We start from the raw sequence: 288358 nt of genomic DNA, 5'->3' as shown, positions 1-288358 counted from the left end.
TTTCATTTACCCTTGTTTGGTAATGATTGTTTCTCCTTTTGATTGGTCATCATTTTATACCCAGTAACCGGTATCCCGATGCCCTTTCTTTTCGGTCGATTTATCCTTTATTAACCCAGTAACCGGTTGTGGATAATCTTCCATGCGAGTATGTTATCTATGTTATGACGGTAATAGATAATATATCTCATGCGCTCTTCAGTTGAAGTCTTTTTTCCCCAGTTGAGTAAGATTCGTTTTTCTTTGTGGAATCGAATGCCCATCCCATAAGTCTAGTTTGCTTTTTCAGCCCTCCTTTTGGATGATGAGTGTCTTGGATATGTTCCCAATTCACGCCTGGTTGGTCACCTATTATATGCCCAGTAACCGGTATCCCCGGTGTTCCTTCCTTCTGCTCCCTATTATGACTTTTTATCCCCTGTGGATTCAGATTTTCCTGAGTTGAGGTGTGCCTTTTAGGTCCTCCTCAGATGTTTCGGATGATTGATATCTCTCACCCTTATACCGGTCTTAGATATTCTTTATCCCTGAGCATGTTGTTCTCTCACCCAATAACCGGTGTTTTGATAACATGTCTCCCTTTTGAGTTTATTACCTAGTAGCCAGTAATATCTCGTTTTGTTTCTTCCTCAACTGAGTCCTTTGTGGACACCCCCGTTTGAGTCTGAATTTTTATCCGAGGTATCCTTCGCGGATAGTTTCGCTGTATTGACATATTCCTCAATACATGCATCTTTGCGTCAGCTCGAGTCTTTCTATCGATTTATTTTCGTAGAATCCCTTCGTGTCTCCCAACAAGTTTTCAAGTCGTGACCTGCTCACACATTCTTATCCTATTTTCTCCAGAGTCTCTGTCTCCCTAGTGAGTGTGTTACTCCTACGGATTTTTTCAGTTTCTCCTGATTTCTCTTTCCTTTGTGGCCATATTTCCCGATAGAGTATTAACTTTTGCATGCATACATCTACATCATGAGGTCTCTTAGGGACCAAAATTCGTCTCTTTGTTATTATTTAAGCCCATTCTACCTCGTCGAGACGAAGATTTTAACCTTCATATCTCCGACTAGAATGACCTTAAATAGGGGCATCTGTAAGACCCTAATTTTGACCCTAAGATCCCTCATGGCATCATATCATTTGCTTAATGCATTGCCTCAAGGATCATATTGTGTGTGGCTCCTTGACCCTAGGGTTGGGATTTGTGTGAGTGGTTTGAGACCACCAAGCATGCTTGAATTGCATATTATTGCATTTTTTATTTTGATTACTAACCAAAAGCACAAAAATATGTCACTAACTCTTTTTGTTTTGAAGCTCAAGTGATTATGTGTGCCCTTGCTCCTAGGAGGCTCCTAAGCTCAATGAAATGGCTAGATGAAGATCAGAGCAAGCATGACAATGGTCCACAAAGTTCTTAATCATCATATATGTCTCCCAAGTATCTCAATTTTCCAATTTGATCAAGATAAACCAAAGGGTTTGAGGATTGTTTCCCAAGGAAACCCTAATTCAACTATGCATTGACTGTGCCTTGCTCATTGTAGCGGGGTATTCATTACCATTAGAGATATTGACTAAATCCAAGGTACACCATACAAGTCGAGTCGCCACCGCACTACTATTTATCCAAAGGAATGGTTAGAAAGCGAACAAAAACCTAAAAGTTTTATCGAATCAAAAACTAGTAAAAATGTCAGAGATCTGGGTAAGGGGGTTGGTTATGCAATGGGAAGGTTTTAAGCACCCAAAACATCCTAGGTACTCCCAGGGAGCCCTTTTCATAAGTGTTGTTCTAGTATAAAGGGTGTAGGTATATCTAAAGTACTATTTACTAAAAGGAAGGTTAAAAGAAAATGACTCGCAAGGATGTCGCATCCACTGCCTACGTATCTCATCTGAGTATGAGAATCAGGGTCTTCGTAGCTCGGCTACCTATGGGTTAAAGAGAAGTGTGCTCGGTAAGACGTCGCGTCTTATGCCTACGTATCTCATCTGGAATAAGAATCAGAGCAAAACGTAGTTCGGCTAACTAGGGGTTAAGGATTTCCATCTGAACATGGACTTACAAAAGAGGACACCAACTCTGTCAAAGGAGAGTGGGCAGTGTGTTCAACGTCCTAGCAGTAGGTGTCGCAGCTCGCTGAATCGAGTCTTAGGCAGTTACCTCTTTACAATAGAACGGACTGACATGCCACAAGATCGGAGACGCACGGAAGGTCTAAAAGTGGGGAAGCTCTGCTCTAGAGTTGTCATGCGATATGGACCTATGTGTTAGGATTTACAAAGGGGAACATCTACCTAATGTTAGCATGCAAAGAATAGGAGAATTCTACCTATGTTATCATACAAAGGGTTCTACCTAATGGGTGCTACCTAAACGGAACAAGAGTCGACGGATGGAGTGCGGAGAGGAGTTATGGATAAGGGTAGATGGCAATGCCGGAGGCAATCGACTTACAGGTAGATGGCGATGCCTGAGGCAATCAACTTACAAGAGGATGGATGAATGCGTGCTGGTTCTGTTAAGTTTTGAAAATGATTACTCAACGTTGGATCGAGCTTTTGATCTTATTTTGAAATGGTTATCGGATGTTCGTTTTAATTCTTGTATTAACAGGTGACTAAAGAAATAAAGAAATAAATATTATACACTTTATGGGAGAGGGGTACATTTGTTATGAATGAGGATTGTTCATGGCAAACAAACAATAAGAATATATGCCTCATACATCCTACAAGTAGGCAACAGTTATCAATCAGATCGAATAAATAAACAATATATAATCAAACCAAAGAATCAAATAATGGAGCATTTAAACAATGCATGGGAGTATGAACATGTTAAATAATCAAGCAATAGAAAGCATGAATGAGAGAAACAAGTATAAAAGATAACAGATGAATCAAACAGATGAAAATATACACACGAAGGGTCCATTGAATAATTTAATCAGGAAATGAGGTAAGGACCAAATAAAATCAAGGTAAAAGGCCTCTAATACATGGCACATGAGATTAACAAGGGAGGATCAAAAGATCTCTTCAATTGCCATAAGTAATCCCTAAGTCAAACATCGATCATAAAGAAGTCAACTGAAAATTCAAGTCAACTTAAAAAATAACAAATAAATAGCAAATTAATCAAGAAAATTATGAAAAATTAAACTAAATGAGATGGGATCAGGACATCATCATCCCCCAAAAATATTTTAAAAATAACGAAAATTGGTACATAAATTAATTAAAATAAAACATAGGTTAAACCAAAAGTCAATTAATGAGACTAGGTTAGAAATAAATCAAGAATAAATAGTAAATTAATCAAGAAAATTATGAAAAATTAAACTGAATAATGTGGGGTCAAGACATCAGCATCCCTCAAAAAGATTTTAAAAATAATGAAAATTGGTACGTAATTTAATTAAAATAAAACAAAAGTCAAATTAAAAGTCCACCAACCAAACTAGGTCAAAAATAAATCCAAAATAAATTGAAAATGTGAAATAAAATTCCAAGAAAAGGTCAGGTTGATCATGAGATAGTGGTCAACCTTCATCCTAAAAATCAAATGCTAAAAATAATTTTAAGTCATTAAAATAAAATCAATAAAACAAGTGTGTTAAAATGGACCATTTAGAATAAATAATTAAAATAAAATATTAATATTAAAAAAATACGAAAATAAAAATTATATAAAATTAAATAAACGTTACGAAAAGTGAAAAATATTTTTTAGGTAATTTTATGGATGAATTAAATACTTTAAATAAGAAAAAGAAATATGAAAATGGAAGGATTAATGGTGATGAACATGGTAAGCAAGCGCATATATATCAAAACATGGCCATGGGAGAGATGATTACCTAATGGAAAATATAAGTGGAATGGAATCTGATATGTGATGAAACTTTTCCTCCTTGCCACGAAATTCCAATGCTTCTTTAGGGTTAGGGTTTCAGCTTCTTAAATAGGGTGGATTAGATGTTCTCATGGCCTTTTTAATAAGTGATTTATCCATAAGAATAAAAGTGTGAAGTGAGGTGTAAAATGTTGTTATTTTGGGACAAACTTAAGTGAATGGATGTCCAATGCATGGCCAAAAGAGATAAAAAAATGTGACTGGTTTGTGCAGCATGCTTAGAAAATCTGATTGGGCCAGCCGGACCCAAAATCTGCCTAGAAAATCAAGTCATGGTGCCCACTTTAAATGAATGTATCTCTCAAACCATGGATCCAAATGAGATGATTCCAAAAGGATGTGAAAGAGGACATGGCAAGGTAAAAAGTTTGTGAAGAAAGTATTTTCAAATAATGCCTTGAAGTGCAAGAAAACTGGCCAAGAAGTCTTGACAAATTTTGAAGATTTTGGACTTAGAAATTTTTCTAAGTGTCCTAAAAAAATGTCTCACTTTGACTAAGCATAACTTTTTCAATTCTAATCCGAATGGAGCAAACTTTATATCTCTAGAAAGCTTAGAATAAGAGGAACAACTTTTGTGTTGGAGAAATTTTCAAATGGAGCTTTTATCGTGATACAAAATGGGCTTAAAGTGAGTGCAACGATCATGAAAACTTGCCCTAAATGGAAAGTCAACCATTTCCAAATTAAGTAACTTTTCCAATTCCTGATCAAATGATGAATCCATGATCCAACCTTGATCAAATTTCACATGTAGGATCCCCAAGGCATGGATTTTGAGATTCCACTCTCAAATGTCAGGAGTTGACTTTTTTGGCCCCACAATTGAGTTTTCCCAAACTATCTGATTCCCGATTCTATTGATCAATTGAAGCACTTCTAGCTCAAATAAAGAGCTGATTTTTTGTATGTAGACCCTTGTGGACATATGGAGGGCCATGGAAAAGAGTTTCACCCAAAGAATCATAAATAAACTAATTTTATACCAAACCCTAGTTTTAGGGCAAAATGATCAAGAACTGATTGCACTGATTGCCAATGGATCTTTCTGAGATAATTGTGAATCTTACTAGGCCAAGATGCCTCTCTAATCATGACATGGATGAGCTCCTCTACTTCCAACCAAACATTGCCTGTTGCAGGTAGCCATGAAACCCTAATTTCTGATTAAATCCATATGAACACTCTGATAGCTTTGAATCCTTCACTGATGAACTGAGGACCATAATAAGATACTTGGACCCCCCTGAGACCCTTGAGACTTGTATACTTAGAAAATGAAGTCCAATTCTCAATCTTGCTTTGTGTGGGCTCCTTCTGTTAAGGAGTGATCGAACAAAACCTGATCTTCATGTCACTAATGCAGTATGCGATGAGTATGACCTAATATGATGCTAATGACGTGTAAAACATAATCCCATGCTTCCAGGAAAAATGAAGGGTAAATTTTGGGGCATTACAACTGCCCCTATTCAATCAACTTGAAACCCGAAAGGAAGATAGCAACGACTTTCGCACTTTCGAGGTATCAAGTGATTGAATACGATAAAAGCCCGAAAATTTACACTGAAGTGAAAAAATGAAGTAACAATGCCTGTCAGAATCGGCCAAGAGGTGGTCTTGAAAAAGAATCTGTCTGGTACGATGAGAGTCGGTCTGAACACCGAAACAAGGAATGTTAGCCTGAATTCCAAAATAAATGGTAACATAGAAATAACCATGGCCTGAATGCCGCTCATCAATCTAAATACTGGAAATGACTTCGATCTGAGCATCAGACGATACTTGATTATCAAACATCGGTCTGAACACCGGGAAATTGGCCTGAATGCCACTTCGGTCTGAATGCCGGAAAACTGGCCTGAATGCCACAAGTTGCATCGACCTGAATGTCGGAAACTTCTTCGATTTGAACATCGGAAGATATTAGATTATCAAACATCGATCTAAACACCGGGAAACTGGCCTGAGTGCCACTTTGGTCTGAATACCGGAAAACTGGCCTGAATGCCACAAGTTGCATCGACCTGAATGTCGGAAACTTCTTCGATCTGAACATCGGAAAACTGGACTGAATGCCACTTCGGTCTGAATACCAGAAACTTGGCCTGAATGCCACAAGTTGCGTTGACCTGAACGTCGGAAACTTCTTCGATCTGATCATCGGAGAACTGGCCTGAATTCCACTTCGGTCTGAATACCGGAAACTTGGCCTGAATGCCACAAGTTGCGTCGACCTGAACGTCAGAAACTTCTTCGATCTGAACATCGGAAAACTGGCCTGAATGCCACTTCGGTCTGAAAACCGGAAACTTTCATGCCTGTCAGCATCGGCAGAAATAGGGAAAATGATAATTGAGGCGGCGCGTAGGCCAACGATCCCTGCTGGGAATAATAAAGATAAGTCATGAACAATCTTCAGTCTGAGTACTGGAAACAACTTCTGGCTTATCACTTGGGATACCGAGAATGCCTTATGCTTTACATGCGTATGTTTGAATTTTTCAATGGCGTAGTACTCCATGAAAATGGAAATGCTACGCAATTTGGGAGGATGCAATGCAATATGATTCTACATGCAGGGATGCGAAATGCTTGATTAGAGAGAACGCCAAGCTGAGGCAAGGAATTCTGCTGGGGAAATGATCACCATCTTCTAGACCCTGGCAAGGCTGTTGGAGATGCACAGCACAAAGAACTCTGTGGGGAAATGACCCGCCACACGGTGTTCTGGAAAATAACAAAATATCGAGGCTCTGACTGGGGAGAGAATGACACTGAAAACTTGCTGCTGAGGAAAGCGACAGTGGCTCTGGCAACCATAATCTGCGAGAGAGATGACTCAGCAGGGGAAGCAAACATCGATAGGGTACCGAGATTCTGCTTCAAGGAAAGAGATCATGGGTCTAACGTCGAGATCATCGATCTGGCATCGAACTCTGAGGAGCAACCGCTTCTGCTGGGAAGATACAGTCTGGCACTGTCAACTCCGCTGGGGATATACAGTCTGACACTGTCAACTCCGCTGGGGATATACAGTCTGACACTGTCGACTCTACTGGTGAATTTATAATCTGAAACAAATGCTTGGGGAAGTACAACAGTGAGAGCCTACTGGGGATTGAAGAATCCAACGCTCGGACCAGCTCTGCAGGGATAAGATACCAAATTCCAATTGTTGAGGAAAAACATCCGCGATCATTTGATGGGGATCTTAAGGAAATGCCCCGAGTGTACCTGTTCTGAATAGACGATCCAAAGCACTTAAAATTTACAACAATTTTCAATGTTTATTAATCACGTGCCTGTAAAGCTCTTATGTTTCATGATGCAATGTTTATAAAAAATTCGGACGTCATTTTTGCAAACAAAACAGTAAAATGAAAATGAACACAGAGATGTACTGAATAACATGATTTTATTGATTGAGTGGCCTCTGAATAGGTATTTACATCAGGAAGCAACCCTGGAAAGAGGTAATCACACAACAAATAAAAACAGAAATTAATCTAATGGCAATGTGAAATGGATTTCTATCGGGTTCCAATTCTGCTATGATTCGCTCGTCTTCAAGATCCTCCAGATGATCAGCTTTCCGAAAAAGGTGATTGGACTGTTTCCTATCCTTCGGAAGTTTCCGGTTATCTACACGAGATGATATTCAGAACTACTCAGAACGCAGTCATTCGCTTAATCCCTAACTTTTTCCTAGATCGCCCTTTTCGGGGTTTCAATCCACCGGGATACCCATTTTTGCCTAAGTTGCCTTTTCAGGTTTTCAACTTACCGGGTGTACAATCTTTTCATTTTTTAATCCCTAACTTTTGCCCGAACCTTTTTCATTTTCTTGGTTCGCCGGGATGCCCATTTTTTTGCCTGGACTATTCTTTTTATCGTCCAGTGGGTCTATTTTATGCGAAGTATTTTTTAACTGCGTCTGAGTTCACAGGGGAAGTGAAGTTTTCACCATCCATAGTTGCAAGCATTAAGGCTCCACCATCAAAAATATTGGTGACAATATACGGTCCATCATAGTTAGGAGTCCACTTGCCCATGTGATCTGACTGAGGAGGAAGGATCCTTTTCAACACCAAATCCCCGACTTGGAAGCATCGAGGATACACTTTCTGATCAAAGGCTCTCTTCATCCGACTTTGATACAACTGCCCATAACAAATGGCTGCCATTCGCTTCTCTTCGATAAGACTCAACTCATTGAACCTTGTCTGAATCCATTCAACTTCATCTAACTTGACATCCAACATGACTCTTAGAGAAGGAATCTCCACTTCAACAGTTAGGACTGCTTCCATACCATACACAAGGGAATAAGGGGTTGCCCCGGTCGATGTACGTACTGAAGTACGGTAACCATGTAAGGCGAAGGGTAGCATCTCATGCCAATCTTTGTATGTAACGACCATCTTCTGCACAATCTTCTTTATGTTCTTATTTGCTGCCTCAACAACACCGTTCATCTTAGGACAATAAGGGGAAGAGTTGTGATGTTGAATTTTGAAGTTCTTGCACAACTCTTTCATCATTTTGTTATTGAGATTAGAACCATTATCAGTAATGATTCTTTCGGGAATCCCATAATGACAAATGATTTCTTTCTTGATGAATAGGGCAACCACATGTCTGGTGACCTTCGCAAATGACGCTGCTTCGACCCACTTGGTGAAATAGTCGATGGCAACAAGGATGAAGCGATGCCCATTGGAAGCAGTCGGCTCAATCTTTCCAATCATATCAATGCCCCACATGACAAACGACCACGACGAAGACATCACATTCAGAGGATTTGGCGGCACATGCACCTTATCAGCATAAACCTGGCATTTATGACACTTCCGAGCATATTTGAAACAATCAGATTCCATGGTCATCCAGTAATAACCCGCTCTCAACAATTTCTTAGCCATTGCATGTCCACCGGCATGAGTACCGAAGGAGCCTTCATGAACTTCCTGCATTAACATGTCTGCTTCGTGTCTATCCACACATCTGAGCAAAACCATGTCGAAGTTCCTCTTATATAGCACATCGTCTTTGTTCAAGAAGAAACTGCCTGCCAATCTTCCCAAAGTCTTTCTATCATTGTTGGATGCCCCTGCAGGGTACTCTTGGTTCTTCAGAAAGCACTTGATGTCATGGTACCAGTGCTTGTCATCAACTACCAGTTCAGCAGCAAACACATACGCGGCCCTATCAAGGCGCATAACATCGATCCTGGGAGCATAGTTCCACCGAATCACCTTGGTCATGAAGGACAGAGTAGCAAGAGAATCTGCCATCTGGTTCTCATCACGAGGTATATGATACAGCCTTACTGTTGTGAAGAAAGTCAACAGTCTTCTCGTGTAGTCTCTGTAGGGGACCAGATTAGGCTGGAGAGTATTTCAATCACCATTCACTTGATTGATCACTAGAGCTGAATCTCCGAAGATGTCCAGAGTCTTGATTCTCAAATCAATGGCTTGCTCGATACCCAAGATACAGGCTTCTTACTCAGCTTCATTATTGGTGCACTCAAGAGTCAGACGAGCGGTGAAAGGCATGTGGGCACCTTTCGGAGTGGTAATGACAACACCAATTCCACTTCCTTTGGCATTGACGGCCCCATCAAACATTAAAGTCCACTTTTCATCTGGATCAGGTCCCTCCTCAACAACCGGCTCTCCACAGTCTTTCATCTTGAGGAACATGATGTCTTCATCCAGAAAATCAAACTTCATCGGCTCATAATCATCAATCGGCTGCTGAGCAAGATAGTCTGACAGAATACTCCCTTTGATGGATTTCTAGGATGTATACTGGATATCGTACTCTGTCAGTACCATTTGCCAACGAGTAACCCTTCCGGTGAGAGCTGGCTTCTCAAATATATACTTGACTGGATCCATTTTGGAGATCAGTAAGGTCGTGTGAGTCAGCGTGTATTGTCTCAATCATTTAGCAGCCCATGCAAGTGCACAATATGTCTTTTCAAGCATTGAGTATCTCGACTCGCAATCTGTGAATTTTTTACTCAGGTAGTAGATGGCATGCTCTTTCCTACCTGTCTCGTCGTGTTGACCGAGAACACAACCCATGGAATTATCAAGTACTGTCAAATACATAATCAGCGGTCTCCCTGGGACTGGAGGCATAAGGATTGGAGGATTCTGCAAATACTCTTTTATCTTCTCGAAAGCCCTTTGGCAATCATCATTCCACCTAATGGCCTGATCTTTTCTCATCAATTTGAATATTGGCTCACACGTGGCTGTTAGGTGAGAGATGAACCTTGCAATATAGTTCAACCTTCCTAAGAAACCACAGACTTGTTTTTTTGTTCTTGGCTCAGGCATTTCTTGTATCGCTTTCACTTTGGCCGGATCCACCTCAATCCCTTTTTCACTAACAATAAAACCCAGTAGTTTTCCAGATCTCACCCCGAAAGTACACTTGTTCGGATTAAGCCTCAACTTGAATTTCCTCAAACGCTCAAACAGTTTCTGCAAATTCACCAGATGTTTTTCTTCCGTCTGAGATTTGGCAATCATATCATCAGCATAAACCTCGATTTCATGATGAATCATATCATGGAAAAGAGTTACCATAACTCGTTGATATGTTGCCCCAACATTTTTCAGACCAAACGACATCACCTTATAGCAGAAGGTGCCCCATGGGGTTATGAAAGTTGTCTTCTCCATGTCTTCTAGTGCCATCTTAATTTGATTATAGCCAGAAAAGCCATCCATGAAGGAGAGTACTGAGAACTGAGCCGTGTTATCCACCAAAACATCGATGTGAGGTAATGGGAAATTATCTTTAGGACTAGCTCTGTTTAGATCCCGGTAGTCAACACACATCCGTACCTTTCCATCCTTTTTAGGTACTAGAACAGTATTTGCAACCCATGGCGGATAATTTGTAACCGCTAGAAACCCTGCATCCAACTGTTTTTACACTTCTTCCTTTATCTTGACAGCCATCTCTGGTCTTGTTCTTCTGAGCTTCTGCTTGACCGGAGGACAACCTTCTTTGAGAGGCAAGCGGTGTACCATGATGTCTGTGTCAAGTCCTGGCATGTCCTGATAAGACCAAGCAAAGATGTCAACATACTCTTGCAGCAATTCAATCAGCCCCTTCTTCACATTATCTTCCAAAGCAACCCCTATCTTGATTTCTCTCTTGGCGTCCTTGGTGCCGAGATTAATCACTTCAACAGACTCTTGATGCGGTTGAATGACCCTTTCTTCCTATTTTAACATCCTAGCAAGTTCTTCAGGGAGTTCACAGTCTTCATCACCCTCTTCTTCAGCTTGAAAGATTGGATTTTCAAAGTCGAAGCGAGCCATAGCAGAACTGTTATCAATAGGATCCGGTGACGTGCATCTGCATGAGTGATGGTATGTGCTTATGAGTGTGAACAAGAAGTGGAAACTAAACAAAACATTGCCAAATGTATATATATTTTTTATATTTTTGATTTTTGAAAACTGCAAAAATAGAAAGACAGTGAACAAAATATTTGAATGCAAAAAGACGTCCTTTATTTATGATAAAAAATGCAGGTATCCACATAGATGAGCCCTACAATGAGTCATCACGCCCTGGGCGGAACGTAAGACTTGGATATGCATGAATAAACAAAGAAAATTACTCTTTAAGAAGAGTGACTTGGATAATCTCTTCAGAAGACCAATTGCGGAGAACTTCACCTGAGACCCTTGGATGCACCCAATTGTCAATGTCGCAATCACTATCCCCATCTTCTTTGTTGATTGCAGAGACCTGGCCGTACTGAATGATGCCAGCACTGGAGAAAGTAATCGGCCCCTGACGAGTCTGAGGCGTTGAAGTTGTAGAAGTCAATGCCGGCTGATACCCAATCCCAAACTTGTCTTCCTTTACAGGTAAATCCACCAGACGTCCCCAACCGGGAGCAACACCTGAATTTACCAAGGCCTGTGCCTGCTTGAAGGACGACAAAGATGCACCTGCTTCAACCTCTTCCACTGGAGCTGCATCCTTGACTTGAACTGCCTCAAAGGCCTGACACAGGGTCTCATGAATCTCACCTTCTACCTCTACATACTTGAATGTAGATAGGTTACTGACCAAAATATCATCCTCACCACTGACAGTGATAATTCTTCCGTTGACTGGGAACTTGATCTTCTGATGCAAGGTCGAGGAGACTGCCCCAGCATTGTGGATCCAAGGACGACCCAGCAAGCAGTTATACGAAGGACTGATATCCATCACATAGAATACGGTGTTAAAGGTTTGTGATCCAATCTGAATTGGCAATTCTACCTCTCTGAACACCGACCTCTTAGAACCATCGAAGGCTCTTACCACAAGATCGGAAGGCTTCAAGATCAAACCTTCTACATCTAACCTTGACAGGGCTCTCTTGGGTAGCACATTGAGAGAGGAACCTGTATCCACCAGAACATGGGATAGCACAGTGTCTTTACACTCCATTGAGATGTGCAAAGCCTTGTTATGATCGCGTCCAGCTGGCGTCAAGTCAGAATCAGTAAAACCCAACCCGTTGCTTGTATGAATATTTGCAACGATCCCTTCTAGTTAGTTCACTGAGATATCCTGAGGCACATATGCAGCATTAAGGAACTTCAGGAGTGCCTCCCTGTGTGCCTCCGAACACAGTAGGAGTGAGAGAATAAATATCTTGGATGGCGTCTGAATCAACTGATCGACTACCTTGTAATTGCTTTTCTTTATAATTCTCAAAAGTTCACCCACATCCTTCGCAAAAGCAGGCTTAAAGCCAGCATGTGGTGCAGAGGTACCCTCATTCACAACTTGCTTGCCTTTAGCCTTCGTCGGGGCGTCAGCACTATCAGGTTGGGTAACCGGTGGTGAGAACAGTCTACCACTTCTGGTGAATCGCCCGATTCCACCAACATTGTCCACTGCGGGATCTTTTATCTCAATTCCAGGTTTCGACTTCTGATCCTGCACCTCTTCTACTTTCAGTGGCTGCTCCACTCCATGATCATGCGTGTACACATTCCCCCCGTAATGCCAAGGAATGACCCTTTCGTTGGTGAAAGGTAAAGGACCAGGGGTCGTGATGGTCATAGTGGATTGATGCGATCGCACTGGTGGTACCGGTTTCGCTACTGGCGCACTGATCTGAGCGGTCGGGTAGAAAATTGTGATAGTGGCAACATTACAGTCATACTCAGAAATCTTATTTATTGAAGTACAAACATCCGAAACATCGGAATCAAGTTCAGCAAGTACATCAGAATCAAACACCATGTTTGGAATATCAGCAACAACATCAAAAAAATTAATTACATCATTGGGAATTACAAAATCAACAGGAACAACATTTGTAAATTCTTCAGCATCTTCAGGAAAGAGAGGATCAACATCTGCATTCTCAACAACCCCTTCAACAACCCCTTCAATAGGCCTTTGGGCAGATAGGTCTTCAGCTTGGAGGATACCATCGTCAAGCAAGGCCTGGATACCCTGCTGCAGCTTCACATAACCCCCACTCTGTGCAACACAACCCAAACAACCGCTCCCACAGCCGGGGAAAACATCTGCCTTTAGCAAGTATTCTTTGATTTCTAACAGCGGAGTCTTCAGCTTCAACACCTCCTTGACTAATTTGACTTCTCCTTCAACCATGTTAACATTTGCTCTACCATGCTGCGGCATAGGATTGTTGACAACATTAGGAGCCGACGCAAAGTTAATGGCCTTTGAATCAATAAGGTCCTGAACTACGTGCTTAAAAGCTTTGCAGTTCTCAATAGTGAGGCCAGGTGCCCCAGAGTGGAAATTACACCTAGCATTGGCGTCATAACCCACTGGAAGCCTGCCATCGGGAGGAGCCAAAGTGCGTAACTGCACAAGTTGCAAATGTTGAAGGTTCGGAAGCAACTGGGCATACGACATCGGAAGAGTGTCGAAATGCCTATCCATCATCCTCTGTCTCTATTGATAAGCAGGTTTGTTACCCTGTTGTTGTTGGTATTGATTTTGTTGATGTTGAGGTTGTTGTTGTTGCACTGGTGCTGCAGCCGGAATGGTCACTGCTGCAACATAAGGTTGTTGATGGTAATTCTGAAAGTTATTCCTCCGGTTACCCCTGTTCTGATAAGAAGATATGGAATTTACATCCCCTTCTCTCCTCTTCTGCCCTCCTAAGAACGACTTCTTTGACCCCGAAGATGATCCAACCCCATTTTGGATCTTACGTGTCTTCAAGTAGTTCTCCACCCTCTCACCGGTAGAGACCACATCAGCAAAATTCGAGGCGTTGCAACCCACCAGACGCTCCAAATAAGATCCAGGCAGTGTGTTCATAAACATGTTGGCCATCTCTTTTTCCAACATCGGAGGCTGAACACGGGAAGCCAACTCTCTCCAGCGTTGAGCATACTCTTTGAAGCACTCGTTGCTCTTGAGAGACAGATTCTGGAGCTGAGGCCTGTCAGGTGCCATATCCGTATTATACTGATATTGCTTCACAAAGGCCTCAACCAAGTCTCTCTAGCAACGAATATGGGCTCTGTCCAGCCTCATATACCACTCCAAGGATGCCCCAGCTAGGCTGTCCTGGAAGAAGTACATGAGCAGCTTCTCATCATCAGAATACGCGATCATCTTGCGGAAGTAAGCTTGTACATGAGTCTTCGGGAAAGAGTTGCCATTGTACTTATCAAACACGGGGACTTTGAATTTTGGCGGAACTCTCACGCCTGGGACTAGCCCCAAGTCAGCAACATCTACACCAAGAGCATTCTTCCCTTCCACAGCTTTCAACCTCTCTTCTAGTCTCTGAAACATAGGGTCCATACCATGGCCCATGCCAAAGTCCCCCTGAAGTAGGGGGAATTGATCCTCATGATCATCATGGATGGGTTGTTGACCAAGGTTGCCATGTGGGATTGGGATAGGCCCCGGTCCATTGGGTCCATTAGCCTCTCCAGCGGGAGGATCAGCCACAACCTCCGGTTGAGTAGTAGGGGGATTCGCCTGTACCAACAATCTAAGCTCCTGCTGTCCCTGAGCCACTCCTTGGACCACTTCCATGAACTGATTCGTGCGAATCCTCATCTCAGCGAGCTCTACTTGTAAACCTTTCATTGCTCTTTGTTGATTCCTTCGGGTACCGTATCGGTGAATGCCTGAGTCAGCTATCCTAATAATGGAATACCAAACAAGATGAGAACACTGCGGCGGTACCTGTTATGCAAGACATGCTAATGAATATGCAAATGCAATGACATGTTTATCAATTTCAAAGGGTATTCTACCCCTTGATTCCAGTCTCACATTAGATAAACAGTGTAAGAAAACCCCGACTAGAATCAAGAAGAAGATATAAACCCCTAGGAATAGATAAACATGATGCATGCAATGCTTATGATTTAATTTTTATATCAGAGGAACTTTAGAGTCTTATTTGCAAATTTTGGAAATATTAAACGTTTATCACATACGGAAATATCACGTCAATTAATATTTGGAAATGTTTTTACGCCAAAGAAGTATAGTCTTGGTAACCAAATACAACACAAGAGAGAAGGAAAATGAACATCCTATGGATCCCTAGAAGCAATCGTCCAAAGCCCTCGAGACCGGAAGATAAGCTGCACGAAGCCTCTTCACCTCCCTCTCATAGGCTGCCTCCATATTTGCCTTCTCTTTGGCGAGTCGATCATACTTCCTCTTCCAAAACTTGGAAGACTGAGGAAGTAGAGAAGTCAATGCGTCATCAGGATCATCAATAACCTGGTGCTCAAGGAACTCTATCAAGGCATCCTTCTCTCTGATCTGCTGAAGCAACTCCTCTCGTTCACGGATCCAAGCACGCGAACGGTCTCCGTCTCTCAACTCCTCTACTCCTTGGCTAGGGAGGGTTGAAGGCCCAGCCACAACCAAAGGTGTGGGTCTTGGATACTCATAAGGCATGAGGTACTCAGAATCTCTCCTCCTAACCCAAGAGGTATAGGGTTCTAAAGCGATACAGTTCTTCGGACCTAGCTCCTTCCTTCCTTTCTTATGGATCTTGCGCCAAGCGCGGACCATCCTGCCCTTCAAGCCTTGGGGATCTTTACCCTCCTGAAAGAACACACCCTCTAACAGAATGTTATTGGGTTTATCCTTTAGGGGGAACCCAAGCTGACGACGTGCCAAAATAGGGTTGTAGTTAATTCCACCGCATGTACCAAGAAGAGGTACATTGGAGAATTCACCGCAAGAGTCGATAATCTGCACACCATCATATACACGGTTGTACCAAAAGATATCATCATTAGTGAGAGACATAAGTCTCGTGGACCACCGTAGACATCCTTTGTTCTCCTTGAAGGCGAGCGTCTGAGGCAAGTGCGATAAAACCACTTGTACAACAGAGGCAAACAACACACAATGGTACCACCGCCCTTTGCATTCCTCATATGCAAAGAGAAATAAGTGTCACCCAACAGAGTAGGAACAAGATTAAGAGTAGAGAAAATCCTAATGGCGTTCACATCCACAAACTTGTCGATGTTGGGGAATAACACTAGCCCATAGATGAGAAGTACAAATATGGCCTCAAAGGCGTCCTCACTCATGGCCTTCCCAAACATAGTAGCTTGATCAATGAGGAAATCAGACGAGAGACCTTGAATTCCACCTTTGGTAGTCATATGAGCACCAATAATAAATTCATCTATGTCAGTACCTTAAGATTGGCATTAATTTTGTAAAACAAATAATGTAATCACCTCTGTTGTTTTAATATGTTGGGTTGAAGAAGTTCAACATCTGGACAAAAATGTCATGAAAGATGTCACGACATCGGGACTGTGACATCTCACATGTGTATAAAACTGAATCAGTTAATTCTGGTTTGGTTTGTGATTAATTAGGAGATCTGGTGAATATCCTAACTCCTGTGTGGAGATCTTGAAGATTCAATCAGAAGATTTGGTGAATATACAGTTCCCAAATATGGAGATCTTTTAGGAAATAAAAGATTGAAGACCTTGATTGTAGCAGAAGAATTCTGCCAGCTCTGTAACAGCAAAGGAAAGATTTGCTGCGATTTCTAAAGGCCCAAATCCAGTTGGGTGGTTAGGTTATAAATAGCAGATTGTAACCTAGGTTTTGGAAGCCTCAAACAATGTAAAAATTAGGGGTATGTGTGAGGTAAACCTCCCAACCTGTGGGAAGGTTACCAAGTGTTTCTCAGTGCTTGAAAGCATGAGATTATTTGTAACTCAAAGCCTGTAGGAAAGAGTTGTTATGTTCTTGAACGAAGCTATGAAGCATGTTCAAGGTGTCTAAGCATTACATGGTATTTGTAATGATAGGAATGGAAACTAGAGGTTTCTATCTAGGAGTGCCTAGGTATAGATTGCATTGGGTAGGGATTAAGTGAAGAGTTGTAAACGGGGGAGTTTAACTCTGAATTAATACTGCTAATAGTGGATCTTCTTCCTGGCTTGGTATGCCCCCAGAGTAGGTAATGTTGTACCGAACTGGGTTAACAATTACTGGTGTTTTTACCTTCTGCACACTTTATTTTGTCTATTATAAATCAGTCTGTTTCTAGTCTGTTTATGAAGAGAATAACAGACTTGACACATAGCCTGCAGTCTGATTGCAAAACAGAATGTTATGACATTCATTATTGACTGCTGTTACTGATAGACTGGTTGGTCTGTTACAGTTCATCCTTCTGTAATGTTGGAACAGGTGATGTTCAAATCAATGTTGAGACATCATGCTGATAACTGGGCAGGATTAATAAACATAAGTGCCATGTTTGATCTCTACTGTGTCTTTGTTCTAGATGGACAAAACTGGATGTTCTTCTGTCTATGGTGGTAGAGTAGCAGATGTCGTGACACCTGGGACTGTGTGCATATGAGTACTGGGCTTTAATTTTTCTAACTGTCTTGCTGTATAAGTAACAATGTTGGATCAGATGTCATGACTTCGTGTAGAACATCTGAACTCTGACTATACCAGAATTTCAATTGGTATCAGAGTAGGCATCCTGTTCTGTTTCTGGATGAGATCCATGGGTGATACTTTCTGGTATCTTGCAAGGAGTTATGCCAGTACTGATGTTGGAACATGTGGAAGGTTCTGTGATTTCCCTGAATGGTCCCTTGAAGTAGGTCGATGGACTATTCATGACAGGAACTGTGTGTGCCTGTCTCTGGAGGTTGGCAATTGGCCTTTGTGTGGAACAACTGTGCTAGTATTGAAACATATTCAAACTTGGTATGTTCTTGGAGGCTGATCTAGTGAAGTGCGTGGTCATAGGTTGAGTTGTATTATGATTTCCGCTGCATAATACCTGGCTAAAGTCAAACTCTAATGAAGGTTCCCCTCATGTGGATGAACGACTGATGTATTCAAGATTTCATCATAATCTACTGAAGATGTCAAAGATACTTGAGTCTCCTCAAGTCCACTCATCATGACGTTCTCACTTCAGGATGGTAAGAATAACCTGATCACTGATTCTTTTACTCTCTTGGGTAGTGTATATGAAGACCTTGAAGAGTATCAAGGAGGGTTTGTTCCAAGGAGGTGGAACTAATGTTCTATGTAATGTTAGAACATGTTGTTCAACAAGTATGCAACTACTGGTTGAAGAGTAGATGTGTTTAGGTGTCAAACAAAGGGATACTTTTGGTTGGAACCTACTCCTGACCTGGAAGAGGAGACATCTGTGTGTGCTAAGTTGACAAGGGTAGGGTCAACTGTGTGTGTGCTCAAGAAGGTCACTTTTAGAAGTCTGATCTCTAGAAGTGGAGCTGGTTGAGATGTGACATTGTGAAATTTCCTGCTGGTTGCCTTATTCCTGTAGATTGATCAGGGTTGGATAGTTGTTCCCTGAAGTACTATATTGTGTGGGAAGATAAGTCCCATGGATGTTAGAAGTCAATAATGGGGTAACCTGATTGCTATTTCAATTAAGAGGATTGGGACCATGAATCTTGTTATTCAAACACCACGCTCAGAAGTGGCAGTTCTTTCAAGGAGTGAGAATATGAAGATTCAGAGGTTGGTTGAGGTAGTATGCTCTGGCAATGCATATCTACTATTTACTGGTGTTGTTTTCTTTCACTAGTACTGATGATCAACTGGAGTCTGATTGGTGTGATTGGAGTATGTATAGGTATAACTCATAGAGTTAGTTGCCACTGGTAGGGATGGTGTATGTCATGTTGAGACATGTCTGTACAATGCATGGGTATTGGTGTGAAGTTTCCATGATTGTTAATTTGAGGGGGAGTTTTGGTTAACCTCCTCACGTTCGGTCAGCCTAGGGTCTGGTTGGCTGTTGACCTGTGTCACATGGGTTCTGGTGGTTGTGTGACACATTTGCAAGGAAGAATTCATCTCTCTCATTCCTAAGGGTGAATTTAATCTGGGAAGATTTTCAAAACTGTTGAGGTGCTTGCAAGCAGAAGATGTTGACGCTAGAAGAGTATTTTCAAAGTAGTCTTATGGTGGAAGTATCTGAAAGGAATACAGGGAAAGGATTTAAGATCAATGTCTACTTGTGCCAAGTTCAAGTATTTAATTGATTATCCTTGGAGCTCAAGATAAATGATGTTTTTAAAAGATTTTGGAACATCTCATCTTCAAGATCCTGTGCAGAATCACAAGAAGGATAGTACATCGGTTTATGATCTATCACTTTGGTGGCAGCAAAAGCATATGATCTCTGAAAAGGTTTCCTAGCAAGAAATATGTTCAGCCTTGGTGTGTACAAGAAGAAGAAAACATCATAGTCCTGATGGTGGTTACTTGGATCAGTTTACTTCTGATCTAGGTAAGAAAGTGCATTAGCTAATGCACACTATGGAGTCAAGAACAAGTGGCAGCAGTCTTGACATCATGGAAACAACTTTGCTTTAGGAAGTGGAATCCTCGGTATAGTTGAAGGGATAGTGTAGGATCAAGCGCTTACCACTGAGCTAAAAGCAATTGCTGTTAGTGAGGGTGCAACTTTATTTCCTTATAGTATGAGCTTTTTCAGGGGCTGCACCTAAAGCGAAGTTTGTAAGCTCCCTCTAAGCGCCATGGGTTGGGATGTTAAGCCCATTCGAATCCCTAAGGGTGACGCTGGATTTATTTATCCAACAATCTCCCCCCCAGTGTCAGCCGGGGGGATTCGAACCCATGACCAAGCTCTGATACCACTTGTAGGATCAAGCGCTTACCACTGAGCTAAAAGCAATTGCTGTTAGTGAGGGTGCAACTTTATTTCCTTATAGTATGAGCTTTTTCAGGGGCTGCACCTAAAGCGAAGTTTGTAAGCTCCCTCTAAGCGCCATGGGTTGGGATGTTAAGCCCATTCGAATCCCTAAGGGTGACGCTGGATTTATTTATCCAACAGATAGTTTCTAACTACTCCTTCTGAAGACTCATGCATCAGAGTGTCTGATGTCTTTGGAGAAGAAGCAGGGATTCATCAAGGTGTGAGCTTGGATGACTTAACTGCAAACCTGCAGGATGGAGGATGTTTACTCAAACTTGGTTCCACAATCAAGTCTATGAGAACATTGAACTCTTGTTCTGTGAAGGGAGGAAGTTCTTTCAAGTGGCAGAAGAAGGAGCTGAATTCAACAGCTAGATGTCAAAACACAAGGTTATGACATTTGGTTCAACATCAGAATCTTAGTTGGTGAAGTGGCACATCAACTTGAGATAGAAGGGTCTACAGGGTTGTAGATTGGATACTTCAAAAAGGTCGTTCTCGTTGCATTTCTTTGGAGTTGCTGGATAGAAAGGATGTTACATGTTCATGTCTTAGAAAATCTAAGTTGTGTTCAACATGTAGCTTGAAGTTCAAGTCTCACTTGAAAGGTCAGAATATCTTTGGGAGACGTCTGATAAACGTGGAGAGGTAAAAAAAATAAAAAAAATAATAGCATTTGACTTTTTCATATGAGGATTCATGAAGGAGGTAATCAACCAATGGCATTTGGTTTATCTCAGAAGTGAGTTCGAAGAATCAAGATAATCTACATATGGCAACTGATTATTCTTGAGGATAGTCTGAGACAAGTTACTTTTGAGCGTAAAAGTAGTAAGTTGAAGACAAAAGGAGGTGTTTTCTAGTCAGCTCTTGGAGCTTGTGGCTGGAGTTAAAGAACATGTGCAAGCAGGATTGTTTCAGAATGCCACATACAATGACAAGGCTTCTGATAGTGATTGTACCTGTTGGAGCTTATATGGAAGACTATCTCTTGTAATGGGATGAGAGTGTATATGTCCCAATTTGTGTCTGGATCAAGCTTGTGATTCAGTGATATCTGAAGAATATCAGATGGTGGTATGTTGTTTTGTGTTCTGGTTAGAAGAGAGATTGTCACATGGTGTGGATGTGTTCAGCCAAGAAGGTTGAACAGGGAGTGTGCTCTTGAAGACATGAAGATGCGTCTTATATTTTCCATTCATCAAGCTGTCTGGGTTCTCTTTGAATCAGGAAGTATGTGAAGGTCCAACTTTGGGGTGTTGGATATGCTCATCTCCAAGTTTCAAAAGGAGAGTTGGTGGTTCATGACAGGGGAAGTTCTGTCTTTGCACTGCAAGTAATCATCAAGCTTGTGGTCTATGGGTTCTCAGGTAACAAGGTATGGCACCTTGTTTGTTAGTGAGATGATGGGGCGTGTGTCAAGGCCGAGTGAGTAGAAGAATGTCTGACCGAATGTCATGACATTGCCTTAGACAAGATTGTTATTTCCTTCTGAAACCTCAGTCATAAGGAAATATGGATGTGGTGCACAGGTGCTGATGTTATAGAAGATGTCAGTATGACATTCTGGCTGGTACAAGTGCTGAAGTTCAGTAGCTGTTATGGTTGTTGCATGCACAGGTTTAGGGGGAGGAGAAGTACCCTTGTGCATATGTGTATTACTAGTAGCCATAGCTAGTAATTGTTTTACTTCTGCTGCTGATTAAACTACAGTTATGTGGTTTAAACTGCTGATAGTTTGTCTTGTGAAAATAAAGGACAGAGTGTTCACAAGATGTCATATGTGATGTCTTAACATAAGATATCCTATGTACCTGCTGGATGTTATATAAGGAAATGTGGATGTGTGGTGCCAGATGTTAAGCTACCATTGGAGGTGAGAAATGGCATTAGAAAATGGTGATAGGGAGGATATATGAAGAACACAGACAAAAGCAGTATCAAATGTTAAGACATAGCTTGTAACGTGTCTGACAACATTTATGGAATAATCTTGGAACTGCTATTTCTGGAAACAATCAAGAGCTGTAAAAGGTATTCAAAGATTGTCTGGGATATTGGTGGTGATTCTCTGACTGATTCTCAGCAAATATTTATGGATCTTGACCAAGCATTTACTCCTACCGTTAATTCCTAAGCATGGTCTGGCCTATTTAAATGATGTTTCAGCACTCCTCTTCTCACAAGAGCGACATTTCATTCCCACTAAACAATGGGGTTTGTCAGGATCTAGGCATACTGTTCCTGGATCTGGTTTTGTGAGGGTGTCATTTATAAATGTTTAGCTAAAAAGGGGGAGAGAAACATTGTCCTTAGGATGCACCAGAAGCAAGCAATATCTGGGTGCAAGGAGAAGATGGGTTCAGGCACAAAAGTCACTAACTGGGTATATCAGTTGTGTCTTGTGATCTGAGTTAAGAAGACAGTTGTGTCTTGTGATCTGAGTTACATTATCTATGTACTCAGTATTACATATTCTTCAGGAAGCCCTCCTGTTGAGGGGAAGGGTTGTGATGCAGCTGTGTCTTGTACAGCTTCTTCCTCATGTACACCAACATTGGTGGTGGCATTGGGACTGTCAATGACAAAGAGGAAGTGCAGACCCATATTGGGTTATTTGTTTTAGCTAAAATTTGCCAAATGGGGAGATTGTTAGTACCTTAAGATTGACATTAATTTTGTAAAACAAATAATGTAATCACCTCTGTTGTTTTAATATGTTGGGTTGAAGAAGTTCAACATTTGGACCAACATGTCATGGAAGATGTCGCGACATCGGGACTGTGACATCTCACATGTGTATAAAACTGAATCAGTTAATTCTGGTTTGGTTTGTGATCAATTAGGAGATCTGGTGAATATCCTAACTCCTGTGTGGAGATCTTGAAGATTCAATCAGAAGATTTGGTGAATATATTTGGTGAATATACAGTTCCCAAATATGGAGATCTTTTAGGAAATAAAAGATTGAAGACCTTGATTGTAGCAGAAGAATTCTGCCAGCTCCGTAACAACAAAGGAAAGATTTGCTGCGATTTCTGAAGGCCCAAATCCAGTTGGGTGGTTAGGTTATAAATAGCAGATTGTAACCTAGGTTTTGGAAGCCTCAAACAATGTAAAAATTAGGGGTATGTGTGAGGTAAACCTCCCAACCTGTGGGAAGGTTACCAAGTGTTTCTCAGTGCTTGAAAGCATGAGATTATTTGTAACTCAAAGCCTATAGGCAAGAGTTGTTATGTTCTTGAACGAAGCTATGAAGCATGTTCAAGGTGTCTAAGCATTACATGGTATTTGTAATGATAGGAATGGAAACTAGAGGTTTCTATCTAGGAGTGCCTAGGTATAGATTGCATTGGGTAGGGATTAAGTGAAGAGTTGTAAACGGGGGAGTTTAACTCTGAATTAATACTGCTAATAGTGGATCTTCTTCCTGGCTTGGTATGCCCCCAGAGTAGGTAATGGTGTACCGAACTGGGTTAACAATTACTGGTGTTTTTACCTTCTGCACACTTTATTTTGTGTATTATAAATCAGTCTGTTTCTAGTCTGTTTGTGAAGAGAATAACAGACTTGACACATAGCCTGCAGTCTGATTGTAAAATAGAATGTTATGACATTCATTATTGACTGCTGTTACTGATAGACTGGTTGGTCTGTTACAGTTCATCCTTCTGTAATGTTGGAACAGGTGATGTTCAAATCAATGTTGAGACATCATGCTGATAACTGGGCAGGATTAATAAACATAAGTGCCATGTTTGATCTTTACTGTGTCTTTGTTCTAGATGGACAAAACTGGATGTTCTTCTGTCCATGGTGGTAGAGTAGCAGATGTCGTGACATCTGGGACTGTATGCATATGAGTATTGGGCTTTAATTTTTCTAACTGTCTTGCTGTATAAGTAACAATGTTGGATCAGATGTCATGACTTCGTGTAGAACATCTGAACTCTGACTATACCAGAATTTTAATTGGTATTAGAGCAGGCATCCTGTTCTGTTTCTGGATGAGATCCATGGGTGATACTTTCTGGTATCTTGCAAGGAGTTATGCCAGTACTGATGTTAGAACCTGTGGAAGGTTCTGTGATTTCCCTGAATGGTCCCTTGAAGTAGGTGGATGGACTATTCATGACAGGAACTGTATGTGCCTGTCTCTGGAGGTTGGCAATTGGCCTTTGTGTGGAACAGCTGTGCTAGTATTGAAACATATTCAAACTTGGTATGTTCTTGGAGGCTGATCAGGTGAAGTGCGTGGTCATAGGTTGAGTTGTATTATGATTTCCGCTACATAATACCTGGATAAACTCAAACTCTGATGAAGGTTCCCCTCATGTGGATGAACGACTGTTGTATTCAAAATTTCATCATAATCTACTGAAGATGTCAAAGATACTTGAGTCTCCTCAAGTCCACTCATCATGACGTTCTCACTTCAGGATGGTAAGAATCACCTGATCACTGATTCTTTTACTCTCTTGGGTAGTGTATATGAAGACCTTGAAGAGTGTCAAGGAGGGTTTGTTCCAAGGAGGTGGAACTAATGTTCTATGTAATGTTAGAACATGTTGTTCAACAAGTATGCAACTACTGGTTGAAGAGCAGATGTGTTTAGGTGTCAAACAAAGGGATACTTTTGGTTGGAACCTACTCCTGACCTGGAACAGGAGACATCTGTGTTTGCTAAGTTGACAAGGGTAGGGTCAACTGTGTGTGTGCTCAAGAAGGTCACTTTTAGAAGTCTGATCTCTAGAAGTGGAGCTGGTTGAGATGTGTCATTGTGAAATTTCCTGTTGGTTGCCTTATTCCTGTAGATTGATCAGGGTTGGATAGTTGTTCCCTGAAGTACTATGTTGTGTGGGAAGACAAGTCCCCTGGATCTTAGAAGTCAATAATGGGGTAACCTGATTGCTATTTCATTTAAGAGGATTGGGACCATGAATCTTGTTATTCAAACACCACGCTCAGAAGTGGCAGTTCTTTCAAGGAGTGAGAATATGAAGATTCAGAGGTTGGTTAAGATAGTATGCTCTGGCAATGCATATCTACTATTGACTGGTGTTGTTTTCTTTCACTAGTACTGATGATCAAATGGAGTCTGATTGGTGTGATTGGAGTATGTATAGGTATAACTCATAGAGTTAGTTGCCACTGGTAGGTATGGTGTATGTCATGTTGAGACATGTCTGTACAATGCATGGATATTGGTGTGAAGTTTCCATGATTGTTAATTTGAGGGGGAGTTTTGGTTAACCTCCTCACGTTCGGTCAACCTAGGGTCTGGTTGGCTGTTGACCTGTGTCACATGGGTTCTGGTGGTTGTGTGACACATTTGCAAGGAAGAATTCATCTCTCTCATTCCTAAGGGTGAATTTAATCTGGGAAGATTTTCAAAACTGTTGAGGTGCTTGCAAGCAGAAGATGTTGACACTAGAAGAGTATTTTCAAAGTAGTCTTATGGTGGAAGTATCTGAAAGGAATACAGGGAAAGGATTTAAGATCAATGTCTACTTGTGCCAAGTACAAGTATTTAATTGATTATCCTTGGAGCTCAAGATAAACGATGTTTTTAAAAGATGTTGGAATATCTCATCTTCAAGATCCTGTGCAGAATCACAGGAAGGATAGTACATTGGTTTATGATCTATCACTTTGGTGGCAGCAAAAGCATATGATATCTGAAAAGGTTTCCTAGTAAGAAACATGTTCAGCCTTGGTGTGTACAAGAAGAAGAAAACATCATAGTCCTGATGGTGGTTACTTGGATCAGTTTACTTCTGATCTAGGTAAGAAAGTGCATTAGCTAATGCACACTATGGAGTCAAGAACAAGTGGCAGCAGTCTTGACATCATGGAAACAACTTTGCTTTAGGAAGTGGAATCCTCGGTATAGCTGAAGGGATAGTTTCTAACTAGTCCTTCTGAAGACTCATGCATCAGAGTGTCTGATGTCTTTGGAGAAGAAGCAGGGATTCATCAAGGTGTGAGCTTGGATGACTTAACTGCAAACCTGCAGGATGGAGGATGTTTACTCAAACTTGGTTCCACAATCAAGTCTATGAGAACATTGAACTCTTGTTCTGTGAAGGGAGGAAGTTCTTTCAAGTGGCAGAAGAAGGAGCTGAATTCAACAGCTAGATGTCAAAACACAAGGTTATGACATTTGGTTCAACATCAGAATCTTAGTTGGTGAAGTGGCACATCAACTTGAGATAGAAGGGTCTACAGGATTGTAGATTGGATACTTCAAAAAGGTCGTTCTCGTTGCAGTTCTTTGGAGTTGCTGGATAGAAAGGATGTTACATGTTCATGTCTTAGAAAATCTAAGTTGTGTTCAACATGTAGCTTGAAGTTCAAGTCTCACTAGAAAGGTCAGAATATCTTTGGGAGACGTCTGATAAACGTGGAGAGGTAAAAAAAATAAAAAAAATAATAGCATTTGACTTTTTCATATGAGGATTCATGAAGGAGGTAATCAACCAATGGCATTTGGTTTATCTCAGAAGTGAGTTCGAAGAATCAAGATAATCTACATATGGCAACTGATTATTCTTGAGGATAGTCTGAGACAAGTTACTTTTGAGCGTAAAAGTAGTAAGTTGAAGACAAAAGGAGGTGTTTTCTAGTCAGCTCTTGGAGCTTGTGGCTGGAGTTAAAGAACATGTGCAAGCAGGATTGTTTCAGAATGCCACATACAATGACAAGGCTTCTGATAGTGATTGTACCTGTTGGAGCTTATATGGAAGACTATCTCTTGTAATGGGATGAGAGTGTATATGTCCCAATTTGTGTCTGGATCAAGCTTGTGATTCAGTGATATCTGAAGAATATCAGATGGTGGTATGTTGTTTTGTGTTCTGGTTAGAAGAGAGATTGTCACAGGGTGTGGATGTGTTCAGCCAAGAAGGTTGAACAGGGAGTGTGCTCTTGAAGACATGAAGATGCGTCTTATGTTTTCCATTCATCAAGCTGTCTGGGTTCTCTTTGAATCAGGAAGTATGTGAAGGTCCAACTTTGGGGTGTTGGATATGCTCATCTCCAAGTTTCAAAAGGAGAGTTGGTGGTTCATGACAGGGGAAGTTCTGTCTTTGCACTGCAAGTAATCATCAAGCTTGTGGTCTATGGGTTCTTAGGTAACAAGGTATGGCACCTTGTTAGTTAGTGAGATGATGGGGCGTGTGTCAAGGCTGAGTGAGCAGAAGAATGTCTGACCGGATGTCATGACATTGCCTTGGACAAGATTGTTATTTCCTTCTGAAACCTTCAATCTATATGCAACAGGTCAACAATCTCTTGAGAAGAAGGAACTCTCTCCAAGCCACTGAACGACAACTGGTCTAGGATAGGTATGCCCACAAGATAGGCATACTCCTCAAGCGTGGGCAAAAGCTGGAAATCCGAAAAAGTGAAGCAACGGTACAAGGGATCATAGAACTGCACCAACACACTCATTAGACCTTCATCCACTTGAGTAGCCAGAATAGACAAAAGCTTCCCATGACGAGTCTTGAATTCCAAGGGATTTAATACATAGGATGTCAAACTCCTTAACTCTTTCAAGTCGGGTTGTCTGAAACTGTACTTCTTCGTATTCCTTCTTTGCTTATCCATGTCTGAAAATTTGCAAATAGACCTCTTAAGTTCCTTGAAAGTTTTCTCATTGTTGATGATATGGATGTGTATGAATGCATGAATGCATGGATGCAACAATCACACTCAAGGATCAAGCAAATCACACCACACAAAGGTCATGGGATGGATCAAGTCATCCTTAATATCAATCATCCATTTTGGTGGATTATGGTTTACACCTTATCAACACCCAAGTTCCATTGATATTAAGGATACACAAGAACGGATCAACCACGAATCAAGGGTTTGTTGCGAGTCGCGAGCATGGAGTCTTGGTTAAGAACCACCCAAACGGAGTGTACTATGGTTAAACCTGACAATCATGTTCTACAAGAGGTTCCCATAGTCATCATCCCATCTTTCGGATATTATCGGATAAACGACTGCTCGTATTCCAAAAATATTCTCAAGAGAGACTCTTATGAGTGTAGTATCGCGTAACAATCGTATCAAATCTTACACTTGAACGATCTTCGCACTACGTCCTAAAAATAGGCCAAGATGGGCGTGGTAAACTAAGGTCCTTGGCTTCTAAGGCATATATTGGAAAGAGTAATGCCTAACCACGACTACTCGTGTGACATTATTGATCCCAACATAACCTCCACCAAGTGAATGGGCTTGCAAGTCAACTTGCTAAGGAATAACTCCACACAAGTCAACAAGACTATGCCATTCTCCTATCCTAAGTGCACTCGAGTTTGGGTATAGAACTCATCTCACGAAGATCACCAAGCATACAAGGAATTAATATTCAAACAATTCAATCATTACATACAATACAGTAATCCCAAATTGCACAAAAATATGTCACAAAGCAATATACCATACAATACAACAAATATGAAAAGTAGGCAAAACCCACTAGGCAAATGATAGTCCCCAGTAGAGTCACCACTTTTCTGTAGCGGGGTATTCGTTACCATTAGAGATATTGACTAAATCCAAGGTACACCATACAAGTCGAGTTGCCACCGCACTTCTATTTATCCAAAGGAGTGGTTAGAAAGCGAATAAAAACCTAAAAGTTTTATCGAATCAAAAACTAGTAAAAATGTCAGAGATCTGGGTAAGGGGGTTGGTTATGCAATGGGAAGGTTTTAAGCACCCAAAACATCCTAGGTACTCCCAGGGAGCCCTTTTCATAAGTGTTGTTCTAGTCTAAAGGGTGTAGGTATATCTAAAGTACTATTTACTAAAAGGAAGGTTAAAAGAAAATGACTCGCAAGGATGTCGCATCCACTGCCTATGTATCTCATCTGAGTATGAGAATCAGAGTCTTCGTAGCTCGGCTACCTATGGGTTAAAGAGAAGTGTGCTCAGTAAGACGTCGTGTCTTATGCCTACGTATCTCATCTGGAATGAGAATCAGAGCAAAACGTAGTTCGGCTAACTAGGGGTTAAGGATTGCCATCTGAACATGGACTTACAAAAGAGGACACCAGCTGTGTCAAAGGAGGGTGGGCAGTGTGTTCAACGTCCTAGTAGTAGGTGTCGTAGCTCGCTGAATCGAGTCTTAGGCAGTTACCTCTTTGCAATAGAACGGACTGACATGCCACAAGATCAGAGACGCACAGAAGGTCTAAAAATGGGGAAGCTCTGCTCTAGAGTTGTCACGCGATATGGACCTATGTGTTAGGATTTACAAAGGGGACCATCTACCTAATGTTAGCATGCAAAGAATAGGGGAATTCTACCTATGTTATCATACAAAGGGTTCTACCTAATGGGTGCTACCTAAACGGAACAAGAGTCGACGGATGGAGCGCGGAGAGGAGTTATAGATAAGGGTAGATGGCGATGCCGGAGGCAATCGACTTACAGGTAGATGGCGATGCCTGAGGCAATCGACTTACAAGAGGATGGATGAATGCGTGTTGGTTCTATTAAGTTTTGGAAATGATTACTCGATGTTGGATCGAGCTTTTGATCTTATTTTGAAATGGTTATCGGATGTTCATTTTAATTCTTGTATTAACAGGTGACTAAAGAAATAAAGAAATAAATATTACTCCCTCCGTTCCTTTATATGTGTCACTTTTGCAAAAAATATTTGTTCCTATTTAATTGTCACTTTAAGAGTATAAGGTTGTAATTTGTCAATTATACCCTTATTTTTTTAATTAATTTTACTTACACATTTACTCATAATTACTCCACCATTTTAAAATTGGTTTATCAATTCCAATGTCTGAGATTAATGTTGCGTGCATATTAGGAGTACATGTTACCACCAATGGAATTTCAAGAGGTTTTCAAGAGGTTCACTTCTCAAAAAAATTAAGGAAGAGTTTCAATATTTTCTTTCTTTAAATGGGAGCTTTTTAGCCACAGTTCCTAAGATATGTAATGGAAAAAACAAAACAATTCATGAAAGAAGAAATGATGGAAGATTCATTGGGAAACCATGAAGAAGAATCAGTAAAAGACTCATTGGACAACAAAGAAGAAATAATGGAAGATTCACTGGATAACAATGGAGAAGAAACAATGGAAGACTCATTGAACAACAATAGAGAGGAAATAGTGGAAGACTCTTCAGACAACAATGAAGAAGAAGGAGAAATATCAATATTGGATTTTGATTTAAACGAAGAGGCTGAATATGAATTTGATTTGAATAAATTTCCAGAAGAAGGAGAAGAGTTTTCACAAGCGGCTGAGGAGTTTCGTCCGGTGATTAGAAAGATGCTAAAAAAAATTCTTCCTAAATTTTATTAAAGTCTTTGTAATGTTTAAATCTATGATGTAGAAATAAGTTCTTCCTTCTTTATAAAAATCTTGTAGTACTGAAAATGAACGATGTTCTTGTTTTTGAAAATTAAATATTTTCTATAATATTTTTCTTATTTTAGAGTTATTTTCTGTAATATTTTTCTTACCATTTATTTGATTTTTTTCATTAAATATTTTTTATGAATTGATTCAATATGATTAAAGTATTTTTCATAGTAATTTAGGAATGCTTTTAAGATATTCCTAAAATATTTTTTTCCTTTTTTTTATTATTTTGTTTAGAAATGTTTTTTATTCTTTTGTTTTTTATAATTTGTTTTTAGGAATGTTTTTTATTATTTTGTTTTTTTTTATAATATACGATTTATTTTGAGTTTTTATGTGAAGTACATAATCTATTGTTGTGTCTAACCTTTTTAATAAACTTTTTTATTAATAATGATTTATCATATGAAAGAAAAAATATGCTTAACAAAATTAAAAGAATGAAACTTATAAGTTGTGTTCTTGGTTTTAAATTGTGCGCAAGTGACTACAACCCAGTCACAATGAGCATTACTCTGTATTTAGGTACTTAAAAACTTCTTGTACTAAAATTGGATCACACTTCATTTGAACGGGTAATTGTCCTTCTCTTTCTAGTCTTTCCTTATTCAAATGTGGAATTTTATATTTATTAGAACCATTGGCTTTCATGACCTCTATCATGCATAATTGCAATGTTACAAATATATGATTAGACTTCACAGATGAAAAGTTTTCAAATGACTTCACCACCGCACGAACAAGTTCATCAATAGTTTTAGGGGACTCCTTGTGTTGTAATGATTGTATTGCACTGAAAAATCCAAGGTCTAAGACATTCAAATCAGGAGAATTTGCAGGTTGACACATCAAACGAATATCAAATCCATCTCGTGTGGCTTCTTGAATGAACTCTTGATCATCATAATTAATATGAGTTCTTGCATTATCTTGTTGGATAAATATTGTACTAGTACCCAAATCATCTCTTGGCCATTTTTCCTTTATAGCTGGCAAGACTTTTTCAATAAGAAATGATCTTATGACATCTCTATTTACCGATGTTATTGCTTTTGTCTCCATTGTTCCTGCAACTCGGTTAACACTTGTCCTTTTAGCAGGTTCCTGGGTAACAAATGGAAAAATACCAATTTTACCTGAAAAAATCTCATTTCCTTGCGAGTCAAATCTTGGTCGAGTAAGAGCAACTAAAAACATAACTTTGGCAATAAAGTTTTTGCTTTTACATGTACGATGTGGTTCATCCTCCTCCGGTAGCAAATAATAGTTCTCAGATTTCTTAGTCATGTAAAACCACTTTTCATCAATATGAATAATATTGTGCATACTTTTAAACATTGGATCATGTGGTATACCTTCGAGCATTGACAAACAAAACTTCAACCTAACTCTTTTGTTTTCTTCTTTTAATAGTGGCTTTATGGCATTTGAGTGACGTTGTATAACTCCTGATTTTAAAAGCCTAAAAACAGATGTTGGATTTATTTTCATCGCAAAAGATAAAAATCGGATGTTTGTTCTTTGTCTCAAAGGAATTTGACTAATTTGATTAAGATCAATTTGAATTCTCTTACGTCCACAATTTTTTGTCTTCCTATGGGACACATCATGTATTTCACTTTTCTTTTGCTCTTTTCCAAATACGTTGAATAGTTCTCCTAGAAACACAAAATGATGAAGCCACCAAATTTGTAATTCCTCTATGTAATTTTCCATCAACACTTTTTTGTAGTAACTGGTGATAAATAGCTGTGCGTTCTTCATTGCTTAAAATTTTTAATTTTTTTCTTTCACTATTTAGTTCATCTTCAATATTTTCTTCTCCATTTGGTATACCTTCAAAATTTTCTTCAATATTTAAAGCATCTTCAATATTTTCTTCCATATTTAGTACGCCTTCAATATTTTCTTCACTGTATGATGCATCTTCAATATTTTCTTCCATATTTAGTATACCTTCAATATTTTCTTCACTATTTGATGTATCTTCAATATTCTCTTCATTATTTAATTCGTTATCTACAATATTTTCTATACCTGTAAATAAAACTAGGAAAAAATTATATAAGTCAAGTAATATATTCTTAAAAAAATACTTTCTAAAAAAATAAATTATTTATATAATTCTAAATCAACAAAAAATTAATGTTATTAATAATGATAATAGTTTTATTGATAAAAATTCATCCTAAATAACAAAATTATTTATTTTTTAGGCTTTATTCAAAAAATCTAATCAAATATGATTTTTTTAGAAAAATCAAATATTTAGTTATTTAAAATCACATGTTTTAGAGTATGCCAAATCAAAACGGTTATCTTTAAAAATAAAAATAATATTAATGATAATCATTTTATTCATAAAAAATACATTAAAAATCATCATATAGAATAAATTATTCAATCAAGTTCATATTTATATCCATAAATGTCTTTCAAAATTATTTATTTTTTACTATTCTTATCGGTTACCTATTTAATTATCTTTTTTAAAATTATTCCCCTACCAATATGCAAAATCAAAACTGAAACTTTAAAAACTAAAATAATAACTAAAACAAAAAAAATCATGTTGTTAATAATATTAATCATTTTCTTCATAAAAAATATATTAAAAAATTATCCTACTTAATAAGTTATTCAATCAAATACATAAAAAATACATTAAAAAAAGCATCCTACACAATAAATCATCTTGCACAATAAATTATTTCTTCAACTTAATTGAGCAATCCATAAAAAGTAAAAAATCTCAACAATTAAATTTGAGTTAATATGTTATTAATAATATTTCTTTATATTATTATTATTATTATTATGATATTCACCAATTTACTATCATAAATTATGTAAAGAGATAAAAATAAGAAAATTAAAAGAGACAAAAATAAATGCACATGAAAGAATAAATACATTACCAATATTATTTTGGTTTCTTCAACGTCTTCTTCTTCACCAATATTTAAATCTGGCAAAAGAATAAATTCTACATTTAAATCTATATCACACAATGAAAATCTAGTAGTACTTGAAGCCATATTTTATGAGTTTATTTTGTAAACCTACAATATTAAGGTATATATACACTTCAAGTATTAGTGATTTTAACTTTTTTTGGTGGGAATCATGAAATTTAGAGTAATAAAATTGGAGGGAAATGAAATTTTAAGTGTATCATGAAATTTGGAATAATAAAGTTGGGGAAAGTTGAATTTTAAGTGTACCATGAAATAAGAAAAAAAATGTAAGTATAGACTTTAACGTGAAAAAAAAGTTAAGGAAATTGAAGAAGCTATCTTGTCTACTGTAATCATTGGAATCTAGCCATTAAATATGGAGTATTATGAAAGAGAAATGGTATGCTGAATAAATGAATAAGTAAGGGTAAATTAGGAAACAATGGCCAAATATTTGTTCTTTATTGCTTGTCTTGGTTATAGAGATTTTTGCAAAAGCGACACATATAAAGGAACGGAGGGAGTATACACTTTATGGGAGAGGGGTACATTTGTTATGAATGGGGATTGTTCATGGCAAACAAACAATAAGAATATATGCCTCATACATCATACAAGTAGGCAACAGTTATCAATCAAATTGGATAAATAAACAATATATAATCAAACCAAAGAATCAAATAATGGAGCATTTAAACAATGCATGGGAGTATGAACATGTTAAATAATCAAGCAATAGAAAGCATGAATGAGAGAAACAAGTATAAAAGATAACAGATGAATCAAACAGATGAAAATATACACACGAAGGATCCACTGAATAATTTAATCAGGAAATGAGGTAAGGACCAAATAAAATCAAGGTAAAAGGCCTCTAATATATGGCATATGATATGAACAAGGGAGGATCAAAAGATCTCTTCAATTTCCACAAGCAATCCCTAAGTCAAACATCAATCATAAAGAAGTCAACTGAAAATTCAAGTCAACTTAAAAAATAAAAAATAAATAGCAAATTCATCAAGAAAATTATTAAAAATTAAACTAAATGAGGTGGGGTGAGTAAATCATCATCCCCCAAAAAGATTTTAAAAATAACGAAAATTGGTACATAAATTAATTAAAATAAAACAGAGGTCAAACCAAAAGTCAATTAATGAGACTAGGTTAGAAATAAATCAAGAATAAATAGTAAATTAATCAATAAAATTATGAAAAATTAAACTGAATAATGTGGGGTCAAGACATCAGCATCCCTCAAAAAGATTTTAAAAATAATAAAAATTGGTACGTGAATTAAATAAAATAAAACAGAAGTCAAATTAAAAGTCCACCAACCAAACTAGGTCAAAAATAAATCCAAAATAAATTGAAAATGTGAAATAAAATTACAAGAAAAGGTCAGGTTGACCATGAGACAGTGGTCAACCTTCATCCTAAAAATAAAATGCTAACAATAATTTTAAGTCATAAAAATAAAATCAATAAAAAAAAGTGTGTTAAAATGGACCATTTAGAATAAATAATTAAAATAAAATATTAATATTAAAAAAATATGAAAATAAAAATTATATAAAATTAAATAAAACGTTAAGAAAATTGAAAAATATTTTTGGGTAATTTTATGGACGAAGAAAATATTTTAAGTAAGAAAAAGAAATATGAAAATGGAAGGATTAATGGTGATGAACATGGTAAGCAAGCGCATATATATATCAAAACATGGCCATGGGAGAGATGATTACCTAATGGAAAATAGAAGTGGAATGGAATCTAATATATGATAAAACTTTGCCTCCTTGCCACGAAATTCCAATGCTCCATTAGGGTTAGGGTTTCAGCTTCTTAAATAGGGTGGATTAGGTGTTCTCATGGCCTTTTTAATAAGTGATTTATCCATAAGAATAAAAGTGTGAAGTGAGGTGTAAAATGTTGTTATTTTGGGCCAAACTTAAGTGAATGGATGTCCAATGCATGGCCAAGAGAGGTAAAAAAAAGTGACTGGTTTGTGCAGCATGCTTAGAAAATCTGATTGGGTCAACCAGGCCCAAAATCTGCCTAGAAAATCAAGTCATGGTGCCCACTTTAAATGAATGTATCTCTCAAACCATGGATCCAAATGAGATGATTCCAAAAGGATATGAAAGAGGACATGGCAAGGTACAATTTTTGTGAAGAAATTATTTTCAAATAATACCTTGAAGTGCAAGAAAACTGGCCAAGAAGTCTTGACAAATTTTGAAGATTTTGGACTTAGAAATTTTTCTAAGTGTCCTAAAAAAATGTCTCACTTTGACTAAGCATAACTTTCTCAATTCTAATCCAAATGGAGAAAACTTTATATATCTAGAAAGCTTGGAACAATAGGAACAACTTTCATGTTGGAGAAAATTTCAAATGGAGCTTTTATATTGATGCAAAATGGGCTTAAAGTGAGTGCAACGATCATGAAAACTTGCCATAAATGTGTCGCATCACGCGAAAAACCGGCGGGAAAACAAGAACAACAGAGCCGCCACCGTGCGTTATTTATCCCAAAAGAGGGAAAGGAAACGCTCGAAGTAAACCTAGGAAAGAACATGGTCTCGCGACCAAAGAGAATGGGTTCGGGAGTCGGTTATGCGAAGGGAAGGTATTAGCACCCCTACGCATCCGTAGTACTCTACGGGATCCACGCACAAAAGGAAGGAATATTGGTTGCTAAACACTGCTCAAACTCACACACCCTGGCTGAAAGAGACAAAAGAAACTGACTGAAACTGACTCGGCAGGATACCGCATCCTGGGCCTACTTAGTCTATCAGGCATAGACATCAGAGTCGAAGTAGTTCGGACTAGGGGAAACGACACATGCTTGCTAGGATATCGCATCCTATGCATACGTATCTTCTCGGACGAGAGAAGAATCAGAGCATTCGTAGCTCGGCTGACATACACACAAACAGACAAAGGCAAAGGCAAACGTGGAGCCCGACTGCCAATCACTGGACTTATGTCAGCATCCGAACCAAAACACACACAAACACTGGAACCCGAATGCCACTCGATGGACTTACATCAGCTTCCAAGCACACAACAACACAACAAGTTAATAGGGAGTCGGGGACTCGAGCCTATAACTGTCAAGCACACACTCAAACAAACAGACAACAAATTGCTAAGGAGTCAGGCACTCGAGCCTAGCAACTGTCAAACAACACACACAAAGAAAAAAGGGCGCCTGGAGAGATCAGCTCTATCTCCTGCCTACATACTTCATCTGGTGTGAAGATCAGGGCGATGTAGTTCCCCTACAGAGGGATAAAGGACTAGCCTAACCAGATAACAGAGGGAGACACAACTAGGGAGACTACGACTCGAGCCTAGATGTTGTCATGCAAGATTGTCCCTAAGTTAAGGTTTCTAGCTAACTGGCACAGGGAGCCAGCCTATCCTAAACATGACTTGCACAGGAAGCAAGCCACACACACACTTAACTTGCACAGGAAGCAAGCCAAGCAAAACCTAACTTGCACAGGAAGCAAGTCTAAACTAATCCTAACTTGCACAGGAAGCAAGTCAAACAATCCTACAAGCACAGATAGCACACACTATACACAAACAAGTGGCCCAAACAAGGGTTAGGTTTTAGTCAAGGGGTCATATCAACCTCAACAAACAAACCTCTGGAACTGGGTGGATGTTGCTCTTAACCTTGACATTGAGAGCCAAGGTGAAGCAGATGAAAGGTGAGTGAAGATAAGACTTCACAGCTCTTATCCCTGGCCTGGGAGAGCTCAAGACAAGAATGTGTGGGTTCAGAAAGTGGGAACCCTTCTACACATTTAAGACTGACTCAACTGTGCAATTGCACAAGATCTTGGGTTTTTATCTGTAATGCATCAACACAGTGGTGTGAGCAAAGCAGATGACACACTGAATAGTGGGGGATAGATTGCATATCCCTACCTTCCACCAATTGCCTCTTCACTTAGGAGGACTTTGACTCTATGCAAGGACAAAAGTAAACAGTCACAAACATTGCCTCTTAAGGAGGACTTCAGACAGTTGCCTGGCCAAGTAACAGGCCAGGTCTTCCAGACTACATGAAGTAAAAGAGACATACCTCAATGCAAATTGCTTATACAAGCAAAGCAAAGCAAAAGTTCACAAGGAACTAAAAGCAACTAAAGTACCTGAAATCAGTCAAGCACAGTTAGTATACAAGTCGGAGTTAAATCAAAATGAAACAGACATCAACCAGTCAACACAAGCAAGTGAATGTGCAAGGCACAAGGCTTAAGGCATGTGAGCCAAGCCACCTACAAAACAAACAAGTTAGACAATGATATTCAAGCAAGCTCAATCAAATTGTAATGATCTCTTTGAAGCATTTGTAGCTTAACCTGAAAACATAAGCTCAAAAGTGAGTACCAGGACCACTAGGGCAAGCCTAGGGTCAAAAGAGGATGAAAAAGTCAAAACAGCAAAGGATGAGTGTCCAAAATCATGTTCAAACCATTAAGAAACACAACCAATTGGATTCACATTCATATCAATCATCATCATCATTTTATGAGCAAAAGAAGTCAAAACATGGCATTTAGAAGCTCATAGGAGTCAACAGCAAGACTTTACTCAAAAGCAATCTTAAACATTCCCAAAAATCACCAAATAAATCATGATCAATTACAACCCACAGCATGGTAAGCATGTCAAATTTCATCTCATTTGGACAAGTGGAAGGAAGTCAATGAAAATCAGAAAGTCAAAGCAATTTTGAACATGCTCAAAGAAGTCAACCAAACATGCATCAACTTAGAAAAATCATAAGTCAGAGATGGTGTATGATAAATGAATGGGACTAAAACCATGGCAAATATGAGGATGTCTAGTTATCTCATGTAAAATTTCATGTCCATCTAATAAAGTATGAGAATTTCACAAATGAAATGGGAACATGTGTCACAAAAAGTCAACATTTGACTAGGCAGGGGAGAAAATCTCAAACAATTAGGAAAAGCCACAAATAATTCCAAGAAAATTCACATGTAAACTATACATACAAGAGTAGGTTTATGCAAAAAATCAAGTCAATTGGAGGTCAAGAAGCATGGTAATGAAAATCATGAAGTTGGACATCAATGGTGTGACACAAATTGTCACACCCTAATTCAAAAAATCATAACTCACAAACCACAAATGATAAATTCACAAACTCTACACCAAAATCACCATGAGTGTGTCTAGTTTAAGCACAAAAAATTTGGGAGCCATTGGATACATTCTCATCATTTCACAATTGATTTGGCAAAGTGTACAAAAATTGGTCACATGTCACAAACCCTAGCAACATTTAAAAACCACTCATCCAAAAATTCTGGAAAAATAATGATAAAATACTAGAGGTCATGATGAAGACAATGCAAAAAACCCCATGATTTTTGGATCAAAAATGGATGCACAATGATTTTTGGAAGATTGGTTATAAAATGTGAAATTAAAATGGAATAAATGAAGCAAGAATGGCATTTTTGTAATTCCCTGGGTCACTTATCTAAACACAGTCGTTTTGGCCATAACAATGAAATGTTTTCATTGGCTCGTGGGTGATAGCACAGTAACAGCATGCAACATGGGATTTTTCTGGGCACAGCATGAAGCTAGGGTTTGAAACAGTAATGTTCATCATCAATGATGAACAAAAATCCCAGAAATGGGAATCAAATATACCATCATGATCATCACACAACACACAGTCCAAATCCATTCATAGTTTTCACTAAATCGATCTAAACAACAAGAAATGATCAAGAACATATTCAAACATGAAGCTTAAGAATCAAAATTCTCACTCAATACAAGGCCATTTCACACGATTCAAATATCAACAGAATCAGCATACAAGGAACTACAATAAGCATAGCATGGATTTTAGAATGGTGAAAGTCGAATTTTTACCAATTTTTGAAGCAGAATGAGAAACAGTGTGGTTTTGGTCCTCTTAGCCTGAAACAGATGCTGTAGAAGCCTTCCAATGATGAATGAATGGAGGAGTTTGGCTCAGGAATGGCTTGGTGAGGTTTCAAACTTGGACTGTCATGGAATGGTGGCTGCAATAACAGTGCTGCAAGAAGCTTTTACAGGTGGAGAAACATGGTTGCAACAGGTCCACAATGTTGCTTGGACATTGTTTTAAGCCGGGCAAAGTTTGTTCTTTGGGAGTTTTGGACAGGAAGTTGAAAAATGCAAAAATGAACTTTGAGAGAAATGAGTGATTTCTGCTGTGTACGGCTGCTATTGAGGTTTCAATGTATGACAGAAAATGGTGTCTAAAACTGCTATGTTGGTGAAATAGTCCATGGCCAAGCTCAGGTCCTTTTGGAAGTTTGGACAGAAAATCATAAAATGCACCAAAGATGGAGTTTGAGAAAATGAGTGAAGTATGTTTCTGCTGTTGGATGGTTGCTAGCAGGTTTTGTTAATGACAGAAAATGATGGAATATTAGTGTATCAAGCAAAGCCAGGTTGAGTTCTCTTTGAGTTCTTGGACAGAAGAATTGGAATATGCAAGATGTGATTTTTTGAGCATGAGAGAGCCAAAGGTTTTCTGTATGGTGTGGCTCTAATTCTGGTTTACAAATGACAGAAAAAATCCCTAAAATCTGCTGTTGACTGTTTCTTTTGTGGTAAGGCAATGTCTTGTAACTGTGGAGTTTTTGACAGCTTTCTTGCCAAAGTGCCAAAGCAAGGTGAATCAAGTTTTTTTTAGGATGAGTGAACCCTTTCTTCTTGCTGTCAAATGTGGTTTTGGTCTGCTATTAGGGGCTGGTCATGACAGAAAATGATGATGATTCTGCTGTCATGGTACAAAGCATGGTTTGTGAGATGAATTTGGTGAGAACATGTACTTCCTTCCAAAATTCAAGCAAGTTGGCATGGCTTCTTCTTTCTGTTGGTTATGGGCTGCAAATTGTGTTCATAATGACAGCAAATGGTCGCTTAATTTTCTGTTTTTAGAGTACAAAGCATGGTATGGTCCATGGACATGGTGAAAGTGTACCTTTCTTCCAATTCAAGCAACTAAGTATGGACTCACATGTACTGCATAATTTGAGCTTGCAAACACATTTTAAATGACATTTCTGAGCTATTTCAATTGGCCAAGTGGTTTAAAGAATGATAAATCAAAAAGTCAAACATTGGTCAAACTTGCATTTAAATGAGATAGGTCAAAAAAACGCCATTTTGATTGGTGAAGTTTTGGCTCATGAAATTTATATTTTTGGAAAGAGGGGATCAAATGTGACTTGTAGGAAAAAACCCCACCAAAATTGGCCAAATGGTTTGAGAGATATGGCCTTTTGAAGTTCAAGATTTTCTGAAATCGATTCGATCATAACTTGCCAACCACACATGGGAATTGAGAGTTCTTGGACTTTTTGGAAATGGGAGAACAAGATCTTCAACTTTCATGTTGGGCAAAAATTCATTTGAAGCTTGTATCATGATGTAAGTTTGAGGATCAAGACTTTCCATTTTTGGTAAGTTTCAGTTACAGGTCCAGTTTCCATTTTTGGAAATTTTTGCTCTGGCTTCAAATTCTTCCATGATGGTGTTTGACATGATGTATGAGGACTATTTGGCCATGAATGAGCTCTCACAAACCAATTCCAATCATCAAATCACTGATTAAATGGACAGTTGACCAACAGTTGACTTTTAGGGTTTTTGACTGATTGTGCATTGACTGATGACTTCTGAACATCCAATCCTTGACTTAAACACTTCAAATGGATCCCCAAGTCATGTGAACATGTTGGACAAACCCTAGGGCCTTGGCTCAATGAGAATTGTGCTTGCTTGCTTGACTGACTGATCTCCTGATCAGTTTGACCTAATTTCTTGATTGGCTTGCACTTGGGGCAAAAGAGGCAATGCAATGCTATGCAATGGACCATGATATGCTATGACCTAATATGAAAATGTATATACAATGATGGGTGCAAATTTGAGGTGCTACAGCTGCCCCTGTTCAATCAGCTGGGAACCCGAATGGATGAGAGCAACGGCTGTCAGACTTTCAGGGTAAACAGGGATTGAATACCAAAGAACCGTAGAATTTGCACAATACAGGGATCCACCAATGGAAATGTCCACTGGGATTTGATATTTATTGCTGGGTATATATTTTTGGTTTTGTTTTTAAAGGGTACGGCCACATCCAGACATCGCAACGACGATGAATGGGGGAAAGAAATCACAACTAGATGCCAACGGACAACTAGGAAAAACTCAACGTTTACCAAGACCAACGGAGAGGTGACCAGACATTAATGAATGACTGGAAAAGATACAACCATACGTCAACAGACGAAATGGGAAAAACTCGACGTTTACAGACATCGGAAGATGATGTTTACAGACACCAAAAAGATCGACCAGACATTTACAGATGAATGGGAATACTCGACGTTTACAGACATCGAAAGATGATGTTTACAGACACCAAAAAGATCGACCAGACATTTACAGATGAATGGGAATACTCGACGTTTACAGACATCGAAAGATGATGTTTACAGACACCAAAAAGATCGACCAGACATTTACAGATGAATGGGAATACTCGACGTTTACAGACATCGAAAGATGATGTTTACAGACACCAAAAAGATCGACCAGACATTTACAGATGAATGGGAATACTCGACGTTTACAGACATCGAAAGATGATGTTTACAGACACCAAAAAGATCGACCAGACATTTACAGATGAATGGGAATACTCGACGTTTACAGACATCGAAAGATGATGTTTACAGACACCAAAAAGATCGACCAGACATTTACAGATGAATGGGAATACTCGACGTTTACAGACATCGAAAGATGATGTTTACAGACACCAAAAAGATCGACCAGACATTTACAGATGAATGGGAATAAGAGAAACACAACCAGACGTCAACGGACGAATGGGAAAAACTCGTCGTTTATCGAAACCAACGGAGAGGTAAGTCCACATGGGGAGGGTACAACTAGACATCACCGGATGACTAGGAAAAACTCGACGTTTATCGACACCAACGGAGAGGAGGAAGCTCTACTGGGGAGAGTGAACACAACCAAATCATCAACGGATGATCGGGAAAAACTCGACGTTTACCAAGACCAACGGAGAGGTAAATCCACGTGGGGACAGGTACAACTAGACGTCATAGGACGAATAGGAAAAACTCGACGTTTATCGACACCAACGGAGAGGAGGAATACTTCTTCGATTTGAAAATCGGAAATTGGCCTGAACGCCACTTCGGTCTGAATACCGGAAAATTGGCCTGAGTGCCATGAGTACATCGACCTGATCGTCGGAAACTCCTTCGGTCCGGATACCGAAAAAACATAAGTACATCGACCTGATTCCATTGATCAATTGAAGCACTTCTAGCTCAAATAAAGAGCTGATTTTTTGTATGTAGACCCTTGTGGACATATGGAGGGCCATGGAAAAGAGCTTCACCCAAAGAATCAGAAATAAACTGATTTTATACCAAACCCTAGGTTTAGGGCAAAATGATCAGGAACTGATTGCACTGATTGCCAATGGATCTTTCTGAGATAATTGTGAATCTTACTAGGCCAAGATGCCTCTCTAATCATGACATGGATGAGCTCCTATACTTCCAACAAAACATTTCCTGTTGCAGGTAGCCATGAAACCCTAATTTCTGATTAAATCCAGATGAACACTCTGATAGCTTTGAATCCTTCACTGATGAACTGAGGACCATAATAAGATACTTGGACCCCCCTGAGACCCTTAGGACTTGTATACTTAGAAAATGAATTCCAATTCTAAATCTTGCTTTGTGTGGGCTCCTTCTGTTAAGGAGTGATCGATCAAAACCTGATCTCCATGTCACTAATGCAGTATGCAATGAGTATGACCTAATATGATGCTAATGACGTGTAAAACATAATCCCATGCTTCCAGGAAAAATGAAGGGTGAATTTTGGGGCATTACACTCATGAAACAATCTCAACCTATGATCAAATTAAATCAAGGGAAGTTCTTTCATTAATTATTTTATGCATATGTGAGCCTATGTGAGTATCCTCAATCATTCATTCATCAAGATTTGAAGTTTGGCCTTGAGAAGTTGACCAGTCAAGTCATCTGACTAAACTGAGGATCATTGAGACACAACTTTTGATGTGTTTGTTAAATGAAAATTACCCTAAGAGAAAAAATGTTCTTAACAACTTTCATGTTCATAAAAAATCCATTTGAAACTTGGAAGGTCATCATTCATTTCAAAACATTATAGGTCACTTTGGACCAAAACCATTGAATTTGAAAAATGTCCAACTTCAAGTGCCCATAACTTTCTCATTAAAAATCCAAATGATGCAAAATTTATGTCCAAATTGATCAGCTTGAAAATATCTACAACTTTTATGTTTAAGGTTTTCTCATTTGAGGCTTGCATCATTGAAACATAAGGGCTTGAAGTTGCTTGTTTTTGGCAAATTTTTCCAAGACATGTTTTGTACCCCAAACTTCAAAGTCAGATTTCATAAATTTCCAAACTCCAAATAGATTTTTGCCCAACATAACTTTTATTACTTATGTCAAGAACTTTCCAACCATTACTCACACCACCATGTTTGGATTTTTCATGTGGGACTTTCGAAGAGCTCAATGCTTAGGTTCAAATATGCAATTCACATTATAACTTGATGTACAAGCTAATGCCAAGCCAGTTGCACGTCCAAATCATTTGCACATGAGTTCAGCTTGCATTTCCATTCACTTTTTGGCCTCACATGCGCCTGTACAGGCCCATGCATGGAGGACCCTATTCTCATGCACACGAGCATAACACCTCTTTGCACCAAGCTCAGCTATAAATAGAAGTGTTAGCTCATTCAAATTTCAGCCTCAAGGTGATCTGAAACTCTGCAGAATTCAAAACCTAACCTCACTCAAAGGAATTTCAATTTTCACTTCTCAATTTCAAGCTTGAATTTCAACATCCTTAGTTGATCTTCAAGTCTTAATTCCTTAGCCTTGCATCCTCATCATATCTCCAGATCAAATTGGGATCAAAAGCTCGAAGAGATCGCGCTGCTCGAAGCTACATTTCAGAGGTATATCACTCAACTGTTTTGATCTAGATCTTGTTATACCATGTGAATTTCTCTGGTTTGAACTGTTTTCTGAAGTCCTCGAGCAAGAGGCAGACCAGTGGTGGTCTTAATTTCATGAATTGAGACATTTCAGATAAAACACCATGATCTTCAAGCTCTTGTTTCTCTTTAAATAGAAACATTGAGGAAAATCCAAGGTTACAGGGGTGATGTACATCACCCCGGCTTCATTTTGGTACCATTGTTTTTCATTTTCATTAAGGTTGAAAACCCTGCGCGTGGTGGCCGGAGTTTGTTCTCTGACCGGAGAAGATGGTGGTTTCCACCACCATCCCCACGTGGATGCTTCATGTCCCTCAGATCTGGCTCAAATGTTATAATCATGGCCATTGATTCATTTGACTTATTTTAATTCATCATGTGATGCGCTTGACTAAAAACCATGGTATGACCGCGCCTCTGGACCGTGTGATGGTGCCACGCCAATTAATGAAACAAATCCAATGGGCACTGATTTTTGCTATTTTCTATTTTCTGTTTTAATTTCATTAATTCCTTTTATTTTCAAAAATTCATAAATATTTTATTTGAAGTCATAAAAATATGAGACCAATGGCAAAATTTTTTTTGAAAAATCTAGTTTCATATTTCGATTTTTAATTATTTTTGTGACTTCATTTAATATTTTTTGTGAATTATTTGGTTTTTAATAGTTTTTAATTCATGTTAGACCTATGAGAATTTAATTGGAGTTGTTGAAGTTTATTTGAATTGAATATGAGGTTTGACCATATTTTGTCCATTTTTATTTTGCATTTATTTTAATTCCAAAAAATACCAAAAAAAAAATGTTTGACTTGTTGACTTCTAATCTTTATTTCTTTTCTGTTTTACATTGGTTGATGATGATTTGATTCATATTTGATCATTGTGTTTTGACATTTGAATTCTCCTTTTATTCATTTCATCTTCATCTCATTTTTTTTGGCCAATGAGTTAATGTCTTATGATTGGTCTTGATATATGAGAGGTTTAACCTTCTTTGATCCAAATCAAACTCAACTTGATTCATGATCAAGTGAGTTGCTTTGTGTCCAAGATAGGTTGCTTCTTGGTCAAGCAAAAAACCTAAAGTCCATACAAGGCCTTTTATCTTTTCTTTTGGCATGACAAATTGTAGGAGCTTGGCTTACTAGTCATGATCTCTAACTTGTGTTTATTTGCCTATAGTTTTATTGGCCGGCCTCAGATAGGTGTGACTACTACATTAGTCCACTTACAATTACTTAACATAGCGCTAAATTGTCTTATGACACACTAACATTAACCATACTAATTACTAACTTTAAATTCAAGCATTTAAATTTCTTGCAATTTACTTTAACGTAATTTACTTTTTGCCCATTTATTCATATTGCTTTTCCCTTTGCTCACTTGAGCACATATTTTATGTTTATGTCATTTTCCTTTTGCTCATTTGAGCTCATTATTGTATATAAATATATTGTTGCCTTGTGTTTGTTTTGTCTTTGTTTGTGTGAACCCAATGCAAAAAGAAGAAAAGACTTAGAATTAGGACCTTACCCATGCTTAAAGGAGTTCAAGAGCAACTAGGCCTCACGCCTTTAGAATGCCAAACTTGTTAAAAGAGCAACTAGGCCTCATGACTTTAGAATGCTAAATTTTAAAGTTGACTTCAAAGGACTTCCTAATCTAAACTCATACTTTGTCCATTTCTCTTATTGTGTTGTGAACTTTTTGATGTTTGTTCTTGTGTGATAGGGATTCCATCTTGAGATAGTAAGAAGGACCATTGTCATGAGTAGCCAAGTTAAGAGAGACAAGCCAAATGGAGATCCTAGGAGCTGGAATATAATTTGTTTGATTGCTTGAGTGATTTACTAAGTCCAAAGGAAAGGAGCATCTTGAATCATCTTTATGATTTCAAGAAAAAGTAACTCCAAGGGTTTTATCTTCTCTCTTATCTTTGTATGCTTTAGGATTAACCCTTCTCTTCTTCTCCTCATTCTAACCCAAGCCAAACTCTTTATGTGCAAACTTTGACATTGTTCCAAATTAGAAACCTAGGCCTTATGCCTTTGATTTTTTTCAAAATCTTTTCATTAATACTCATTGTGAATAAACATTAATTCAACTTTATCTTAATTTTGTAAATAAATATAACTTGTAAATAAAACTCACTTCAAGTTGATTTTGTGGTTCCAACGGCCACCTTTGTTAAAACTTTTCATAAACATTAGCCATAGGTTTGAGTTATCATAGTGGTTGATGTAAACCTCACCTTATCCTTAGTGATTGGACTATAAGTCTTCCATACTTATTATAGGGTTAACCCCTCACTAGTATACTGAAGCTCTCCTCACATGGTGGATTGTTGATTTAGGTTGAGTTTTCTCCCTTTGATAACAAAAGACCTTAAGGCTTTTGATTAAATTAATTCACCAATCTTTGAGATTTTTACCCTGAACTACAAGGTTTTGATCCTACCTTTGTGATGGCACGTAGGCAATGGGTTCATCCATTCAAACAATAAATTTGTAAATATAATATATTTTCTTCTCATCCCTCCAATCTTGCTTGCACAAATATTTTCACAAATACCAAACTGCAACACACATTTGCAAAAAGGGCTCCCTTAGAGTACTAAGGATGTTTTGGGTGCTTAAAACCTTTTCATCTCATAACCAACCCCCTTACCCAGATCTCTGACCTTTTTATTAGTTTTTGATTTGATAAAACTTCTTAGTTGGCTTTTGTTCGCTTTTTAGCTTTTCCTTTGGACAAATAAAAGTGCGGCGGCGACTCGAATTGTATGTTTACTTTTTGGTTTAGTCAATAAACCATAAGGTAACGAATACCCCACTACACCCTCCATTTCATAGAATTCTTGAAGGTTTCATTTGAAATCGAGCTTGAACTTCATCTTCTGTTTGGAAGTTCAAACTCCAAGAATTCATTGCCTTCTTCATCTCAATTGGTTTCTGAAAGCAAGACGAAGAGAAAGCAAGCAAATCCAGATCAAGATCAAGTGAATTTGAAGCAACTCGAAGGTGATTTTTCAAAAACTTCATCTCTTCGATTCTCTCTCAATTCTTCACCATTCTTTGTGATTTTTGGTTAGCTGAAGTCCTATCAATGTAGGTAACAAGATTGAGTTGCTTTGAGGTCAAATCGAAGCAACTCAGTTCATGATCCTCAAAATTCAAATCCCTGTATCTTTTTATATACTTAGAATTGGAGAAAATTGAGGCCATATTCATGATCCTGAGAATTTTCTCTTTGAAATAGTGTCCTTGTTTGTCATTTTCCTTTGAAATGAAGTTGGACCAGTTCGGTGAAGGTCACCGGAAAAGATGACCGAAGATGACCGGAGCCCTAGCTCCGGTGGTGTGTTATCACGCTTCCTGGCTATCTGATCAAGTTGAAATATTATAATCTAGACCATTCCATTTGATTACCACACTTACATTTGTTTGACCAAGGTCCACCATGGAACACGCGCATGTGGCCATCAGATTTGCCACCTCAATTAATGAGGGAGATCTGATGACCCTTGTTTTTTCTATTTTTATTTTAATTTTTGAATTTATGTTTAATCCTTTTATTTTGTTTAATTCATAATAATTTCATTTTTAATCCAAAAATATGGGACTTTCACCAAAAATCTTTAAATATTTTCCTCTTTCATTTTTTGAATTAGAATTATTTTTTGGATTAATTTTGATATTTTTCATGAATTAACTATTTTTGTGCATATTTTTAATTGTTTAAAAATACTTCTGACTTTTCAAAAATTATGAAATTTTTTGACTAAGGTCCTTTGACCTTGTTTGACCTAGGATAAATCTCTTGGCCATTTATTTGGTGTTTTGAAGAGATTTTAGGTTTTGACTAAATTAATTTGAATTAAAATACATTTTTAATTGATTAATTGTGTAAAAATTATGTTGAGCCATATTTGTGGTCTTGTGATGTTTGACTATTTGTTTGGGTCTTGGTCAAGGTTGATTTGACTTTTGTTGGATTAAAATAATTGGATTTAGGGGATTGATGAAATGTATATTTCATCTCCCAAAATGATTGAATGATTTTAATTAGAAAAAATTCATCCCATGATTAATTTGTGTTTCTCTCATATCCCCTCCCTCTTCATCTTCATCCCATTCTCTCCCTCTCATTGGCCAATGAAATTCAAGATCCTAAGGCTAGTTGGTTCATCAATAACCTTGTGTTAGAAGAACCAATACAAGTATGGATGAGATAGTTTCATCCTTTGATCTTTTTTTTAGTGTGTGGTATGTTTTAGGAGTTTTGTTCATTATACCAAATCTCTAACATGCATTAGCCCCTAAATTTTTATTGCCCGGCCTCAGGTAGTTGTGACTTCTACATAAGTCCAATTACGATTGCTTAACATAGAGCTAAATTTTGACCCCAGAGGTATAACATTCTAGTAAGTGAAATTGTAAGTATCCCATCTTTCATGGTATTGTGTGGAAACTTGGCCTTTTTTCTTTCCTTTGGAAGATGTCTTGGTTCAAGGATCCATGCTTGTGAATAGATGGTTCAGTGTTCTCCAAAGAATGACTTAATCAATTGAGAAGCAAAACATCACTAACATCCAATTAACCTTGACTAACATTTGACCAACTCTTATTAACTTTGCTTTACTTTCAAGTCATTTACTTTATGCAATTTAATTTCAAGTCATTTACCATTCATTATCATTTGCATATCATTTAACTTGTTTATGTTTATGCCATTTTCACTTTGTTCATTTGAGCCATATATTGTGGTTGTATATATTTTGTTTGTGTATTTTGTTTGTGTTTGTGGTCTTAGGATCTTAAAATACCTAATAAACAATATAAACCCTAAAAAATGTTTGGTGGACTGTTGGGCTTGATCTGAACTTTTGGACTTAGGATTAGGCAACATTCCATATGCAAAAGAACTTGGCCAATGCCAACATTTTAAGATAAGTTATTGTGATTTGAGCCTTCATCTGATGCAAGTATTGAGATCTATTTGAACTTATATGCTACATAGTCTTGATGCAACTGTTATTTTAATCTTGTGTCTAATGCCTTATTTTGAGTTAATCAAGGAGCATTTCATCTGATACATGAGAAGACAAAGAATACTGCTAGCTGTGGGATTTGCTTGCTTGGATGTGGATATCTTTATTTGATGCCTTGATCTTTATGATGTCTCATATTGCTAATTTCCTGTTGATAATTGCTTGATTCAAAGTCCAAAGGGAAAATGGGTTTTCTATATGACATTCTTGTCTGTTGGATTGCATCCCATTGGCCAGAGCTTTTCAACTCTTAACTTTTAATTTTATGCTTAGGATTAGTCCCTTCATCTCCTCCCATTTCTTAAATTTCAAAATCTCTCCCTCTTTTCAAAAACTTTCTTTGCTTGTGATTTCAAACTTAGACATGTTTTAACGATTAGAAAATTTGGCCTTATGCCATTGAATTTTTTAACTTCTTTTCTTAAATCAAATTTGTAAATAAATCTAATCATATTGACTTAAAATTTCAAAAGACAAAAAGAACTAACACCCATTCAAACTTTTAGGCCTTTGTGCCTTTTTTTCATTTAAATTTTTGATTAAAAACAATCCACTCATTTCGAAGTTATTACCACGAACTACGAGGTTTTGATCCCTCATTTCTATGTTGGTACGTATGCACAAGTCCAAAGGTCTTGTCAAACACAAAAATATAATAAATGAATTCTTTTCTCATCCCCACACTCTATTTTCCTCAAACATCTTTTATACCAAAAACACATACACAAATAAAAAAGGGCTCCCTAGGAGTACCTAGGACACTTTGGGTGTTAACACCTTCCCTCTGTGTAACCAACCCCCTTACCTGTAATCTCTTGCATTTTATTAGTTTTGATTTGAAAACTTCTCATATTTGTGTTTTGTTCGTACTTTTCCCTTTTCCTTTGGAAACAATAAAAGCGCGATGGCGACTCTGGTTTTATTAACATTAAGTTTATCCATAACTTGATGGTCATGAATTTACCGCTACAAAAATTAAGTGGCGAATCTGCTGGGGAGCAGTCCCCAGTGGGTTTAGCCTACTTTTTATGTGTATATAATTGTATATTTAATGTTTGTATACTTGTTTTTGTGATATAATTTTCTTGTTGTGCTTGATGACCTCTGAGTGGTGAAATAAGTTCTAACCCGAACTTGAGTGCAATTAAGATAGGAGGATGGTATAGTCATGTTCAACTTGTGTGGAGTAGTCCTTAACAAGTCGGCTTGAGATCCATCTACTCAGTGAAGACCCTTTTGGAGCTATTAATGTCACAAAAGTTATTTATGGCTAAGCGTTACTTTCTCTAATTTGGGGTCCGAGAAGATGAGGACCGTAGAACATTTAACCCAACTTGGCCTATTTAGGACGTAGTGCGGAGACTGTTCAGGTGTAGACCTGATAACAGTTGTTATATGATACTACACTCAGACGAGTTTCTCTTGAGAATATTATGGGTTGATGAGTCAGTCATCCTAACCTATAATATCAGATAGATGGAATTAAGACTCTGGGAACTGTTTAGAACATGATCTACAGGTTTTTATCCTTAGTACACTCATTTGGGATGGTTCTTAACCTGACTCCATGCTCGTGACTCACAACAAACCCTTTGATTCTTGGTTGATCTGATCAAGTCTTGTCAATATAAATGGAACTTGGGTGTTGATAAGGTGAAAACCATAATCTACCAAATGGATGATTAATCTTGATAATGACTTGATCCATCCCTTGACCGTTGTTTGTGTTTTCCTTGTGTGTGATCCCCTATTTGTGATTGTTGCATCCATGCATTCATGCGCATCATAACATTCATCACACGAAAATAACTTCAAGGAACTGAGGTCTTATTTGCAAATATTTCCAGACCATGGATTTTGGACGAAGGAACACTAAGAAGTACAGTTTCAGATGTCCTGATTTGAAAGAGCTAAGGAAGTTGTCATCCTTTGTATTAGATCCCTTGGATTTCAAGCAACGTCATGGGAAACTTTTGTTTGTATTATCTGCTGATGTGGTTGAAGGACTCCTGAGTGTGATGGTGCAGTTTTATGATCCTCTCTACCGGTGCTTCATTTTTCCCGATTATCAGTTTGTACATACGTTGGAGGAGTATGCTCATCTCTTGGGTATGCCCGTATCTGACAAAATACCTTTTAGTGCATTGGAGAAGACTCCCAGATCTCATATCATAACTAAACCCCTTCATCTAAATAAATTTGAGATTGATGCTCATTTGGTGAAGAAAGAAGGTATTCTTGGGATGACTTCTGAGTTCCTCATTGGAAAAGCTACTGTCTTTTCTCAAGCCGGTATTATGGATGCTTTTGAAGCCATCTTTGTATTGCTCATCTATGGTCTAACTTTGTTCCCTAATATTAACGATTTTATTGATGTTAACATTATTAGAATCTTCTTGCTTGGGAATCCTGTACCTACTCTGTTGGGTGATATGTACTTCTCTTTGCATTTGAGGAATTCTAAAGGTGGTGGGACTATTGTTTGCTGTATTCCTCTTCTGTACAAGTGGTTTATTTCACACTTGCCTCAGACGCCCGCTTTCTTGGAGAACAAGCAATGTCTACAGTGGTCTCAGAGACTCATGTCTCTCACTAATGATGATATTGTTTGGTATAGTTCTGGATTAGGTAGCTTGGATATTGTTGATAGTTATGGTGAATTCTCTAATGTGCCTCTCATTAGTACACAAGGAGGAATCAACTACAACCCTGCTTTGGCTCGTCGTCAACTTGGGTTCCCCTTGAGAGACAAACCTAATAACACTCAGTTAGAAGGTCTTTTCTATCAAGAGGGTAAAGATCCCTAACATTTGAAGCAGAAGATGATACATGCTTGGCATAATATGCATAGGAAAGGAAGATTGGAGCTTGGTCCGTGCAACTGTGTAGCTTTGGAAGCTTACACTACTTGGGTGAAGAAGAGAGCTTTGGAGTTGAAGATGTCGTATGATTGTGAAAGACCTATGTCTTTGGTTGTGGCTAAGCCATCAACTCTCTATAACCAGAATATAGAGGAGTTGGAAGACGCGCTCACCAAGATGAAGCAAGAGAGAGATATGTGGGAAGAGAAGTTCCATGCTTTGAGCCAAAAGCATGAGGAGTTGCAGTTTGAGTTGAAAGACAAATACGCGCTTATTGAACTTCTTGAAGATCGAGCAATGAAGAGACATAGAGAGCCAGAGGGTCCATATTCCTCTAGTATGCCTCAACCTTCCAGTGCTTGGAAGAAGATTGTTGATCAACTTGTCCTTGGGAAACCTCAGATGAAGATATCTTTTGAGACTGAGATTCGACGTATCTGAAGGAAGTACGCGCCCTCAACCAAATCATCTGACACAGTTGCTAAGGGGTTCTTAGGATGATTAGTTTCCTTTTCTCTTATATTTGTTCTTTGGTTTCTGAAATTGTACTCAATGTAATCCTTCCAAATTTTATGAATAAAAGAGATTTTATTGTCAATCAAATCGTTATTGTTGTTATTATATATTTACAAATAAAACAGTATGTTCCTTGAAATTAAATAAACAAAAACGTTCCATTTCATGCATCATGTGCATAGCAGGTTTTCTTCTGCCAGATGTCTTATCGGTTATTCTTCTGTGCTTCAGCCAAGATGACTCACCGATACAACACTCGCGCCAATCAACCCAAGATCATGGAACATTTGGAACAAGAGAACATAGAGTTGAAGGACGAGATTACCCGGTTGACTGATATGATGGAGTCTGTTCTTGCTGTGCAAAATCAGTCTTCATTAACTCCTGTAACTCCTCCCTAGAGGACTGTCATTTCCGAGGTTGCTACCTCAATCGTTCCTATTGCTGCCAGCCAATCCGGTCCGTCTATGCCAGCTGGATTCCCGTGGGGAATGCCACCAAAATTTGTGCCTAAAGGGTTTCCACCTACCTTTGTTTCTATGCCGACATCTAGCCCAGTCATGTCTATGCCTCCTTCGGTTGTTCATACTTTGCCTCACGTTGAGGACACCATCTACCATTTTGAACCATCTGAGGGCCCAGACGTTTATGAGAAGATGGATGAAATGAAGGATCAGTTCCTTGAGATGCGAAAGGAGTTAAAAACATTAAGGGGAAAAGACCTTTTTGGTAAGAGTGCTGTTGAGCTATACCTAGTGCGAAATGTGAAGATCCCGATGAAGTTCAAAGTCCCTGACTTTGAAAAGTATAAGGGAAACACTTGTCCACTAAGCCACCTTGTTATGTACGCCAGAAAGATGACAACTCAAACTGATAATGATTAGTTGTTGATTCACTACTTTCAAGACAGTTTGACTGGTGCTGCTCTGAGATGGTATATGGGGATAGACAGTGGAAGTGTCCGTACTTTCAACGATTTGGGTGAAGCTTTTGTTAAGCAGTACAAGTATAATATGGATATGGCGCCTGATAGAGACCAGTTGAGGTCTATGTCTCAGAAGGATAAAGAGATGTTTAAAGAGTATGCTCAGAGGTGGAGGGAACTTGTTGCTCAAATTAATCCTCCATTGGAAGAAAAAGAGATGACGAAGATTTTCCTGAAGACTTTGAGTTTGTTTTATTACGGGCGTATGATTGCCATTGTCCCCAGTGACTTTACCAAAATGGTAAACATGGGGATGAGGTTAGAAGAGGGAGTTCGTGAAGGACGTCTGTCCAAGGAAGAAGTATCATCCAGTAAGACGTACGATGGTGGTTTCTCCAAAAGAAAGGAGGGGGAAACCAATTCAGTATCTGTATGGAGGCAGATGAGGCCTCATGTCAGAAGGAGTTCTCAATCGCGTCAGCATCAACATCAAGTTTCTTCAGTAATTCCCGTGTTCTCAAACAATTCCAACAACCAATCAGTTCTGATTCAACAACAACAACATCAACAACAACCGCAACAAAGAACCAACTATAACAACAACAATAATAACCAACAAAACTTTGAGAGGAAGAAGGTCCCTTTTGACCCTATTCCTATGTCATACACCGAATTATATCCATCCTTGGTTCTTAAGAACCTCATTCAACCAAGAAATCCTCCATAAATCCCTGAGCCACTTCCATGGTGGTTCAAACCTGAACTCTGTTGTGCCTTTCACCAGGGAGCCCTTGGCCATGACATCGAAAATTGCTATCCGTTAAAGTATGAAGTAAAAAAGCTTATGAAGATTGGGATGGTATCCTTTGAGGACCATGCGCCTAATGTAAAAGCCAATCCATTGCCTGCTCATGGTAATGCTACTGTCAACATGGTGGATGGTTGTCCTAGAAATTTCCGAGTCTTTGGTGTATGACGTATCCGTAAGTATCTGGTGGAGATACATAGAACTCTGTGTTTGATCAGTGATTGTGAGCATGACCATGATGGTTGTACAATTTTTAATGTGAACCCCCATGGATGTATGATCGACAAAAGAGATATCCAAAAGTTGATGGATGAGAATGTAATCCAGATTCAACAGTCGAGGGATATAGATGATGTGAATGTGATTGTTCTTGTATTCAAGACCCCGGAGCGAGTAGTGAATCAGTTTGATAGCAACAACATCAACATCATTAATAGATCGATATCGCCGTTGGTTATACAGTTAGCGGGTCCTGTCCTGTACGCATCCGATAAAGATGTGCCTTATCAGTATAATGCTACAATGGTGGAGAATGGTCAAGAGATTCCATTACCTGTGGCAGATTCTGTGGTGAATATAGCTGATATTGCAAAGGTGACCCGTAGTGATCGTGTCTTCGGTCCAGTTTTTTCGAGGGAGGTAGATGATGTTTCAATCAGTAAGAAGGTGGATGTACCTGTGGCGAATCCAGTTAGTACTCCAATGTGTCAGTCTAGTTAATCCAGCAAGCTGAAGCCTAATGATGATGATGATGTATTACGTTTGATTAAGAGGAGTGAGTTTAATATGGTGGAGCAGCTGCTCCAAACTTCGTCAAAGATTTCAGTGTTGTCTCTGCTAATGAATTCTGAGGCACATAGGGAGGCATTGCAGAAAGTGCTTGAGCAATCCTATGTTGACCACATTGTTGCTAACATCACTTCTTGCAATAATTTGAGTTTTTGTGATGAAGAGCTTCCTGAGGAAGGCAGAAATCACAATCTGGCACTACATATTTCGATGAAATGTAAGGAGGATGCATTGTCCAATGTGTTGGTCGATACCGGTTCTTCTTTGAACATGCTTCCTAAGTCAACCATGTCCAGACTTTCTTATCAAGGCACCCCTATGAGGTACAGTGGCGTGATTGTCAAAGCGTTCGATGGTTCCCGTAAAACCGTCATTGGTGAAGTGGACCTTCCAGTCAAGATAGGTCCGAGTGATTTTCATATCACTTTTCAAGTAATGGATATCCACCCGGCCTATAGTTGTTTATTAGGAAGGCCATGGATTCATGAGGCAGGAGCTGTAACATCTACTATACACCAGAAGCTTAAATTTGTGAAGAACGACAAGCTTGTTGTTGTTGGTGGAGAGAAGGCGCCTTTAGTGAGCCATCTGTCATCCTTTTCTTATGTTGGAGCCGAGGAGGAGGTTGGAACTTAGTTCCAAGCCTTGTCTATTGCTGAATAGAAGAAAACTGGGGCACCCATGTCTTCTTTCAAGGATGCTCAGAAAGCCATTGAGACTGGCAGCATTGATCAGTAGGGTCACATGGTAGAAGTTGCTGAAAATAAGAATAGGGCCGGATTGGGATTTCAACTAGGGTTGTTTAACGTCAAAGATGAAGATGTTCAACCGAGTTTCTGCAGTGGAGGGTTCATTCATGGTAATGATCAACACTCACCTGTTCTGATTAAGGATGGTGACGATGAAGACAAAGATTGCGCCAACTTTGTGACGCATGGCCAGACTTGCAACAATTAGGTTACTGTTGATATTCCTGTTATTGTTCACCTCTCTAAGTAATTTGTTTTTCATTTTTAAAATCATTCTCATATGCCCAAGGGAGAAGTGAACATTGTTAGGCATTTCAATTATCACCAATGAAATACAATTTTATTCATCCGCATCTATGATGTTTTATTTTTACTTTTTGCTTTTCTGAAAATGGTAATCACAAAAAACATAAATAAATAAATAATAATCTCCCATATGCATAATATTTGGTCACAATTCACTTCTCTAAAATCAAAATATCGAATCATTATGCAGGTTGGTTCCCAAACCCATTGAATACAATGATCCTACTCCCTCTCCAAACTTTGATTTCCCTGTGTTTGAGGCTGAGGAAGAAAATGATGAAGAAGTATCTAATGAATTATCTCGTCTACTTAAGCATGAGGAAAAATCCATTCACCCGTTTGAAGAGCAGATTGAATTAGTCAACTTGGGTTCCGAAGATGATGTGAAGGAAGTCAAGATTGGGTCTCAACTGTGTGCAAAGGATAAGAAGGGGTTGATTGATATTCTTCGAAAATATTCAGATGTTTTTGCCTGGTTCTATCAAGACATGCCTGGTTTGGATTCTGAGACTGTGGAGCATAAATTGTCATTGAAGCCAGAATTCCCGCTAGTCAAGTAGAAGTTGAGGAGAACTCATCCTGATATGGCAGTTAAGGTCAAAGAAGAAGTGCAGAAACAAATTGATATTGGTTTTTTTGTTACCACCGAGTATCCGTAGTGGATGGCCAATATTGTGCCTGTTCCTAAGAAGGATGAAAAAGTTTGTATGTGTGTCGATTATAGAGATTTGAACAAAGCTAGTCCAAAAGATGATTTTCCTCTACCACACATTGACATGTTGGTAGACAATACAACTAAATTCAAAGTCTTTTCGTTTATGGACGGATTTTTCGGTTATAATCAAATCAAGATGGCACCCGAAGATATGGAGAAGACCACATTCATTATGCCCTGGGGAGCATTCTGTTATAGAGTGATGACTTTCGGTTTATAGAATGCTGGTGCAACATACCAGAGAGCTATGACTACTCTTTTTCATGATATGATACATAATGAGATTGAAGTGTATGTCGATGATATGATTGCCAAATCAAGTGATGAAGAAGAACATGTTGAGCATTTGTTGAAGCTATTCCATCGTTTGAGGAAGTACAAACTCCGCTTGAATCCCAATAAGTGTACTTTTGGTGTTCGTTTTGGTAAGTTATTGGGGTTTATTGTTAGTGATAAGGGTATTGAAGTTGATCCTGCCAAGGTCAAAGTAATACAAGAGATGCTTGCACCCAAAACTAAGAAGCAAGTTAGAGGTTTTCTCGACCGCTTGAATTATATCTCAAGATTCATATCACATATGACTGCCACGTGTGCGCCTATATTCAAGCTTCTTCAGAAAAATCAATCTTGTGATTGGACTGAAGATTGCCAGAAAGCTTTTGATAGTATCGAAGAGTATCTGCTTGAGCCTCCGATTCTGTCTCCACCTGTTGAAGGAAGACCATTTATCATGTATTCGATTGTGCTTGATGAGAGTATGGATTGTGTTATGGGTCAGCAAGACGAAACTGGAAGGAAAGAATATGCAATTTACTACCTTAGTAAGAAATTCACCGACTATGAGACTTGATATCCTATGCTAGAAAAGACTTGTTATGCATTGGCTTGGGCTGCTAAGCGTCTGTGCCAGTATATGTTAAATTATACTACTTGGTTGATATCCAAAATGGATCCAATCAAGTATATTTTTGAAAAGCCTACTTTAACTGGGAGGATTGCCCGTCGGCAGATGTTGTTATCGGAGTATGATATTGAATATTGATCTTAAAAAGCAATTAAAGGTAGTGTCTTGGCTGTTAATCAATATGGTAATGGAATTGGGGAAATAATTATCACTCCTCAAGGCACTCATTTTCCGTTTACAACTAGATTGACTTTCAAATGTACAAACAATATGTCTGAGTATGAAGTTTCATTATGGGGCTTGAAGAAGCCATCGATCTCAGAATCAAGTATCTTGACGTCTATGGAGATTCAACTTTGGTTATGAATCAGATCAAATGTGAATGGGAGATGAATCAACCTGGTTTGATACCATATAGAGACTATGCGAGGAGGATTTCAACTTTCTTTACAAAGGTTGAGTTTAATCATATCCCTCGAGATGAAAACCGAATGGCATATGCTCTTGCAACGTTGGCTTCAATGATTATGGTGAAATTTTGGAATGAAGTTCCCAATTTGACTGTGATGCGTCTTGATAGGCCAGCCCATGTGTTCGCTATTGAAGATGCTAAAGATGAAAAGCCGTGGTATTTTAATATTAAGTGTTTCTTCCAAAGTAAGATTTACCCGCCTGGAGCGTCTTTGAAATATAAGAAGACTTTGAGAAGATTAGCTGGCAACTTCTACCTGAATGGTGATGTACTTTACAAAAGAAACTTCGATATGGGTTTTCTCAGATGCGTCGATAGACATGAAGCAGACATGTTGATGACTGAAGTCCATGAAGGTTCCTTTGGTCCTCATTCCAATGGACATGTTATGGCTAAGAAGATGTTGAGAGCAGGTTATTATTGGCTGACAATGGAATCTGATTGTTGCAAGTTTGTGAAGAAATGCCACAAGTGTCAAATTTATGCAGATAAGATTCATGTTCCTATGACACTTTTGAATATCATTTCCTCTCCATGGCCCTTCTCCATGTGGGGAATTAATATGATTGCCATGATTGAGCCCAAAGCTTCGAACGGACATCGTTTTATTTTGGTGGCTATTGATTACTTCACGAAGTGGGTCGAAGCGGCATCGTATGCGAATATGACCAAGCGAGTTATTATGAGGTTTATCAAGAATCATATTATATGTCGTTATGGTGTGCTGAGTAATATCATTACTGACAATGGATCGAACTTGAATAATAATTTGGTGGAAGCTCTTTGTATAGACTTAAAGATTGCACATCATAATTCTTCCCCATACAGACCTAAGATGAATGAGACTGTTGAAGCTGTGAATAAGAACATCAAGAAGATCTTTCAGAAGATGGTTGTAACGCACAAAGATTGGCATGAGATGCTCCCATTCTCTTTGCATGGGTACCGTACATCCCCACACTCTATTTTCCTTAAACATCTTTTATACCAAAAACACATACACACATAAAAAAAGGGTTCCCTAGGTGTACCTAGGACATTTTGGGTGCTAACACCTTCCCTCTATGTAACGAGCCCCCTTACCTGTAATCTCTGGCATTTTATTAGTTTTTATTTGAAAACTTCTCATCTTTGGGTTTTGTTCGTACTTTTCCATTTTCCTTTGGAAACAATAAAAGCGCGGTGGCGACTCTGGTTTTATTGATGTTAAGTTTATCCATAACTTGATGGTCATGAATTTACCGCTACAAGTTATATCTTATGGTACTCTAGAAAGTATGATGGCATGAAAATTATATTTAGCTATGAGGACTTCCCTAATATACCTCTTATTGGGACCCGAAGGTGCATTAATTCTAAATCAGTCCTATCTTTGAGAGAACTTGGGTACATAGTGGAGGTCCCTTCTGAAGATAAGTTATTGGAAGCTTTCTTGCTATGTGACTTTGGGGTTGGGATTCCATCTTTTTTCAAGAGAATCAAGAAGGCATGGGATAAAATCAACAACAAAAGGAAGAGATGATTTGGGAAAGAAGAATTGCATTGCAAAGGAACCTTATTGTCAGTGGATAAGGGAAAGAGTACAACTAATTAAATTACCCTTTAATGTTGAGACGCTTGTTCCTCCTCTAGTGCCTAAGCCTACTCATATCCCTATTGAGGAGGAAGAAAAACTCAGAGCTACTATAACTAGGTTGGTAAAGGAAAATGAAGAGCTACACTAAAGACTTTGCAAGATCACTTCAGAGAAGAATGTGCTCACATTAAGCCTTGGCAAGAGAGAAAAAGAGTTCTACGAGAGTCAGGGAACCGCCTCAAAAGAAAGGGGAAATATGCAAAAGGCTAAGGAATGCTTAGACACCGTTGGCCTTGAGGTTAGCGAAAGAAATTGTCGTAGTGCGAAAAATACATGAGTGCATCGCATGCTCGAAGATGCAATAGAGTTGCCACCAAAATTTATTTATTCCAAAAGGAAAGGGAAAGTATCGATAAAACCCAAGGAGAGAAGAAATAGGGTAAGGAAGTTAGTTATACAAGGGGAAGGTATTAGCACCCTCACATCCGTTGTACTCCATGGGAACCATTTTGACTATTCTTTGCGTATATGGATGTTACTATCTAAAGGTTACTTGTGATAAGGAAAAATAAGTTTAATAATCAGTATGCTCGCCAAGGATTTGAACCCTCATGCCTATGTATTCTCATAGTTCAATGAGAAAATTGTAGCGGTAAATTCATGATCATCAAGCTATGGATAAGCTAGACATCAAATAACAAGAGTCACCATCGCGCTTTTATTATTTCCAAGGGGAAAAGGAAAAAGTAAGAACAAAACACAAAAGTAATAAGTTTTCAAATCAAAACTAATAAAATGTCAGAGATTACAGGTAAGGGGGTTGGTTACATAGAGGAAAGGTGTTAGCACCCAAAGTGTCATATGTACTCCTAGGGAGCCCTTTTTGTGTGCATATGTATTTGGTACAAAAATGATATTTTCAAACAAATAGAATGGGGGGATGAGAAAAGAATTCATTAATTATATTTTTGTGTTTGACAAGCCCTTCGGACTTGTGCCTACGTACCAACATAAAGATGAGGGATCAAAACCTCGTAGTTCGTGATGCACATTTCAAAGTGGATGCATTGCTTTTAACAAAAATTAAGTTTGAAAGGCACAAAGGCCTAAAAATGGTTTAAATGAGTTAGTTCTTTTTGGCTTTTTGAAAGTTTAAGTCAAGTATGATTAAGTTTATTTACAAATTTGATTTAAGAAAAGAAGTTTGAAAATGCAATGGGATAAGGCCAAAGTTTCTATCTTTTTGCAAAATGGTCAAGGTTTAGAAAAAAATAAGTTCAATCAAAGAAGATTTTGAAAAGGGAGCGAGAGATTTTGAAATTAAAGAAATGGGGAGAAGATGAAGAGACTAATCCTATGCACAAAATTAAATGTTAAGGGTTGAAAAGATCTGACCAAATGGGTAGCAATCTAATAGACAAGAATGTCAATAGAAACCCAGAATTCCCTTGGACATTTTGAATCAAGCAATACACAAATGTACAATTATATCATCTTGAAGAGAAAAGGCATCAAATAAAGATAACCATATCCAAGCTTTAGCCACTCTATGATTTTCTTCAAATTAGTCCATGTAACAGATGAATTACACAAGTCACAGGTTCAAAATAACAGCTACACAATGATCATGTTGCAAATGAATTCAGAGGGATCTTGAATGATGTATCAGATGAAGTTTCAAATTGAAAGCACTTGGTTTCACAGAAAGTTAGCATTGGCCATGTCCTTTAGCATAGGAATGTTGCCTAAGTTCTAAGTCCATTTATCCAAGATCAAGCCAACAGTCCAAACAAAAGTTTTTTAGGGTTTTTGTTGTCATTATGTACATTAATGGTCAAAGACCACACAAACAAGCAAAGTATATACAAACAAGATATATCACACAATATGGTCCAAGTGGAAAAAGTGAAAATTTCATTAACATAAACAATTAGAATGATATGAACAATGGCAAATGAATAAAGGCAAGAATTAAATGACATTAAAGTAAATGGCTTGAAATTAAAAGTTAGTTGTTAATGAGTTAAAAGTTAGTATTATTTGGCTTTTGATTTTCATTTTAAGACATTCTTTGGAGAACACTCAACCCGCTTATCACAAGCATGGATCCTTGAGGCAAGACATCTTCCAAATGAAGGAAAAAAGGCCAAGTTTCCACACAATACCATGAAAGAGGGGAGATTTACAATCTCACTAACTAGAATGTTATGCCTTTTGTGTCACAAATTTAGTGCTATGTTAAGCAATCGTAATTGGACTTATGTAGAAGTCACAACTATTTGAGGTCGGGCAATAGAATTTTGGTGTTAATGCATGTTAAAGACATAATATTATGAATTATGCTCATGAAACATGCCACACACAAAAAAGAATATGCAAAAGCTGTGGCCTAATCTCATCCATACTCATGTTAATTTTTCAATCAACTAGCATTAGGACTTTGAGATGTCATAGGCCAAATGAAATGAATGAATTAAGAAGAGGAATGAGATGAAGTGGGAAGGGAATGGATCAAAACTCAAATTGGTCAAAAGAGGACTTTTACCAAATTAATATCATCCACTTATTTTGGGAGATGGAATGTACATTCCATCAATCCCTTAAATCCAATGATATTAACTTGACAAAGTCAAATCAACCTTGACCAAGGCCCAACAACAAGAGTCAAACACAAACAAGACATCACAATTGGTCAACAAAATTATTTGGCATTTATTCAAATTAAAAAAATGCTAAACTAAGGCATTTAAATTAAATATGGTTTATCAAATTCCTAAAACCTCATCAAAACACCAAATAAATTGCCATGAGATTTATCATAGGTCAAACAAGGTCAAAGGACCTTGGAGAAAAAGTTTCAAAATTTTTAAAGACTTAAAAGTATTTTTAAGCAATTAAAAATAAACACAAAATCAATTAAATCATGAAAAATATTAATAATGATCCAAAAGTTAATTTTAATTCAGAATATGAAAGAGGAAATTATTTGAGTTTTTTTGGTGAAACTCTTATTTTTTTGGATCAATATTAAAATTAATATGAATTAATAAAAATAAAAGGAATACAAGAAAATCAGAAAATAACAAAAAACGTGGACCACTTGATCTCCCTCATTAATTGAGGTGGCAAATCAAGTGGTCTTGAACGCGCTTTCTACCGTGGACTTAAGTCAATGTGCCATAGGGATGGTAATCAGAACCAACGCGTGAGATTAAAACAATTGGAACCAGATCAATGGCTCTGAACACTTCCAACGCATCGCCGGAATCCAAAGGCCGGTCATCTTCTCCGGTGACCCTGGCCGGACTGGTTCACTCATCACCATCAAGAAAATGAAAAAGGAGGAAATGATCTGAAAGAAAAAATGGCATAGAGCATGAATATGACCTCAATTTTAACTAACTCCACATATATAGAAAGATATGAGGAGTTGAATTATGAGGTGTGTCAACTGAGTTGCTTCGATTTGACCTTTAAGCAACACAATCTTCTTGCCTACATTGGTAGGACTTCAGACAACCAAATATCCAAGAGAATTGAGTGGAATTGAGAGAGAATAGAAGAGATAAAATTTTCTGGAAAATACCTTCAATGCAGGTCTGGATTCACTTGTTCTTGCTTTGGCCCGTGCTTGATCTTTCTCAGTATGCTTGCAGAAGTAGATTAGAATGCACAAAAGGTCTTGGATCCCTGGAGTATTGAATCTCAAAATAGTGAGGTTCAAACTCAATTTCCAAAGGAAATTCTTAAGATTATCCTCTCAAATGGAAGGGTTTGGTGTTTGGGATCAAAGCTGGCACGAAGGAGTCCTCAACTCTAAGCATATGGGGCTCTATTTATAGCTGAATCACATGATATTTGCACCTTACAATTGAGTTTCCAAAATTGGCAATGAGTGATTCATGTGTGCATGGGCATGTACAGGCCCATGAGATCATTCCATTTTATCCATAATTGAGTCTGAACAAGTCTGAAATCAAATTGGAGTGCTAGGCAATTGTACATGGAAGCTTGAAGTTTGATTTTTGCCAAATGATGATGCAATGTTCAAGCCATGTGCAGCCCATTTAAATCTTGTCCAAAATGGATGAAATTGGACTCTTTGGAAAGGTTAGATAAAGAGGAACAACATTTATGTTCAATACTTTTTCATTTGGAGCTTGGAACATGAATAATTTTGAGGTGGAAGTTTGGAAATTTCAACATGTTGAAATTTTTTCTAAGTGTCAAGCCATATATCTCAATATTCCACCTTGCTTAACCTTTTATGTGAGCTTTAAATGATAAAAATGTCTTCATAAAAGTTGTAGCTCTATCAAAGACCTTCAAAATGGTCATTAATTTCATGTCATTTGGATTTATAATGATAGAGGTATGCATTTTTGAAGTTTGGAAAAATCACTTGGTCAATGGTATTGGTCACAAAGGACCTATAATGTAACCTCATATCACATGATCATAAAAGTTGAATTTGCTCTCAATCTAAACATAAAAGTTGAATTAGACATCTTGAATTTGATTGTGCAACTTGGAAATCTTTCATCTCACAAAAATTGAGCAAGTTATGGCCTTGGGAAGTTGACTTTCAAATTTAGACAAAATGACCTATAATGTTTCAACATAGAAAATGATTTTCCAAGGAAAACTAGCTCTAGGTATCAACATGAAAGTTGTTTGGAATGTCATTTATAGTAAAGTTTCTCTTGGAATCATTTTCATATTGTGAAAATCGTAGGAGATAAGGTCTAGGGAGACCCAGTTTTGATTAGATGAATTCATCTGGCCAACCACCATCAACCAACTTGCTAACCTTCAATTCTTTTGACTTTCTTGGCTCATGGTAGATCATATATGCATAAGATGATGAATTTTTAAGTGTCCCTTGATAAATTTGATCAATTGGTGAGATTGCTTGTTGGAGAAGCTACTCAAGATACCTAGTTAAACTAGGGTTTCCAAGGCAAATCACCCTCAAACTCTTGAAGAAAACTTGATCAATATAACATATAGGAATCAATGGAGCTCATATATGATGCTCATAACCATTCTTGGATCAATTCATGGTTGTGCTCTTTGGCATGAGGGTCTCAAACCCTAGATATGAACTTGATAGATCAATGGAGATCATGCCCTACCTACAAAAGAGTTAGGCAAATACAAAGACATATTTTTGGTATTTTGGTTAGTAAAATGATGATATACAAGTATGATACAATCACATAATGCTTGGTGATCTCTCCCAAAACAAACCCAATGAAAGAGGGGTAAGGAGGATGCCAAGGTATAATCCCAATGCTAATGCTTATGATGAAATCGCATGAGGGATCTTTGGGTCGAAATTGGGGTCTTACAGTTGCCCCTATTTAAGGACATTCTATCTGAGGAGGCGAAGGTTAAAATCTTCATGTCGACTCAGTAGAATGGGCTTAAATAACAACATATAGAAACAAATTTTGATCCCTAAGAGACCTCATGATGCATATGATATGAATGTAAAAGTTAATGCTCTGTGGGGAAATACTGCCACAAAGGAACAAAAATCAGAGAGACCGAAAGTCCACAGGAGTATAATGTATTTCGTAAGGGAAACTCACTAGGGAGACATAGACTCTAAGGGAAAAAGGAATTATGCGTAGGCCAGGCTACGACTTAAAACTACTGGGGGACTCAAGGAATTCCATACAAACATGGAAATACTCAGCCGGGGAAACAACAACATCTGCAGGGGATACGAGTAAGTCAGGATAAAACTGAAGTACTTGAATCATGCAGGAAAAGCGATTTCACTAAGGAAATGCACACTCAACTCGACTAGGGAAGAAATAAACTTCAACATAGGAGGAGCAAAAATCTATTATCTACTGCCTGTTATTGGGTGAGGAGATAATAAAGATCTGACAAAGAGGACATCCGTCATCGGTTAGGATGAACATATCAAGGATGACTCGCTGAGAACCAACAGGAGGGAGTATTCATTACCGGTTACTGGGTAAGAATAACCTTGCTGGGAAAAACTGCAGAAAATAGGATTTACAACTACCAGTTACTGAGTAAAAGACCAAAGATGAGAATATTTGTCATCGGTTAGGATGAACATATCAAGGATAAACTCAACAGGGAAGAAGATCTGTCATCGGTTAAGATGAACATATCAAGGATAAACTTGCCTGGGAATGTCAAGGAGGATACCCGTCATCGGTTAAGATGAACATATCAAGGATAAACTAACTGAATAAAAAAGTAGGAATTACATCTATCGAATGCTGGATAGAAGACCATCAAAGAGAAAATCCGTCACCGGTTAGGATGAACATATTGATCGGAAAAATAGCAAGTGTACTATTTTTACCAATGTAGTAAAACGGAGTTTTATCTCCAAGTATCGATCTCAAGGATTGCGTAGGAAATACTTATTTTACTTTGATTCTATCAGAACAAAAAGATAATGGTTTGGTTGTTTTGGAATTCTAACAATAAACACAACAGACAGTAAAATATAACTTATTAATATAAAATATGCTAGGGGTAGTGGTTGATTTAACCAGTTATGAATTCAGTCAAGATTTCCTTAATACATATGAAACATTCAATTACCTAACCTCAAAATGTTCTTCCTTAAGTCCTTAAGGAAGAAACTATTAAACTACCAATTCTTACTCAAATGTCCATTCAATTAATCATTGGTTTTAATCATAAATAATATCAAGGTTTGCGGTGGTTTATAACAGTTACTAGTCCTAGATGATGCAATCATAAACCTAATTGTGTGAAAACCCTAACAATCACAATCCTGTTATTGATAGTCATAGATCAATTTGTATTTGTCCGATACAAAAGCATAATAACATCACACAATTGAATTGAAATAAGTAACATAGCAATAAGGAAATCATTTGTTCAAACTCATAACATACGATCAAATCAGGACCACCCCCCTAACATAGGGGGTTTAGCCTTTCATAGTATTCAAAGAAAGCATAGTATTGAGATTAAACATTACAAAGAACTAGGAGATTTTGATCTTCAATGGTCGAAGCCCTTGAATCTCGCCGTCTTCGAATCCGCCAGAATAGCTATCTCTCTTGTGCAGTGTTTTATTTCGTACGGCAAAAAGTGTTTTCTCCTTTCCCTTCCAAGCCTTCTAATAGCTTCAGATGAATCTCCTCCAAGCAAAAGGTCCAAACTACCCTTAATGAGCAGAATAGGTTCACAACGTAAAAGTTTAAGTTTCCAAGCCGCGCCCAACAACACGGGCCGTGTGTGTACACACGGGTGCCCGTGTGTGCTCTCTAAAATGATTATTTTCAGATTAAGTTACAGGGGAATCAACACGGGCCGTGTTCCTACAAACGGGTGCCCGTGTTAACTCTCTGTTTTTCTGCCTGTCCAACAACACGGGCAGTGTTGTGGCACACGGGTGCCCGTGTTGAACTACTGTGTCCAACAACACGGGCAGTGTTGTGGCACACGGGTGCCCGTGTTGAACTGCTGTATTTTCATATTTTTACCTTTCTGAGTATCCCCAACTCCACTATTAGGGCTTTTAACCCTGTGCAACGGCCTGTAACAATAACACTACCAAAACGAAGCGTAAAAGAGACCTTTTTGACATAAACATATAATAGAATGAAAGGCGATACCAAACTAATAAAACATGATAAATGACTCCGAAGCAACTAAAAAGAAACATAAATCTTACCAAAGTGATGAAAATATGTCGGATTAACGGTGGGAATTCAATGGAAATGGTGATCGATCACAACCCCAAACTTGTCTCATTGCTTGTCCTCAAGTGATGTATTGAGTCCAAACAAAGGTCACCCCCGAATTCCTTTTCCACAATGCAACCTAGTCTTTCACCATTTGTGTTCTTCCTTTCCAATCGAGTTTCAGGTCTCTCCGATTCAGACAGTTTACCACATTTCCACATCAGAAACCTCTTCTTCACCTGCAAGCTTTTCACACACTCACAATATCTCTCAGGGTTAGGTGTGTACACTCACAGCACAGTATGCAATACCAAACTCTTAACTTTGAATACATTCTAATGTCACTACCACAGTAGATTCCACACACTTTTCGAGGTATTTTTGGGTTGTAACGGGGCTTGGGTACGGTGGGATAAACAAAAAAATGGATAACAGAGGGTTTTGAACTCGGTAGTCATGTTGTGTGATTTTTCTTTCTCTTTTTCTCGTGCATCACGTATACTCTGGGGGGTTAATTTCACTCTTTTGACTCTTTTTCTACTCAAATTTTTCGAGCATTTTATGTGTTAGAGTCTTAAGTCTCGGCAAGTGCATTTTTCTCTTTTGTTTTTCTTTTCTCTTTTTTTCTTTTTTTTTCTTTTAAAGAACATACATACTATTTTTCTTTTTGTATGATCTCTTATTATGCACTTGCCTTCTCTTTCAAGATTTCCACCCCAAACTTAGTTTTATTGCACATCTTGCAATTCACACAATCATACCGAGTTATGGAAAAAAAATGAATGATTAAAAGTTAACAGGGGGTTTATGATGAATAATATTTAATAGTTAACAGGGGGTTTATGATGAATAAAATGGCTAAGGCTCAACGGGGTTCACGAAGGGAAACATACAGATAGGGATGGTTAGAAAGGCCCTGGCTAAACAAACAACTTGCCTCAGTGTGTGTTGTCATGCTGTGACGTGTTAACAGGACATACGCAAAATCAGAGTGATAAAGTCATACCTGGCTGAACTCTCATGCTGATATTTAGTGTTTGGCTTTTTGTGATCTCACCATGTTGGTTAGCTTGCAAGCTCTGAAGCCTCCTCGTGTTATGTGGTTCTTTTCTGACTTAGTTTTCCCTACCGCTCTCTTGGTCTGGTGTCCCCACATTATGTCCGACTTATTTTCTCAAGGTTGCATCAACTTCCGGGGTGCCTTATCAGCCTAAGTTTGAGGGGTGTCATTCATCCACTACCATTGATCCCGGATTCGTCCAACCATTTCTCATCACTCTGTACACACAAGTAAACAACGAAAACAAACAAAAACAATACGACGACAACAAAAACAAAAGCGATGGAAATAAAACATGAAAGGAAAAACCTCCCCACACCTGAACTAAACATTGACCTCAATGTTTAAATCCAGATACAAAGGGGACTCACAGCGACTACTGTTGGTTTACTGCACTTGTGTGGTTTCCTTCCATTTGGAGGTGTTTGTGACTTTACCCTTTTAATTCTCCTCCTCCCCTACACAAACTTTTAGCACACACAAAGAAAAATAAAAACGAAATAAATTAGAAATCAAACGCGTGGGTTGCCTCCCACGAAGCGCTTCGTTTAACGTCGCATGGCTCGACGATTCATTTCCCTTATTATGGGGGGTATTTCAGGTTCAAAACCTTGTTGCACCTCTTGTCTACAACATGGACATTGTCTCTTTTATCAGTGTGGACTCCTTTGTGCCACGATTCCTTTTTAACTATCCTTTCAGTGTTAGGAATCTTTCCATTTCGGGTGGCTACTGGCAGTGGTGAGCCTTTGATAGTATTCAATGTCCTGATTAAGCCCACTTGATACTGAGATTTTGTATCTTCCTCCATCTCCTGGTTTTCAATAGCATTCAATGTTATTTCCTTGTTGTGAACTTTCAAGGTTAACGTGCACTCATCCATGTCGAGCTTGCATCGACTCGTCTTCATGAAAGGTCGACCCAGAATGATGGGTGCCTCATTGTCTTCAGGTATGTCTAGGATTACAAAATCGACTGGGAAAGTCAAGTCCGCTATCGTTACCAGCACATCTTCAGCCATACCATAAGCATCTTTTCTTGAGTGATCCGCAAACTTCAGATTGGTCTTTATATCACTGATATTTTTAATACCCAGCCTGTGATAGATCGATAATGGCATCAGATTCACACTAGCTCCAGAATCTATTAGTACCTTTTTGAAGGTTCTTTCTTTGATTGTGCATGGTACTGTGACGATTCCTGGATCCTTTTGTTTGTTAGGAATGTTCTGCTCCAGGGAGTTTGCATTATATTGTTCCTTACCGGATACTTGTTCTTCAATAGTTGGTTTCTTTTCAGCCATTACCTCTTCCACGAATTTCTTGTACATGGGCATCCTTTCAAGTGCTTCAAACAAGGCCATATGACCCTCAATCCTTTTAAACATTGTCATGAATTTCTCCAAGTCTGACTCACTAGGTTCCTTCTTTGTCATTCTCTGAGGATAGGGCAACTTAATCACCGGTTTAGTTCCTTTTGTAGTTTCTTCTTTAGTCGGTTCTCTCGGTCATATAATTTTTTTCTTTTTAGCAACCTTTTTCTCTGTCGTCGTGACAGTATTAACATTCTCCTGACCTCTCGGATTTTGAACTGTTTCACTTGGTAGGGAACCTGGTGTTCGAGAACTTGCCAAATGCTATGCTATCTGCCCCAGTTGAACTTCGAGATTCTTTAGGGAGGCGGTGGTGTTTTTCTGATTGTTTCTAGTCTCTTCTTCAAATTGCATATTTTGAGCTGCCATCTTTTCAATTGCAATCTCCCAATCTGCCTTCCTTGGGACTTGTTGTTGCTGCTGCTGATATTGGTTTTGATATTGGCCTTGTACTTGCTGTTGCACATTCCCCTTCTGATCTTTCCACACAAAGTTGGGATGATTCTTCCACCCCGGATTGTATGTGTTGGAGTAGGGATTGTTTTGCTTTAAAAACTTGATATCTTCTATTTGCTATGGTGTTGCAAAGTAATGAACAATATTGTATAGTCCATTACAAATGCCACACACATCGTTTGGTGCCTGTTGTACTTGAGCCACTTTTTGAGCACCTATGTTTAGTGCTTTCAACCTTTTCTCTACCTCCGCAGCAACTGCTTCTTCAATTTTCACTTGTTTGTTTGTTTCAAGCTTCAAGTCGATAACTGCATATTTGCTTGACACCCTATCATATAACTCCAAATGTTCATTCGAGGCAATTGCTTCAATTATCTTCTTCATACCGGTGGCTGTTGCAAAGTTAGCTGAGCCACCAGCTGCTGAATCCAGGATTTCTCTCGTTTGAATTCAAAGACCATTAACAAACATTTGCATCTGCTCAGTTTCATCCATGTTGTGAGTAGGACAAGCCACTAGAATTCTCTTGAATCTTTTATAGGCATCTCCTAGTGACTCACCCTCCTTCTGCTTGAAATTTAGGATCTCGTATCTTTTTCTCAGTGACACTGATGCAGAAAAATATTCGTGCAAGAATGCTGCTTCCATCTCCTCCCATGTAGTGATACTGCCTGCAGGTAAGGAGTAGAACCACTCTTCGGCTTCATCTGCTAAAGTGAATGGGAACATGCGAAGCCTTATTGCTTCTTCGTTATGTCCAGGCATTTTAAGCGTTGTGCTCATAGTTAAAAACCTTTGGAGATGCTTGTTGGCATCTTCATTCACTCTTCCAGAAAATGATCGCCTTTCAAGTTGATTAATTGTGCTGGGATGCAGCTGAAATTGGTCTACATTTACCGGTTGGTTTACAATTGTCATACGACCACCCAGAGTGTTGGTTCCACCATAGTCACCGAGAAGTCTCTCTGGTGGTGGTGGTGGTGGTGGGTTTGCAGCCATAACTTCAGGAACTGTTTCCGCGTCTGAATCTGAATTCTCTGAGTGCACTGAAAAAACTTCCTCCTCTGCTTTGTCTGCTAATTCCAGTTTTTCTCGCTTAGCTTGTCTCAGTCTAGCGCGAAGAGTTCATTCTGGATCTGCGTCAAAAGAAAAATCCGCTGAGGCCTTACCTCGCATAAACTAGTTAGACAAATATTAGACTTGAATAACAAGATTGTCACAGGTAAAATTTTGGTTGAAGAGCAACAAAATTTCAATAGAATAAAAATTAAAATAGGTATTTTGGCAATCCCCGGCAACGACGCCAAAAACTTGATCGGAAAAATAGCAAGTGTACTATTTTTACCGATGTAGTAATAAATAGTTTTATCTCCAAGTATCGATCTCAAGGATTGCATAGGAAATACTTATTTTACTTTGATTCTATCAGAACAAAAAGATAATGGTTTGATTGTTTTGGAATTCTAACAATAAACACAACAGACAGTAAAGTATAACTGATTAATATAAAATATGCTAGGGGAAGTGGTTGATTTAACCAGTTATGAATTTAGTCAAGATTTCCTTAATACATATGAAACATTCAATTACCTAACCTCAAAATGTTCTTCCTTAAGTCCTTAAGGAAGAAACTATTAAACTACCAATTCTTACTCAAATGTCCATTCAATTAATCATTGGTTTTAATCATAAATAATATCAAGGTTTGCGGTGGTTTATAGCAGTTACTAGTCCTAGATGATGCAATCATAAACCTAATTGTGTGAAAACCCTAACAATCAAAATCCTGTTATTGATAGTCATAGATCAATTTGTATTTGTCCGATACAAAAGCATAATAACATCACACAATTGAATTGAAATAAGTAACATAGCAATAAGGAAATCATTTGTTCAAACTCATAACATACGATCAAATCAGGACCACCCCCTAACATAGGGGGTTTAGCCTTTCATAGTATTCAAAGAAAGCATAGTATTGAGATTAAACATTACAAAGAACTAGGGGATTTTGATCTTCAATGGTCGAAGCCCTTGAATCTCGCCGTCTTCGAATCCGCCGGAATAACTATCTCTCTTGTGCAGTGTTTTCTTTCGTACGACAATAAGTGTTTTCTCCTTTCCCTTCCGAGCCTTCTAATAGCTTCAGATGAATCTACTCCAAGCAAAAGGTCCAAACTACCCTTAATGAGCAGAATAGGTTCACAATGCAAAAGTTTAGGTTTCCAAGCCGCGCCCAACAACACGGGCCGTGTGTGTACACACGGGTGCCCGTGTGTGCTCTCCAAAATGATTATTTTCAGATTAAGTTACAGGGGCATCAACACGGGCCGTTTTCTTACACACGGGTGCCCGTGTTAACTCTCTGTTTTTCTGCCTGTCCAACAACACGGGCAGTGTTGTGGCACACGGGTGCTCGTGTTGAACTGCTGTATTTTCATATTTTTGCCTTTCTGAGTATCCCCAACTCCACTATTAGTGCTTTTAACCTTGTGCAACGACCTGTAACAATAACACTACCAAAACGAAGCGTAAAAGAGACCTTTTTGACATAAATATGTAATAGAATGAAAGGCGATACCAAACTAATAAAACATGATAAATGACTCTGAAGCAACTAAAAACAAACATAAATCTTACCAAAGTGATGAAAATATGTCGGATTAACGGTGGGAATTCAATGGAAATGGTGACCGATCACATATCAAGGATAGACTCTATGAGGAGAGAAAATAGGATTTACATCTATCAGTTACTAAATAGAATACCATCAAAGAGATAACCCGTCACCGGTTAGGGTGAACATATCAAGATTAACTCTGCAAAGGGGACAAAAAGCAGGATTTACAACTACCGGTTACTGGGTAGAAGACTGCAAAGAGAAGGAAACCCGTCATCGGTTAGGATGAACATATCCAGGATTAACTCTCTAGGAAACAAGAATAGGGATTACAACTACCTTTTTACTGGGTAGAATACCAAAGGTAAGAGTATCCGTCATCGGTTAGGATGAACATATCAAGGATAAACTCAAGCAGGGGAGAGAAAGATATCTGTCACCGGTTAGGGTGAACATATCAAGGATATACTTCCTGGGGAATTAGATCCACTGGGAATTCTATTGAGGAGAAAAACAGGGGTACTTTTGTCGGGTATTGGACAAGAAGTAACAAATTGCAAACTAAGAAGAATATTACCAGTTACTGGCCAATAAACTCTTAGGAGACTCGAAGCATCTATCTAGGTAAAAGCTAGACAGAAATAGTCAATCAAGACTCAACCCAATGAGGATATAACTCAAGGGGAGTGATTCCATCCAGATAAACAACTGGAAAGGAAACTGAAGTAATAATCACCCACGAGGAAACAAAACTTAGTGGGGAAGAGGAGAAAGGTTAAAGTCTTTCTGCCTAAGGGGCCGACGCTCTACAATTGAGGGAGGACAAACACCGAAGTTTGTATGGGGATAAAGTGTAACACCCTTCTAAAATACCCCCAAATATTTAATTAAAATAATAAATATCTCAATCAGAGTAAATATGCAATTAAGGGTGTCACACAATATTTCACACCATTCAACAATATAACTGTCATGCTCTTTTGTTAATTCAAAACATAAGCATTTTTGCATAAAACGCAGCGGATATAAATCTCATCAATCATGTAAACATGTAACATGTTGCATGTAAAATTATTCAATAAGGTAAAACATCCCATCCCGATGTTACATCTATCAGAGCACGACCCACTAAGGAGACTACACTAGACTCCAAGCACTAGCTTCTACTCAATCACTGCTCGTTACCTGAAAAATAGTTGTAAGGGTGAGTTTCTCAATCGATATAATAAGCATTATAAATTAACATGTAATGCCAAGTAATTTCACACATTCATCACCCTAATCAGATCATACATTCAGCAGCGGCAACATCAACTAAAATCATACTCAACTCAACCACAAAACACACGTATAATATTGGAATACATCCATTCATATTATACGCCATACAATACAAATGCAATGAGACTCCATGCATGCGGTACCGACTATTCGTGAACATATAGTTCAACTTCACCGACCAAATCCAGGTACGGCTACCAAGCTCACTAGTCCCACTCATTTGAGACCTAGTGACTCACATCACTAATTCCTCACCATGGGAATTAGCTACCACCCCAAGGGCCATGCTATGCACGCTAAATCACCTAGCATGCAAACATCAACAACAATTCACACTAACTCATCACTAATTCCTCACCATGGGAATTAGCTACCACCATAAAGGCCACAACATGCATGCTAATCACCTAGCAATGCTACATCATCAACAACAATTCAAGAATAGATATATGCTCACACTCTAAGCCATAAAACACTCTATTCACAAATGCACACATAACTGATACATTCACAGCATCATGCATACCATCACACATCATCAGTATTTTATCACATAAGCATATCATATCATGCCAAATAACAACCACAGTATTAGCACACTCTACTAATACCTATACTACTCACAACAACGGGGAATGTTCCCTAATATATCATACATCAGCTAAATCACATTACTCGGCTGAACAGCTAAAACTGCACAACAACAGCTCAGGAAAATCACAAGTCTGCCCATACGCGTACTGCCTAGTCCCATACGCGTATGGCCCATTCCTCAGCCAAATCCCATACGCGTAACACCATCTCATACGCGTATGCTACGCGTACCACTTCCCCATACGCGTACCAACAGAGACCAAACTACGTTCAAAACATCATCTTCCTCATCCATACGCGTATTGCCTAGTGCCATACGCGTACCATGCCATCTCATACGCGTATTGCCTAGTGCCATACGCGTATGACCAGAAACCAGACTTCCAGATCTGCTATGGCTTTCTCTGCTACGAGATCTATCCAATTCAACCTTCCACAGTCCAATTTTTCACAATAATCGTTCATATCATCTAACACGAATCATAACCTATTCGATCTCACAATTTCTAACACTATTGCATCTAATTCTTACGAATTTCCTTCAATTTTAATCCAGATTCGTTCATCCCAAAAGTTCACAATTTTCAGCATAATTGTTCCAATCAGAGGTAAATCAATGGTTTATCACTACCCATGACATATTATCCCATAATACCCATTAATCGACGATAAACCCCCCTTACCTGAGTTAATCCGGCAAATCTCTGAGCTTCAAGCTTTTCCTTCCTTCAACCCTTGTTCTCTGGCTTTCTTTGCCCTTTTCCACTTTTCTGCCTCTTTTCCCTTTTCACGTGAAAATAACTCTTTTTACCAAATGGAACCTTTTTACTGATTTCTACTTTTATTCCAATAATAACAATAAAAATAATCCAATAATAATAATCCCAATAATATTCCAATAATTATTATTCCAATAATAATAATAATTCCAATTATTTAATTAAATTAATAAATATATTATTAACTCAATTTAAATAATTATCTTATTTTATCGGGGTGTTACAACTCTCCCCCACTAAAAGAGTTTTCGTCCTCGAAAACATACCTCAAGTGAATAACTCAGGATAAGATTCCTTCATCTGACTCTCAAGTTCCCAAGTCACATTGCCACCTGCTGGTCCGCCCCAAGCTACCTTTACCAAAGCAATCTCTTTACCCCGCAACTGCTTCAACTCTCGATCCTCGATCCTCATAGGTGATGTTTCAACAGTCAGGTTATCTCTCACCTGGACATCATCTACTTGGACCACATGCGACGGATCATGAATGTACCTCCTCAACTGAGACACATGAAAAACCTCATGCAAATTCGCAAGTGACGGCGGTAAAGCGATACGATAGGCTACCTCTCCTATCCTCTCCAAAATCTGATAAGGACCAATAAATCGAGGTGTCAACTTCTTCGACTTCAAAGCTCGACCAACCCCAGTTATCGGAGTAACACGAAGAAACACATGATCTCCCTCTTGGAACTCAAGTGCCTTCCTTCTCTTGTCGTGATAACTCTTCTGACGACTCTGAGCAATTCTCATCTTCTCCTGAATCATCTTAATCTTTTCCGTAGTCTGTTGAACAATCTCCGGTCCAACCACAGCACTCTCACCGGACTCATACCAACATAAAGGTGTCCGACATCTCCTACCATACAAAGCTTCAAACGGTGCCATACCAATGCTCGAATGAAAACTATTGTTGTAGGTAAACTCAATCAAAGGTAACTAACAATCCCAAGCACCTCCTTTTTCCAAAACACAAGCTCTCAAAAGATCTTCTAGTGACTGAATCGTCCTCTCAGTCTGACCATCAGTCTGCGGATGATATGCAGAACTCAATCTCAAATTAGTTCCCAAAGCCCTCTGCAAACCTTCCCAGAACTTCGATGTAAATCTAGGATCTCTGTCCGAAACAATACTCGACAGAATACCATGCAAACTTACAATCTTCTCAATATACAACTCAGCTAATCTCTCTAACGGATAATCCATTCTGATCGGAATGAAATGAGCCGATTTCGTCAATCTATCAACAATCACCCAAATGGCTTCAAAATTCTTATTTGTCCTCGGTAACCCAGAAACAAAATCCATACTGATACTATCCCACTTCCACTCTGGAATAACCAACGGTTGTATTAGCCCAGACGACTTCTGATGCTCAATCTTTGACTTCTGACAAGTCAAACAAGAATAAACAAAACTCGCAATTTCTCTTTTCATTCCCGGCCACCAAAATAACTTTTTCAAATCATGATACATCTTCGTAGCTCCAGGATGAATACTTAAGCCACTACGATGTCCTTCCTCCAGGATACTCTTCTTAAGTTCGGTAACATCCGGAATACACACTCGATTACCAAATTTCAAAACACCATTCTCATCAACTCTGAATTCACCACCTTGACCTTGATTCACTAAAGTCAACTTATCAACCAAAAGCACATCGGATTTCTGACTCTCTCTAATCTCATTCAGAATACCACTCGTTAACTTCAACATTCCCAACTTAACACTATTGTGGGTACTCTCACACCCCAAACTCAAGTCTCTAAACTGCTCAATTAAATCCAATTCCTTAACCATTAACATAGACATATGCAATGATTTCCGACTCAATGCATCAACCACTATGTTTGCTTTACCCGGATGGTAATTCAAACCAAAGTCATAATCCTTCAAAAACTCTAACCATCTCCTCTGTCTCATATTCAGCTCTTTCTGATCAAACAAATACTTTAAACTCTTATGGTCGCTGAAAACCTCAAATCTTGACCCGTACAAGTAATGTCTCCATAACTTCAGAACAAATACCACGGCTGCCAACTCTAAATCGTGCGTCGGATAGTTCCTCTCATGAACCCTCAGTTGTCTCGAAGCATAAGCTATAACCTGCTTATTCTGCATCAACACACCACCCAAACCCAACAATGAAGCATCACAGAAAACCTCAAATGGTTCCGACGGACTCGGTAATATCAAAATAGGAGTAGTAGTTAACCTTCTCTTTAACTCTTGGAAACCTTCTTCACATTTCGAGTCCCAAACAAACGCTTGCCCCTTTCTAGTCAACATCGTCAACGGTAACGCCAACTTAGAAAATCCTTCAATGAACTTCCTATAATAACCTGCAAGTCCAAGAAAACTTCTTATCTCAGAAACCGACTTCGGAGCTTCCCACTTAGATACCGCTTCTATCTTAGAAGGATCAACAGCAACACCACCTCTGGAAATCACATGACCAAGAAAACTAACCTCTTTTAACCAAAATTCACACTTAGACAGTTTAGCAAATAACTTCTTTTCTCGTAGAACTCTTAAAACCATTCTCAAATGCTCAACATGCTCTTCTTCAGATTTCGAATACACCAAAATATCGTCAATAAACACCACAACAAACTGATCTAGATACGGATGGAAAATCCTATTCATATACTCCATAAATACTCTAGGCGCATTAGTCACACCAAAAGGCATTACAGAATATTCATAATGTCCATACCTTGTTCTGAAAGCAGTCTTCTGAATATCCTCAGCTTTCACACGTATCTGATGATACCCAGATCTCAAATCTATTTTGCTGAACACACTCGCACCAACCAACTGATCCATCAAATCATCAATCCTCGGCAAAGGATACCGATTCTTGATCGTCACTTTATTCAGTTGCCTGTAGTCCACACACAACCTCATAGTACCTTCTTTATTCTTAAATAATAACACTGGTGCACCCCACGGTGACACACTCGGACGAATAAATCTCTTATCCAACAGATCTTCCAACTGACTCTTCAATTCAGTTAACTCAACAGCAGACATACGGTACGGAGCCATCGATATCGGCCTAGTACCAGGTACCAAATCAATCGAGAACTCAACCTCACGCTCTGGCGGTAATTCATTCACTTCTTCAGGAAACACATCAGGAAAATCACACACCACAGCTAGATCGCAAATCGCCAGTTTATCTTTAGCCTCCAAAGTCGCTAACAGCATAAACAACTCTGCCCCATCTGCTACTGCCTCATTCACCTGCCTTGCAGATAGAAACAAACTCTTTTCTTCCTCAATCTCAGGAAAGATCACAGTCTTATCAAAACAGTTGATAGAAACTCGGTTAAACACCAACCAGTTCATGCCCAAGATAACATCGATCTGCACTAGTGGAAGACACACTAGGTCCATCCCAAAGTCTCTACCAAAAATACTCAAAGGACAATTTAAACAAACTGAAGTAGTAGTCACTGAACCCTTCGCAGGAGTATCAATCACCATACTTCCAAGCATCTCAGATATTTCTAACTTAAGTTTCACAGCACAATCCAAAGATATAAAGCAATGAGTCGCACCTGTGTCAATAATAGCTACAAGAGGAAAGCCATTAATATAACACGTACCTCGGATCAAACGATCGTCTGCAAAAGTCTCGGAACCCGATAAAGCAAAGACCTTGCCTCCCGACTGGTTCTCTTTCTTCGGCTTAGGACACTGTGGGCTAATATGACCCACCTCTCCACAGTTGAAACAAGTCACAGTCTTCAACCGGCACTCTGCAGCCAAGTGACCACCTTTGCCACACTTAAAACACTTCTTCTCATTACTGGTACACTCATGGAAACGATGTCCAGCCTGACCACATCTGTAACACTTAGCAGGTGCACTGGAGTCTCCCCCACTAGGCCTCTTCATCCCACTTTGTCTCTGGAAACCTTTGCCAGCTGCATACGGTTTCCCACGATCATTCTGATTCTTGCCTTTCCTATCAACCCTTTGCTGATAGCTCTCTGCTCTAGCCTTGGAATCCTGTTCAAAAATCCTGCAACAGTCAACCAAATCAGAAAACACTCTAATCCGCTGATACCCAATAGCCTGCTTAATCTCGGGACGCAACCCGTTCTCAAACTTCACACATTTTGAAAATTCCCCAGTAGCCTCGTTATAGGGAGTGTAATACTTTGACAGCTCTGTGAACTTAGCAGCATACTCAGTGACAGACCTGTTACCCTGTTTCAATTCCAAGAATTCTATCTCTTTCTTTCCTCTGACATCCTCTGGAAAGTACTTCCTCAGAAATCTCTCTCTGAATACAGCCCAAGTGATCTCAGCATTCCCAGCAGATTCCAACTCAGTACGGGTAGCAACCCACCAGTCATCTGCTTCTTCTGACAGCATATGCGTACCGAACCTGACCTTCTGGTTATCGGCACACTCAGTCACTCGGAAGATCCTCTCGATTTCCTTCAACCACTTCTGAGCGCCATCTGGATCGTATGCTCCCTTGAACATTGGAGGATTGTTCTTCTGGAACTCACTCAGTTGACGAGCAGCTCCCATTCCCACAACATTCGGATTTCCTCCAAGTACTCCAGCTAGCATACCCAGAGCCTCAGCAATTGCAGCATCATCTCTACCTCTTCCAGCCATCTCTATTCTGAAAACCCAACAATCTAAAACAATAAGTACTGATAGGGTTACACAACACCTATCCCGTACAGGGGAAACAGAATAATTACGACTCGACTCGACCGACTATGCTCTGATACCACTAATGTAACACCCTTCTAAAATACCCCCAAATATTTAATTAAAATAATAAATATCTCAATCAGAGTAAATATGCAATTAAGGGTGTCACACAATATTTCACACCATTCAACAATATAACTGTCATGCTCTTTTGTTAATTCAAAACATAAGCATTTTTGCATAAAACGCAGCGGATATAAATCTCATCAATCATGTAAACATGTAACATGTTGCATGTAAAATTATTCAATAAGGTAAAACATCCCATCCCGATGTTACATCTATCAGAGCACGACCCACTAAGGAGACTACACTAGACTCCAAGCACTAGCTTCTACTCAATCACTGCTCGTTACCTGAAAAATAGTTGTAAGGGTGAGTTTCTCAATCGATATAATAAGCATTATAAATTAACATGTAATGCCAAGTAATTTCACACATTCATCACCCTAATCAGATCATACATTCAGCAGCGGCAACATCAACTAAAATCATACTCAACTCAACCACAAAACACACGTATAATATTGGAATACATCCATTCATATTATACGCCATACAATACAAATGCAATGAGACTCCATGCATGCGGTACCGACTATTCGTGAACATATAGTTCAACTTCACCGACCAAATCCAGGTACGGCTACCAAGCTCACTAGTCCCACTCATTTGAGACCTAGTGACTCACATCACTAATTCCTCACCATGGGAATTAGCTACCACCCCAAGGGCCATGCTATGCACGCTAAATCACCTAGCATGCAAACATCAACAACAATTCACACTAACTCATCACTAATTCCTCACCATGGGAATTAGCTACCACCATAAAGGCCACAACATGCATGCTAATCACCTAGCAATGCTACATCATCAACAACAATTCAAGAATAGATATATGCTCACACTCTAAGCCATAAAACACTCTATTCACAAATGCACACATAACTGATACATTCACAGCATCATGCATACCATCACACATCATCAGTATTTTATCACATAAGCATATCATATCATGCCAAATAACAACCACAGTATTAGCACACTCTACTAATACCTATACTACTCACAACAACGGGAATGTTCCCTAATATATCATACATCAGCTAAATCACATTACTCGGCTGAACAGCTAAAACTGCACAACAACAGCTCAGGAAAATCACAAGTCTGCCCATACGCGTACTGCCTAGTCCCATACGCGTATGGCCCATTCCTCAGCCAAATCCCATACGCGTAACACCATCTCATACGCGTATGCTACGCGTACCACTTCCCCATACGCGTACCAACAGAGACCAAACTACGTTCAAAACATCATCTTCCTCATCCATACGCGTATTGCCTAGTGCCATACGCGTACCATGCCATCTCATACGCGTATTGCCTAGTGCCATACGCGTATGACCAGAAACCAGACTTCCAGATCTGCTATGGCTTTCTCTGCTACGAGATCTATCCAATTCAACCTTCCACAGTCCAATTTTTCACAATAATCGTTCATATCATCTAACACGAATCATAACCTATTCGATCTCACAATTTCTAACACTATTGCATCTAATTCTTACGAATTTCCTTCAATTTTAATCCAGATTCGTTCATCCCAAAAGTTCACAATTTTCAGCATAATTGTTCCAATCAGAGGTAAATCAATGGTTTATCACTACCCATGACATATTATCCCATAATACCCATTAATCGACGATAAACCCCCCTTACCTGAGTTAATCCGGCAAATCTCTGAGCTTCAAGCTTTTCCTTCCTTCAACCCTTGTTCTCTGGCTTTCTTTGCCCTTTTCCACTTTTCTGCCTCTTTTCCCTTTTCACGTGAAAATAACTCTTTTTACCAAATGGAACCTTTTTACTGATTTCTACTTTTATTCCAATAATAACAATAAAAATAATCCAATAATAATAATCCCAATAATATTCCAATAATTATTATTCCAATAATAATAATAATTCCAATTATTTAATTAAATTAATAAATATATTATTAACTCAATTTAAATAATTATCTTATTTTATCGGGGTGTTACATAAAGAACCACCATAACAGAGAATGAGAATCTCAAATCAACAAGATCAATCAAATATGACGATGCAAATATGCAAATTATGAAATTATATGAACGTATATGTATATGTATATGTATATATATGATGATTATGCTGACAAAACAATCACAAAGGATACAAAGGTGTCGCAAAGAAATTGAATCATCGGTACAATCCTCGGTCAATCCACAAAAAGAGGGAGACAATTGCTGGAGAATAGAGAAATCAATAAACCAAAGGCTCAAATCTAGCCGAGGGAGGAGTTCTGCTGAGGAGAGGCGAAATTATTGAGTTTGCAAGGAATTTTAGGTCTACGCCATATTAAATGGGAGACAGAAAACAGATGCTCAGAAACTAGGAGGAAACTCTATCTGGGAGCGAGTCAGATGGCGACTGGTGGGAAAACCAATGCGATTTACTGGGAAAACATCTTACTTTGCTGAAGCATCGACCCTGTTGGGGAATACAGAAATACTGCCAAGGAAATAACATGCCGCAAGGTACTGAATCAACCAACTTAGCCGGGAAAAAGAATCGGAATTTTTCCAGGGAACAAACACTTCACCAGGGGAACCAGATCAACACAAACGACTAGGGATACCCGAAGGGTCAACTACTTGGGGAATCTTTGATGCTTAGCACTTCAGGACTTGCTGCTCTTTGAAGTGCTGTTGATACTTCCTTTTAATTGCTTTGAAAGTTTCTTGTTTTTATATGTTTTAAGAAAAAGATTATTAAAAATTTTAAAATTTCAAAATGATCATAATAAAATTTAAACTATTGGCTGAAGTAGATAAGAGTAGAAACAATTTGACAAAAGCTCAACTTTATTTAATGGGATGGTAGTCTGTAAATGACAAGACTCCATAGATTTTTACAAAGCTGAAAATGGTAATTTACATGGAAAAGGGGTACATTGAATACAAATGATCCTTAATCCTTCTACCAACTCTTGATATCCACTGTGCTCTTGACCTCTATCGGGATGATGAATCGACGTCAACCCTTGTGCTCAACAAAGTCTTTCCAAAATTGGACGATCAGTAGATTGCAGTTACTTGCCATAATCCCTAATTTTTGCATAAGTTGCCCCAAGGTGGGGTACTCAACTTATCGGGAAATTTTCTGTTTTTTATGTCTCTAATTTTTGCCTGGATCGCCCTTTCAGGTTTTCAATCCACCGAGACGCTCTTTTTTGCCTAAGCCGCCCTTTCGGGTTTTCAACTTAGCGAGCTGTTCTTTTCTTTTTAGGCGAAGTATTTATTGACCGCATCTGCATTCACAGGACGACTGAACTCTTCACCATCCATAGTTGTAAGAATTAGAGCACCACCTGAAAAGGCTCCCTTAACAACATATGGGCCTTCATAATCCATTTTCCCCTAGAATCTAGTTTGAAAGACAAGATCTTCTTGAGTACAAGGTCACCTTCTGTAAACACACGAGGTCTAACCTTCTTATTAAAAGCTTTCTTCATTCTCTGCTGATATAATTGACCATGACACATGGCAGTCAATCTCTTCTCTTCAATCAAATTCAGCTGATCAAACCTGGTTTGACACCATTCGGCCTCAGTCAAACTGGCTTCCATGAGCACGCGCAATGATCTACGGGGAGCACTGCTTCCATAATATACACAAGTGAGAAAGGGGTTTCCCCTGTTGAAGTGAGGACGGATGTACGATACCCATGCAAAGCAAATGGGAGCATCTCATGCCAATCCTTGTATGTTACAACCATCTTCTAAATAATCTTCTTAATGTTTTTATTCGCAGCTTCAACAACCCCATTCGTCTTGGGTCTGTAGGGAGAAGAATTATGATGTGCAATCTTAAAATATTTGCAAAGAGATTCCACCATATTGTTATTCAAGTTCGATCCATTATCAGTAATGATCTTACTGGGAACACCATAACGACATATGATCTGATTCTTGATAAACCTCACAACAACTTGCTTGGTTACATTTGCGTATGATGCCGCTTCAACCCATTTTGAGAAGTAGTCAATTGCCACCAAAATGAAACGATGTCTATTCAAAGCTTTAGGCTCAATCATATCAATTCCTCACATGGAGAAGGGCCATGGGGAAGAAATAACATTCAAAAGTTTCGGAGGAACATGAATCTTCTCAGCATATATTTGACACTTGTGGAACTTCTTCACAAACTTGCAATAGTCAGATTCCATTGTCAGCCAATAAAAACCTGCTCACAACATCTTCTTCGTCATTGCATGTCCATTAGAATGAGTACCAAAGGAACTGTCATGCACTTCAGTCATCAATAAGTTTGCTTCGTTTCTATCCACGTATCTGAGAAAAACCATGTTGAAGTTTCTCTTGTACAGTATATCACCATTAAAGCAGAAATTACCGGCTAATCTTCTCAAAGTCTTCTTATCTTTCAAAGATGCCCCAGGTGGGTAAATCTGACTTTGGAGGAAACATTTGATATCGTAATACCATGACTTCTCGTCCTTGATCTCTTTAACAGCAAACGCATGAGTTGGCCTATTAAGACGCATCATAGACAAATTGGGAACTTCATTCCAATACTTTACCACAATCATTGATGCCAACGTTGCAAGAGCATCTACCATCCGGTTTTCACCTTTGATCTGATTCACAACCAAAGTTGAGTCTCCGAAGACATCCAAATACTTGATTCTGAGATTCATGGCCTCTTCAAGCCCCATAATGCAAGCTTCATATTCTTCCATGTTGTTCGTACACTTGAAAGTCAATCTAGATGTAAATGGTAGATGCGTGCCTTGAGGAGTAATGATCATTGCCCCAATGCCATTCCTATATTGATTAACAGCTCCATCAAATACCATGCCCCAAAAGGAACCCGGTTTTGGCCCTTCTTCAAGCAATGGGTCATCATAATCTTTCATTTTCCAGTACAAAATCTCTTCATCCGGAAAGTCATACTGCATTGACTGATAATCTTCAATTGGTTGGTGAGCCAAATGGTCAGCCAAGATACTACCTTTATCACTTTCTGAGATCGGTATTCGATATCATACTCTGATAATAACATCTGCCAACAGGCAATCCTCCCAGTTAAAGCAGGCTTCTCAAATATATACTTGATCAGATCCATTTTGGATATCAACCAAGTGGTATGATTCAACATTTACTGACGCAAACGCTTAGCAGCCCAAGCCAATGCACAACAAGTCTTCTCAAGCATAGAATACCGAGTCTCACAGTCGGTGAACTTCTTACTGAGGTAGTAGATCGCAAATTCTTTCTTTCCAGTCTCATCTTGCTGACCAAGCACACAACCCATACTATCTTCAAGCATAGTCAAATACATGATCAATGGTCTTCCTTCCACAGGTGGAGACAGAATCGGAGGCTCAAACAGATATTCCTTGATACTATCAAAAGCTTTCTGGAATTCTTCGGTCCAATCACAATATTGATCTTCCCGAAGAAGCTTGAATATAGGCGCACATGTGGCAGTCATGTGGGAAATGAATCTGGAGATATAATTCAAGCGGCCGAGAAAACCTCTGACTTGCTTCTCAGTTTTTGGCACAGGCATCTCTTGTATTGCTTTGACCTTGGCAGGATCAACTTCAATATCCTTCTCGCTGACAATAAAGCCCAATAACTTACTAGAACGAACACCAAAAGTACACTTATTGGGATTCCAGCGGAGTTTATACTTCGTCAAACGATGGAATAGCTTCAACAAATGCTAAACATGTTCCTCTTCATCAATCGATTTAGCAATCATGTCATCGACATATACTTCAATCTATTTATGCATCATATCATGAAAAAGAGTAGTAATTGCTCTTTGGTAAGTCGCACCAGCATTCTTTCCACCGAAAGGCATCACTCTATAACAGAATGTTCCCCAGGGTGTAATGAATGTTGTTTTCTCCATATCTTTGGGCGCCATCTTAATCTGATTATATCCGGAAAATCCATCCATAAACAAAAAGACTTTGAATTTAGTAGTATTGTCTACCAACATATCAATGTGTGGCAGAGGGAAATCATCTTTCAGACTGGCTTTATTCAAATCTCTATAATCGACACACATGTGGGCTTTTTCATCTTTCTTCGGCACATGCACAATATTGGCCACCCATTGCGGATACTCAGCGGTCACAAGGAAACCAACGTCAATCTGCTTTTGTATTTCCTCTTTGATCTTCACAGCCATATCAGGATGCTTTCTTCTCAACTTCTGCTTGACTGGCGGGCATTCAGGCTTCAATGGCAATCTATGCTCCACAATCTCAGAATTCAAACCAGGCATGTCTTGATAGGACCAAGCAAACACATCTTAATACTCTCAAAGAAGATCAATCAACCCCTTCTTGACATCTGAACATAGGCGAACCCAATCTTGACTTCCTTCACATTATCCTCGAAACCCAAGTTGACAAGCTCAATCTTCTCTTCGAACGGCTAAATGGTCTTTTCATCTTGCTCAAGAAGACGAGATAATTCATCACTCACTTCTACATCACTTTCCTCCTCGGCCTCAAACACAGGGAATTCAAAATTTGGAGAAGGAGAAGGATCATTGTATTCAATGGGGTTAGGAACCAACCTGCATAATGATTTGATATTTTGATTTTAGAGAAGTGGATTTGTGACCAAATATTATGCAGATGGACAATTATATTGTTTATTTATGTGTTTTGTGATTACCATTTTCAGAATAAAACAAAGAGTAAAAACAAGACATCATAGATGTGGATGAATAGAATTAATTTTATTAATGATCTATTTGAAAATGCCCAAACAATGTTCACTTCTCCCTTAGGCATAGGAGAAGGATTTTAAAACATATAAAAGCAATTACTTAGATCGATGCAATATAACAGGAACATCAACAGCAGTCCAATTGTTGCAAGCTTTTCCATGCATCATAAAATTGGTGCATTCTTCCTCTTCGTCATCCTCTAGCACATCAGCTAAGTGTTGTTCATTGCCATGAATGAACCCTCCGCTATGGAAGCTAAGTTGCATATCTTCAGTCCTTGTAGTTGATGAACCTTTCTGGAACCCCAAACCGGTTCTTCCTTTGTTGTCGGTGACCTCTACCATGCGCCCCCACTGATCCACATTGTCTTCTTCCACAATCTTCTTAGCATCTTTCAATGAGGATATAGGTGCCCCAACTCTCTTTTCAGCAGCAATAGATAAGGCCTGAAACGGAGTTCCAACCTCATCCTCAGCTTCCACGTAAGAGAAAGATGACAAATGGATAACCAACAACGCCTTCTCTCCACCAACAATCACAAGCTTTCCATTTTTCACAAATTTGAGTTTCTGGTGCAATGTGGAGGTAACAACTCCTGCCTCATGAATCCATGGCCTTCCTAACAAGAACCTGTAGGCCGGGTGGATATCCATTTCTTGGAAAGTAATTTGAAAATCACTTGTACCTATCTTTACTGGAAGGTCCACTGTCTTGCGCGAACCGTCAAAGGCCTTGACAATTACACCACTATACCTCATAGGCACTTCTTGGTATGACAACTTTAACAGAGTTGACTTTGGTAACACATTCAGTGATGATCCGGTGTCAACAAGCACATTTGACAAAGCATCCTCTTTGCAATTCATAGAAATGTGCAAAGCCAAGTTATGGTTCCTTCCCTCCTCAGGGAGTTCTTCATCACAAAAGCTAAGATTATTTCAAGAAGTGATGTTAGCCATAATATGATCGAATTGATCCACTGTAACATCATGTTCTACAAATGCTTGTTCTAGAACTCTCTACAGTGCTTCTCTGTGCGCTTCAGAATTCATGAGCAGAGACAACACTGAGATTTTTGAGGGGGTTTGGAGCAGCTGCTCCACCATATTGAACTCATTTCTCTTGATTAACCGAAGTACCTCATATTCATCGTTAGCTTTCAAATTGCTGGATTCACCAGACTTACCCTTTGAAACACCAACTGGATCTTCAACAGGCATTTCCACCTTCTTACTCACAACTAATTCTTCCTTATCCTTTGGGAACACCGACCCAAACACACGACCACTGCATGTCACCTTGGTAACATCAGCAATGCTCACCACAGAGCTAGTCATTGGCAACGGAACCTCTTGACCACCCTCTATCATTGTAGCATTATACAGATACGGAAGAGCTTTATCATATGAATACGGGGCTGGGTCCGCTAATCGTATTACCAACGGCGATACTGATCTATTGCTGACATTGTTACTGTTGCTGCTGTCTTACTGGATTACCAATCTCTCTGGCTTCTTGAAAATGGGCACTATGACATTTACATCGTCATTTACATGACGGGATTGAGCAATTTGAATCATGCCTTCATCCATCAGTCGTTGGATGTTCCTTTTCACAACTTCACAACCCCTCGGGTTAACACTACAAACAACACAACCATCATGGTCATGCTCGCAATCACTTACCAAAAAAATATCCTTATGCATCTGCACCAAGGACCTCCTGATAAAATGTACATCAAAAACTTTAAACTCGCCAGGACAACCATCCACCATATTCACAAAAGAGTTCCCATGGGCAGGCAACGAATTTGCTTTCACATTCGACGCACGGTCCTCGAAGGACACCATTCCACTCTTCATAAGCTTTTGAACCTCATACTTGAGCGGATAACAGTTCTCTATATCATCTCCGGGTGCTCCTTGATGAAAAGCACAACGGAGTTCAGGCTTGTACCACCATGGAAGTGGTTCTAGAATCTGCGATGGGTTTCTTGGTTGGATCAGGTTCTTGAGCACCAAAGACAGGTAGAGTTTTGCGTATGACATAGGAATCGGGTCGAAAGAGACCTTCTTCCTCTCAAAGTTTTGTTGGTGATGATTGTTGTTGGTATTGTTGTTGTTGTAGGTGTTTGCTCGTTGTTGTGGTTGTTGTTGTTGACGTTGTGGTTGTTGAACTGGTGTTGATTGTTGATTAGAAAATTCCGGGATAACGGAAGATACTTGGTGGTGATGTTGATGGGATGTTGGATTCCTTCTGATCTGAGGCCTCCTCTTCCTCCCACTACTTATTGTATTCGCTTCATCGTCCTTCTTCTTGCTGAAATTGCGACCATACCTCTTACTTGTCGATGCCTCATATTTTGACAAACGTCCCTCTCGGACTCCTTCCTCAAGCCTCATCCCCATTTTTACCATCTCGGTAAAGTCGCTAGGGGCACTAGCAATCATTCGTTCATAATAAAATGAACTCATAGTTTTCAGAAAGATCTTTGTCATCTCTTTATCCTCTAAAGGAGGAGTGATCTGGGCAGCCAATTCCCTCCATTTTTGCGCATACTCTTTGAATGTCTCCTTATCTCTCTGAGATATAGACCTCAACTGGTCTCTATCAGGCGCCATGTCCATGTTGTACTTGTACTACTTGACAAAAGCCTCTCCAAATCATTGAAAGTACGAATGCTAGCATGCTCCAACCCCATATACGAATGGAGCATAGCACCAGTCAAACTGTCCTGGAAATAATGAATCAACAGTTGATCATTATCGATCTGAGTAGACATATTGCGAGCATACATCACTAGATGACTGAGCGAACAAGTATTCCCTTTATACTTTTCAAAGTCAGGCACTTTGAACTTCACCGGGATCTTGGCGTTGGGCACTAAACACAACTCAGCAACACTTTTTCCAAACAAATCCTTACCCCTTAGCATCTTCAATTCCTTGCGCAACTCAAGAAACTGATATTTCATTTCATCCATATTCTCGTAGACATCCGGACCCTTAGACGACTCAGAGTGATAAATGGTGTCCTCTACACGAGGTAAGGTGTGCACAACGGGAGGTGGCACAGGCATTACTGGGCTAGATGTCGGCATGGAAGCAAAAGTAGGCGCAAAAACTTCAGGCATAAAGTTGGACGGCATTCCCCACGGGAATCCGGAAGGCATAGTGGGCACAAAATGAGCAGTAGCAGCAGGCATGGTAGAGGTAGCCACCTCTGAAATAACTGTCCTTGCAGGAGGAGTTACAGGCGTTGGAGAAGATTGACTATGAGCAGCAAGAATTGACTCCATCATGGCAGTCAGGCTAGTGATCTCGTCCTTTAGCTCTCTGTTCTCTTGCTCTATATGCTCCATAATTCTAAGATGATTGGCGCGGGTGTTGTACCGGTGAGTCAGCATGGCTAAAGCACAGAAGAAACACCAATGAGACATCTGGAAAAAGAGAAACCTGCTTATGCAAATGATGCATGAAATGCAATGCTTGATTATTTATTTTGTTTTCAAGGAACTTACTATATCATTTGCAAACATATATATCAATAATTTAAATAATTTTTATATGACCCAAAATCTCTTTTTCATTTATATAATTGGAAGGATTACACTGAGTACAATTTCAGAAACCAAGTGAAAAATACAAGAGAAAAGGAGACTAGTCATCCTAAGGATCCCTAACAACAATGTCAGAAGCCCTAGCTGAAGGCGCGTACTTCCTTTGAACGCGATGGATCTAGGTCTCGAAAGAAGCCTTCATCTGAGTCTTCTCGAGGACAAGATGATCAATAATCTTCTTCCAAGCAATGGAAGGCTGAGGTGTAAGACCCTAATTTTGACCCTAAGATCCCTCATGGCATCATATCATTGCTTAGTGCATTGCCTCAAGGATCATAGCATGTGTGGCTCCTTAACCCTAGGGATGGGACTTGTGTGAGTGGTTTGAGACCACCAAGCATGCTTGAATTGTATATTATTTCTTTTCTTATTATGTTTACTAACCAAAAGCACAAAAAACTAACTCTTTTGTTTTGAAGCTCAAGTGATCATGTGTGCCCTTGCCCCTAGGAGGCTCCTAAGCTCAATGAAGTGGCTAGGTGAAGATGAAAAAGCATGACAATGGTCCACAAAGCTCTTAATAATCATATATGTCTCCCAAGTATCTCAATTTTCCAATTTTATCAAGATAAACCAAGGGGCTTGAGGATTGTTTCCCAAGGAAACCCTAATTCAATTGTGCATTGACCGTGCCTTGCTCATGAAGCAACCTCAACCTATGATCAAATACAATCAAGGGAAGTTCTTTAATTTACTATTTTATTCATATATGAGCCTATGTGAGTATCCTCAATCGTTCATTCATCAAGATTTGAAGTTTGGCCTTGAGAAGTTGACCAGTCAAGTCATCTGACTAAACTGAGGATCCCTGAGACATAACTTTTGATATGTTTGTCAAATGAATATGACCCCAAGATAAAAAATGTTATTAAGAACCATATGAACAACTTTCATGTTCATAAAAAATCCATTTGAAACTTTGAAGGTCATCATTCATTTCAAAACATTATAGGTCATTTTGACTGAAACCCTAATTTTAGGTCAACTTCCCAAGGAACTAACTTCCTTAATTTTTAGGATTTTGAGATGATACAAATTGAATTAGAAAGCTTAAGATGTCTACCTAAAATTTTATGTTGGACAAAATTTCATAATCCTAAAAGGAACACATGTGATAATACAAAACATTATAGGTCACTTTGGACCAAAATCATTGAATTTGAAAAATGTCCAACTTCAAGTGCCCATAACTTTCTCATTAAAAATCCAAATGATGCAAAATTTAAGTCTACATTGATCATCTTGAAAATATATACAACTTTGATGTTAGAGGTTTTTCCATTTGAGGCTTGCATCATTGAAATAGAAGGGCTTGAAGTTGCTTGGTTTTGGTAAAAACATTTCAAAGGGAACCTAGACATGTTTTGTACCCCTAACTTCACAACCAGTTTTCATAAATTTCCAAACCCCAAATGGATTTTTACCCAACATAACTTTTGTTCCTTATTCAAAGAGATTTCCAACCATTACTGACATGACCATATTTGGATTTTCCATGTGGGAGTTTCGAAGAGATGAATGTTTATGTGCATTTTGGCATTTAACTTCATAACTTCATGTGCAAGCAAATACCAGGCTAATTGCACGTTCAAATCACTTGCATTTGATCTCAACTTGCATTTCCATTCACTTTTGGGCCTCACATGCGCCTGTACAGGCCCATGCATGGAGGATCCAAAATTCATGCACACGAGCAAATCACCACATTGCATCAAGTTCAACTATAAATAAAGGCTCTTGCTCATTCAAAATGGAACCTGAAGGAGATCTGAAATGCTGCAGAATTCAAAACCAAACCTCACTCAAAGGAATTTCAGTTTTCATTTTTCAATTTCAAGCTTGAATTTCAACATCATTAGTTAATCTTCAAGTCTTAATTCCTTAGCCTTGCATCATCATCACATCTCCAGATCAAAATTGGATCAAGAACTTGAGCAAATCGTGTTGTTCAAAGCTTCATTTCCGAGGTATATCACCAAACTTGTTTGATCTAGATCTTGAAGCACAATGTGAATTGCTTAAGTTTGGACTGTTTTCTGAAGTCCTCGAGCAAGAGGCAGGCCAGTGGTGGTCTTAATTTCATGAATCATGACATTTCAAATCAAACACCATGATCTTCAACCTCTGGTTTCTCTCTAAATAGAAACATTGAGGAAGATCCAAGGTTACAGGGGTGATGTACATCACCCCAACTTCATTTTGATACCATTGTTTTTCATTTTCATTAAGGTTGAAATCCCTGCGCGTGGTGGCCGAAATTAGTTGCCTGGCCGGAGAAGATGGTGGTTTCCACCACCATCCCCACGTGGGAGCACCAGAGCCCTCAGATCTCTCTCAAACATTTTAATCATGGTCGTGTGTTATGTTGACTTGTTTTAAATACATGTGTGATGCGCTTGACCAAGGAATATGGTATGGCCGCGCCTCTGAGCCGTGTGATGATGCCACGTCAATTAATGAGACAAATCCAATGTGTAACGGGGTATTCGTTACCTTTAGATTTATTGACTAAATCAAAAGTAAATCATACAATTCGAGTCGCCATCGCACTTCTATTTATCCAAAGGAAAGGTTAGAAAGCGAACAAAAACCGAGAAGTTTTATCAAATCAAAAACTAATTAAAATGTCAGAGATTTGGGTAAGGGGTTTGGTTATGCAATGTGAAGGTTTTAAGCATCCAAAACATCCTTAGTACTCTAAGGGAGCCTTTTTTGAAAATGTTGTATGGTAGGTTGGTATTTGTGAAAATATTTGTGCAAACATGATTGGGGAGATGAGAAAAGAATATACAAATTATTTACAATTTTGTTGTTTGAATGGATAAACCCATTGCCTACGTACCATCACAAAGGTAGGATCAAAACCTCGTAGTTTGGGGTAAAAATCTCAAAATAAGTTGGTGAATTGATTGGTCAAAAGCGTTAAGGTCTTTTGTTATCAAAGGGAGAAAACTCAACCTAAACCACAAATCCACCATGTGAGGAGAGCTTTAACATACTAGTGAGGGATCCACCCTATAATAAGTATGGAAGACTTATAGTCCAATCACTAAGGATAAGGTGAGGTTTACATCAACCACTATGATAACTCAAACCTAATAGCTAATGTTTATGAAAAGCTTTAGCAAAAGTGGCCATTGGAACCACAAAAACAATTTAGTGAGTTGTATTTACCAATTAGAAGTATTCACAAGAGGAAGTCAAAGTTAACTTAAGGTTCAATTCAAAATAAGTATTATGAAAAGAGTTTGAAAAATCAAAGGCATAACACCTAGGTTTCTAATTTTGAAAACAATGTCAATGTTTGCACACAATTTTTGGCTTGGGTTAGAGTGGAGAGAAGAAGAAAAGGGATAGGTCCTAAACATGCAAAGATGAGAGAAGAGAAATAAAACCACTTGGAGTTCCCTTCTTGAGATCATAAAGATGATCCAAGTTGCTCCTTTCCTTTGGACTTAGCAATCAATAAGCAATTAACTCAAGCAATCAAACAAATATTCAATCAAGCTCCTAGGATCCTCCAATTTGGACTTGTCTCTCTTATCTTGGATGCTCATGACAATGGTCCTTCTAATTGGCTCAAGTTTTGGGATCCCTACAACACAAGAACAAACACATCAAAAAGTTCCACAATGCAATAGAAAGAATGGACAAAGAGAGTTTAGATTATGGGTCCTTTCAATGTCATTTTCAAGATTAAGCATTCTAAAGACACGAGGCCTAGTTGCTCTTCAACATATTTAGAATTCTAAAGGCATGAGGCCTAGTTGCTCTTGAAACTCCATTAGGCATAGGTAAGGTCCTAATTCTAAGTTCTTTCTCCATTTGCATTGGGTTCACACAAACAAAACAAAACAAGCACAAGGTAATAGTATATACACAATAATATGCTCAAGTGAGCAAAAGGCAAATGGCATAAACATAAACATGAGCTCAAGTGAGCAAAGGGCAAAGACAATATGAATAAATGAGCAAGAAATTAAATTGCATTAAAGTAAATTGCAAGAATTAAATGCTTGAATTAAAAGTTAGTAATTAGTGGTTAGTGTTAGTGTGTCATAAGGCAATTTAGCGCTATGTTAAGCAATCATAAATGGGCTAATGTAGTAGTCACACCTATCTGAGGCCGGTCAATAAAACTGTAGGCAAATAAACACAAGTTAGAGATCATGATTAGTAAGTCAAGCTCCTACAACTTTCCATGCCAAAAGAAAAGAAGAATAACCTTGTATGGATTTAGGGCTTTTTGCTTGACCAAGAAGCAACCTATCTTGGACACAAAGCAATTCACTTGATCTTTGATCAAGATGATTTTGATTCAGATCAAAGAAGGTTAAGCCTCTCATATGTCAAGGCTAACCACAAATCATTAACTCATTGGTCAAAAAGAAAAAGAAGAAGATGAAGATGGAAATGGAATGTACAAAGTTGAAATTCAAATGACATAACCAAAACACATTAATCAAACATGAATGGAATCAACATCAATCAATGGTAAACAGAAGTGAGATGAAGATTGGAAGTCAAGAAAAGTCAAACATATTTTTTGGTATCTTTTGGAATTAAAATAATACATGAAATAAAATGAACAAATAAAGGTCAAACTTCAAATCCAATTCAAATCAACTTGGATAAGTCTAATTGGATCATCATAAGTCTAACATGGTCAAACAAGGTTTGACAATTTTTCTCAACATTTTTTGAAAATAGAAACTAATTTTAAACAATTAAAAATGAAGAAAAATAACATAATTGGACTAAAATCTAAAATAAATCTCAAATCAATTAAGAAATTGATGAGAATATTTTTCATAGATTCATCATCATCCAAAGCTATTAAGAAAATATTTATGGCATTTTTGAATATCAAAAAGTATTTTAAATGAATTAAAAACTAACAGAAAAGAAATAATTCACAAAAAATATTAAATTGAATCACAAAAATAATTAAAAACCATTTTTGGAAACTAGAATTTAAGAGAATTTTTTTGCAATTGGTCCCATATATTTGTGATTCCAAATAAAGAAGTTATGAATTTTTAAAATAAAATGGAATAAAAGAAAATAAAATGGAAATTCAGAAATTGGAAAAATCCACAGGCGTCAGATCTCACTTCATTAATTGACGTGGCTGATCATGTGGCTTGGAAACGCGCGCGCATGGTGCACTTTGGTCAACAGCGTTGCACAATGAATTAAAATAAGTCATAACAACAAAGGGTTGGGATTAGATCTGGAAACATTCATCCAATGGCCAAGGTTTGGACGCGTGGGGACGGTGGTGGACACCACCGTCTTCTCCGGTGAGAAGGCCTTCTCCGGCCACCAGTTGCAGGTTTTGAAACCTCAACTAAAACACGCGATCCATATACCATTCGAAAGCTGGGGTGATGTACATCACCCCCGTGACCTTAGTTTCTTCTCAAGATTCTTATGGAGGAAGAAATCTGAGATTGAAAAATGAGGTGTTCAATCTGAAGTTGTCCAATTCTCAAAATTAAAACCACAAATCAATTGTCTCTCACATGAGGACTTCATAGATGCCAACCAAACCAAGCAATGCACAATATTCCAAGAGATTCGAATCAAAACAGTTATGAAATAAACCTTTGAAGTGCAGCTTTTAAGAGCTTGATCCAATCCAATCCTTGAGTGTAGCTTGATCTTGAAGTAACAAGGAAGCAAGGATAAGGAATTTAGAAGCTGAAGATCAACCAGGGAAGTTGAAATTCAAGCTTGAAAAATGAAGTGAAATTTCAGAATTCCTTTGAGTGAGGGTTGGGGAGTCAGTTGAGCAGAGCTTCAGGCGCCTTTAAGTTGAGAAATGAAGTGAGCAAGCATGTCTATTTATAGCCACAACTGATGCAAGGCGTGGGAAACTCGTGTGTGCATGAACTTGGATCCTCCATGCATGGGCCTGTATAGGCGCATGTGAGGCCCAAAACCACTTGAAATTGAGTGTTGGACACTAATGAATGAAGTTTGGACGTGCAGATGGCAATGCATTAGCATGTGCAAGAAGATTTCACTTGGTTTCCATAAATAATCATAAAACTTCACCTCTTCGAATATGCCATTTGGAAAATTGAAACAAAAAGCATGTGGGTAATGGTTGTAAAGGTCTTGACATAAGGAACAAATGTTATTTTGAACAAAAATTCATTTGGAATTTGGAAAATATTGAAAACTGGCCATGAAGTTCAATGTACAAAACATGTATTTGAGAAATTTGCCAAAATGGACCAACTTCAAGCCCTTCTGTTTCAATGATGCAAGCCTCAAATGACAAAACCTTCAACATCAAATTTGTATATATTTTCAATAAAATTAATTTTGACTTAAATTTGGCATCATTTGGATTTTTTATGAGAAAGTTATGGGCACTTGAAGTTGGACTTTTTCACATTTCAATGGCTTTGGTCCAAAGTGACCTATAATGTTTTGTATTATCACATGTGTTTATTTTAGGATTATAAAAATTTGTCCAAAATAACAATTGAATTAGACATCTTAAAATTTCCAATTCACTTGGTCTCACCTCAAAATAATAAAAAATGAAGGAATTAGGTCTTTGGGAAGTTGACCTAAAATTAGGGTTTCAGTCAAAATGACTTATAATGTTTTGAAATGAATGATGACCTTCCAAGTTTCAAATGGATTTTTGATGAACAAGAAAGTTGTTCATATGGTTCTTAAGAATATGTTTTCTCTTAGGGTCATATTCATTTGACAAACACAACAAAAGTTAGGTCTCAGTGGATTTCAAAATAGTTAGATGAATTGACTGATCAACCTCTCAAGTCCAAACTTCAAATCTTGATGAATAAATGATTGAGGACAATCACATAGGCTCATATATGCATAAAATTATAAATTAAATAAATTCCCTTGATTGTATTTGATCATAGGTTGAGGTTGCTTCATGAGCAAGGCACGATCAATGCACAGTTGAATTAGGGTTTCCTTGGGACACAATCCTCAAGCCCTTTGGTTTATCTTGATAAAATTGACAAGTTGAGATACTTAGGAGGCATATATGATGATTGAGAGATTTGGGAACCATTTTCATGCTTGCTTTCATCTTCATCTGGCCATTTCAATGGGCATAGGAGCCTCCTAGGAGCCTTGGATCACATGACTGCTTAAGCTTCAAAACAAAAGATGTTAGTGACATACTTTTGTGCTTTTGGTTAGTAAAAAAAAATACGAAAAGCAATAATATACAATTCAAGCATGCTTGGTGGTCTCAAACCAACTCACACAAGTCCCACCCAAAGGTAAGGAGCCAAGATGCTATGATCCTTGAGGCAGATGCAATGAGCAATGATATGATGCCATGAGGGATCTTAGGGTCAAAATTAGGGTCGTACACAATGGCAACGCATTTTTTCTATTTTCTATTTTCTGTTTTAATTTCATTTATTTCCTTTTATTTTCAAAAAAATTCATAAATATTTTATTTGAAGTCACAAAAATATGAGACCAATGGCAAAAAATTTCTTGAAAAATCTAGTTTCATATTTTGATTTTTAATTATTTTTGTGACTTCATTTAATACTTTTTGTGAATTATTTAGTTTTTAATAGTTTTTAATTCATTTTAAATACTTTTTGATATCTGAAAAATCGAAAAAATATTTTCTTAACACATATGGATCATGATAAGTCTATGAAAAATAGTCTTATCAATTTCTTAATTGATTTGAGATTTATTTGAGATTTTAATTCATTTGTGTTATTTTTTCATTGTTCTTAATTGATTTTAAATAGTTTCTGATTTCAAAAATTGTTGGAAAAATTTGTCAAACCTTGTTTGACCATGTTAGACCTATGAGAATTTAATTGGACTTGTCTAAGTTGATTTGAATTGAATTTGAGGTTTGACCATATTTTGTCCATTTTAATTTTGTATTTATTTTAATTCCAAAAATACCAAAAAATATATTTGACTTGTTGACTGCTAATCTTCATTTCTCTTCTGTTTAACATTGGTTAATGCTGATTTAATTCACTTTTGACCAATTGTGTTTGACACTTTATTTCTCTTTCCATTTCATTTCATCTTCATCTCATTTTCTTTTTTCATTTTGGCCAATGAGTTAATGACTTATGGTTGGTCTTGACATATGAGAGGTTTAACCTTCTTTGATCCAAATCAAACTCAACTTGATCCATGATCAAGTGAGTTGCTTTGTGTCCATACAAAGCCTTCCTCTTTTCTTTTGGCATGGAAAGTTGTAGGAGCTTGGCTTACTAGTCATGATCTCTAGCTTGTTTTATTTGCCTATAGTTTTATTGACCGGCCTTAGATTGGTATGACTACTACATTAGTCCACTTACGATTGCTTAACATAACGCTAAATTGTCTTATGACACACTAACATAACCATACTAACTACTAACTTTAATTTGAGCATTTAATTTCTTGCAATTTACTTCTTGCTCATTTATTCATATTGCTTTTCCTTTTGCTCACTTGAGCACATATTTTATGTTTATGTCATTTTCCTTTTGCTCATTTGATCTCATTATTGTATATAAATATATTGTTGTCTTGTGTTGGTTTTGCTTTTGTTTGTGTGAACCCAATGCAAAAAGGAGAAAGGACTTAGAATTAGGACCTTACCTATGCTTAAAGGAGTTCAAGAGCAACTAGGCCTCATGCCTTTAGAATGCTAAACTTATTGAAGAGCAACTAGGCCTCATGCCTTTAGAATGCTAAATCTAAAAGTTGACTTCAAAGGGCTTCTTAATCTAAACTCATTCTTTGTCCATTTCTCTTATTGTGTTGTGAAATTTTTGATGTTTTCTCTTGTGTGATAGGGATTCCATATTGAGATGATAAGAAGGACCATTGTCATGAGTAGCCAAGTTAAGAGAGACAAGCCAAATGGAGATCCTAGGAGCTTGAATCTAAATTTGTGTGATTGTTTGTTATTTGCTAAGTCCAAAGGAAATGAGCATCTTGAATCATCTCTATGATCTCAAGAAAAGGAACTCCAAGGGTTTTATCTCTTCTCTTATCTTTGTATGCTTTAGGACTAGCCCTTCTCTTCTTCTCTCGACTCTAACCCAAGCCAAACTCTCTTTGTGCAAACTTTAACTTTATTTTCAAATTAGAAACCTAGGCCTTATGCCTTTGACTCTTCAAAATCTTTTCATTAATACTCATTGTGAATGAATCTTAATTCAACTTTGACTTCATTTTGTAAATAAATCTAACTTGTAAATACAACTCATTTCAAGTTGATTTTGTGGTTCCAATGGCCACCTTTGTTAAAAAAAATTCATAAACATTAGCCATAGGTTTGAGTTATCATAGTGGTTGATGTAAACCTCACCTTATCCTTAGTGATTGGACTATAAGTCTTCCATACTTATTATAGGGTTAACCCCTCACTAGTATGTTGAAGCTCTCCTCACATAGTGGATTGTTGGTTTAGGTTGAGTTTTCTCCCTTTGATAACAAAAGACCCTTAAGGCTTTTGATCAAATCAATTCACCAATCTTTGAGATTTTTATCCCGAACTACGAGGTTTTGATCCTACCTTTGTGATGGTATGTAGGCAATGGGTTCATCCATTCAAACAACAAATTTGTAAATATAATCTATTCTTTTCCCATCCCCCCAATCCTTTGGACATATTTTCACAAATACCAACCTACAACACATATTTGTAAAAAGAGGTTCCCTTAGAGTACTAAGGATGTTTTGGGTGCGTAAAACCTTCCCATTTCATAACCAACCCCCTTACCCAGATCTCTGACATTTTTATTAGTTTTTGATTTGATAAAACTTCTTACTTGTATTTTGTTCGCTTTTTAGCCTTTCCTTTGGACAAATAAAAGTGCGGTGGCGACTCAAATTGTATGCTTACTTTTGGTTTAGTCAATAAACCATAAGGTAACAAATACCCCGCTACATGAGGCATGCTAGAAGATGAAACCTCTGGCTCTCTCTGTCTCTTTATCACTCGGTCTTCAAGTAGCTCAATGAGTGTGTTTTTGTCCTTAGACTCCAACTGCAACTCTTTATGCTTTTTGCTCAAAGCACGAAAACACTCTTCCCATATGTCCTTCTCTTGCTTCATCTTGACTAGCGCGTCTTCCAACTCCTCTACATCTTGGTTAGGGAGAGTTAATGGTCAACCACAACCATAGACATAGGTCTTTGTAAGACCCCAATTTTGGCCCTAAGATCCCCCATGGCATCATAACATTGCATTTTCATAGCCTCAAGGATCATGAGCATCTTGGTTCCCTTTGCCTTTGGATGGGACTCCTTATGATTGGTTTGAGATCACCAAGCATGCTTGAATTATATATCGTTGTTTCTCTTATTTTTGTTTACTAACCAAAAGCACAAAAATGTGTCACTAACATCTTTTGTTTGAAGCTTGAGTATCATCCAAGACACTTTGTGGATTCTATTCGGGGTATCAGTCAATACATGGGAATGACGTGGGTTACTTCCAACATGTCCCAATGGGATCTATTCATCATTCAAAATGCTAATCTGGAAAGAGTAAAAGTCTGTTCCTGAGCTGTCAAGCTCTCTAAGCGAACCATTTCTTCGCTAGGCGAAGGTCTGAGCTGTCATGCTCGCTAGGCGAGCAAACCATTCGCTAGGCGAAGACCACGCGTTTTGAAAACATAACAGAATTTTGGGCCTGAATTGCATTCATTTTAAGCCCACCAAGCCACTAATATCAGGCTATAAATACTAGAGTTTCATTGAGACAAAGGACGGGGAGAAAAAGAGACAGAAAGACAGAGAGCAGAGAAGAGAGACCTGGGAACCAATCTGTAGCAACGTCCAGGCAGCTCTGAAAAGTTCACCCCGACTCACATACCTTTGCACCTCTGTCTCACGCAAACCCTAACATTGCTTTGCAAACCCAGCCGCGCCATTCGAGTTTAATCGATCTCTCCAATCAAGTTTGCCTTATTCCCATAATTTTATGCTCTTAATTTGAATCATCTGAATGTATGAGGTATCATTCAGTTTTGCCCACGGGTTTAGATATGCATGAATTTATAAACAGTACCTTGAATGTTTGATCACTTGATTTTTGAAAGGGAGACCATAGGGTTTGGAGTCCCTAAAATCGTACTGTTACCATGGAAAATCCAAAACCCACAGGCCTTCGCTAACACCTTCGCTAGGCGAGCCTGCAGTGAAGCTTCGCTAAGCTTTCGTTAGGCGATTCAGCGGCGATCGCGACAACATTTGATTTTTTCTGTTTGCTCTAACCTATTTTATGGCATTGTTTTCTCCTAATTTCATCCTTTTACTCTAACCTGTTTGTTGAGTTTTTGTGAGGGCTCGCATACTCTTGCAGGGATAGCTTGCTTGGTGTCCCACTTTATTTGTAGGATACCACCTGGAGGTTTATTCTGATTGCCCGTACTGACTCGCTTTCTTTGATGGTGTTAGCTTGGAAGGATCTCTGGGTTTCTTGTTTTCTTTATTTGCTGTTACTTCGGATCTTTATCCGTGTGGTAGATCTTAATCCCTTTTACATCTTTTAGCATTTTTACTGCTTTCTTAGCTGGAAGACCTCGATAGGAGGCAATGTTCTTGTGTGTTACTTTTGTGCTAAATACCTCCATGAAGAGGCAATTGACAGATAAAAGGGAATAGTAATCAATCCCCCGTTATTCAGTGTGTCGTTCTTTATGCTCACACTACGTGTCGATGCTTCAGAACAAAAGCCCAAGATCTTTTGTCCGGTCGGTCAGTGGAGAGGGTTCCACCTTTTTGAATCCCCACTTTTTGTCATGAGCTCACCCTGTCCAGGGTTAAGAGCTATGAGGTCTTATCCTCATTATCCTGTTAATCTGCTCACCCTGACGTTCAATGTCAGAGGTTAAGAGCCTGTTTGATTACCCTTCCATGGCTTGTTTGTCGAGGTTGATATGACCCCTCTTGACTAAAGCCCTACCCATGTATGTTCGAGCCCCTTGTTGGCATGTTTACTTTATGCATGTTTGTTCTGTATGGTGCGATCGTCCCCCTATAAGATTGCCAGGACTTCCTTTTTGCATGAGCATCTATAAAATACAAACAAACTCATTGATTTTTCTTCTCCTAAGAACACGTTCACTCCTTCTACTACAGGCGAGTAAGTCTCCAAAGGTCGAGCATCCGGTAGATTGCGTAGTAACGTCGTTCATCTAAAAAACACAAAGCAAACAAAAATAGGTAGTCGAACTACGTTTTGCTCTGATTCTCATTCCAGATGAGATACGTAGACATAAGACGCGATGTCTTAGCGAGCACACTCCTCTTTAACCCATAGGTAGCCGAGCTACGAAGACTCTGATTCTCAGATTCAGATGAGATACGTATGCAGTGGATGTGACATCCGTGTGAGTCATCTTCTTTTGACCCTTCTTTTAGTAAGCAGTACATTAGATAAACATACACACTTTTCTCACCCCTTCAATCATGTTTGCACAAATAAATTTTCACAAAAACAACAACCTTTGCAACAAATGTGAAAAGGGCTCCCTAGGAGTACCTAGGATGCTTTGGGTGCCTAACACCTTCCCATTGCATAACCAACCCCCTTACCCAGATCTCTGACATTTTTACTAGTTTTTTGATTCGATAAAACCTTTAGGTTTTTGTTCGCTTTCTAACCATTCCTTTGGATAAATAGAAGTGCGGTGGCGACTCGACTTGTATGATTTACCTTGGATTTAGTCAATATCTCTAATGGTAACGAATATCCCGCTACAGAAAAGTGGCGACTCTGCTGGGGAATAGAAAATCCTAGTGGGTTTTGCCTACTTTTCATATTTGTTGTATTGTATTGCATATTTTTTTTGTGTGACATATTTTTGTGCAATTTGGGATTACTGTATTATATGTAATGATTGGATTGCTTGAATATTAATTCCTTGTGTGCTTGGTGATCTTTGTGAGATGAGTTCTATACCCGAACTCGAGTGCACTTAGGATAGGAGAATGGTATAGTCTTGTCGACTTGTGTGGAGTTATTCCTTAGTAAGTTGACTTGCAAGCCCATTCACTTGGTGGAGGTCATGTTGGGATCAATAATGTCACACAAGTAGTTGTGGTTAGACATTACTTTTTCCAATATAGACCTTAGAAGCCAAGGACCTTAGTTTACCAAATCCATCTTGGCCTATTCGTAGGATGTAGTGTGAAAGTCGTTCAAGTGTAAGATTTGATACGATTGTTACGCGATACTACACTCATAAGAGTCTCTCTTAAGAATATTTTTGGAATACGAGTAGTCGTTCCTCCGATAATATCCAAAAGATGGGATGATGACTATGGGAACCTCTTGTAGAACACGTTTGGCAGGTTTAAACCTTAGTACACTCCCTTTGGGTGGTTCTTAACCTAAACTCCATGCTCGTGACTTACAACAAACCCTTGATTCATGGTTGATCCGTTCAGGTATCCTTAATATCAATGGATCTTGGGTGTTGATAAGGTGTAAACCATAATCCACCAAAATGGATGGTTGATATTAAGGATAACATGATTCATCCCATGACCTTTTATTTGGTGTGCTTTGCTTGATCCTTGAGTGTGATTGTTGCATTCATGCATCCATGCACCCATTTGCATTCATATCATCAAAATAATGAGAAAATTTTCAAGGAACTTAAGATGTCTATTTGCAAAATTTTCAGACATGGAAAGACAAAGAAGGAATACAAAGAAGTACAGTTTCAGACAACCAGACTTGAAAGAGTTAAGGAATTTGACATCTTATGTATTAGATCCCTTGGGTTTCAAGGCTCGTTTCGGGAAGCTTCTTCCTCTTCTGACCACTCAGGTGGATGAAGGATTGATGAGTGTATTGGTGCAGTTTTACGATCCTTTGTACCGTTGCTTCACGTTTCCGGATTTTCAGCTTTTGCCTACACTTGAGGAGTATGCTTATCTTGTGGGTATACCTGTTCTGGATCAGTTGTCGTTCAGTGGCTTGGAAAGGGTTCCTACTTCTCAAGAGATAGCAGACATGTTACACATAGATGAATCTCTGGTTGATGCTCATATGACTACCAAAGGGGGAATTCAAGGTCTCCCTTCTGAGTTCCTCATTGCTCAAGCTACTGTGTATGGGAAGGCCATGAGTGAGGACGCCTTTGAGGCCATATTTGTACTTCTCATCTATGGGCTAGTGTTATTCCCCAACATCGACAAGTTTGTGGATGTGAACGCTATTAGGATTTTCTCTACTCTTAATCCCATTCCGACTCTATTGGGCGATACCTACTTCTCTTTGCATATGAGGAATGCAAAGGGTGGTGGCGCCATTGTGTGTTGTTCGCCGCTGTTGTATAAATGGTTTATTTCTCACTTACCTCAAACGGTCGCTTTCAAGGAGAACAAGGAATATCTACGGTGGTCCACGAGACTTATGTCTCTCACTAATGATGATATCTCTTGGTATAACCGTGTGTATGATGGTGTGCAGATTATTGACTCTTGTGGCAAATTCTCCAATGTACCTCTTCTTGGTACATGTGGTGGGATTAACTACAATCCTATTTTGGCACGTCGGCAGCTTGGGTTCCCCCTAAAGGATAAACCCAATAACATTCTGTTAGAGGGTGTATTCTTTTAGGATGGTAAAGATCCCCAAGGCTTGAAAGCTAGGATGGTCCGCGCTTGGCGCAAGATTCATAGGAAAGGAAGGAAAGAGTTGGGTCCTAAGAATTGCATCGCTTTGGAGCCATACACTATTTGGGTTAGAAAAAGGGCGTCTGAGTATCTCATGCCTTACGAGTATCTGAGACCTACACCTATGATTATGGCTGGGCCTTCAACCCTCCCTAATCAAGGAGTAGAGGAGTTGAGAGACGAAGACCATTCACGTGCCTGGATCCGTGAACGTGAAGAGTTGCTTCAGCAGATTAAGGAGAAGGATGCGTTGATTGAGTTTCTTGAGCATCAGGTTATTGATGACCCTGATGATGTATGAACTTCTCTACTTCCTCAGTCTTCTAAGTTCTGGAAGAGGAAGTATGATCGACTCGCCAAAGAGAAGGCCGATATGGAGGCAGCCTACGAGAGGGAGGTGAAGAGGCTTCGCGCATCTTATCTTCCTGTGTCCCGAGCTTTAGATGATTATTTCTAGGGATCCATAGGATGATTATTTTCCTTTTCTCTTGTACATGATTGACGATGTTGCACTTCTTTTCCCTGATATTATTTGACGAGATATTTCCATATGTGATAAAATGCTTAATATTTCCAGAATTTGCAAATAAAACTCTAAAGTTCCTTTGAAATAAAAAACAAATCATATGCACAAGCATTGCATGCATCATATGCATAAGCAGGTTTTGTTTCCGGTCCCTTGCCCTGTGGTCTAACTCTGTGTCCTTCATTTATTTTGAAGATACGCTGACTCACCGATACTACACTAGAGCCAACATTTCAAGACTGATGGATCACTTAGAGCAAGAGAACCGCGAGCTGAAAGAGGAAGTGGCCAGATTGACCGCCCTAATGGAGTCATTCATGGCTGCCCAGAGCCAGTCTTCTCTGACACCTTCAACTCCTCCCCAGAGGACAGTTATCTTTGAGATTGTCTCCTCTACTGTGCCCGCTGCCAGTGCACACTTTGTTCCAACAGCCATGAAATTCGTGAAGAACAAGAAGCTGGTGGTGGTAGGGGGAGAAAGGGATCTCCTGGTTAGCCATTTGTCTTCCTTCTCTTATATAGATGCTGAGGTTGAAGTTGGAACTCCTTTCCAAGCGTTATTTATTGTTGAGCCTATTGAGAAAAGAGCTCCTTCATTTGCTTCCTACAAAGATGCAAAGCTGGCCATTGAGCGTGGTGCAACCACTGGTTTAGGAAAAATGATTGAGTTAGAAGACAACAAGTCCCGGGCTGGCATAGGTTTTTCTTCTGGTACTTTCAACAAGCAAGGGTTATTCAAGAGTGGAGGTTTTATCCACACTGGTCTAGATGAGGAGGCTGCTGCCGTCTTAGGAGAAGATACAAAGGATTCTGGCAACTTCGTCATCCCTGGTGGGGTCTGCAACAATTGGGTCGATGTGGATATTCCAACAGTTGTCCATAAGTCAACGTAATAATCACTTTGTTTGAAAACCCTTCTCCCATGCCAAAAGGAGGAGTGATGACATTGTTGGCGCATAAATACAATGATATCTTCATTCAATAAATTCATGTTAAATATTTGTTTTTCCATTTATTTTCCCTTTTCGCTTTTCGCATGAAATTGGTGATCACATAAAACCCTAAAAAAGAAAAAATAGAATAAAATCGATCTTTTCATATGCATAATGATTTGCCTTGTTTGAATTCTAAAAGCTTTTCATATCCAAAATCATTATGCAGGCTGATTTCTAGACCCATTAAACATAATGACCCAACACCATCTCCCAATTTTGAATTCCCTGTATTTGAGGCAGAGGAAGATGATGTTGAAGAGATTCCTGATGAGATCACCCGGATACTTGAGCATGAAGAGAAGATCATTCAGCCGCATCTTTAGAATCTGGAAACAATCAACTTGGGGTCTGAAGATTGTGTGCGAGAGGTAAAGATTGGGGCACTTCTGGAAGAATATGTTAAGAAGGGGTTGATTAAGTTGCTACGAGAATATGTTGACGCCTTTTCCTGGTCATATGAAGACATGCCTGGTCTAGATACTAATATTGTGCAACATTTCCTACCTTTAAAGCCTGAGTGCGTGCCTGTGAAGCAGAAACTCAGAAGAACTCATCCTGATATGGCAGTGAAGATCAAAGAGGAAGTTCAGAAGCAAATCGATGCAGGGTTTCTGGTGACTTCTACATATCCTCAATGGGTGACCAATATTGTGCCCGTGCCTAAGAAATATGGAAAAGTCTGGATGTGTGTGGACTATAGAGACTTGAATAAAGCTAGTCCGAAAGATGATTTCCCTCTACCACATATTGATATGTTGGTAAATAATACAGCTAAATTCAAAGTCTTCTCGTTTATGGATGGATTTTACGGATATAATCAGATTAAAATGGCACCCGAGGATATGGAGAAGACAACATTCATCACACCTTGGGGAACATTCTGTTATCGAGTGATGCCCTTCGGTTTGAAGAACGTCGGAGCCACGTATCAACGAGCTATGACTACCTTGTTCCATGACATGATGCATAAGGAGATTGAGGTGTACATTGACGATATGATCGCTAATTCAAGATCGGAGGTTGAACATGTAGAGCACCTATTGAAGCTTTTTCAGCGCTTGAGGAAGTACAAGCTTCGTCTGAATCCCAACAAGTGTACATTTGGAGTCCGTTCTGGCAAGTTATTGGGTTTTATCGTCAGTGAAAGAGGTATTGAGGTTGATCCTGCAAAGGTCAAAGCAATACAAGAGATGCCTGCGCCCAAAACTGAGAAGCAAGTCCGAGGTTTTCTTGGTCGCTTGAATTACATTTCCAGGTTCATATCCCACATGACTGCCATGTGCCACGGTCAGTTATATCAGTAAAGAATGAAGAAAGCTTTTGATAAGAAGGTCAAGCCTCGTGTGTTCCGAGAAGGTGACCTTTGTAACACCCCAATTTTGGCCCTAAGATCCCTCATGGCCCATAACATATCATATCATGGCCTCAAGGATCATTGCATACCCTAGCTTCCCTCCTAGTGGGTGGTTACCGTTGAAGTGTGGTTCTTGATCACCAGCTGAAGCAATCATCAGTCAAAACAGTCCAATCAGGCCTTGAGCAATAGATGGTGGCCATTCTTGAAGAATTTGGACACCATGATCATTCATCAAGAGTTCATATAACTTGTGATATCATTTGGAATCAAGATCTCAAGAGAAAAAGGCTTGGAATTCATCAGAACATGGCTCAGTCAACCAAAACCCTAGAAAAGTCAACAAAAGTCAACTGTGATCAACTGTGCATTTAATCAGGGATTTGAAGGTGTGAGATGGTTAGAAAGACCTCATGCATGTCTATATGAGCCTCATTTGGCATTTCAAAGATCAACATTGAAGGATTTGAAGTCAGACAAAAAGTTTCCCAAAATGGAAATGACCTGTAATTCTCACCTGCCCAAAATGGAAAGTTTTTCTCCCAAATATTACGTGTCCAAGAAAGCTTCAAATGGAATTTTGTCCAATATGAAAGTTGAAGATCTTGTTCTCACCTTTCCAAAAAGTCCAAGAACTCTCAATTCCATGTGTGGTTGTCAAGATATGGTCAGATCAATTTCAGAAAATGCCCGAATTCAAAGTGGCATAACTCGCACATGGAATGTCCAAATTGGATGGTTCTTCTTTGAGAAAACCACATTTGATATGTACTTTCATAATCCATCACCACATTTTGCCAAAAACCTTCACATAAAAAGGTCATTTTTCAAGTGCACTAATTAAAGACCAAGGGCAAAATGGTCCAACTTTCAAAATATTTGGAATTTTGGCATGGGACCAATTCCAATAGCTTCTAAATGCCAATTGTGACTTGTCCAAAGTGAAAAATTACTATTCCATTGCTTCTAACTCTCCAAGGGCAAAAATGCCAAATTGCACATATAAGCATATTTCACTAATTATCATTTTTTGGCTTAAGCATGATTATGAGTTGGATTAGGCATTAGTATATAAACTTAATTATAACAGAAACTCAGGACACTAATCACAATTTCAGATTCATCACAAAAATTCTAGAATTCTCTCAATTTTCTCCACTTTTCACACAAACTTTTTTTGCTCAATTCATCAAGAATCCATCAATCTTTGTGCAATTTTTTGCTGTATTCATCATTTGCAGGTACTTGTGGAGTTCTGTTTTTGGTAATTGGTGGAAGAACCGCGCACAATTGCAACTGTCCAAGCTTTGACCATCAATGGCAATCGGCAAATCTTCATGATCCAAGCATCGTTGAGCTGAAAATTCTTCGTCCTTCACCTTCCTAATCACAATACTCCATCTGTTTGCACGAATTGGATCCAAAAACGCACCGAATCTCCAACTGTCCATCAAGAAGGTTGGAATTCAACCTCTTTAATTCTTGTAATTACTATAGGGATTTGATAGTGCCTTGAATGTAGAGTAGAATGGAGTTTGAATCTTGCATTTTCATGGAGTATTCATGTAGATATTTGGATTTGAAATTTGTGTAGCAAAACTTTTCTTGAGAGGATCTTTATGTATGTTAAACTATAGACGAAACCATAGCCATATTTGTAATCCTGATCGAACAACGGTTCCAACGGTATGCGGTTTGTTTGATTTGGTGAAGAAAAGTTCTTGACCGAAGCTGCCGCTTGAAGAGCGAAGAACGCATGAAGAACGTGACAAATTCTGGAAATTTTCCACCTTCAATCCGTGCAAGTGCCTAGCCACTTTTGAAAACTTGTTTCCCACCATAACCGGCCAATCCACACGTGACACGGCATTAATGAGCACTTACCACGTTTTTTGGATATTTACGGAATCGCCATTGCTGTAAATTAATTCATTAAACCACTTAAATAAATATTATCATAATATTACAAAACTTAAAAAATTCACATAAAATTCAATACTAATCCGAATTAGGTGGGATTTTTTTTGATAGATTCCAATTTTTGTCTACTTTTTTTTAGGCATAGTAGTATAAGTTGTGCCTGGTAGAATTTTGGATTTGTATATTAATCTTGATCATGTGTGACATATTTGCATGTTTCACCATTTTAATCACCAAATGCTCATACATTATCCAAACTTAATGAAATTTAATATGATGATTCTTGATACATTTCTGGAGATTTTGGTATATCATTTGTGATTTTTGGACCTCTGGATTGTTAGATATGAATTATTCTTTTTGAGTGTGACAGTTTGTGTCACACTATGCTATGCTGAGTTCATGAATTAATTTTCCATGCTTCCCTTAGGCCAATGGTCCTGATTTTTTGCATGAGATGACTTGTATATGTTAACTTTCAACATGAATTTTTGTGGATTCAATTGATCCATTTTCTATTTGATTAGGATTTTTGATTGCTGCTTAGCATTTTTAGGGCTTTGCTTGTGTAACATTTTTACATATGTTGCCAAATCCTCATCCCTAATCATGTAAATATGAAATTTGGTGGAGTGCTTCCTAACATATTAAGCTTCCATTTGGCTTTGGTCCTACTCATTTCTAATTTGATTTCACTGTTTTACAATTGATTGAAGTTGATACTCATATTGTGACCTAGTTTTGATAGTGTTTTTTGCATGCTTTAACATGCTGATTTAATTGACATAGTTCCTTTTGTCCAAATGACATGAAAATTGACATGTAACTTGTTGAATGTCCTCTGTTTAGGATATAATTTTTGTGGAATTTACTGTGTTGTTTTGATATTTTTTTGGATGTAATCATTCTGGTTGTTCATATGTGATTCAACTTTGATCACTTTGCCTTAAATTGTGCATAAAATGAAATTAGTGCATAGTTTGGATATGAGACCAATTGGGATCTCTTCTTATTGGAATTATCTTGACTTTGATCATGATTCACTTGCTGTTTAAAGTTTTTTCCTTCCTTTGGACCCTAGGCTTGTCCTAGTGGTCTTGTTACTTATGTTTGAGCTTGACTTTGACTTTTCAGGTTAAAAAGCTAATGCCTTAAGGAGGTTGACTCATATTTGAGTTGAATTCATTTGACTAACTCTTTGTTTTGTAGGATGCTTATCTCATTTGAGCTTTGAGCCTTGTGCTTTGCACATGTTTGATTGCACATTATTGGTTGATCATTATGTTGTTGTTTTGTTTATGTTGGGATGCTGATTATATTTGATTGATTTCAGGTACCCTTAGTTGCTCAGTTCTCTTAAGAACTTGCATTGCTTTGCTTGTATAACATTTGCATTGAGGTATAACACCTTCTTCTTCATGTAGTCTGGAAGACCTGGCTTGTTATTTAGCCAGGCAACTGTCTGAAGTCCTCCTTAAGAGGCAATGTTTGTGATTGTTTATGTTTGTCCCAAGCAGGTAAAGTCCTTTAAATAAGGCAATTGGTGGATATAAGAGATATGTAGCCTATCTCCCACTATTTTGTGAGTCTTCTCCTTGCTCCCATTTCATGGTTGTAGCATTGAGATCCTAACCCAAGATCTATCGAGTCTAAAATGTGGAGAGAGTTCCATCTTTCTGAACTCCCACACCTTCTGATATTCAATACTCTCTCTGACCAGAGATAAGAGTGATGAGGCACACCCCTCATATCCTTTCATCTGCTTCACCTTAGCCCCTCAATGGCAAGGTTAAGAGCAACTTGAACCCTATTACAGTTGGCTTTAATGCCCCACCCTTTTGCTTGAGCCTCATTGAATGGTTATAGTATGTGCTACTTGAATTTATGTGATTGATTACTTGATTCATTTATACATGATTACTTGATTTGCCATTGTGCATTTACTATCATTGATCGCCATTGTGCATTTATCATCTTTGTTTGCCATTGTGCATTTATCATCTTTGTTTGCCATTAGTGCATGATCATTTCTTTTGTCCTTGTGACATTGATGTTTTCCCATTGAGGACAATTGTAAGTCCATATTGATTGGCTTTTGTTTCTATGACATGGAAGGGATAGAGTGTAAGACCACTTCATTGGTCACTCATATCCTCTTTGCTCTTTGATTGAGCTTGTTGTTGTATGTGAGGATTCATTGTAAGCCCATGTAACTTGGCATTTGTTCTCCTATGATCATATGTGGAGGTTAACCTAAGTCCAGATAGATTGGCAGTTGACTTCCATGTTTCGTTTTTGTTTTGCTTTGTGAGATTGGAGTAAGCCCATTTATTGGCATCCGGTATCATTGTTTTATTTTAGGAGATTGGTGTAAATCCATTTATTGGTATCCGGTATCCGCTTTTGTGTGAGATTGGAGTAAGACCATTGAGTGGCATCCGGTATCACCTTGTCTTTTATTTTACTAACTTGCCTTGTTGTCTTATTCCAAAGGACACACTTGAATCATCTTCTATATGATTTCAAGAGGTGAACCTCTAGGAAGTTTTACATTCCACCATCCATCCATTTTTGTTACAAATCCTTTTCACATTGTTGACTTTTCAAACTTGTATATACATGTTGTGCAAACATTCTCACCTTCTTTCCAAATTAGAAACTTGGACCTTAAGTCCATGATTTTCCAAACTTCATTTTTGTAAATACTTCATTTTGAATTGACTTTAATCATACTTTGACCACACTTTGTAAATAATCCAAACCAAATAACTTCACCCATTCAAATGATTTTGTGGCTTTGTCCATGTTTGTTAAGTTTTCATACATTAGCTATAGGTTTGATTTACCCTAGTTGGTTGATATTAATCTCACCTATTTGTCCTTAGTTGATTGAATTGTAAGTCTTCCTTGCTTATTATAGGGTTAACCCCTCTCTAGCAAGTTGAAGCTTTTCTCACATGGTGGACTTGTTGTTTCTTAAGGTTGAGTTTTCTCCCGTGGGTAACGTAAGACCTTTGAGCTTGTGTTTTAAAATTGAATCCACTAATTTTTGGAAGTTTTTATCCGAACTACGGCGTTTTGATCCTTACCTTTGATGGAAGGTACGTAGGCAACGGGTTCATCCGTTCGAACACAAAAATAATTAACATGTACATTCTTTTCTCATCATCCCACTCATGTTTGCACAATATGTCAAAAACAAATAAATATTTTTCTTACACAACAAATGTGAAAAAGGTTCCCTAGGAGTACCTAGGACGTAGTGGGTGCCTAACACCTTCCCATTGCGTAATTTACCCCTTACCCGATCTCTGATCTTTTCATTAGTTTTCTATGTGTAAAACTTCTTAGGCTTTTGTTCGCTTTTTAGCCAGTCCATTGGATAAATAAAAGTGCGGTGGCGACTCTATGTTCATTGTATACTTTGCTTATGATTTAATCAATAGATCATATAGCGACGAATACACCGCTACAGAAAAGTGGCGACTCTGCTGGGGAATAAGAAAATTCCTTGGTGGTATTGCCAACTTTTCACCATTATTGTGTGATATATTATTATTTGTTATTTGACATATTTTTGTACAATTTGGGATAACTGTATTGATTGTAATGTTTGAATTGCTTGATATACAATTGCTGTTTGCTTTGGTGATCTCTGTGAGATGAGTTCTATACCCGAACTCGAGTGCACTCTAGGATAGGAGAATGGCATAGTCTTGTCGATTGGTGTGGAGTATTCCTTAGCCAGTTGACTTGCGAGTCCATTCACTTGGTGGAGGTCATGTTGGATTAATAACGTCACACAAGTTATTTGTGGTTAGGCATTATTCTTTCAATCATGTGCCTTAGAAGCCAAGGACCTTAGTTTACCGAACCCATCTTGGCCTATTTTTAGGACGTAGTGCGGAGGTCGTTCAGATGTCAGTTCTGATGCGATTGTCACGCGATACTACACTCATAAGAGTCTCTCTTGAGAATATTTTTGGAATACGAGTATTCGTTCCTCCGATAATATCCGAGAGATGGGACGATGATTATGGGAACCTCTGGTAGAACATGTCTGGCAGGTTTAAACCCTAGTACACTCCCTTTGGGTGGTTCTTAACCAAAGCTCCATGCTCGTGACTCTCAGCAAACCCGTGATTCATGGTTGAGTCGTTCAGACACCGTTAATATCAATGGAACTTGGGTGTTGATAAGGTGAAAACCTAAATCCACCAAAATGGATGATTGATATTAGGGATACAATGAGCTTTCCCATGACCTTTGTCTGGTGTGCTTTGCTTGATCCTTGAGTGTGATTGTTGCATTCATGCACTCATGCATTCATCCGCATCCATATCATCATAAAAAGAAAATTTTCAAGGAACTCAAAGGAGTTTATTTGCAAAAATTTTCAAACGTGGAAAAACCGGGAAAATTTTTTCACCTGATATATCTGATGAGATGTTCTCATATACGATCAAAATGTTAATATTTCAAAGTTTGCAAATAAAACCCTCGAGTTCCTTTAAAATAAAAAACAAGCATATGCATAAACACTTCATGCATCATTTGCATAAGCGGGTGTTTTGTTCCGGTCTCCCGTCCTGTGGTCTGACCCTGCGATCTTCATTTATTTTGGAGACGCACCTTCTCGGTACTATACCAGAGCCAACTCTGCCAGATTTATGGACCGTTTTGAGCAAGAGAATTGTGGACTCAGAGAAGAAATTTGCCAGACTAAGTACTGTTGATGGATTTATTCCTTGTTAACCAATCCCGGGCTGGCATTGGCTACTGTTCTGGGGCATTTAATGAGCAAGGTCTGTTCACGAGTGGAGGATTCATCCATGATGATCAACCTGAAGAAGAAACTGCTGCTATCTTGGAAGAGGACGCAGAAGAATTGAACAATTTTGTCATACCTGGTGGTGTCTGCCACAATTGGGTCGCTGTGGAGGTTCCTACGGTCATCCATAAGTCAGCGTAAATTGTTCACTTTGTTTAAAACCCTTCTCCCATGCCAAAAGGAGAAGTGATGACATTGTTGGCAGCATATATACAATGATATTTTCATTCAATTAATGCATTGTTAAACATTTGTTTTTCCATTTGTTTTCACTTTTTGCTTTTTGCATGAAATCAGTGATCACAAAAAACCCTGAAAAACAAAGAAAACATTTTTCATCTGCATAAATGATTTGCTTGTTTAAATACAAAAGCTTCTCATTATCCATAATCATTATGCAGGGATTTCTAAACCCATTGAACATAATGATCCAATGCCGTCTCCCAATCTTGAATTCTTTGTATTTGAGGCAGAGGAAGATGATGTTAAAGGGGATTCCTGATGAGATTACCCGACTTCTTGAGCACCAAAGGAGCTCATTCAGCTGTATCATGAGAATCAGCGAAGCAGTCAAACTGGGGCATTACAAATGTAATGTAAAAAAAAAAGGGGGAAGAGGGTGAAAAAGATGAAAAAATCAAAAATCAAAAAAAAAATTTCAAGATTTCTTCAAAGGAAAAAAGAAAAATTATACCCTCAAGTCCCTAGTTGACTGATGCTGAATGGATTCAGAGTCGTTATGACCCGTTGAATTTGATCGAAGAGAAGCGATTAACTGCCATGTGTCATGGTCAGTTATATCAGCAGAGAATGAGGAAAGCATTCGATAAGAAGGTCAAGCCTCGTGTGTTCAGAGAAGGTGACCTCGTGCTCAAGAAAGTTTTGTCTTTCGTGCCCGATTCCAGGGGCAAGTGGACTCCAAACTACGAGGGTCCATATGTTGTTAAGAGAGCCTTTTCAGGCGGAGCTTTGATGCTTACAACAATGGATGGGGAGGATTTCACTCGTCCTGTGAATTCAGATGCAGTCAAGAAATACTTTGCCTAAAAAAAAAAGTAGTATATGCAAATGAAAAAACAGAATAGCTCGCTAAGTTGAAAACCCGAAAGGGCGGCTTAGGCAAAAAATGAGCGTCTCGGTGGAGAATCCGCAAGGGTGATCCGGGCAAAAGAGAGACTTGAAAAAAAAAAGCATATTTGCATCCCGATAGATTGAGTACCTCACTCTGGGGCAATCTAGGCAAAAATTAGGGATTTGGCAAGTAACTACATCCTGACAAGACTTTCTGGTCACCAGCTGTCTTTTCGTCAGAAGATTCTCGATTCGTCGTCAACTGAAGCTTCGAATACATCGAGATTCAAATTGGTGGAGAAAGGATCATTATGTTCAATGTAGCCCTCTTCCAATATATATCACTGATTTCAATTTTGTACAGATCTATGGAGTCTCGCCATTTGCAGGCTACCATTCCATCAAATAAATTTGAGCTTTTTATCCAATTATTTGCACTCTTATTTGTTTCAATTCAACAAATGTTTTGCATGTTTTAATTGATAAAATATCATTGTTTTAAACAAATCAAATTTTCCAAAATTGTTGTTTTAAACAAAGTGAATATTCAGAATGTTGAAAGGATACCTGAGGATGTCTCAGTGCTCTCCCAAGGGTGGTAGGATTCCCAACAGGTAAGACGTTTGTTCATATTCCTGGTTTGGTTATATCCCTTTCCCCAGGTCTTTGTTGGGGTTGTTCCTCAAGCAAAGTTGTTGGTGGGGTTGTTCCCCAGCATAATCGCAAGTAGAATGTTGTTGAAGACTCAGTTTTCTCCAGCAGCAGTTTCTCTCCAGCATGGATATTATTTTTTGGAAGATTCAGTCAGTGGGTTAACATCCCCGTATTTTACCTATCCTCCTCAGCGCAGTCGCGAGTAGAGTGGTTATTGATATCCCCATCATAGTCGCGAGCAGGTCGTTGTTACCCTCTCCAGTGCAGTTGCCAGTAGAGTTGTTGATTTCTCTCCATCAGAGTGTTGTTTCTCCTCAGCAGAGCAGGATTTATTTTCCTACTCAGTGGTGGATTGGGTTGATATCCCAGTATTTTCATCCATCTCTCCTCAGCATTGTCTGCAGAATGGTTGTTGTGGCATTATTGCCTGTTGAATTCTCCAATCCCTAGTATGGTCGGTTGACGGCTCTGTCATCCAGAGATTGGATTGATTTCCTGATTGTTCTTGATCCTCAGTAGAGTGGCTTATATTGCAGAATCTACTGATGTGATCCTTCAGATGCATATTCTCCCCGAGTAGAACGGTTTGTTGCAGAATCTACTTGCGTGATGTTTTCTCCTTCAGTGGGTTGTTCCCCAAGTGAGTAGCCGACGGTTTTCCCCAGTAGAGTTGCTTATGCAGTTATATTCTACTTGGATGGTGTTGTTCTCCTGCAGTGGGTTGTTCCCCAGATTAGTTTGGAGTTGCCGTGAATTTTTGTTTCTCAGTTGATGCTGAGATCCCCTGCAGGTGTTTTGAGAATTTCTCTTGTTCCCAACAGATTCGTCTTGGTGGCGGTTTTGCCCGTTGTGACTTTCTATGCCCTAAATGGGACTTTCGCTGATTCATTACTCAGAGATTTGGTGTACCCTGATATCTCCGATCCGCTGCTCCCCAGCAGTACCCGCAGATCTTTGCTTTATAGCATGTTAGATCTCCGCAGATTGGCTTTCCAGCTGGTTTTTCCCCTGGAAGTATAATACCGGACGTTTGACTCCTGGACTGTTGTGTTAGATATGTCTGTTTTGTCAGCATTCATCAAACATAAAACACGCATATTCATGCATATTCATGAAACATTCAGATATTCACGTTGCATTGTTTGCCATATATCTCTTATTTGTTTGTCTCCTGCTATGGGTTTCATAGATCTCTCTGAAAGATCTTCCCAAGCGGATGTCGGGTTTTAAATCTCTCAATATAGAGTCAGCCCCATAAGCAGAAAAAGTCTGTCTTTCATTCTGCAGTTCCCCACTGAGATATATCCTCGTGGATGACGGTTTCTTCCGTTTCCTCCCAACACATATATTGGGATGGAGTTTTCCTATTGAGTTATATCCTCATAGGACGTGTGTTGATTCAGTCTGTCTTTTCGGAATATTCCCGAATTGGCATTTTGTCGAATATCTTGTGCTTCCTAGTGGGTTGTTCCCCAGCGGAGTTTTCGGGCCTCTACCCTGATACCGGTAGTTGTAAGTCCTATTGTTCCTCCTTTCCTCTTGGCGGGATTTGTGGTTATATACCTTGTATTCCTCAGCAAGAGTCGATTGGCTTCTACCCTTATACCGGTAGTTGTAAGCCCTAGATTTTCCTTGCCCTTTTGATGAATTGGTGGTTATATACCTTTTATTCCTCGACAAGAGTTGTTGGTTTTCTGCCTAGTTGTGGGTAGTCGTGAATCCTATTTTCTTACTCTCCAACAGAGTTTGTGGTTTGTTATAAACCTCATTTTTGGTTTCTCGTGCGGATTCGTGATTTATTCTATCCCCACGCAGAGTTTTTGGTTTTCTACCCCGTATTCGGTAGATGTAAACCCTAATTTGTGGTTATTCCCACCAGAGTATGGCTTCTACCCCGTATCCGGTAGTTGTGAGTCCTATCTCTTTTCCCTTAGCAGTGGTAACCTTTGCGGTTCGATCTGACTATTGGTGAATTTTCTGTTGTTGTGGTTTCATCCCTAACGGAATTGGTATCTCCCTGTGGTGATTTTTATCCCCAGTTGAGTGTGTGGTCTTCTACCCCGTATTCGGTAGTTGTAAATCCCGTGTTATGGTTTTGTTCTCCCCATCGGAGTTTTGTACCTTGTGGTACAGGTGGATAATTGCCGGTTGCTTGCAATTTTATCCCAGCTGAGTCTTTGGTTCTACCCAGTAGTCGGTAGTGTTAACCTCTTGTTTCCTCAGCCAGATTTTTGGTCTTCTGCCCGGTATTCGGTAGATATAAATCCTAATCTCTTTGTGGTTATCTTCATTCAATATTCGATGTTGATATTCCTCCTTTCTTCTGGGTAGTTGCTCTTGAGTAAGCACTTGTATCTCCAGCAAATCTTCTGGATCATTGCCGTATGCTTGCAATGTTATCCTTTTTGAAGTCGCCAGTGGGTCCTTTCACCGTTTGCTAGTGATTTGTCCCCCGGATTATTGATTGATTCTCAATACATCCCCAGCCAGTCCCTGCGGATAATTGCCGGATGCTTGCAATTTACCCCCAGTGGATCGTCTTTCATTTACCCTTTTGCTTGGTAATGACTGTCGCTTGTTGATTGGTCATCTTTATATACCTAGTTTTGGTATCCCGATGCCTTTCTTTTCGGTCGATTTATCCTTTATTAACCCAGTAACCGGTTGTGGATAATCTTCCATGAGAGTGTATTATTCACGTTCTGATGGTAATGAATAATATATCTCATGCACTCTTCAATTGAAGCCTTTTGTGTTTCCCTGGTCGAGTAAGATTCGTTATTTCCCTTTGCGGAGTCTGTGACGGTGTATTCGTCGCTATATGATCTATCGATTAAATCATAAGCTAGGAGATACATTGAAATTTCGAGTCGCCACCGCACTTTTATTTATCCAAAGGACTGGCTAAAAAGCGAACAAAAGCCTAAGAAGTTTTACACGTAGAAAACTAATAAAAAGATCAGAGATTCTGGGTAAGGGGTAAATTACGCAATGGGAAGGTGTTAGGCACCCACTACGTCCTAGGTACTCCTAGGGAGCCCTTTTCACACTTGTTGTAAAAGATTATTATTTGTTATGACATATGTATTGTGCAAACATGATTGGGATGATGAGAAAAGAATATACATTTTATTATTATTGGGTTATTGGGTTCGAACGGATGAACCCGTTGCCTACGTACCTTCCATCAAAGGTAAGGATCAGAACGCCGTAGTTCGGCTAAAAGATTTCCAAAAGTGGGTTAGGTTCAATTTTAAACACAAACCCTAGGTCTTACGTTATCCACGGGAGAAAACTCAACCTTATACAAGCAACAACGTCCACCATGTGAGAACAGCTTCAACTGGCCAGAGAGGGGTTAACCCTATAATAGGCGAGGAAGACTTACAATTCAATCACTAAAGACAGAAGGCGAGATTAACATCGACCACTAAGATAAATCAAACCTATAGCTCATGTATGAAAAGATTAATGGACAAAGCCAAAACAAGTGAATGAGTGGAGTTACTGATTATGATTATGAAAATGGAGTCAAGGTATGATTAAAATCAATTCAAATAAGTATTATGAAATGAAGTTTGGAAAAAGGTCAAGGACTTGAGTCCAGGTTTTTAGTTAGAAAAACATGAAGATGTTTGCACAACACTTATGTCAAAATTTAAAAGGTATAGTGTGAAAAGGTTCTAAGACGTAATGAATGATGAATGGATGGATGGATAGTAAAACTTCTTAGAAGGTTCACTTCTTGAGATCATATAGCAGATGATTCAAGTGTGTCCTTTGGAATAGCAATTAATAATAACAAACAAGCAAAAGTAAAAGCGGATATCGGATGCCAATCAATGGTCTTATACCAATCTCCTAAAACAAAACGGGATATCAGAAGCCACTCAATGGTCTTACACTAATCTCCACAGGAAAAGAAATAAAAGCGGATACCGGATACCAATATATGGATTTACACCAGTCTCCTAAAACAGAACAGGATATCAGATGCCACTCAATGGACTTACACTAATCTCCTCAGAAGAAAACAAAAATGAAACACGGAAGTCAACTGCCAATCTATCTGGACTTAGGTTAACTCCACAGTATGCTCACAGGAAATCCAATGCCACATCACAGGGACTTACAATGGATCCTCACATACAAGAACAAAAGCAACAACATGATCACAGGTATGCAAATGCCAACTTACAGGGACTTATAATTGCAACCTCTCACACAAACTATGATCACAGGAAAGCAGATGCCAACTTACAGGGACTTATAACTGTAACCTCACATACAAATCAAACAGATCAAATTATGATCACAGGATAACAGATGCCAACTTACAGGGACTTACAACTGTATCCTCACATACACACAAATAAACAGAAGATATGAGTGACCAATGAGGTCTCACACTCTATCCTTCCATATCACAGGAACAAATGCCAAAGCAATGGACTTACAATTGTCCTCAATGGGCAAACAACAATGATAGCATCACAAAACAGATGAGATGATCATGCACTAATGACAATTGATGATGATGATAAATGCATAGCATACAGGCAAACAAGTGCACATGAAGCAATTAATCAATCAATGAATAGCAAACAGCACACTCTATAGCCAAACAATGGGGGCTCACACAAGAGGGTTTGACTTTAAAAGTCCACTGTGATGGATAAAGGTCGCTCTTAACCTGGCCATTGAGGGACTCAGGTGAAGCAGATGAATAGGAGATGAGGGGTGTGCCTCATTGCTTCAATCTCATATCAGAGAGAGCATCAAAGAAAGTGTGGGAGTTCAGAAAGTAGGAACTCTCTCCACATTATTGACTCGATTAGATCTTGGGTTTTTATCTCATTGCTTCAACCAGGTACTGGGAGCAAAGAGAGGACACACTGAATAGTGGGGGATAGATTGCTTATCCCTACCTTCCACCAATTGCCTTACTTGAAGGACTTTTCCTGCTTAGGACAAATATAAACAAACACAGGCATTGCCTCTTAAGGAGGACTTCAGACAGTTTGCCCGGTCAAATAACAGACCGGGTCTCCAGACTACATGAAGAAGAAGTAATTATACCTCAAAGCAAATGCTAAAAAGCAAAGCAAGCAAGTAAGTTCAAAGAACTTAGGCAACTAAAGCACCTGAAAAAAGTCAAACTCATTAGTAAACAAGTCAACAGTCAAAATCAAAGGAAATAAACCAAAAGTCACACAGTGGGACCAATTGTGCAAGGCACAAAGACTCAAGCATATGAGTCACCTACAAAACAAGGGTTAGCACAATATAAACAATTCAAATCAAGCACATTAGAATGATCCTCAAGGCATTGATGCTTAACCTGAAACAGATGAACTCAACATAAGCTCAGAAGACCACTAGGACTAGCCTAGGGTCAAAGATGAAAGAAAAAGTCAAGGCAGCAAGCAATGTTCAATCAAAGTCAAATTCAATCATGTAGGAAAGTAAACACAATTGGATTCAAACTCATATCATGCATCAAGGTCATTCCATATGCAAAACAATGCAAAGTATGGCAAGAGAAGCATACAAAAGTCAACAGCAAAGACTTCATTCAAAAGTCAACTCAAACATTTTCAAAAATCATGAAATAAATCACACTCAATCCTAACATCTAGCATGGTATACATGTAAAATTTCATGGCATTTGGATGAGAGGAAGGCAGTCAAATAAAATCATGAAGTCAAACCAAATTCAAATAAGCATGGTGAAAGTCAACAAGCATGGGTCAACTTCAAAAAATCATATCAATTTGAAAACAGAAGAGAAATGAATGAGATTAACACCAATGCAAAGCTTGAGATGTCTAGTTATCACATATGAAATTTCATGAACATACAATATGATTTGAGAATTTCACAAAAGATTTGGCAAAGCATAGCACAAAAAGTCAACCAATGACCACATATGGAAGAAAATTCTCAATCAAATGGAAAACAGCAAGATTAATTCCAAGAAAATTCATACACAAACTAGACATGTGAAGGATCATTCATGCAAAATTTCAAGTGATTAGGATAGGGGGAAGTATGTGAACAAAAATCATACATTTGCATATCATTGGTGTGACACAAATTGTCACACCCTAATTCAAAAATTCATATCTATCAAACCACAAATGGGAAATCCACAAACTTTATATGGAAATGAAGATCAATGTGTCTAGTTTCACCACAAAAAATTTCAAGCTCATTGGATGCAATATGACAATTTCACAAAGAGAATGGCACAATGTATCATTTTGGCATACATGTCAAGAAAATAATTATCAATTAAAAACCAGCCAATGGAAAATTCATTAAAAATCACAATTAAATGAAGGACACATTCATGATCATGAGGAAAAAATTTCATAATTTTTTGATGAAAATTGAATGAGAAATAAATTTGTGAAGTTGGATGAAATAATGATGCAAACATGAACAAGATGGTATGGCAATTGGTCAACATGAGAGTCAATGATGGCAGACTTGTAATATTTGCCTCATTTAGTAAAACGGCAGCGTTTTGAGCGCGCCCAGGAAATGTTTCCATTGGTCCCAATCCAATGGAACAGTAACAATTGCAACAACAACCAATGGCTTCAAGATTCTAGGTTCACATGCATTTCAGGGTTTTGGCAAACAGCAAACAGACTTTCAACAAGCCCAAACGAGCAGCATGGCAATAGGACGGTTCATACAGCATCTAAACGAACACAAACCAGCATGTTCATAAATTTTGGACAAGTTTTAACAGCATGAACAACAAACAACAACAGCCAATTGTAGTTCAAATTCAGGAAATCTCATGCAGCATTAGGGGATGGAAGCAACCATATGCATTCAATGTTCATGCATCAATCAATCAAAACAAGAACCAATCAACAACACCAAAACAGCATGGAAAGTAATAAGTTCATGCAACATTTGCAACATGGCAACAACCGATGCATCAAAATTCTGGGCAGTGGCAAGACAGAAACATCATGCAACATTCAACCATCACCTAACATATGCGACCCAACACAACAAACATGTAACAGCATGGTATTGACAGCATGGTATAAGGTGTTCATCAACATCCAAACGAAATGAACAACAGCAAAAAACATGTGGATTTAGCAAGCAGCAGGACATTGATGTTTGTCAATTATTATCACTTGAAATTCAGCATAGCAGTACATCATGTTTCAAAATTGCAGCAGAATTTTAGCAACAGCATGGATTTAGCAGCAATGGTATCATGTGACTTCATGCAATCAATTCAAACTGAAACCCAACAAGAGCTCACAAACAGCATGGCAAGAGCATTCTTCTCATGTCCATTAACAAATAAAACTCAAACAGCCACATGGACTCCACATGATAATACACACATGATGTTTATGCAACATATAACAGCAACTAACATCATTCAACAACAGTAGGACAATGCATAGCAGTACTGTTAACATCATGGTATTCATCATCATGTTCATCAAAAACAACACAAGCATGACAAAAAGATTTTGGGCATAGCAAGTAGTTTAACAGCAGCAAAGGTATTCATCAATAGCAGCAGTATTTCATCCTTCAGTTTCATCATCATGAAATTATCAAACTAGGTAATAATCAAGCATCCACAACAAACATTAAGCATGTGAATTTTTCTGGACATAGTAAGGTTTTATAACCAGCAGCATGGTTTCAGTACAGCAAAGAACCAGTTCATGTTTCATCCTCATCAAACCAAAATCGAGCAACAGCATGGCATTGAAAGGTATTATGCAACATGAGCACTAATAAACAGCCAATGTTTATACAACATGAAAGCATGACTTCTGGAAGGAAACAGCAGGTTTCTGACAACAGCAGCATTCATATTTATCCATCATCAAACAATCGATCATTCAATTTGAATCACACACACGGCGTGGCAATGATTACATAGCAAGCAGTCAAGAGCATTAACAATTAATCATGGCAAGGAGGTACTGTCATCATGCAGTAAATACAAACAACAATAGCATCAAAATGTTTCACATAGATCTTAGGGCAATGTTCAAAACAGCAGCAGGGTAACTCAAATGCTCAACTTCAATCAATCAGATCCCACGCAAAGTCATGCAAACCAACATGGTAACACCAATGTAATGCTCGTGCAGCAAGAACAACAGCATAGTTTTATCAGTCAAAATGAGCACTAACTCCAAAACAACAACATCAAAGCGTCATTAACCAACAGCAAGCATAATCAAAGGAAAAATCCTGGACACGGTAAGAGTTTAAACAACAGGAATATATAATCATCACTATGAGCTCGAAAGATTTCATATGTCCAGAAATTAAAATCAACCATGCTAATAGCATTAATGAAGCTAACCTAATCATAATCTAAGCATAGTTTATGGTAAAACAAAAATCAATCAAACAAATTGAGGGAAAGTATTTTGGATGCAGAAATGTAAACTTAGATTTCTCCTTCATGTCATGACCATTTTGAATGATTCAACTTGCATTCAATCCAGCATTCAAAGATCTTTCATATGCATAGCATGGCATGGAGAAAGAAGGTACTCGAAAACTTACTTGTTTTTGAAGCAAGTTGTGAAACAGTGATGTTTTTGATGATAGGAGTGCAAATGGCTGACCCTTGTGCTTGGCAATGAAGGCTACTTGGTGTAGACAAGCTCAGGAACACTTGGAAAACCTCACAGCTCGATTTACCATTGCTAAGCTTGATGCAAAACAGAGTGAAAAAAGGGGTTTACAGCAGGGGTTCGAAGCTGGAAATGAACTCAAGATGATGTCCAGATGGTGGAGCTATCAAGAAAACTCAAGGTCCTTTGAAGTTTTTGTGCAGAAAATGCTATGGTGCAAAAATGCAAGAAGAGAGAATCAGTGTGTTTTTGTCGTGAAGGCTGCAAAAACTAGGGTTGAAATGTCAGGAAAATGCCCTTATATGTGGCTGTTTAGAGTTGGTTTAAGAGATGCTAAATTGGTTTAGTTTAATGAGAACCATTTGCATTTTGCTAATCATGTGCACAAGTGAAATGGAGGTATGTTACTTGCACGTTTTTGGGCCTGCTACAGGCTGCATACAGACCATCATGCTTTGCTGTTTGTAGTGGTACATGTACTGCTGTACTGATTTTGTTCAAATGAAGCCAATTGCCAATTTTGTCCATTTTGCATTTTGATTCAAGATGATGGGAAAATGGTGGTATGATGATGGTTTTAAGCTTTGAGCAAGTTTCAAATATGGTTTAAAGCATTTCCCAATTGACCAAATCAAGAAAAAATCAAAAACTCAAAAAGTCAAAGTTTGGTCAAACTTTGAATTTAAATGCAAAAGGTCCAAAAATGCCATTTTGATTGGTAAGGTTTTAGGTCATGAAATTTATATTTTTGGAAAGAGGATGAAAAATGTGGTTTGTAGGAAAAAACCCCACCAAATTTGGCCTTATGGTTTGAGAGTTATGGCTTGTTGAAGTTCAAAAATTGGTGAAAATGATTTGATCATATCTTGACAACCACACATGGGATTTTGATGTTCTTGGACTTTTTGAAAATGGGAAGACAAGATCTTCAACTTTCATGTTGGGCAAAAATTCATTTGAAGCTTGTATCATGATGTTAGTTTAAGATCAAGAAGTTTCCATTTTTGGCAGTTGAAATTACAGGTCCACTTTCTATTTCTGGAAAATTTTCTGATTGACTTGATTTTCTTCCATGATGAGGTTGAACATGATATATGAGACCTATACAAGCATGAATGAACTCCTTCAAATCAAATCCATCCATCAAATCTTGATTAAATCCACAGTTGACCAAGTTTGACTTTTCTAGGGTTTGGACTGATTGAACTTCTTCTGATGAATTCCAAACCCTAATTCCTTGAGAACTTGACTTCAAATGATGTCCCAAGATGTATGAACTTTTGATTATTGACCATGGTGCCCAAATTCTGCAAGAATGGCCACCATCCATTGCTTTGACTGATCAATGACTGTCTTTGACCTAATTGCTGATGATTGCTTCCACTGCAAGCAACAAGGTTAGACTGACAATATTTTTGTACTTTGAATGATAAACATATGAAAGCAAAGATATACAAATGCACAGTATGCTTGGTGATCAAGAAACAATCCACAAGGCAACCAACCCACTAAGAGGAAAGCAAAGGCATGCAATGATCCTTGAGGTTATGATATGAATGATATGGGCCATGAGGGATCTTAGGGCCCAAAATTGGGGTCTTACAGATGCCCCTATTTAAGGTCATTCTAGCCGGAGAAGTGAAGTTTAGAAATCTTCAACTCGACGCGGTAGAATGGGCTTAAATAACAGTAATGAGACAAATTTTGGTCCCTAAGAGACCTCATGATGCAAATGTATGCATGCAAAAGACACAAATTCTGTGGGGAATATGATTCACACAGAAGAAAAGACGATCCATCGGAGCAATACACTCACCAGGAACGGAGACTCTAATAAGACTCTATGGGGATAATAAAAGAAAAGGAAATGCGTGAACAAGACACGACTCTAAACTGGGGAAGATAAAACTGACATAACGTGAATAAGACACGACTCTGATTAAGGAACAGAAAAACAGACTGGAGAAACTCACTGGGGGAGAGAAGGACTCACACCGGGAAAAGAATTCCAAATGGAAAATAAATCCATTGGAGAGACACAAGCTGACTCCTGAAGGAGAAGCAATAAAAAACTCCACTGGAGAAGCAACAAAGAAGATGAGATGTTACCAGGCATACGGGTAACAAAACTCAGGAAAAATCTGACTCCACAGGGGGACCGAAGTCATAACAGGGAGCAGAAAGGGGGGATCACCAAGGATACCGGTTACTGGGTATATAATAGGTGACCGACCAAAGCGTGAATTGGATTTCACTTCCAAAACACTCATCATCCTGAAGAGAGCAAAAAGCAAACTTGTTTAAAGGATGGACATTCAATTCCACAAGGAAAATGAATCTTACTCTGAGGGGAAAACAATCAAAAGATCGACTCAAGAGTGAACGAGATATAATATCCATTACCGTCAGAACGTGGATAGAATACTCAGATGAGACATATTATTCATTACCGGCAGACCGTGAATAACATACTCGAAAGGAAAATTATCCTGAACCGGTTACTGGGTTGTTTATAGGATAAAATCCGAAGACGTGAATTGGTTTTCACTTCCAAAACACTCATCATCCGAAAGGAGGGCTTGAAAAAGCAAATCGACTTACAGGATGGACATTCGAATCCACAACGGGAAAACGAATCTTACTCAAATGGGGACACAAACCCAAAGAGTGCATGAGATATAATATCCATTACCGGCAGACCGTGGATAAGATACTCGCATGAGATATATTATCTATTACCGTCAGAACGTAGATAATAAACTCGCATGGTAAGAAACACCAGAGATACCGGTTACTGGGTATATAATAGGTGGCTTACCGAAAACGTGAATTGGTTTTCACTTCCAAAACACTCATCATCCAAAACACAAACTGGTTAAAGGATGGATATTCGATTCTACAAAGAATACGAATCTTGCTCAGTTGGGGAAAATCAACAAAGGATTCCAACTAAAGAGCGCATGAGATATATTATTCATTACCGGCAGACCGTGAATAATACACTCGAAAGGAAAAGACACCAGAGATACCGGTTACTGGGTATATAATAGGTGACTAACCAAAAAGAGAGACAATCGATACCAAGCATACGGGTAAACGAAAGACAACTCAAAGGATAAATTGCAAGCATCCGGCAATTATCCGACAACAAAGAAATATTCGACTCCACAAAGGGAAATAACGAATATTACTCGACTGGGGAAACACAAAGGGTTTCGACTGAAGAGTGCATGAGATATATTATTCATTACCGGCAGACCGTGAATAATATACTCGCATGGAAGATTATCCAAAACCGGTTACTGGGTTAACAAAGGATGAATCAACCGAACAGAAAGGCATCGGGATACCAAATTAGGTATATAATGATGACCAACTAAAAAAGGAGCAACAGACATTACCAACAAAAGGGTAAATGAAAGGCAAACTGCTGAGGATAAATTGCAAGCATCCGACAATTATCGACAGAAGACTAGCTGGGGATGCACTGGTAAACAACCAATGATCCGGGGAACAAATCACTAGCATACGGTGAAAAGACCCACTGGGGATAAAATTGCTAGCATACGGCAATTATCCACAAAAAACTTGCTGAGGATATAAGTGCTGATCTGAGCAACTTATACAAGCAAAGGAAAATCAACATCAAAAATTGAATGAAGATAACCATAAAATTAGGGTTTACATCTACCGAATACGGGGTAGAAAACCAAAAACTCTACGTGGGGATAGGACAAATCACAAATCCGCACGGGAAACCAAAATAGGGTTTATAACAAACCACCAACTGCTGAAGAGCAGGAAAATAGGATTTACAACTACCGGGTAGTAGGTAGAAAACCAAAACTCTGGCTGGAGAATAAAAGGTGTATAACCACCAATTCTGTTAAGAAAGCCAGGAAAAGTAGGACTTACAACTACCGGTTACTGGGTTAGAGGCCCAAAAACATTCCGCTGGGGAACAACCCACTGGGAAGCACAAGATATCTGACAAATAGCCAATTCGGGAATAATCCGAAAAGACAGACTTAATCAAGACACGTCCTAATGAGGATATAACTCAAATAGGAAAATCCATCCCAATATATGTGTTGGGAGGATACGGAAGAAACCGTCATCCACGAGGATAATCTCAGTGGGGAACTGCAGAAGGAAAGACAACATTTTCTGCTTATGGGGTTGACTCTATATGGAGAGATTTATAACACCCGACATCTGCTTGGGGAGATCTGTAAAGAGATCTATATCACTATACCAGGGGACACGACAAACAAAAGATATATGGCAAGAAATGCAACATGAATATCTGAATGTTTATGAATATGCATGAATATGCGTGATTTATGTTTGATGAATGCTGACAAAACAGACAATTCTAACACAAAGAGGTTCAGGAACAAACATCCGGTATTATACTTCCAGGGGAAAAACCAGCTGGAGAGCCAATCTGCGGAGATCTACATGCTGTAAAGCAAAGATCTGCGGGTACTGCTGAAGAAGCAGAGAACCAAAGATATCAGGAAATAACCCAATCAGGGTACAGAAAGTCGCAACGGGCGAAACAGCCACCAAGACAAATCTGTAGGGGAACAAGAGAAAGTCCCAAAGTATATCTGCAGGAGATCCCAGTGTTAACTGAGAAACAAAAGTGCATAAGCACGAACTGCTGTAGAAGCAAATCCACACAACTCCACTGGGGAACAACCCACTGAGGGAGAATGATATCATCCAAATAGAATCTAACTGCATAAGCAAATCTACTGGGGAAAACTGTCGGCTACTCTCTTGGGGATAAACCACTGAGGGAGGACAGATCACACAAGTATATTCTGCAACGAACCACTCCGCTTGGGGAGAATACACAGCAAACTGATCACAACAAGTAGGTTCTGCAATATAAGCCACTCTACTGGGGATCACAAACAGTCAGGAAATCAAATCCGTTCACTGGAGGCTAGAGCCATCATCCGACCATATCGGGGGTTGAAAGAGTATTCAACGGGCGAAACTGCCACAACAAACTCTGCAGACTAAGCTGAGGAAAGGATGGTTGCAAATACTGGGATGCCAACCCAATCAACCACTGAGTAGGAAAATAAATCCTGCTCTGCTGAAGAGAATAACTCTGATGGAGAGATAGCAACAAATCCGCAGACGACTTCGCCGGGGAAAAGGTAAGGTACCGGGTATCAAACCACTGACTTACCGAGTCTTCAAAAAGAAAGAGATCATGCTGAGGAAACAGACAGATCCTGCTGGCACACTGCATGGGGGGAAAAGCGGTAACAACTCCACTTGCAACCCTGGTGGGGATATTAATAACAGCTCTACTCGCAACTCCGAGGGGAGTACCAATCAATCAGTTACACTCATGACTGTGCTGAGGAGGCAAATAAAGTCTGGGGCACGACCCACTGGCGAAAAGTGACGGGGCACCAAGATGACAAACCATCAACCGCCGAAACTTCTATAAGGAAACACCCATGCTAGGGGGAAAACTGCTGCTGGAGAAACGAAGTCTTCCACAACAAATCACTTGCGACTGTACTGGGGAACAGCCCCAACAACAACTCTGCTTTGAGGAACAACCTCAACAAAGATTTGGAGAAGGAAGATACCACCAAACCAGGGATATGAACAAGTGTCTTACCTGTTGAGAATCATGCCACCCTCGGGAGAGCACTGAGATATTCTTGAGTATCCTTTCAATATTGTGAATGTTCACTTTGTTTAAAACAAAAATTTGAAAAAAATTGATTGTTTAAAACAATGACATTTTATCAATTTAAAACATGCAAAACATTTGTTGAATTAAAACAAATAAGAATGCAAATAATTGGATAAAAAGCTCAAATTGATTTGATAGAATGGTAGTCTGCAAATGGCAAGACTCCATAGATCTGTACAATTTTTGAAATCAGTGATATATATTGGAAGAGGGCTACATTGAACATAATGATCCTTTCTCTACCAATTTGAATCTCGATGTATCCGAAGCTTCAGTTGACGACGAATCGAGAGTCTTCTGACGAAATGACGACTGTGAAACAGAAAGTCTTGTCAGGATGCAGTTACTTGCCAAATCCCTAATTTTTTGCCTAGATTGCCCCAGAGTGAGGTACTCAATCTAGCGGGATGCAAATATATCATCCCTTTTTTCAAGTCTCTAATTTTTGCTTGAATTACCCTTGCGGGTTATCCACCGAGACGCTCATTTTTGCCTAAGCCGCCCTTTCGGGTTTTCAACTTAGCGAGCTATTCTGTTTTTTTCATTCTTTTTTTTTTATTATTTGCATATACTTTTTTTTTTTTTTTTTTTTTAGGCAAAGTATCTTTTAACTGCATCTGAATTCACAGGACGAGTGAAATCCTCCCCATCCATTGTTGTAAGCATCAAAGCTCCGCCTGAAAAGGCTCTCTTAACAACATATGGACCCTCGTAGTTTGGAGTCCACTTGCCCCTGGAATCGGGCGCGAAAGACAAAACTTTCTTGAGCACGAGGTCACCTTCTCGGAACACGCGAGGCTTGACCTTCTTGTCGAATGCTTTCTTCATTCTCTGCTGATATAACTGACCATGGCACATGGCAGTTAAACGCTTCTCTTCAATCAAATTCAACTGGTCATAACGACTCTGAATCCATTCAGCATCAGTCAACTTGGCTTCCATCAAGACTCGCATTGATGGGATCTCCACCTCTACTGGGAGAACGGCTTCCATGCCATAAACAAGAGAGAAAGGGGTTGCCCCTGTTGAAGTGCGTACAGACGTACGATATCCATGCAAAGCGAATGGCAGCATCTCATGCCAATCTTTGTACGTGACAGTCATCTTCTGGATAATCCTCTTGATATTCTTGTTAGCAGCTTCAACAGCCCCATTCATCTTAGGTCTGTAAGGAGAGGAGTTATGGTGTGCAATCTTGAATTCAGCGCACAACTCATCCACCATCTTGTTATTCAGATTGGATCCATTATCAGTAATGATCCTCTCTGGCACACCATAACGGCAAATCAACTGATTCTTGATAAACTTCACAACCACCTGCCTGGTTACATTCGCGTACGAAGCGGCTTCAACCCATTTGGTGAAGTAATCAATTGCTACGAGAATAAAACGATGTCCGTTGGACGCTTTCGGCTCAATCATACCGATCATGTCGATTCCCCACATAGAGAAAGGCCATGGTGATGAAATCACATTCAGAAGTGTCGGAGGAATATGAATCTTATCCGCATAAATTTGACACTTGTGACATTTCTTCACATATTTGCAACAGTCAGACTCCATTGTCAGCCAATAGTAGCCTGCTCTCAGCATCTTCTTAGCCATGGCATGTCCATTGGAATGAGTACCAAATGAACCCTCATGGACCTCAGTCATCATTAGGTTTGCTTCGTGTCTATCCACGCATCTGAGCAAAACCATATCAAAATTTCTCTTGTACAGCACTTCACCACTGAGGTAGAAACTGCCTGACAACCTTCTCAAAGTTTTCCTATCTTTCACAGATGCCCCAGGCGGGTAGACCTGGTTCTGGAGGAAATTCTTGATATCAAAATACCAAGGCTTGTCATCTTTTACGTCTTCAATCGCAAATATGTGAGCGGGTCTGTCCAAGCGCATCACAGTAATATTGGGGACATCATTCCACCATCTGACAACTATCATGGAAGCAAGCGTAGCAAGGGCATCCGCCATTCGATTATCCTCTCGAGGAATATGATAAAATTCAACTTCTGTGAAGAAAGTTGAAATTCTCCTTGCATAATCTCTGTATGGAATGAGACTTGGTTGATTTGTCTCCCATTCACCTTTGATCTGATTGACAACCAAAGCTGAATCACCATAGACATCAAGATACTTGATCCTTAAGTCAATGCATTCTTCAAGTCCCATAATACAGGCTTCATACTCCGCCATATTATTCGTGCATTTGAAGGTTAGCCTTGCTGTAAACGGAATGTGCGATCCCTGGGGATTAACAATTACTGCCCCAATTCCATTTCCATACTGATTAACAGCGCCATCAAACACCATCGTCCATCTGGAACCAGGTTCTGGACCTTCATCAAGTGTAGGCTCATCGCAATCTTTCATCTTCAAATACAGAATTTCCTCGTCAGGGAAGTCATACTGAACAGACTGATGATCTTCAATCGGCTGGTGCGCTAAGTGGTCAGCCAAGATACTACCTTTGATAGCTTTCTGAGCTCGATACTCAATATCATACTCAGACAACAGCATCTGCCAACGGGCAATCCTCCCAGTTAAAGCAGGCTTCTCGAAGATATACTTAATTGGATCCATTCTGGATATCAACCAAGTTGTATGATTTATCATGTACTGGCGCAAACGCTTAGCTGCCCAAGCCAAAGCACAGCACGTCTTCTCAAGCATAGAGTACCGAGACTCACAATCAGTAAACTTCTTACTGAGGTAGTAGATAGCAAACTCCTTCTTCCCTGATTCATCTTGTTGACCGAGTACACAACCCATCGAGTCTTCAAGAACTGTCAAGTACATAATCAGAGGTCTTCCTTCCACTGGCGGAGACAAAATCGGAGGTTCGGACAGATAATCCTTGATACTGTCGAAAGCTTTCTGGCAATCCTCGGTCCAATCATGAGACTGATCTTTCCGGAGGAGCTTGAATATCGGCGCACATGTGGCAGTCATGTGGGATATAAATCTGGAAATGTAGTTCAAGCGGCCAAGAAAACCTCGGACTTGCTTCTCAGTTTTGGGTGCGGGCATCTCTTGTATTGCTTTGACCTTTGCAGGATCAACCTCAATACCTCTTTCGCTTACCACAAAACCCAACAACTTGCCGGAACGGACTCCAAAAGTACATTTGTTCGGGTTCAGACGAAGTTTGAACTTCCTCAAACGCTGAAAAAGCTTCAACAAATGCTCAATATGCTCGACTTCCGTTCGGGACTTAGCAATCATATCATCAACATAGACTTCTATCTCCTTGTGCATCATATCATGAAACAAGGTAGTCATAGCTCGTTGATACGTGGCTCCGGCGTTCTTCAAACCGAAGGGCATCACTCGATAACAGAATGTTCCCCAAGGTGTGATGAATGTTGTCTTCTCCATATCCTCTGGTGCCATCTTGATTTGATTATATCCGGAAAATCCGTCCATAAAGGAAAAGACTTTGAATTTAGCTGTATTGTCTACCAACATGTCAATGTGTGGTAGAGGAAAATCATCCTTTGGGCTAGCTTTATTCAAATCTCTGTAATCAACGCACATACGGACTTTTCCGTCCTTCTTAGGAACAGGCACAATGTTGGCCACCCATTGAGGATATGTCGAAGTCACCAGAAACCCCGCATCAATTTGCTTCTGAACTTCCTCTTTGATCTTCACTGCCATATCTGGATGAGTTCTTCTGAGCTTCTGCTTCACAGGCACGCACTCAGGCTTCAAAGGCAGGAAATGTTGCACAATATCTGTATCTAAACCCGGCATGTCTTCATAGGACCAAGCAAAGATATCTGAATATTCTCGTAGCAAGCTGATCAAATCTTCCTTAACAGACCCTTCAAGAAGTGCCCCAATCTTCACCAGGCGCTCACAATCTTCAGACCCCAAGTTGACTGTTTCCAAGTCTTCAAGATGCGGCTGAATGATCTTCTCTTCGTGCTCAAGGAGACGGGTGATCTCATCAGGAATCTCTTCAACGTCCTCTTCCTCTGCCTCAAATACAGGGAATTCAAAATTGGGAGATGGCGTTGGATCATTATGTTCAATGGGTTTTAGGATCAACCTGCATAATGATTTTGGTTAAGAAAAACTTCAGAATTTAAACAAGCAAATCATTATGCAGATGAAAAATGTTGCTTTTACAGCTTTTATTTTGTTTTTATGGTTTTTTGTGATCACTGATTTCATAAAGAAAAGCAAAAAGTGAAAACAAAGGAAAAACAAATGTTTTGACAATGCAAAATTGAATGAAAATATCATTGTATATATGCTTTGCCAACAATGTCATCACTTCTCCTTTTGGCATGGGAGAAGGGTTTTAAACAAAATGAACAATTACTCTGATCTATGGATAACTGTAGGAACATCCACAGCGACCCAATTGTGGCAGACACCACCAGGAATAACAAAATTGTTCAAGTCTTCTGCATCTTCTTCTTCAATGATAGCAGCAGCTTCCTCTTCTGCAGGTTGATCAGCATGGATGAATCCTCCACTGGTGAACAGACCTTGCTCGTTGCATGCCCCAGAACCATAGCCAATGCCAGCCCGGGAACGGTTATCTTCAAGTTCAAGCACTTTCCCTAATCCAGCAACTGCACCACATTCAATGGCCAGCTTAGCATCACGGTAGGAAGTGAATGAAGGAGACTTCTTCTCGATTGGTTTATCAATAGATAAAGCTTGGAACTGAGTCCCAACTTCATCCTCTGCGTCAATGTACGAGAAAGAAGATAGATTACTGACCAGGAGAGCCTTTTCTCCCCCTACTACAACCAATTTCTTGTTTTTGACAAACTTCAGCTTCTGGTGTAGGGTGGATGTCACGGCGCCAGCCTCGTGAATCCATGGTCTGCCCAAGAGACAGCTGTATGATGGGTGGATATCCATTACTTGAAAAGTGATCTGGAAATCACTTGGTCCAATCTTGATTGGGAGGTCAACTTCCCCAATCACGGTCTTGCGCGACCCATCAAAAGCTTTAACAACAACCCCACTCTGTCTCATAGGAGGTCCTTGATATGACAGACGAGAGAGTGTGGATTTTGGCAATACGTTCAGAGATGATCCAGTGTCCACCAGTACATTGGACATTGCATCAGATTTGCAATTCATTGAAATGTGTAAAGCCATGTTGTGGTCTCTTCCCTCCTCAGGGAGATCAGCGTCACAAAAGCTCAGAGTGTTGCAAGCGGTAATGTTTGCAACGATGCTATCAAATTGTTCCAGGGTGACGTCGTGATCAACGTACGCCAGGTCCAAGACTTTCTGCAGAGATTCCCTATGAGGCTCTGAATTCAGCAATAGAGAAAGAATAGAAATCTTGGAAGGCGTGTGTAGAAGCTGGTCTACAATATTATACTCGCTCTTTCTGATGAGCCTCAGCATCTCATCAGATTCTTCATCAACAATGCCGCTTGGGCCAACTGAAGAAATAGGAGTCTTTTGTACAGACGAGGAGGGTTTGGCGACATCAAGTGCCGGATTCTGAACATTCACAGCAGTCCCCACAGGACGCTCAACAGATTCAGAAGCAACAGCCTTAGCAGGCGCAGAAAAGACACGACCACTGCGGGTCAATCCACTAACATCAGCGATAGTGGTCACGGAAGTGGAAGGCAAAGGTACTTCAACCCCATCCTGGACAGCAACAGGATTGTACCGGAAAGGTACGGCTTTGTCAGACGAATACGGCACAGGGCCGGCTGGTTTGATAATCAAGGAAGGTGAAGCCTTAGGCTTGTTGCTATTATAGCGAATAACAACTGGCTCAGGTAGCTTGAACACTGGTGAGATGACACTCACTTCGGGCTCAACAACATCTACATTGCGATTCTGGAGAATCTCAATGGTACCTTCATTCAACAACATTTGCAATTCGCGGCGGACTTGGTCACAACCCAAGCGATTAACAGAACAGACACGGCACTTATCGTGGTTATGCTCCAAATAGCTGTGCTGGCACAGCATTTTATGTAAATAAACCAACGACTGCCGGATATGACTGACATACTTCACCTTGTACTTCCCAAGGTCTTCCTGGATCATATTGACAGACTTCCCATGCGAAGGCAATGGGTTCCTGGTAACATTAGGGTTTGAGTCTTCAAAACTCAGAATTCCGCTTCTCATGAGGTCTTTAACCTTATTCTTCAGCGGGAAACAGTTCTCTACATTGTGGCCCGGAGCACCGGAATGGTAGGCACAATGCTGGTCTGGTTTGTACCACCATTGCGGATTGGCAGGAATTGCAGGAGGATCCCTGGGTGAAACCAACTTTCTCTCCAACAAGGAGGGATAAAGCTCTGTATATGTCATCGGAATAGGGTCGAAGCTGACCTTCTTCCTATCATAGTTCATGTTTGCTTGGTTGGTTGTACTTCCACGAGGCTGGTAAGCCTGTTGCTGTGGACGCTGCTGTTGCTGGTATTGCGGTTGTGGGTATTGCTGCTGATGCTGATACTGTTGAGCATTATCCTTGAATACAGGTGCCACACTGGCCACCTGATGCTGATGTCTGGAATGACGTGCAGGCTTCCTCTGAACAGAGGGTCTTCGATGTTTCGGCTGAGACTGCACAGCATGAGCTTCACCTTCTTTCCTCTTAAACGCTCCATACCGTTTAGAGGAAGAACCATCATCTTTAGACAACCGTCCCTCACGGACGCCTTCTTCAAGACGCATCCCCATGTTCACCATCTCGGTGAAATCAGAGGGAGCGCTGGCCACCATTCTCTCATAATAGAATGACCCAAGAGTCTTCAGAAAGATCTTGGTCATCTCTTTCTCTTCTAATGGCGGAGTGATTTGAGCTGCCAGCTCACGCCATCTCTGGGCGTACTCCTTGAACGACTCTTTGTCCTTTTGTGACATAGACCTGAGTTGATCTCTGTCAGGCGCCATGTCAACGTTATATTTATATTGCTTGACGAAAGCTTCGCCAAGATCATTGAAAGAGCGGATGTTGGCACTGTCCAGGCTCATGTACCAACGGAGAGCAGCACCAGACAAACTGTCTTGAAAGTAGTGGATCAAGAGTTGATCGTTGTCTGTCTGCGTGGACATCTTTCTGGCATACATGACCAAGTGTGCCAAAGGACAAGTGTTCCCCTTATACTTCTCAAAGTCTGGGACTTTGAATTTGACTGGTATTTTAACACCGGGAACTAGACAAAGTTCGGCTGCTGACTTGCCGAAGAGATCTTTGCCTCTAAGAGTTCTCAATTCCTTTCTCAGCTCAAGGAATTGATCGTTCATCGCATCCATTTTCTCATGAACATCTGAGCCTTCAGAAGCTTCAGAGTGATAAATGGTGTCGTCTACCCTCGGCATGGTATGCACGACAGGAGGAACAGGTATAGGGACCGGGCTAGATGCCGGCATTTGAGCAAATGTTGGAGCTGGCAGATCAGGCATAAAGCCAGGAGGCATCCCCCAAGGAAAACCGGGAGGCATGGCATTAGGCTGCTGGGCACTGACAGGCACCGATGAAGTTGTTATCTCTGATATAACCGTCCGCTGAACCGGAGTTGCTGGTTGTTGAGGAGCAGGCTGATTCTGGGCAGCAAGAAGTTGCTCCATCAGAGCGCCAAGTCTGGCGACTTCATCCCTTAAACTCTGGTTCTCTTGTTCCAATTGCTCCATAATCCTTGCAGAGTTGACCCTTGTATAATACCGGTGAGTCAGCTTGTCTTCAAAATAAATGAAGATCAAAGGGTTAGAACCGGAAGACCAGAAAAAATGGGTACCTGTTTATGCAGGAATGATGCATGAAATGCTTGTGCAAATGCTTTGATTTTCAAGGAAACCTTAGGGTTTTGTTTGCAATATTTTGAATATCTAAACATTTTGATTGCTCATGGAAAATATTTCATTCAAAGTATTAGGACAAAGAAGTACAGCATTCTTTTGAAATATTACAAAGAGAAAAGGTAAATAACATCCTATGGATCCCCATTAGCTCGGGATGCTGGAAGACGAGAAGTGTACAACTTCTTGATCTCTCTCTCATAGGCAGCCTCCATATCAGCTTTCTCCTTTGCAAGTTGATCATACTTCCTTTTCCAGAATTTGGATGACTGAGGAAGCAGAGAAGTCCAAGTGTCGTTCGGATCATCGATCACTCGGTGCTCGAGAAATTCAATCATATCATCCTTCTCCTTAAGCTGCTGCAGCAATTCCTCTCTCTCGCGGATCCAGGCACGCGAAAGGTCTTCTTCTCTCAACTCCTCTACACGTTGGGTAGGGAGGGTTGAAGGCCCAGCCACATCCAACAGTGTAGGTCTCGGATGATCATATGGCATCAGGTAGGTAGCAGCCCTCTGTCTGACCCAAGAGGTGTATGGCTCCAAAGCAATGCAGTTCTTTGGACCCAATTCATTCCTACTCTTTATGCGAATATTGCGCCAAGCGCGGACGAATCTGGCTTTCAGGCCTTGGGGATCTTTACCCTCCTGAAAGAATACACCTTCTAACAGAATGTTATGGGGTTTATCCTTTAGGGGGAACCCAAGCTGACGACGTGCAAGCGTAGGGTTGTAAGTAATCCCACCACATGTACCAAGAAGAGGCACATTGGGGAATTCACCACAAGAATTAATGATCTGGACGGTATCATACACGCGATCATACCAGGTGATATCATCATTGGTGAGAGACATGAGTCTCTGGGACCACCGTAGACATCCCTTGTTCTCCTTGAAAGCAACTGTCTGCGGCAAGTGCGAAATAAACCACTTGTACAGCAGGGGTAAACAGCAGACAATGACTCCTCCATTCTTCATATTCCTCAGATGCAAGGAGACATATGCATCACCCAACAAGGTCGGAACTGGATTAAGAACTGAAAAGATCCTAATGGCATTCATGTCGACGAACTTGTCAAAGTTGGGAAACAGCACCAATCCATAGATAAGCAGTACGAATAGAGCCTCAAAGGCATCCTCACTCATGGCCTTCCCATAAAAGGTAGCTTGAGCAATAAGGAACTCGGAGGGAAAACCCTGAATTCCGCCTTTGGTAGTCAGATTAGCTCTAATCAGATCTTCATCTATGTGCAACAGACTGGAAATTTCTCGAGCAGATAGAATACTCTCTAAGCCACTGAACGGCACTTGATCCAGAATAGGAATCCCAATAAGGTGAGAGTATTCTTCCAAAGTTGGCAACAACTGGAAGTCCGGAAATAAGAAGCAATGATAGAGCGGATCATAGAACTGAGCAAGAGTGCTCATCAATCCCTCATCCACCTGAGTAGTCAGCAACGGCAGAAGCTTCCCATATCGAGCTTTGAAACCCAAGGGATCTAATACATATGATGTCAGATTCCTTAACTCTTTTACATCGGGCTGCTTAAAGCTGTACTTCTTTGTATGCCTTTTTGGTCTTTCCATGTCTGAAAATTTTGCAAATAACCCTTTAAGTTCCTTGAAAATTTTCTCTTTCGATGACATGAATGCGGATGAATGCGTGAATGCATGTATGCAACAAACACACTCAAGGATCAAACAAAGCACACCAAACAAAGGTCGTGGGAAAGCTCTATGTACCCCTAATATCAATCATCCATTTTGGTGGATTTGGGTTTTTCACCTTATCGACACCCAAGTTCCATTGATATTAACGGTACATGAACCGGTTCAGACATTCTTAATATCAACCAGCCGCTTTGGTGGATTTAGGTTTTACCCCTGATCCGGGATCCATTGATATTAACAATGTTTGAACGACTCAACCACGAATCACGGGTTTGTTGAGAGTCACGAGCATGGAGTCTCGGTTAAGAACCACCCAAAGGGAGTGTACTAGGGTTTAAACCTGCCAGACATGTTCTATCAGAGGTTCCCATAATCATCGTTCCATCTTTCGAATATTATCGGAGGAACGAATACTCGTATTCCAAGAATATTCTCAAGAGAAACTCTTATGAGTGTAGTATCGCGTAACAATCGTATCAGAACTGACATCTGAACGACCTCCGCACTACGGTCCTAAAAATAGGCCAAGATGGGTTTGGTAAACTAAGGTCCTTGGCTTCTGCGGAACATGATTGAAAGAATAATGTCTAACCACAAATAACTTGTGTGACATTATTAGCTCAACATGACCTCCACCAAGTGAATGGGCTCGCAAGTCAACTGGCTAAGGACTACTCCACACCAGTCGACAAGACTATGCCATTCTCCTATCCTAGAGTGCACTCGAGTTCGGGTATAGAACTCATCTCACAGATCACCAAAGCAAACAGCAATGTATATCAAGCAAATCACACATTACAATCAATACATTCATCCCAAATTGTACAAAAATATGTCAGATAAAGAATAACAATATAGCACAATAAGGGTGAAAAGTAGGCAATACCACCAGGGATTCTGGTGAGGTATCCCCAGCAGAGTCGCCACTTTTCTGTGACGGTGTATTCGTCGCTATATGATCTATCGATTAAATCATAAGCTAGGAGATACATTGAAATTTCGAGTCGCCACCGCACTTTTATTTATCCAAAGGACTGGCTAAAAAGCGAACAAAAGCCTAAGAAGTTTTACACGTAGAAAACTAATAAAAAGATCAGAGATTCTGGGTAAGGGGTAAATTACGCAATGGGAAGGTGTTAGGCACCCACTACGTCCTAGGTACTCCTAGGGAGCCCTTTTCACACTTGTTGTAAAAGATTATTATTTGTTATGACATATGTATTGTGCAAACATGATTGGGATGATGAGAAAAGAATATACATTTTATTATTATTGGGTTATTGGGTTCGAACGGATGAACCCGTTGCCTACGTACCTTCCATCAAAGGTAAGGATCAGAACGCCGTAGTTCGGCTAAAAGATTTCCAAAAGTGGGTTAGGTTCAATTTTAAACACAAACCCTAGGTCTTACGTTATCCACGGGAGAAAACTCAACCTTATACAAGCAACAACGTCCACCATGTGAGAACAGCTTCAACTGGCCAGAGAGGGGTTAACCCTATAATAGGCGAGGAAGACTTACAATTCAATCACTAAAGACAGAAGGCGAGATTAACATCGACCACTAAGATAAATCAAACCTATAGCTCATGTATGAAAAGATTAATGGACAAAGCCAAAACAAGTGAATGAGTGGAGTTACTGATTATGATTATGAAAATGGAGTCAAGGTATGATTAAAATCAATTCAAATAAGTATTATGAAATGAAGTTTGGAAAAAGGTCAAGGACTTGAGTCCAAGTTTTTAGTTAGAAAAACATGAAGATGTTTGCACAACACTTATGTCAAAATTTAAAAGGTATAGTGTGAAAAGGTTCTAAGACGTAATGAATGATGAATGGATGGATGGATAGTAAAACTTCTTAGAAGGTTCACTTCTTGAGATCATATAGCAGATGATTCAAGTGTGTCCTTTGGAATAGCAATTAATAATAACAAACAAGCAAAAGTAAAAGCGGATATCGGATGCCAATCAATGGTCTTATACCAATCTCCTAAAACAAAACGGGATATCAGAAGCCACTCAATGGTCTTACACTAATCTCCACAGGAAAAGAAATAAAAGCGGATACCGGATACCAATATATGGATTTACACCAGTCTCCTAAAACAGAACAGGATATCAGATGCCACTCAATGGACTTACACTAATCTCCTCAGAAGAAAACAAAAATGAAACACGGAAGTCAACTGCCAATCTATCTGGACTTAGGTTAACTCCACAGTATGCTCACAGGAAATCCAATGCCACATCACAGGGACTTACAATGGATCCTCACATACAAGAACAAAAGCAACAACATGATCACAGGTATGCAAATGCCAACTTACAGGGACTTATAATTGCAACCTCTCACACAAACTATGATCACAGGAAAGCAGATGCCAACTTACAGGGACTTATAACTATAACCTCACATACAAATCAAACAGATCAAATTATGATCACAGGATAACAGATGCCAACTTACAGGGACTTACAACTGTATCCTCACATACACACAAATAAACAGAAGATATGAGTGACCAATGAGGTCTCACACTCTATCCTTCCATATCACAGGAACAAATGCCAAAGCAATGGACTTACAATTGTCCTCAATGGGCAAACAACAATGATAGCATCACAAAACAGATGAGATGATCATGCACTAATGACAATTGATGATGATGATAAATGCATAGCATACAGGCAAACAAGTGCACATGAAGCAATTAATCAATCAATGAATAGCAAACAGCACACTCTATAGCCAAACAATGGGGGCTCACACAAGAGGGTTTGACTTTAAAAGTCCACTGTGATGGATAAAGGTCGCTCTTAACCTGGCCATTGAGGGACTCAGGTGAAGCAGATGAATAGGAGATGAGGGGTGTGCCTCATTGCTTCAATCTCATATCAGAGAGAGCATCAAAGAAAGTGTGGGAGTTCAGAAAGTAGGAACTCTCTCCACATTATTGACTCGATTAGATCTTGGGTTTTTATCTCATTGCTTCAACCAGGTACTGGGAGCAAAGAGAGGACACACTGAATAGTGGGGGATAGATTGCTTATCCCTACCTTCCACCAATTGCCTTACTTGAAGGACTTTTCCTGCTTAGGACAAATATAAACAAACACAGGCATTGCCTCTTAAGGAGGACTTCAGACAGTTTGCCCGGTCAAATAACAGACCGGGTCTCCAGACTACATGAAGAAGAAGTAATTATACCTCAAAGCAAATGCTAAAAAGCAAAGCAAGCAAGTAAGTTCAAAGAACTTAGGCAACTAAAGCACCTGAAAAAAGTCAAACTCATTAGTAAACAAGTCAACAGTCAAAATCAAAGGAAATAAACCAAAAGTCACACAGTGGGACCAATTGTGCAAGGCACAAAGACTCAAGCATATGAGTCACCTACAAAACAAGGGTTAGCACAATATAAACAATTCAAATCAAGCACATTAGAATGATCCTCAAGGCATTGATGCTTAACCTGAAACAGATGAACTCAACATAAGCTCAGAAGACCACTAGGACTAGCCTAGGGTCAAAGATGAAAGAAAAAGTCAAGGCAGCAAGCAATGTTCAATCAAAGTCAAATTCAATCATGTAGGAAAGTAAACACAATTGGATTCAAACTCATATCATGCATCAAGGTCATTCCATATGCAAAACAATGCAAAGTATGGCAAGAGAAGCATACAAAAGTCAACAGCAAAGACTTCATTCAAAAGTCAACTCAAACATTTTCAAAAATCATGAAATAAATCACACTCAATCCTAACATCTAGCATGGTATACATGTAAAATTTCATGGCATTTGGATGAGAGGAAGGCAGTCAAATAAAATCATGAAGTCAAACCAAATTCAAATAAGCATGGTGAAAGTCAACAAGCATGGGTCAACTTCAAAAAATCATATCAATTTGAAAACAGAAGAGAAATGAATGAGATTAACACCAATGCAAAGCTTGAGATGTCTAGTTATCACATATGAAATTTCATGAACATACAATATGATTTGAGAATTTCACAAAAGATTTGGCAAAGCATAGCACAAAAAGTCAACCAATGACCACATATGGAAGAAAATTCTCAATCAAATGGAAAACAGCAAGATTAATTCCAAGAAAATTCATACACAAACTAGACATGTGAAGGATCATTCATGCAAAATTTCAAGTGATTAGGATAGGGGGAAGTATGTGAACAAAAATCATACATTTGCATATCATTGGTGTGACACAAATTGTCACACCCTAATTCAAAAATTCATATCTATCAAACCACAAATGGGAAATCCACAAACTTTATATGGAAATGAAGATCAATGTGTCTAGTTTCACCACAAAAAATTTCAAGCTCATTGGATGCAATATGACAATTTCACAAAGAGAATGGCACAATGTATCATTTTGGCATACATGTCAAGAAAATAATTATCAATTAAAAACCAGCCAATGGAAAATTCATTAAAAATCACAATTAAATGAAGGACACATTCATGATCATGAGGAAAAAATTTCATAATTTTTTGATGAAAATTGAATGAGAAATAAATTTGTGAAGTTGGATGAAATAATGATGCAAACATGAACAAGATGGTATGGCAATTGGTCAACATGAGAGTCAATGATGGCAGACTTGTAATATTTGCCTCATTTAGTAAAACGGCAGCGTTTTGAGCGCGCCCAGGAAATGTTTCCATTGGTCCCAATCCAATGGAACAGTAACAATTGCAACAACAACCAATGGCTTCAAGATTCTAGGTTCACATGCATTTCAGGGTTTTGGCAAACAGCAAACAGACTTTCAACAAGCCCAAACGAGCAGCATGGCAATAGGACGGTTCATACAGCATCTAAACGAACACAAACCAGCATGTTCATAAATTTTGGACAAGTTTTAACAGCATGAACAACAAACAACAACAGCCAATTGTAGTTCAAATTCAGGAAATCTCATGCAGCATTAGGGGATGGAAGCAACCATATGCATTCAATGTTCATGCATCAATCAATCAAAACAAGAACCAATCAACAACACCAAAACAGCATGGAAAGTAATAAGTTCATGCAACATTTGCAACATGGCAACAACCGATGCATCAAAATTCTGGGCAGTGGCAAGACAGAAACATCATGCAACATTCAACCATCACCTAACATATGCGACCCAACACAACAAACATGTAACAGCATGGTATTGACAGCATGGTATAAGGTGTTCATCAACATCCAAACGAAATGAACAACAGCAAAAAACATGTGGATTTAGCAAGCAGCAGGACATTGATGTTTGTCAATTATTATCACTTGAAATTCAGCATAGCAGTACATCATGTTTCAAAATTGCAGCAGAATTTTAGCAACAGCATGGATTTAGCAGCAATGGTATCATGTGACTTCATGCAATCAATTCAAACTGAAACCCAACAAGAGCTCACAAACAGCATGGCAAGAGCATTCTTCTCATGTCCATTAACAAATAAAACTCAAACAGCCACATGGACTCCACATGATAATACACACATGATGTTTATGCAACATATAACAGCAACTAACATCATTCAACAACAGTAGGACAATGCATAGCAGTACTGTTAACATCATGGTATTCATCATCATGTTCATCAAAAACAACACAAGCATGACAAAAAGATTTTGGGCATAGCAAGTAGTTTAACAGCAGCAAAGGTATTCATCAATAGCAGCAGTATTTCATCCTTCAGTTTCATCATCATGAAATTATCAAACTAGGTAATAATCAAGCATCCACAACAAACATTAAGCATGTGAATTTTTCTGGACATAGTAAGGTTTTATAACCAGCAGCATGGTTTCAGTACAGCAAAGAACCAGTTCATGTTTCATCCTCATCAAACCAAAATCGAGCAACAGCATGGCATTGAAAGGTATTATGCAACATGAGCACTAATAAACAGCCAATGTTTATACAACATGAAAGCATGACTTCTGGAAGGAAACAGCAGGTTTCTGACAACAGCAGCATTCATATTTATCCATCATCAAACAATCGATCATTCAATTTGAATCACACACACGGCGTGGCAATGATTACATAGCAAGCAGTCAAGAGCATTAACAATTAATCATGGCAAGGAGGTACTGTCATCATGCAGTAAATACAAACAACAATAGCATCAAAATGTTTCACATAGATCTTAGGGCAATGTTCAAAATAGCAGCAGGGTAACTCAAATGCTCAACTTCAATCAATCAGATCCCACGCAAAGTCATGCAAACCAACATGGTAACACCAATGTAATGCTCGTGCAGCAAGAACAACAGCATAGTTTTATCAGTCAAAATGAGCACTAACTCCAAAACAACAACATCAAAGCGTCATTAACCAACAGCAAGCATAATCAAAGGAAAAATCCTGGACACGGTAAGAGTTTAAACAACAGGAATATATAATCATCACTATGAGCTCGAAAGATTTCATATGTCCAGAAATTAAAATCAACCATGCTAATAGCATTAATGAAGCTAACCTAATCATAATCTAAGCATAGTTTATGGTAAAACAAAAATCAATCAAACAAATTGAGGGAAAGTATTTTGGATGCAGAAATGTAAACTTAGATTTCTCCTTCATGTCATGACCATTTTGAATGATTCAACTTGCATTCAATCCAGCATTCAAAGATCTTTCATATGCATAGCATGGCATGGAGAAAGAAGGTACTCGAAAACTTACTTGTTTTTGAAGCAAGTTGTGAAACAGTGATGTTTTTGATGATAGGAGTGCAAATGGCTGACCCTTGTGCTTGGCAATGAAGGCTACTTGGTGTAGACAAGCTCAGGAACACTTGGAAAACCTCACAGCTCGATTTACCATTGCTAAGCTTGATGCAAAACAGAGTGAAAAAAGGGGTTTACAGCAGGGGTTCGAAGCTGGAAATGAACTCAAGATGATGTCCAGATGGTGGAGCTATCAAGAAAACTCAAGGTCCTTTGAAGTTTTTGTGCAGAAAATGCTATGGTGCAAAAATGCAAGAAGAGAGAATCAGTGTGTTTTTGTCGTGAAGGCTGCAAAAACTAGGGTTGAAATGTCAGGAAAATGCCCTTATATGTGGCTGTTTAGAGTTGGTTTAAGAGATGCTAAATTGGTTTAGTTTAATGAGAACCATTTGCATTTTGCTAATCATGTGCACAAGTGAAATGGAGGTATGTTACTTGCACGTTTTTGGGCCTGCTACAGGCTGCATACAGACCATCATGCTTTGCTGTTTGTAGTGGTACATGTACTGCTGTACTGATTTTGTTCAAATGAAGCCAATTGCCAATTTTGTCCATTTTGCATTTTGATTCAAGATGATGGGAAAATGGTGGTATGATGATGGTTTTAAGCTTTGAGCAAGTTTCAAATATGGTTTAAAGCATTTCCCAATTGACCAAATCAAGAAAAAATCAAAAACTCAAAAAGTCAAAGTTTGGTCAAACTTTGAATTTAAATGCAAAAGGTCCAAAAATGCCATTTTGATTGGTAAGGTTTTAGGTCATGAAATTTATATTTTTGGAAAGAGGATGAAAAATGTGGTTTGTAGGAAAAAACCCCACCAAATTTGGCCTTATGGTTTGAGAGTTATGGCTTGTTGAAGTTCAAAAATTGGTGAAAATGATTTGATCATATCTTGACAACCACACATGGGATTTTGATGTTCTTGGACTTTTTGAAAATGGGAAGACAAGATCTTCAACTTTCATGTTGGGCAAAAATTCATTTGAAGCTTGTATCATGATGTTAGTTTAAGATCAAGAAGTTTCCATTTTTGGCAGTTGAAATTACAGGTCCACTTTCTATTTCTGGAAAATTTTCTGATTGACTTGATTTTCTTCCATGATGAGGTTGAACATGATATATGAGACCTATACAAGCATGAATGAACTCCTTCAAATCAAATCCATCCATCAAATCTTGATTAAATCCACAGTTGACCAAGTTTGACTTTTCTAGGGTTTTGGACTGATTGAACTTCTTCTGATGAATTCCAAACCCTAATTCCTTGAGAACTTGACTTCAAATGATGTCCCAAGATGTATGAACTTTTGATTATTGACCATGGTGCCCAAATTCTGCAAGAATGGCCACCATCCATTGCTTTGACTGATCAATGACTGTCTTTGACCTAATTGCTGATGATTGCTTCCACTGCAAGCAACAAGGTTAGACTGACAATATTTTTGTACTTTGAATGATAAACATATGAAAGCAAAGATATACAAATGCACAGTATGCTTGGTGATCAAGAAACAATCCACAAGGCAACCAACCCACTAAGAGGAAAGCAAAGGCATGCAATGATCCTTGAAGTTATGATATGAATGATATGGGCCATGAGGGATCTTAGGGCCCAAAATTGGGGTCTTACAGAGTCGAATATTTGTTTGTTTTGGATAATTGCCGGATGCTTGCAATTTATCCTTTGAGTTGTCTTTCGTTTACCCGGATGCTTGGTATCGATTGTCTTTCTTTTTTGGTTAGTCACCTATTATATACTTCGGTATCTCTGGTGTCTTTTCCTTTCGAGTATACTATTCACGGTCTGCCGGTAATGAATAATATTTCTCATGCGCTCTTTAGTTGGAATCCTTTGTTGATGTTCCCTAACTGAGCAAGATTCGTATTCTTTGTAGAATCGAATATCCATCCTTTAACCAGTTTGTGTTTCGGATGAGTGTTTTGGCATATATACCAATTCACGTTTCGGTCGGTCACCTATTATATACCTCGGTATCCCTGGTGTTCCTTCCTGTCTACTCCCTATTATGACCTTGGTCCCCTGCGGAGTCAGATTTCCTGAGTTTATGTACCTTTTTCAGGTCTTTCTCAGATGTTTAGTCGATTGATATCTCTCACCCTTATACCGGTCTTAGATATTCATTCCTCCCGATTTGTTGCCCTTATACCGGTAACATCTCATCCTTTGGCTTCCCCTGGAAAGTCTTTTCTAGATTTCCCCAGCGGAGGTGTGTTTCTATTTTTGTGTTGCTGTATTGGTGTTCTTCCCAGTACATGCATTTCGAGAGTCAGCTTGAGTCTTTCCAACGAGGGTGTTTTCCTTTGGAATTGCTTCTATCCCCGGTTTGAGTCCTTTACTTCCCCGGTGAGGTCTCCAGTCTGACTTCTGTTATCCCAATCAGAGTCGTGTCTAGTTCACGCTGTGTCAGTTTTGTATCCCTAATCAGAGTCGTGTCCTGCTCACGCATTCTTTTTCTTATTATCCCCTAATAGAGTCCCAATAAGAGTCTTATTAGAGTCTCTGTTCCTGGTGAGTGTATTACTCCGATGGATCGTCTTTTCTTCTGTGTGAATCTTATTCCCCACAGAATTTGCTTTTGCATGCATACATATGCATCATGAGGTCTCTTAGGGACCAAAATTTGTCTCATTACTATTATTTAAGCCCATTCTACCGCGTCGAGATGAAGATTTCTAAACTTCACTCCTCCGGCTAGAATGACCTTAAATAGGGGCATCTGTAAGACCCCAATTTTGGCCCTAAGATCCCTCATGGCCCATAACATATCATATCATGGCCTCAAGGATCATTGCATACCCTAGCTTCCCTCCTAGTGGGTGGTTACCGTTGAAGTGTGGTTCTTGATCACCAGCTGAAGCAATCATCAGTCAAAACAGTCCAATCAGGCCTTGAGCAATAGATGGTGGCCATTCTTGAAGAATTTGGACACCATGATCATTCATCAAGAGTTCATATAACTTGTGATATCATTTGGAATCAAGATCTCAAGAGAAAAAGGCTTGGAATTCATCAGAACATGGCTCAGTCAACCAAAACCCTAGAAAAGTCAACAAAAGTCAACTGTGGTCAACTGTGCATTTAATCAGGGATTTGAAGGTGTGAGATGGTTAGAAAGACCTCATGCATGTCTATATGAGCCTCATTTGGCATTTCAAAGATCAACATTGAAGGATTTGAAGTCAGACAAAAAGTTTCCCAAAATGGAAATGACCTGTAATTCTCACCTGCCCAAAATGGAAAGTTTTTCTCCCAAATATTACGTGTCCAAGAAAGCTTCAAATGGAATTTTGTCCAACATGAAAGTTGAAGATCGTGTTCTCACCTTTCCAAAAAGTCCAAGAACTCTCAATTCCCATGTGTGGTTGTCAAGATATGGTAAGATCAATTTCAGAAAATGCCCGAATTCAAAGTGGCATAACTCGCACATGGAATGTCCAAATTGGATGGTTCTTCTTTGAGCAAACCACATTTGATATGTACTTTCATAATCCATCACCACATTTTGCCAAAAACCTTCACATAAAAAGGTCATTTTTCAAGTGCACTAATTAAAGACCAAGGGCAAAATGGTCCAACTTTCAAAATATTTGGAATTTTGGCATGGGACCAATTCCAATAGCTTCTAAATGCCAATTGTGACTTGTCCAAAGTGAAAAATTACTATTCCATTGCTTCTAACTCTCCAAGGGCAAAAATGCCAAATTGCACATATAAGCATATTTCACTAATTATCATTTTTTGGCTTAAGCATGATTATGAGTTGGATTAGGCATTAGTATATAAACTTAATTATAACAGAAACTCAGGACACTAATCACAATTTCAGATTCATCACAAAAATTCTAGAATTCTCTCAATTTTCTCCACTTTTCACACAAACTTTTTTTGCTCAATTCATCAAGAATCCATCAATCTTTGTGCAATTTTTTGCTGTATTCATCATTTGCAGGTACTTGTGGAGTTCTGTTTTTGGTAATTGGTGGAAGAACCGCGCACAATTGCAACTGTCCAAGCTTTGAGCATCAATGGCAATCGGCAAATCTTTATGATCCAAGCATCGTTGAGCTGAAAATTCTTCATCCTTCACCTTCCTAATCACAATACTCCATCTGTTTGCACGAATTGGATCCAAAAACGCACCGAATCTCCAACTGTCCATCAAGAAGGTTGGAATTCAACCTCTTTAATTCTTGTAATTGCTATAGGGATTTGATAGTGCCTTGAATGTAGAGTAGAATGGAGTTTGAATCTTGCATTTTCATGGAGTATTCATGTAGATATTTGGATTTGAAATTTGTGTAGCAAAACTTTTCTTGAGAGGATCTTTATGTATGTTAAACTATAGACGAAACCATAGCCATATTTGTAATCCTGATCGAACAACGGTTCCAACGGTATGCGGTTTGTTTGATTTGGTGAAGAAAAGTTCTTGACCGAAGCTGCCGCTTGAAGAGCGAAGAACGCATGAAGAACGTGACAAATTCTGGAAATTTTCCACCTTCAATCCGTGCAAGTGCCTAGCCACTTTTGAAAACTTGTTTCCCACCATAACCGGTCAATCCACACGTGACACGGCATTAATGAGCACTTACCACGTTTTTCGGATATTTACGGAATCGCCATTGCTGTAAATTAATTCATTAAACCACTTAAATAAATATTATCATAATATTACAAAACTTAAAAAATTCACATAAAATTCAATATTAATCCGAATTAGGTGGGATTTTTTTTGATAGATTCCAAATTTTGTCTACTTTTTTTTAGGCATAGTAGTATAAGTTGTGCCTGGTAGAATTTTGGATTTGTATATTAATCTTGATCATGTGTGACATATTTGCATGTTTCACCATTTTAATCACCAAATGCTCATACATTATCCAAAATTAATGAAATTTAATATGATGATTCTTGATACATTTATGGAGATTTTGGTATATCATTTGTGATTTTTGGACCTCTGGATTGGTAGATATGAATTATTCTTTTTGAGTGTGACAGTTTGTGTCACACTATGCTATGCTGAGTTCATGAATTAATTTTCCATGCTTCCCTTAGGCCAATGGTCCTGATTTTTTGCATGAGATGACTTGTATATGTTAACTTTCAACATGAATTTTTGTGGATTCAATTGATCCATTTTCTATTTGATTAGGATTTTTGATTGCTGCTTAGCATTTTTAGGGCTTTGCTTGTGTAACATTTTTACATATGTTGCCAAATCCTCATCCCTAATCCTGTAAATATGAAATTTGGTGGAGTGCTTCCTAACATATTAAGCTTCCATTTGGCTTTGGTCCTACTCATTTCTAATTTGATTTCACTGTTTTACAATTGATTGAAGTTGATACTCATATTGTGACCTAGTTTTGATTGTGTTTTTGCATGCTTTAACATGCTGATTTAATTGACATAGTTCCTTTTGTCCAAGTGACATGAAAATTGACGTGTAACTTGTTGAATGTCCTCTGTTTAGGATATAATTTTTGTGGAATTTACTGTGTTGTTTTGATATTTTTTTGGATGTAATCATTCTGGTTGTTCATATGTGATTCATCTTTGATCACTTTGCCTTAAATTGTGCATAAAATGAAATTAGTGCATAGTTTGGATATGAGACCAATTGGGATCTCTTCTTATTGGAATTATCTTGACTTTGATCATGATTCACTTGCTGTTTTAAGTTTTTTCCTTCCTTTGGACCCTAGGCTTGTCCTAGTGGTCTTGTTACTTATGTTTGAGCTTGACTTTGACTTTTCAGGTTAAAAAGCTAATGCCTTAAGGAGGTTGATTCATATTTGAGTTGAATTCATTTGACTAACTCTTTGTTTTGTAGGATGCTTATCTCATTTGAGCTTTGAGCCTTGTGCTTTGCACATGTTTGATTGCACATTATTGGTTGATCATTATGTTGTTGTTTTGTTTATGTTGGGATGCTGATTATATTTGATTGATTTCAGGTACCCGTAGTTGCTCAGTTCTCTTAAGAACTTGCATTGCTTTGCTTGTATAGCATTTGCATTGAGGTATAGCACCTTCTTCTTCATGTAGTCTGGAAGACCTGGCTTGTTATTTAGCCAGGCAACTGTCTGAAGTCCTCCTTAAGAGGCAATGTTTGTGATTGTTTATGTTTGTCCCAAGCAGGTAAAGTCCTTTAAATAAGGCAATTGGTGGATATAAGAGATATGTAGCCTATCTCCCACTATTCTGTGAGTCTTCTCCTTGCTCCCATTTCATGGTTGTAGCATTGAGATCCTAACCCAAGATCTATCGAGTCTAAAATGTGGAGAGAGTTCCATCTTTCTGAACTCCCACACCTTCTGATATTCAATACTCTCTCTGACCAGAGATAAGAGTGATGAGGCACACCCCTCATATCCTTTCATCTGCTTCACCTTAGCCCCTCAATGGCAAGGTTAAGAGCAACTTGAACCCTATTACAGTTGGCTTTAATGCCCCACCCTTTTGCTTGAGCCTCATTGAATGGTTATAGTGTGTGCTACTTGAATTTATGTGATTGATTACTTGATTCATTTATACATGATTACTTGATTTGCCATTGTGCATTTACTATCATTGATCGCCATTGTGCATTTATCATCTTTGTTTGCCATTGTGCATTTATCATCTTTGTTTGCCATTAGTGCATGATCATTTCTTTTGTCCTTGTGACATTGATGTTTTCCCATTGAGGACAATTGTAAGTCCATATTGATTGGCTTTTGTTTCTATGACATGGAAGGGATAGAGTGTAAGACCACTTCATTGGTCACTCATATCCTCTTTGCTCTTTGATTGAGCTTGTTGTTGTATGTGAGGATTCATTGTAAGCCCATGTAACTTGGCATTTGTTCTCCTATGATCATATGTGGAGGTTAACCTAAGTCCAGATAGATTGGCAGTTGACTTCCATGTTTCATTTTTGTTTTGCTTTGTGAGATTGGAGTAAGCCCATTTATTGGCATCCGGTATCATTGTTTTATTTTAGGAGATTGGTGTAAATCCATTTATTGGTATCCGGTATCCGCTTTTGTGTGAGATTGGAGTAAGACCATTGAGTGGCATCCGGTATCACCTTGTCTTTTATTTTACTAACTTGCCTTGTTGTCTTATTCCAAAGGACACACTTGAATCATCTTCTATATGATTTCAAGAGGTGAACCTCTAGGAAGTTTTACATTCCACCATCCATCCATTTTTGTTACAAATCCTTTTCACATTGTTGACTTTTCAAACTTGTATATACATGTTGTGCAAACATTCTCACCTTCTTTCCAAATTAGAAACTTGGACCTTAAGTCCATGATTTTCCAAACTTCATTTTTGTAAATACTTCATTTTGAATTGACTTTAATCATACTTTGACCACACTTTGTAAATAATCCAAACCAAATAACTTCACCCATTCAAATGATTTTGTGGCTTTGTCCATGTTTGTTAAGTTTTCATACATTAGCTATAGGTTTGATTTACCCTAGTTGGTTGATATTAATCTCACCTATTTGTCCTTAGTTGATTGAATTGTAAGTCTTCCTTGCTTATTATAGGGTTAACCCCTCTCTAGCAAGTTGAAGCTTTTCTCACATGGTGGACTTGTTGTTTCTTAAGGTTGAGTTTTCTCCCGTGGGTAACGTAAGACCTTTGAGCTTGTGTTTTAAAATTGAATCCACTAATTTTTGGAAGTTTTTAGCCGAACTACGGCGTTTTGATCCTTACCTTTGATGGAAGGTACGTAGGCAACGGGTTCATCCGTTCGAACACAAAAATAATTAACATGTACATTCTTTTCTCATCATCCCACTCATGTTTGCACAATATGTCAAAAACAAATAAATATTTTTCTTACACAACAAATGTGAAAAAGGTTCCCTAGGAGTACCTAGGACGTAGTGGGTGCCTAACACCTTCCCATTGCGTAATTTACCCCTTACCCGATCTCTGATCTTTTCATTAGTTTTCTATGTGTAAAACTTCTTAGGCTTTTGTTCGCTTTTTAGCCAGTCCATTGGATAAATAAAAGTGCGGTGGCGACTCTATGTTCATTGTATACTTTGCTTATGATTTAATCAATAGATCACATAGCGACGAATACACCGCTACCTTGTGCTCAAGAAAGTCTTGTCTTTCGCGCCCGATTCCAGGGGCAAGTGGACTCCAAACTATGAGGGTCCATATGTTGTTAAGAGAGCCTTTTCAGGCGGTGCTTTGATACTTACAACTATGGATGGGGAGGATTTCACTCGTCCTGTGAATTCAAATGCAGTCAAGAAATACTTCGCCTAAAAAATAAAAAAGAACATCTCGCTAAGTTGAAAACCCGAAAGGGCGGCTTAGGAAAAAATGAGCGTCTCGGTGGATTGAAAACCCGAAAGGGCGATCCAGGCAAAAGTTAGAGACAAAAAAAAATATAATAATGATATATGTATCCCGCTAGATTGAGTACCTCATCCTGGGGCAATCTAGGCAAAAATTAGGGATTTGGCAAGTAACTGCATCCTGACAAGACCTTGTTCTACAACTGTCGTCCGTCAGAGATTCTTGCTCATTATCAACCAAAGCTTCAAATACATCGGATTCAGAATTGGTGGAGAAATGGTCATTATGTTCAATGTAGCCCTTTTCCAATATATATCACCAATTTCAAATTTGTAAAGATCTATGGAGTCTTGCCATTTGCAGACTACCATTCTATCAAATAAATTTGAGCCTTTTATCCAATTATTGGCACTCTTACCTGTTTCTATCCAACAAATGTTTTGCATGTTTTGATTAAGAAAATATCATTGTTTTAAACAATCAAATTTTTCATAATTTGTTTTTAAACAAAGTGAACATTCACAATGACGAAAGGATACTTAGGAGATCCTCAGTGCTCTCCCAAGGATGGTACAATCCCCAACAGGGTAAGATTTTTGTCCTTATTCCTGGCATGACTGTATCTCCTCCCTCCGGAACCTTTTGTGGTTCATCCTACCAAGTGGATTGCTTGTTGAGAGTCACCTTTCTTCCCTTCAGCAGATTAGCAATTTTTCTTCCTCAGCAGCTTGGATCTCTTTGGGCAGGAGCGGTATTTGGTGGTTGATCCCGATAAATCCTTTATCTCCTCGGATAAATTCCCCAGTAGAGTTGTTGGTGTGGTGGACCTTGTCTGTGATAACTCTCGTCCCCAGCTAGAATGACTGATGTTCATCCCCTACAAGGACAGTCGCCCTTAGGGGACTTGGCTTTCTCTCTTGAGATGTAGTACCAGGTGGTTGATTCCTGGACCTGGTTGTGTTAGATATGTCTGTTTGTCAGCACACATCATACATAAACCATACATATACATGCATAATTATAACATTCAGATATTCATGTTGCATTCTTTGCCATATATCGTTGTTTGTTGTCTCCTGCTATTTGGTGATACATTTCCCCAAGCAGATGGGTGTGTCTGATCTCTCCACATAGAGTCAGCTCCATAGGCAAAAAGCGTCTATCCTTCTTTCCATATTCCCCACCGGGTTATATCCTCGTGGATGTTGATTGTTTTTGTTCCTTCCCAACACATATATTGGGATGGTTTTCCCCATTGAGTTATATCCTCACCTGGACAAGTCTTGATTTGGGGTGCCTATTTAGTTTGATCCTAGATCGGTCTCTTGAGACTCTTTTCCTGTTTCCCCGTGGTAAATGAATAATTGCTCAATAATTAGTAATTATTACCCCCGACGGAGTCTGTGGTTCTCTACCCTCATACCGGTAGTTGTAAACCCTATTTCTTCCCTTTTTGCAGAGTAACTATTTTTGCTCATCTTTAATTGGTGACAGTTATCTTCATCCAATATTCGGTGATGATATCCCCTCATCTGCTGGGATAATTGCCCTGATTACGCAATTTATCCCCAGCGGGTCATCTCTCGTCTACCCTGCTGTTGTTGGTGACAATTGTTTCTCTCCTGAATTGGTTATCATTATATACCTAGTTTCGGTATCCCGATGCCTTTTCTTTTCGGTCGATTTATCCTTTATTAACCCAGTAACCGGTTGTGGATAATCGTCCATGCGAGTATATTATCTATGTTCTGACGGTAATAGATAGTATATCTCATGCACTCTCGGGTCTGAAGCCTTTTGTTCTTCCCCGGTTGAGTTAGATTCGTATCCCCTTTGTGGAGTCGAATATCCATCCTGTAATCGAGTTTGCTTTTTAGCCCTCTTATGGATGATGAGTGTCTTGGGAATATTCCCCAATTCACGTCTTGGTTGGTCACCTATTATATGCCCAGTAACCGGTATCCCTGGTGTTCCTTCCTCTCTGCTCCCTATTATGACTTTTTGTCCCATGTGGAGTCAGAATCCCTGAGTTGAAGTATACCTTTTTGGTTTTCCTCAGATGTTTTGAAGTCTTGATATCTCTCACCCTTATACCGGTCTTGGATATTCATCTCTTCCTGAGCATGTTGTATCTCTCGCCCTCATACCTGGCGTTCAGATCACATGTCTCTTTGAGCTTATTACCCAGTAACCGGTAATACCTCATCTCGCTGCTTCCCCAGGAGAGTCTTTTTAGACATCCCCAGCGAAGTCCCTTAGTGGATTGTTTTCATCCGGATTTTATCCGAAGTATCCGTTGTGGATAGTTTTTGCTGTATTGGCATATTCCCCAATACATGCATCTTCGAGTCAGCTCGAGTCTGTCCATTGGATCTTTTCCCTTTGGAATTCTGTTCCCCAAGCTTTGAGTCGTGACCTGCTCGCGCATTTTTACCCCTTTTCTATCCCCAGGAGAGTCCCCAGGGTCTTGGTCCCATGGAGTGAATTGCTCATACGGATTATCAGTGGCTTCTGATTTCTTTGCTTTTGTGGACACATATCTCCACAGAGTGTTACCATTTTTCATACCTACATTTGCATTGTGAGGTCTCTTAGGGACCAAAATTCGTCTCTTTGTTATTATTTAAGCCCATTCTACCCCGTCGAGATGAGGGTTTCAGCCTTCACTTCTCCGGCTAGAATGACCTTAAATAGGGGCATCTGTAAGACCCCAATTTTGGCCCTAAGATCCCCCATGGCATCATAACATTGCATTTTCATAGCCTCAAGGATCATGAGCATCTTGGTTCCCTTTGCCTTTGGATGGGACTCCTTATGATTGGTTTGAGATCACCAAGCATGCTTGAATTATATATCGTTGTTTCTCTTATTTTTGTTTACTAACAAAAAGCACAAAAATGTGTCACTAACATCTTTTGTTTGAAGCTTGAGTATCATCCAAGACACTTTGTGGATTCTATTCGGGGTATCAGTCAATACATGGAAATGACGTGGGTTACTTCCAACATGTCCCAATGGGATCTATTCATCATTCAAAATGCTAATCTGGAAAGAGTAAAAGTCTGTTCCTGAGCTGTCAAGCTCGCTAAGCGAACCATTTCTTCGCTAGGCGAAGGTCTGAGCTGTCATGCTCGCTAGGCGAAGACCACGCGTTTTGAAAACATAACAGAATTTTGGGCCTAAATTGCATTCATTTTAAGCCCACCAAGCCATCAATATCAGGCTATAAATACTAGAGTTTCATTGAGACAAAGGACGGGGAGAAAAAGAGACAGAAAGACAGAGAGCAGAGAAGAGAGACCTGGGAACCAATCTGCAGCAACCTCCAGGCAGCTCTGAAAAGTTCACCCCGACTCACATACCTTTGCACCTCCGTCTCACGCAAACCCTAACATTGCTTTGCAAACCCATCCGCGCCATTCGAGTTTAATTGATCTCTCCAATCAGGTTTGCCTTATTCCCATAATTTTATGCTCTTAATTTGAATCATCCGAATGTATGAGGTATCGTTCAATTTTGCCCACGGGTTTAGATATGCATGAATGTATAAATAGTACCTTGAATGTTTGATCACTTGATTTCTGAAAGGGAGACCATAGGGTTTGGAGTCCCTAAAATCGTACTGTTACCATGGAAAATCCAAAACCCGCAGGCCTTCGCTAGGCGAGCCTGTAGCGAAGCTTCGCTAAGCTTTCGCTAGGCGATGCAGCGGCGATCGTGACAACATTTGATTTTTTCTGTTTTCTCTAACCTGTTTTATGGCATTGTTTTCTCCTGATTTCATCCTTTTACTCTAACCTGTTTGTTGAGTTTTTGTGAGGGCTCACATACTCTTGCAGGGATAGCTTGCTTGGTGTCCCACTTTATTTATGGGATACCACCTGGAGGTTTATTCCGATTGTCTGTACTGACTCGCTTTCTTTAATGGTGTTAGCTTGGAAGGATCTCTGGGTTTCTTGTTTTCTTTATTTGTTGTTACTTCGGATCTTTATCCGTGTGGTAGATCTTAATCCCTTTTACATCTTTTAGCATTTTTACTGCTTTCTTAGCTGGAAGACCTCGATAGGAGGCAATGTTCTTGTGTGTTACTTTTGTGCTAAAGACCTCCATGAAGAGGCAATTGACAGATAAAAGGGATTAGTAATCAATCCCCCGTTATTCAGTGTGTCGTTCTTTATGCTCACACTACGTGTCGATGCTTCAGAACAAAAGCCCAAGATCTTTTGTCCGGTCGGTCAGTGGAGAGGGTTCCATCTTTCTGAATCCCCACTTTTTGTCATGAGCTCACCTTGTCCAGGGTTAAGAGCTATGAGGTCTTATCCTCATTACCCTGTTAATGTGCTCACCCTGACGTTCAATGTCAGAGGTTAAGAGCCCGTTTGATTACCCTTCCATGGCTTGTTTGTCGAGGTTGATATGACCCCTCTTGACTAAAGCCCTACCCATGTATGTTCGAGCCCCTTGTTGGCATGTTTACTTTATGCATGTTTGTTCTGTATGGTGCGATCGTCCCCCCATAAGATTGCCAGGACTTCCTTTTTGCATGAGCATCCATAAAATACAAACAAACTCATTGATTTTTCTTCTCCTAAGAACACGTTAACTCCTTCTACTACAGGCGAGTAAGTCTCCAAAGGTCGAGCATCCGGTAGATTGCGTAGTAACGTCGTTCATCTAAAAAACACAAAACAAACAAAAATAGGTATTCGAACTATGTTTTGCTCTAATTCTCATTCCAGATGAGATACGTAGGCATAAGACGCGATGTCTTAGCGAGCACACTCCTCTTTAACCCATAGGTAGCCGAGCTACGAAGACTCTGATTCTCAGATTCAGATGAGATACGTATGCAGTGGATGCGACATCCGTGCGAGTCATCTTCTGTTGACCCTTCTTTTAGTAAGTAGTACATTAGATAAACATACACGCTTTTCTCATCCCTTCAATCATGTTTGCACAAATAAATTTTCACAAAAACAACAACCTTTGCAACAAATGTGAAAAGGGCTCCCTAGGAGTACCTAGGATGCTTTGGGTGCCTAACACCTTCCCATTGCATAACCAATCCCCTTACCCAGATCTCTGACATTTTTACTAGTTTTTTTATTCGATAAAACTTTTAGGTTTTTGTTCGCTTTCTAACCATTCCTTTGGATAAATAGAAGTGCGGTGGCGACTCGACTTGTATGATTTACCTTGGATTTAGTCAATATCTCTAATGGTAATGAATACCCCGCTACAGTCTTTCACAAGGATAAGGCATCTTCAACTCCAACGCTCTCTTCTTCACCCAAAGAGTGTAAGCTTCTAGAGCTACACAATTGTGTGGACCAAGCTCGGATCTTCCTTTCCTATGCACATTATGCCAAGCATGCACAATATTCTGCTTCAAATGTTGGGGATCTTTACCCTCTTGATAGAAAAGACCTTCTAACAAAGTGTTATTAGTTTTGTCTCTCAAGGGGAACCCAAGTTGACGACAAGCCAAAGCAGGGTTATAGTTAATTCCTCCTTGTGTACCAACGAGAGGCACATTAGAGAATTCACCACAACTATCAATAATCTCCAAACTGCTTAAAGACGGAGCATACCAAACTATATCATCATTAGTGAGAGACATAAGTCTCTGAGACCACCTTAGACATTGTTTGTTCTCCACAAAAGCAGTTGTCTGAGGCAAGTGCGAAATAAACCACTTGTATAGAAGAGGAATGCAACAGACGATAGTTCCACCACCCTTAGAATTCCTTAGATGCAAAGAGAAATACATATCACCCAATAAAGTAGGCACAAGATTCCCAATCAAGAAAAGTCTAATGGCGTTAACATCAACAAAACTGTCAATGTTAGGGAACAAAGCTAATCCATAAATGAGCAACACAAAGATAACTTCAAAAGAATCCACACTACCGGCTTGAGCAAAGGCAGTAGCTTCCTTGATGAGGAAATCAAATGGCAACCCAAACAACCCTCCTTTCTTCACCCAATGAGCCTCTATCTCAGACTTCTTCAAGTGAAGAGCTTCAGCAATAAGATGAGATCTGGGAATCTCTTCCAATCCACTAAAAGGTACTCTACTAGAAATAGGTATCCCTAAAAGATGAGAATACTCCTCCAATGTAGGCACAAGCTGGAAATCTGGGAAAGTGAAACAACGGTAGAGAGGATCATAGAACTGCACCAATACACTCAAAAGCCCTTCAACCATATCAGCAGATAAGATAGATAGAAGCTTCCCATGACGTTGTTTGAAGTCCAAGGGATCTAATACAAAAGATGCTAGCTTCCTTAACTCTTTCAAGTCTGGACATCTGAAACTGTACTTCTTAGTGTTCCTCCGTCTATAATTCATGGTCTAAAAATATTTGCAAATAATACCTCAGTTCCTTGAAATTTTTATGTGATGAATGTTATGATGAGCATGAATGCATGAATCACAAATAAGGGATCACACATAAGGCAAACAAAGGTCAAGGGATGAATCAAGTCATTGTCAAGATCAATCATCCATTTTGGTGGATTATGGTTTACACCTTATCAACACCCAAGTTCCATTGATATTGACAAGACTTGATTGGATCAACCAAGAATCAAGGGTTTGTTGTAAGTCACGAGCATGGAGTCTGGGTAAGACCCATCCCAAAGGAGTGAACTAAGGATAAAAACCTGTAGATCATGTTCTAAAAAGTTCCCAGAGTCTTAATTCCATCTATCAGATATTACAGGTTAAGATGACTGACTCATCGACCCATAATATTCTCAAGAGAAACTCGTCTGAGTGTAGTATCACGTAACAACTGTTATCAAGTCTACACTTGAACAGTTTTTGCACTACGTCCTAAATAGGCCAAGAGGGGGTAAATGTTCTATGGTCCTTAGCTTCTCGTACCCAAATTAGAGATAGTAATGCCTAACCATAAATACTTGTGTGACATTTCCAAATCCAAAAGAGTCTCGACTGAGCAGATGGATCTCAAGCCAACTTGTTAAGGACTACTCCACACAAGTCGAACATGGCTATACCATCCTCCTATCTTAATTGCACTCAAGTTCGGGTTAGAACTTATCTCACCACTTAGAGATCACCAAGCACAACAAGCAGATTATATCACACATACATATATACAAACATCACATATATACAAATATTTACACACAAAAAGTAGGCTAAACCCACTGGAGACTACTCCTCAGCAGAGTCGCCACTTAATTTCTGTAGCAGTAAATTCATGATCATCAAGCTATGGATAAGCTAGACATCAAATAACAAGAGTCGCTACCGCGCTTTTATTGTTTCTAAGGGAAAAGGGAAAAAGTACGAACAAAACCCAAAAGTAAGAAGTTTTCAAATCAAAACTAATAAAATGTCAGAGATTACAGGTAAGGGGGTTGGTTACACAGAGGGAAGGTGTTAGCATCCAAAGTGTCCTAGGTACTCCTAGAGAGCCCTTTTTGTGTGCATACGTATTTGGTACAAAAATGATGTTTTCAAACAAATAGAATGGGGGGATGAGAAAAGAATTCATTAATTATACTTTTGTGTTTGACAAGACATTCGGACTTGTGCCTACGTACCAACATAAAGATGAGGGATCAAAACTGTAGCACCTCAAATTTTCACCTCCCATTTTGTATATACATTTTCATTTTAGGTCATTAACATTGCATTGTTCATTGCATAGTCCATCAAGTCATCAGGCAAGACTGGTCAAGAGATTCAACTGTGCAAGGCAACAAGTGCATTTTCCATGGAATCAAAGCCCTAGGGTTGGTATAATGAGTTCATATGACCCAAAGATCATTTTGAAGATGATTGGTCAAGCATTGAAGGTTCAAAGCTCATCAGTCCATGTGCAAATCATCTGAAACCCTAAAAAGTCAACAGAAGTCAACTGTCAGTTCAACTATGGATTTGGAGGTGGGAGATGGTTAGAGATGCCTCAATCATGTGGGAACAAGTCTCATTTGACATTTCAAACATCAACATTGAAGGATTTGAGGTCAGATCAAAACTTGCCCAAAATAGCAGGTGACCTGTAATTTGAATTTGCCAAAAATGGAAAGGTTTTCAACTCAAGATTACATCATCAAGAAAGCTTCAAATGAATTTTTGTCCAACATTAAAGTTGAAGATCTTTCTCTCCCATTTCCAAAAAGTCCAAGATCATGGATTTCTCATGTGTGGTTAAGGAGATGTGATCAAAACTTGGCCAAGGATGCATTGAACTTCAAATGGGCATAACTTCTCAACCAAAACTCCAATTCAAGTGGTTCTTTTTGCTAAATTCTCCTTTTGACTTCTAGTTTCCAAAAAATACATTGCATTACACCAATTGTCATCACATAATCATTTGCATTTCACTTGTTTTTTGGACGGAAAAATTAAAGTTTAAATTTGGTGCATTGTTCACACATTCTACCATTACCATTGGCTCCAAAATGATATTTTGAGTGAAAATCAAATAAATTCGTGCACTGTTCATTCATGATTTTCATGCATAGGGTGAAAAACAAATTTTGCATTTACACTCCAAATTGCTAATTCCACTTAACCATTTTATGAAGCATGATAAAAAGAGTGATTAGGGAGAGGTATAAGAAAAAAACCCTAACTGTTTTAGCATTAACAACAATCACAATTTTCAGATCTAGAAATTTTCTCAAACTTTTTCTCTCAATTTTTCTGGAAATTTCTTCAAACACACACCATTTCCATTGCTTGATCCTGGTTCCTGAAGTATCATTGAGTGGATTTGCACGTGGAATCAAGAGATTTGGTGCAGTTTTGAAGCATATTTGAAGCTTGAAGCAACTATGGTGAATTCAGAATTTGGTGAGATCGTGCACAATTGAGCTGAGTTTTCTTCTTCAAACACTTGTACAAGCATCATAGAAGAGGTTGGAAGCATCACAAGGCCTGTAGCTCGAAGAATTCCAGATCTGCACTTCAAGAGGTCATGGCTCGATCTCTTCATTTCTCAAAATTATTGCCATGTTATGATAGATCTTTTTATGCTGAGTGTTTTGAGCTTTGAACCATTGAATTTCATGCACTATTGGCTGAGAAATGTTGATTTTAAGTTTCATGTGCAAATGATAATTACTTCGATTCTCCTCGTGTATGTTGAATTAGCCTTAGCCATGCATATATTCGTGCTCTATGTTGAAAGATCTACCTGTTGATGTATGCCTTTTTGAATTCTGGGAAAAGTGTTCTTGGTGTTCTTGGTGATCTGGCACTGTTCACGAGTTTCATGAAGAAGAAGATGATACTGTTACATTTGGCCACGATTTAATCCATTCAGAAACACTTTCTGCATGTTGCATGCGTTTATCCTAGGGTTCGCTTATACGTATGCGCGTGCATGGCGAAGTGATTGGCTCAGGAGTGTTTGACTGCGCGTTGACTGCCAAATAGGATTAGTGAAATGCATCGTTTCAAGGCCAAGGCGCGCTATTTGAATTTGGCTGGTGTTCGATTCCCAGCCACAACACATATTTCCATTGCTTCATTCATTTTCTCCTATTTTCATACCATGCTTCTCATTACATTTTTTTATTTTTTCTTCATCTTCTAAAATTCATACATAATTGAATAATGATCCAAAAAATATGTGGTTTTTTGCATTGTGTCACATTTTCTGTCTATTATTTTTTGATCATTTTTTCATAAATTGTGCTTGGCTGGAAAATATTTTGTGCTAGGGTTTGTGAACATGTATGCCTTTTGTATCTTGCCTTGCCATATCATTTGTGAAATGCTGAGTTTTTATCCAATGCTCATGAAATTTTGCATGCTATAACTAGACATCTTGCTTGACATTTTGGTGTTGATTTGGTGCTTGTATCATTTACCATTGCTGTTTTATGATCATGCTAAGGTAGGTGTGACAATTTGTGTCACACCTTGTGATGTTCAACTTGATTGATATGTTTGACATGCCAAATGATATCCAATTGCCTTGATTTTTTGTATGATGCATGCTATAGAGGTTGTGATTGAGCATAATTTTTGTTGGAATTTTTGGAATCATTTCTGATTTAATTGAGATTTTTTATTCTGGATGGTCACATTTGAGCTTCCAAATTGCTTTGAATTTCATTTGATTGTGAAATACTTGATTCTTATCCAATGAATGTGAAATTTTGCACACTATTTCTAGACATGTTGAGTGTTGTTTTGGATTTGGTTTGAGGCTCTTACCATGATCCATTTCTGTTTTATGCCTATGCTAAGTTGATGTGACAATTTGTGTCACATATGGGCTTGTTGTGCTTGTCTTGACTTATGCTATGTGATTGCCATGCCTAATGATGTCCAATGCCTCTAATTTTTTGTGTGATAATCATGTTGTATGTCCTGTTTACTCATGAATTTTTCCAAGATTACTTGAATCATTTTTGATTTAATGTGCATTTATTGCTTCTGATGTCACAATGTGGTCACAACTTGCATACCTTGCCATGTTTGGTGCATGAAATGAATTTGGTTAATCATATTGATATGGGACTTTTTGGATTGTGTTCTTGATTGAATGAAGTTGATTCATGTTAAGTTTCATGTTCTGTTTTGAATTTTTTCTCCATCTTTTACCCTAGGCCTTGACCTAGTGGTTTGGACTCACTGTTTGGATTGTGGATTTCAGGTTAAGAAGCACACTACCATGGTTGAAGTGGTTCACTCATTTGGATTGATTAATTGGTTGATGATTGGCTAACCTTGTGTTGTTTTCTAGGTTGATGCCAAGTTATTTGTGTTATGCCCATTGGCTTGTGCCTTGCTCACTGTTGCATTGATTGCTTGTCTGTCTGATTGTATGGATGACTGTTGTCTGTTTGATTGTTTGACTTGTAAACTGATTGATTTAGATTTTTTTCAGGTACCTAAGTTGCTTTGAGTTCTTATTGAACTTGCTTTTGCTTTGCTTGGTTGCTTAACCATTGAGGTATAACTCTCTGACTTCATGTAGTCTGGAAGACCTGTCCTGTTATGTGGGCAGGCACCTGTCTGAAGCCCTCCTTAAGAGGCAATGCTTGTGTTTGTTTATTTTTGTGCCAAACAGGAAAAGTCCTCTTATGAGGCAGTTGGCAGATAAAAGAGTTGTGTAATCCATCTCCTGCTATTCAGTGTGTCATCCACTTTGCTCACACACCATGTGTTGATGCATTGTGGATAATAGCCCAAGATCTTTGTTGTGTCAGTCATATGTGGAGAAGAGTTCCTACTTTCTGAACTCCCACACATTCATTTGTCTGAAGCTCTCCCAGGCCAGGGATAAGAGATGTGAGGTCTTACCCTCACTTCCCATTTCATCTGCTTCACCCTAACTCTCAATGTTAGGGTTAAGAGCTAACTGCACCCGATTCCAGTTGGCTTGTGTTTCACAGCCTAACCTTGTATGAGCCCATTTGTTTGCATATAGTGTGTGTGCTTACTTTATGTGCTTGTATGTATTTGCCTGTGCTATTTAGGATAGCTTGCTCCCTGTGCAAGTTAGATAGAAACCTTAACATAGGGATCGTATGCATGATAACTTCTAGGCTCGAGTCGTAGTCTCCTTAGTAGTTTGTGTTTCCCTTTGTATCTAGTTAGGCTAGTCCTTTTTCCATGCGTAGGGGAGCTACGTCGCCCTGATCCTCATACCAGATGAGGTACGTAGGCAGGAGATGAGTTGATCTCTCCGGGCGCCCTTTTTCTTTTTCACCCCTTTGTGTGTGTTTGGAGTCTGACATAAGCCCAACGATTGGCAATCGGTTTCTTGTGTCTTGTTTCTTTGTTTGGAGTCCGACATAAGTCCAGCGATTGGCAGTTGGTTTCCTGTGTGTGTTTGTTGGTTCGGAGTCCGACATAAGTCCAGCGATTGGCAGTCGGTTTCCTGGTTGTGTTTTGTTTGGCGTGCGTTAGCCGAGCTACGAGTGCTCTGATTCTTCTCTGGTCAGAGAAGATACGTATGCATAGGATACGACATCCTAGCGAGCACGTTTTCCCCTGTCCCGAACTACGTCGACTCTGATGTCTGTGTCTGACAGACTACGTAGGCCCAGGATGCGATATCCTGCCGAGTTAGTTTCTCTTGTCTTTCTGTGTTTCCTTCCAGCCTTGTGTGATGTGTGAGTAGTTTCTAGCAACCTTATCCTTTCTGAGCGTGGATCCCGTCTAATACGACGGATGCGTAGGGGTGCTAATACCTTCCCTTCGCATAACCGACTCCCGATCCCATCTCTCTCTGGTCGCGAGACCATGTCTTTTCCAGGTTTACTTCGAGCGTTTCCTTTCCCTCCTTTGGGATAAATAACGCACGGTGGCGGCTCTGTTGTTTCTTTTTCCCGCCGGTTTTTCGCGTAATGCGACAGCTGGCGACTCTGCTGGGGACTATAGAGAAGTTGACCTCTTGCTGGTCCATCTTCCCTAGGCGAGTCTCTCCTAGCGCTCTCTAGGATAGGGTTTGGTTGCTTTTGCTGTTTCATTTATTGCATTCATTTATTTATGTTTGCATTTATTATCTGCATTTATGTTTGCATTTATCATCTGTTCATCTGGCTGTGCTGTGTTTGTCTCTCTATTGGGGTGGGAGTTACATGAGGTAAAAAGCCCAATACCCAGGCTATGAGTGAAATCTAGGACACCTAGGAATAGAGTGGTTCATGGGAAGCGGGTGGTATTGCGCCACTTAGCGGAACATTGATATCACGAGCAGTTCAGACTCTGATGGGGTATCATCGTTATATACTTCGGGTGTGTATATGATGATATTCTATGAAAGGGTTATTTATGCTGCGTTTCTCTCGACTTTACCCTGGCCTAGATGACACCCGTGAGTGGGGAGGGAATGATCATTATTACAGGTACAGTTGGTGACTTGTCGGTGATCTTGTTGGTGACTTGGTTCAGAATTGTTGGGTCTCAGATGATTTTTTGGGTCTCAGATGATTTGTGGTTCCGAGTTCAAGCCGAAGCTTTGATCCTGTGCTCCGAGATACACAACCAACCAGTCTTGTCCGCATCATTTACATCATAGCATGTTTATTTTCAAAAAAAAAATATGCAATAAAAAAAATGGAAAAAAGAAAAAGAAAAGAAAAAAGCTAATCTCTTCATGCATATCATTTCTCAAGTTCATTCAGGGGTCTGTTCATTGATAGAGATGGCAACTGGTCCTGAGTTGAAGCGGAAGACTTGTTCCTACAGTTTCCACCGGGAGCCTTTGACGCCTTTGATAGAGTTGAGCAACCTTGTGACCGGAGGTAATCAGAAGGTGTTTGTGGACCAGTATGGGGATTTGTTGACACCGTTGAGGATGGTGGTAGATCCAGTGCCGTTGCAGACTCTTCTACAGTTCTACGACCCAGAGCTCCGTTGCTTCACTTTTCAGGATTATCAGTTAGCGCCCACTCTTGAGGAGTACTCCATTCTGATGAATGTCCCGATCAGGTACCAGATTCCTTTCTTGGATGTGCCTAAAGAGGTTGATTTCAGAGTTATCTCCAGAGCTCTCCATTTGGGTATCAAAGAAGTCAGTGATAATTGGAGGTCCAGTGGAGATGTTGTAGGGTTGCCTCTGAAGTTCCTGTTGAGGATATCTAGAGAAGAAGCAAAGAAGGGAAATTGGGAAGCTTTTCATGCTCAGTTGGCCATCATGATTTATGGGATTGTCTTGTTCCCGAGTATGCCTAACTTTGTGGACTATGCCGCAATCACTATTTTCATTGGAGGAAACCCAGTTCCTACTTTGTTAGCTGACACTTACTATGCTATTCACAGTAGACATGGTAAGGGTGGAGCTATCAGATGCTGTCTCCCGCTTTTGCTCAGATGGTTCTTGTCTCTTCTGCCAGTCAGTGGACCTTTTGTGGATACTCAGAGCACTCATAAGTGGACTCAGAGGGTTATGTCTCTTACCTCTTATGATATCAGGTGGAAATCTTACCGGATGGATGTGCGTAATGTCATTATGAGTTGTGGAGAGTTCCGTAATGTGCCACTTATAGGGACCAAGGGTTGCATCAATTACAACCCAGTTCTTTCTCTTCGCCAGTTGGGGTTTGTGATGAATGGAAGACCACTTGACGCTGAGATAGCTGAAAGTGTGTATTTTGAGAAGCGGAGTGACCCTGTCAGTTTGGAGCGAGTAGGAAGAGCTTGGAAGACCATTGGTGTCAAGGATGGAGCTGTTCTAGGGAAGAAGTTTGCAGTTGCTATGCCTGATTACACTGAGTGGGTTAAGAAGAGAGTGGAAACTTTGTTGTTACCCTATGATAGGATGAAGCCATTGCAAGAACAACCACCTTTGATCCTTGCTGAGAGTGTACCTGCTGAGCACTACAAGCAAGCCCTGATGGAGAATCGCCGGTTGAAAGAGAAGGAGCAAGATACCCAGATGGAGCTCTACAAAGCCAAAGCTGACAAGTTGAACTTGGCTCATCAACTCAGAGACATGCAGGGTGTAGATGCTAGTGGAGTAAAGAGCAAGAAGAGATCTTATGAAGAGATGGAGGCCCTGTTGAATGTAGAACACCGTGAATGCCTGAGGTTGCAGAGAGCTGAGGCCAGTTATCGGAAGAAGATAAGAGACTTAGAGAAGCAACTTAGAGACAAAGACATCCAGTTGAGGAAGGAAGTTGACTTGAGACATGCATCAGAGAGCCAACTTGGAGGAGAAGTTGTAGAGCTCAGAAGACAACTGAAGGAGAAGATCACTCCTTTGCCAGAATGTTCAGAGTGTGACCTGTTGATAGACCAGTGTCAGTACCTGAAGACTCTCATTCCTGGAAGCCATTTATCTTAGCTTGTATCTCTAATGTTTATGTTGAGAATCACCTCCAGGCTTGTTGGATGGGATTCATTATTGTACTTTGATTCATTTGGATCTTTGTTGACATTATTGTATGATCCTTGTTGCTCTTATCTATAGATGAGGTTGTTGGTGTTTCACCTTGTGCTCATTATCTTGTGTTGCTTCCTTGTTGCGTGTTGTAGATTGCCATTTCTTGAAAGATGAATTAGGCTCTTTGAATGCCTGAGAAATGAACATATCATGTGCATCATACGCATCATTAGCATCATACACATATCATTTTGCATAACAGGTGTTCTTGCTCGTGACTTCTCACTCTGGTTCCTGTGTCAGGCAGGATAGCTGATCAACGACCGCACCGCTACGCAACCAGATTGAATCATCAGAGGAATATGGACCAGGTTCAAACAGAATTGGCTGAGATGAGGGCTAACATGGCCCAATTTATGACAATGATGCAAGGGGTCGTTCAGGGGCAAGAGAAGCTGCGTGCCTTAGCCCAGAGACAGGAAGCTGTGATTCCGCCGTCCAACCGTGCTTCACCAGTGGGTGTACCCGTTCATGAGAATGCTGCTACTGCCGCTCCCGTCAATGACTATGCCGTAGGGGATGAATTGAGGGGTATCAGAATCAACAGACATCCTCTTGCTGCAGAGACTGTTAATGCCAGAGCTACCCGGGCTCCGATTCGTCATCCTGCTCCGCTTGTTGACAGGCAGGAGGATATGTTCACTCTGCTCAGTGAAGACGATGATGTAGTGAGAGTTGAAGAGAGGGACCATAAAGTTGATGCCCTTGCTGAGAAAATCCGAGCTATGGAATGTCAGAACTCCCTTGGGTTTGATGTGACCAACATGGGTCTGGTGGAAGGTTTGAGAATTCCTTACAAATTCAAAGCGCCCTCATTTGATAAATACAACAGTACTTCTTGTCCTCGCACCCATGTGCAGGCGTATTACCGGAAGATCTCTGCTTACACCGACGACGAGAAAATGTGGATGTACTTCTTCCAGGATAGCTTGTCTGGGGCTTCCTTGGATTGGTACATGGAGCTAAAGAGAGATTCTATCCGAAATTGGAGAGATTTGGGAGAGGCCTTCTTGAGGCAGTATAAACATAATGTGGACATGGCGCCGAGCCAGACTCAGTTGCAGAGTCTTTGTCAGAAATCTGGAGAGAGCTTCAAGGAGTACGCCCAGAGGTGGCGTGAGTTGGCTGCACGAGTACAACCCCCTATGCTGGAGAGGGAGTTGACTGACATGTTTATCAGTACCTTACAAGGAGTATTCATGGATCGGATGGGAAGCTTCCCATTCGGTAGCTTTTCTGATATGGTGATCTGTGGGGAGAGGACAGAAAGCCTGATCAAAGCTGGAAAGATTCAAGATGCTGGGTCCTCATCTTCCAAGAAACCATTTGCTGGGGCACCTCGCCGGAGAGAGGGTGAAACCAATGCTGTGCAACACGGTAGGAGAAATGTAAACAGAAATCAGTATCGCCAGGTTGCTGCTGTAACCATTCTGGCACCTCAGCCTCGTCAACAGCAACAATAGAGAGTTCAACAACAACCGCCACAACAACAACAACAACAACGTCCGTATCAGCCCAGACAGAGGATGGCTGATCGACGTTTTGATCCGTTACCGATGACCTATGCTGAGTTGCTACCTGAGTTGCTCAGATTGGGATTCGTGGAGTTGCGTACTATGGCTCCGTTGACAAAAATACCACCTGGGTATGATGCCAACGTGCATTGTGATTTCCACTCTGGTGCACCAGGGCACCACATTGAGAATTGTAGGGATTTTCATCATAAGGTCCAAGACTTAATTGACGCCAAGACTATCAATTTTGCTCCTGTGCCGAATGTTGTGAACAACCCTATGCCTCCGCATGGTGCACACAGAGTGAACAATGTTGAAGGTGGTGAAGCTGAGGACTTGGTGGTCAGTGTGGAGGAGATTCAGACTCCATTGGTTGTTGTGAAGGATCGTTTGTTGAATGAGGGAGTGTTCCCGGGCTGTTGTGAGGGCTGTGTAGAATATGCTGAATCAGAGAATGGTTGTGATCAGTTGAAGGCTGGTATTCAGAATCTAATTGATGAGGGCGGTTTACAGTTTAGCCGGGCTGTTAGAGAACGTGGGGTGGTGTCAACCGTCACCATTTATTTCAAACCTTCCGAGGGACGTGGTCAGAGGACTGGTAATGCGCCTACAACTAGTGGTACTCCTGTTACCATTTCTGCTCCTGTAACCGTCTGTACTCCGACTACTATTGTTGCTTCGGGTAGAAGGGTTGAGAACAATAGGGATGTGCCGTGGAAGTATGACAGTGCTTACCGCAGCAACAGAAGGGCTGAAAGTCAGATTAGGCCGATGAATCAGTCTCCTGTGACTATTGGGTTGCCTAGTAGAACTCCTGTGGTCGTTGGTCCAGTTGTGGACAACGTTGGAGGACCTGGAGGTTTCACCAGAAGCGGTCGTTTATTTGCACCCCAACCATTGAGAGATAACAATGCTGAGGCTCTCGCCAAAGCTAAGGGCAAGTAGGCCGTGGTTGATGAAGAACCTGCTCAGAAGGAGGCGCCTGAGGGTTCTTTTGAGAAAGACGTGGAGGAGTTTATGAAAATAATCAAGAAGAGTGACTACAAGATTGTGGATCAGCTGAATCAGACTCCGTCCAAGATCTCTATTCTCTCGTTGCTTCTGTGCTCTGAGGCACACCGTAATGCCCTGTTGAAGATGCTGAATCTGGCTTACGTGCCTCAAGAGATCTCTGTCAACCAATTGGAGGGTGTCATTGCTAATGTCAGTACCAGGCATGGTGTGGGGTTCACAGATTTAGATCTGACGCCTGAAGGACGTAACCATAACAAGGCCCTGCATATCACCATGGAGTGCAAAGGCGCAGTGCTGTCTCACGTGTTGGTAGACACTGGCTCTTCGCTGAATGTGCCGCCTAAGAAGATTCTGGGTAAGATTGATGTGGAAGGGGTTATCCTCACTCCAAGTGATCTGATTGTTCGTGCATTTGATGGATCCAAACGGTCTGTTTTTGGTGAAGTCACATTGCCGGTGAAGATTGGCCCGGAGGTTTTTGACATTATCTTCTATGTGATGGACATCCATCCAGCATATAGTTGTTTGTTGGGGCGTCCCTGGATTCACGCAGCTGGGGCAGTTTCATCAACTCTCCACCAGAAGTTGAAATATGTCTGGAACGGTCAGATTGTGACCGTGTGTGGTGAAGAAGATATTCTGGTGAGCCACCTATCCTCTTTCAAATATGTAGAGGTGGATGGCGAGATCCATGAAACTTTATGCCAGGCATTCGAGACTGTTGCTCTTGAGAGGGTGGCTTTTGCTGAGCAGAAGAAGCCAAGTGCCTCAATGGCGTCGTATAAGCAGGCAGTGGAGGTTGTCAACTCTGGTAATGCTGAAGGCTGGGGCAAGATGGTAGACTTGCCTGTCAAAGAAGATAAGTTCGGAATTGGTTATCAACCTCTGCAGGCGGAGCATATTGTGCAGACAGGTCCGAGTACCTTTACCAGCGCTGGACTGATGAATCACGGTGATGTCTTTGCAGCCAGTAGTGAAGACGGAAACAGTGATTGTGATCTGGACAACTGGGTTCGCCCGTGTGCACCAGGGGAGTCGATCAACAACTGGACGGTAGAAGATGTGGTCCAAGTTACTCTTCAAACAGAGTAATTTTCTTTTGTTTTTCATTTTGCACAAAACCCTACGTTCTGCCCAAGGCGTAGTGGTTCATTGTAGGGCCTCATCATGTTTTTCAATGATATCATTAATAAAGGACGTTTTGCAAACAATTTTGTGATCCCTGTCTTTCTATTTTTGTTTTTCATTTTCAAAAATAAAAATGGCAATGTTTTTGTTTTTTGTGACTTTCTTGAACTCTTTTTTCTAAAATAAAGCATTAAACATGCAGAAGTGATCTTACGGACTCCACTATGAACGATTCTGTTATGGATCAGTATGATTTCAATAATCCCATCTACCAAGCTGAAGAGGAAAGTGATGAAGACGGTGAACTCCCTAAAGAATTGGTCAGATTGTTGAAGCAAGAGGAAAGGTTCATCCAACCTCATCAGGAGGAGTTGGAGATTGTTAATCTTGGTACTGAGGGCGCCAGAAAAGATATTAAGATCGGGGCTGCTTTGAAGGAAGATGTTAAGAAAAGGTTGATTGAGATGCTGAGGGAGTATGTGGAGATATTCGCCTGGCCGTATCAAGATATTCCTGGGTTGGATACCGACATTGTGGTGCATAGACTACCTCTCAGGGAAGAGTGTCCTTCAGTCAAGCAGAAGCTTCACAGAACAAGTCCTGATATGGCTGTTAAAATCAAGGAAGAGGTTCAGAAGCAGTTTGATGCGGGTTTCTTGTCAGTTACGACTTATCCCTCGTGGGTGGCCAACATCGTTCCCGTGCCGAAGAAGGACGGCAAAGTTAGGATGTGTGTCGATTACCGGGATTTGAATAGGGCGAGTCCGAAAGATGATTTCCCATTACCTCACATTGATGTATTGGTTGATAATACGGCTCAATCCTCGGTTTTCTCTTTCATGGACGGTTTTTCTGGTTATAATCAGATCAAGATGGCGCCAGAAGACATGGAAAAGACGACATTCATTACACCTTGGGGCACGTTTTGCTATAAGGTGATGCCATTTGGGCTGAAGAATGCCGGTGCTACCTATCAGAGGGCTATGACGACTCTCTTTCATGACATGATGCACAAAGAGATTGAAGTGTACGTGGATGATATGATTGCGAAGTCGCATAAAGAAGAGGAGCACCTGGTTAATTTGCAGAAATTGTTTGACAGACTGAGAAAGTTCAAACTGAGGCTGAATCCGAACAAGTGTACGTTTGGTGTGAGATCCGGGAAGCTGCTAGGCTTCATTGTCAGTGAGAAAGGGATTGAGGTTAATCCAGCGAAAGTCAAAGCTATTCGAGAGATGCCTGAACCGAAAACAGAAAAGCAGGTTCGTGGGTTTTTAGGGAGATTGAACTACATTGCAAGGTTTGTATCTCACCTAACTGCCACGTGTGAACCAATTTTCAAATTGCTAAGAAAGAATCAAGCAATCAGGTGGAACGATGATTGTCAGAAAGCTTTTGACAAGATAAAAGAATATTTACAGAAACCTCCAATCCTTATACCTCCAGTTCCTGGGAGACCTCTGATAATGTACCTTTCAGTGACTGAGAACTCGATGGGGTGTGTATTGGGACAGCATGACGAGTCTGGTCGAAAATAGCATGCCATATACTACCTTAGCAAAAAGTTTACCGATTGTGAAATCAAATATTCACAGCTTGAGAAAACTTGCTGTGCTTTGGCCTGGGCTGCTCGCCGACTGAGGCAGTATATGTTGAACCATACCACTTTGTTGATTTCTAAGATGGATCCAGTAAAATACATCTTTGAGAAGCCGGGTCTCACCGGACGTGTTGCCCGTTGGCAGATGATTTTGACAGAATACGATATCCAGTATACGTCGCAGAAGGCCATCAAAGGTAGTATTCTGTCAGACTACCTTGCCGAGCAACCGATTGAGGATTATCAGCCGATGATGTTTGAATTCCCTGATGAAGACATCATGTATCTTAAGATGAAAGATTGTGAAGAGCCTCTTGTCGAGGAAGGACCGGATCCTGATGACAAGTGGGCATTGATGTTTGATGGGGCTGTGAATGTGAATGGCAACGGTGTTGGGGCAGTACTGATCAATCCTAAAGGTGCTCATATACCTTTTTCTGCCAGGCTGACTTTTGACGTGACCAACAATGAGGCTGAGTATGAGGCTTGTATCATGGGGATAGAAGAAGCCATTGATTTGAGGATCAAGACTCTTGACATTTATGGAGATTCCGCTCTAATGATCAATCAGGTCAATGGAGATTGGAATACCAATCAGCCGCATTTGATTCCTTACAGAGATTACACCAGAAGAATACTGACGTTCTTCAAGAAGGTAAAATTGTATCACGTTCCCCGGGACGAGAATCAGATGGCTGATGCCTTGGCTACTTTGTCTTCTATGATCAAGGTTCATTGGTGGAATCATGTGCCATATGTTGCGGTGAATCGACTCGAGAGGCCTGCGTATGTGTTTGCAGCCGAGTCTGTTGTTGATGAGAAGCCGTGGTACTATGATATCAAGAACTTCCTCAAGAGCCAGGAGTATCCTGAAGGTGCGTCGAAAAATGATAAGAAGACCCTGAGAAGGCTAGCGGGAAGCTTTTATTTGAATCAGGATGATGTGTTGTACAAGAGAAACTTTGACATGGTTCTGCTCAGATGCGTGGATAGACACGAAGCAGACATGTTGATGCAGGAAGTGCACGGGGGTTCGTTTGGTACCCATGCTGGTAGTCATGCAATGTCCAAGAAATTGTTGAGAGCCGGTTATTACTGGATGACTATGGAATCCGATTGTTTCAAATACGCTCGGAAGTGCCATAAGTGTCAAATCTATGCTGATAAGGTGCATGTACCACCAAACCCTCTGAATGTCATGAATTCGCCTTGGCCGTTCGCCATGTGGGGGATTGATATGATTGGGAAGATTAAGCCTACTGCTTCGAATGGACATCGCTTCATCTTGGTTGCGATTGACTACTTCACCAAATGGGTGGAAGCAGCTTCTTATGCTAATGTTAGCAAACAAGTGGTTGCCCGGTTCATTAAAAAGGAAATCATCTGTCGATATGGGGTTCCTGAGAGAATCATTACTGATAATGGTTCGAATCTCAATAATAAGATGATGAAAGAGCTCTGCAAAGATTTCAAGATTGAACATCACAATTCTTCTCCTTACAGACCGAAGATGAGCGGTGTTGTAGAGGCGGCAAATAAGAATATCAAGAAGATTGTGCAGAAGATGGTCGTGACGTACAAGGATTGGCATGAGATGTTGCCTTTCGCTTTGCATGGGTACCGTACCTCAGTACGTACGTCGATCGGGGCAACCCCGTACTCCCTTGTGTATGGTATGGAAGCAGTCCTACCTGTTGAAGTGGAGATTCCTTCTCTGAGAGTCTTGTTGGATGTCAAGCTTGACGAAGCCGAGTGGATTCGAACAAGGTTTAACGAGTTGAGCCTTATCGAAGAGATATGGTTAGCAGCTGTTTGCCATGGGCAGTTGTATCAGAGAAGGATGAAGAGAGCCTTTGATCAGAAAGTGCGTCCTCGAAGCTATCAGATCGGTGATTTAGTTTTGAAGAGGATCCTTCCTCCCGGTACAGATAACAGGGGCAAATGGACTCCTAATTACGAAGGTCCATATGTTGTGAAGAAGGTTTTCTCCGGTGGAGCCTTGATGCTTACAACTATGGATGGTGAAGATTTTTCGTCCCCTGTTAACTCAGATGTAGTCAAAAAATACTTCGCATAAAATGACCCGCTGGACAAAAAGAATAAAAGAGTCCAGGCAAAAAGGGGCATCCCGGCGAACCAAAAAAAAAAAGGTTCGGGCAAAAGTTAGGGAAAAAGAATGAAAAGAATGTGTACACCCGGTAAGTCGAAAACCCGCAAGGGCGGCTTAGGCAAAAATGGGTATCCCGGTGGATTGAAAACCCGAAAGAGCGATTCAGGCAAAAGAGGGATTAAAGCGAAGACTACAGTCTGAGTTTATCTGTGCTTCATCACGCTTCGTCGTCTGCCATCCCGAAGGATAGGATCGGTCCAATCACTCTTCTCAGAAAGCAAGGAAGTTGGGAGGAAAACTGATGATCTGTGAGTTATAACAGAATTGGGAAATAGTGGATGCCGTGTTCACATTGCCATTAGGATAGATTTTTCCTTTTGTGCGCAATTACCTCTTTCTAGGAATTGCTTCCCAATGTATTCGCCTTTTCAGGCCCATTTTCAATCAATAAAAGTTGTTATTCAGATAAATTGCTCTCTTGTTTTTATTTTACTGTTTTGTTTGCAAAAAAACGTCCAAATTTTTGATAAACATTGCATATAAAAACATGAAGGCTAGACAATAATGTGCAGAGAGATAAAACATTTGAAAATCATTTTGAATGTTGAGGACACTTGAGCGCATCTTGTCCATGCAATTCCCTGGTGCATGTTTGTCGTGCTGTTTTGTAGGTTGTTACCTTTTGATCCCTGGCTGAAGCAGATAAGTCACGGTTGATTCCTCAGCAGTGTGAGAGAATGGGGATATTCCCCAGCAAGTGGCTGTTTCCCCAAGCAGGTCTGAAAGCTATCAGAACTATTCTTATCCCCTGCAGAGACGTCTGTGGATAGTGCTTTCTATTCCCAGCAGAGCTAAGGATTGTTAAGTCCTCGGCAGGACTGAGAGTGGGTTGTACTCCCAGCTAGTCTGAAAGTTGGCAGTTCCCCACTGAGTCTGAGAATATTAATCCCCACCGAGTTGGAAGGATGTTGTATCCCCAGCGGAGGTGTCAGTGGAGTGGTTTTATTCCCCAGCAGTTTGGTTTGAAGTACTGCTATTCCCAGCGTGGTCATGAACGCTTTTCCCCGGCAGGTTTAAGGATGTCTATCCCCAGCAAGGTCTGGTATATTTCCCTTCCCCAACAGAGTTATGCTTTTCCTCAGCAGGGTGGTGAATGCCTGTGTCCATCAGGGTTATGATGTGTTCCCCTAGCAGATCTCCCGAGCAGAGGTTTGTGTTGATGGTTTTCCCCAGCAGGTTCCCCGAGTGGATCAGGTTTGGTGGAAATTATCTCCAGCAGAGTTTATTCTACCTATGGATTGGCATCTCTCCCCAGCGAAGTCACTTTCGGTTGTTTCCCTAGCAGAGTCCCCGAGTGGGTTGGGATTTAACTTTTCCCCATCAGCGGTGCTATTCTCCAGCATGAGTGAGAAGTCGGTGCTACTCCCCGCAGAGTATTCCTCAGACAGAGTCTCCCCACAGAGTTGGAGTATCTGATCAGTTTGCTCCCCGGCAGGGGTTCATCATTTTTCATTTTGCATGTAGTGATCATTGCATCCTCAAATCGCGTAGCATTTCCATTCAATTTGGAGCATTACACCATAGAAAAATTCAAACATATGCATTCATATGTCAAACCTAATTGGACCATATCCCTAGCAGAGGCGGATCTTTGTTCAACATTTGTATAGCACGTTTGCTACAGTTGCTCCTGACAGCATTCAGGATTGATATTCCCCAGAGAGGTTTATTTCCTCACCCGTCCGCGAACGGAAAGCCTGATTCTCCCCAGTGAGACCCCCAGCAAGTGTTTAGCCTTGCCCTGACATATGTAGATGTCGTCCCCGTGATACCGGTAAGTGTCATGTCAACACCCGTGTGTGTTCTTTCTTTGGTGTCGGTAAACACCATTCTTTCGGTGTCGGTAAACATCGAGTCTCACCCCCAGTCATCGGTAAATGTCTGGTCTTCTTTGTTGATGTCGGTAAACATCATCGTCCGATGTTCGTAACATATATTCTTTCCCCAGGAGTCACCTCTCCGTTGGTGTCGATAAACGTGGAGTTTTTCCTATTCGTCTGCTGACGTCTAGTTGTATCCTCCCCACAGGTCATCCGTTGATGTCTGTGTCACCTCTCCGTTGGTGTCGATAAACGATGAGTTTTTCCCAATTGTCCGTTGACGTTTGGTTATGATTAGCTTTTCCCCAGTAAGTTCACCTCTCCGTTGGTGTCGATAAACGTGGAGTTTTTGCCTGGTCGTCCGTTGACGTCTGGTTGCACATCCTATTTCCCAGTCATTCGTTAATGTCTGGTCGCCTTTCTTTGATGTCGGTACACATCATCTTTCGATGTCGGTAAACATCGAGTCTTATCCCAGTCATCGGTCAATGTCTGGTTGTTCCCCAGCCAGAAATCCCCAGTAGAGTCGTCGGTAAACGTCCTATCTGGTTTCCGGTTGCAAGTATTTGTTTTCCTTCCCCAGTGAAGTGTTCATCCCTCCGTTGGTGTCGATAAACGTCGAGCTTCTCCCGTTCGTCCGTTGATGTCTGGTCGAATCTTCCCAGTCATTCGTTAATGTCTGGTCACCCCTCCGTTGGTGTCGATAAACGTCGAGCTTCTCCCGTTCGTCCGTTGACGTCTGGTCGAGTATTCCCCAGTCATTCGTTGATGTCTGGCCACCTCTCCGTTGGTGTCGATAAACGTTGAGTTTTTCCCATTCGTCCGTTGACGTTTGGATGTATCTTTCCTTTGATAAAAATCAAAATCCCCAGTAGATTCGTCGGTAAACGTCTTGTCTGGTCACTGTTGCAAATATCCTGTATCATATCCCGCAAAGTGCAAATTTCTACGGTTCTTCGGTATTCAATCCCTGTTTACCTTGAAGGTCTGACATCCGTTGCTCTCATCCGTTCAGGTCCCCAGCTGATTGAATAGGGGCAGCTGTAGCACCTCAAATTTGCACCTCCCATTTTGTATATACATTTTCATTTTAGGTCATTAACATTGCATTGTTCATTGCATAATCCATCAAGTCATCAGGCAAGACTGGTCAGGAGATTCAACTGTGCAAGGCAACAAGTGCATTTTCCATGGAATCAAAGCCCTAGGGTTGGTATAATGAGTTCATATGACCCAAAGATCATTTTGAAGATGATTGGTCAAGCATTGAAGGTTCAAAGCTCATCAGTCCATGTGCAAATCATCTGAAACCCTAAAAAGTCAACAGAAGTCAACTGTCAGTTCAACTATGGATTTGGAGGTGGGAGATGGTTAGAGATGCCTCAATCATGTGGGAACAAGTCTCATTTGACATTTCAAACATCAACATTGAAGGATTTGAGGTCAGATCAAAACTTGCCCAAAATAGCAGGTGACCTGTAATTTGAATTTGCCAAAAATGGAAAGATTTTCAACTCAAGATTACATCATTAAGAAAGCTTCAAATGAATTTTTGTCCAACATGAAAGTTGAATATCTTTCTCTCCCATTTCCAAAAAGTCCAAGATCATGGATTTCTCATGTGTGGTTAAGGAGATGTGATCAAAACTTGGCCAAGGATGCATTGAACTTCAAATGGGCATAACTTCTCAACCAAAACTCCAATTCAAGTGGTTCTTTTTGCTAAATTCTCCTTTTGACTTCTAGTTTCCAAAACATACATTGCATTACACCAATTGTCATCACATAATCATTTGCATTTCACTTGTTTTTTGGAGGGAAAAATTAAAGTTTAAATTTGGTGCATTGTTCACACATTCTACCATTACCATTGGCTCCAAAATGATATTTTGAGTGAAAATCAAATAAATTCGTGCACTGTTCATTCATGATTTTCATGCATAGGGTGAAAAACAAATTTTGCATTTACACTCCAAATTGCTAATTCCACTTAACCATTTTCTTAAGCATGATTAAAAGAGTGATTAGGGAGAGGTATAAGAAAAAAACCCTAACTGTTTTAGCATTAACAACAATCACAATTTTCAGATCTAGAAATTTTCTCAAACTTTTTCTCTCAATTTTTCTGGAAATTTCTTCAAACACAAACCATTTCCATTGCTTGATCCTGGTTCCTGAAGTATCATTGAGTGGATTTGCACGTGGAATCAAGAGATTTGGTGCAGTTTTGAAGCATATTTGAAGCTTGAAGCAACTATGGTGAATTCAGAATTTGGTGAGATCGTGCACAATTAAGCTGAGTTTTCTTCTTCAAACACTTGTACAAGCATCATAGAAGAGGTTGGAAGCATCACAAGGCCTGTAGCTCGAAGAATTCCAGATCTGCACTTCAAGAGGTCATGGCTCGATCTCTTCATTTCTCAAAATTATTGCCATGTTATGATAGATCTTTTTATGCTGAGTGTTTTGAGCTTTGAACCATTGAATTTCATGCACTATTGGCTGAGAAATGTTGATTTTAAGTTTCATGTGCAAATGATAATTGCTTCGATTCTCCTCGTGTATGTTGAATTAGCCATAGCCATGCATATATTCGTGCTCTATGTTGAAAGATATACCTGTTGATGTATGCCTTTTTGAATTCTGGGAAAAGTGTTCTTGGTGTTCTTGGTGATCTGGCACTATTCACGAGTTTCATGAAGAAGAAGATGATACTGTTACATTTGGCCACGATTTAATCCATTCAGAAACACTTTCTGCATGTTGCATGCGTTTATCCTAGGGTTCGCTTATACGTATGCGCGTGCATGGCGAAGTGATTGGCTCAGGAGTGTTTGACTGCGCGTTGACTGCCAAATAGGATTAGTGAAATGCATCGTTTCAAGGCCAAGGCGCGCTATTTGAATTTGGTTGGTGTTCGATTCCCAGCCACATCACATATTTCCATTGCTTCATTCATTTTCTCCTATTTTCATACCATGCTTCTCATTACATTTTTTTATTTTTTCTTCATCTTCTAAAATTAATATATAATTGAATAATGATTCAAAAAATATGTGGTTTTTTGCATTGTGTCACATTTTCTGTCTATTAGTTTTTGATCATTTTTCCATAAATTGTGCTTGGCTGGAAAATATTTTGTACTGTGGTTTGTGAACATGTATGCCTTTTGTACCTTGCCTTGCCATATCATTTGTGAAATGCTGAGTTTTTATCCAATGCTCATGAAATTTTGCATGCTATAACTAGACATCTTGCTTGACATTTTGGTGTTGATTTGGTATTTGTATCATTTACCATTGCTGTTTTATGATCATGCTAAGGTAGGTGTGACAATTTGTGTCACACCTTGTGATGTTCAACTTAATTGATGTGTTTTACATGCCAAATGATATCCAATTTCCTAGATCTTTTGTATGATGCATGCTATAGAGGTTGTGATTCAGCATGATTTTTGTTGGAATTTTTGGAATCATTTCTGATTTAATTGAGATTTTTCATTCTGGATGGTCACATTTGAGCTTCCAAATTGCTTTGAACTTCATTTGATTGTGAAATACTTGATTCTTATCCAATGAATGTGAAATTTTGCACACTATTTCTAGACATGTTGAGTGTTGTTTTGGCTTTGGTTTGAGGTTCTTACCGTGATCCATTTCTGTTTTATTCCTATGCTAAGTTGATGTGACAATTTGTGTCACATATGGGCTTGTTGTGCTTGTCTTGACTTATGCTATGTGATTGCCATGCCTAATGATGTCCAATGCCTCTAATTTTTTGTGTGATAATCATGTTGTGTGTCCTGTTTACTCATGAATTTTTCCAAGATTACTTGAATCATTTTTGATTTAATGTGCATTTATTGCTTCTGATGTCACAATGTGGTCACAACTTGCATACCTTGCCATGTTTGGTGCATGAAATGAATTTGGTTAATGATATTGATATGGGACTTTTTGGATTGTGTTCTTGATTGAATGAAGTTGATTCATGTTAAGTTTCATGTTCTGTTTTGAATTTTTTCTCCATCTTTTACCCTAGGCCTTGACCTAGTGGTTTGGACTCACTGTTTGGATTGTGGATTTCAGGTTAAGAAGCACACTACCATGGTTGAAGTGGTTCACTCATTTGGATTGATTAATTGGTTGATGATTGGCTAACCTTGTGTTGTTTTGTAGGTTGATGCCAAGTTATTTGTGTTATGCCCATTGGCTTGTGCCTTGCTCACTGTTGCATTGATTGCTTGTCTGTCTGATTGTATGGATGACTGTTGTCTGTTTGATTGTTTGACTTGTAAACTGATTGATTTAGATTTTTTTCAGGTACCTAAGTTGCTTTGAGTTCTTATTGAACTTGCTTTTGCTTTGCTTGGTTGCTTAACCATTGAGGTATAACTCTCTGACTTCATGTAGTCTGGAAGACCTGTCCTGTTATGTGGGCAGGCACCTGTCTGAAGCCCTCCTTAAGAGGCAATGCTTGTGTTTTTTTATTTTTGTGCCAAGCAGGAAAAGTCCTCTTATGAGGCAATTGGCAGATAAAAGCGATGTGTAATCCATCTCCTGCTATTCAGTGTGTCATCCACTTTGCTCACACACCATGTGTTGATGCATTGTGGATAATAGCCCAAGATCTTTGTTGTGTCAGTCATATGTGGAGAAGAGTTCCTACTTTCTGAACTCCCACACATTCATTTGTCTGAAGCTCTCCCAGGCCAGGGATAAGAGATGTGAGGTCTTACCCTCACTTCCCATTTCATCTGCTTCACCCTAACTCTCAATGTTAGGGTTAAGAGCTAACTGCACCCGATTCCAGTTGGCTTGTGTTTCACAGCCTAACCTTGTATGAGCCTATTTGTTTGCATATAGCGTGTGTGCTTGCTTTGTGTGCTTGTATGTATTTGCCTTTGCTGTTTAGGATAGCTTGCTCCCTGTGCAAGTTAGATAGAAACCTTAACATAGGGATCGTATGCATGATAACTTCTAGGCTCGAGTCGTAGTCTCCTTAGTAGTTTGTGTTTCCCTTTGTATCTGGTTAGGCTAGTCCTTTTTCCCTGCGCAGGGGAACTACGTCGCCCTGATCCTCATACCAGATGAGGTACGTAGGCAGGAGATGAGCTGATCTCTTCGGGCGCCCTTTTTCTTTTTCACCCCTTTGTGTGTGTTTGGAGTCTGACATAAGCCCAACGATTGGCAGTCGGTTTCCTGTGTCTTGTTTCTTTGTTTGGAGTCCGACATAAGTCTAGCGATTGGCAGTTGGTTTCCTGTGTGTGTTTGTTGGTTCGGAGTTCGGCATAAGTCCAGCGATTGGCAGTCGGTTTCCTGGTTGTGTTTTGTTTGGCGTGCGTTAGCCGAGCTACGAGTGCTCTGATTCTTATCTGGTCAGAGAAGATACATATGCATAGGATGCGACATCCTAGCGAGCACGTTTTCCCCTGTCCCGAACTACGTCGACTCTGATGTCTGTGTCTGACAGACTACGTAGGCCCAGGATGCGATATCCTGCCGAGTTAGTTTCTCTTGTCTTTCTGTGTTTCCTTCCAGCCTTTTGTGATGTGTGAGCAGTTTCTAGCAACCATATCCTTTCTGAGCGTGGATCCCGTCGAGTACGACGGATGCGTAGGGGTGCTAATACCTTCCCTTCGCATAACCGACTCCCGATCCCATCTCTCTCTGGTCGCGAGACCATGTCTTTTCCAGGTTTACTTCGAGCGTTTCCTTTCCCTCCTTTGGGATAAATAACGCACGGTGGCGGCTCTGTTGTTTCTTTTTCCCGCCGGTTTTTCGCGTAATGCGACAAAAACCTCGTAGTTCGTGATACAAATTTCAAAGTGGATGCATTGCTTTTAACAAAAATTAAGTTTGAAAGGCACAAAGGCCTAAAAATGGTTTGAATGAGTTAGTTCTTTTTGGCTTTTTGAAAGTTTAAGTCAAGTATGATTAAGTTTATTTATAAATTTGATTTAAGAAAAGAAGTTTGAAAATGCAATGGCATAAGGCCAAAGTTTCTATCTTTTTGCAAAATGGTCAAAGTTTAGAACAAAATAAGTTCAATCAAAGAAGATTTTGAAAAGCGAGGGAGAGATTTTGAAATTAAAGAAATGGGAAGAAGATGAAGAGACTAATCCTATGCACAAAATTAAAAGTTAAGAGTTGAAAAGATCTAACCAAATGGGTAGTAATCCAATAGACAAGAATGTCAATAGAAACCCAGAAATCCGTTGGACATTTTGAATCAAGCAAAACAAAAATGCACAATTATATTATCTTGAAGAGCAAAGGCATCAAATAAAGATAGCCACATCCAAGCTTTAGCCACTCCATGATCTTCTTCAAATTAGTCCATGTAACAGATGAATTCTACAAGTCACAAGTTCAAAATAACAACTATATAAAGAGCATGTTGCCGATAAACTTAGAGGGATCTTGAATGATGTATCAGATGAAGTTTCAAATTGCAAGCACTTGGTTTCATAGAAAGCTGGCATTGGCCAAGTCCTTTAGCATAGGCATGTTGCCTAAGTTCTAAGTCCATTTGTCCAAGATCAAGCCAACAGTCTACGCAAAAGTTTTTTAGGGTTTTTGTTGTCATTATGTACATTAATGGTCAAAGACCACACAAACAAGCAAAGTATATACAAACAAGATATATCACACAATATGGTCCAAGTGGACAAAGTGAAAATTGCATTAACATAAACAATTAGAATGATATGAACAATAGCAAATGAATAAAGGCAAGAATTAAATGACATTAAAGTAAGTGGCTTGAAATTAAAAGTTAGTTGTCAATGAGTTAAACGTTAGTATTGTTTGGCTTTTGCTTTTCATTTTAGGACATTCTTTGGAGAACACTCAACCCACTTATCACAAGCATGGATCCTTGAGGCAAGACATCTTCCAAAGGAAGGAAAAAAGGCCAAGTTTCCACACAATACCATGAAAGAGGGGAGACTTACAATCTCACTAACTAGAATGCTATGCCTTTTGTGTCACAAACTTAGCGCTATGTTAAGCAATCATAATTGGACTTATGTAGAAGTCACAACTATTTGAGATCGGGCAATAGAATTTTGGTGTTAATGCAAGTTAGAGACATAGTATAATGGACTATGTTCATGAAAAATACTACACACAAAAAGAGATATGCAAAAGAGGTAGCCTAATCTCATCCATACTCATGTTAATTTTTCAATCAACTAGCTTTGGGACTTTGAGATATCATAGACCAAATGAGATGAATGCATAAAGAAGGGGAATGAGATAAAGAGGGAAGGGAATGGATCAAAACTCAAATTGGCCAAAGGAGGACTTTTACCAAATTAATATCATCCATTCATTTTGGGAGATGGAATGTACATTCCATCAATCCCCTAAATCCAAAGATATTAACTTGACAAAGTCAAATCAACCTTGACCAAGGCCCAACAACAAGAGTCAAACACAAACAAGTCATCACAATTGGTCAACAAAATTATTTGACATTTATTCAAATTAAAAAATGCTAAAATAAGACATTTAAATTAAATATGGTTTATCAATTTTCCTAAAACCTCATCAAAAACCAAATAAATGGCCATGAGATTTATCATAGGTCAGACAAGGTCAAAGGACCTTGGAGAAAAAATTTCAGAATTTTTAAAGACTTAAAAGTATTTTTAAATAATTAAAAATAAACAAAAAATCAATTAAATCATGAAAAATATTAATAATGATCCAAAAAATAATTTTAATTCAGAATATGAAAGAGGACATTATTTGAAATTATTTGGTGAAACTCTCATATTTTTTGGATCAATATTAAAATTAAGATGAATTATTGAAAATAAAAGGAATAAAAGAAAATAAGAAGATAACAAAAAAACGTGGACCACTTGATCCCCTCATTAATTGAGGTGGCAGATCAAGTGGTCCTCAGCGCGCTTTTCACCATGGACTTAAGTCAATGCCACACAGGGATGGTAATCAGAACCAACGCGTGAGATTAAAACAATTTGAACCAGATCAATGACTCTGAAAACTTCCAGCACATCGCCGGAGTCCAAAGGCCGATCATCTTCTCCGGTGACCCTGGCCGGACTGGTTCACTCATCACCACCAAGAAAATGAAAAAGGAGGACATGATCTTAAAGAAAAATGGCGTAGAGCACGAATCTGACCTCAGTTTTAACTAACTCCACACATATAGAAAGATATGAGGAGTTGAATTTTGAGGTGTGTCAACTGAGTTGCTTCGATTTGACCTCTAAGCAACACAATCTTCTTGCCTATATTGGTAGGACTTCAGACAACCAAAGATCCAAGATAATTGAGTGGAATTGAGAGAGAATCGAAGAGATGAAATTTTCTGGGAAATACCTTCAATGCAGGTATGGATTCACTTGTTCTTGCTTTGGCTTGTGCTTGATCTTGCTCAGTATGCTTGTAGAAGTAGATTAGAATGCACAAAATGTCTTGGATCCCAGGAGTCTTGAATCTCAAAATAGTGAGATTCAAACTTAATTTCCAAAGGAAATTCTTAGGATTATCCTCTCAAATGGAAGGGTTTGGTGTTTGGGATCAAAGCTGGCGCGAAGGAGTCCTCAATTCTGAGCATATGGTGCTCTATTTATAGCTGAATCACATGATATTTGCACCTTACAATTGAGTTTCCAAAATTGGCAATGAGTGATGCATGTGTGCATGGGCGTGTACAGGCCCATGAGATCATTCCATTTGATCCATAATTGAGTGTGAACAAGTCTGAAATCAAATTGGAGTGCTAGGAAATTTTACATGGAAGCTTGAAGTTTGATTTTTGCCAAATGATGATGCAATGTTCAAGCCATGCGCATCCCATTCAAATCTTGTCCAAAATGGATGAAGTTAGACTCTTTGGAAAGGTTAGATCAAGAGGAACAACTTTGATGTTTAACATGTTTTCATTTGGAGCTTGGAACATGAAAAATTCTGAAGTAGAAGTTTGGAAATTTCAACACGTTGAAAATTTTTCTAAGTGTCAAGCCATATATCTCAATATTCCACCTTGCTTAACTTTTTATGTGAGCTTCAAATAAGAAAAGTGTCTTCATCAAAGTTGTAGCTATCTCAAATATCTTCAAAATTGTCACCAATTTCATGTCATTTGGATTTATAATGATAGAGTTATGCATTTTTGAAGTTTGGAAAAATCACTTGGTCAATGGTGTAGGTCACAAACGACCTATAATGTAACCTCATATCACATGCTCATAAAAGTTGAACTTGTTATCACTCCAAACATAAAAGTTAAAGTAGACATATTGAATTTGATTGTGAAACTTGGAAATCTTTAATCTCATAAAAATTGAGCAAGTTATGGCCTTAGGAAGTTGACTTTCAAATTAGGGTTTAGACAAAATGACCTATAATGTTTCAACATAGAAAATGATTTTCTAAGAAAAACTAGCTCTAGGTATCAACATGAAAGTTGTTTGGAATGTCATATAGAGTAACTTTGATATTGGAATCATTTTCATATGGTGAAAATTGTAGGAGATAAGGTCTAGGGGGACCCATTTTTGATCAGATGAATTCATCTGGCCAACCACCATCAACCAACTTGCTAACCTTTAATTATTTTGAATTTCTTGGCTCATGGTAGATCATATATGCATAATATGATGAATTTTGAAGTGTACCTTGAGAAATTTGATCAATTGGTGAGATAGCTTGTTGGAGAAGTTACTCAAGATACCCAGTCAAACTAGGGTTTCCAAGGCAAATCACCCTCAAACTCTTGAAGAAAACTTGATCAATATAACATGTTGGAATCAATGGAGCTAATATATGATGCTAATAACAATTCTTGGATCACTTCATGGTTGTGCTCTTTTCCATGAGGGTCTCAAACCCTAGATATGAACTTGATAGATCAATGGAGATCATGCCCTACCTACAAAAGAGTTAGGAAAATACAAAGACATATTTTTGGTATTTTGGTTAGTAAAATGATGATATACAAGTATGATATAATCACATAGTGCTTGGTGATCTCTCCCAAAACAAACCCAATGAAAGAGGGGTAAGAAGGATGCCAAGGTATGATCTCAATGCTAATGCTTATGATGAAATTGCATGAGGGATCTTAGGGTCAAAATTGGGGTCTTACAAAAATCAAAGCTCCATAGTTCATGGTAGAAAATATGGATGTGTTACTTGTTTTTAGGGAGTAGTTATAATCGTATCCTGGAAGTGTGTAGATGTTAGCTGATTCTGATCCTTGTTCAAATGCTCTACGCTTTTAGTCTGACTGTTAAGAAACGAATTGTAACAATTTTTTTATAAAAAGAATGAAAATTGTTTTGAAAAAGGCTTGTGTGATAAAAGAAGAGAAAAAAAGAGTTGCTTGAATTGAATTAAAGTGAGTAAGTTGCTTGAATTGAGAAAAGAATTGTGAAATAAGGAAAGTGTTGCTTGGATGTGGTGAAAGTATTGTTTAGACCAAGAGTGTGTTGTTTGAACCCATAGGTAGGTGTGTCTGAACCAAAGAGTGTGGCGTTAACTAGTAGATGGTGTGGTCAATGCAAAATTTTAGGATTTTGCCTAGGTATGGAGATTAAGTCCTACAAAGGGGTTTTTCCTGAGCATGGAACTCATAGGGAAGAAATAAAATGAGGTTGCCAGGGGACGGAGCTCTACAGAGCAATGCATGAAGTTGTTGTAGAACGGAGCTCCACATGTAAATGCATGAAGCTTGCTGGAGCACGGAGCTCCACAAAGTAGTGCATGAAGGTTTCCGAATCATGGAGCTCCCCAGGGCAATGTATGAAGGTCACCGGAGCATGGAGCTCCACAGGGCAATGCATGAAGGTTTCTGGAGCATGAAGGTTCACAGAAAAATGCATGAAGGTTACCAGAGCACGGATCTCCATAGGGAAATGCATGAAAAAGGTATTGGTTCAGGAATGGGTGTTTACCATGAGGTGATTAACCTAATGAATGTATGGATGTCAAAGAGAATGTTGTTTTTGATCCAGAGAGAAAAGTGTTATTGATGTTGATTATTGCAGTGTTGAGGGGTGTATATGGGGTAGATAACTTGAAAGCTATTTGATTTGAATTGCACTAAAGTCTATGAATGGAGATAAATACTTTGAACAACTGGGCTATGCATCCTGTATCCAAAGATATTCAGAATAAGGATAGGAATACTCCCTCTTATTCCTTATCCATTACTTAAGGCTCGTGGCGCACAATTCACATCGTAACTGACAAGTGTCGAGGGAACTAGAAAAGTCTTTTTATTGTGCTTGAAGGGTGCTCAGTAGTGATCCATTGCCTTGATGTCCAGAGTCTTCAGAGTATTGCATGTGAAATCTTGAGTTTACTTGAAGGATCAGGTACAATGCCATAGGTCTGACCTAATCAATTGATCAAGGAACTTATGATCACTTGACTGGATAGGGGAAGAAAGCAATTTATTCAAGATAAGTCTAAGACAATATCCAATATCAAGTGTAATCAATTGATCAAGCATGAATTTGATCAACTAATTAAGGGGCAAAGATCATGCTATGGTCCTTTTAAGCACATATATTTGATCAAAACCTAAAGGCCATAAGAATGGAATTAACCCTAATCTATCATGGAATTTAATGGAAAATATTAAAGAGAAAATTCTAACACTAATCCTAATTAAGTCCTAATTAAAATCTACATGTATTAAACTATGTGTCTTAAAAGGTTCCTTTTTTATGTATTTTTCATGAAATTAAAAAAAACAGGACAAATGAATTAAAAAAGGAAAGAAACAGTAATTAAAAACAAAACACAAATATACAAGGTGTGTATTGGACTGAGGAGTGTAGTCAAGAAGATGGTACCGGGGCTTGAGAAAAGCCCAATGTCATGGCTTTTGTTTGTAGCATCCAAAAATTGGAGTGTGTTAAGCACCCAAGGTGTTAGGCCTTATGCTGAAGGCCCAAAATGTTATGAGGTTCAGAACATAGGGGTGTAAAAAGTAAAACAAGGCGTGTGAAGTAGCAATGTCATTGGGCCTAGGGACTTAGGCCCACGAAAATTGTCAAGGTTAATGGAGGGAGTGTCAGATGCTTATTTCGTTCTTCATGTTTCAAACTCAACTCTCTCTCTCTCGCGTCTCAAAAGTCCCCTCTCTATTGGTGGCTTTGCCGCGTCGGAGGCGGCAGAGTTAGTCCAAAGTGAAAAGTAACACCACCAAAACACTCCTCTTTGTTTCCTTTCTCTCATTCTTACCTAATTTCACATTTCTAGATTATCTCAATTTATTGCTCCTTCAAAAATTATCCCCTTCTCTATGGTTTTCTCGCCGTGCAGGAGACGGTGGAATTGGTCTGAACAACCATTAACAGACGCCAAACTCACCCTCTCAACATTCGCTCATAAAATATTGTATCAATTTCTACCAAAGCCTTACCAAATATTTGAATCAAACCATGAACACAACAAACCCTAAGCTACCAAATATGAAATTAAATACTGAGGGAACACCAATCTGAACTCAAACCTTAGGGGTTTTGTTCGGAGACATCGACCCTACATTACAGTAACGAAATTTAAAGCAAGAAAAAGAAGTGAAAAGTAACCAACCGGCGAGATCGTGGCTTATCCTGGATATTATTGAAGATAACGATGATGATGTTGAATAACAAAGAACACCAGAGGAAAACGAATCAGGTACACTTCAAGCTCCTTACTCCTTGCATATTTCCTTTCCTTCTTCTTCTTCTTCTTCTTTAAACACTAGCATGTAGGTGTTGGAACTATGTGTTGTGATTATTGTCGCGTGTGTGGATCATAGAGAGGGATAGGAGTTGAGCTCTTGTTGTGGCAAGATTTAAGGTGAAGCTTACTCAACAATGGAGATGAGATTTGATGTGAGGGAGAGAGATCAGAGAGGACGAATTGAGAGAGAGGGTGAATTGAGGATTATATAGAGAATGATTGTGTAACTAATTCGAGTAATCCTTGGGCGGGGTTGTTAGAAATGCTAGGGCACTGTTAGATTCAATGAAGAAGATGGTTATCAGTTAGTTAACACTGTTAAATTCCATTATAAGTTGTTAGTTTAGTTAGTTACAGTTAGTGTAGTTAGAGTTTTGAATTGGAGTGTTAGTTGAAATTGAAGTGTGACAGTTAGAAGGTTAGGGTTGTTAAAAGTAACTTGGACAGTTGGAGTTAGTTCAGTAAATTGGATTGTTGAACTATTAGAGGTTAATTGAATTGAGGTGAGGAATGTTAATGAAGTGGTGAGTTAGAATTATGGGATTGTTTATGTCTTGTAATGTCTATGCAAGTTGATTATGTGTTAAAATCATGCTTTGAGTTTTGGTTAGGTATGCCTTGAACTTGATAATTGGTTTTGTCATTGTTTGGACTGTTGGCATGCATTGCTATTGTAGCGGGGTATTCGTTACCTTTAGATTTATTGACTAAATCAAAAGTAAATCATACAATTCGAGTCGCCACCGCACTTCTATTTATCCAAAGGAAAGGTTAGAAAGCGAACAAAAACCGAGAAGTTTTATCAAATCAAAAATGAATAAAAATGTCAGAGATCTGGGTAAGGGGGTTGGTTATGCAATGGGAAGGTTTTAAGCACCCAAAACATCCTTAGTACTCTAAGGGAGCCCTTTTTACAAATGTTGTATGGTAGGTTGGTATTTGTGAAAAACATTTGTGCAAACATGATTGGGGAGATGAGAAAAGAATATACAAGTTATTTACAATTTTGTGTTTGAATGGATAAACCCATTGCCTACGTACCATCTTAAAAAGGTAGGATCAAAACCTCGTAGTTCGGGGTAAAAATCTCAAAAAGTTGGTGAATTGATTGGTAAAATGCCTTAAGGTCTTTTGTTATAAAAGGGAGAAAACTCAACCTAAAACCACAAATCCACCATGTGAGGAGAGTTTCAACATACTAGTGAGGTGGATCCACCCTATAATAAGTATAGAAGACTTATAGTACAATCACTAAGGATATAGGTGAGGATTACATCAACCTCTATGATAACTCAAACCTAATAGCTAATGTATACGAAAAGCTTTGGAAAAGGTGGCCATTGGAACCACAAAACATTTGGGTGAGTTGTATTTACAAATGAAAAGTGTTCACAAAATAAAGTCAAAGTTGACTTAAGATTCAATTCAAAATAAGTGTTATGAAAAGAGTTTGAAAAAATCAGAGGCATAGTGCCTAGGTTTTTAATTTTGAAAGCAATGTCAATGTTTGTTCAAAATAAGTTTGGCTTGGGTTAGAGTGGAGTGAAGAAGAAAAGGGCTAGGTCCTAAACATGCAAAGATGAGAGAAGAGAAATAAAACCACTTGGAGTTCCCTTCTTGAGATCATAAAGATGATCCAAGTTGCTCCTTTCCTTTGGACTTAGCAAGCAATAGGCAATTAACTCAAGCAATCAAGCAAATATTTAATCAAGCTCCTAGGATCCTCCAATTTGGATTTGTCTCTCTTATCTTGGATGCTCATGACAATGGTCTTTCTAATAGCTCAAGTTTGGTATCCCTATCACAAGAACACACAAATCAAAAAGTTCCACAATGCAATAAAAAGAATGTCAAGAGTGAGTTTAGAATTAGGAGTCCTTTCAATGTCATCTTCAAGGTTAAGCACTCTAAAGGCATGAGGCCTAGTTGCTCTTCAAAATATTTAGCATTCTAAAGGCATGAGGCCTAGTTGCTCTTGAAACTCCATTTAGCATAGGTAAGATTCTAAATCTAAGTCCTTTCTCCATTTTTGCATTGGGTTCACACAAACAAAAACAAAACAAGCACAAGGCAATAATATATACACAATAATGTGCTCAAGTGAGCAAAAGGCAAATGGCATAAACATAAACATGAGCTCAAGTGAGCAAAGGGCAAAGACAAATGAATTAATGAGCAAGAAATTAAATTGCATTAAAGTAAATTGCAAGAATTAAATGCTTGAATTAAAAGTTAGTAATTAGTAGTTAGTGTTAGTGTGTCATAAGGCAATTTAGTGCTATGTTAAGCAATCGTAAGTGGACTAATGTAGTAGTCACACCTATCTGAGGCCGGTCAATAAAACTATAGGCAACTAACACAAGTTAGAGATCATGACTAGTAAGCCAAGCTCCTACAACTTGCCATGCCAAAAGAAAAGAAGGATGACCTTGAATGGATTTAGGTTTTTGCATGACCAAGAAGCAACCTATCTTTAATGCAACGCAATTCACTTGATCTTTGATCAAGATGAATTTGATTTGGATCAAAGAAGGTTAAGCCTCTCATATGTCAAGGCTAACCACCAATCATTAACTCATTGGTCAAAAAAGAAAAAGAAGAAGAAGAAGAAGAAGAAGATGGAAATGGAATGTACATAATTGAAATTCAAAACATACAACCAAAACACATTGAGCAAACATGAATGGAATCATCCTTAATCAATGGTAAACAGAAGTGAAATGAAGATTAGAAGTCAAGAAATAACAAAAATATTTTTGGTATTTTTTGGAGTTAAAATAATACTTGAAATAAAATGAACAAATAAAGGTCAAACTTCAAATCCAATTCAAATCAACTTGGAAAAGTCCAATTGGATCATCATAAGTCTAACATGGTCAAACAAGGTTTGACAAAAAATTTCATCATTTTTTGAAAACAGAAACTAATTTTAAACAATTAAAAATGAAGAAAGATAGCATAATTGGACTAAAATCTCAAATAAATCTCAAATCAATGAAGAAATTGATGAGAATATTTTTCATAGATTCATCATCATCCAAAGATGTTAAGAAAATATTTTTGGCATTTTTGAATATCAAAAACTATTTTAAATGAAATAAAAGAAATCAGAAATGAAATAATTTACAAAAAATATTAAATGGAATCACAAAAAATATTAAAAATCATTTTATGAAACTAGAATTTAAAAGAATTTTTTTGCAATTGGTCCCATATTTTTGTGATTAAAAATAAAGAAGTTATGAATTTTTAAAATAAAATGGAATTAAAGAAAATAAAATGGAAATTCAGAAAATAGCAAAAATCCACAGCGCTTGGATCCCACTTCATTAATTGACGTGGCTGATCACAAGGCTGGGAAACGCGCGTGCATGATGAACCTTGGTCAATAGCGAAACACATTACATTAAATAAAGTCAAATAGATCAACAACCAAGATTAAAACGTGGAACACTCATCCAATGGCTGAGGCTAGGACGTGTGGGGGCGGTGGTGTACACCACCGTCTTCTCCGGCGAGAAGGCCAGTTCCGGCCACCAGTTGCAGGTTTTCAAACCTCAACTAAAACACACGATCTATACATCATTCGAAAGTTAGGGTGATGTACATCACCATTGTAACCTTAATTTCCACTCAAGATCCTTATAGAGAAAGAAATCTGAGATAGAAAAATGAGGTGTTCAATCTGAACTTGTTCAATTCACAAAATTAAAAGCACAAATCAATTGCCTCTCACATGAGGACTTCAGAGGTACCAACCAAACCAAGCAATGCACAATAATAAGGGAGATTCAAAGGAAAACAGTTGGAGAATCAACTTTTGAGGTGCAGCTTTTCAGTGCTTGATCCAATCCAATTCTTCAGTGCAGCTTGATCTTGAAGTAATAAGGAAGCAAGGCTAAGGAATTTGGAAGCCAAATATCAACCAATGAAGTTGAAATTTGAGCTTGAAAAATGAAGAGAAAAATCAGAATTCCTTTAATGGAGGGTTGGGGATTCAGTTGTGCAGAGCTTCAGGCGCCTTTAGGTTAGTTTTCAAATGAAGCAAGCATGTGAATTTATAGCAAGAGCTGATGCAATGCCATGAAGAATTCGTGTGTGCATGAGCTTGGGTCCTCCATGCATGGGCCTGTACAGGCGCATGAGAGGCCCAAACTCAATTGCATTTGAGTGCTGATGATCAAACAAATGGAATTGGACGTGCAGATGGCAATGCATTGGCTTGTGCATGGAATTTTAACATGTTATGCATAATTGAACCCAAAACTTCACCTCTTCAAAAATACCATTTGAAAAATTGAAACATAGGCATGTGGGTAATGGTTGAAAAGGTCTTGACATAAGGAACAAATGTTATGTTGATCAAAAGTTCATTTGGAGTGTGAAAAATATTGAAAACTGGCCATGAAGTTCAATGTACAAAACATGTATTTGAGAAATTTGCCAAAATGGACCAACTTCAAGCCCTTCTGTTTTAATGATGCAAGCTTCAAACGACAAAACCTTCAACGTAAAAGTTTTATATCTTTTCAAGACAATCAATTTGGAATTACATTTTGCATCATTTGGATTTTTGATGAGAAAGTTATGTGCACTTGAAGTTGGACTTTTTCACATTTCAATGGTTTTGGTCCAAAGTGACCTATAATGTTTTGTATTATCACATGTATTTATTTTAGGATTATGAAATTTTGTCCAACATAAAAGTTTAATTAGACATCTTAAAATTTCTAGTTCACTTTGTCTCACCTCAAAATCATAAAAAATGAAGGAGTTAGGTCCTTGGGAAGTTGACCCAAAATTAGGGTTTCAGTCAAAATGACCTATAATATATTTAAATGAATGATGACCTTCCAAGTTTCCAATGGTATTTGGATGAACATAAAAGTTGTTCATATGGTTCTTAAGAACATATTTTCTCTTGGGGTCATCTTCATTTGACAAACACATCAAAAGTTACGTCTCAGTGGATTTCAGATTAGTCAGATGACTTGACTGGTCAACTTCTCAAAGCCAAACTTCAAATATTGATGAATAAATGATTGAGGACCCTCACATAGGCTCATATATGCATAAAATTATGAATTAAATAACTTCCCTTGATTTTATTTGATCATGGGTTGAGGTTGCTTCATGAGCAAGGCACAGTCAATGCACAGTTGAATTAGGGTTTCCTTGGGAAACAATCCTCAAGCCCTTTGGTTTGTCTTCATCAAATTGACAAATTGAGATACTTGGGAGGCATATATTATGATTGGGAGCTTTTGGAACCATTTTCATGCTTGCTTTCATCTTCATTTGGCCATATAAATGAGCATAGGGGCCTCCTAGGAGCCTTGGATCACATGACTGCTTAAGCTTCAAAACAAAACAAGTTAGTGACATATTTTTGTGCTTTTGGTTAGTAAAAAAAATAAGAAAAGCAATAATATAGAATTCAAGCATGCTTGGTGGTCTCAAACCAACTCATACAAGTCCCAACCCAAGGGTAAGGAGCCAAGATGCTATGATCCTTGAGGAAAATGCTATGAGCAATGATATGATGCCATGAGGGATCTTAGGGTCAAAATTAGGGTCTTACAGATGCCTATATTTAAGGTCATTCTAGCCGGAGATATGAAGGTTAAAATCTTCGTCTCGACGAGGTAGAATGGGCTTAAATAATAACAAAGAGACGAATTTTGGTCCCTAAGAGACCTCATGATGCAAATGTATGTATGCAAAAGTTAATACTCTATGGGGATATTTTGGTCCCTAAGAGACAAATTTGTATGTATGCAAATGTATTGGGGAATATGCTAATACAGCAAACTATCCACAAGGGATACTTCGGATAAAAATCCGGACTCAGGCGGAGAATGTCCACAAAGGACTCAGTTGAGGAAACAACAAATGAGGTATTACCGGTTACTGGGTAATAAGCTCAAAGAGACATGTGATCAAAACAACGGTACAAGGGTGAGAGAACAACATGCTCAAGGAGAAAGAATATCTAAGACCAATATAAATGTGAGAGATATCGATCATCCGAACATCTGAGGAAAACTCGAAAGGTATGTTTCAACTCAGGAAAATCTGACTCCACAGGGGACAAAAAGTCATAATAGGGAGCAGAAGGAAGGAACACCAGGGATACCGGTTATTGGGCATATAATAGGTGACCGACCAGGCGTGAATTGGGGAATATTTCCAAGACACTCATCATCCGAAAGGAGGGATGAAAAAGAGAACTCGATTACATGATGGACATTCGATTCCATAAGGACATACGAATCTTACTCTACTGGGGAAGAACCAAGGCTTCGACTGAAGAGCGCATGAGATATATTATCTATTACCGTCAAAACATAGACAATATACTCGCATGGAAGATTATCCACAACCGATTACTGGGTTAATAAAGGATAAATCGACCGAAAAGAAAGGACATCGAGATACCGGCTACTGGGTATAAAATGATTACCAATCAAGGGGAGAAACAATCATTACCAAACAAGGGTAAATGAAAGATGACTCACTGGGGATACATTGCTTAATCAGAGCAATTATCCAAGAGATATGTCACCGATTACTGGGTGGTATACTCAAAACTTAAGGAATATCAATACCGAATACTGGATAAAGATAACCAACAAGGAGGGGATTACATCTACCGGATACTAGATAGAAAACCAAAGGTGAGAGTACCCGTCATCGGTTAGGATGAACAAAATCAGGGATTAACTCTGAAAGGGGAATAAAATGGGGTTTACAACTACCTGTTACTGGGTAGAAAACCACAGAGATAGGACTTACAGCTACCAGTTACTAGGTAGAAGGCCACAACATCCGCTGGGGAGAGAATGAACAATTACTGTTTACTGAGTAATTGATCACCTGAACCACAGGGAGGTGCAGGGGAAATAACAGGAAAGGAGTCAGTCTAGGAACAAACTAGAGAGACGCAATGAAGCAAGACTCCACCCAATGAGGATATAACTCAGGGGCGTAATTCCATCCCAATACATGTTTTGGGAGGAAACTAAAATAATGATCATCCACGAGGACATAACTCAGTGGGGATGTGAAGGAAAGATAGACACTTTCTGCCTACAGGGATGACTCTACATGGAGAGATCAGACACAACCGTCTGCTCGGGGAATGATATTTCACCTCTAGCAGGATATAACAAACAAATATATATGGCAAAGAATGTGACATGTATATCTGAATGCTATAATTATGCATGTATATGCATGGTTTATGTATGATTAATACTGACAAACAGACATATCTAACATAACCAGGTCCAAGAATCAATGGACGGACGTCCGGTACAACATCTCAAAAGAGAAAACCAAGCCCACAGGAGAAATCCAATCTGGTGGGGGGCAACAAATACTAGGAAACCAATCACCACTGAGGACCGAGCGAAGTCGCTGCCAGGGACAAAGACCACTTCTAGGGGAACAAGCAGGATCACCGAGGATCAGAGACCACTATTGGGAATAAGAAAAGGATCACAACTACCAAAGTTGGGGATCTTCCAACAGTATACAGAGACATGGATAAGATCAGTCAGAGAAGAAATCTATTGGGGATCTTATCAGGGGGTGATGTGGAATTCTGTGGGGAACAACCACCAAACAGAAGCACATCAAATCAAACATTCACTTCTATCCACCGAGGGAAACATCTCTGCAGCGGAGAAGGAGAACCAGTCACTCCAACTGGGGAAGGAATCAACACATCTTCCTCGAAGTTCCAAAACCAAACTAGGATCAGGTAGAGCCCTAGCTGGGGAAGTCACAGAGCCATTTCCAGGGAGATCAACATGGATAAGATCCATCGTAGAAGCAACTCTATTGAGGAACTTATCAAAAGGGGGATATGGAACTCTATGGGGAATAACCATCAAACAAAAGTTCCAATAACCATCACATTCCTCATACTGCTGGAGAAACAATCTCTGCCGAGGAGAAGAGAAACACCGATCCGATGGGGATAGAAAAATAAATATTTTCATCACCCTCTCTTCTAGGAGGAAACTATCTGAGAAGGAGGAAGTAACAACAATCAGGCTCCGATCAGGCAACTCCACTAGGAAAAAAAATGCTGATGACTGAACCGGGGATGACTTGTAGGTGATCAGCTGGAGATAACCTACTGGTGACCAAACGGGGGAAGTCTAATGTGAGCAAACCTGCTAAGGATGAACGGTAGGAAAACCTGCTAGAGATTAATGTACGCGAATCCGCTGGGGATAAGCTTCAAACCAACTTGTTGAAAATTCCACTCATGCTGGGATTTCCTGCTCACTCTGCTGGAGATTTCCAATCTTAATGAGGGAATACCGACTTCCTCGACAAAGATAGCATGTTAATTTATCAATATATAAGGGATTTTAGGTCAATCCACACAAGGGATGACAACCATATAATTGATAAAACACCGATGCTAGATCCAGACTCACTGGGGAGCTAGAAGACTGAGACCAAACTCCAGACTCTCTGGGGATTTTGGTGGTGTAATACCTTTCTGCGCTTATTGAGGAGACAACTTGAAAGATCATGAAGAGGACACAAATATGCTAGGAATATGAACAAATGCCTTACCCTTTTGGAAATCGTACTATCCTTTGGAGAGCACTGAAGACATTCCATTCATCCTTTTGGAATTAAAACAGTTTATAAAACTTTATTTGTTTAAAACAATGATATTTATCATTTAAAACATGCAAATATTTGTTGAACAGAAACAAATAAGAGTGCAAGGAATTGGATAAAGGCTCAAATTTATTTGATGGAATGGTAGTCTGCAAATGGCAGGACTCCATGGATCTTTACAAATTTGAAATTGGTGATATAAATTGGAAAAAGGGCTACATTGAACATAATGACCATTTCTCCATCAACTCTGAATCCAATGTATCTAAAGCTTCAATTGACGATGACTGATCGAAATTCTTTGATAGACGACAAATGTAGAACAAAGTCTTGTCAGGATGTAGTTACTTGCCAAATCCCTAACTTTTGCCTAGATTGCCCCAAGGTGAGGTACTCAATCTAGTGGGATATATATTCATTTTTTATGTCTCTAACTTTTGCCTGGACCACCCTTTCGGGTTTTCAATCCACCGAGACGCTCATTTTTGCCTAAGCCGTCCTTTTGGGTTTTCAACTTAGCGAACTATTCTGTTTTTATTTTAGGCGAAGTATTTCTTGACTGCATCTGAATTCACAGGACGAGTGAAATCCTCCCCATCCATAGTTGTAAGTATCAAGGCACCGCCTGAAAAGGCTCTCTTAACAACATATGGACCTTCATAGTTTGGAGTCCACTTGCCCCTGGAATCGGGCGCGAAAGACAAAACTTTCTTGAGCACAAGGTCACCTTCTCGGAACACACGAGGCTTGACCTTCTTATCAAAGGCTTTCTTCATCCTTTGATGATATAACTGACCATGACACATGGCAGTCAATCTCTTCTCTTCAATTAAATTCAGCTGGTCATAACGACTCTGAACCCATTTAACATTAGCCAACTTGTCTTCCATCAAGACTCTCAATGATGGGATCTTAACCTCTACTGGGAGCACAACCTTCATACCATAAACAAGAGAGAAAGGGGTTGCCCCTGTTGAAGTGTGGACAAATGTACGATAACCATGCAAGGCAAACGGCAACATCTCATGCCAATCTTTGTACGTAACAACCATCTTCTGAATAATATTCTTGATGTTCTTGTTAGCAGCTTCAACGGCCCCATTCATCTTGGGTCTATAAGGAGAAGAATTATGATGTGCAATCTTGAACTCGCTACACAGCTCTTTCATCATCTTGTTGTTTGTGATACGGTGAACTGACTTTGTGTTTTTGCTTTGAAAAGCAATGTTGCGGACAACAAGAGTCACCACCGACTTTTCTTTTATCCAATAAGGAAAGGCGGAAAAGAACAAGAAAGACCTTGATTAGATTTTGAGTTCGGGAGGTACATTATACAAAGGGAAGGTGTTAGCACCCTTTGTATCCATGGTTATCCATGGGCTCTTAATTGCTTAACTCACTTATGTTTTCCTTGTTTGAGAAAGTGTTTGAGAAATGTGGTGTGTTTAGAAAATATTTTGAAAGGAGAGTTTAACTTTGTAATGATCCTTGTACGAATGTATACAAAGTGTTTATCTCGTTTGATTTTGAAAGATGTTTAGAAAAATATAACTCGGCGATGATTCTGGTGCGAATGTATACCAAGTGGTGATTTTCTAAAAGATGTTTTGAAAAGTGTGAGGTGTGAAAAGTATTTTAAGCTGTGAGCAAGCATTTAAGAGTTATACCTAACCAATGTCTTTATAGGTATTTCCTATCCTTAGGAGGGTAAAACTGTCCTTACTATTGAGAAGTAAGTAGTCTTATCCTTTGGATGTAAAGGGACATCGTGGGGTCGTCGATTAGTCATTGAAGGCAACATTTGTAAGGATACCTTAGCATTCGAAGGGACGATCATCATTTAATCGTAGGCTACAACGAAGGGTCATTGAGGGACAAAGTCATATATTCGAAGGCAACGTTCGAGGGACAAGGTCATATATTCGAAGGCAACATTCGAGGGACTATGATTTATCTTGTAGGGACATTGACCTTTTGATCGAAGGGACTATGACTTATCTGTTTAAGGATGATGATGATTTAATCGAAAGGGTCTTTGCTAAGGGTATCCCCACATTCGCGGGACATGACCGTAATATCGTAAGGCAACAAAGAGAGGGTTACCCTAGAGGTGCAAGTGTGGAAATGATTGGATTCGAATATATTATCTTGAATTAATTTATCTAAGTTCGATTATTTATATTTCCATGCAATCCATTAGCATACATCTAGACAGTTATATTCACAGTACGGAAAAATTAAAGTGCGAAAAATAAGACTACGCTATTACATGGCTTCGGGATGGGGGTACATAATTTAAAAGGGGATATAAAATATCTAAATCTTAATTAAAAATAGGTCCTGGGGGCACGAACCCAGGACCTCTACGTTGCAGTGAGGGGGGAGCTACCAACGAGTCATGTTGGTCCATTCGTTATTTATTCACCTTCATTAAAATATATATTAATTCTACATGGATTTTTCCATTTTGACACAACACCACCATGCATGTTACAACTTTCTCTCTTACGGCAAGTTACTTTATTTTTTTCTCATGCTGTTTCTTTCATGTGAATACAACAAACCTGTAACTTCATCTTATATCAAACCACACACATAAAATAAGATCATATGTAATCATCATGCAATAATAAAAATAGCCATGCACAAATCAAGAAGCTTATATTATTTTACTCATGTATTAGTTCTCTTTACTGCAAGTGATAATGATAAAACAAACCTTACACATACATGTTAAAGACAACCAAGGATTTATATTATCACCATTATATCATCATCATCATTATTATGTAATAACAGCATGTGAAATAAACATAATCATGCTAGAAACCACACTCATATAATAATAATTAAATGGCAGATATAATTCTTTAATCATGCAAACAGAATTTCTCCAACATGCTATGACATATCAAGAACAGATGCATACTTGAATAAAGCAATATCAACATCCACCAAACCATGAATACATCATCTCAATATATATATTAAACCAATATTATTCATGCATGAATTAAGGAGTATTGCAAGGTAATCATGCTGGATGCAAATTCCATAATGAACACTTACTGAGGATTTGATTCTTCTAGCTTGCTCACTGTATGTGTGTTGTTCTTATTCAGGCTATGAGTGCTTTATGGTTGCTTCTCTTTTCCCTGCCCGTGAATCTTCTTGCTTCTGCCTTGCCTTGTGTATCTTCTTCTGCTGTATCTCTCCTCTTTTTCGTCCTCCCTCTCGCTGCAGCCATATGAAGTATTTATAATGGTGTGGATTAGGGTTTAACCTTGCTAAATATTTGGATCCCTTCCTATACATTAGGGTTTAACCTTGCTAAATATTTGGATCCCTTCCTATACTTTAGGAGAGTTAGGGTTTAACCTTGCTAAATATTTATTAAATACAAATATTATTATAAATAATGAATAATTTAAAGACCTTTAACAAATAAAAATTAATTTAAATTTTAGTTACATAATTGAATTAAAATTTAAACCTATTTCTATTTTTACTTTCATCATTTAAAAAAAAATCAAAATTATTCTTACTTATATCAACCAAAATTATTTTATAATTTATGGGCTTTTAAAAAAATGTTACTCTTATAAATAAATTTTATTAAGTAAAAAACGTGAATTACTAAATAAATACTATTTATAAATAATGAATAAATGGAACATGAGTCACTAAATTATAAAAAATAGTTATTATAATTTAATGAGCTTTAACAAATAAAATTAATTTAAAATTTTAATTATACAATTAAAATTCAAATCTATTTTTATTTATCATTGAATTAAAACTATTTTATTTATATATATATAATTTATTTATATCATACAGATAACCAAAATTATTATTATTTTTTATATCTGTATCACATAATAAATAAATTAAAATTTATAATTTATATGAGAATGTATGCTAATGAATGAATGCAAATGTAAAATGAATGCCATGCATGAATCAATTTATCATAAAAATTAACAGGCAAATTTTGGGGTATGACAGTTGCCCCTGTTCAATATTCTTAAACCGAGAGAATTAGAATGGTATGTACGCCATTCGTGATCTGGAGGTGGAAGATTATTGAACACTTAGAATGCCCCAAAAATTTGCACTTATTAATTAAAAGATAGTCTTGATGGAGATGGGCTTAAAGATGCCACCCAGAAAGTTTGACGATGAGAGCTTCAGAGTGCGTCGTACATTAGACCATATCTGAAGACATGGGTGTCACACTGGGTCGTACGCTAGACCGTATAATGAGTCATCCATTAGGTGATATTAGGGTGAGTTGAACCTGATGAGATAAGGATCAAAATGGGTCATACGCTAGACCGTATATGAGTAGCAGAGTGAGCCGTCCGTTAGGCTGTATCTGGAGAAATAAAGATCAGAATGGATCGTACGCTAGATCGTATCTGAGTAGTAGAATGAGTCGTCCGTTAGGCTGTATCGGGCGATAAAAAGTAGTCGTACGCTAGACTACATTTCAGAATATGCCATACGCTAGGTAGTATCTGATGAGAAGAGTCAGACTGGGTCGTACACTAGACCGTATCTGAGTTGCAGAATGAGCCGTCCATTAGGCTGTATCTGAGGATAAAAGATCAGAATGGATCATATGCTAGATCGTATCTGAGTAGCAGAATGAGCCATCCATTAGGCTGTATCTAATGATAAAAGATCAGAATGGATCATACTCTAGATCGTATCTGAGTAGCAGAATGAGCCGTCCATTAGGTTGTATCTGATGATAAAAGGGGTAGTCATATGCTAGACTACATTTCAGAATGTACCGTATGCTAGGTAGTATCTGAGGGGATGAATATCCAAATGGGTCGTACTCTAGACCGTATTGGAACAGTTGAAGGAACCATACGTTAGGCTGAATCAGAATGAGCCGTACGTTAGGCTATATCTGATAATATTTGTATATGTTGTATTTGCAATAAATGTCTGGGATGGGCTTAAAGATGCCATCATTAGGAGGATATCAGAATGCTTGTCAGAATGAATATTCATATGGATTATATCTGAAAGATGTATCTGAATCTTGAATGTAATCGATAAAGATATCCGTCTGAATGAATCTTTATTTTGACTGTATCAGGAGGATAATTAACTTGGAAAAAAAAGAGTTAGCCTCATGCCATGTCATGATGCATGAGATGTTTTATGCTCTGGCAAATAAATGTGAACATTGCATGCATGTATATGCTGTGAAATGATGCATGAATGAATTATGCGTCTGAAATTTTTTGCCATGGGAAAATAAATCCCGATATTCTGGTTGGAGATATTTGTATTGATGACCCTTTCTTAGCTGGGGATATTTGATTTCTGTCTGATGGTAGAAATATTCAACAGAACCTGACTGGGGATAAAAGAGATGATCAGTCTGTCTAGTAGTGCCAATTTCTTCTGGGAATAACTGGTTTTGCTGGGGAATAGGATTTGCAACCGGATTTGTTAGAACGCATGGTTAAACCTTATCCTTGATCCTAAAGTCTTTTAGTAATTGCTATTTCTATTTTATGCATGTATTTTCGGTAAACATCAATCATATTCAAATGCATATATTAATTCGAATTAAATCAATGGATGTTTATGCAAACAAAACGGAGAAAGTAAAACAAAAGTATCTTTTTGGAAATAAAATTGTATTGATTTTGAAAGAAGGCCTATAAACAAGCAATTTTAATACAAGGAGACAAAAATCCTAGTAAGAGGAAATTGTCAAGAAAGCAAAGAACAAACAACTATGAAAAAATTCCTATTGATTTTAATTCTACTACTGCTATTATATCTTCAAGCATCTCATCTCTTGCTGTCAGATAGAAGTGATTGGCTTGTTTAGTCTCTTTGACTTTGGTGAAGCCGACCGAGAACGGGACATAGTCATACGCTTTAATCCCTAATTTTTGCCTGGAAAAGGAAAATGTGTGCCATGAGGAGTAATAATCATTGCCCCAATACCATTTCCATATTGATTTACAACACCATCAAACACCATGCCCCATCAGGAACCACGCTCTCGCCCTTCATCGAGCGTAGGCTCATCGCAATCTTTCATTTTCAAATACAGAATCTCCTCATCAGGGAAGTCATACTGAACAGATTGATAATCATCAATTGGTTGATGTGCCAAGTGGTCAGCCAAGATACTACCTTTAATAGCCTTATGAGCTCGATACTCAATATCATACTCAGACAACAGCATCTGCCAACGGGCAATCCTCCCATTTAAAGTAGGCTTCCCAAAAATGTACTTGATTAGATCCATTTTGGATATCAACCAAGTCTTATGATTCAACATATGCTGGCGTAAGCGCTTAGCAGCCCAAGCCAAAGCACAACATGTTTTCTCAAGCATTGAGTATCGAGACTCACAATCAGTGAACTTCTTACTCAGATAGTAGATGGCATATTCTTTCTTCCCTGATTCATCTTGTTGACCCAATACACAACCCATAGAGTCTTCAAGAAATGTCAAGTACATAATCAATGGCCTCCCTTCAACAGGCGGAGACAGAATCGGAGGCTCGGACTGCTACTCTTTGATATTGTCAAAGGCCTTCTGGCAATCCTCGGTCCAATCATGACGCTGATCTTTCCGGAGGAGCTTGAATATTGGCGCACATGTGGCAGTCATGTGGGATATAAATCTGGAAATATAATTCAAGCGGCCAAGAAAACCTCGGACTTGCTTCTCAATTTTGGGTGCAAGCATTTCTTGTATGGCTTTGACCTTGGCAGGATCAACCTCAATACCTCTTTCACTGACAATAAAGCCTAATAGCTTGCTGGAACGGACTCCAAATGTACACTTATTCAGATTCAGGAGGAGTTTGTATTTCCTCAAATGCTGAAAAAGCTTCAACAAGTGCTCTACATGTTCAACTTCCGTTTTCAATTTTGCAATCATATCATCAACGTATACCTCGATCTCCTTGTGCATCATATCGTGAAATAAGGTAATCATAGCTCATTGATACGTGGCTCCGGCGTTCTTCAAACCGAAGGGCATCACTCGATAACAGAATGTTCCCCAAGGTGTGATGAATGTTGTCTTCTCCATATCCTTGGGTGCCATTTTAATCTGATTATAACCGGAAAATCCGTCCATAAATGAGAAGACATTGAATTTAGTTGTATTATCTACCAACATATCAATGTGTGGTAGAGGAAAATCATCTTTCAGACTAGCTTTATTCAAGTCTCTATAGTCCACACACATTCAGACTTTTCCATCTTTCTTAGGCACAGGCACAATATTGGCCACCCATTGAGGATATGTAGAAGTCACCAGAAACCCCGCATCAATTAGCTTCTGAACTTCTTCTTTAATCTTCACTGCCATATCAGGATGAGTTCTTTTGAGCTTTTGCTTCACAGGCACACAGTCAGGCTTCAAAGGTAGGAAATGTTGCACAATATCAGTATCCAGACTAGGCATGTCTTCACATGACCAGGAAAAGACGTCGACATATTCTCGTAGCAACTCAATCAACCCCTTCTTAACAAATTCTTCCAGGAGTGCCCCAATCTTCACCTCACGAACACAATTCTCAGACCCCAAGTTGACTGTTTCCAGATTCTCAAGATGTGGCTGAATGATCTTCTCTTTGTGCTCAAGCAAACGGGTAATCTCATCAGGAATCTCTTTAACATCATCTTCTACGGCCTCAAATACAGGGAACTTAAAGTTGGGAGATGGTGTTGGTTCATTATGTTCAATGGGTTTGACCAACCTGCATAATGATTTTGGATATAAAAGAGATTTTAGAATTCAAGCAAAGCAAATCATTATGCAGATGAAAAGATTGATTTTATTCTCTTTTTTAGGGTTTTATGTGATCACAAATTTCATGCAAAAAAGCAAAAAGTGAAAATAATTTGGAAAAACAAACATTTAACATGTAATTTTTGAATGAATATCATTATATTTATATGCCAACAATGTCATCACTTCTCCTTTTGGCATGGGAGAAGGGTTTTTAAATAAAAATGAACATTACGTGGACTTATGGACAACTGTTGGAACATCAACAGCGACCCAATTATTGCAGACTCCTCCAGGGATGACAAAGTTGCCAGAATCTTCCTCTGCATCTCCTCCACTATAGCAGCTGCCTCTTGGTCTTCGACCGTGTGGATGAAACCACCACTCTGAAACAAACCGTTCTTGTTGAAAGTGCCTGAAGAATACCCTATGCCAGCCCGGGATTTATTGTCTTCCAGCTTAATCATTTTTCCTAAACCAGTAGTTGCGCCATGCTCAATGGCCAACTTCGCATCATTGTAGGACGTAAATGAAGAAGTTCCTTTCTTAGAAGGCTCAGTAATAGACAAAGCTTGGAACGGCGTCCCAACCTCATCCTCAGCATCAATGTAAGAAAAGGAAGACATATGGCTTACCAAGAGATCCTTCTCTCCCCCTACCACCACCAACTTCTTGTTCTTGACGAACTTCAACTTTTGGTGTAGGGTTGATGTCACGGCGCCTGCCTCGTGAATCCATGGTCTGCCTAACAAACAACTATATGATGGGTGGATATCCATGACCTGGAAAGTGATCTGGAAATCACTAGGTCCTATCTTGATTGGGAGTTCAACCTCACCAATCACTGTCTTTCTGGATCCATCAAAAGCTTTGACTACCACTCCACTCTGCCTCATGGGAGGCCCCTGATATGAAAGTTTCGCCAGAGTGGATTTTGGAAACACATTCAGCGATGATCATGTGTCTACCAACACATTAGACAGGGCATCATCCTTGCAGTTCATAGAGATGTGTAGTGCCAAATTGTGGTCTTTTCCCTCCTCGGGAAGATCAGCATCACGGAAGCTCAAATTGTTACAAGCAATAATCTTTGCAACAATGCTATCAAACTGTTCTATTGTGACATCATGATCCACGTATGCCACATCCAACACCCTCTGCAAAGCTTCATGGTGTGGCTCGGAGTTCATTAACAAAGACAGCACAAATATCTTTGATGGAGTTTGAAGCAGCTGATCTACAACATTATACTCGCTCCTCTTGATGAGCCTCAACATTTCATCACATTCCTCTTTCAATGTGCCATTCTGGCCAACAGGGACAGGAGCTAACAGCAACGACAGGTTTGTCAACAGCAAGTGCCGGATTCGGAGAAGTAGAAGAAGTCCCCACAGGACGGCCGACATTATCAACAACATCAGTTCTTCTGGAATCAACTTGGGGTTTCGGCAGCGCCGAAAAAACACGACCACTGCGGGCCAATCCACTGACATCAGAAATACTTGTCACAGAAGTGGAGGGCAGAGGCACCTCCTTCCCATCTTCTAATGCAATTGCATTATATCGATAGGGAACATCCTTGTCTAAAGAGTATGGAACAGGGCCAACTGGCTTAATGACGAGAGTAGGAGAGGCCTTCTACTTGGTGCCATCATATCTGACAACAACCGGCTCAGGTATTCTGAAGACAGGGGATATAACATTAACTTCGTCCTCATTACGATTCTGAAGTATCTCGATCACACCCTGGTCCAACATTTCTTGGATATCTTTCCTGACTTGACGACATCCCCTCTCATTGATAATGCATACACGGCAGCTGTCATGGTCATGCTCGTAACGACTGTATCCACATAACAGTCTATGCATCTTGACCAAAGATTGTTTGATATGGTTGACATATCGGACCTTGTACTTGCCAGGAAAACCCTGAACCATGTTAATAACAAATTTCCCATGCTCGGGCAATGGGTTCTTCTTCACATTAGGACCTACGTCCTTGAAAAACAAAATACCGCTTCTAACAAGGTCTTGAACCTTGGTCTTGAGAGGGTAACAGTTCTCCACATCATGTCCAGGAGCCCCGGAATGATAAACACATTGAAGTTCGGGCTTGTACCACCACTGAGGGTTAGTCGGTACAGCAGGTGGGTCACATGGAGTGATCAACTTCCTTTCAATCAGTGAAGGATATAGCTCTGCATAAGTCATTGGAATAGGATCAAAAGTGACCCTCTTCCTATCATAGCTAGTGCTGGTTTCATTGTTGTTTCGAGGCTGGTATGCCTGCTGTTGCAGACGATGATGTTGCTGTTGATATTGTTGATGTTGTTGTTGTTGGTTTTGATGTTGTTAATGTTGATTTTCCCTGAAAGCAAGTGCTATATGAGCCACCTGATGCTGGGTACTGGCCGGGCGCACAGTCTTCCTCTTTACAGAGGGTCTTCTTTGTTTGACATGGGAGGACACGACATATTCCTCTCCATCTTTCTTTTTGGCAAACACCCCATAACTTTTGGCAGAAGAGCCTTCTTCTCTGGTCAGGCGTCCTTCCCTGACTCCCTCCTCTAGTCGCATCCCCATGTTCACCATCTTGGTGAAATCAGAGGGAGCGCTAGCGATCATATGCTCGTAGTAGAAAGAGCTTAAAGTCTTGGGAAAGATCTTCGTCATTTATTTCTCTTCGAGCGGGGACACAATCTGTGCAGCCAATTCACGCCACCTCTGGGCGTACTCCTTGAATGTTTCTTTCTCCTTCTGGGCCATGGCCCTCAGTTGGTCCCTATCGGGAGCCATATCAACATTGTAATTGTACTGCTTGACGAAAGCTTCGCTAAGGTCGTTGAAGGAGCGGATGTTCACACTATCCAGACCCATGTACCATTTCAATGCGGCACCGGATAGGCTGTCCTGGAAGTAGTGGATGAGGAGTTGATCATTGTCAGTTTGAGTCGACATCTTGCGTGCGTACATCACAAGATGGATGAGCGGGAAAATATTTCCTTTGTACTTTTCAAAGTCAGGTACTTTGAATTTGATAAGAATCTTGACATTTGGCACGAGGCACAGCTCAGCAGCAGATTTGCCGGAGAGGTCCTTCCCTTTGAGAGTTTTAAGTTCCTTGCGCAGCTCAAGGAATTGATCATTCATAACGTCCATTTTCTCATACACATCTGGGCCCTCAGATGGCTCAGAGTGATAAATGGTGTCATCAACTCTCGGCAAAGTTTGCACAACTGGAGGTGGCACAGCGAGGACCGGGCTAGATGCCGACAGAGAAGCAAATGTAGGGGTGAGACCCTCTGGAACAAAATTAGCAGGCACCCCCCAGGGAAACCCGGCTGGCATAGCGGACGGAACAAAATGAGCACTGGAAGCAGGCACGGTAGAGGAAGCAACCTCTGAAATGACTGTCCTCTAGGAAGGAGTTGAAGGCGTTGGAGAAGAGTGGCTTTATACGGCCAAGAATGACTCCATTAAGGCAGTCAATCTTGCCACTTCCTCCTTGAGTTCTCTGTTTTCTTGTTCGAGGTGATCCATTAGCTTTGAAGAGTTGGCTCTGGTGTAGTACCGGTGCGTCAGCTTGTCTTCAAAATAAATGAAGAACACAGAGTCAGACCACTGATCAAGAAGCCTGGAACAAAACCTGCTTATGCATATAATGCATGCAATGCTTGTGCATATGATTTTAATTTTAATCAGAGGAACTTTTAGAGATTCATTTGCAAATATTTGAAAATATTAATCATTTAGACATATATGGAATAATCATATCAATAATATCGGGAAAGTTTTTAACACAAAAGAAGTACAGTCTTGGTAACCAAATACAATACAAGAGAGAAGGAAAATGAACATCCTATGGAACCCTAGAAACAATCGTCCAAAGCTCTCGAGACCGAAAGATAAGTTGCACGAAGCCTCTTCACCTCTCCCTCATAGGCTGCCTCCATATCTGCCTTCTCCTTGGCGAGTCGATCATACTTCCTCTTCCAAAACCTGGATGACTGAAGAAGAAGAGAAGTAACCACATCATCAGGCTCGTCAATAACCTAATGCTCCAAAAAATCTATCAAAGCATCCTTATCTCTGAGTTGCTGAAGTAGCTCCTCTCGCTCACGGACCCAAGCACGCTAACGGTCTTCATCTCTCAACTCCTCTACTCCTTGGTTAGGGAGGGTTGAAGGCCCAACCATAACCATAGGTGTAGGTCTCGGATAGTCATAGGGCATGCGGTACTCAGAAGCTCTCCTCCTTGCCCACGAGGTGTAGGGTTCCAAAGCAATACAATTCTTTGGACCAAGCTCTTTCCTTCCCTTCCTATGAATCTTGCGCCAAGCGCGGACCATCCTGCCCTTCAAGTTTTGGGGATCTTTACCCTCTTGAAAGAACACACCTTCTAACAAAATGTTATTAGGTTTATCCTTTAAGGGGAACCCAAGCTGACGACATTCCAAAACAGGGTTGTAGTTAATCCCACCACATGTACCAAGAAGAGGCACATTGGAGAATTCACCACAATAGTCAATAATCTGCACACCATCATATACACGGTTGTACCAAAAGATATCATCATTAGTGAGAGACATAAGTCTCGTGGACCACCGTAGACATCCTTTGTTCTCCTTGAAGGCGAGCGTCTGTGGCAAGTGCGAAATAAACCACTTGTACAACAGAGGCAAACAGCATACGATGGTACCACCACCCTTTGCGTTCCTCATATGCAAAGAGAAATAAGTGTCACCCAACAGAGTAGGAACGAGATTAAGAGTAGAGAAAATCCTAATAGCGTTCACATCCACAAAATTGTCGATGTTGGGGAATAACACTAGCCCATAGATTAGAAGTACAAATATGGCTTCAAAGGCGTCCTCACTCATGGCCTTCCCAAACATAGTAGCCTCAGTAATGAGGAAATCAGATGGGAGACCTTGAATTCCACCTTTGGTAGTCATATGAGCACCAATAACAACTTCATCTACATGCAACAAATCAGTAATCTCTTGGGAAGAAGGAACTCTCTCCAAGCCACTGAACGGCAACTGGTCTAGGATAAGTATACCCACAAGATAGGCATACTCCTCAAGCGTAGGCAAAAGCTGGAAATTCGGGAAAGTGAAGCAACGGTACAAGGGATCATAGAACTGTACCAACACACTCATCAGACCTTCATCCACCAGAGTAGCAAGAATAGACAGAAGCTTCCCATGGCGAGCTTTGAACTCCAAGGGATCTAATACATAGGATGTCAAACTCCTTAACTCTTTCAAGTCGGGTTGTCTGAAACTGTACTTCTTTGTATTCCTTCTTTGCTTATCCATGTCTGAAAATTTGCAAATAGACCTCTTAAGTTCCTTGAAAATTTTCTCATTGTTGATGATATGGATGTGTATGAATGCATGAATGCGTGGATGCAACAATCACACTCAAGGATCAAGCAAATCACACCACACAAAGGTCACAGGATGGATCAAGTCATCCTTAATATCAATCATCCATTTTGGTGGATTATGGTTTACACCTTATCAACACCCAAGTTCCATTTATATTAAGGATATATGAGAACGGATCAACCGCGAATCAAGGGTTTATTGCAAGTCACGAGCATGAAGTCTCGGTTAAGAACCACCCATAGGGAGTGTACTATGGTTAAACTTGACAATCATGTGCTAAAAGAGGTTCCCATAGTCATCATCTCGTCTTTCGGATATTATCGGATAAATGACTACTCGTATTCCAAAAATGTTCTCTAGAGAGACTCTTATGAGTGTAGTATCGCGTAACAATCGTATCAAATCTTACACTTGAACGACCTTCGTACTACGTCCTAAAATAGGCCAAGATGGACTAGGTAATCTAAGGTCCTTGGCTTCTAAGGCATATATTGGAAAGAGTAATGCCTAACCATGACTACTCGTGTGACATTATTGATCCTAACAAAACCTCCACCAAGTGAATGGGCTTGCAAGTCAACTTGCTAAGGAATAACTCCACACAAGTCAACAAGACTATGCCATTCTCCTATCATAAGTGCACTCGAGTTCGAGTATAGAACTCATCTCACAAGAGACCACCAAGCACACAAGCAATTGATATATCAAGCAATTCATACATTACAAATAGTACAGTCATCCCAAATTTGTACAAAAATATGTCACAAAGCAAATATAAACATACAATACAACAAAGGTAAAAAGTAGGCTAAACCCACTAGGAAACAACTGATCTCCCCAACAGAGTCGCCACTTTTCTGTAGCGGGGTATTCGTTACCTTTAGATTTATTGACTAAATCAAAAGTAAATCATACAATTCGAGTCGACACCGCACTTCTATTTATCCAAAGGAAAGGTTAGAAAGCGAACAATAACTGAGAAGTTTTATCAAATCAAAAACTAATAAAAATGTCAGAGATCTGGGTAAGGGGGTTGGTTATGCAATGGGAAGGTTTTAAGCATCCAAAACATCCTTAGTACTCTAAGGGAGCCCTTTTTACAAATGTTGTATGGTAGGTTGGTATTTGTGAAAAATATTTGTGCAAACATGATTGGGGAGATGAGAAAAGAATATACAATGTTGATTCTAAGTGTTGGCAACAATTTTGGTAAAACAAAGAGTGTTCACAAGATGTCATGTGTGATGTCTTAACATAAGATATCCTATGTACCTGCTGGAGTTCAAGAACATGTTATTGCAGGATTGTTTCAGAATGCCACTTACAATGCTAAGGCTTCTGATATTGGATGTACCTGCTGGAGTTTAGATGAAAGACATGTTCATGCAGGATTGTTTCAGATGACATACACAATGTCATGACATCTGATATGGCTGTACCTGCTGGAAGTTATAAAAGGAATTATTGGATTATGCAGGATTTTTCCAGGATGTCAGACCCGATGTCATGACATCCTGTACACAGAATATTCAGTATGAATGTCTGGTGTTTTGTGATTGCACAATTAATGGAAATCTTTGGATGATTGAAGATATGGCTAACTGGCGCATTCAATCATGGATTACAACCAGATTTACTTATTTTCCAAGGAGATCTATACAGCTATTATAAAAAGATTTGATTGGAAAATAGATTTAGGGTTTTCAAGATGTCCAAGCCCAGCTGGGTGCTTCTATAAAAAGGGACTTAGAAAACCTATTTGAACACACAACCAAGACTGAGCGAAATATAGAGAGAGAGCTAGGGTTTGTGTCTGTTTAGTCGTAAGACTTGTAGGTCATTCAAGTCATCCATTGATGATTGAATTGGACTGATTTGTGATTGTAATTTGTCACTCTAAAGCTGTTAAGCAAGAGTGTGTGTCTTCTTGATCAAAGCTTTGAAGCAAGATCAAAAGTGTGTCTTCTTGATTGAAACTGTGAAGTAAAATCAAGAGTGTGTAATTGAAAAGTATTTTCTTTTCACAAGGGATTGTTGTTTAAAATCACTGGTGTGTGATTGTAGGGAAGTGAGTGGGTTCTCATATCTAAGAGTGCTTAGGTAGAAATTGCACGGGTAGCGATTAGGTGATAAAGACTGTAACTTGTTGAAGTGTACGGAGAGTCTTTGAACTAATTCTATTTTAGTGAATTTCCTTCCTGGCTTGGTAGCCCCCAGACGTAGGTGAGTTGCACCGAACTGGGTTAACAATTGCTTGTGTTATTTGCTTTACCATTCTGTTGTTGTTTATCCATTGTGTGTTACCAGATATTAGTGTCGTGACATTACCTTCGACATCTTATATCTGATACCAGAATTTCAATTGGTATCAGAGCAGGCATCCTGCTCTGGTTCTGGGTGAGATCTAGGGGCAATACTTTCTAGTACAATTGAGAGAGATGGAGGATCTGTTCATAGGCCACCAATTTTGGATGGTTCTAACTATGACTATTGGAAACCTAGAATGGTAGCGTTTCTGAAATCCCTTGATAATAAGGCTTGGAAAGCTGTGTTAACAGGTTGGGTACATCCTGTCATTACTAATGAAGGAGAAGCCACCACTAAGAAGCCTGAAGAACAATGGTCCAAGGAGGAGGATGATCTTGCTCTTGGAAACTCTAAAGCCTTGAATGCAATAATCAATGGGGTATACAAGAATATTTTCAGGTTGGTAAACAAATGTGAAGTGGCCAAAGAGGCTTGGGACATTCTCAAGACCACTCATGAAGGCACCTCTAGGGTAAAGATGTCTAGACTTCAGCTGCTCACCTCCAAGTTTGAAAACTTAAGGATGAAAGAAGATGAAAACATTCATGAATTTCACATGAGTATCGTTGAAATTGCTAATGCTTCAGGAGCCCTGGGAGAGAAGATGACAGATGAAAAACTGGTAAGGAAACTACTCAGGTCACTTCCTAAGAGATTTGCAATGAAGGTGACTGCCATAGAAGAATCTTAAGACATTTCCAACATGAGGGTAGATCAGCTAATTGGTTCCCTCCAAACCTTTGAGTTGGGGTTAAATGATGGTGTTGAAAGGAAAACAAAGAGCATGGCCTTGATGTCAAACACTTATGAGGATAAGAGTCAGGAGGATGATGAAGATCTGGTCAATGAAGTAGCAATGTTGGGAAGGCAGTTCAATAAACTGTTGAAAAAGATGGATGTAAGATCAAGGGCAAATGTCAAGAACATCTCATCTGACATCAGTAAATCCAACAATGCTGGAAGAAGAGCAAGATCAAATGAGAAGCTCAATGAAGGAAAAGAGGTTCAGTGCTATGAATGTGATGGGTATGGACACATCAGGACTGAATGTGGAACCTACCTCAAGAAACAGAAGATGAGTCATGCTGCCACTTGGTCTGATGAAAGTGAAACAGAGGAGGCTGCAAATCTTGTGACAGCGATGACAGGAAGATGGGGATCTGATGAAGACTCAAGTAATGATGAAGTAACCTTTGAAGAGTTGGCCTCTACCTACAGAAAGTTGTGTCACAAAAGTGTAGAGCTGTGCAAACAGGTTGAAAGCCAAAAGAAGGAAATAACTCAAAAAGGCAGAATACTTGGAAACCATCTCCAAGTTACAAATAGAAGCAGTGGTTCTGAATGCCAAGCTAAATCCACAAGCTAAAAATCAGAAGATAGGACAGCTGGAAAGTGAGAAGGCAGACCATGCAAAAACCATCTCTAAATTGAAGACTGAAGTCATGTTACAAAATTCTAAATTAGAAGAAATGACCAAGTATGTAAGAATGTTAAGCAATGGGTCTGATTCCTTAGACAAGATTCTTCAAACTGGGCAATAACAGGAGACAAATCTGGTATTGGGTATAATAACTCAAAGCCTGAGAGCAGTTACACTGGTGTCAAACCTCAAGCCAAACTCAAGTGCATTCAAAAACCTGTGATGTCACATCATATGTCAAAACACCAGAGGAGAAAACAGTTGAAAGGAAAACACCAAAGATGGAGATGCCATTACTGTGGGAAATTTGGTCATCTGAAGCCTTTCTGCTATAAACTGTATGGCTATCCTAGGCCTGCTCATCATCAGGATCACTATCAATTCAGACCCAAACAGCACATGCCTAGCATCAAGAAGCAATGGGTCCCTAAGACTAATGTTACAAGTCTGATAGCTCACATTCCCCTCAGAATCTCAGCCAAAGAAGAATGGTACTTTGATAGTGGATGCTCCAGACACATGACTGGAAACCAAGACCTGCTAACTGATCTGCATCATCAGACCATAAGTCATGTAACCTTTGGAGATGGAGCAAAAGGTGAAATCAAGGGAACATGTAAGCTTGATTGCCTTGGAGTACCTAGACTTGACAAAGTTCTACTAGTCAAAGCCTTAACTACAAACCTCATAAGCATCAGCCAACTATGTGATCAAGGTCTGAATGTTAACTTCACCAAAACTGAATGTCTAATCCTTGACATAAATAGTGAAGTAATTATGAGAGGAATCAGGACCAAGGACAATTGATATATATGGAGCTCTCAATTGGATTATCCCTTTAATTATTGGTTGAGTACAATGCTCTCAAGAGTGATGAAAAACAAGGCTGGGGGAAATGTCATACAAAGATGTCACACCAGAAGCTCAGAGGAGAAAAGGTTATGATGGCTCAAAAAACTGAGAGGTTAGATCAAACAGGTGGACATATGACCAGTCATAGGGAGAATGGAACTGGCGGGACTAAGCCACAAGGGACTCTATGCAAAAAGGCCAAGGACAATATGGAGAAGATTTGGATGACACCTGTGAAAGGTATAAAAGATGATAGCAGTTGGGCTCAACTGGGTTGGATGAAATTATTACTGATTGCATACAATGTCACACATGATGTCATAACATTATATTATGACTTCCTGAATGCTGAAACTAGGTCCAAAAATCAGATTCAGCACAGATGGACAAAGTATTGTTCTTGCTATTATTACTCCATTAGGAAATTTGTGGAAGACAAATTCAGAAGTCTAAAGCTTGGACTAGAACTAGCAGACAAGCTTACAAGGAATTTGGGTAAAATTGAATATGAGGGAGGGAAATTAGGGATTTGGACTCTTGTGAAATTATGGCAGTTAAAGTGGAAAAATAAAGAAAATAAAAATAGTGTCTGCCCTTTTAAAAGAAAGAGCCACATTAATGATAAATCATTCCCTGGCATCGAAAATAGTATCTACTCCCTTAGCACACGCTCCCTCTCCATTCATCTTCTCAGAAAAGCTCAGCTAGGGCAAAGAAATGTTTCTCAAAAGTTCTACAACATGTCTCAACATTCATCATCATCTAGTTCACATTCATCTTCTTCTCACCATGAAAAAACTCCCTCAATGGAGTTTGTAGATGAAGATGTGATGGACGTCACTCCACTCTGCATGATACCAGGCGACACCCCAGGTCCCTCTTCCAAAGCTGGAGATAAGCAAGGTAATACCTCTGGTAACTCCTCTCTCCCAAAAGACATGCATTATGCTGATCGTGCAATAAGGAACCTAGTCACTAGGATTCTAAGAGAAGGGCATGAAGTCAAAGGGGTTTCTACCCCTCTGTCTAGAAGGGAACCCTCTCCTGAGGAGGAACCTCATGCTGATAAAGATGAGGACTCATCTAAATCAGAAAAAGAAGGTGCTGCTGAAGGGCTATGCTCTCTAGGTAAAACCCTACCTAGCAAGAAACCAGCAAATATCTCTCAGGAGAATGTTATTGACCTAGAGGAAGAAAGCTCTGAAAAGGAGGATGATCCTTTGGTTAATCTTGTAAAACCTAGTGTTGCTGAGAAACTGAGAACTAGGCAAGGGAAAAGTGTGGCAAGAATAAGAACAGGAAGAGTGAAAAAGACGGCTGGTATAGGACCCTCAAAAGCTTGGAGCAAAGTTGAGGTTAGGAAAAGGAAAGAAAGAGATAGCTCTGACTCTAAGGAAGATGTCAAAGACGATGTCCCAGACATCTCCCTTGCAAAAAGGCAGGCTGTCCAGAAGTCTCCTGGCAAGGGTGATGCTGTGCACCTAGACAATATCTCCTTTCATTTGGAAGATGGGGCAGCAAAATGGAAATATGTCATTCAGAGGAGAGTAGCTATTGAAAGAGAGCTTGGACAAGAAGCTGTAGAGGTAAAGGAGGTAATTGAGTTGATCAAAAAGGCTGGACTCATGAAGACTGTGGTAACTCTAACCCAATGCTATGAGGGGTTGGTAAAAGAGTTTATTGTTAATATTCCTGAGGATATTCAAGAAAAGAGCAGCAGGGAGTTCTGCAAGGTGTTTGTAAGGGGAAAATGTGTGAAATTCTCACCAAGTGTCATCAACAAGTTCCTAGGAAGAGGAACAAATGGAGGAGTAGACCTAGAGACTACAGACAATGAGGTATGTAGGGTTATCACAGTTGGACAAGTTAAGGAATGGCCTAGTAGGAATCACTTATCAGTTGGAAAGCTCAGTGTTAAATATGCCATCTTGCACAAGATTGGTTCAGCTAATTGGATTCCTACTAATCATGTCTCTACTATCTCCATTAACCTTGGAAAAATCATTCATGCAATTGGAACAAGGGTTAACTATGATTTTGGAAAGTTCATATTTGGTCAAACCATTAGACATGCTTCTAAAAATGTTGTGAAGTTACCCATTGCCTTCCCCTCCCTTATTTGTGGCATTATCCTGAGCCAACAACCAGGCATTCTGAGTACAAGTGACATTCCAAGTAGGAGAAAATCCCCTCTGTCCATTCATTATAAGTTGTTTGAGGGAAGTCATGTCAATGATGTCATGACATCTTCCAAAAGGGAGTCTACATCTCAAGGGAGCTTGGTTGATCAACTAAAAGAAACCTGCAAGGAATTGGAAAATGGTATAAGGGTGGCCAAGGCTAGAAAAGAAGCATTAGAAGTTCTGATCTGTAGCCTAGAGAGGGAAGAAGTAGAGAAGGCTGGGAAGGACTCAACTACAAGATCAAAATCCCAATCCAATGGAAGTTCTGGAAGCTCAGAAGACTCTGAAGGTGCAGGTGAAGATACAAGTGAAGGTGAAGATGATTCTTCTTCTTTTGATTAATGGTCCCTGGCTGAATTGAAGATTGGGAGGAATGCTGAAAAAATTTGGTGGAAGTTGGTCTGCTGTTTGAAAGACTGGTGTTTTTTTCTGGTTTTTTTTATTTTGTGGAAGTCCTTTTTAATGCCTGTTATGTAATATTTAGGGCTCTTAAAGTTCCTTGGATTTGTTCATTATTCCAGCTATCACAGATGTGTTTAATGATGGTGTGTACTTCCTGAATATTTTGTTTTAACATGCTTAATGTTATAACATCTGATCTAACATTCTCTGCTAGGCTAATAGACATTTATTTTGTCTAATTGGTCACCTTTGGTCAATTTTGACTAAAAAGGGGGAGAAGTGCTGATGTGGAAGTTGTATGTGGCTGGACAAAAGGACATTTATTATTGAAAGAAGTGCACAGGTGTTAAAACAGAATGTTGTTCTGTTTACAGATGTCAAAGAGGATGTCTGATATGGTGCATAGGTGTTGATGTTGAAGCAGATGTCAGTATGACATTCTGGCTGGTATAGGTACTGGAGTTCAGTAGCTGTTATGATTGTTGTGTGCACAGATTTAGGGGGAGAAGGAGTACCCTTGTGCATTTGTGTGTCTTACTAGTTGCATCCATAACTAGTAATTTTGTTTGTTGCACAGATTTAGGGGGAGGAGAAGTACCCTTGTGCATGTGTGTATTACTAGTAGCCATAACTAGTAATTGTTTTGCTTCTACTGCTGATTAAACTTCTGTTATGTTGTTTAACTGCTGATAGTTTACCTTGTGAACAAAAAGGACAAATATACGTTTTAGCCAAAATTTGCCAAAGGGGGAGTTTGTTGATTCGAAGTGTTGGCAACAATTTTGGTAAAACAAAGAGTGTTCACAAGATGTCATGTGTGATGTCTTAACATAAGATATCCCATGTACCTGCTGGAGTTCAAGAACATGTTATTGCAGGATTGTTTCAGAATGCCACTTACAATGCTAAGGCTTCTGATATTGGATGTACCTGTTGGAGCTTAGATGAAAGACATGTTCATGCAAGATTGTTTCAGATGACACACACAATGTCATGACATCTGATATGGTTGTACCTGCTGGAATTTATAAAAGGAATTATTGGATTATGCAGGATTTTTCCAGGATGTCAGACCCGATGTCATGACATCCTGTACACAGAACATTCAGTATGAATGTCTGGTGTTTTGTGATTGCACAATTAATGGGAATCTTTGGATGATTGAAGATATGGCTAGCTGGCACATTCAATCATGGATTACAACCAGATTTACTTATTTTCCAAGGAGATCTATACAGCTGTTATAAAAAGATTTGATTGGAAATGAGATTTAGGGTTTTCAAGATGTCCAAGCCCAGTTGGGTACTTCTATAAAAAGGGACTTAGAAAACCTGTTTGAACACACAACCAAGACTGAGCGAAATATAGAGAGAGAGCTAGGGTTTGTGTCTGTTTAGTCGTAAGACTTGTAGGTCATTCAAGTCATCCATTGATGATTGAATGGGACTGATTTGTGGTTGTAATTTGTCACTCTAAAGCTGTTAAGCAAGAGTGTGTGTCTTCTTGATCAAAGCTTTGAAGCAAGATCAAGAGTGTGTCTTCTTGATTGAAACTGTGAAGTAAAATCAAGAGTGTGTAATTGAAAAGTATTTTCTTTTCACAAGGGATTGTTGTTTAAAATCACTGGTGTGTGATTGTAGGGAAGTGATTGGGTTCTCATATGTAAGAATGCTTAGGTAGAAATTGCACGGGTAGAGATTAGGTGATAAAGACTGTAACTTGTTGAAGTGTACGGAGAGTCTTTGAACTAATTCTATTTTAGTGAATTTCCTTCCTGGCTTGGTAGCCCCCAGACGTAGGTGAGTTGCACCGAACTGGGTTAACAATTGCTTGTGTTATTTGCTTTACCATTCTGTTGTTGTTTATCCATTGTGTGTTACCAGATATTAGTGTCGTGACATTACCTTCGACATCTTATATCTGATACCAGAATTTCATACAAGTTATTTACAATTTTGTGTTTGAATGGATAAACCCATTGCTTACGTACCATCTTAAAAAGGTAGGATCAAAACCTCGTAGTTCGGGGTAAAAATCTCAAAAAGTTGGTGAATTGATTGGTCAAATGCCTTAAGGTATTTTGTTATCAAAGGGAGAAAACTCAACCTAAAACCACAAATCCACCATGTGAGGAGAGCTTCAACATACTAGTGAGGGATCCACCCTATAATAAGTATGGAAGACTTATAGTCCAATCACTAAGGATATAGGTGAGGATTACATCAACCTCTATGATAACTCAAACCTAATAGATATTCTATCCGAAAAGCTTTGGCAAAGATGGCCATTGGAACCACAAAACATTTGGGTGAGTTGTATTTACAAATGAAAAGTATTCATAAAATAAAGTCAAAGTTGACTTAAGATTCAATTCAAAATAAGTGTTATGAAAAGAGTTTGAAAAAATCAGAGGCATAGTGCCTAGGTTTCTAATTTTGAAAGCAATGTCAATGTTTGCACAAAATAAGTTTGGCTTGGGTTAAAGTGGAGAGAAGAAGAGAAGGGCTAGGTCCTAAACTTGCAAAGATGAGAGAAGAGAAATAAAACCACTTGGAGTTCCCTTCTTGAGATCATAAAGATGATCCAAGTTGCTCCTTTCCTTTGGACTTAGCAAGCAATATGCAATTAACTCAAGCAATCAAGCAAATATTTAATCAAGCTCCTAGGGTCCTCCAATTTGGATTTGTCTCTCTTATCTTGGATGCTCATGACAATGGTCTTTATAATAGCTCAAGTTTGGTATCCCTATCACAAGAACACACAAATCAAAAAGTTCCACAATGCAATAAAAAGAATGGACAAGAGTGAGTTTAGAATTAGGAGTCCTTTAAATGTCATCTTAAAGGTTAAGCACTCTAAAGGCATGAGGCCTAGTTGCTCTTCAAAATATTTAGCATTCTAAAGGCATGAGGCCTAGTTTCTCTTGAAACTCCATTTTGCATAGGTAAGGTCCTAAATCTAAGTCCTTTCTCCATTTTTGCATTGGGTTCACACAAACAAAAATAAAACAAGCACAAGGCAATAGTATATACACAATAATGTGCTCAAGTGAGCAAAAGGCAAATGGCATAAACATAAACATGAGCTCAAGTGAGCAAAGGGCAAAGACAAATGAATTAATGAGCAAGAAATTAAATTGCATTAAAGTAAATTGCAAGAATTAAATGCTTGAATTAAAAGTTAGTAATTAGTAGTTAGTGTTAGTGTGTCATAAGGAAATTTAGCGCTATGTTAAGCAATCGTAAGTGGACTAATGTAGTAGTCACACCTATCTGAGGCCGGTCAATAAAACTATAGGCAACTAACACAAGTTAGAGATCATGACTAGTAAGTCAAGCTCCTACAACTTGCCATGCCAAAAGAAAAGAAGGATGACCTTGTATAGATTTAGGTTTTTTGTTTGACCAAGAAGCAACATATCTTTAATGCAAAGCAATTCACTTGATCTTTGATCAAGATGAATTTGATTTAGATCAAAGAAGGTTAAGCCTCTCATATGTCAAGGCTAACCACCAATCATTAACTCATTGGTCAAAAAAGAAAAAGAAGAAGAAGAAGATGGAAATGGAATGTACATAATTGAAATTCAAAAGACATAACCAAAACACATTGATCAAACATGAATGAAATCATCATCAATCAATGGTAAACAGAAGTGAAATGAAGATTAGAAGTCAAGAAATAACAAAAATATTTTTGGTATTTTTTAGAGTTAGAATAATACTTGAAATAAGATGAACAAATAAAGGTCAAACTTCAAATCCAATTCAAATCAACTTGGAAAAGTCCAATCTGATCATTATAAGTCTAACATGGTCAAACAAGGTTTGGCAAAAAATTTCATCATTTTTTGAAAACATAAACTAATTTTAAATAATTAAAAATGAAGAAAGATAGCATAATTGGACTAAAACCTCAAATAAATCTCAAATCAATCAAGAAATTGATGAGAATATTTTTCATAGATTCATCATCATCCAAAGATGTTGAGAAAATATTTTTGGCATTTTTGAATATCAAAAAGTATTTTAGATGAATTAAAAACAATCATAAATGAAATAATTCACAAAAAATATTAAAAATCATTTTATGAAACTAGAATTTAAAATCAAATTTTCGCAATTGGTCCCATATTTTTGTGATTAAAAATAAAGAAGTTATGAATTTTTAAAATAAAATGGAATAAAAGAAAATACAATGAAAATTCAGAAAATAGCAAAAATCCACAGCGCTTGGATCCCACTTCATTAATTGACGTGGCTAATCACAAGGCTGGGAAACGCACGCGCATGATGAACCTTGGTCAACCGTGAAACACATTGCATTAAATAAAGTCAAATAGATCAACAGCCAAGATTAAAACATGGAACACTCATCCAATGGCTGAGGCTAGGACGCGTGGGGACGGTGGTGTACACCACCGTCTTCTCCGGCGAGAAGGCCAGTTCCGGCCACCAGTTGCAGGTTTTCAAACCTCAACTAAAACACGCGATCTATACATCATTCGAAAGCTAGGGTGATGTACATCACCCTTGTAACCTTAATTTCCACTCAAGATCCTTATAGAGAAAGAAATCTGAGATAGAAAAATGAGGTGTTCAATCTGAACTTGTTCAATTCACAAAATTAAAAGCACAAATCAATTGCCTCTCACATGAGGACTTCAGAGGTACCAACCAAACTAAGAAATGCACAATAATAAGGGAGATTAAAGGAAAACAGTTGGAGAATCAACCTTTGAAGTGTAGCTTTTCAGTGCTTGATCCAATCCAATTCTTCAGTGCAGCTTGATCTTGAAGTAACAAGGAAGCAAGGCTAAGGAATTTGGAAGCCAAAGATCAACCAATGAAGTTGAAATTTGAGCTTGAAAAATGAAGAGAAAAATCAGAATCCCTTTAATGGATGATTGGGGATTCAGTTGCGTAGAGCTTCAGGCGCCTCTAGGTTAGTTTTCAAATGAAGCAAGCATGTGTATTTATAGCAAGAGCTGATGCAATGCCATGAAGAATTCGGGTGTGCATGAGCTTGGGTCCTCCATGCATGGGCCTGTAAATGCGAATGTGAGGCCCAAACTCAATTGCATTTGAGTGCTGATGATTGAACAAATGGAATTGGACGTGAAGATGGAAATGCATTGGCTTGTGCATGGAATTTTAACATGTTATGCATAATTGAACCCAAAACTTCACCTCTTCGAAAATGCCATTTGCAAAATTGAAACATAGGCATGTGGGTAATAGTTGGAAAGGTCTTGACAAAGGAACAAATGTTATGTTGATCAAAAGTTCATTTGGAGTGTGAAAAATATTGAAAACTGGCCATGAAGTTCAATGTACAAAACATGTATTTGAGAAATTTGCCAAAATGGACCAACTTCAAGCCCTTCTGTTTTATTGATGCAAGATTCAAATGACAAAACCTTCAACATAAAAGTTGTAGATATTTTCAAGAAAATATATTTGGACTTACATTTTGCATCATTTGGATTTTTGATGAGAAAGTTATGAGCACTTGAAGTTGGACTTTTTCACATTTCAATGGTTTTGGTCCAAAGTGACCTATAATGTTTTGTATTATCACATGTATTTAGTTTAGGATTATGAAATTTTGTCCAACATAACAATTTAAGTAGACATCTTAAACTTTCCAACTCACTTGGTCTCACCTCAAAATCATAAAAAATGAAGGAGTTAGGTCCTTGGGAAGTTGACCCAAAATTAGGGTTTCAATCAAAATGACCTATAATATTTTTAAATGAATGATGACCTTCCAAGTTTCCAATGGATTTTGGATGAACATGAAAGTTGTTCATATGGTTCTTAAGAACATTTTTTCTCTTTGGTAATCTTCATTTGACAAAAACATCAAAATTTAGGTCTCAGTGGATTTCATATTAGTTAGATGACTTGACTAGTCAACTTCTCAAAGCCAAACTTGAAATCTTAATGAATAAATGATTGAGGACCCTCACATAGGCTCATATATGCATAAAATTATGAATTAAAGAACTTAACTTGATTTTATTTGATCATGGGTTGAGGTTGCTTCATGAGCAAGGCACAATCAATGCATAGTTGAATTAGGGTTTCCTTGGGAAACAATCCTCAAGCCCTTTGGTTTATCTTGATAAAATTGACAAATTAAGCTACTTCATAGGCATATATGACGATTGGGAGCTTTGGGAACCATTTTCATGCTTTCTTTCATCTTCATCTGGCCATATAAATGAGCATAGGGGCCTTCTAGGAGCCTTGGATCACATGACTACTTAAGCTTCAAAACAAAACAAGTTAGTGACATATTTTTGTGGTTTTGGTTAGTAAACAAAATAAGAAAAGCAATAATATACAATTCAAGCATGCTTGGTGGTCTCAAACCAACTCACACAAGTCCCAACCCAAGGGTAAGGAACCAAGATGCTATGATCCTTAAGGCAAATGCTATGAGCAATGATATGATGCCATGAGGGATCTTAGGGTCAAAATTAGGGTCTTACAACTATGAAGTATGAAAAGAATTTGATGATTAATGTTAATATGAAATCTTGGGAATTTGCAGGTGTAACCGGTTACAAACATGATGGCTTGTGTTTCTCTATGCATGGATACAATTGTTTGTGATTATGAAATGTAGGTGTAAATGGTTAACCCCTTTGGTTAACCGGTTACCAACATGATAGTTGGTCCTTTTTTAGTGTTATTGGATCAATTGTCTTGTGTATACATGTTTCTTTTTGTATGGTTTTGTGTTGCAATCAACTATGTCAAGGCCTGTTAGTTGAATGCAGTAGAAATCAAAGTCATGCTAGGCTAATGGGTTTGAATGGAACTATATTTGTATGTGTATGGTATGACTTGTTAGATTGTGGCATTGTATGTACATTGATGCTTTTATTTGTATGGATATGCATGAATGTGTATAGGTCCTGACTATGTTTGTATGAGTTCTAATTGTATTGTTGGTGTGATTTGTTTTGCAGGCTGGTGGGATCATGGAGTGGAACAACGTGCTCATGAAGATTTTGGTTAAGAAGACATGGATCAAAAATCAAGAAGACTTGAAGTCTTTGGAGATTTGAATGTACAAGAAATGAAGTGTATTGAGGATGAATATGGAAAGTAGACTAGGGTTTAGGAGTATGTTGACTTTGGTCAATTGTTTGACCAAAAAGTCAACAGTTGACAAAAAGTCAGCTCTAGCTAAAAGATATAATTCGTTGTAGGTTTTAATTTGAATTCTTTTGTAATGTAATTTGACGGCCTCTTGGAATGAAATGTAACTTGTATTTCAAGAACATACTCCTCCAGTCTTGGATTTATGAATATTTGAATTTCACACTTGGATATGAACTTGAACGAATCTTAAATATGAATGAATGAACCTTGATTTCTCTGACTTAAATCTAAGAATGACTTTCAAATCTCCATTCCATGATGTGGTCCATCGTAACAAAAACCCATGGTCCAAGAATTAGGGTTCCACAAGACTTTATCCATAAAGAATCAACATTATAATGCCAAAATAGTAAAGACATAACATAAGCTTGGTCCATATCTTTGTATCATAAATAGGAAAGCCAAAGATGCTTATTTGAACATGTAATTATAAATGAATGACTTAAATGTCAGTGAGTATGCAGATAAACCGTAAACCAAAAGTCAGATAAAAAGTGAAAAAGGTAGGACAAATTTTGGCATATGACAAAAATGAAGAACTCCAGGATGCCATCAACGCAAATAAAGAGTGGAAAGTATGGTGGGATAGATCCTTGGAAGAGAGGAAGGAAATTAGGGAGGAACTCAAAGCTAGAATGAAAAATCTCTTAAGGCTATTCCAAGGAGCCCAAGCTCATGCTATCCAGGAAACCCAAAGCATGAAAGAAATATAGAGGACCCACCAAAATCCTCATGGACTTCAAGAAGTCATGGCAGAGTTACATGAACTTAGATTTACTGCCCAACGCTTGAGAAAGTTTAGAGAGGACATTAAGAAGGAGTGGGAAGCCAAAGTTGAAAGCAAAGGAAAAACAACTGCAACAAGAATAAGCAAACACTATCCATGCACAAATATAAGCTGGCAAGTGGTTATTGAAGGGAAAAGAAGTGATCAAGCTCTATAATCGCTTGATAGACATTTTTCCGCCTAGACTAAGGGATGCTTACGAAGAATTTACTTACAGAATACCCCGCCCACCATCTTCAACTTCATTATCCTCTATAGGGACATGGTCAAGGACATTAAAGAAGAGCTGGCCCAACAGAAGGAAGTTCGAATAGTGGTAGAAGGCTAGGATATCTTTGTATTTTCATTAATTTGTTTTTTACACATCAATTGTACTTGATTATGCAATGAATGAATGATTGAGCTTGCTTCCAGTTGTTTATCTTTATTTCTCGCTCTTACGCTTCTGAATGATTAACAACTAACAAATTCGAACGATTCCCTGTGAACGAAACAAAAAAAACACATTATTTGCATGCATAGAATAATATAATCATGCATTTAATTTCCAAAAGAAAAAACTTACACGCATTCTACCCTCTTGTCCATCAAAGCTTACTTTTTGACACCGTTACGAGACTCATAAAATTACAAGATGACGTTGGAGCAAGTAGAAGCCAACCAGACATCTATGAGAAACGATATCGATTCCATGCAGGAAAAGATGAATCGCCTGCTCAAAGCCATGTTAAGCATGGACAGGAAGGAAAGTAACCCTGAAATCAACATTGATGCCTGGAACATTGCTGCTCATATAGGCTCATCGTCCCTGAACATCCAGGGGGTTACCAATCCCAAATTTGGATTTATTCATCCAGAGGGGGCTCCTGTCCCTACTCCTGTTGTTGTACCAGTGGTTAATTTTGGGGCCCAAAACCAATTTATTGCATCTGCCAGGAAATGATCTATGTATGATGATGAAGATCCCTTTGACATGCCTCAGGAGATGAGGCATGCTGCTGGAAATTTGTCGGACCCTGATATGGAGAGGCTTCGTAAACTAGAGGAAAAGTTCAAGTCCATAGAGGTTCACTGTACTATCGGTCTGGACGTTGTCGACATGTGCTTGGTACCAGCGTTAGTGATCCCTAAAAAATTCAAGGTACCTAATTTTGACAGATATAAATGGGTCAGTTATCCCCGCACTCACCTGGGGCATATTGCCTCAAGACGGAAGCTCAGATTAACAATGACAAACCCATGATCCATTACTTTTAAGACAACCTCAGTAGGTCATCCTTGGAATGGTACATGCAGCTAGAAAGAAGTTAGGTCCAAACCTGGAGGGATCTCACTGAAGCTTTCCTTAAGCACTACCAGTATAACACTAATCTTGCACCCAAGTGTACTCAGTTGCAGGATATGATATAGCATAATAATAAATTGTTTAAGGAGTATGCACAATGTTGGAGAGAGCTTGTAACTAGAGTGTAACCCCCTCTCCTTGACAAAGAATTAATTGATATGTTCATGGGAATGTTGCAGTTCCAATACATGGAAGAGATGGTTAGAGCTAGCTTCCATCCTTCTCTTATGTTGTTACTGCCAGAGAAAGAATAAAGAGCCACATGAAGAAGGGAAAGCTTTCTTGTGTTGCCAATGCTTCAGGTGGAGGAAAGAATTTGTACTCCAACTTCCAGAAGAAGAAGGAAGGAGAGGCCAACGCCATTATGGGATTAAGGGGAATAAATCTCAACAACATGCTCAGGTACCTTATCATAAAATCGTTGATATCGCACCTACACCATTTCAATAGCCATTCCAGCAATAGGCTTACCAGTAACAACAACAACCATAACAATATCAATAGAACGCCCCTCAACAATGGCAGTTCAGGCCAAAGAGGCCACAAAGACAGTATGATCCACTTATAGTATTGTACAATTAAATATTTCCATACCTACTTAAATGAGGACTATTAACCTTGACAGAAATAAGGTCGGGTAATACCCCGTATCCACCAGGCTATGATGCCAACTCTCATTGTGATTTCCATATGGGTGCATTAGGGCTCACCGTAGATAATTATTATGCATTCAAGAACAGAGTACAAGATTTGATTGACTCAAAGGAAATTACTTTCACACCAATAAGCTAAATGTTGGAACAAATCCCATGTTGGTACATGAAGGGACCTCAATTAATGTTATCGAGGAACATATTGACCAAGAGCTGATTGAAAAGGTAGAATAAATCCAAACTCCTATTGCTATTATAGGAGCACAATTGAGGAAACATGGTTTGATCCCAGTAAATCATTTTGGCAATTGATAACACTGAAACACACTGCGTATTTGGCTTGTATTTTGTCTTGTTTTCAGGTACATTTCCTCAATAAAGCCTTTGATGGAAAAAGGAAGCGAAAATACCAAGAATCATAGCTTTTCAGTGGAAAGTACACACATGGCATCCCACATGGCGTTGGCCATGTGGGTAGCCATGATGTGTAGGCTTTAACCCACATTTCAATGGTCACAAGACCACGCCTTTCTTATTTTGTGCACATGGCAAACATCATGCCTAGATGGCAGGCGCCATCTTCCTATTTCGCGCCCAGTCAAAGGCGGTTGCTAGGAAAAGGCCATGACTAGAGATTTTCTCTCCACACAAACTTTGAAAGTATTATGTAACCTCTGAGGCATTGTTACACTATAAATAGGACTTAGGTTTTTAGTTATAGGTATCCAAGTCTAGTTGCAACATAGGCCATAGAATCATACCGTTAAAGCAATAATTCTTCACATCAGAGGATTATTGCACCATTGTTGTAATCAGTATTGGAGCACCATAGAATAGAAGTTAATCTTGCCGTCATTTTACTTTCAAGTCAGATTTATTTCAAGTTTGTACCAGATTCAAATCTACGATTTGGAGCAGGTTTTTGAATTCAATTTGCATTACTATTATTTTATTTCTCGCACTGCCTTTAATTTGTTTTATTTCTCTCATCGCTTTTAATTTGTTTACTTTCTTTGCACGATTACTAGTCATATTTATTATCATCGCAAAAGTTTCGTTTTCAAACCTCACTTTGAACATATTCATTATGCGGTTAACTTTTAAAACCATTTTGCACACTTAACTCTTTATTTCCCTAAATGACTTATTCCATAAATCAATTATATGCTATGTTGTTTAATGTAACCATGTTCAGCTAAATCTATAGTGCTGGAATGTGAGGACCATCGTTTCAACGGTACTCTGCATGTTGTATCTGTAGAAATGCTTTAGGGGATGCTTTGATTTTAATACAAGTTTTCTGTGTTTAATTTGATCGGTTACTACGAAATTAGATCTATAATTAAGTCGGGTAAGATCGAAAGTCGTCCGACATTTTTAAGATAAAACTTGGTTAGTTTTTAATTGATAAAAATAGAGAAAGCGCTTTGTTAAATTAATTAGGAGATTTTAATATTATTAGAAAGTGATTTTAAAACTATTTTCGGACACGTTTATAGGTTTAGGACCCGGTTGGCCGAGCATATTCTGGAAACCCTTATATGTTAAAATCTTCCAATCAAAACACTTTTCAACTGAGCCTTAGAGATAATTATATAAAAAAGGACCTTTTCACTTTAACACAATACGCGGCCGGTGCAGCTTGAGCGGTTGGTATAGATTAGAGGTTAGGTTTGGTTTCGATTACGCTAACGCAACAGTTCCTTTTTAATTAACTTTTTTTCAAGGAAGAAAATATTTCCCTATAAGTAATTATTTTAGAAACAATAGGGGTATTGTTTAACCGATGTGGATTACATTCCAGTACCGTTTTCTCTGAATTTATTCTTCATTATTTTTAATTCTTGTGCACTATATACACCTGTTTGATTAGCCTTAGATAAACACTGTAATGATAGTAATCGATAGATTGACATTGGTGTTTGTGGGATCGATTATCTTTTATATTACTCTAACGTATTCCGTATACTTGTGGAAAGCACGCATCAAGTTTTTGGCGTCGTTGTCGAGGACCAACTATGTCAAATTCCGTACCCTGTTGTTACACCGTCTAGATTAAGGCACCCTTTTTTGTCGGTCAATGCTAAGATCTCGCAGTATCGGAAATTTAGTATATCCAACAGAAGAGCCTGAAAGATACACTCACACTCATCTTTTACTCCAAAAGATTAGAAGAGAGATGGCCGAAGAACATAACCAAAAAGACATCTTAAAGACTTTGCCATGCCTTCTAACAAAGAACCCCATTCTAGTATTGTAAACCCCACTATTCCAGCTAATAAATTTGAATTAAAACCCTCTTTGTTGTAAATAGTGCAATAAAACCAGTTCGCGGGTCTCCCTACTGAGAACTTGAACCAACATTTAAAAGTTTTCATCCAATTAGTTGATACCCTAAAAACCAATGGTGCTTCTCTTGAAGCGATACGTCTAAGACTATTTCCCTTTTCCCTCAGAGTTAGAGCACGATCATGGTTAGATTCCCTTCCAGCAAATTCCATAACCACTTAAAATGACCTAAAGAAAGTATTCCTTACTAGATATTTTCCACCGAGTAAGACCGTTGTCCTACGAAACCAAATAACTAGATTCACTTAACAAGATGGAGAATCACTTTTCGACGCTTGGGAGAGATATAAAGAACTATTAAGAGCTTGTCCACACCATGGTTTAGAACAATGGCTTATAATTCATACCTTTTATAACTAATTTATCTATAACACAAAGATGACCATCGACGCTGCCGCCGGTGGTGCGCTGATGAACAAACCATATCCCGAAGCTTATGCTCTCATTGAAGATATGGCACAAAACCATTACCAATGGGGAACGGAACGAGCATCAGTAGAAAAGAAACAAACCAAAGGAGGTATTTACGAAGTTAGTTGCCTAGATCATATGAATGCCAAAATGGACACCATAGCCCGAAAATTCGAAAGTTTATCTGTTAACCGTACAACTAACGTAGCTGCAGTTCAACCTGGATGAGAAATCTGTGGAGCCCAAGGACACATCATAGCTGAATGAAATCTTTTAGCTGAATCAAATCCAGATCAGGTCAATTATGCCCAAGGAAAACCTTATTCAAACACTTATAACCCTGGATGGAGGAATCACCCAAACTTTTCCTATAAGAATAACAACCCTACTCAGAACTCTACACCTCAAAGACCACCAGGATTCCAAGCCCAAAGACTGAATCAACATATGCAAGTCGCTCCTCATAAATCAAATCTTGAGAACATCATGGAGAGCTTAATCACATCCCAAACTCAACAAAACAAAGAATTCATGAACCATAACATTCATATAAATGGACTGATTACACAATTAGGCACCAAGGTCGATTATGTGATTACCCACAATAAGATGCTTGAAACCTAAACCTCTCAAGTGGCACAACAAGAAGCTGCTAAGCTACTCCAGGAGGAAAATTTCTTGGACAACCTCAACCCAATCCCAAGGGGCACACAAAACGTTATTTCCCTACGGAGTAGAACCATTTACGATGAACCTGTAAACCCTAGGTTGAATAAACCAGAAACCCCGAAGAAAAATGTTATGACTACACCTGAGAAAAAAGTAGAGGAACCAGTAGAGCCTTAGAAACAAAAAGATGAAGAAGCTAAAGATAAGGAAGGAGTGAATGATAACAAAGTATATGTACCACCCCCTCCTTATAAACCACCAATTCCATATCCACAAAAATTAAAACAAACCAAATTAGATAACCAAAACAAAAAGTTCATAAAAGTGATTGAGAAACTCCATGTCGAGGTTCCATTCACTGGGGATATTACCCAAATACCCTTTTATGCTGAATTCCTTAAAGACATCTTAACCAACAAACGTAGACTTGATGATCCTAAACCCTTAGAATGCAACTTTATTGCTAAAATTGAGAAAGACCCCCAAAAAAGTTCTACACCTTTTCTAGCGGTAAATTCGTGACCACAGAGCTATTAGTTAGCTCAACGTCAATAAAACAAGAGTCATCACCGCGCTTTTATCATTTCCAAAGGAAAAGGGAAAAAGTACGAAAAAAAACCAAAGATAAGAAGTTTTCAAATCAAAACTAATAAAATGTCATAGATTACAGGTAAGGGGTTGGTTACACAGAGGGAAGGTATTAGCATCCAAAGTGTCATAGGTACTCCTAGGGAGCGCTTTTTGTGTGCAAGTGTTTTAGTTGAAAAAGATGTTTGCTAAAAAATATAGAATGAGGGGATGAGAAAATAATTCATTAATTACAATTTTGTGTTTGATAAGACCTTCGGTCTTATGCCTACGTACCAACATAAAAATGAGGGATCAAAACTTTGTAGTTCGTGGTAAAAATTTCAAAGATTGGTGGATTAATTTTAACAAAAGCTTAAAGATCTTTTTTATCAAAGAGGGAATACTCAACCAAATATTCGTCGATAATGAGGGCTTTACAACATTTAAGAGGGAGGGCTCCAACTTGGATTCAACCAACAAGTATGCCACTAACCCCTAATAAATGGAAAGACTTACAATCAATATATCATGGAATGGGAGAATTATATCTCAACTAAAGATAACTCAAATCTAAATGCTTTCTTTTGAAAAGTTTAAAAGGAAAAGGAACATAGTGGCCAAAAGGATTAGATGAGGTTGTTAGTTCTTTTTGTCTTTTTTTGAAAGTAAGGTCAATATAGTTAAGTTCATTTACATGTTTGATTAAGAAAATATTTTGAAAATCAATGGCATAGGGACAAAGTTTCTACTCATTAAAACAAGTCTAAGTTGAAAAACACAAACAAAGAAGTTTTTGAAAATGAGGGAGAGATTTTGAAATAAAAGAAGTAGGAGGAGATGAAGGAACTATCCTAGACAAAATTTAAAAGTTCAGAGTTGAAAAGATCTAACCAATGGGAAGCATCCATAAGACAAAAGTGTCAAATAGAAACTCATGTCCTTTGGACTTTCAAGCAAGCAACAAGCATAATCATCCAAGAAATTAATAAGAAGATCAAATGGTATCAAATAAAGATAACCAAACATCCAAGAAAGCACTCCAAAAGTAAGCAGACTTCAATATCCTCCAAATGTATCAGGTGAAATATCCCTTGAAACACACTCAAAGAGACAAGCATCAGATAGAAACAATAAGATCAAAATAACAACTTAAGCACATAGACAAAGTATAACAGATAAACCAATGGAAGTTTCAAGCTTGTATTAGATGAATGGCATTGGCCAAGCAATCTCAGTCTCAAATAATGGCATTGGCCAAGTCTCCTTCAAAGCATAGGGATGTTGCCTACTCTAAGTTCATAAGGGTTAGATCAAGTCTCAGATAGAAGTCCAACAGTCCACCAATGTATTTTTTAGGGTTTTTGTTTTTATTAAGTATTTTGAGGTCCTAAGACCACAAATAAAACAAGATCACAAGCACACAATAATACAAGCACAAAATATGGCTCAAGTGAGCAAAGTGAAGATGACTGAAACATAAACAAATTGTACGAATGTAAATGACAATGAATGATAAAGTGCAAGAATTTAAATTGCATTAAAGTAAATGACATTAAAAATAAAGTCAACACAAAAGATGTTAGTCAAAGTTAATGGAAGAAGAAAAAAAAATTTAAGTCATTTTTTGGAGAACACTCAACCATTCACTCACAAGCATCAAGATATGAACCCAGCCATCATCCATGAGAAATGCTCCAACTTGGATAAATCAACAAGTATGCCACTAGCTCTCACAAATGGAATAAAGGTTAAATTTTCACACAATACCATGAGGAATGGGAGACTTACAATCTCACTTGCAAAAATTCTATGCCTTTTGGGACAAATTTAGCTCTATGTTAAGCAATCGTAATTGGACTTATGTAGAAGTCACAACTATATGAGGTCGGACAATAATAATATTGGTGGTAATGCATGCTAGAGACAATGTATAAAGAACCAAGCTCCTAAAGCATACCACATACAAAAATAAGAGGGGATTGACCTATCTCAACCAAGTTCATGTTGATTCATCTGACACAAGGTCATTGATGAATCAACTAGCATTTGATTCTATGAGAAATCATTGGCCATGAAGGGTTGAGGAAACAAGAGAGATGAATATGAAAAGATGAAGTGAAAAGGATCCCAAATTGATCAAGGGATGAACTTCATTTGATCAATACCATCCATTCATTTTGAGGGATGAAGTTCAAACTTCATCAACCCCCTAAATCCAATGGTATTGATCAAATTAATGTCCAATTCAACCAAGATCAAGGCCAAATAGAAGTTGAGTCAACACAAAGTCAAAACAAAAGATCAACAAAATAATAAAGCAATTAAACAATTTAAATCCAATTTTTAAACAAAGAAAAATACATTTTAAAAGGGGAAAAACCTTAAATCCCTTCAAATCACCAAAGAAATGGCCAAGGGATTTCTCATAGGTCAAACAAGGTCAAATGACCTTTGACTAATATTTTTGGCATTTTTGAAAAGTCAGAAGTATTTAAAATCAATTAAAAACAAGTCAAGAATCACAAAATTCACTAAAAATATCAAACTCAATCCAAAAAATAATTTTAATTCAAAAAACGGAAGAGAAAATTATTTATGAAATTTTGGTGAAAGTAGCATATTTTTTTGGATTAAAATTGAAATTATAATGAATTTATCAAGAAAATGGTATTTAAAATATTAAATGGAGAAATGAATTAAATCAGAAAAACGAGGGTCATCAGATCTCCCTCATTAATTGAGGTGGCAGATCTGATGGCCAAGCGTGTATCATCCATGGTCTGCCTCAGCCAACGCGCATGTAGCATTGGTAATCATAATCATTGGTTGAGATTAAAACGTGGCAAGTGGATCAGATGGCCTGGACTGAGCCAACGCACCACCGGAGCCCTAGCTCCAGTCATCTTCTCTGACCAGATCACCAGACTGGTCAGGAGCAAAGTGACACCAAAATAAATGGATCATACATTATTTTGAATAGAAAATCACGAGGATTCCAAATATGACCTCCAATTTTTCCAACTCTCGCTCTATAATGAGAAAGGTGGAGTTGAAAATTTAGGTTCTAAATTTGAGTTGCTTTGATTCAACCTTAAATCAACTCAATATCAATGCCTACATTGTAGGACTTCAGCCAACCAAAAATCAAGCAAAATTATGGAGAAATGAGAGGGAATCAAAGAGTTAAAGTTTGAGAAATTCCACCTTTGGGTTGCAATGATGAGGCTCGATCTCGATGGAAATTCACTTGGCATTGCTTCCTCTTGCTTGTAGGAGATGATTAAGAAGAAAAAGGTATTGAATCCTTGGAGTTCTAGTTTACAAATAGAATTTGAACTAGAAGCTTGATTTCAAAGAAATCTGCAAGGTATTCTATGCAATGGGGTTTTGAGATTACTTGGCTCAGCTTGGGCAAGGGTTCTCTTCAATTCTGAGGCCATGAAGTTAAACTTATAGACAACGCAATGTGATTTCCACACCTTTCAAATTTGAATCCAAAAATAGTAATTGATGTGCATGGTTGCATGGGCATGTGCTTAGGCCTAAATGATGATTGAAATCAGTCCAAATTCGTGCACAAAACATGGTGAGATCATAACATGGAACCATGCAAAGGTGTGTGAGAATTGAGTTCAAAAGTCGCCAAAATAAGCCATCCAAAGGAACCATATGCAAGTCCTTCAATTTTGATCCAAAAGGAATGATCTTGGACTCTTTAGAAAGATGCCATGAAGTGGAACAACTTTGATGTTGGGACTTTTCCCATTTGAAGCTTGGAACATGATGATTCTGACCTTGAAGTTGGAGGAATCAAACATACTAGAAAATTTTATAAGTTAAAAGTCAAATGACCCTTTTTTCCACCTAGAATAACTTTTGCTATGAGCTTCAAATGATTTTGGTTCCTTCTTAAAAGTTGTATATCTTTAAATCATCTTCAATTTGGTACCAAATATGACACCATTTGGAGCTTGCATGATGGAGTTATGGATTTTATAAGTTGAGGAAAAATGCTTGCTCAATGATGATGGCCAAAATGGACCTATAATGTTTCCTCATGGAACATGCCCTCGAAAGTGGAATTTGAGTTTTATCAAAGAAGAAACATTAAAGAAGACATATTTAAATTGATCATGAAACTTGGATCATCCTCATATCATAAACATTGAGCAAGCTATGATTCTTGGAAGTTGACCTTCTATCTAGGGAACAAACAAAATGACCTATAATCTTTCACCATAAAACATAAATTTTCAAGCAACATTAGCTCTTGATGTCAACATGAATGTTGTTTGGAATGTCATAAAAGAGTAACTTTACTCTTGGAATTATTTTCATATAACAAAAGTTGTAGGAGATAGGGTCTAGGGAACCCTAGATTTGACCAGTTGACTTTTCTGATCAACCTCCTTGAACCAACTTGCAAACTTGAAGTTCCTTTTCTCTTTGGGGCTCATGGAGGATCATATATGCTTATGATGAATTTAAATGGAGTATATCATGATATATTTGACCAAATGTTGAAGAAACTTGCTGAGGAAGGCACACAAGATACCCGGATGAATTATGGCTTCCTTGACAAACAAGCTTCAACCTCTTAATGAATTCTTGATCTAAATGTAAAATAAAGAACATGGGGATCCATATATGATGCTTATAACCAATGTGGACCTTTGTTAACTTGTTCCCTTGCATTGAGGTTCTCAAACCCTAGTTCTGAGCTTGATGAGGCATAAGTGGATACACATACTACCTACAAAAGAAACAAAGCTACACTAGATATATTTTTGGTATTTTGGTTAGTAAACAAAGAAAAATAAAGCATAATACTACCACAAATGTGCTTGGTGATCTCTCCCAATGCAAACGCAATGAATGATAGGTGAGGAGGATACCAATATGTGACCCCAATGCCAATGCAAATATGATGAGATTGCATGAGGGATGTTAGGGTCAAAGTTGGGGTCTTACAGCTACCCCTATTTAAGATCATTCTATCCAGGGATGTGAAGGTTCAAATCTTTATATCAACGCAGTAGAATGGACTTAAATAACAACATCAAGAAACAAACTTTGGTCCCTAAGAGACCTAACAATGTATATGATATGCATGCAAAAAATAATCTTTGTGGGGGATATACGGCCACAAAGGAAAAGAATATGGAGAAATTGAATGTCCATAGGAGCCAATGTATTCCATAAGGAAAACTCACTGAGGGAGACATAGACTCTGGGGGATAAAAGTTTTGGGTAGGCCACGCTACGACTTAATTTTTTTTTGAGACACGAGGGTATTTCCATGAAAATAAATCAATGGAAAGACTCAGAATGGGAAAAAGAATCTGCATGTATCAGGATAAAATCAACACAGCCAAAAACAACCACTGGGGAAAGGCGTAGATCATAACAAATCTGAAATACCCAAACATAAAAGGAAAATCGATTTCACAAAGAAATATGAATCTAGACTCAATGAGCAAGAAAAACTTCAACACAGGAGTAAAAGAGATATATTATCTACCACCTATTACTGGGTAGGAAGGTAATACACTCGGGCATACGGACATCCGTTACCGGTTAAGGTAAACATATCAAGGATGACTCGCTGAGGGGAAAATGAGGAATATTAATTACCAGTTACTGGGTAAGAACACCCTACCCGAGAAAATGGAGAAATAGGATTTACGATTATCTGTGGGGATAGAAGACCGAAGGAAGAATATCAGTCACCGGTTAGGGTAAACATATCAAGGATATACTGTCGGGGGAATCACCAACTACCAGTTACTAGGCAGCTTAACAAAGGTGATCGACGACAAAAAACAATAGGATTTATATCTACCAGTTACTGGGTAGAAGACCAAAGAGAGAATATTTGTCACTAGTTAAGATGAATATATCAAGGATAGACTCAGAAGGAAGAATATATATCACCGGTTAAGGTGAACATATCAAGGATAGACTTGTTGGGAAAGAAATTAGGATTTACAACTACCAGCTACTGGGCAGAAGACCGAAGAGAGAATATCTGTCACCGATTAAGATGAACATATCAAGGATAGACTCAAAAGGAAGAATATCCGTCACCGGTTAAGGTGAACATATCAAGGATAAACTCGGGAGGAAGAGTATCCGTCACCGGTGAAGGTGAACATATCAAGGATAAACTACCAAAAGAAGTAGGATTTACAACTACCGGTTACTAGGCAGAAGACCAAAGAAAGGAGAATATCTGTTACCGAATAAGGTAAACATATCGAGGATAAAATCAGGAGGAAGAATATCCGTCACCGGTTAAGGTGAACATATCAAGGATAAACTTGCTGAGGAAACGAAAATGAATCCGCTGGAGAAATCAAAGAAGTAAATTACCTTTTACCGGTTAGGGTAAATTAACACAGGTAAAGTACTCACTGTAACACCTCAAAATTTTCCCTCCTCTTCTTGAGACTAGTTTGAGACATTGCATTTCATGTTTTAGGGCATTAGGCATTGCATTTTGCATCTCATATGAAAATAAGAAGATCATCCTCTAAGGTCTTTTCAAAAGATGGAGAAGTTAGGTGATTCAAGCCTGAGGGTTTCTATGAATTGATCATCAGCCATCTGAGGGTTTGGGCTTCAATTAGGGTTTCTTGCTTCTTCAAAGGTTTTGAGCATCATCTTATTTGCAAGGATATCACCATCATCATGGTTCAAATTGATCAAGACATTTCAAGGTCATCTGAGGACCAAAAAGTCAACTGTGCAGTCAACTGAGGGCTATGAGGTGGGAAAATGAGTTGAGACACCTCAATCATGTTCAAATGGGGTCTATTAATCATTCTAAACATCTATCTTGAAGATTCAAAGGTCATGGAAAAAGTTACTAAAAATGGAAAGTGACCTGTAATTCAAAGTTTCCAAATTTGGCAAGTTTCTGGTCCACCTTCAACTTGACTTTGCAACATCAAAGAAGTTTCAAATGGATTTTTGGTAAACATGAAAGTTGTAGATCTTTGTCTCCCCTTTCCAAAAAGTCCTAATTCATGTCCATATGATGAATGGTTAAGGAGTTATGGTCATTTGATCACAAGGTGTGCATGGAAATTCAAAATGGCATAACTTTTGATACAATGCTCCAAATTGGTTCATTCTTTTTGCAAAATGCTTCTCATGTTCAAGACATCTCAAAATGAGCTTTTCCATGCATGGGAAAAGTTTGTATGCTCATTATTTCACACATGTGCAAAATGGAGAAAATATTCAACATTCATTTTTGGCTTAAGATGCAAGCAAATTAATCCTCAAATCATGGCCCTTGGATGTTCTTAAGTGGATTGAGATCATAACATGAGGAGGAACACGTGTATTATGGCAAGGAGAGATCATTTTGCATTTTTGCAAATGGCTTGATATCTCACTAATCATGATTAGTACATGGAAAAGAGGATTAGCATTGTCATTAGCAGGAGATATAAATAGTGAAACCCTAATTGTAACTGCCATAACCAACTTTTGAGATCAAAATTCAAGAAACTCTCTCAATTTTCTCTCTCTTAGAATTTCCATTTTCTCCACATAACTCTCAAAGATCCTTGCATAATCTTGATCCTCATGCTTCACTGAGCAAGATTCATCCATCATTTGGTGCAATTCAGTCAGAATTCGAGCAGACCAAGAGCATGAACATGGCAATGGAATTTGGAAATTGAAGTGGATTCAAGAGGATTCAACCGTTCATTTTTGCTTAAAGCTTCATAGGAAGATCATAGGAGAAGATCTGGAGCTGTAGAGCTTGAGAGAACACGATTCCAGAGAGCTGCACTTCAAGGTGACTCAAAACCCGATCTCTCCTTTCGTTGTTTTTAAGACATAGACTTGTAGATCTTGTTGAGTAGAGCATGGAGATGTGTTTAGATTTAAAAATGAGTGAGAATTGAGGAAGTTAGGTTGAATGGAAGTTTGGATCTAGAATTTTATTCTCTTCGATTTGCAAAACATAGGAGGAATTAGGAGAAACTAATAGCATATTTGGAATCTACGTGAGAAGACGAGTAGAATGATGTAGGCCTTGTGAAATTCTGGAAATTTCACGGCGACGCCACCGCGTGTCTCGCCGGAGAAGACGACCGGAGCTGTAGCTCCGGCGTCTGTGTAATGCTAGGGTTTGGCTGACTGTGTGCCAGGTGGTGTATAGCGTGGAAGAGTGATTGGCTAGCATTCCTTTGACCATGGCCACGCAAGCTTGGAACGCTGACTGAGCGTGTGACTGGGCGCTGAGTCAATAAATGAAACGTAGCGTTTCATTGTTTGAATTTGGACCATTGATTCCAAACGCGCGCCATATCCTGTGGCCACTGAATTTTCTGGATTTAATTCAAATTATTTGATTCCCTCCATTTCCATTTGTTAATTCAATTATTTTGCTTGTTTTATAAAATTCATAAAAAAATGCAAAAATTGTCCAAATGAGTCCCAATTTTTTTCATAGATTTGTATGGATGTCTACTATTTTATGGTGCTGATTTCATGAATTGTTGATGCCTTGTTTTTTTTGTGTGAATTTTTGAATCAAGGTTGTGTTAAATTGACCTATTGCATTCAATGCATTGTGAAATCCTCATTTTTGAGCCATTTGATCCAATTTTTTGCATACATGACATTCATACATAATATGAATTTTTAGTCACTGGTTTGGAATTTTTCTCACATGTTATCATCATTTTTGGCACATGGAGAAAAATGTGACAATTTGTGTCACACTTTTGACATTGAATTGGTGCATTTTTGTTCACATAGCATTTGCATCATTCTGGATTTGATTTTTTGCATGTTGAACATTCATGGCATGAGAAACTTGTACAAAAAATCCCAAAGTCATTGCATGCATTTCTGATTTGATTTGAATTTTCTAAGTTGGAAGTTCATTTTGTGCATATTTTTTGTCCTTACATTACATAGACCAATTGAGGTGCTTGATTATTGATTTGATGCTGGTCCTTTTGAGGACATTTTGGGGAGTGTTTGAATGTGTAATATGCAAAAGGATAGGTCCTGGATTGGTCAATTGATTGGGTTTTGAATTTGGCCTTTGTACCATGTTTTGTTGTGTTTTATTGGATGTACATAGACTAACTTTGTCTTGTGTTTCAGGTTTGGATACTCATCATTAATGATTGGGTTGGTTCTCACCTTGTGAGATACATTGAGTTCTAACATATGTTTGTTTTGTAGGGTTTTAATTGATGTGGTGAGCTCATGAGCTCCTTTGAGTGCCAAGGCACTTATGCATTGATTTGTGTAACTGTTGGAGAGTTTCACTGCTCGTTTTCTGGTTTTATGACTGAAGTACTAACTTTTTAGTCTTTGTACAGGTACCTTAGTTGCTTGCTTGCTTTAGCTCTTGCTTGAGCATTGGATTGTGGTTGACACACCACTCAGGTAGTTAGCTTCTTACTTCATGTAATCTGAAGTCCTGTCACCTTTTTGGCAGGCATTTTGCTGGCAAGTCCTCCTTCAGAGGCTCTATTTGTGTTTGTTTAAAATTGTGCCCAAAGACCTCCAAGGAGAGGCATGTGATATCTGATAAGACCTCCAAGAGAATAGGCAATTGACGGATAAAAGGGATTAGCAGTCGATCCCCCGTTATTCTGTGTGTCGTTCTTTATGCTCGCACTACGTGCTGATGCTTCTGAACATGTGCCCCAGATCTTTTGTCCAGAGTCTGTCAAGTGGAATAGGATCCCACTTTCTGGATCCCCACGCTTTCTGTGTCATGAGCTCACCCTGGCCAGGGTTAAGAGCTATGAGGTCTCATCCTCATTACCATTTTTGATCAGCTTCACCCTGACGTTCAATGTTAGTGGTTAAGAGCTACAGATTACCCATTACAGTTTGGCTTGTTTGTCGAGGTTGATATGACCCCTCTTGACTAAATCTCACCCATTGTTTGAGCCTCTTGTATGGATATAGAGTGTGATGCTTGTTCACTTGTGCTGGTGTGTTTATCTGCTTTCCTCTTCTCATCTCCATTTCTGTAGGAGTTGTATGATTGATTTCTGAGGAAGTTGAATGCATGTTAGAGACCTCAACTTAGGGATATTGATTGCATGACAACTATTAGGCTCAAGTCTTAGTCTCCCTATTAGTTTGTTGTTGTCTCCCTGGTCTCTGGTTAGGAGAGTGTTTTACCCCTGTTAAGGGGAACTACGTCGCCCTGATTCTCATACCAGATGAGATACGTAGGCAGGAGGTTGCGAGCAATCTCTCCGGGCACCTTTTTTGTTTTTGTGTGTGTTCACCCTTTTGTTTTTTTGCGTGTGTTCACCCTGTTCTTTGTCTTTGGTGTGAGTACCCGTTTGCTCAGCGTGTGTGTGAGTGGTATGTTCATACCTTGGGGGATTTCTTCTATTATTAGTTGGGGTTCATATTGGGGTTAATTTACGACGGTTGTCATTCACTTGGGGTTCACCTTTGGGGTTCACTTATGACGGTTGTCATTCACTTGGGGTTCATCTTTGGGGTTCATTTGTGACGATTGTTATTCATTTGGGGTTCACTTGGGGTTCACCTTTGGGGTTCATTTATGATGATTGTCATTCATGTTGGGGTTCATCTTTGGATATTTGGTTACTTTATTGGGGTTCATTCTGATAACCTTTTTTCTTTGGTGTACGCTGGTTAGCGTTTGCTATTGTTAGAAGTCGGATGTAAGTCCATGTATTGGCATTCTGTTTCCTTTTTGTTGTTAGGAGTCGGGTGTAAGTCCATGTATTGACATTCTGTTTCCTCTTTTGTTGTTGGGAGTCGGGTGTAAGTCCATGTATTGGCATTCCGTTTCCTTTTGAGTGTTTCTTTCGACGTCTCAGCGTCCCTTTTTAATGTCTTGTTTCAGCGTGCGTTAGCCGAGCTACGAGTGCTCTGATTTTTCTCTAGATAGAGAAGATACGTAGGCATAGGACGTGATGTCTTAGCGAGCATGTCCCCTTTTCCCCAAAATACGTTGACTCTGATGTTTGTTTCTGACAAACTACGTAGGCCCAGGATGCGACATCCTGCCGAGTCCACTTCCTCCGTTTCTTTTCTCTCCTCCACCTGTTTATCATTCCAGATTGTGCAGTTTCTTTGAGCAGTTTATTAGCAGCAACCCTTTCTTTCTCTTTGAGCTATCTTTTGAGCATGGATCCCGTCGAGTACGGCAGACGTGAGGGGTGCTAACACCTTCCCCTTGCGTAACCGACTCCCGTACCTTGTAATCTCTGGTCGTAAGACCGTTCCTTTCCCTTTCTTAGGTTAGTCCTGTGCTCCCTTTCCTTCATAGGATGAATAGCGTCGGTGGAGGCTCTGTATTTTTCCGCCGGTTGTTTTTCGCGTTGCGTCACTCACCATCAAGAAGGATATTACCAGTTATTGGGTAATAAACTCTTGAGGACCAAAATATCTATCTAGGTAAGAACTAGAAAGAAATGGTCAAACAAGACTCAACCCAATGAGGATATAACTCAAGGGGAGTAGTTTCATCCAGATAATGAACTGGGGAGGAAACAAAAATAATAATCATCCACGGGGAAATAACTCAGTGGGGAAAAATAAAGGACAAACTCTTTCTGCTTAAGGGGTTAACACTCTACATTGAAGAAGGACAGACACGCCAAATTTGCATGGGGAAATGATATCACCAAAGCAGAGGATTAGAGAAAAAGGTCAATGTGTAAAATGCACAATGAAATATCTGATGTTATGTTTATGCATGTATATGCATGAGTATGTATATGATTATGCTGACGACGAGCACAAAGGACACAAACATGAAGATACAATCATCACAACTAGATACTCTGTTAATCTCAAGATGGGAACACCAACTGGAGAACCTGCTAGAGATTAAAATAAATCATCGAGGATGTAATTCCTAACTTCAAAAATTAAATTCCCTACGAACAACACATGGCCATGTACTCAAGAAAGACCGGGGATATAACAATCCAAAATAATGCTCAACTCTGGTTGGGAAAGGCATGAAGAACATGCATCTGACCAAAAATTGTTGAAGACTCGGCGCTTAGAGGAAATGAAATATATATATATATATATATATATATATATATATATATATATATATATATATATATATATATATATATATATATATATATATATATATATATCATTAGCAATCAAGGGATTTAAACAAATCCAACTTTAAAACTCGACTCTCAAAAAAGGAGAAAATAACTACTAGGGGATAAGCAAAGATTCGACAAAGATTTTGCTTATAGCTCAAACTCTATGGGAAAGGAGAAAATACAGCTTGACAACTTTGTTGGCGAATGAAAGTACTGCGGAGGACATCAACCAATATGTTGAGGATAAGAGAGATCGACTGAGGATCCACATCTTCAAGTTGAGGGATATATATATATATATACTTCAAAGTCACAAGTCAACGCTGCGGGGAATTTTAGGTCAACACCATATCAAATGGGAGACAACCCTATGTAATACCCCAATTTTGATCCTAAGATCCCTCATGATATCTCATCATTTGCATTGGCAGGGGATCAGACCTTGGCATCCTCCTTACCCCTCATTCATTGGGTTCGTATTGGGAGAGATCACCAAGCATATTTGATTGTATCATACTTTATTTTCTTTTATTTACTAACCAAAATGCCATAAATATGTCTATGTATGCCTTTGTTTCTTTTGTAGGTAATATGTGTGTCTACCTATGCCCTATCAAGCTCACAACTAGGGTTTGAGACCCTCAAAGCAAATAGATCAATCTAACAATGATCCACTTTGGTTCTAAACATCATATATGGATCCCCATGTTCTTAATTTGTTAATTTGATCAAGATTTCATCAAGAGTTTGAAGCTTGTTTGCCTTGGAAGCCCTAATTCATCTGGGTATCTTGTGTAACTTCCTTAACAAGTTTCTTCAACACTTGGTCAAAGATACAAAAGGAAAATTCATTTTACATCATATTATGCATATATGATCCTCCATGAGTCCAAAAGATCAAGATAACTTCAAGTTTTCAAGTTGGTTTAAAGAAGTTGACCAGAGAAAGTCAACTGGTCAAAACTGGGGTTCCCTATACCCTATCTCATACACTTTTTGTCATATAAAAATGATTCCAAAATAAAGGTTACTCCTTATGACATTCCAAACAACTTTCATGTTGGCATTAAGAAATAGGTTTTCTTGGAAAGTTATATTTTATGGTGAAAGATTATAGGTCATTTTGTTTGTGCCCTAGTTAAGAGGTCAACTTCCAAGGACCATAACCTGCTCAATTTTTATGATATGAAGGCCATAAAAGTTTCATGATAAATTTCAAGATGTCTTATAAAACTTTTATTATTTGATAAATGGAAGATTTAACTTGCAAGGGAATGTGCCAAGACGAAACATTATAGGTCATTTTGAACCATTACCATTGAACAAGCAATTTTCCTCAACTTCTAAAATGCATAACTCCCTCATGAAAAATCCAAATGATGTCACATTTGTGACCAAATTAAAGAGGAGTGAAATAGATACAACATTTACGAAGGAACTATTGCCATTCGAAGCTCATAGCAAAAGTTATTCAAGGTGGAAGAAGTGGTCATTTGACTTGGGACTTAGAAAATTTTCAACTATGTTTGATTTCTCCAACTTCCACCTTAAAATTCATCATGATCAAAGCTACAAATGGAAAAGTATTCAACAACAAAGTTGTTCCCCTTAATGTCACCTTTCCAAAAAGTCCAATATCACTTCATTTGGACAAGAATTGAGGGACTTACGCATGGTTCCTTTGATGGGTTTGTTTTGGCAAGTTTTGAATTCAAGTGATAATTTCTCTTTGTATGCTTACATGTGATGATTTCAGTATCCATTATGCACGAATTAGAGTGGGATTACATCATAGTTTGGGCCCAAATCAATGCTCATGTATCCATGCACCAATGTTTCTATTTTTGGTCAAAATTTCAAAGGGGGCAAAACTAAATTCCTTAGCCTATATATACCATTGCATTGCCTCAAGACCAGTACACACACATTGCCCAAGCCTTGCCAAATCATTTATGAACCCTACTCCATAGAATACCTAGAGAATTTCTTTGAAATCGAGTTTGAATTTCACCTTCTGTTTTGAGATTCAAACTCCAAGGATTTATTGCCTTTTTCATCCCAATTGGTCACTAAGAGCAAGAGGGGGAAGAACCAAGTGAATTTAGATCAAGATCAAGCCAAATTGAAGCTACTAGAAGGTGAATTTTCTTAAACTTCTGTTCTTCGATTCTCCCTTATTCCTCAACTATTTTGCTTGATTGTTGGTTGGCTGAAGTACTACCAATGTAGGCAACAAGATTGAGTTGCGTTGAGGTCAAATTGAAGCAACTCAGTTCATGATCCTCAAATTTCAAATCCATGTATCTTTCAATATACTTGGATTTGGAAGAAATTGAGGCCAGATTCGAGCTCCTAAGCATTTTTTGTTTAAAATAATGTCCTTACTTCTTATTTTGGTGGTGGTTTATGGTGGACCAGTCCAGTGAGGTCCACCAAAGAAGATGACCGGAGCTAGGGCTCCGGTGATGCGGTGGAACATCCCAGACCATCTGATCTCATATCCATGTTTTAATCCTGACCTTCACTCCTGATTACCACGCGTGTACACGCGTTGACTGCAAAAAATGATGGAAGCGCGCATTTGGCCATCAGATCTGCCACCTCAATTAATGAGGAAGATCTGATGGCCCTTGTTATTTTGAATTTCTTTTTATTTTCTGAAATTTTATTTTAATCCATTTATTTTGTGTAATTCATAGAAATTTCACTTTTAATCCAAAAAACATGGGACTTTCACCAAAAATCTTTAAATATCTTTCTCTTCCATATTTTGAATTAAAATTATTTTTTTAGATTAATTTTGAAATTTTTCATGAATTAAATGTTTTTGTGCATATTTTTAATTGTTTTAAAATACTTATGACTTTCCAAAAATCCTGAAATTTTTTGTCTAAGGTCCTTTGACCTTGTTTGACCTAGGATAAATCCTTTGGCCATTTATTTGGTGTTTTGAAGGGATTTGAGGTTTGGACCAAATTAAAATGCATTTTTTAAATTGATTTTTTAATTAAATAATTGCTTGAAAATTATGTTGAGCCATTTTTATGGTCTTGTGATGTTTGACTTTCTGTTTGGCCTTGACCATGGTTGATTTGACTAATACTATTGGATTTATGGGATTGATGAAATGTACATTTCATCTTGCAAAATGAATGGATATTATTGATCAGATGAAATTCCTCCTGTGATTAATTTGGATTTCTATTTCCCCTTCCCTCTTCATCTTCATCCCTATTCTTCCCCAATCCATCATTGAACAATGAAATCTCTTCATGTCTAATGCTAGTTGATTCATCAATGACCTTGTGTCAGATGAATCAACATGAGCCAGACTGAGATAGGTCCTTCCCCATTTCTTTTAGTGGGTGGTATGTTTTAGGAGTTTGGTTCTTTGTACCAAATCTCTAACATGCATTAACACCTATTTTTTATTGCCCGACCTCAGATGGTTGTGACTTCTATATAAGTCCAATTACATTTGTTTAACATAGAGCTACATTTGATCAAGAAGGCATATCATTCTAGTAAATTAGATTGTAAGTATCCCATTCTTCATGGAATTGTATGGAGACTTGACCTTTTTTCCTTTCATGAGAGCTAGTGGCATACTTGTTAAATTATCCAAGTTGGAGCCCTTCTCATGGATGATGTCTTGGTACAAGGAATCATACTTGTGAATGAATGGTTAAGTGTTCTCCAAAGAATGACTTAACAAAATTAAAACACATCACTAATATTTGACTAACACTTGACTAACTTTTATTCATTTTTGCTTTTACTTTCAAGTCATTTACTTTATGCCATTTAAATTTCAGTCATTTACCATTCATTTGTCATTTGCATTTAATGCAACTAGTTTATGTTTCAGTTCTTTTCACTTTGCTCACTTGAGCCATATCCTGTGATTGTATATATTGTTTGTTTTGTTTTGTTTCTGTTTATGGTCTTAGGACCTCAAAATACTTAATAACAACAAAAACCCTAAAAAACATCATGGTGGATTGATGGACTTGATATGATCTTTTGGATTTAGAATTAGGGAACATTCCCTATGCTTTGAGGACTTGGCCAATGCCGTTATCTGAGACTGAGACATCCTAGCTTGTGCCTTCCATCTGATGCAAACCTTGAGTGCTTTTGGCTCAGTTGTCACTTTGACTTTTTACTTGTCATACTATTTTTATTGTTGATGTTTGATGATTATTCTGAGTTGATCAAGGAATATTTCATCTGGTGCATTGGAAGAAGTTAAAGACTGCTACCTATTGGATTGCTTGCTTAGATATTCTAGCTATCTTTATTTGATGTCATGGCCTTCATATAATTGCTTTGATATTGCTTATGCTTTTTGGTTGCTAAAGTCCAAAGGTTAATAAGTTTCTATATGACATTCTTGTCTGTTGGATTGCATCCCATTGGTCAAATCTTTTCAACTCTCAACTTTTAAATTCTTGTCTAGGATATTCCCTTCATCTCCTCCCACTTTATTAAATTTCAAATCTCTCCCTCTTTTCAAAAACCTACTTTGTTTGTGTTTCCAACTTAGACGTATTTTAATGATTGGAAACTTTGGCCTTATGCCAATGAATTTTAAAACTTTTTCTTAATCAAACTTGTGAATGAATTTAACAATATTGACTTTAATTTTTAAAAGACAAAAAGAACTAACAACCTTATTCAAAACTTTGGCCTTTTGTGCCTTCTTGTTAAACTTTTGTTAAACTTTTGTTAAACTTTTGTTAAAACCAACTCACCAACTTCTTTGAAAATATTACCATGAACTACGAGGTTTTGATCCCTCATTTTTATGTTGGTACGTAGGCACAAGACCGAAGGTCTTGTTAAACACAAAAATATAATTAACGAATTATTTTCTCATCCTCTCACTCTATATTTTTATCAAACATCATTTTGACCAAATCACTTGCATACAAAAAAGGGCTCCTTAGGAGTACCTAGGACACTTTGGTTGATAACACCTTCCCTCTGTGTAACCAACCCCCTTACTTGTAATCTCTGGCATTTTATTAGTTTTGATTTGAAAACTTCTTATCTTTTGTTTTTTTTTATACTTTTGCCCTTTCCTTTGGAAATAATAAAAGCGCAGTGGCGACTCTGGTTTTACTGAGGTCAAGTTTATCTATAGGTTGATGGTCATGAATTTACCACTACAGAAATTAAGTGGCGACTCTGCTGGGGAGTAGTCCTTAGTGGGTTTAGCCTAGTTTTTTGTGTTTATATATTTGTATATTTGATGTTTGTTTGTATATATTGTTGTGTGATATTCTGTCTATTGTGCTTGGTGATCTCTGTGTGGTGAGATAAGTTCTAACCCGAACTTGAGTGAAATCTAAGATAGGAGAGTGGTATAGTCATGTTGACTTTGAAGGAGTAGTCCTGAAAGAGTTGACATGAGATCCCCCACTCAGTGGAGACCTCTTTGGAGTTACTGATGTCACACGAGTAAGTCGTGGATAAACATTACTTTCTCTAAATATGGGGTCTGAGAAGCTGAGGATCATAGACCATTTAACATAACTTGGCCTATTTAGGACATGGTGAAGAGACTATTCACGTGTAGAATTGATCATAGTTGTTACGCGATACTACACTCAGACTAGTTTCTCTTGAGAATACTATGGGTTGATAAGTCAGTCATCCTAACCTATAGTATCTGATGGATGGGATTAAGACTCTGGGAACTTTTGTAGAACATGATCTACAAGTTTTTACCCTTAGTACACTCCTTTAGGATGGTTCTTAACCCAATTCCATGCTCGTGATAATGTGAAAACCGTAATGTTAGTACCTTAGGATTGGCATTAATTTTGTAAAACAAATAATGTAATCACCTCTGTTGTTTTAATATGTTGGGTTGAAGAAGTTCAACATCTGGACCAACATGTCATGTAGGATGTCACAACATCGTGACTGTGACATCGTGCTTGTGTATAAAACTGAATTAGTTAATTCTGTTATGTGTTAACTGATTCAATATTCTGGGATTAGTTAGAATCCTATGTGGCATTATTTGTGGATGCCTTGAAAACTCAATCAGAATATTTGGTGAATATACAGTTTCTAAATATGGAGATATTTTAGGAAGTAAAAGATTGAAGACCTTGATTGTAGCAGAAGTTTTCTGCTGGCTTTGTAACAGCAAAGGAGAAATTTGCTGCGATTTCTGAAGGGCCAAATCCAGTTGGGTGTTTAGGTTATAAATAGTAGATTGTAACCTAGGTTTTAGTAGCCTCAAATAATGTAAAATTAGGGGTATGTGTGAGGTAAACCTCCCAACCTGTGGGAAGGTTACCATGTGTTTCTCAGTGCTCGAAGGCATGAGATTATTTGTAACTCAAAGCCAGTAGGTAAGAGTTTGTTATGGTCTTGAACGAAGCTGTGAAGCAAGTTCAAGTTGTTTAGCATTACATTGTATTTGTAGTGATAGGAATGGAAACTGGAGGTTTCTATCTAGGAGTTCCTAGGTATAGATTGCATTGGGTAGGGATTAAGTGAAGAGTTGTAAACGGAGGAGTTTAACTCTGAATTAATACTGCTGATAGTGGATCTTCTTCCTAGCTTGGTATGCCCCCAGAGTAGGTGATGTTGCACCGAACTGGGTTAACAATTACTTGTGTTTTTACCTCCTGCATGTTATAATTTTGTCTGTTATAAAATAAGGTGAACCTGTAATGCTGTAACAGGTGATGTTCAAATCAATGTTGAGACATCATGCTGATAACTGTGCAGGCTCAACAGAAGTAAGTGCTATGTTTGATCTCTGATGTGTCTTTGTACTAGATGGAGAGAACTGGGTGTTCTTCCATACTATGGTGATATAGTAGCAGATGTCGTGACATCTATGAATGTGTGCATATCAGTACTGGGTTTTAATTTGTATAAATGTCTTGCTGTATTAGTAACAATGTTGGATCAGATGTCATGACTTGGAGTAGAACATCTGAACTCTGACTACACCAGAATTTCAATTGGTATTAGAGCAGGCATCCTGTTTTGTTTCTGGATGAGATCCATGGGTGATACTTTCTGGTATCTTGCAAGGAGTTATGTTAGTACTGATGTTGGAACCTGTGGAAGGTTCTATGATTTCCCTGAATGGTCCCTTGAAGTAGGTGGATGGACTATTCATGACAGGAGCTGTGTGTACCTGTCTCTGGAGGTTGGCAATTGGCCTTTGTGTGGGACAGTTGTGCTAGTATTGAATCATATTCAAACTTGGTATGTTCTTGGAGGCTGATCTGGTGAAGTGTGTGTTCATAGGTTGAGTTGTATTATGATTTCCGCTGCATAATACCTGGCTAAACTCAAACTCTGATGTAGTTTCCCCTCATGTGGATGAAAGGCTGCTGTATTCAAGATTTCATCATAACCTACTGAAGATGTCAAAGATACTTGAGTCTCCTCAAGTCCACTCATCATGACGTTCTCACTTCAGGATGGTAAGAATCACCTGATCACTGATTCTTTTACTCTCTTGGGTAGTGTATATGAAGACCTTGAAGACTTTCAAGGAGGGTTTGTTCCAAGGAGGTGGAACTAATGTTCTATGTGATGTTAGAACATGTTATTCAACAAGTATGCAGCTACTGGTTGAAGAGCAGATGTTTTTAGGTGTCGAACAAAGGGATACTTTTGTTTGGAACCTACTCCTGACCTAGAAGAGGAGACATATGTGTGTGCTAAGTTGACAAGGGTAGGGTCAACTGTGTGTGTGCTCAAGAAGGTCACTTTTAGAAGTCTGGTCTCTAGAAGTGGAACTGGTTGAGATGTGACATTGTGCAATTTCCTGCTGTTTGTCTTATTCCTGTAGATTGATCAGGGTTGGATAGTTGTTCCCTGAAGTACTATGGTGTGTTGGAAGACAAGTCCCCTGGATGTTAGAAGTCAATAATGGGGTAACCTGATTGCTATTTCATTTAAGAGGATTGGGACCATGAATCTTGTTATTCAAACATCATGCTCAGAAGTGGTAGTTCTTTCAAGGAGTGAGAATATGAAGATTCAGAGGTTGGTTGAGGTATAACTCATAGAGTTAGTTGACACTGGTAGGGATGGAGTATGTCATGTTGAGACATTTGTGTACAATGCATGGATATTGGTGTGGAGTGTCCATGAGTGTTAATTTGAGGGGGAGTTTTGGTTAACCTCTTCACGTTTGGTCAGCCTAGGGTCTGGTTGACTGTTGACCTGTGTCACATGGGTTCTGGTTGTTGTGTGACACATCTACAAGGAAGGATTCATCTCTCGCATTCCTAAGGGTGAATCTAATCTGGAAAGATTCTCAAAACTATTGAGGTGCTTGCAAGCAGAAGATGCTGACACAAGAAAAGTATTCTCGAAGTATTCTTATGGTGGAAGTATCTGAAAGGATAATTGGGAAAAGATTTAAGATCAATGTCTACTTATGCCAAGTACAAGTATTTAATTGATTATCCTTAGAGCTTAAGATAACTGATGTTCTTAAAGATGTTGGAACATCCCTTCTTCAAGACCCTGTGCAGAATCACAGGAAGGATAGTATATTGGTTTATGATCTATCTCTTCGGTGGCAGCAAAGGCATATGATCTCTGAAAAGGTTTCCTGGCAAGGAACATGTTCAGCCGTGGTGTGTACAAGATGAAGAAGACATCATAGTCTTGATGGTGATTACTCGGATCAGTTTATTTCTGATCTAGGTAAGGAAGTGCATTGGCTAATGCACACTGTGGAGTTAAGAACAAGTGGCAGCATTCTTGACATCATGGAAACAGCCTTGCATTAGGAAGTGGAATCCTTGGTATAGCAAGGTGAAGGGTTAGTCTCTAACTGGTCCTTCTGAAGACTCATGCATCAGAGTGTCTGATGTCTTTGGAGAAGAAGCAGGGATTCATCAAGGTGTGAGCTTGGATGACTTAACTGCAAACCTGCAGGATGGAGGTTGTTTACTCAAACTTGGTTCCACAATCAAGTCTATGAGAGCATTGAACTCTTGTTCTGTGAAGGGAGGAAGTTCTTTCAAGTGGCAGAAGAAGGAGCTGAATTCAACAGCTAGATGTTAAAACACAATGTTGTGAGATTTGGTTCAACATCAGAATCTTAGTTGGTGAAGTGGCACATCAACTTAAGATAGAAGGGTCTACAGAGTTGTAGATTGGGTACTTCGAAAAGATCGTTCTCATTGCAGGTCTTTGGAGGTGCTAGATGGAGATGTCACTACTGTGGTAGATTTGGTCATATAAAAGCCTTCTACTACAGGTTGCATGGTTATCCTAACCAAACCCCTTATGTCAGACCTAAGCATAAGGCATCTAAGCATAATGCCCCCATCAAGAAACGACAATGGGTTGCTAAGTTAGCTCACACAACTCTAAGGGCGTTTACCAGAGAAGACTGATACTTTGATAGTGGATGCTCAAGACATATGACTAGTATGGAGAATTTATTGGTGGATCTACAAACTCACACGACTAGTTATGTGACCTTTGGTGATGGTGCTAAAGGAAAAATCAAAGGTGTTGGTAAGCTGGACAGCTCTGGAGTTCCAGAACTGAATAATGTGCTGTTAGTAAAAGGACTAACTGCTAATCTCATCAGCATAAGCCAGCGGTGTGATCAAGGTTTCTATGTTCAGTTCACTAAGGAATTATGTGTTGTGACTAATGGAGATAATCAGGAGGTTATGAGAGGATCCAGGTCCAAAGATAACTGCTATCTATGGGAACCTAACATCTCAAACTACTCCTCAATTTGCCCCTAAGTCAAGGAAGAACAGGAGGTGAAGCTGTGGCATAGACGTCTTGGTCATCTTCATTTAAGGGGAATGAAAAAGATCATATCCAAGGAAGCAATTAGAGGAATTCTAAAGCTGCTTATTGATGAAGGCAGAGTCTGTGAAGAATGCCAGGTTGGCAAGCAAACCAAGATGTTACATCCTAAGCTGGGACATCCTACAACATCCAAAACTCTGGAACTGTTGCACATGGACTTAATGGGACCTATGTGTCGCAACCTAAAAAAGAATGCGAAAAAAACAACCGACGAAAAAAGAAATGACAGAAGAGTCGCCACCGTGCGTTATTTATCCCAAAGGAGGGAAAGGAAACGCTCGAAGTAAACCTGGAAAAAGGAAAGGAAAAGACAAGGTCTCGCAACCAAATCTTGGGTTCAGGAGTCGATTATGCGAAGGGAAGGTATTAGCACCCCTACGCATCCGTAGTACTCTACGGGATCCACTCTTGTTGTTCTTGTCTAAAGGGTGTGGGTTTATCTAATGTACTATTTACTAAAAGAGGGGTCAAAAGAAAATGACTCGCACAGATGTCGCATCCACTGCATACGTATCTCATCTGAATATGAGAATCAGAGTCTTCATAGCTCGGCTACCTATGGGTTAAAGAGGAGTGTGCTCGCTAAGACATCGCGTCTTATGCCTACGTATCTCATTTGGAATGAGAATCAGAGCAAGCCATAGTTCGGCTAACTACGAGTTTGTTTTGGACGAACGACGTTACTACGCGATCTACCGGATGCTCGACCTTTGGAGACTTACTAACCTGTAATAGAAGGAGTAAACGTGTTCGTAGGAGAAGAAAAATCAATGAGTTTGTTTGTGTTTTAGGAAAGCCCATGCAAAAAGGAAGTCCTAGACGACAGAACCGTGCTACCTTAATTGACATGCAAACGAGAGACTATACGAAGCCTAGCAATCCTATGAGGAGACGATCACACCATACAAAAAAAACATGCATAAAGTAAACACGCCAACAAGGGGCTCGGACATACATGGGTAGGGCTTTAGTCAAGAGGGGTCATACCAACCTCGACAAACAAGCCATGGAAAGGTAATCAAACGGGCTCTTAACCACTGACATTGAACGTCAGGGTGAGCAGATCAAAAGGGTACTGAGGATAAGACCTCATAGCTCTTAACCCTGGACAGGGTGAGCTCGTGACAAAAAGTGGGGATTCAGAAAGGTGAAACCCTCTCCACTGATTGACCGGACAAAAGATCTTGGGCTTTTGTTCTGGAGCATCGACACGTAGTGCGAGCATAAAGAACGAAACACTGAATAACAGGGGATTGATTACTAATCCCTTTTATCCGTCAATTGCCTCTTCATGGAGGTCTTTAGCACTGGTGCCTCTTCTTGGAGGTCTTTAGGCACAAAAGTAAACACACAAAAACATTGCCTCATATCGAGGTCTTCCAGCTAAGAAAGTGGTAAAATGCTGAAAAAGATGTAAAAGGGATCAAGAGATCTACCACACGGATAAAGATCTGAAGTAACAGTAACTAAAGAAATAACAAACCCAGAGATCTCTCAAGCTAGCACCATCAAAGAAAACAAGTCAGCAAAGCAATCAGAATAAATCTCCAAATGGTATCCCACAAATAAAGTGGAATGCCAAGCAAGCTATTTCTTCAGGAGTCATATGAGCCCTCACAAAAACTCAACAAACAAGTTAGAACAACCAGATGGGGTGCAATCAAGAGTTGCACCAAACAAGAAATATAGTGACCACATGAATCATGCTATTACAGTTCACAAAAAGCTCACATAAAGCAACCAAGGGTAGGAGACCTAAACCTCTTGTCAAGCAAATGCATCAAAAGGGTATCAAAACTCAAAGTCAAGGGGCAAGGATCCACACATCAAGACATGACATACATACTAAAACATGTGCCCGGATGCGATAGAAAACATGTCATAACAAATACATAACAGATTGGAGAGCAAACAGAAAAAACAGCTATTGTCGCGATCGCTACTGCTTTGCTTAGCGAAGGCTTAGAGAAGCTTCGCTGCAGGCCCGCCTAGCGATGGGCTAGCGAATGCTTGCGGGTCCTGGGTTCTAATAACAGTAAGATTTCAGAAACCCCAAATCTGATGGTACCCATTTCAGAAATTACGTGATTAAGCATTCAAGGCATTGTTCTACACATTCATGCATATCTAAAACCAAATGCAAAACCTAACGATATCCACTCTTCCAAATTCAACCATAATACCTCATACATTCAGACATTTCAAATTGAAAGCATAAAGTAGTGGAAATAGGGCAAACCTGATTGGAGAGATCGGTTGAAATTGTATTGCACGGTTGGGTTTGCAAAACAATCTTAGGGTTTATATGAGAGGGAATTGGTTCTTTGCAGATGAGTTCCCTTCAGTCTCTGGAGGCTGCTCTGAATTCTGTTAGCTCTTCTCTCCTTTATTCTTTTTAGGTCTTGTTCCACTGAGAATTTATACTGATTTTCGTGACTTTGTGGGCTCAAAATGAGGGCAACTCAAGCCCAAGATTTTGCTGTTATATTCTTTTATTTATAAAACGCGCGGGCTTCGCCCGGCGAAGGATTTGCTCTCCTAGCGAGCATGACAGTTCAGATTCGCTAGGCGAACCACGTTGCTCGCCTAGCGAGCATGACAGCTCAGGAACAAAATTTTGCTCCTTCAAGATTAGCGTTTTGAATGATGAATAGACCCCATTTGAACATGTTGGAAGTGACTCAAGTCATTCCCTTGTGTTGACTGGTCATCCAGATAGAATCTACAAAGTGTCTTGGATGATATTCAAGCTTCTTGGATCTAATTCTGATTGACATGATGAGATGCAATATGAAATGTTAAATGACCTAAAAATGAATGAGGGTGCAAATTTGAGGTGCTACAGCTGCCCCTATTCAATCAACTGGAGACCCGAAAAGAAGATAGCAGCGGCTTTCGCACTTTCGAGGTATCAAGGGATTGAATACAATAAAAGCCTGAAAATTTGCACTGAAGTGAAGTGAGGTAACAATGCCTGTCAGAATCGGCAAAGATGTGGTCTTGAAAGAAGAATCCGTCTGGTACGGTGAGAGTCGGTCTGAATACCGAAAAAGAACGTTAACCTGGATACAAAAATAAATGGTAACACAGAAATAACCATGGCCTGAACGCCGCTCATCAGTCTGAATACTGGGAATGACTTCGATCTGAGTATCGGACGATACTTGATTATCAAACATCGGTCTGAACACCGGGAAACTGGCCTGAATGCCACTTCGATCTGAATACCGGAAAACTGGCATGAATGCCACTTCGGTCTGAATACCGGAAAACTGGCCTGAATGCCACTTCGGTCTAAATACCGGAAAACTGGCCTGAATGCCACTTCGGTCTGAACACCGGGAAACTGGCCTGAATGCCACTTCGGTCTGAATACCGGAAAACTGGCCTGAATGCCACTTCGGTCTGAATACCGGAAAACTGGCCTGAATGCCACTTCGGTCTGAATATCGGAAAACTGGCCTGAATGCCACTTCGGTCTAAACACCGGGAAACGAGCCTGAATGCCACTTCGGTCTGAATACCAGAGAATTGGCCTGAATGCCACTTCGGTCTGAATACCGGAAAACTGGCCTGAATGTCACTTCGGTCTGAATACCGGAAAACTGGCCTGAATGCCACTTCGGTCTTAACACCGGGAAACTGGCCTGAATGCCACTTCGGTCTGAACACCGGGAAACTGGCCTAAATGCCACTTCGGTCTGAATACCGGAAAACTAGCTTGAATGCCACTTCGGTCTGAATACCGGAAAACTGACCTGAATGCCACTTCGGTCTGGACACCGGAAAACTGGCCTGAATGCCACTTCGGTCTGAATACCGGAAAACTGGCCTGAATGCCACTTCGATCTGAAACCGGAAAACTGGCCTGAATGCCACTTCGGTCTGAACACCGGAAAACTGGCCTGAATGCCACTTCGGTCTGAACACCGGGAAACTGGCCTGAATGCCACTTCGATCTGAATACCGGAAAACTGGCCTAAATGCCACTTCGGTCTGAATACCGGAAAACTGGCCTGAATGCCACTTCGGTCTAAATACCGAGAAACTGGCCTGAATGCCACTTCGATCTGGATACCAGAAAACTGGCCTAAATGCCACTTCGGTCTGAACACCGGGAAACTGGCCTGAATGCCACTTCGGTCTGAATACCGGAAAACTGGCCTGAATGCCACTTCGGTCTGAATACCGGAAAACTGGCCTGAATGCCACTTCGGTCTGAACACCGGTAAACTGGCCTGAATGCCACTTCGGTCTGAATACCGGAAAACTTTCATGCTTGTCAGCATCGGCAGAAATAGGGAAAATGGTAATTGAGGCGGCGCGTGGGCCAACGACCTATGCTGGGGGATAATAAGTCATGAACAACCTCCAGTTTGAATACTGGAAACAAGCTTTTGGTTTATCACTTGGGATATCGAGAATGTTTTATGCTTCACATGCTTATGTTTGAATTTTTCAATGGCGTAATGCTGCATGAAAATGGAAATGCTACGCAATTTGGGAGGATGCAATGCAATATGATTCTACATGCATGGATGTGAAATGCTGGGGAGAATGCCAAGCCGAGGCAAGGAATTCTGCTGGGGAAATGATCACAATCTTCTGGACCTTGGCAATGCTGTTGGATATGCACAACACAAAGAACTCTGTGGGGAAATGACCCGCCACACGATGTTCTGGCAAATAACAAAATACCGAGGCTTTGACTGGGGAGAGAACAGCACTGAAAGCTTGCTGCCGAGGAAGGCGACGGTGGTTCTGGAAACCGAAATCTACGAGAGAGACGACTCAGCAGGGGAAGCCAGCACCGATATGGTACCGAAATTCTGCTTCAGGGAAGGAGACCAAGGATTTAGCGTCGAGATCATCGATCTGGCATCGAGCTCTGAGGGGCAGCCACTTCTGCCAGGAAGATACAGTCTGGCACTGTCAACTCCGTTGGGGATATACAGTCAGATACTGTCAACTCTACCGGTGAATGTATAATCTGAAACAAATGCTTGGGGAAGTACAACAGTGAGAGCCTGCTGGGGATTGAAGAATCCACCGCTCGGACCAGCTCTGCAGGGATAAGATACCAAATTCCTACTGTTGAGGAAAACCATCCGCGATCATTTGATGGGGACCTTAAGGAAATGCCCCGAGTGTACCTGTTCTGAATAGAAGATCCAAGGCACTTTAAAATTTACAGCAATTTTAAATGTTTATTAAGCATGTACCTGTAAAGCTCTTATGTTTCATGATGCAATGTTTATCAAAAATTCGGACGTCATTTTTTTTGCAAACAAAACAGTAAAAATAAAACGGGGATATACTGAATACCATGATTTTATTGATTGAATGGCCTCTGAATAGGCATTTACATCAGGAAGCAATCCCTGGAAAGAGGTAATTGCACAACAGATAAAAACAGAAATTAATCTAATGGCAATGTGAAATGGATTTCTATCGGGTTCCAATTCTGCTATGATTCGCTCGTCTTCAAGATCCTTCAGATGATCAGCTTTCCGAAAGTTTCCAGTTATCGACATGGGATGAGATTCAGAACTACTCAGAACGCAGTCATTCACTTAATCCCTAACTTTTGCCTGGATCGCCCTTTCGGGTTTTCAATCCACCGGGATACCCATTTTTTCCTAAGTTGCCCTTTCAGGTTTTCAACTTACCGGGTGTACAATCCCTTTCTTTTTTAATCCCTAATTTTTGCCCGAACCTTTTCATTTTCTTGGTTCGTCGGGATGCCCATTTTTTTGCCTGGACTATTCTTTTTATTGTCCAGCGGGTCTATTTTATGCGAAGTATTTTTTAACTGCGTCTGAGTTCACAGGGGAAGTGAAGTTTTTACCATCCATAGTTGCAAGCATTAAGGCTCCACCATCGAAAACCTTGGTGATAATGTATGGTCCGTCATAGTTAGGAGTCCACTTGCCCATGTGATCTGTCTGAGGAGGAAGGATCCTTTTCAACACTAAATCTCCTACTTGGAAACGTCGAGGACGCACTCTCCGATCAAAGGCTCTCTTCATCCGACTCTGATACAACTGCCCATGACAAATGGCTTCCATTCGCTTCTCTTCGATAAGACTCAACTCATTGAACCTTGTCCGAATCCATTCAGCTTCGTCTAACTTGACATCCAACAGAACTCTTAGAGAAGGAATCTCCACTTCAATAGGTAGGACTGCTTCCATACCATATACAAGGGGTAAGGGGTTGCCCCGGTCGATGTACATACTGAAGTATGGTACCCATGCAAGGCGAAGGGTAGCATCTCATGCCAATCTCTGTACGTAACGACCATCTTCTGCACAATCTTCTTTATGTTCTTATTTGCTGCCTCCACAGTGTCGTTCATCTTAGGACGATAAGGGGAAGAGTTATGATGTTGGATGTTGAAGTTCTTGCACAACTCTTTCATCAATTTGTTATTGAGATTAGAACCATTATCAGTAATGATTCTTTCGGGAATCCCATAATGGCAAATGATTTCTTTCTTAATGAATCGGGCAACCACATGTCTGGTGACATTCGCGAATGATGCTTCTTCGACCCACTTGGTGAAATAGTCGATGGCAACAAGGATGAAGCGATGCCCATTGGAGGCGGTCGGCTCAATCTTTCCAATCATATCAATTTCCCACATAGCAAACGGCCACGGCGAAGACATCACATTCAAAGGATTTGGCGGCACATGTACCTTATCAGCATAAATCTGGAATTTATGACACTTCCGAGCATATTTGAAACAATCAGATTCCATGGTCATCCAGTAATAACCCGCTCTCAACAATTTCTTAGCCATTGCATGTCCGCCGGCATGAGTATCGAAGGAGCCTTCATGAACTTCCTGCATTAACATGTTTGCTTCGTGTCTATCCATGCATTTGAGCAAAACCATGTCGAAGTTCCTTTTATACAGAACATCGTTTTTATTCAAAAAGAAACTGCCTGCCAATCTTCTCAAAGTCTTTCTATCATTGTTGGATGCCCCTGCAGGGTACTCTTGATTCTTCAGAAAGCACTTGATGTCGTGGTACCAGGGCTTGTCATCAACTACCAGTTCAGCAGCAAACACATACGCGGCCCTATCAAGGCGCATAACATCGATCCTGGGAGCATAGTTCCACCGAGTCACTTTGATCATGGAGGATAAAGTGGCAAGAGCATCTTCCATCTGATTCTCACCACGAGGTATATGATACAACTTTACTGTTGTGAAGAAAGTCAACGATCTTCTCGTGTAATCTCTGTAAGGGACCAGATTGGGCTGGAAGGTGTTCCAATCACCATTCACTTGATTGATTACTAGAGCTGAATCTCCGAAGATGTCCAGAGTCTTGATTCTCAAATCAATGGCTTGCTCAATACCCAAGATACAAACTTCATACTCAGCTTCATTATTGGTGCACTCAAAAGTCAGACGAGCGGTGAAAGGCATGTGGGCACCTTTCGGGGTAGTAATGACATCACCAATTCCACTTCCTCTGGCATTGACAGCCCCATCAAACATTAAAGTCCACTTTTCGTCTGGATCAGGTCCCTCCTCAACAACTGGCTCTTCACAGACTTTCATCTTGAGGAACATGATGTCTTCATCTGGAAAATCAAACTTCATCGGCTCATAATCTTCAATCGGCTGTTGAGCAAGATAGTCTGACAGAATACTCCCCTTGATGGCTTTCTGGGATGTATACTGGATATCGTACTCTGTCAGTACCATTTGCCAACGAGCAACCCTTCCGGTGAGAGCTGGCTTCTCGAATATATACTTGACCGGATCCATCTTGGAGATCAATAAGGTTGTGTGAGTCAGCATGTATTGTCTCAATCGCTTAGCAGCCCATGCAAGTGCACAACATGTCTTTTCAAGCATTGAGTATCTCGACTCGCAGTCTGTGAATTTCTTACTCAGGTAGTAGATGGCATGCTCTTTCCTACCTGTCTCATCGTGCTGACCGAGAACACAACCCATGGAATTGTATAGTACTGTCAAATACATAATCAGCGGTCTCCCTGGGACTGGAGGCATGAGGATAGGGGGATTTTGCAACTACTCTTTTATCTTTTCAAAAGCCCTTTGACAATCGTCGTTCCACCTGATAGCCTGATCTTTTCTTAGCAACTTGAATATTGGCTCACACGTGGCTGTCAGGTGAGAGATGAACCTTGCGATGTAGTTCAACCTTCCTAAGAAACCACGGACTTGTTTCTCTGTTCTTGGCTCAGGCATTTCCTGTATCGCTTTTACTTTGTCAGGATCCACCTCAATCCCTTTCCCACTAACAATGAAACCCATCAGTTTTCCAGATCTCACCCCGAAAGTACACTTGTTCGGATTAAGCCTCGGCTTGAATTTTCTCAAACGCTCAAACAGTTTCTGCAAATTCACCAAATGTTCTTCTTCCGTCTGAGATTTGGCAATCATATCATCAACATAAACCTCGATTTCATGATGAATCATATCATGGAAAAGAGTCACCATCACTCGTTGATATGTTGCCCCAGCATTTTTCAGACCAAACGGCATCACCTTGTAGCAGAAGGTACCCCATGGGGTTATGAATGTTGTCTTCTCCATGTCTTCTGGTGCCATCTTGATTTGGTTATAGCCAGAAAAGCCATCCATGAAGGAGAATACCGAGAACTGAGCCGTGTTATCCACCAAAACGTCAATGTGAGGTAATGGGAAATCATCTTTAGGGCTAGCTTTGTTCAGATCCTGGTAGTCGACACACATCCGTACCTTTCCATCCTTCTTAGGTACTGGAACGATGTTTGCAACCCATGGCGGATAATTGGTGACTGCTAGAAACCCTGCATCCAACTGTTTTTGCACTTCTTCCTTTATCTTGACAGCCATCTCTGGTCTTGTTCTTCTGAGCTTCTGCTTGACCGGAGGACAACCTTCTTTGAGAGGCAAGCGGTGTACCATGATGTCTGTGTCAAGTCCGGGCATGTCCTAATAAGACCAGGCGAAGATGTCAACATACTCTTGCAGCAGTTCAATCAACCCCTTCTTCACATTATCTTCTAAAGCAGCCCCTATCTTGATTTCTTTCTTGACGTCCTCGGTGCCAAGATTAATCACTTCAGTAGACTCTTGATACGGTTGAATGACCCTTTCCTCCTGTTTTAACAACCTGGCAAGCTCTTCAGGGAGTTCACAGTCTTCATCACCCTCTTCTTCAGCTTGAAAGATCGGATTTTCAAAGTCGAAGCGAGCCATAGCAGAACCGTTATCAATAGGATCCGGTGACGTGCATCTGCATGAGTGATGGTATGTGCTTATGAGTGTGAAAAAAAAGTGAAAACTAAACAAAACATTGCAAAATATTTTTGATTTTTTTTTGGTTTTTGAAAACTACAAAAATTGAAAGACAGTGAACAAAATATTTGAATGCAAAAAGACGTCCTTTATTTATGATAAAAATGCAGGTATTCGCATAGATGAGCCCTACAATGAGTCATTACGCCCTGGGCGGAACGTAATACTTAGACATGCATGAATAAACAAGAAAAATTACTCCTCCAGAAAAGTGACTTGGACAATCTCCTCAGAAGACCAATTGTTGATGACTTCACCCGGGGTCCTCGGACGCACCCAGTTGTCGATGTCGCAATCACTATCCCCATCTTCATCATTGACCGCAGAGATTTGGCCATATTGGATGATGCCAGCGCTGGAGAAAGTAATCGCCCCTGACGAGTCTGAAGTGCTGAAGTTGTAGAAGTCAAAATTGGCTGATACCCGATCCCGAACTTGTCTTCTTTTACAGGTAAATCCACCAGACGTCCCCTACCGAGAGCAACACCTGAATTTACCAAGGCATGTGCCTGCTTGAAGGACGAGATAGAGGCACCTGCTTTAACTTCTTCCACCGGAGTTGCGTCCTTGATCTGAACTGCCTCAAAGGCCTGACATAGGGTCTCATGAAACTCACCTTCTACCTCTACATACTTGAATGTAGACAGGTTACTAACCAAAATGTCCTCCTCACCACAAATGGTGATAATCCTTCCATTGACTGGGAACTTAATCTTCTAATGTAAAGTTGAAGAGACTGCCCCAGCGTTGTGGATCCAAGGACGACCCAGCAGGCAACTATAGGAAGGACTGATATCCATCACATAGAAGACGGTGTTGAAGGTTTGTGATCCAATCAGGATTGGCAATTCTACCTCTCCAAACACCGACCTCTTAGAACCATCAAAGGCTCTCACAATAAGATCAGAAGGCTTCAAGACCAAACCTTCTACTTCTAACCTTGACAGGGCTCTCTTGGGTAGCACATTGAGAGAGGAACCTGTATCCACCAGAACATGAGATAACACGGTGTCTTTGCATTCCATCGAGATGTGCAAAGCCTTGTTATGGTTGCGTCCAACTGGTGTTAAGTCAGAATCAGTAAAACCTAACCCGTTGCCTGCATGAACATTTGCAACGATTCCTTCCAGTTGGTTCACTGAGATCTCCTGAGGCACATATGCAGCATTTAGGACTTTCAGTAGTGCCTCCATGTGCGCCTCCAAACACAACAGGAGTGAGAGAATGGATATCTTGGACGGAGTCTGAGTCAACTGATCGACTACCTTGTAGTCACTTTTCTTTATAATTCTCAAAAGATCGTCCACGTCCTTCGCAAAAGTGGGCTCAGAACCAGCCTGGGGTGTAGAGGTACCCTCATTCACAGCTTGCTTTCTTTTGGCTTTCGCCACAGCATCAGCACTATCAGTTTGAGTAACGGGTGGTGAGAACAGTCTACCACTCCTGGTGAATCGCCCGATTCAACCAACATTATCCACTGCGGGACCTTCAACTTCAAGTTCAGACTTCCGACCCTCTTCTACCTTCAGTGGCCGTTCTACCCCATGATCGCGCGTGTACACACTCCCCCCATAATGCCAAGGAATGACCCTTTCGCTGGTGAAAGGTAAAGGACCAGGGTTGTGATAGTCATAGTGGACGGTCGCACTAGTGGCACTGGTTCCGCTTCTGGTACGTTGATCTGATTAGTTGGATAGAAAATTGTGATAGTAGCAACATCATAGTCATACTCTGAAATCTCATTCATTGAAACATAAACATCCGAAACATCGGAATCAAGTTCAACTACATCAGAATCAGCCTCATTGTTTGGGATATTAGCAGCAACATTGGAAAAATTAAATACATCATTACGAATTACAGAATCGGAAGAAACAACATCTGCGAATTCATCAGTAGCATCTTCAAACACCTCTTCCTCAACCCCTTCCACGGACTCTTGGACAGACAAATCTTCAACCTGGAGGATACAATTGTCAAGCAAGGTCTGGATACCCTGCTGCAGCTTCAGACAACCTCTACTCTGAGTAGCACAATCCCCACAACCCTTCCCACAACCAGGGAAAACGTCGACCTTCAACAAGTAGCCCTTGATATCCAACAACGGAGTCTTCAGCTTCAACACATCTTTGACGGATCTGGCTTCCCCCTCCATCATATTAACATTCGCATTACCATGCTGTGGCATGGGATTGTTGATGACATTAGGAGCCGGTGCAAGGTCGATGGCCTTTGAATCTATGAGGTCCTGAACTACATGCTTAAAAGCTTTGCAGTTCTCAATATTGTGGCCAGGTGCCCTAGAGTGGAAGCTACACCTAGCATTGGCGTTGTAACCCACCGGAAGCCTACCAACAGGAGGAGCCAGAGTGCGTAACTGCACAAGTTGTAGTTGTTGAAGACTAGAAAGCAACTGAGCGTACGACATTGGAAGAGTGTCGAAACGCTGGTCCATCATCGTTTGCCTCTGTTGATAGGCGGGTCTGTTGCCCGGTTGTTGTTGTTGGTACTGAGTTTGCTGACGTTGTGGTTGTTGTTGTTGTAGTAGTGCTGCAGCTGGAAAGGTCACGGCCGCAACATACGGTTGTTGATGATAGTTCTGAAAGTTGTTCCTCTAGTTACCCCTGTTCTGATAAGAAGATATGGCATTTGCATCCCCTTCTCTCCTCTTCTGTCCCTGAATGAACGGCTTCTTCACCCTTGATGAAGATCCACCTCCACTTTGGATCTTGCAGGTTTTCAAATAGTTCTCCACCCTCTCACCGGTTGAGACTACATCAGCAAAGTTGGAGGCGTTGCAACCCACCAGACGCTCTAAGTAAGATCCGGGCAGAGTGTTCATGAACATGTTAGCCATTTCCTTCTCCAACATAGGAGATTGAACACGGGAAGCTGTCTCCCTCCAGCGTTGAGCGTATTCCCTGAAGCACTCATTGCTTTTAAGAGACAGATTCTGAAGTTGAGTTCTGTCCGGAGCCATGTCTGTATTATACTGATACTGTTTCACGAAAGCCTCATCCAAATCCCTCCAGCAACGAATGTGGGCTCTGTCCAGCCTCATATACCATTCCAGGGATGCCCCAGCTAGGTTGTCCTAGAAGAAGTACATGAGCAGCTTCTCATCATCAGAATACGCGATCATCTTACGGAAGTAAGCTTGTACATGAGTCTTTGGGCAAGAGTTGCCACTGTATTTGTCAAATATCGGGACCTTGAATTTCGGTGGCACCCTCACGCCTGGGACCAGCCCCAAGTCAACAACATCCACACCAAGAGCATTCTGCCCTTCCATAGCTTTCAGCCTCTCCTCTAATCTTCTGAACATGGGGTCCATGCCATGGCCCATGCCAAAGTCCTCCTGAAGCAGGGGGAACTGATCCTCCTGATCATCATGGATGGGTTGTTGACCAAGGTTTCCATGTGGGAGTGGGATAGGCCCCGGTCCATTGGGTCTGTTAGCCTCTCCAGCTGGAGGATCAGTCAACGTCTCTGGTTGAGTAGTGGCGGGATTCCTCTGCATCATCTACCTGAGCTCTTGCTGTCCCTGAGCCACCCCTTGAACCACATCCATGAATTGGGTCATGCGATCTTCATCTCGGCGAGCTCTGCTTGTAGGCTTTCCATTACTCTCTGTTGGTTTCTGCGGGTACCGTACCGGTGAATGCTTGAGTCAGCTATCTTGCTAGTGGAACACGAAATAATATGAGAACACCGCAGCGGTACCTGTTATGCAAGATATGCAAATGAATATGTAAATGCAATGACATGTTTATCAATTCCAACGGGTATTCTACCCCCTTGATTCCAATCTCACATCAGACAGAAAGCGCACAAAGACCGAGTTGTGGATAAACTTCTGAGATCAAGATGCGATAAGGAAAACCATCATATAAATGAGTTCAAGAAGGGAAAGGCCCTAGCCAACAGTACATAAAAAAAGGATCCCCACAACAAGCCCGTGGATCATCACTATAATACAATAAGTAAAGAGAGGAACAAAAATCAGGAATCAGCCTCCTGTGTACAACCCATAAGGACTGTTCCTCACTTCAGCCAGTAATGCCACTGTGTCAGGATGATCTGAAGATTCTGTCAAACGCCGGATAAGCAGATTCCTCTTGTGAATAACTCCATCTAACTCGTTGATGTGCTCTCTGTAGTAATTCCCATCATCCTCTCCAAATACCTCTTCAAGTCTGGATTTCTTCAAACCTGCCAGCACTTTGAGTTCCTCAATCTGCCCTTGAGCTCTGTTGAGTTGATCTGTGATATAACCATTGGTTGAACGGGCGCACAAAAGCTCATTGTTCTTCTCCTTCAGCAAAATCTTCAACTTCTCCATCTGGCCAGTCAATTTGGCCACCATCTCCTCCTCTTTTACCTTCCTAGAAGCTGAAAATGTATCCCATTGCTCTTGCCAACCAACTAACTTACCATGAGCATCTGTTAACTGCTGTTTGACTCGCCTCAACTCAGAACTGGATGATCCCAGGGCTTTGTCTGTCTTCCTGAAGAAGTCCACCTTCACAACTAATTTCCTCTCTGCTTCCCCTTGCAATCTGACGGCTTCCCCCCTTCTAATATTCTGCCTCATGGAATTGATGCATACAGTCTTGCAGCTTCACACTTAACTCCGAGTTTTCAGTTTGAAGCTCCTCCATGGCATTCTTCAATTTGTCATACTCCTCTCGGCTCACCATTGTTGACTGCTCAGGAGTAGGTGGATACAAAGGTTCTTCAATAGGAAACGGCAGACCAAACTCTTCGACTCTTCCTTGAAGCCACTCTTCATACTGAGGGTAAGTTCTACAATCTCCTTTTCCAAGCACGGTTCTTCCTCTCTTTATCACCTTGAGCCAAGCCTCAGCTGCCTCACGGGATACAGTTAAATTAGATGAAGAATGGAAAGACAGATATTCTTCCACATCTTTTTCCAGAGGCGGAGTTCTTAAAGCATATCCAAATTGTCTAACTGCTAGAGAAGGATTATAGTTGATTCCTCCTCTTCTTCCTACCAACGGTACATTCGGGAAGTTCCCACAGCTATGAATAATATTTGCCCGAAGCAAGCTCCGGTCTGACCACCAAGAAATATCTTTAGCTCTTATCCCCATCAGTCTCTTTGACCAACTCAACTAGTTCTTGACATCAACGAACACTCCTGACTTGGGTAGGTGGGAACTGAACCACTTATAAAGCAAAGGCGCACAACAATTCACCAATCCTCCCCTTCTATTCTCATTCATGTGGTGCACCGAATGAAAGAAATCTCCCAACAAGGTCGGCATCGGATTTCCCAACACGAAGAGGCGTATGGCGTCTACGTCCACAAATTTGGCAATATTAGGGAACAGGACAATCCCATACACACAAAGAGCCAACACAGCATTGAAACCCCTCTGGTCACCATCTTCAAGTTTCTTCTTTGCTTCTCCCAGTAAGAAACTCAGATGAAAACCATTAACTCCTCCCTTCTGACACATATTAGCCTTCAAGACTGGTTTCCCCAAATGTGTGGCTGAAGCAACCAAGCTGAGATCGGGTAGAAACTCGGAACTGTAGAACAACAACTGTGACTTGATAGGAACTCTGAGAAAGCTGGCAACCTCCTCCAAAGCAGGGACCAAAATATAATCTGGGAACGTGAAACACCTTAATGGAGGGTCATAGAACTGCAACAGTTTAAAGAGAGCATCATGTTGATCTTTGGAGAGAACCGTAACGAAACTTAGAATCAAACCATAATCCTTCCGGAATCCTTCTAGAGAATCATGATCCATTGACTTCATCAGCTGCTGAATGGGATCCAAACAAACAACAGGAAACTTGTAGGCAACATGTCTCTTTCTGCTAATATCCATCTTAGGAGAACCAGAGAACCCCGACCAGAATCAAGAGGAAGATGTAAACCCCTAGTAATAGATAAACATGTGTTAAATGATATGAATGCAAAATGATGTGATGCAATGCAGTGACATGGGAATCAGGACTGCTGTATCTGCTTGAACATTTATTGGGTTGCACTGTCTGAAGGGAAACCCACTGAGGAATATAATGCGAGATCAAAACTCTGCTCCAGAAAACCGGGTTGGTTGGAGGTTAAGGTTTCCTGAATTTAGCCCGCCCCTCACTGGTAGGTTCTAAGAACAGAAGTTTGTCAGTTTCAGCCCTTCAGTCGAGAATAATACATTTACCGCTGAAGGTTTGGCATTATTACGGGATAAAAGACCTCCACTGACTCCCCTCAATAGGACATCCTAAAGCAAGTTCCCAGTATCGAGGTCCTCGGATTGAGCAACGAGAATGCGCCCACCAGAGCTAACATAAACGCGTCTCGGAGGAGAGGCCTCGACTGAGTTCTCGGGAAATGGTCACCAGAGTCGACGATTTCTAGAGGGATATCTGTCGTTATGGAACACCCATAGGACAAAATATATCCAAAAGAAACCTCGTCTGGAATGTGGGTCTCATGAACGACTTAACGTAACAACATGCCACACAAGCCTCATGACTATCCACTCTAAAACCTGTGTGTACGCTCAAGCCTGGGTAGTGGGCTTATCTCTCATAGAACATCTCGTCCCAACAAACAAGCAACCCACAGAACCCACAGATATATGTACATGAATGCAATAAGGTGAAGCAAGTAAATAAATAACTGTACAAAAGAATAAACACCCAATCAAACAAGAAACCTACAAAAGCTAGAAGGGACTTGCTTAGGGAGATTGTATGTCCCCAGCAGAGTCGCCAGTTGTCGCAACCTAAAAAAGAATGCGAAAAAAACAACCGGCGAAAAAAGAAATGACAGAAGAGTCGCCACTGTGCGTTATTTATCCCAAAGGAGGGAAAGGAAACGCTCGAAGTAAACCTGGAAAAAGCAAAGGAAAATACAAGGTCTCGCAACCAAATCTTGGGTTCGGGAGTCGATTATACGAAGGGAAGGTATTAGCACCCCTACGCATCCGTAGTACTCTACGGGATCCACTCTTGTTGTTCTTGTCTAAAGGGTGTGGGTTTATCTAATGTACTATTTACTAAAAGAGGGGTCAAAAGAAAATGACTCGCACGGATGTCGCATCCACTTCATACGTATCTCATCTGAATATGAGAATCAGAGTCTTCGTAGCTCGGCTACCTATGGGTTAAAGAGGAGTGTGCTCGCTAAGACATCGCGTCTTATTCCTATGTATCTCATCTGGAATGAGAATCAGAGCAAGTCGTAGTTCGGCTAACTACGGGTTTTATTTGGACGAACGACGTTACTACGCGATCTACCGGATGCTCGACCTTTGGAGACTTACTCGCCTGTAGTAGAAGGAGTAAACGTGTTCTTAGGAGAAGAAAAATCAATGAGTTTGTTTGTGTTTTAGGAAAGCCCATGCAAAAAGGAAGTCCTAGACGACGGAACCGTGCTACCTTAATTGACATGCAAACAAGAGACTATACGAAGCCTAGCAATCCTATGAGGAGACGATCACACCATACAAAACAAACATGCATAAAGTAAACACGCCAACAAGGGGCTCGGACATACATGGGTAGGGCTTTAGTCAAGAGGGGTCATATCAACCTCGACAAACAAGCCATGGAAAGGTAATCAAACGGGCTCTTAACCACTGACATTGAACGTCAGGGTGAGCAGATCAAAAGGGTAATGAGGATAAGACCTCATAGCTCTTAACCCTGGACAGGGTGAGCTCGTGACAAAAAGTGGGGATTCAGAAAGGTGAAACCCTTTCCACTGACTGACCGGACAAAAGATTTTGGGCTTTTATTCTGGAGCATCGACACGTAGTGCGAGCATAAAGAGCGACACACTGAATAACGGGGGATTGATTACTAATCCCTTTTATCCGTCAATTTCCTCTTCATGGAGGTCTTTAGCACTGGTGCCTCTTCTTGGAGGTCTTTAGGCACAAAAGTAAACACACAAAAACATTGCCTCCTATCGAGGTCTTCCAGCTAAGAAAGCGGTAAAATGCTGAAAAAGATGTAAAAGGAATCAAGAGATCTACCACACGGATAAAGATCCAAAGTAACAGTAACTAAAGAAATAAGAAACCCAGAGATCTCTCAAGCTAGCACCATCAAAGAAAACAAGTCAGCAAAGCAATCAGAATAAATCTCCAAATGGTATCCCACAAATAAAGTGGAATGCCAAGCAAGCTATTTCTTCAGGAGTCATATGAGCCCTCACAAAAACTCAACAAACAAGTTAGAACAACCAGTTGGGTGCAATCAAGAGTTGCACCAAACAAGAAATATAGTGACCACATGAATCCTTATATTACAATTCACAAAAAGCTCACATAAAGCAACCAAGGGTAGGAGGCCTAAACCTCTTGTCAAGCAAATGCATCAAAAGGGTATCAAAACTCAAAGTCAGGGGGAAAGGATCCACACATCAAGACATGACATACATACTAAAACATGTGCCTGGATGCGATAGAAAACATGTCATAACAAATACAGAACAGATTGGAGAGCAAACAGAAAAAACAGCTATTGTCGCGATCGCTACTGCTTCGCTTAGTGAAGCTTCGCTGCAGGCTCGCCTAGCAATGGGCTAGCGAATGCTTGCGGGTTCTGGGTTCTAATAACAGTACGATTTCAGAAACCCCAAATCCGATGGTACCCATTTCAGAAATTACGTGATTAAGCATTCAAGGCATTGTTCTACACATTCATGCATATCTAAAACCAAATGCAAAACCTAACGATATCCACTCTTCCAAATTCAACCATAATACCTCATACATTCAGACATTTCAAATTGAAAGCATAAAGTAGTGGAAATAGGGTAAACCTGATTGGAGAGATCGGTTGAAATTGAATTGCACGGTTGGGTTTGCAAAACAATCTTAGGGTTTATATGAGAGGGAATTGGTTCTTTGCAGATGAGTTCCCTTCAGTCTCTAGAGGTTGCTCTGAATTCTGTTAGCTCTCCTCTCCTTTTAGCTTTTTAGGTCTTGTTCCACTGAGAATTTATACTGATTTTCGTGACTTTGTGGGCTCAAAATGAGGGCAACTCAAGCCCAAGATTTTTCTGTTATATTCTTTTATTTTTAAAACGCACGGGCTTCGCCTAGCGAGCATGACAGTTCAGACTCGCTAGGCGAACCACGCTGCTCGCCTAGCGAGCATGACAGCTCAGGAACAGACTTTTGCTCTTTCAAGATTAGAGTTTTGAATGATGAATAGACCCCATTTGAACATGTTGGAAGTGACTCAAGTCATTCCCTTGTGTTGACTGGTCATCCAGATAGAATCTACAAAGTGTCCTGGATGATATTCAAGCTTCTTGGATCTAATTCTGATTGACATGATGAGATGCAATATGAAATGTTAAATGACCTAAAAATGAATGAGGGGGCAAATTTGAGGTGTTACACTATGCAGGTTGAAAGTCTGGATGGAGAAGATGTTCATGTTCATAGACTCTAAGTGTTGTTTAACGTGTAGCGTGAAGTTCAAGTCTCACTTGGAAGGTCAGAATATCTTTGGGAGAAGTCTGATAAACATGGAGAAGTCAAAAAGTGGCATTTGATTTTTTTTCATATGAGGATTCATGAAGGAGGTACTCAACCAGTGGAAATTGGTCTATCCTAGAAAAAAAAGTAGCAAGTTGAAGACCAAAGGAGGTGTTTTCTTTCATCTCTTGGAGCTTGTGGTAGGAGTTCTGAGCTATCTATGGAAGATTATCTCTTGTAATGGGATGAGAATGTATATGTCCTAATTTATGTCTGGGTTCTTTTGGATCAAGCTGGTGACTCAGTGATATCTGAAGATTATCATAGGGTGTTCGTTGTTAGGTTGTGAAGGATGTCCTAACTAATGTTAGAACATACTGTGAAGAGGTTGTCTGTTCTGGTTAGAAGAGAGATTGACACAGAGTGTGGATATGTTCAGCCAAGAGGGTTGAACAGAGGGTGTGCTCTTGAAGACATGAAGATGCGTCTTATGTTTTCCATTCATCAAGTGGTCTGGGTTCTCTTTGAATCAGGAAGTATGTGAAGGTCCAAATTTGGGGTGTTGGATATGTTCATGTGTGATCTCCAAGTTTCAAGAGGAGAGTTGGTTGTTCATGACAGGGGGAGTTCTGTCTTTGCGCTGCAAGTAATCATCAAGCTTGTGGTCTATGTGTTCTCAGATAACAAGGTATGGCACCTTGTTAGTTATTGGGATGATATGGTGTGTGTCAAGGCTAAGTGAGCAGAAGAATGTCTGAACGGATGTCATGACATTGCCTTGGACAATATTGTTATTTCCTTCTGAAACTTACAGTCATAAGGAAATATGGATGTGGTGTGTCTCATTATGATACATTAGAATAAGCCTGTGTTACAGTTGTGTGGTACAGGGGGAGTAACCATCTACTGCTGTTTGTGATTTTGGTTGTAGTGGTGCTAGATGTCAAGCTACCACTGGAGGTACGAAAGTGGTTTTAGGAAATGGTGATAGGGAGAATACATGAAGAATGCAGGCAAAAGCCGTGTTGAATGTTAAGACATCGCTTGCAACGTGTCTGACAGCGTATATGGAATAGTCTACATGCATTGGAACTGTTATTTCTGAAAAGAAACAGTCAAGAGCTATAAAAGGTATTCAAAGATAATCTGAGATATTGTCGGTGATTCTCTGACTGATTCTCAGCAAATATTTATGGATCTTGACCAAGTATTTACTCCTACCGTTAATTCCCAAGCACGGTCTGGCCTATTTAAAGGATGTATCAACACTCCTCTTCTCACAAAAGCGACATTCCATTCCCTCTAAACCATGGGGTTTGTTAAGATTTGGGCATACTGCGCCTGGATCTGGTTTTGTGAAGGTTTCATTTATAAATGTTTAGCTAAAAAGGGGGAGAGAAACATTGTCCTGAGGATGTACTAGAAGCATGCAAAAAGTGGTAGCAAGCAGAAGTTGGTTTCAAGCACAAAAGTCACTAATTGGGTATATCACTTGTGTCTTGTGATCTGAGTTAAGAGGACAGTTGTGTCTTGTGATCTGAGTTACATTATCTATGTACTCAGCATTACATATTCTTCAGGAAGCTCTAGGGTTGAGGGGAAGGGTTGTGATGCAGCTGATTCTTGTACAACTTCTTCTTCATGTACACCAAAGTTGGTGTTGGTGATGGTGTTGACAATGACAAAGAGGAAGTGCAGGCCCATATTGGGATGTGGTGTCTAGTGTAATGTTTATTTGTTCTAGCTAAAATTTGCCAAAGGGGGAGATTGTTAGTACCTTAGGATTGGCATTAATTTTGTAAAACAAATAATGTAATCACCTCTGTTGTTTTAATATGTTGGGTTGAAGAAGTTCAACATCTGGACCAACATGTCATGTAGGATGTCACAACATCGTGACTGTGACATCGCGCCTGTGTACAAAATTGAATTAGTTAATTCTGTTATGTGTTAACTGATTTAATATTTTAGGATTAGTTAGAATCCTATGTGGCGTTATTTGTGGAGGTCTTGAAAACTCAATCAAAATATTTGGTGAATATACAGTTTCTAAATATGGAGATATTTTAGGAAGTAAAAGATTGAAGACCTTGATTGTAGCAGAAGTTTTCTGCTGGCTTTGTAACAGCAAAGGAGAAATTTGCTGCGATTTCTGAAGGCTCAAATCCAGTTGGGTGTTTAGGTTATAAATAGCAAATTGTAACCTAGGTTTTAGTAGCCTCAAATAATGTAAAATTAGGGGTGTGTGTGAGGTAAACCTCCCAACCTGTGGGAAGGTTACCATGTGTTTCTCAGTGCTCGAAGGCATGAGATTATTTGTAACTCAAAGCCTGTAGGTAAGAGTTTGTTATGGTCTTGAACGATGCTGTGAAGCAAGTTCAAGTTGTTTAGCATTACATTGTATTTGTAGTGATAGGAATGGAAACTGGGGGTTTCTATCTAGGAGTTCCTAGGTATAGATTGCATTGGCTAGGGATTAAGTGAAGAGTTGTAAACGGGGGAGTTTAACTCTGAATTAATACTGCTGATAGTGGATCTTCTTCCTGGCTTGGTATGCCCCCAGAGTAGGTGATGTTGCACCGAACTGGGTTAACAATTACTTGTGTTTTTACCTTCTGCACGTTATAATTCTGTCTGTTATAAAATAAGGTGAACCTGTAATGCTGTAACAGGTGATGTTCAAATCAATGTTGAGACATCATGCTGATAACTGTGCAGGCTCAACAGAAGTAAGTGCTATGTTTGATTTCTGCTGTGTCTTTGTACCAGATGGACAGAACTGGGTGTTCTTCCATACTATGGTGATATAGTAGCAGATGTCGTGACATCTGTGAATGTGTGCATATCAGTACTGGGTTTTAATTTGTATAAATGTCTTGTTGTATTAGTAACAATGTTGGATCAGATGTCATGACTTGGAGTAGAACATCTGAACTCTGACTACACCAGAATTTCACGTAATCCACCAAAATGGATGATTGATCTTGATGATGACTTGATTCATCCTTTTACCTTTGTTTATGTTTTTCCTTGTGTGTGATTGTTTCATTCATGCATACATGTGCATCATGACATTTATCACAGAGAAAATAAATTTCAAGGAACTAAGGTCTTGTTTGCAAATATTTTCAGACCATGGATTATGGACGAAGAAACACTAAGAAGTACAGTTTCAAATGTCCTGATTTGAAAGAGATAAGGAAATTGTCATCCTTTGTATTAAATCCCTTGGACTTCAAGCAACGTCATGGGAAGCTCTTGTCTGTGTTATCTACTGATGTGGTTGAAGGACTTCTGAGTTTGTTGGTTCAGTTCTATGACCCTCTTTATCGGTGTTTCACATTTCTAGAATATCCGCTTGTGCCCATGTTGGAGGAGTATTCCCATCTCTTGGGTATACCCGTATCTGACAAGGTACCCTTCAGTGGATTCGAAGAGATCCCGAGATCTCATGTCATAGCTGAAGCTCTTCATCTAAAGAAATCTGAGATTGATGCTCATTTGGTGAAGAAAGGAGAAATTCTTGGGTTGACTTATGAATTTCTCATTGGTAGAGCTATTGTTTTTGCTCAGGCCGATAGCATGAATGATTTTGAAGCTATCTTGGTATTGCTCATTTATGGCTTGGTTTTGTTCCCTAATATTGACGATTTTGTTGATGTTAACGCCATTAGAATTTTCTTGATTGGGAATCCTGTTCCGACTTTGTTGGGTGACATGTATGTCTATTTGCATTTGAGGAATTCTAAAGATGGTGGAACTATTGTGTGCTGTGTTCCTGTACAAGTGGTTTATTTCGCACTTGCCTCAAACGTCTACTTTCATGGAGAACCGACAATGTCTACGGTGGTCCCAGAGACTTATGTCTCTCACTAATGTTGATATCGTTTGGTATGATTTTGCATTTGGTAGCTTGGACTTTATTGATGGTTGTGGTGAGTTCTCTAATGTGTCTTTCATTGGTATCCAAAGAGGAATCAACTACAACCCAACATTAGCCTGTCGTCAACTTGGGTTCCCCTTGAGACATAAACCTAATAACACTCGGTTAGAGGGTCTATTCTATTAATAGGGTAAAGATCCCTCACTTTTGAAAAGTAGAATGGTGCGTGCTTGGCGTAATGTGCATAGGAAAGGAAGATCCGAGCTTGGTCCATGCAATTGTGTAACTTTGGAAGCTTACATTATTTGGGTGAAGAATGTAGCGGTGTATTCGTCACTTTATGATTTATTGATTAAATCAAAAGCAAAGCATACAAAGAATCGAGTCGCCATCGCACTCTTATTTATCCAAAGGAATGGCTAAAAAGCGAACAAAAGCCTAAGAAGTTTTACACATAAAAAACTAATGAAAAGATCAGAGATCTGGGTAAGGGGTTAATTACGCAATGGGAAGGTGTTAGGCACCCAAAACGTCCTAGGTACTCCTAGGGAGCCCTTTTCACAACTTGTTGTACGAAATGTTATTTGTTTATGAAATATTTATTGTGCAAACATGGATTGAAGGGATGAGAAAAGAATATACAAGTTATTATTTTTGTGTTTGAACGGATGAACCCGTTGCCTACGTACCTTTCCATGGAAGGTAAGGATCAAAACGCCGTAGTTCGGCTAAAAGATTTCCAAAAGTATGGGTGAATTGATTTTAAAACAAAAGCCCTAAGGTCTTTCGTTATCCATGGGAGAAAACTCAACCTATACAAACAACAAGTCCACCATGTGAGAAAAGCTTCAACTTGCTAGTGAGGGGTTAACCCTATAATAAGCAAGGAAGTCTTACAATTCAATCACTAAGGACAAGAGGTGAGATTAACATCAACCAACTAGGATAAATCAAACATATGGCTAATGTATGAAAACTTATCAAGAAAGTGGACTAAGCCACAAAACAATTGAATGAGTGGAATTAATCAATTAGAATTTATTCACAAAAGATGGTCAAAGTATGATTAGAATTCAATTCAAAAGAAGTATTATGAAAATGAAGTTTGAAAAATCAGAGGCTTAAGGCCTAGGTTTCTAATTTGAAAAGAAATGAAAATGTTTGCACAATAGTTTTTTCAAGTTTGAGGTTAGCATGCAAATGGAGGTTTAAAGAAACAAAAAGGGTGAAGGTTAAGGGAGTAAAACTTCTTAGATGTTCACCTCTTGAGATCATATGTAGATGATTCAAGTGATTCCTTTGGAAAAGGCAACAATGCAAATAACAGATAGACAAAGTAAATGGATACCGGATGCCAATCAATGGACTTATTCCAATCTCACAAAACAAAATGGATACCAGATGCCAACCAATGGACTTATACCAATCTCCTAAAACAAAAATGGATCATGGATACCAGATGCCAATCAATGGACTTATACTAGTCTCACAAAACAAAATGGATACCGGATGTCAATCTATGGACTTATACTAGTCTCCTAAAGCAAACAAAACATGGATACCAGATGCCAATCTATGGACTTATACTAGTCTCCCAAAGCAAACAAAACATGGATACCAGATGCCAATCTATGGACTTATACTAGTCTCCCAAAACAAAGAAACAAAGATACCAGAGGCCAATCTATGGACTTATACTAGTCTCCCACCATATCATAGGAAACAACTGCCAATCAATGGACTTATGCTTGCCTCTTCCATGGACAAAACAAAATGTTACAAAGTGATGAACAATGATTATGAAATGATATACAAATGATGAAGATAAATGCACAAAGGCACACATAAGCAAACATGTACAGAGGAATCAAGTAAGCAAACAATCAAGTCAATTAGCACACACTATATACAATCAATTAGGCTCAAGCAAGGTTAGGCTTTACAACCAACTGGAATGGGGTATTTTGAGCTCTTAACCCTAACATTGAGAGTTAGGGTGAAGCAGATGAAATGGAGATGAGGGGTGTGCCTCATAGCTCTTATCCCTGGTCAGGGAGAGCTTTGATCAATGGAAAGTGTGGGAGTTCAGAAAGTTGGAACTCTTCTCCACAAATGGTTGACTCTATAAGATCTTGGGTTATTATTCACCATGCATTAACACATGGTGTGAGCAAGGTGAATGACACACTGAGTAGCAGGAGATGGATTACGCATCTCTTTTATCTGCCAATTGCCTCATAAGAGGACTTTTCCTGCTTGGCACAAAATTAAACAAGCACAAACATTGCCTCTTAAGGAGGGCTTCAGACAGGTGCCTACCAATAACAGTAGGTCTTCCAGACTACATGAAGATTAGGGATTATACCTAAGTGGTTAAGCAACCAAGCAAAGCAAAGTTCAAAATGAACTTAAAGCAACTTAAGTACCTGTGGAAACAACTAAACAAATCAGTAGAATGCTCAAGCAAACAGACAACAGTCAAATAAGCAACAGACAATCCCAATGTATAAAATGTGTAAGCCATAAGGCAAACATCAATACTCAAATGATGAAGCATCATCAACTATGGAACTTGGATGTTCAACCTGAAATCAAAGCTCACATGTAAGCAACAAACCACTAGGTCAAAGCCTAGGGTCAAAGATGGAGAAAAAATTCAAGACAGGAGCTGAAATTCAACACAAAGTAACTTCAAACACATATTGACATATCCTAAAAAGGCTCACACCAAAATCAATCACCAAAAGCATTTCATGATCAAGTGAAGTCCAAGGCAATTTCAAAGCTCATATGTGATCAACATGAATGAAAAATTCAAATCAAAACAGAAATGATTCAAATAATTCTGGAAAAAATCATGAGCAAACAAGACATCCACAACATCCATCACACAAAAAATCAGAAACATTAGAGATCATTTGGCATGGAAATCACATTGTACAAGTTGAACATTCAAAGGTGTGACACAAATTGTCACACCAAGTTAGCACAAGCATAAAACAGAAATGGTAATTGAGAAAAATGTCAAACCAAAACCCAAATGTCCAGCAATGTGTCTAGAATTAGCATGCAAAATTTCAGGTTCATTGGATAAGAAACAAGCATTTCATGATAGGATAAGCAAGGCAAGGTCACACATGTATATGTATTCAAACATCCTAGAGCAAATCAATTTTTCAGTCAGACACAACTTGCAAACTTATACTCATAAAAAACTAGACAACATGAGGAGCATATAGCAAAAAAATGGGATCAAATTGGTGAAATTTTCTATTTTATATGATTTTTCTAAGTTCATTAAAGTTTTGAAGTTAAAACATGAATAAACATGGCCAAATATGGAGGGAAAGTAAAAATGGCATGGCATTTTGAAAAGGTTCGCTCGCTGGGACTCGAACCTGGTACATATTTAAAAATGCGCACTAAGCCTAAAACGGCACCGTTTTGACTTAAACCCTAGCGCTGGAAACGATTCCCAGGATTTTCGTAGCTAATGATGAATTTCGTAGCAAAATCGCAGCAAGGCATGAAGAACTCGTAGCTAATTCTGGAAACTCAAGATCTTCATCTTCTTCCTCACGAAGAAGATGAACAGTACATGAAGTTCATGCACTTTTCCAGAAAAAATTCCAGAAATCAAAACTAATTACATCATCATGCAGCATTTTCAACATACATCAAAGATCAACAAGCATTTACACATGATTCATCACAACAAGATCAAATCGAAGCAAATAAGAAATGACATCAAAACTTGCATCAACCATAACTAGCTCAATAATGCACTATTTCACTCAAATTTCATATCAAAATCATCACCAAGCCAAGATCTACACAAATATCATGATGAATTGCAAAATAAATGAGATCGAAAATCAACCTCTTGAAGAGCAGAAACTGGAATCGTGTGCTACCAAGCTCAGCAAGGCCTCAAATCTCCTCCACAATGCTTATTGAAGTGATTGATGATGAATTTGAAGCTCAAATGCACGTGAATCCAGTAGATTTTGCAAGCTCCATTGAATCTTCAAGCCTTGAGTATGGTCCAAACTGGCACAATTTGCTTCGAATTCACGTCCAATTCCACTCAAAAATGCTTCATGATCATGAATCAATCAGTAGAAATGGCTCTTGTGTGAAGAATTGCAAAATATTTTTGAGAGAAAAATTTGGATGATTTTCAAGATTCAGATCTGAAATGAATGTTAATGATGAAAGCAGTTAGGATTAACCTTATATAGGTCCTGTTAATGATGCTGAAAACTTGTTTAAGCCAAATGCAATTAAGATTAACAAATTGTGAGGTGTATGTGCAAAATGGTATTTTCACCTCATGCACTTCATGCATGCGTGAACAGTTCCAAAATAAGGCCCAAAATCACTTAAAATAAGTTCATGCACCCTTTGGAATTGGTTTTGTATGCATATGATTCACCAAAATGATTTTAGAAATTTTCCTTCATAAAACTTCATGAGTGAGCACATGACCATGCAAGGGAATTTCATGCCATGTAATGAGATGTTTGGAAACTACAAGTCATGATGAACAAAATGCAAAAAGAACCACCAAAATTGGAGCTTTGGTTCAAAAGTTATGCCCATTTGAATTTTCAAGCACACTTTGCCATGATTGGATCATATCTCCTCAACCACACATTAGAAATTCATGATCTTGGAATTTTTGGAAATGGGAGAGAAAGATCTACAACTTTCTTGTTCAACAAAATTTCATTTGAAGCCTTTTTGATGATGTAAACTTGAGTTGAAGTTGGTCCAAAACCTTTCCATTTTTGGAAATTTCAAATTATAGGTCACTTGCTATTTTGGGAAAGTCTTGACTGGACCTCAAATTCTTCAATGTGAGTGTTTGAAATGTCAAATGAGACTTGTTTGAACATGAATGAAGTATTTCTAAACACTTCCCACCTCCAAATCCACAGTTGACTTTGCAGTTGACTTTCTAGGTCTTCAGATGACTTGAAAATGTTCTGATGAGATTCAAGCCTCTACCACTTGGGATTTTACTTCAAAATGACATCATAGCTCATATGAACTCTTGTGAATGATTGTGGGGCCCAAATCTCAAGAATGACCACCATCTATTGCTCAATGAATGCCTTTGATGCCTTGACCTGTTATTGCTTCATCTGCAAGACAAAGGGTTAATGACATATTTTTGTACTTTTTGGTTAGTGATAGAAAGAAAAACAATGATATACAAATGCAAACATGCTTGGTGATCAAGAACCACTCTCAAGGAGATCCCACCCACAGGGAAGGAAGCAAGGTGTCCAATGATCCTTGAGGCAATGCAATGTTATGATATGATGCCATGAGGGATCTTAGGGACAAAATTGGGGTCTTACAGATGCCCCTATTTAAGGTCATTCTAGCCGGAGAAGTGAAGGTTAAAATCTTCATCTCGACGCGGTAGAATGGGCTTAAATAACAATAATGAGACTAATTTTGGTCCCTAAGAGACCTCATGATGCAAATGTATGCATGCAAAGGAAACAAACTCTGTGGGGAATACTGGTCCACAAAGAAGAAAAGACGATCCATCGGAGTAATACACTCACTAGGAACAGAGACTCTAACAGGACTCTCATGGGGATAAGAAAAGGAAAAGAATGCGTGAGTAGGACACGACTCTGAATTAGGGGAAACTGACGCGGCGTGAACAGGACACGACTGGACTAGAGACCTTACTGGGGAGTAAAGGACTCAAACCGGGGAAAAAATAATTCCAGAGGAAGACACATCCATTGGAAAGACTCAAGCTGACTCAAACTATCCACAAAGGATACTTCGGATGAAAATCCGGACTCAGACTGGGGAGAAAGATTCACACAGAACCTCCCAGCCGAGGAACAAACTTGCGTATATTGGGGAAAACGCCAATACAACAAAAGGGCAAAATCACAACGGAAACTCCACTGGGGAATGTCTAACAAAGAAACTCTCCTGGAGAAAAAACTGCAAGATGAGGTGTTACCAGTTACTGGGTAACAAACTCAAAGAGACATGTGATCTAAACACCAGTTACTGGGTGAAAGAACAACAATCTCGGGTAGAATGAATATCTAAGACCGATATAAGGGTGAGAGATATCAATCAACCAAACATCTAAGTAAGACCTGAAAAAGGTACATCAACTCAAGAAAATCTGACTCCACAGGGGACCAAGGTCATAATAGGGAGCAGAAAGGAAGGAACACCAGGGATACCGGTTACTGGGTATATAATAGGTGACCGACCAAAGCGTGAATTGGTATATATGCCAAAACAACTCATCATCCGAAAGGAGGGCTTGAAAAAGCAAATCGACTTACAGGATGGACATTCGACTCCGCAATGGGAAAACGAATCTTACTCAGCTGGGGGAAAAAACCCAAAGAGCGCATGAGATATAATATCCATTACCGTCAGAACGTGGATAGTATACTCGCATGAGATATATTATCTATTACCGTCAGAACGTAGATAGTATACTCGCATGGAAGGAACACCAGGGATACCGGTTACTGGGTATATAATAGGTGACCAACCGAAAAGAGAAATAATTGTTACCAACATCAACAGGGTAAACGAAAGATAACTCACAGGGGATAAATTGCAAGCATCCGACAATTATCCAGGAGACATATCACCAGTTATTGGGAGATACGCTCAAAAAAGGAGCAGAAACAAAGAATATTCGATTCCACAAAGGAATACGAATCTTACTCGACTGGGGAAACACAACAGGCTTCGACTGAAGAGTGCATGAGATATATTATCCATTACCGTCAGAACATGGATAACATACTCGCATGGAAGATTATCCACAACCGGTTACTGGGTTAATAAAGGATGAATCAACCGAAAAGAAAGGCATCGGGATACCAAAACTAGGTATATAAAGATGACCGATCAAAAGGAGCAACAATCATTACCAACAAAGGGGTAAATGAAAGAGAACTCACCGGGGATGCATTGATAAACATCAATGATCCGGGGAACAAATCACTGGCAAACGGTGAAAAAACCCGCTGAGGATAAAATTGCTAGCATCCGGCAATTATCCACAAGGAAAGATCTGCTGGGGATACAATTGCTAGCATACGACAATTACCCAGAAGAAAGAAGGAATATCAACATCGAATACTGGATGAAGATAACCACAAAGAGTAACCATCATCGGTTAGGATGAACAATCAAGGTTAACTCTGCAAAGGGGAGAGATTAGGATTTACAACTACCGAATACGGGGTAGAAGACCAGAAACTCTGGCTGAGGATAGGGTGAAATAATTGCTGAATACTGAGCAATTATCCAACTATTCCACAAGAAAGCACAAACTCCGCTAGGGAGACAACAACAACATAGGATTTACAACTACCGAAAACTGGGTAGAAGACCACAAAATCCACCATCAACCAGAATGAACCACAAAGGTTACCTCTGCTAGGGGATAAAAGTAGGATTTAAAACTACCGAATACATGGTAGAAAACCAACAACTCTCCTGAGGAATAAAAGGTATATAACCACAAATTCCGCCAAGAGGAAAAAGGGAACATAGGACTT

General features: G+C 39.2%; 2 protein-coding genes across 2 annotated transcripts; both read right to left on the bottom strand.

Moving 5' to 3' along the window:
* Positions 1-31097: 31097 nt before the first annotated feature.
* LOC127137895 (uncharacterized) lies at positions 31098-31874 on the bottom strand. The gene has a single exon (XM_051064302.1). The coding sequence runs from the start codon at positions 31872-31874 to the stop codon at positions 31098-31100; it is 777 nt and encodes a 258-aa protein (XP_050920259.1).
* Positions 31875-32202: 328 nt separating this feature from the next.
* On the bottom strand, positions 32203-33625 carry LOC127137894 (uncharacterized). Its single transcript, XM_051064301.1, has 2 exons — positions 33544-33625; positions 32203-32624 (listed from the first exon to the last, which is right to left on the bottom strand). The coding sequence occupies exons 1-2, from the start codon at positions 33623-33625 to the stop codon at positions 32203-32205; spliced, it is 504 nt and encodes a 167-aa protein (XP_050920258.1).
* Between the last annotated feature and the right edge of the window lie 254733 nt (positions 33626-288358).

The sequence above is a fragment of the Lathyrus oleraceus genome, chromosome 4, assembly GCF_024323335.1.
Source record: "Lathyrus oleraceus cultivar Zhongwan6 chromosome 4, CAAS_Psat_ZW6_1.0, whole genome shotgun sequence".
In the NCBI taxonomy this organism is placed as follows: domain Eukaryota; kingdom Viridiplantae; phylum Streptophyta; class Magnoliopsida; order Fabales; family Fabaceae; genus Lathyrus; species Lathyrus oleraceus.
The sequence above is the reverse complement of the archived record's forward strand: the minus strand, read 5'-3'. Positions and strand labels throughout refer to the sequence as shown.

Coding starts and splice junctions, on each gene's coding strand:
- LOC127137895 (XM_051064302.1), bottom strand. CDS start 31,874: ATGACTAAGAAATCTGAGAACTATTATTTGCTACCGGAGGAGGATGAA.
- LOC127137894 (XM_051064301.1), bottom strand. CDS start 33,625: ATGGCTTCAAGTACTACTAGATTTTCATTGTGTGATATAGATTTAAAT. Junction 32,625..33,543: donor TTTGCCAGATTTAAATATTG/GTGAAGAAGAAG, acceptor TTTTATTTACAG/GTATAGAAAATATTGTAGAT.